The sequence below is a fragment of the Sorex fumeus genome, unplaced genomic scaffold, assembly GCF_029834395.1.
Source record: "Sorex fumeus unplaced genomic scaffold, SorFum_2.1 ptg000044l, whole genome shotgun sequence".
Lineage (NCBI taxonomy): Eukaryota > Metazoa > Chordata > Mammalia > Eulipotyphla > Soricidae > Sorex > Sorex fumeus.
Genome location: NW_026606101.1, coordinates 9,722,438 through 9,962,868, shown reverse-complemented (window position 1 = coordinate 9,962,868; position 240,431 = coordinate 9,722,438). Strand labels below are relative to the sequence as shown.

Below are 240,431 nucleotides of genomic sequence, written 5' to 3'. Positions count from 1 at the left end.
GTGTGGCCCAGCCCCCCACCCCACCCCCAAAAGAAAGTGACTTGCTCTGGCTATCTTTTTATCCCTGTTGAAGTTGAGGGGACCTGCTCAGGGTCGGGCTTCCTGGCCCTGTGGTGGAGCTCGCGGAGGGATGGGGCTCTGCTCTTCTGGAGGCCCGAGGGGCTGTCCATCAGCACAGGGGTCCAGCCACCCTGACCTCAAGCTCTTGTGCTCTGATTACGTCCCTCCTCCAACCTCTCCCAGGGCTTCACTCGGCCAAGCCTCTGAATGCGGATCCCTGCTGGTAAAGACCTTCAGATCCACTTGTTTCCTTGGAGATGTTTTTCCTAGAGGATAATGTACATTAAAGTCTTGGAGTGGAGACTAAATCCCTCTGTGTGAGTCTCTTGCCATTAACCTGTCCAGCCCCCGGGGTGGCCAGGCTGCTGCGCATGGGTGCCGCTGTCTCCCTACCAGAGAGAGCGCAGGCAGCCCTTGGTGCTGGCAGCCGGCACTGCTTCCTGTGCGCAGAACGTCTTTGGGGGCTCACGCCCACGTCTGGACCCCTGGTCTGGCTTTCACAGTTTGTCGCTCCCGCAGCTCCAGCCTGAACGTCGCGTGCATCTTTAAGAACTGTCATTGCATTTATGGTTAAACTTGATGTAGGTCCATGTGTGTAGAGGAGAGCCTCGGGCAGGGGGGTCGGTTTGGTCCTGCCCATGGTATCAGATGCTCAGGGTCCTGCAGAGTATCTTCCAAGGATAAGGGAGTGACTGTGGTCTTTTTTTTTTTCTTTTTGGGTCATACCTGGCAATGCACAGGGGTTACGCGCTCAGGAATTACCCCTGGTGGTGTTCAGGGGACCATATGGGATGCTGGGAATCGAATCCAGGTCGGCCGCTTGCAAGGCAAACGCCCTACCTGCTGTGCTATCGCTCCAGCCCCGACTGTGGTCTTTTTATAATAAGCACGAGTTTGACCTTGTGTGAAATGTGCTGTTGTTTTCCTCCCCGGAGCCTCCTCACCAAGACTGCCCCAGCAGCTGATCGCCACGAAGAGAGGTTCGAGACATGCTTGCCTCAGACAGGAGTAAGTGCAAGCAGCCTTACAGGCATCAGTGTCACGAGTCCATCCAGAGGAGGCAGTTCCACAGCGACAGGTGAAGGTATGGGGGGTGGGGGGGGGATGGGAATAGACAAACAGCGGCTGTTGGGGTTTCTCTGCAGCAAGGACAAGCTTCTGCGGTTAGATGGTGGCCGTGGTCACACAGTCCTAGGAGTCTGATAAAACCACTGAAGAGTGGGAGATTGGGGGCTGGAGGGAGCTCAAAGGACTCAGCACAGACTTTGCATGCAAGAGGCCTGGGCTAAACCCCCAGTGCTACATGGGCCCCTGAGCACAGAGCTGGGAGTAGCCCCCAGCACCACCAGGTGTGGCCCTAAATAGAACAAGAAGAAATTAAAAAGTGAATGTTGGACTGTGCAGATGATTTTTAGAAGAGCAGATTTCTGAGTTCCACTGAATCTGGCTGGGTTCTGGCCACCCTTGGTGGAGAATGTCACCAGAAGTGAGAGCATTGTGATCAGGGCCCAGGGTTCCACTGGGACAGAATTTGACTCCTGTTGGCGTTTTTAGGGCAGCACCTGGAGGTTGAATGTTGTGCCTCTTATTTTTCAAGCATGTTGGTGTGGTGCCTACACAGACCCAAACCGACCCAAGATACACAAACTGGTGCTGGCAGAATGGGCAGCTACTATAGGCAAAGTGCTCCAATTGTTCCACTTAATCCTCGCCACAGTTTGTCATGAGGTCCCTGTGGTGCTGCTGAGGAAACAGGCTGCCCACAGCTGTCATGGTCTGAGGTCCAGAGTCACATTCCCACGGGCGGAATCTGCAACCTGCTCTTAGCCACAGTGCTCAGGGCTCCGCTCCCCCGCTTCTAGCCTGGTCTTTGTTGCCGGCCCGCAGTGTGACCTTGGGCCAGCTGCTTGCACCTCTGGACAGCCATCTGCATATGTAAGAAATAAGTACTTTTCTTGGACCTGAGGTCCTGATAGATTCCTCCAGGCTCCCTGAGGTGTTCAAAAATGGCCTTCGCGTTTGTTTGGGGGCAGAGCTAGGGTTGGAACCTGGAGCCTCACACATGCAACGCAAGTTGTCTACCGCTGAGCCACATCCCCGATCCTGGCCTTCATGTCGTTTCAAACATTTTCAAAAGGCAAACTACATTTACACAGGATCATACAGCTGGGCTGACAAAAGAACGAATAGGTCTCTTCGTGTTTGGGACAAGGTGACATCGGCTCTGTCTCCCGCTTGTCCCAGCTGGCTGTCTGTTGTGTGTCTTTGATGAATAAAAAATGGAAAAACAAATTAATTATTCCTCAATGCTTGCCGTGTTTGGGGCAGGCAGCAGCAGCCTTCCAAACTGAGAGCCGGTGGCATGACGGATCTCAAAGCTCCCGGCCCTCACACCTCTGAAAGGGGACTTAGCGGGAGGACCTGGCCTGGTTTTAAAATCCCCTCTACCGCGGGCCTCCTGGGGCCCGGCGCTTATTTGCAAGGCTGCTTTATCCCATTAGCAGAATCAGCAGAGGCGAGGCCGGTCCAGCCCCTTCCGCTGCCCCCGCGATGAGGCCTCTGCGCTGAGCCCCAGGCCGGCTCATTTCTCACCACTCGAGCAGCCGAGGTGTTCCCCATGGCTGATTGCGCTCAGCATCGGTAATTATCGTCCCCACGTCATCCCCTGGTAAATATGATTTAATATTCCCGGGGTGCTGTCACGTGTCTCTGCAGCTAATCAGACTTTTTTGGCTTGACCGAGGCGCTGTTTCCGGCTAAGATGGTTTGCCGGAGGTGCCGGGTGAATGCCACAGACCGTGCCGTCACTGAGTCCTGGGATTTAAAGTGGGAAGAGCTCCCCCGAGCTACCTGAATTCTGGGGGGGCCTCATGGTCCTGTGGTTTTCTTGGTGTCCCCCATAAGCAGCGCTTACAAGGCACAAGGTCCACCGCCACCGATTCCTGATTAGCCAGGAGAGTGGTCCAACATCAGATCCCAGCAGTGGGCACGGCGGACCCTGTGGTGCCAGAGGCCTCTACACCCACACCCAGTGGTGTGGCCCAAACCAGGGTTGGGCCTGTGCAAGACAAGAGGCTTAACCGACCCCTCGTCCCCCTCCCCAGTCCCATGATTCCCTTCAATTCTCTGTAGACTCTGCCACTTCCTCTCCTGGGAGTTCACCCACCCTAGGCCCTGTCGGCTTTGTTTCCACTCCACCCTTGGAGAAGCTTCTGTCTCCAGAGTCCCGAAGACTCCAGTGCTGGCTCTTGCCACCCCCAACTCTGGCAGTACCAGGGAACCAACCCAGAACCCCTACATGCAAGGCATGGCCTTGACCAGTGACCCCACCCTCAACCCCTCCCCGCTGGATCTTTTTAATTTGCATTTCTACTCAAAGCTTTGCATTTCCTCCACTCCCCACCATTTCCTCCTTCCACTCCTCAGCCTCCCACCCCTCACATCTGTTCTCGATCATCCCTCTGCAGATTCCCCATCCTAACAGCCTCCTGCCTCCACCCTGCCCTTTCCTCACCCTCTGGACCCCTGACTCCATGGACAGCCAGAGCCACACCCTTAAGCTGGCCCTCAGCAGCACGGCCTGTGGGCGGGGAGCTCTGCGGCTGCTGCCAGGAGCAGGAATCGTTTATGCAGGCCTTCGAACCCCCTGCGGGCTCCAAGCATGGGGCTCCTGGTGTAAGTGCTTTCTTGATTGGAAGACACCCGCCCCCCTCTCCGAAAGCTCCGTTCTATGCTGAGAACCTGAGGGTAGTCAGCGTTCCCAACAACTTTTTTTTTTTAATTGCCCATGGTTCTGATGCCAGCCAGGTCTCCTGTGCTGTGAGGGAAACTTTCCCAGCTCTCTGCTATTCCTGGTGGAAATGTCGAGCCCAGAGGGAGAGGCAAATGACTCTAGCTTGGGGTCTTGGCATCACCCTGAAATTCCACTTCTAAAATGGACCAGATATTTCCTGCTGGTGGATACTCAGCTGGACCTAAGCAGGGAAAGCCTCAGACCAGCAAGGAGGAGGAGGCTGGCCCAGCTGGAAGAGGAGCACGAGAAAGAGGCCACTGTCTCACTAGAGCACCTAGATCCAGCCTTCCCTGCAGCCCACCAGCCCCAGGCTTCCTTCTCTTTGACCAGCGCAATGCAATACATTTTAAATGTTAATCTTAGATTGGGCTGGAGCGATAGCACAGCGGTAGGGCGTTTGCCTTGCACGCAGCCAACATGGCCGACCTGAGTTCGATTCCTCCTCCCCTCTCAGAGAGCCCGGCAAACTACTGAGAGTATCTCGTCCGCACGGCAGAGCCTGGCAAGCTCCCTGTGACGTATTCGATATGCCAAACACAGGAACAACAAAGTCTCCAATGGAGACGTTACTGGGCCCGCTCGAGCAAATCGATGAACAACTGGAGGTCAGTGACAGTGACAATCTTAGATTGTTGTGGTAAGAATATTTTGCCTTCTGGGTCACACCCGGCGATGCACAGGGGCTACTCTGGCTCTGCACTCAGGAATTACCCCTGGCAGTGCTCAGGGGACCCTACGGGATGCTGGGAATCGAACCCGGGTTGGCCGCGTGCAAGGCAAATGCCCTACCCGCTGTGCTATCGCTGCAGCCCCTATACGATATTATTGATCCGGTCCCTTCTGTGTAGATGGTCTTGAGCACCTCTTCATCTTGCTGAACTGAAGCTTTATGTCCCCCTTTCCCTCTCCCTCTGGCAACCGCGATGCCACTCTTTGGTTCTAGGAAGGGGACTGTTGTACCTACCTCACAAGATCCACGAAGCCAGGAGATGGGAAACACCCTTCTCCATCAGCAGGCAGACAGCCCTAAGAAGGCAACACCTACGTGATGGAATTATCCAGCCTTAATTTGTGATAGCCTGGATGCTCCCAGAGGACCTGATGGTGGCAGAGCAGCCCGTCACCCAAAGACAAAATAGGAGAAGAACTTTGACTTCCATTGTTCTGGGTTTCCTCGCCCGTGGCCACAGGAATCCATCAAGCTTCCTCCTGCATTGGCAGCAGTGGCTTCCGGCCCGACCACCCACTTGACTCCAGTGGTGGCCCTCAAAGCCTAGGGAGCATAGGAGTGGGGTGGGGTTCCTGCAGATCCTGGGAAAGAACTCCACCAAGGTCTCGCCTGCTGAGCTGCTTGCTGCCCAGGGAAGGGCGTGGACTTACTGGCCAGCAGCCTAGATGGTGCCCGAGCCTTCTGAGCTGCCGTTGGAACCTTGGCGGCTGCTGATCTGTTGTTCTTGGCAGCAGCCCCCAGACGGGATCACCTGAGTGTGTGCGCGCGGGTGTGTGCGTGTGTGTGTGTGTGTGTGTGTAGCCCAGGAGAGCTTCAGCTCAGCCAGAGCTGCCACAGGGAGGAGGGTACTGGGTACTGTCAAGTATCCCCGATTCAGGGGCGCTGAGCAGAGAGGGGGTTCATAACCACTTCCTGAGGCCTCATTCTAGGCCAGAGCTGTGAAAACCCGGAGCCTTGAGGCCCGTATCATATGCGGGATTCTTCCTGGAACGCCCAGCTGCCAGGGAGTGAAGATGCCTTGAGAAGCTCAAAGACAATCAGAGGGTCACACAGCAGTGGAGACACCCACTTCCCCTCACCAGGCCAGCCTGGCCCCAGAGCCTAAGGTCTTTCCCCTGGCACCAGGGCAAGCAGCCCTGGGTGCCACAGGGGTCATGTGGGTGAGATGGTGATCAGGAAGCGGGCCTGGTGAGCATTGAGAACCCCCCACTGCTACCCAGCCCTGGCCCCGGATGGCCGATCCAAACAGACTTGTCAGAGCTTACAGTCTCCAGAGAAACCGGAAATCTGGATTTTTGTGCGAAAGTTCTCTATTTTTAAATGTTGGCAACAAATTCAGGGTTTTGGTTTTTTTTTTTAAAAAAAGAAAGAAACCAGCGCAAGCCAACTGGAAGCATGTCACCAGCCGGAGGGCCGTGGCGTTTCCGCCTTAACTTCCACCCCTCCCGTGATTCTGGATACAGCATGGGGACAGTGGGGCCTCCCTCAGGAGATACAACGGCCAGGATCACAGGTGGGTGTGGCAGGACCCCCACCATACGCTGCCCCCGAGTCCCTTCCTTCTTGAGCGTTCCTCCCAGGTGAACTGCCAGATCAGGGGTGCAATGGGGTGGCGCGGAAGCATCGGTTGGTTTTGTGAAAGCGGCCATCCAGTTCTGTCCAACTCCGGGCCTGGACCGGGCACCGCCACGGGCAAGAAGGCTACAGACAGGCCCTGCCTGGAGCTTCCCTTCCGCCCTGGCTCCTACATCTCTCCCCTGGACCGTGAATGCACATCAGGCACGTGTGGGAACAGATTCGAGGGGCAGCTCCAGCTGGAGCACTCAGCCCCGGGTGAGAGTCGGAATTTGCCATCAGGGCTGCCCAGAACAGAGAGGATCTCCCCCACACCCCTTCTCTCTCGCCAGCACAGCCCGGGAGAGGTACACGGGCAGATTAGCTATGTGCACACAGCAGGCGTACACAGGGACACCCATGCAGAGCCCAAGAGTTGCTCTCGGGGCCACCCAGCGCCTGTGTCCCTGCAGGCACCAGCACTTGCCCAGGAAATACCAGCTCAGCCTCCCTGGCCGGGGCAGAGGTATATGACCACGGTGTCCCAGGTCTGTGATTATAGGACAGCCACTTCCTGCCTCTCCCCAGAGCCCCCCTGGCCTACCCACAGGCTGGGGTCTGCATGCCTCTCAGCTCTGTGACACAGCGAGTCACTGCACCCCGCTGAGCCTCACTTTCTCACCTGGAAAGCCGGCTCAGTCTCAGCCCTCTCCCCACCTGCCCTCTCAGCCGCAGGCTCGGCCCGTGGTGGGTGTGGGGTAGACAGAGACTGTTGCCATTGGCTTGGGACAGGCAGGGGCTCGAAGGTCACTGCACCCCGACAGGCTGCAGGAGCGCCCTGTTTGTGAGTTGTCCCTTACTTCCATGGACTGGGGGGGGCTCCCAAGCAGTGCTGAGGGGGTCCAGGCAACCTGCAGCCATCCTCAGCCAACTGGGCCGTGTCGTTTAGTACCTGGGCACAGCGGTGCAATAATACTCGGGCTCTGATACTGGGTCACTGTGGCCCTCCCTGGTGGTGCTCCGGGCATCATGCAGTTCCAGGGCTAGACCTCTGGGCCTGGTGCATGTAAAACACATGTGCTGTCTCCTGAACTATCTCCCGGGGCCCCCTGAGCTTTCCTGTCCGTCTCCTTCTGGTTCCTGGGGTCTGAGCTCACGTGTCTGTGCATTTGCGGCCAGGCTAGGGGCACAGCCAGTTACAGCCTCAGTGAACGGAGATAAGCACTTGGCCGGCAACTGCACTAGCCTCTTAGCAACCCAAGACCGTGGCGTTCAGAACCGAGGCCCATGAGCCCCAGAGGCGTTCATTGGTGCTTTTCGAACTCTCAAGGATGTCAGAGCACATGTCTCAGTGCCTCGGAGCGGCAAGGCGGCCCTGGGGAGCCTCAGTTCAATTGCCTCACTCCCGAGATAGAATCCCCAAAGCACAGAGCTTCAGAGAGAGAGAGAGAGAGAGAGAGAGAGAGAGAGAGAGAGAAAGCTGAGTTCACGCCAATCCAGTTTGAGAGAAGAGGAAACTGAGGCCCAGAGCAGGCGAGCCATTGGTGTTAGGTTGCAGAGCAGACGCGTGGGTGCCCTGAGGCCAGAGCCCCGTCCAGGGCATGGGCACTTAGCCCCAGTCCCTCTGTGGACTCCGGGGAAGGAGGTGGCTTCTAGACCAGAGGGCTGTAGCTGGCAAACCCAAGCCCCAGAAGGAACATGGCCCTGCTGGCGGCTCCCCCGATTCCCTGCCCGCCTCTCCCGGGCTCTCCCTCTGTAGCGAGCACACAGCCGTCCTCCCGCTCTGCTCACAAGCTGATTCTAGCCGCCCCCGGGCTTCTTAAAATGGTCTCGGGAAGCTAATTCCAGAGGGTGAATGGCAGAGAGCAGGCCTGCGCGGGGTGGGGGTGGGGGGGTGCCCCCTCAGCCGGCGCAGGCGCAGAGGGCCACCCCGAGCCCAGCCCTCTCCCCAGGTGCTGGGGGAGCCTGGGGCCCGCCCCCTTCCCCTGCCTGACCCCTCAGAATAGGTTCACTTGTCCTGACAAACAATTTATGAAATCATGCACTAATACATATTTCTCATAGTGCCATTCAGGAAGGTACAAAGGAGAAAATGAAGATCCGCTATAATCAACCCCTGAAGAGGAAACAAAGCATTCATCTCCACGTACGTGACCTTCCAGCCTGAGCCAGGCATGTATTATGGGGAGAGGGACATCATGTCCTGGAGCCTGTGTCTCCTTCACATCCTGTACTCGCAGGCAGACACGTGTCCAGAGCAATTGCGTTCCTCCAGCAGTGTTGTCCAGCCTGCGTGGCCCCCCGCAGCCCTTCCCTGTGGCCCAGGAGTCCAGCTTGTTTTTCCCCTGTGAGAAACGACAACATCATTTATTCTTGTAGTTAGATCTTCGAGTTCATCCTAATCATTTCCGTAGGACAACTTCCTGGAATTGGAATGATTGGTCAGAGCATTTGTTCTCTCTCTCTCTCTCTCCCTCTCTCTCTCTCTGTCTGTCTCTCTCTCTCTCTCTTTGTTAAAGATAAAGCAACATTAAGACTTCTCTCCACTGTAAGTATGAAATAAAGAAAAATCAGAAAATGCAGATAAGGAAAAAGACTTCACACGGGGCCCGAGCAAGAGTACAGCGGGTAGGGTGTTTGCCTTGCATGTGGCCAACCTGAGTTCTAATCCCATAGGGTCCCCCAAGCACTACTGGGAGTAATTCCTGAGTGCAGAGCCAGGAGTAAATCCTGAGCATCGCTGGGAGTGACTCCCTCCCACAAAAAAAAAAAAAAAAACTCCACATAAGTCCACCCAATCCTGGGGTAGTCAGGGGTGGGTGTCTGTACCCGGTGGCAGGGAGTGAACCAGGGCCCTAAGATTGCATCATTCTCACCACCAGGCCTGTGGATCGGGGCTGTGGCTCAGTGGTGGAGAACGTGCTTTGTGTGCACAGTGCTGGTTTTGCTGTTGTTTTTTATTTAGGGGCCACGCCCAGTGATGCTCAGGGGTTACTTCCGCTCTGCACTCAGGAATCACTCCTGACGGTGCTTGGGAGACCATATGGGATGCCTGGGATTGAACTCACGGCAACCGTGTGCAAGGCAAATGTCTGCCTACCGTACTATCGCTCCGCCCCTGCCCACCCCAGCTAGTTTGAAGCCTGCCAGAGTCAGTTAAAGAAAAGGAGGTGAAGGGGGGGGGGCTCTGCGTCTGCACAGTTCCAGGACTGCATAAAATCACACACAGGTGGGTCCCTCCTCTGGTGTCAATCAGTCCATCTCCTTCATTTGGCCGAGAGTCGCGGTCAGCTATATCCCCCTATCAGTCTCCCAGCGCTGCTGGTGTCGTGTCCAGAACGAGCACTGCCTCTCGAACTCTCCGGCCTGGCACTTAGAGAGTGGTCTTGACCTTGAACAGGACCCTTGCCAGGAGGCCTCGCCTGTGCTGCCAGCTCCGACTGAGCTCAGAGGGGCGGGGGAGGTGGCTCAAAAGGGTTGGCGCACATGCCTTGAATGCAAGTGCCTGGGGTTCAGTCCCCAGTACTGCGGGGCCTCTGAGCACCACTGGGGAGCCGCAGTCAGGACCGACCCATTGACAGCAACAGTGAACTGGGCGATGCTGGCAGGAGTCCTGAGCTCCAGCCGGCTGCCGCCTCCTCAGCCACATCCCACACCCTGGGCAGGTCCTGTCCCCACCCTGTGCCCCCCAATTCCCACTGGCATGGACAGTGGACAGCCAGGTCAAAGTGGGGCACGGCAGTAAAGTCCACGGTGCTCTGGGCTGCGGAGAGACACAGCAGGTGCTCAGCGCTGGTGCCAATTCCCCGCGCTCACCTGACCCACGTGCGGCTGACCCGCGTCTCCAGCGCTCTGAGGCCAATCACGTGGTCAAATAAATAGGAAGGGGGCCGGGGCGCCGCCCAGTGGGCACCTCCCCGGGGGCACGGACCTGGGAGACCCTTCTCAGCCCCCAGCAGTGCGGGGTCCTGGCACAGAGCCCTTGGTCTCTCTTGGTCTTTGCTCTGTGCAGGGGTGGGGGGGGAGGGCAGCTGGGAAAGGGGGGTGGGGTGCTTCTCTGAAAACGCCGCTCCCGTCAAGCTTGATGGTGGAGGACAGGCTGGCCATCGCCTCCTCCACCTGGGCCTGGAAGAGGGACTGAAGCAAAACCCGAGTCAGCGATGGGTAAGTGGCACTGGGCGGGGAATGGGTGTGTAAACTGGGCTCAGAGCTGGACAGCGAGCCAAGGTGCTGGGCCAGTTCCCCAGCCCCTGTGGTCACCTCAGATGGGTTCCGGGAGCTGGGGGCCACGGCCACCCCCATTAGACGGGGGAGAAGGCAAGGTGCAGAGAGGCTGTCACGGGCTCAGCCAGCAGGTGGCAGAGCCGGGTTTCCGGCCCAGCCTTGTCCCAGAGTCAAGTGGGGCAGGGCTCCCCCAAACCTGCCCCGGGAGGGGGTGGCGAGGGGGGCCCAGAGCACACCCAGACCTGCAGTCAGGGATAGAGATGTGTCGGCTCCTGCCCCAGGGCTTCCCAGTCCCCCTGCTCGGCAAACCTTGGCTCAGTTGCATGAAGGACATTCAGCCCCCACCCACGGGGCCAGGGCGATGGCCCAAAGGGCTGACTGCAGGCTTGGCCAGCAAGAGGCCCCGGGTTTGAAGCCCAGCCCTACAGGGGCCCCAGCGCCATGGGGAGCAGCCCCTCAAGAGTTGGCACAGGCCGAGGTCCAGCCTTGGCAAGAGCGAGAGCTGTTCTCCGTCTGCAGTGCTCAGCACCCCCCATCACTGACAAGTCATTTCACCTGAGCGTGGGGGGGGTGGCGGGGGGCTGTGAAAGTGGGAGCCATGTGCCCTCCTCCCCGTGGGAAGCCCAAGCTAGTCACCCTCCCCTCTGTAAGGACTGTGGTCATCTGATGGTGCTCTGTCCCCACCCCCCTCTCTGGATGCTGCTGGGGGGTGGGGAATGGGGTGGGGGGTGGAGGGGCCTCTGGGCTTCTGGGCTGGCCCAGGGTCAGGCAGGAGACCCCCCTCAGCACCGGGCCCAGCCCCGCTCTATTCTTAGTCCTTCCCGCTATTGCTCCTCACTGTTTTTCCCCCTCCTAAACCCGCTCTGCGTTTCCATAGGAACGGGGGAGGGGCGTCCTCCCCCACGGAAGGGAACTTCGCTGGGGCTGTTTGGGAGCCCAGCGCTGCTCCCTCTGCTCCTCTCCTCCTCTCCAGGCCCCTCCTTGAACAGACTGTTCCTCCGACCGCGGTTTTTAATGCATTTATCCTGCCGCTTAATTTATCCCGCATTGTGATCAGATTTAGCCGAGAGCACTCAGCACGCGGGGCCGGCCTGCATATTCATGAGCCGGTTCATTCATGCCACCAGAGAAGATGCCAAGCGCTCTGGGCAGCGGTCTGGGTCCAAGATGCCGCCCCCTCTGCCAGGGCACTTGGGGGGCAGGGGACCTTGGCTTCCGGGCAGCTGAGGGAGGAAAGGTGCACACGGGGCACCCCTGGGTGGGCGGACAGCCACACCGAGTTTAACTCTTTCTCTGCTCTCCTACATGAAATCGTGTCCTCCCCCGCCACATACAAACACACACAGGCACAGGCATACACACACTCACTCATGCACGCACACGCACACACACACACACACACACACACACACAGTTGGCTTGTCTAGGAGGGCACCTGGGGCTCAGCAGCCCTGGGTGGCCATCAGGGTGAATGAGTTAATGCCCATACTGGGTAAGCCACTCCTCTGGACCCTCCTGAGCAGGGGTCCCCTGGCTCGTGGGTGGGGGGGAGAGGCAGCAGCTGGCGTGGAAGACTAGAAGGACACGGGGGTGGAGTAATGTGTCTCCGAGTCCTGCAGACCTGATCTCCCTGGCGCCAGTCGCTGGTTCCTGGGAGAACAGAGGACCCGGGAGGTCACCCCACAGGTTCTGGGACTCCAAAGGAAGGCGGGCTCTTGACTTCAGCTGCCTCGGTCCCCTATCATTCACTGTCCACTCTGTCCCTTCCCTGATGCCAGTCACAGGCTGAGCACTGTGTTCTGTCTTGTCCTCGAGATCTCAGCCCTCGAGATCCCAGGAAGGAGACTGGAGAGTGGCCATGGCCTTCCACTGAGGCCCAGGTCCTGGAGTTTCAAAAGAGAGGGATGCTATCTCAGCTGGGCATCAGGGAGGACTTCCAGTAGGAGGCAGCACTTAAGTTGAACTTTGGAAACTGTGGCTTTCCAAAGCGTGAATGAAATAATCAGGACATTTGGGCCAGATGGACAGCAAAGACATAGGCTAGGTGATGGGAATGTTGCTGGGAGCCCCAGGCGTCCCAGGCCCAAGATCCTGACCAGATCCCACTGTCCCCAAGGCAGGAGCTGGGCAGCACCATGACTCTCTCTCACCTGTGTGTGTGTGTGTCAGGGTCACACACAGGCTGTGCGCGTGTGTGTGTGTCGGGGTCACACGCAGGCTGTGTGTGTGTGTGTGTGTGTCGGGGTCACACGCAGGCTGTGTGTGTGTGTGTGTCGGGGTCACACGCAGGCTGTGTGTGTGTGTAAGTGTGTGTGCGCGCAAGTGCGCCAGGGTCACATGCAGGCTGTGTGTGTGTGTGTGTGTGTGTGTGTGTGTATGCTGGGGTCCCAAGCAGGTTGTATGTGCGTGCGTGTATGTGTGTGTGTGCATGTGTGTATGTGTGTGTATGCGTGTGTGTGTGTGTGTGCCGGGTCACACGCAGGATTGCTGGAGAGCAGAGGGTGTTCCTACCCTGAGCCTCTGTTCTGTCTGTAGCGGAGACTGTGCAGGGACTTTGTCCTTGGAGAGCTGGTCAGGATGAAGGGGATCTATCTGAAAAGCCGGAGCCTGGCCAGGTAACTGCAGCCGGGGGAGCCCTGGGGCGAAGGGGCAGGTGCTGGAGCAGCTCTCGGCACCCAGCCAGTGTCCCTGCACCCTCTTGGTCTGTCCTAGGGTCAGTGAGTGAATGAAGGACTGTCTCTTCCCCATTTTACACATGAGGACTCTGAGGAGCAGAGAACGAAGGTGTGTGCTAACCTGTTTCAACACCTGGAGTTCAGAACCCGAAGTTCTGGCTTTCGAATCCCAGATGTGCCTCAGGCCAGCTGTGCAACTGCAGGCAGAGTGCTCACCCTCTCTGTTCCTTGATTTTATCATTTGTATATTGAGGAGGAGGGGGAATCACTATTATTTCCAAGGATCATTATAATCAAATAAGGCAAAAAAAAAAAATGAGGAATGTGCTTGGTGCTCAGTAAGGGCATGGCAAATGCTACCCCTTTCTGTCATACGTTGCCAGTTTTGTCTGTGTTTTGCTGTGGCCCCTGAGCCCTGGGGACAGGACTGTGCCTGTCTGTCCAGAGCTGGCCTCTGGGCGTAGCCTCTGGGAGTGTTCACAGTTGTTGGGGACCAAGGGAGCCCTCTCGCAAGTGGCAGAGCACAAAATCCAGAGCAGCCCCCTTTCCTCTGTGCTCCGCCTTGCTCTAAAGGGCTCCGTGGCCATCCTGTCCAGAGTCTGCGCTTTCAGAAACGGCGTCGGGAAAAGTCTCAAAGTACGCAGGTCACACTGGAGTGGCTCTCAGAGGTCAGGGAGCGAGCCAAGGGGACCCATCTTTGAAGGCGCCGTCTGCGGATGGCTCTCGGAGCTCCTGGGCTACCCGGGGAGGCACCGCCTGAAACACCTGCCCCCTCCTGTCATTGGGGACACTCAGGGCTCCGCAGTGCCATCTAAGGCCCAGGGGGTCATGGCTATCTCTGCCCTAGGGGGACATGAGAGCTGCTATAAGTCGTCCAGGGGGCTGGAGCGATAGCACAGCAGGTAGGTCGTTTGCCTCGCATGTGGCCAACCCGGGTTCGATTCCCAGCATCCCATATGGTCCCCCGAGCACCTCCAGGAGTGATTCCTGAGTACAGAGCCAGGAGTAGCCCCTGTGCATCGCCGGGTGTGACCCTACAAACAAAACAACAAGAAAGTCATCCAAAAGCCCCAGATTTCCCAGATACTCTCATTTATGTATTTTATTTATTTATATATTTTTTGTCCTGGAGGCCACACCCTGCAGTGCTCTGGCTTACTCCTGGCTCTAAGCTCAGGGGTCACTCCTGGTGGCACTCAGGGAACCGTATGGGGTGCTGGGGATTGAACCTGGTCAACCGTGTGCAACACCAGCACTTTACTGACTTGTGCTATTGCTCTCCTTGAAATACAATCCGCAGAAGAGGATCCAGATTTACCCTAAGATGTCTCATCGGTCACAGCTCCGGGCAGGAGCCCTGAAGCCTCTGTCTCTCTCACTGCTTCAGGCCATGAGCTGCTGACACACATGCCCAGTCACTCACCTGGGACCCAGGTGCTGACACGAGGGCCCGGGCGATAGCACAGTGGGGAGGGCACCAGCCTTGCACACGGACCACGTGGGTTTGATCCCGGCATCCCATTTGTTCTCCTGAGCCCACCAGGAGTAATTCCTGAGTCCAGAGCCAGAGTAGCCCCTGAGCCCCTCTGGTTGTGCTTCTCCCCCACTCCCCCCTCAAGAAACAAACAAAAAATCCAAGTGCTGGCGAGAACACTGGTTGTGCAGGACTGTGCTGGCCCACAGCGGCCCCAACAGTAGAGGTGTCTGCATTGGGGGAGCAGCTCAGCCTCCACTGCCAGGAGCCAACTCTGCTCGAGGGAGCCCTTGGGCAGGACAGAAAGACCCTCCGTGGCACAGCCGCCCCCCCCAACCTCCTTCCCTGGCGGTCCCCCTTCTCCCTGTGAGAGTTGCTCTTCACCCTTCCCCAGGACCTGCAGCCAGGAGAACCCAGTCTAAGACCTCCTCTAAGGTGGAGCGCACTTTCCCGATGGACAGAAGCTTCTGAGTGATGTTAAATCCACCCCATGGCCACAGTGACCCCACCTTGGGGTGGCTGAAGAGACTCAGGTGGTCAGTGAAGAGGCCGCAGCAGAGGTTCGTCCATGTGGCGGCTTCCCCTGAGGCCTTTGTGGGGCGTCCAGGGCGTGTCCTGAACAGTGGACTCTCCTGAGCCAGTCACATGGCTACTGGCAGCCAAGGCTGAGGAGGGCACCTAAGAGGCCAGGTGGTACAATGGTTAGGGAGCATGCCTGGCACACACCCTGCCTGGGTGTGATCCCTGGTACCGCCTGGTCCCCTGAGCACTGCTGGGGTGGCCTGGGGATTCCCTGGCACTGCAGGGTTTGGGCGGCATGGCACCCTTGGGCACCTGCATTGAATGGCCAGGCATCCATGGTGCAGCCCCCAGATCTCCTGAGCACCACTGGGAACCCAGACAGGAAGCAGCAGGTATGTAAGAGCAGAGGCTGTTCCTGGAGGCCACGCGCAGGTGGACAGAGTTTTGACATGAGCTTGAGAAATTTTCACTGCAGACACATCTATGTTACGCTTAGGCGGTCAAGGTCCCGTGGGGAGTAGGTGACAGTCACCATCAGTCCAGAGAGCAGGAGAGGTCCCCGTGTGCCCGGCGCCGAGGATGGGGCTCTCCTCATCTCTCCTTCATGCCCCTTATGCCCAGACCCGCAGGGTCACTCATGTCTCTTCTTGTCCCCACTAGCCAGAAGAGGCCCCGGAAGGTGATGTGACTTACAGGCCCCCGTGGCTGCCGCGTGGCGGAGCGGCATGTAGCCTAGATCTGACAGGAACCCAGCCCCCAATACTATTTTTTCCCCTCGAATCAGACCGAGTTCTATGGGTTTTTGTCTTAAATACCCACTGAGTGAACCAGTTTTTTAAAAGAACAAAACCTGGCAGCAAACCAGGCCAGCATCAGATGGAAGCGGGACAAGCTTTTGCTGGGGCGGGCGCCGGCTCCCAGGCCCTGCTCAGCTGCGGGGCGCCCAGCCTGCTCTTGACCCCCGGCTGCTGGGAAAGCAGGACACAAGGGAGCTGACCTCATTTCACCCCGGAGAGTTGGGGTAGGGGAGACCTGGGGGCATCCTGCTGCCTGTGAACGCCAGATTCGGTGCAGCTCTGAGCCCTGGCCTCCCCCGACCCTCATGTCCCCAAGGGGAGCCCACGAGGGGCCCACCAGCAAGGGGAGAGTGAGTGACCCCATTATTCTCCCTGAAACTTGGTGGCATGGGTCAGCCACCTGCAGGTCCAGCATGGGTTAGGGGCTTCGTGTGTGTGTGTGTGTGTGTGTGTGTGTATGTGTGTGAGTGTGTGTCTTGATGTGCAGACACCAAAGATGGGAGTGACCCTATTACCAGCAGCTGGAATGACCTGGAGAATTCGCACCCCTTCACCCAGAAGTGAATGCTGTCGGCCGGCTGGGGCTTGACCCGGGCCTGTGCTTGTCTCGGCTGTTCCTAGGGTGGTTGAGCTTCCTCATGACATGGCAACCATGAGCTCCAAGACAATCACGGTCCTCCTGTTGTTCGTCGATTTGCTCGAGCAGGCCCAGTAACGTCTCTATCGTGAGACTTGCTGTTACTGTGTTTTGGCATATTGAATACGTCACGGGTACCTTGCCAGGCTTTGCCGTGTGGGCCAGATACTCTCGGAAGCTTGCTGGGCTCTCAGAGAGGGGCAGAGGAATCGAACCCGGCTTGGCTGGGCCGGCTGCGCGCAAGGCAAACGCCCTACCGCTGTGCTATCGCTCCAGCCCGAGCTCCAAGACAACCACATGGGAATTGTCTCTCCTTGTGTGACCTAACTGGGCTTGTTGTTATGGACCACATCAGGCAGTGCTTAGGATCTGCTGCCAACATTGTCCTTACAGGGTCATTCCTGGTGGTGTGTGGAGGATGAGCCTTGCTGGGATCAAACCTGGACGTCCCGTGTGCCAGGCTGCACACCCACCCTTTATGCTGCCTCCCTGGTCTCCAGCTCCTCACTGTGGTTATCGTGTGACTTTCCCGCATTTCCGCAGGAGTCCCAGGCCCACCCTGATTTAATCAGGGAAACAAAGACCTCATCTCTTAGTGGGACAGGGTGTGGAAACTGGAGACGGCCTTTGTGGCCAACCCCACCACAGAATTTACTACGAACCTAAATTGTCACTCTGGGCAGTTGGGAGATGTTGGCTGTCGAAGCGTGAGAGCAACTGGGTGGGCAGCCTCTCCTCAGAGAAGTGGCCCCCCCCAGTGTGACAGCTGGGCCAGGGGCTGAGGTGGTCTGTGTGGGCTGGAGAATAAGCTGCTCGAATCGCGGTTGACTTCTGAGGTGCAGAGAGCAAGGTCAGAACCAACAAGGCGAGGTTTGAACTGGCACAGAGAAACAGCCGTTATTTTATCCATCATCCCTCTATAGATGCCTGCGGACAGTATCTCCAGACTCAGCCCCTTCAACTTCCCCCACTACTCCCCCTTCTCTTTCCTCAGGACCCTGCAACCCTCAGTATTTCTGAGTATATGTCATTCCCTCTGCCCGGCAGAGCTTCCCCTCTTTTGGGGGGCCTTATAATTGTAACTGCATCCTTTAAGATTGTGCTTGGAGCCAGAGAGATAGTACAGTGGGTGAGATGCCTACCTTGCATGTGGCCAAGTCTGCTTTGATCCTCAACAGTGCATAGAGTCTTATGTATATCTCTCTGTGTGTGTATATACATATGTGTGTATGTTATCTAGTGCATATAATCCATTTGTTCATCCATCCATCCATTCAGCCATTCATCCACCCACCCACCCACCCGCCCACCCACCTATCCATCCATTATCAGTCCATCCACCCACCCATTCATATGCCCCTTACCCACCCATCTACCCATCCATTCATCCCATCCACCTGCCCACTTGCCCACCCACCCATCCATTTATCTACCTACCTATATATCTTGTTCATGTCATTTTGACTTACGTTTCTCATCTGTTAGATATAGTGAATAATATAAATCTCAGAAGGTTGTTTGAATATTCCACAAACTAATAGCTTCAAAGTATCTCAAATGTAATGGCTAGTACATGCCATTTACCTGTTGTTATTAGCACTAATGATGTTATCCAGCCAAGCTCTCATAAAATCTAGCTATCCGCTCTTCCATCCATCTGGCCTTTCTTTCACTAAACGCAACCACTTCCGTGAATTCAACCATATTCTCAGCAAAACAGAGAGGGGAAAGAACAATTGACTCAGCGTGCCATTGCGCTCAGTGGGTGTATGTCCCTGAGGAGTTAGGAGCCAAGCTTTGTGATTTTCCGGATTATTATATAGAAACATGGTACGGGGACTGGAGAGATAGAACATGGAGTGACACCCTTGCCTTGCACTTGACAGGCCTTGGTTCAGCCCCTGGCACAGCATGTTGTCCCCTGAGCACTGCCAGGAGTCATCCCTGAGTACAGAGTCAGGAGTAAGCCCTGAGCACCACGACGTGTAGCCACCACCCCCTCAAAAAGAAAAAAAAAGTGGAAAGAAGGAAGGAAAGGAGGGAGGGTGGGAAGAAGAGAGGAGGGGCAGAGAGAGACAGACAGACAGACATTGGGTCTGGAATGATAGTACAGCTGTCAGGCCCTTTGCCTTACACATGGCCAAACTGAGATTGATCCCCAGCATCCCTCTGGTCCCCAGAGCCCCACCAGAGTGAGCCCTGAGCACAGCTGGGTGTGGCAAAAAAAGGAAAAAATGGAAAAGAAATAAGATGTTACTTAATAGATTGTTGAAAGCAAAATGGCATATGACACAATTCAGGGATGGTTTAGGGGGTTGTGAAGGGTAGTTGGGGCAGAGGTGGGTCCTGATAGTGCTCAGGGGGCCTCAGCAACTCCTACCAATATTCCGCTTCGTAGGCAGGACAGTTCAATGCCATGACCTGAGGACATGCTGCAGTTTAGGCCTTGCGGTGCCGGTGACCACCCAAGTGCTCAGGGGGCCAGGCTCTAGGGGGCCAAGCTGGGCTCCCAGCCCTGTGCTCTCCCCACACCCCCAAGGGGCATTTACATTGGGCGTTTTCCCTCCTGGGCTGACTTTCCTGCTTGCTGAGGGGACGCGCCAGCTTTTCCATGATGGGCCCAAGCTGAGCACTGGGGCCACAGACACAGAAAACCTGGTCCCTGACCTCATGAGTCCACAGCCTCCAGCCTGCAGTCACAGTAACGGAGCCTGATGGTGCCATATGATCAGTGGGGATGCAACTTCCTTAAAACATGAGTCTGGGGCTGGAGCGATAGTACAGCAGGGAGGGCGTTTGCCTTGCACACGGCCAACCCGAGTTCAATCCCCAGCATCCCATATGGTCCCTCAAGCCCCACCAAGAGTAATTCCTGAGTGCAGAGCCAGAAGCAACCCTTGAGCATCGCTGGGCATGACCCAAAAAAGAAAAAAAAAATCAATCTTTGGGGCTGGAGTGATAGGACAGTGGGTAGGGCATTTGCCTTGCACGTGGCCGACCCGGGTTCAATCCCCAGTATCCCATATGGTTGCCCAAGCACCGCCAGGAGTAATCCCTGAGCATTGCTGGGTGTGACCCAAAAATTAAGAAAAAAACAAAACAAAACAAAACAAAACATGAGTCTATGCAACTAGGCACACATCAAGGAAGAAACCAGAGAAAGAACATCAGGGGCTTCTGGGGAGTGTGTGATATTGAACTGACATTTTATTTATAGGGAGGGGTTCACCCAGTGGTATCGAAGCGCTGTTTCTTGCTCTGTGTTTGGGGTCATTCCTGGCAATGCTGGGAGACCATGGGCAGTGCTCAGGGGACCACCTGCGGGGCTCACAGGACTCTGTGCACTGCTTAGGATCAAACCAGGATTGGCTGCATTCAAGGCAGGCATCTCACCCACTGTCTATCCCTCTGGTCCCGAACACAATCTTAAAGAATACAGTTATTATAAGACCCTCAAAAGAGGGGAGGCTCTGACCGGCACAGGAAATGACACATGTTCAGAAATACTGAGGGTCGCAGGTCCTGAGGAAAGAGAAGAGGGAGTGGGGCAAGGGGAAGAGGCTGAGTCTGGAGACATCACCCTCGGGCGTGGTGGGCAGGGAGGAGCCTGGACTTTTCGTGCACCCTGGAGAGGTCACTCTGTCCTGCATGAAGACAGACTGGACTGGAAGAGTCTAAAGCAAGGTGATCCATGCCCACCCTGTTCCTCAGGAGTTCCAGGAGGAATGGCTGCCACAAGGAGCTTCGTACTAATAGCCCAGCAAAGAGTGGACAGGGCAAACCCCTTCTCCTGCCGTGACAGCCCTGTGGTCGGGCATATTTTCCCCATTTCGAGTTTGAGAGCCCCAACAGGTTGTGTTTTCATCAAACTGTCAATGACTTTGCAATTCATTCAGATCCTTGTACGTGGCAATCATTTGCATAGTGTCCCTTTGTCTGAGTCTACACATTGTCTTGTTTACGGATGTTTGGGTGGTTTCCCAAACACTTGGTGTGAGTGCTCTTATGAATGAAGCGGTTCTGAGCGTTTTTAGCTATTCCTTCCGATGAACGTAAGTACTTAGTCTTATTGGGTAAGTACCCAGGAGTGAAATGACTGGGTGATGGAGTGTCTGGGTGCTTGGCTTCAGAGAACACTGCCACACAGCCCCCTGTGAGGGTGGTGCCAGTTTACCCTCCCCCAAACCACATATGAGAGTTTGACTCACTCTCTCCCTTCACCAACACTTGGTGATGTGAGTTTCTAAGTTTTGCCATGCTGGTGGGCTAGAGGGGCAGTTTGTTGTGGCTTAAACTATTTTCCAGGTGATTAAGAATGTAGATCATCTTTTATGTTAGAAGTTTTTTTGTTTGTTTGTTTGTTTGTTTTTTCTATTTTGATACTCAACTTGATGCCTGGTCGAATCATCCAGGACCTGCTGTTTTGAAACTTAGAATACCGGAAAAGCAAAGCGGTTTGTGCTCTGCATTACATAACACACCCAGCAGAGCCCAGGCTAGTGGGGTGCATGCTGGCTGGCTCTCCAGACTTAGAAAGCCTGCTTTGGAGCATTTTCTCATTTTCGTGGTGCTGATACTCTAATCCTGGCCCAGTTCAAGCTCCCCACTCAGTGGCTCTCAAAATTCCTGCTTATTTAACAAATAGCTCCCATAGATGCGCAGGGATTAGGTCTGGGCACTGCTGGATCTGGGGTAGCACCTCTAACAGAACGAATTGATATTTATGCAGCAAAATACAGCAATAGTGATGCATTCATTGGTCGAAAGTCATTGGTATCAGCTGAGGTCAGACTTTTGAGAGCAGAAGAGTCAGTGACCAGTTAGCTGTTAAGAAATTTTCTGTTTACTGCAGACATTCTTTGGCTATTTCTAATCACATTAAGAGTTTATAATTGTGTTTTGGTTTTGTTTGGGGGGCACACCCAGTGATACACAGGCGTTACTCCTGCCTCTGCACTCAGGAATCTCTCCTGGCAGGCCTCGGGGGACCATATTGGCTGCTGGGGTTCACCCTCCCTGCTATGTTATCACTTTGGCCACAGTTTATGATTGTTATCTCCTGATTCACCACACACAGGTTTCTTGATGCTGTTGGTGCTGCAGGAACTCCCGGTGTACTTGTGTGCACAGTTCACAAACCATGCAGACGGATTTTGAGCTAATGGACCTCTAAGATCCCTTCTACCTCCAGAAAGTCTACAGGGGAAATGTAAGGAACACCCCACTGATTGATTATCCACAGTGTGTTATTTCAGTTTAAGTCTTGCTGAGGGAGGGAATCCCCCAAAAACCAGCTTTGGGGGCCATTCCAGAGAACTCCACGTGCATCCCACAGAAGCTCCTGTCCCAGGGCCAGGAGTGGGGGGGGGTGTCGGATCTTGACTTCACCCCTGCCTAAATCTTCCAAGGCGCACTCACAGGAAGTCTCACAGTGGGCTTTCTTCTCTCATACTGAAAATGGAGAGTTTGAAAACTAAAATTTCTCTATCCAACTTGGTGGTTGAAGTCACTGTCCATGAGGGGGATGGAATGGGCCTGGAAGAGAAGCAGGGATGGGGGAACAGGACAGAGAGGGTTGACTTGTGGACACAGAGCAGCATCCAGCTGAGAGACAAGCTACCAAGAGGAGGTCGAGGGAAGCATGGTCAGAAAATGCCCAGCCTAGGGCAGGAGCCACAGTACAGCCGGGAGGGAGGGAGCTGTGCCCGTGGCCTACCCAGGTTCAATCCCCAGCATCCCATGTGGTCCCCTGAGCCTGCCAGAAGTGACCCTGAGTACAGAGCCAGGAGTAATCCGTGGCATTGCTGGGTGTGGGCCCAAAACTAAAACAAAACAAAACAAAACAAAACAATAAAAAACAAAAAAGAAAATTACCAAGCAGAGGGCAAGGAGAAGCACGGGGAGGGTGGGTGGTACAATGACAGGGAGACAGGCCAGCAGGAGAGGACGCCTGGGAGAAGCTGGGGACAGTGTTTCATTCGGTCCAGGCACCTTTGGAGTGTCCTCTAAACAGGCCAGGAAACACAGTCAGCTTCAACAACTGCTGCTGAAATGGCTTCTCCTGTTGGTTTGTGTTCTTGTTGTGTATACTGGCAATGCACCTATGAAAGACAAACATTGAAGGACCAGGGTTTGTTTTGCAAATTCTCAGACCAAGGGCATGCCTCTGGAGAATGTGCTTTTATTGTTTTGTTTTTGGAGCCACCCCCAGTGGTGCTCAGGGCTTGCGCCTGGCTCTGCACTCAGGGATCACTCCTGGTGGTGCTTGGGGTACCAGCCAGGGGGGGTGATCAGGACCAAACCCAGGTCAGCCATGTGCAAAACAAGCATCTTACCTGCTGTACCATCTCAACTGCTCAGGATATGCTTTTAAACTGACGTTCTGGAAGAACCCCTTGGAACCTGCCAGCTGCCTACAGCCCTTCCCAATGACCCAAGGGCTTGGTGGACACCAAATGTTTATTTCTAGATGGTGAGAGTTTTGAGGGGTTTATTACTCTTACCTTCTCCCCACCCCGTATAGCTTGAATTTCTGAAAATAAATATGTTAATTTTATTTCAATTTATATATGCAGTGTTTGTTCCATTCGAAATATCTTTCCACTTTTTACGTTTCAGTATCTGATATAAGCATGTATATCGCAATCAAAAATATTCCTGGGGTCCTCTCGGAGTTTCCTGCCCGTGGCTTCCTCTCACTGGGAACCCCAGATGACATCTGGCATCCCTAGTCGTGAGGTATAGGAGGGTATGGGATAGGTGGTTTATAGTGGCAACCAGAGGTGCCCCCCACTGCCCACCCTTGAAGTTGGGGTGTTTCCTTGTCTTTCCACACTTATGTTCTGTGATTATCCTGCTGGAGTCGATGCACAGTCAGGAATGCTCAGGCCATGCCCTTTCTTGCTCCCCAAAGTCCTGGCCGTACCTGGAAAATCCTACCCCGACCCTGACATAGCAGGGAATCCACTGCCTAAAGGCTGGCTCTTCCTTTGTGTGTGTGTGTGTGTGTATGTGTGTGTGTGTGTGTGTGTGTGTGTGTGTATCTGTGGCAGGGGTTTTTTTTTGGGGGGGTCACATCTGATAGTACTCAGGGATTCCTCCTTTCTCTGTACTCAGGAATTATTCCTGGTGCGCTCAGGGACCATATGAGATGCTAGAAATCAAACCTGGACTGGCAGTGTGCAAGGCAAGCCCACTGTTTTATTGCTCCAGCCCCTTTTCCTTCTTCTTGAGCATGTCTTGGACCACAATTCCCACCTGTCCCTGCTTCACAGGAGCAGTGGAAGCAGATCCTGTGCCACCCAGTCCCAGAGGCGTGCTGAGCCTCTGAGGCTTGAGCATGGCAGCGGCCTTCTGCCAGGCCTCCTCATTCAGCTCTTCTAACAGGCAGTTTCCAAACTGGGTCGGCTGCCTTTTCTTTTGAGCTCGGTAGACATTCTCACATGTCCTGGGGAGGGGCCTGTGGTAGGATGTGAGTATGGAATTAGCCTTCTGCAGGTCTGAAGGCTGCCTGGGGAGTCTCCCTTGAAGACTTCAGTTTTAGGGGCCAGAGAGATAGTTCAATGGTCAAGGTGCTGTTCGAGTCCCAGCTCCACTTATGGCCCCTGTACTGCCAGGAGTCATCCCTGAGCAGAGATCCAGGAGAAATCCCTGAAGTGCCAGAGATTGAACCCAGATAGGCTGCATGCAAGGCAAGTGCCCTAAACACTGTGCTGTCTCTCTGGCCCTTGGAATTCATGTCTATATGTGGTGTGAGGTAAGGATCAAAATTCTTTGTGGGGCTAGTGAGTGCATATGTCTCACATGTGCTTCTAGGTTTAGTCCCAAGCACCTCACATTCCCACTCTAAGTTATGTGGATGTTTTCTTTGTTTGTTTGGTTGTTGTTTTTGCTATTTTCGGGGGGGGGGCACTTTGAACCACACCCAGCAGGGTTCAAGGCTTTTTCCGGCTCTGTGCTCAGGGATCAACCCTGGTGGAGGTTGGGGGCCATATGGGGAGGGGGGCCATGAATTAAACCCAAGTAATCTACACACAAGGTAAGTACCTTATCTGCTGTGCTATCTCTTCACATAAAAGTCATTATTTTTTATACGAACGCTAGTTCTCTGAAAGTACAATTTTTTGAAAGATCCATCCTTCCCCACACACTGAATTGTATGAGCACCCTAACAGGTGACTAACTAAGCATGAGTGTGTTTGGAACTCTCGATTAGTCCTGGTCAGTCTGTTTGGTTCACAATCATGCCACTCTCATCATTACTGTCGCTTATTTTTTCATTTTATTTTAATCACTTTCTTCCCTTCCTTTTGCTTGCGATACTCACCAGGGGTTCCACACTTTCAGTTGCGACTCTCTATACCCCTACCTGGCTGCATTGTTGGGGGTCCCAGATGGCAGCATTGTAGGGACTGTGCTCAATACGTGTCACATTTGTAACTTTATGCTTGTTAAGTAGACGCTATGCTGCTACATCATCTCCAGGTCCCTGTATTTTAAGATTAAAGCTTTCATTTTTATGTAATCATAGATTCACCTGCACTTGTAAGAAACATCATTGAGAGATACCATGTTCTCTGTTCCTAGCTTCTCCCAATGATAACATCTTGTCAAACTGTAGTTCAATATAACAACAGGATATTGATGTTGATATAATCTACCAATCTTAATCAGATTTCCCCAGTTTACTTGTACTCTTTTGAGAGCATGCATGTACGTGTGTGTTTGTGTTGGTGTTGGTGTGTGTGTAGTTCTATGCAACTTTATCGTACATCTAAGGCTTGTGTACCATGGGCCAGATAAAGAATATTTCCATCACTGCAATAACATGTGTTTTCCTTGGTCAGTCTCATCAACCACCACCCCACATTCTCTCTCTGCCACAACAATCATATCATATCCAAACCCCTGGAAATTATTATTGTTATCATTATAGAATGATATGTTGCATAGATGGAATCACATAGTTCATAACCTATTAAGAATGCCCTTTTTCGCTAATCATAAATTCCCTGGGTATTCCCCAAGTTGGTTTGTATATCAATAGCTTTTTATTGCAGAGTTTTTATTGCATTCTATGGTTTAGAATAGTTTGGGCAACTATTTTACCCAGCGATGGATAACTGAGCTGTTTCTAGTTATTTCTTTAAAAGTTTTAGGAACATTCTTTTTTTAAAATTAATTAATTTTTTTTTTTTGGTTTTTGGGTCACACCTGGCGATGCACAGGGGCTACTCCTGGCTCATGCACTCGGGAATTACTCCTGGCAGTACTCAGGGGACCATTTGGTATGCTGGGAATCAAATCCGGGTTGGCCGCATGCAAGGCAAACGCCCTACCCACTGTGCTATTGCTCCAACCCCCTAAAAGTTTTAGGAACATTCTTGAACAGATTTCTGTGTGAAGATGCTTCTGTTTTACTTGGAGAAATACTCAAGTGCAATTTCTTAAGTTGGATGGCAATTACACGTTTAACATATATGTGTATTACATTTGTATATTATATATATGCATATATTTCTTTTCAAGCATTTTTAGGTTCATCTCAAAACCGAGTGGAAGGAATGGAGAGTTCCCATCTGGGGCCTTGTCCCTACATTTGCAGTGTCTGGTGCCATTCTCTAGATCCCACACAAAGCTGTAGAGTTCTTCCAGTCTGTGAATCTGCTTTGGTACATTATTATCACCCAAGTCCATAGTTTACGCCAGTATTCACACTTGATGTCATTGTTCTTGGACAGGTGATTATGGACAAATGCTTAATACCATGTCCCTCCAGGCTAGTACCCTACAGGAGTTTCGCTGCTATGATTGCTCTGTGCTCTGCCAGTTTATCCACTCTCCTCCCAACTCCAGGAAGCCACTGATTCTTTTACTGTCTCCAGCTTTTGCCTTTTCCAGAATGTCACCTACTTAGAATCATATTATCTGAAGCCTTTTCAAATTGACTTTTTTTTACTTTGTAATATTCATTCAAATTCCTTTGTGTTTTTTTCATAGCTTGATAGCTCATTTATTTTTTGCACTGTAATAATTCCATTGTTTGTATCAAATATCATTTATACTTTTACCTACAAAAGAACATCTGGGGGCTGTAGCAGTAGTATAGCAGGTAGAGCATTTACCTTGCACGTGACTGACCCCAGTACGATCCCCAAGCACTACCAGGAAAGATTTCTAAGTGCAGAGTCAGGAGTAAGTCCTGAGAATTGCCGGGTGTGACCCAAAAAGCTGAAGGGGAAAAAAAGAACATCTGGGATCTGGGCTGCTTCCAAGTTTCAGCAATTATGCATAAACAGTCTATAAACTTTTGTGTACAGGCTTTGTGTGGAACTAAGTTTTCAATTCATCTGGGTAAATACCAAGGAGCACACTTACAGAATAATGTGTAAGAGTACGCTTAGTTCAGTGAGAAATTGCCTTCCAAAGATGCCTCTTTATTTTGCATTCCCACCAGCAATACAATGGGAAGTCTTATTGCTACACTTTCTAGCCAACATTTGGTAATTTCAGCGTATTGGACTTCTGCCATCCTAATGGGTGCATAGTATTATTTCAATTAGCAATTTCCTAATGATATAGGATGTTGAACATATTTTCTTGTATTATTTACAATCTGTATATATTCTTTGATGAAGTGTATTCAAGTCTTTTGTTTTTTTTAACTGGGCAATTCATTTTCTTATTGTTGAGTTTTAAAATTTCTTGCTCTATTTTGGGTAATATTTTTTCTGGTTTTTTTTGCAAATATTTTCTCCCTGTCTGTAATTTGACTTCTCAGTTTTCAACCTTCATCTTCCACAGTGGTAACTTTTTGTATATTAATAAGGCCTAATTTACTTCTTTCCAGTATTATTTTTTCATAGGTCATGCCTTTGCTATTGTATTAACAAAGCCATCACCACCAAGGTACAAAGGTAGTCCATAGAACATGGAAAATTACTAACCCAATACCCATTTGATAGGGGGTTAATATCAAAGATATATAAGGCACTAATAGAACTTTGCAAGAAGAAAGTCATTCAACCTTATCAAAAAATGGGGAGAAGAAATGAAAAGAAACTTACTGAAAGAAAAAATCAAATGGGCAAAAGACACATGAAAAAATGCTCTACATCACTAATCATCAGGGAGATGCAAATCAAATAATGAAATATCATCTCACTGAGTATTGACATAGGTAAAGGGGTATACATGATAGCCTCTCATGTCTTCATTGCAAATCATAATGCCCAAAAGGAAAGAGAGAGAGAGAGAGAGACAGACAGAGACAGACAGAGACAGAGAGAGAGGAAGAAAAGAATTGCCTACCACAGAGGCAGGCAGTTGGGGGGGGGTGGTGTGGGAGGGATACTGGGGACATTGATGGTGGAAAATGTGCACATTAAAATGTCTTATAAGAGGCTGGAGCAATAGTACAGAAGGTAGGTCATTTGTCCTGCACATGGCAAACCTGGGTTCGATCCCCAGCATTCCATGTGGCCCCCCCAAGCATTGCCAGGAGTGGTTCCTAAGTGCAGAGCCAGGACTAACCCCTGAGCATTGCTCAGTATGACCCCAAAACCCAAAAATAAAATAAAATTAAATAAAAATAAAATAATAAGATGTCTAATAATGTAGCAATGTAATTATAGTGATGTAATTTTTCTTGGTGTTGTTAATCTATTATTTAATTGGTATCCTCTCTTTGTCTCTGCCCACCCCAGCCCTCCATGATTCTTTTCAAAGAACCAGCCATTGATATTGTTAATTTTCAATTCTATTACAAATTTTAAATCTTATCTTGAATTTTATCCCACATCAGAAGTCAGCAGTGTGGGCTGTGTCTGCCACTAGGACCAAACTTCAAACCCTATTTCTTCATGACCCATGAGCACTGCTAGATCAACACTTAGAGGCACCCAGGAACCTTGGGGTATCTCTGTTGGTCCCTCACACTGTGGGCCCCAAGCATCTTGGCATTCCCTAACCCAGGCATTGAATTATCTGCTCAGATGGCAGAATATTACTGAAGTTGAACCTGGCCTCCTGAGCACTATTTGGGAGGTATCCCCTACCCTGAAAAAAAAATTCCAAATGAAAAAAAAATCCAGAGCTGGAGAGATAGTTTATGGATCAACATATTTGCCTTTACAACTCACTAATCCTAGCTCAAATTCCCAGTACCACATATGGTCCCCCAAGGACTGTCAGGAGTCACTCCTTGGGCACAGAGCTGGGTGTGGTTCAACAACCCACACTCTTCTCCCCTAAAAAAATCTGACCAAAAGACTGAGATATGATTCAGTGGTAGAGCACTTGATTTTCCTTGCTTAACATGGGATCCATCCTTCCTTCCTTCCTTTCTTCTTTCCTTCCTTCCTTCCTTCCTTTCTTCTTTCCTTCTTTCCTTCCTTCCTTCCTTCCTTCCTTCCTTCCTTCCTTCCTTCCTTCCTTCTTTCCTTCCTTCCTTCCCTTCTTCCCTTTCTCTTTCCCTTCCTCCCTTTCTCCCTCCCTCCCTCGCTTCCTCCCTTTCTCTTTCCCTTTCCTTTCCCTCCCTCTCTCCCTCCCTTCCTTCCTTCCTGTCCCCTGTCCCCACTGTTTCTGGCAGGAGAGGTCTCTGCTCCTTTAGGACTCATCCGTTCCTAAAGTTTCCTTTTCAACATCACCTTTTTAAGATGGTTTGTGATGGGAATTTTTCAGCGGCTTTCACCTTGGGGCCTTTGCTGCTTCCTCCTGAGATGCTTGTTCTTGGCTCCCCCGGAGACATCACCGTCAGGGTCCTGCCTATGTCACTCAACCAAACAGCTTCCTTTGCTTGCTGAGGTGTCCAACTTTGTATTCTGACACCAATAACTGCCACCTTATGATCACTACCTAAAGCCCACCACCTGGCAGTTCACTCTCCTTACCAACCCTCACCACTGCCCCTTCCCCCGGGGAGCCCATTCCCGTGCTGGGCCCTAAGGGCTCACCTGGTTTGCTTTGTTGTTGTTTGTTGTTTTTACTTTTCACATATGAGTGAAATCACTGAACATTTGCCTTTCTCCCTCTGAATTTTCTTCACTTAGCATAATCTCCTTGCGGTCTGTCCATTTTGTCACACACAGCAAGACTTTCCTATGGCTGGATCCTGTCCCACTGTCTGTGCAGACCATGGCTGCTTTGTCCACTCACCCACGGCTGGGCACTTAGACCATCCCTCTGTCTTGCCTGCTTTGACAGTGCTGCATTAAGTACGACAGCGTGTAGATCTTTCCAAGTTCATGTTTCTGCGTCCTTCTGATAAATTGCCGGGTGGTGAAACAGCAGCATTATATGCCATTTCTGTGCTAAATTTCTAAAAAGAAACCCCGCCTTGCTTCCCACGGTGGTTACACCAATTTACGCCGGGTTTCCTTCCCTTCATCCCTTTGCTAGCATATGTTCCTTCTTGATCGGAGCCGTTCTGACTGGGGCAAGGTGAGCTCTCATGGTTTGGGCTTGTATTTCCCTAGTAATAAATGATGGGCCTCTTTCCACATGGCTCTTGGCCATCTGTGTGTCTTCTCCGGCGAAATATGTACTCAAATCCTCTGCTCGGTTTTCCGCTGGGTTGTTTGGGGGGCTTTTGTTGTTGTTGAGTTAGAGTCATTGTTTATGTATCTGGAATATTGATCCCTCGGTGGATCTCTGATTTGCAGATATCTTCTCCCATCCAGTAGGCTGACTTTTCATTTTAATGATGGTTTCTTTCACTATGCTGAAGCATGTTGGTTCCATTTATCTTTGGTTTTTGTCTCTGACTACCCTATTTAAAATCCTCTTACCCGATCTGATTTTTCTTACTTTATTTGCAGAATTGATGATTGTTTAATCAACTTTATAATTTGCTTTTCCCTCTCAGTTCTATTGAGAAATAATTGAGATCAATCACTGTATACATTTAAGGCACACGGAGTGAGGGGAAGATGGATATATACTCCAAAATGATTACCACCCTAGGTTCAACTCACATCCAGCCTCTCAAGTTCATTTCTTTTTTATTACGCTTTCTGCTTATTGACCAGTTCTCTTAGGCAGATGTAAGACTTAGGAAGGTTAGATCTTTATTGTTTATGTTCTTTTGAAGACACTTGAGTTCCTACAACAGAATCTGGCACCAAGTAGGTTCCCAGTTAACATTTCTAGAAGTGGACTGAATAACAGAATGCTTCCAGAAGCCCTTTTGTCAGATAGAGAAATGAAGTTCATAAAGAGGGCAAGAGATGGGGCCGGAGCAATAGCACAGTAGTAGGTAGGGCGTTTGCCTTGCACGCGGCCGACTCAAGTTTGATTCCCAGCATCCCATATGGTCCCCCGAGCACCGTCAGGGATAATTCCTCAGTGCGTGAGCCAGGAGTAACCCCTATGCATTGCTGGGTGTGACCCAAAAAGCAAAAAAAAGGGGGGGCAAGAAATTTGCCTAAGGTCTTCGGAAGAGTTGGCAGCAGGGCAAGCAGGAGGAGTGGCCCTTGGTCACTCACTCTATGTTCACGGTCTCCTTGCATCCTTGTCCCAGGCCCTGAGTGTAGTACATCCCCACTGCATGAAGCAGGACAGGTATGATCTATGCACACATGACACACAGGCTTTTTACCCCTTTATTTGTTTATTTTAAAATATGTTTCCCCGGGGCTGGAGTGATAGCACAGCGGGTAGGGCGTTTGCCTTGCACGCAGCCAACATGGCTGACCCAGGTTCGATTCCCAGCATCCCATATGGTCCCCCGAGCACCGCCAGGAGTAATTCCTGAGTGCATGAGCCAGGAGGAACCCCTGAGCATCGCCAGGTATGACCCAAAAAGCAAATAATAATAATAATAATAAAATAAAATAAAATAAAATATGTTTCCCCTTTATGGTGGGAAATGTACGCTGCTGGTGGGATGGGTATTGGAACATTGTATGACTGAAACCCAATCATGAACCACTTTGTAATCTCAAGGTGATTCAATTAAAAAAATTTTTAAGACTTTGTTTCCCCTTTATTTAATCACCAGGGTGTTCCAAAGTTGTTCAATGCATCATTTGTTACAGGCATTCAGTATTACAACACCAATCCCACCACCACTGTCTCCTTCTCTCCATCATTGTTACCATTCCCCCCCCCCCCAAGCCTGTCCCCTTAGCAGGCATAAAATAATTTATTCATATTGCTTGTTATCACTAATGGCTAATGAAATTTTCAAAAAATACTTTGGTAAAAGACAATTCGTGAAAATTATTATATCTTACCATGGGATCATTAAGTCCTTGTCTGAGGGTTTACTAAGCTGATGTTGCTAGCTGAACCTCTGTGTTACTGTTTTTGTTTATTGAGCTTAGTTGCCTTCTATGTTACTTTCCCATCTAATTTTGTGTGCTCCTACTGGGATGTCAGTATCGGAGAATTTGGAGGTGTTGTATGGCCGCAGGTGTGACCATGTGCTCCAGAAAGTCCAGAATATTTAACTGGGACATGAGTTTACGTGGCAGCTGTGGGATGTGGGTGTGACTGCCAGGACTATAGGAAGTATGGACTGGGGTATGGGGGGGGAAGAGGCTGCTCACCCTCACTCTGAGAAGACCCAACCGGAATTTTGGGCAGTTTGGCATCTCTGCAAAGCTTAGCTGTGAGGCTGTGGAGTCGGGTCATTGGTGGAGCAGCAGATGTTGGGGGTGTGAGTGCGGCTCTTGGGGCTTTTGCAGGGCAGGGACTCAGCCTGCCCTGCCTCCCGGGGGTGCGTTCCGGAGTTTTCAGCAGGAACATAGGTGTACCTGTGAGTTTTTGTGAGTTTAGCTAGTTGATCTCTTCTAGATTTAACCATGAATCTGTAAATCTGGGTCAACGGATGAGCTTATACAATGGTGGTTGAGGGTTGTGGGATGTGACTGTCAGGGCTTCCGGAGGTACAGCTCAGGGCAGGGAAGTGGGGAGGCTGCCCACCCCCACTCTGAGAAGCCCCCAGAGTTCTCAGCCATGCAGGCATTTTTTTGTGTTTGTTTGTTTACTTTTTGGATCACACCCAGAGATGCACAGGGGATACTCCTGGCTCATGCACTCAGGAATTACTCCTGGTGGTGCTCGGGGGACTATATGGGATGCTTGGAATTGAACCCGGGTCAGTTGCGTGCAAGGCAAATGCCCTACCCACTGTACTATTGTTCCAGCCCCCGTGCAGGCATTTTTGATAGGATGGTGATCCCATTGTGGCCAGAAATCTTTGAAATTAGCCCTTCCTCTCTTAGGCACCAGATGTGAGAATTGCTTCTATATCCATGATTTGAGCTCTTTGGGTTGACCAGTTGGGCTGCTTGGGTCGGGCTAACACCAGGACATAAAAGTCTCAGTTTGATCAGACATTCATGAGGTGAGGCACTTCCCTGAGTGGCTCCAGCAGGTGGGGTTTGGTTGTCCCACTGTCTGAGACACCAGATCAGGTACTCTGGTGCTGTCACCATGGAAGCTCACTGGAAGGGACTCTGGCCAGAGTGTGGCTCGAACCATCTGTCTCTGTCTCCCTCTCTGCTGGGTCCCTGGGCTGCCAGCCACCTCCTTCCACACCCCCAGCAGTGCTTCACACCACTTGTCTGTGCCAGCCAGTTGTCTGCTGTGCTTGGAGTGTGACCTGGGATTTTATTCTGGTTCTATCACTTGCTTGAATAAATTAATTTGCTTTGTTGGGCCTCCATGTCTTCTCTAAAAGGGACTTTGAAGTCCTACTGGAGCAGGTATTGGGAAGCCAACTGAAATGCCCCCCCTGAAGCCTCAGGAGTTACCAGAAGCAGCTATTTATTTATTTATTTATTTGATGGGTTTGGGGGTCACACCAGGCAGACTTTGGGAGGCTACATGAACTCAGCTCATGCCCATCAGTGCTTGGCAGACCATGTGGTATCTGGGATGGAACCCTGGGCTCCAGCATGCAAAGCGTGAGCACTCGCTTATTGAGCATCTCTCTGGCCCCTGCACAGAAGCTTTTTATCCAGCCTTCAGGCCGTTTCCTCCCCCCCACGCTCCCCAGAATGTTTCAAGTGAGAGGCTCTGTTTAATTCCTACCTGAGATTTTCTTCTCATCCCATGTCAAGTCTGGGGCTAGACACACAACAGATGCTCCGAAGTGTGTTCTGACCAAACTCGAGTAAGGGAGGGTGATTTGGGGGCATGGGGCACATGCCCCCTCTCCCCACCTCCTGCCACACCGGCATTAGCTCTTGAGGCCAATAGCCCTGGGTTCAAATGCTGCTCTTATTTACCGTGAGACCTGGGACACCGGGTGCCAGGTCTCATCTGAGAAGGGGTAGAGAGCGACCCCCAGCTTACAGGACTGGGAGACACATCCAGCCCGGCACACAGTAGGTACTCGGGAAACGGGACCCAACCTGTCTGCTCCCCCACCCCTTCCCTTCCCTTCTTCCTTCTGAGAAATGTCTCCAAGGAAACAGGAGGAATTATTTTAAGAAAAGAACTGAGGGCTCGGGTGGGAGCAGATGGCGACTCAGGCCTCAGGGAGGCAGAGGCAGGAGGCTCTGGCCTTTCTGGGAGATGAAGACGACCGCATGCCTCCCTGTCCCAGAAAACATCAGGCAAAGCCTGGAGGCCAAGCCACATGAAGGGACCGAGGAAAAGGACTTCTGGCATCTCACAGTAGAGACAAAGTATCCGACATGGCTGTGCCTTTGTCTTGTTTGGGGACCCTGAAAAGGTGCCAGTCCTCTGGTCGGTCTGTTGGCCTGTGGTGAGTAGGAGGCCTTCAGCAAGGGACAGGGTGAGCAGATGAGAGTGGTGAATCCCTACGGCCCCATTGGAACTGTGTCAGAGCAGAGACCAGAGGGCTCTTGAGATCGCAGAAGCTCATTCACTCACCCTCTCTCTCTCACATTTACTCATTCAGTCATTCACTGATTCTCTCATTCATTCACTCCCTAACTCATTACTCATTCACTGATTCACTCACTCACACATTCACTCATTACCCCCCCATTCACCTACTCCTTCACTCATTTACTCATTAATTCATTTGTTCACTCATTCACTCATTCATATACTCGCATACTAACTCATTCACTCACTCACACACTCCCTTACTCCTTGCATTCCATTAATAATCATTGGGCCCCATCCTCAGCTGAGGGAGAAGCACACCTCACTTCAAGCTCTCCTAAGCACATGGTTGCTGTTACCCCCCCACGGGAACAGAAGGAGAATGCCAAGGTTCTCGAAGCAAAATAAATTTCCCTGGTTCGCAAAGAAAGTCAAAAATGCTTTTCTGCATGTGTCTCTTGATAGATTTCTATCCTTTAAAGGAAAATATGGGCCTGAGAGGTCTCAGGGTACTTAGACCAGTCCCAGCTGACCCTTGAGGTTCCTGTTGGAACACTCGAGGCTTAGAACACTGGAAGTTTCAGCCTAGCTGGTCACTTGCAATGGCCTTTACCAGTTTAGTCTAGTCTCTAGACCTCTGTGCACACCCCCCTCCTGCTCATCATCCTCCCTGCCCTCCCTCGCTCACTGGGCTCTGCACAGCTGGGACAGTTCCTCTTCCCAGAAACTATCCCATATTCCCTTTACACTAGATCAGGACTCCACTGGGAATGGGGGGGGGTGCCTTGGGTCTCCCCAGCAATCCCTCTGAAACCAGAGGTGTTCCTCCTGACACTTCAGATCCCTAGTGTTTAGCACAGGCTTGACTCAAGCAAGGGTCACTGTCACTGGATGGGTAGAGGGATGGAAGAAAGGATTGGTAGGTGGGTGGATAGGAGGGTGCAGGGTTAGATGAATGGATGGGGGGTGGATAGATGGATGGATGGATGGATGGATGAATGGATGGATGGATGGAGAAAGAATGGGTAGATGGGTAGATAGGCAGGTGGAGGGATTGGTGGGTGGATAGATGGATGGGTAGATGAATGGATGGATGGAAGGATGGATGGATGGGGTAAGTGGTTGAGTAGATGAACGAGTGGAGGAATGGGTAGATGAATGGGTGGATGGATAGACTGATGAATGGATGGATGGATTGATGAATGGATAGATAAGTAGGTAGATTGATTGAAGGATGGGTAGGTAGATGGATGGGAAGATGAGTAGGTATATGGATAGAAGGATGGGTGGATAGAAGAATGGATGGATGAATTGGTAAATGGAATGATGGATGGGTAGGTGGATGGAAGGATGGATGGGTAGATGGATGGATGGACGAATGGTTGGGTAGATGGATGGGTGGATACATGGGTAGGATGAATGAACAAACTTGGGAGCACTCTGGGGGCTCCACTCTTAACTTCAAAAATTTTTTCAAACATTTCCCCAGTCCCACCTCCCTGCCACACCTAAAGTAGCCTGGAGTGATGGGAACACTGACTTGGCTTTGCCTGAAGCCTATTGAGGCCGCTCCTATTCTATTCACAGCCACCCTACAAGGTAGGAATTTATGTTTGTTTCTGTTTTCCAGATGCAGAAGCTGGGCCCTGTGAGCTTGTGTCACTGGTCCAGGCACAGGCAGTAAGTGACAGAGCTGAGAGAAGAACCCAGGTCAGCTCACTCCAGGGCCCTGCTGTCCATTTACATGGGAAAACAAAGCAAGGAGCTCCATGGAAACTTGCAAAACAGAGAATGCAGGAAAGGACAGGACGGAGGTAAGGTCTATATAACCCCCTTCCCATCCTGGAATTTGATGACCAGCCTGGGAGTATCTTACCAATTATTTAAAAAAATGTATTAGTGAATCACTGTGATCTTACCAGTTTTTAAGGTCACCCAGATGAACACAGTTGAACTCAGGCTCCCAGACAGTACAAGTGGAGGGGAAGAGATGTTACTTCGTTTGGGTCCCCCCAAAAGCAGACTTGAGTACAGGTCATTTATTTGGGAGGTGATCTCAGGAACTGAGGGTGAGGGTGTGGTGAGCAGGCCAGTGAAACAACACTGTTCACAGTGTTGCCTGTGTACATACATACAGAGAGTAGAGATACATCTCAACACTGTCCCCCGGACGGCTGAGGGACTGGGGCATGACTCACTGCTTCCTGACCCCCAGACTGAAAGTCGTGCCAAAGGGCATCTGCTGCCTGACACCCCCAAGTTGTCCCACATTCTGAGCTCAGGCTGAGCCAGCTCGAGCCACTTGAGAAAGCACCAGCAGGCAGTGTGCCCATGCAGGAGCTGTCCAGCGCGGGGACCCAAATAACCCAAGGTGGGCACCAAAAGCACTTTCTAAGTGTTTTTTTTTTCTTTTTGGGCCATACCCCGTGATGCTCAGAAGTTATGCCTGGCTCTGCACTCAGGAACTACTCCTAGCAGTGCTTGGGGGACCACATAGGATGTTGGGGGTCAAACCCAGGTCAGCCGCATGGAAGGCAAACACCTTACACACTGTATTATCATTTCACCCCCAAAATCACTTTCTAGAAGTGTGTCTAGATGCGTGTCTTTGTCATCAGATAGCATTTTTGTAGTCTGAAGTTAGCAGTGCTGTGTTGTATCCTTAAAACTTGCCAAAAGGTAGATCCTCGGTGTTCTCCCCATAGGGGAAAAGGTAACCTTGTGAACTGACTGATGTGGCCAGTCAACCCCAGCACACTGGAGTACGATCCCCCTGGTCACTGGACTTACTCCCTATAGGAGAGGGATTGGGAAGGGGAGAAGCCTCTGCCCTGGCCCTCCGTACACCCGTGGACTCCCACCGTCACCGAGAAAGAACCACGCGGAGGCAGGAAAGCTGGTGGTCAGTCAGGAATCCCTTTATTAGCTCTCACACAGGGGTTTTTATACATACATTTCAAGGGGCAATCCACGTGTATCACGTTTACCTCGTCAGGCTCAGTACAGATGTTAGTTACTGATTTACATCTCCTGCTCTCAGGGCCGGGTGTATCAGCTCAGGCAAATGGTAACTGTTAGGTCCCTCATCCTCAACCAGAGTGCCTACGTGTGTGGAGTGCTGCAGTAAGCCCCTGGGCCCCTGTAAACAGGGCCGGCTCTTGCTTCCAGGGCCAGGGGATTTGGTCAAAGTCTCAGGCTGGTTGCTAAGACCCCATCAGTGCTTCTTCCACAACACCTGTGTGCATCGAAGCATCAAGCAATGCCCTTAAGTCTAGATCGGATTCCTATTTGTCAGTTATGCCTCAGTAAAGCTTAGGCAGACGGAAAGAAATGCTTGCTAACACCGAGGGGTTAAAAGTAAAGTCTCAGGGAACTGACAAACTAGAAATGTGGAAGAGGAGGCAACGAAGCCAGGGGAGATTTTTGCCAGTGTAGGTGGCATTTGCGTTGCATGTCAAGAGGTGAGTCTCTGATGGGGACCAAGCGAGGTCTTCCAGAGAGCAGGACCAATCGAGGGTGGGGTATCTCTGATGAGGATGCAGAGCCACCTGGGTCATGGTAACTGGCCAGAGTGAATTCATTCAGGCGATGGGTCTGCTAGGAAGCCAGCGACTCGGGGTTCTGAGCAGGGTGGGACTCAGGGCTGGGTTTGGCAGCTCCTCAGAGGCCGGTGCGGAGGGCGGATGGTGAAGGAACGGGAAGGGGTCTAGGCCGAGCCAGGTCGGGGGGATGGGGAGGGGGTTCATGCCTTCAGAGCGTTGAAGAAAGAGAAAGGTAGGTGGGTGGGTGAGTGGGGAGGGTGGGGGAGGGAGGAAGGCCCACCTCCTGGCTTTGGGGCCCTGGGGGCTCCCCCTCCCTCCAGTGGGGCTGGCCAGCCTGACCAGATGTCTGGTTGACTTGGAGCACAGTGCTGGACCAGGGACTCCCCCTCATCTGGTCTTAGCAGGCCTGGACATCGTCTGGTGTGGTTTCAAGCCAAGTCTCGTCATCAATAGCTCTATGCGTCACTACCCGGATGGAGTTGTTACCACAGCTGGTCATCACCCAAGGGGGCGGGTGGCCGGTGGCCAAGCAGACTCTTGTCATAGAAGATGTGCTGCTTTCAGCTATTCTTTGTTTTTCCTGCGGCCCACGATTCTGCCCATCATGGTCTAGGTGGATGGCAGGAAGTGGGAGAAAATCTGATGAATGGGGTGTCTCTCCCAGACCCCGCTGAGACCCTCTTGGCCTTTGGGCAAAGTCAGTCTGGCATCCCATAGCCCACCTCTGCCCCGCCCTGAGCTTTGACTCCTGTTTCCTGTGTGCTATTCTTGTGTTCCACTCTCTCAGCTCTCTCTCTCTCTCTCCCTCCCTCCAGCTCACTCTCTCTCCACCCCCATCTCTATTTCCCCTCTCTCCAACTCTCTCTCTCTCATTCTCTCTCTCTCTCTTTCTCTCTCTCTCTCTCCCAGATCCCCTCTCTCTCCCCCAACCCCCTTTCTGGTCCAGTTAGATGACTCAGGGTCATACCTAACATGTGTAAATTCCCATCTCTGGCTCCACAGGGTGCCCTGAGAACTGCCAGGTATAGCCCTGGTGACTCTGAGCACCCATGGGGTGCATCGCTGAGCTCTGGCTTTGAATCATCTGGCCTGGTTGGCTGAATGTCAGGAGGGTGGTCTCCAGATTCTCTGGGAACTGCTTGGGAGCCCCCCCGCCCTGCACTATAGACTTGAGGTAGACACGGTGAGTCAGAAGCATCGCTAGCTCGTTACCTCTGAGTATTGGTCCAGACACGGCCCTATGGACATGTTTCCGTACCACACAGTATAAAACATAATAGATGTCCCTGTGGGCCACTGCCCATGCTGCGGGAACTCAAACAGAGCTCACGCTGACACCCTCTCTGTGCCCTGCCCTTCCCATCCCCCTTCTCTGCTAGAGGTCACATATTTGGAATTTTAATTTTTGGTTTTGGTTTTGGTTTTTGTTTTGGGACAACACCTAGAAGTGCTCAGGGCTTACTCCTGGCTCTGCACTCAGGGATCACTCCTGGTGAGCTTGGGAGACAATATAGGATTGTCAATATAGGAATATAGGGAGACAACATAGGATTTCCGAACCTGGGTTGGCTACATGTAAGGCAAGAGCCCTCCCTGTTGTGCTATGACTCTGGCCCCTGGAATTTTAATTTTATCCTTCCCTAACCATACAGGAATGTTTAGGCATTCTTGCAGGTCATTCGCCTATTACATGGTGAGTGCCGGTTTTCTTGCTTTTACTAATTAGCTGTACTCTGAGTTTAAAAAAAAATTGGAGGGAGAGGAGTGACTTATAACTGGCAGTGCTCAGGGCTTACTCCTCCTGTCTCTCTACTCCAGTATCACTCCTGGTAGGGCTGAGGATCAAACCTGGGTCAGCTGTATGTAAGGCAAGCACCTTGCCTGCTGTAAAATCTCTCCAACCCATATTAAAGTAAAGGTAAAGTAAAGGCCCTCCCGTTGATCGTCGATTTGCTCGAGCGGGCCCAGTAACGTCTCCATTGGAGACTTTGTTGTTACTGTGTCTGGCATATCGAATACTCTCGGTAGCTTGCCGGGCTCTCCGAGCCATATTACAACCCATATTCGTTGTATATAATACAACCCGTATTAGTTGTATTTTAAAAGGTCTGCCATACATAGTATTTTTGGATTTTCTTTTTAGACCACACCTGGTAGGGGTCCTTCCCAGGGATGCGCAGAGAACCACATGGAGTCGAAGATCAACGTGGGCCATGGGTGTGCAAAGCATATGCTCTGCCCATTGAGCTTCCTCTCTGGCCCACAGTCTTCTCTTTGTCAGCTCAGTGCTCTATCACCTAGACCTCGTCTGTGCTGTGTGGAATTGTGATTCATTCACTCCGAGGGCTCTGTGACTATGCTATAATTTATTTATTTGCTCATTCTCCTGTCAGCTGATAATTGGGTTGTTTTCTGGTTTCCTGCTCTTACAAACAGCATGGCTATGGATAGTCCTATGCATTTCTCCCAACGTGCTGAAAACCATGGCCCGGGTCTCACTCGGAAACTTAGAGAAATAGCTCACAGGCCCTACCCCAGACCCAGTGATTCCCAAACTGCTTTTTCTCAGGCTCCCTGGGGTGTTCCTCTGCACATATCAGTTGGGAGCACAGGCTGAGCATCCACAAGTGTGGGATTCTCCCGGCACGCCTCCTAAGGTGGGCGACTAGTCACAGGGTGTGCCCGGACACCCCTTCACCCTCACTGCAGAGGACGGGCTGCCTTCAGCTGCAGATTTACCCACAATGACAAATGCCAGACTTTTATTTTTGCCATTGTACCGGGTGTAAATGGCATCTCCTTGGTCCTGGGGCTCCCAAGCAGTGCTCAAGGCTCAGAGAGGCTGGGGGCTCTCCTAGTGATACAGAGCCCGGCAAGTGGTTCCATGCTTTAACCCCAGGATGTGGTACTGTGCAGCTTCCTGCAGTATTGGTCACCAGAGCTCTACCCATTAGCGTTCAGGGGGACAGGTGGTGGTTGGCCTAGAACCTAGAGCCTCACACGTGCAGGCGTGTGCTTGAGCACTGAGCTCATCCCTGCATAGGGAACCCAGACCTAAGGCTTGTACAAGGCAGTTCCTCATCCCTGAGCCACATCCCGGCCCCTTCCTCCTGGTTCATTGTGGGAAGAGATTCATGCCTGGTTATGCTCAGAGGCAACTCCCAGCCTGGCCGTTGCTCCAGTATCACCACTGTGGTGCTCAGGAGACTGTGTGATGCTGGGGGCTGAGTCCAGACCTGTGGCCCTCCTCAGAGTCTTGACTTATATTTCCCTGATGACCAGTGAGGTCAGGCCCCACTCATAGGTTTACTGGCCATCTGGTCACCTTCCATTATTGGTAGTATTTGCTCTTGGGGGCTCACTCAACACCACCTCCACCTTTGGACTTCTTGTTCTCCCTGCCTGAAACATCTTTCTCCCTTCACTACACAGCGTCGGTTCTTCCAGGAAGCCCTCCAGGACTGTTACTGGATTGGTGAGTCTGTGGTCTCCTAGGCAGGAAAACTTGGCATCACTCACATCTAGGAGAAGCTCGGCATCTTCTGCTGCTCCTTCCTCACCGAGAATATTGGAAACCTGTGCAACCTGACCCCTGCAGAGGTTTGATTTTGTTTGTGTCTCCTAATTTAGTTGTCATCATTTAAAATTCAGGAGATTTTTGCATTTAAAAATATCTGAATTGCTAATTTCGCTGGGGAAAAAAAATGTGGGACCAGCTGCGCTGCCTTTCCTGCTTGGCAGCACTCAGCAGGCACCGAGGAGGGGCCGCCCTGCCAGACCAGACCCCCTCCCTGGGGGCCTGTGTCCAGGCCTGTGGGAGTGACCCTCCCCAGAGCTGGGGTGCAGGCTCAGTGGGATGGAGCACACACCTCACAGACTTCTTCCACTCCAAGGTCCCCCTGAGCACTGCTAGGTGACACTCAAAAACCAAATGACGACGATGACGACGATGATGATGATGGTAGAAAAATGAGCTTCTTGGGCCCTGAGGACATTCCAGTGGCTGCGTCCTGCTTAGACATGGCAGTTGTTTGTTCCTCTACTGCTTTCCCCTCCTACCTGTGACTTCAATCTCGATCTCTCTCTGGCCTCTTCACCCCTCCCTGGACTCACACGCGCTTCCTCTGAACCTCCTTTTCTAGTCTTGGCCTTTTCTGTCCACTGACCATGTCACACTCCTGCTCAAGAGTCGCACTTAGGGGGCCAGGGAGATAGTACGGTGGGTAGGGCTCTTGCCTTCTGCACACCTGACCTGGGTTCGATCCCCAGCACCCAAGATGGTCACCGGAGCACAGTGATCAGGAGTGATTCCTGAGTGCAGAGCCAGGAGTGAGCCCTGTGCCCTGCTGGGTGTGGTTTCAAAACAAACAAAAATAGGAGCTGGAGCGATAGTACAGCGGGTAGGGCGTTTGCTTTGCACGTGGCTGACCTGGGCTCAACTCCCAGCATCCCATGTGGTCCTCTGAGCACCGCTAGAAGTAATTCTTTTTTTTTTTTTTTGCTTTTTCGGGTGACACCCGGCGATGCACAGGAGTTACTCCTGGTTCATGTACTCAGGAATCACTCCTGGCGGTGCTTGGGGGACCATATGGGATGCCGGGAATCGAACCTGGGTCGGCCGCATGCAAGGCAAACGCTCTACCCGCTGTGCTATTGCTCCAGCCCCAACTAGGAGTAATTCTTGAGTGCCTGAACCAGGAGTAACCCCTGTGCATTGCCAGGTGTGACTCAAAAAGCAAAAATAAAATGAAATAAAATAAAAAATAAACAAAACAAGAACCACAACTGGCTCCCATTGCCACCTTGCCCCCCTCCCTCCCTCCCTGGCTCTCTCCCTTCTTCCTGGTGAGGGGTCATATTGGAGATTTTTGGCCAGTGGGGGCCTGTCGTTCAGTGCAAAGCCCAAGGGTGCGGTGCTGCTCAGGGTCTGTGGTGCTGGGAATTCCCTGGGTCACCCCAACAGTGCTGGGGCTCTCCAGAGCCACATCGATCAGGACTCAGGGATATGGTGCCTGGGATTGACGTGGGATCCACGCCTGCAAGGTATATGCCTTATCAGCTGTTGCCCATTTTATTAAAGTCACCATTTTATTTTAAAAAATTATTTTTATATTAGGAGTGTTTCACAAAAATGTCTAGGTGGCAGCAGTGCAAACATTCATATGCCCACGTCCGTGTCCCTTAGCAATACGGAGCATTGTGCCGCATGACTTCAAACATTATATATGTAGCATAAACTGCTTTCCGTCTACAACTTCCCCTGGTCATCCAATAATGCGTATGCTTTATTTTAAAAGGGTGTTGCAGTACAGAATTCACACACACCGAGTATACAACCCCCAGTGTCCCATCCTGAATCCATGGAACAACATGTTATCGAGATGCAGCTGCAAGAGTCCACGGTGCCTACTGTCACCAAGTTAGTGGCCCATGCCCCGAGCATTCTCTGTTGTCCGAATGACTCACTTTCACCCAGTCTCTAGCTGACGGACATTCAGCTGCGTCCAGCTCACCACCTCAGATGCTGCTGCTGTGAATACCCCCACCCTAGTACCCTGGGTCTCACCATCTACCTGACCACACATGGCCAGACTCAGACAGGAGGGCCCCCACATCTGCTCCAAGCCCCTTCTCTGCGGGTCACATATTCTCCTTCTAGCCCCACAGATGCCTAACGCTTCCTTCTGGGCTTGACTGCAGCACTGTCTTCTCCTGGGGGTGGCTCAGTGGGCATCGAGGGACCTCATGGGGTTACCTGCTCTGAGTGTCAGCCTCTCGGCAACAGTTGCCAGGGTCTACAAGGACACACAAACCTATACCAGTCCTGGGGAGTGGTGACGGGAAGGATGGGAGGGTCGGGAGGGGTGTGAGCAGTTGGAACCGGCATTAACTGCTCCGAGTGCTAAAGGATGAATAGGAGTTTGTGAGCACTGAAGGCTGGAGGGAGGCAGAGGCAAACTGGAACAGAGGGTTCTGGGATGGGGACTTGGACCAGCCAAGCAGATGGCCGGGGAGATGGCCAGGGGCTGTGTGGAGGCTGGAATGCCACTCTTTAAGACTGTCCGCATTCAGGTGGCCGTCTTAGGAGATGGCTGTCCATGGGAACCAGGGAAGCTGAGTACACTTATTCGACACCTACTGAATGCCAAGCACTGGCAAGGAGCTTAACCACATCCATGATGGCTCTGATTCCTCACCCAGCTTGGAGGCTAGGATTCCAGGGCTGTCCCCACTTTACAGGTGGGGAAGGAGGGACCGTCTCCTAGATACCATTCACCCCCTGGCTGGCCGGTGTCCGGGACTGCCTTTAACTCCTGCGCTGCCACAGGTTTCAGGCACAGGGAGAGAGAGGGCCCTGCAGTAGACGGGTCACCAGGAGGGGGCACACGCTCCCAGAGGCAGGAACCCCAAGTTCGGAACCCCGTGGCCCCAAAGGCTTGCGTCGGGAGACCCGGCTCCTGCTCGTCCTCCGTGGGTCCGGGGCCGGCGATCTCCCGGGCCCGGCCCCCCTCCCTGTTCCCAGCGGACTCGCCCCGCGGCCGGCCGGGCCCCGCGCGCCCGCGCCTCCGCAGCAGCCCGCGCTGTGTGACCTTGTGCCAGCAGGCTGCACTCTCTGGGCGGCCGCCGGCTTCGGGGCTCGCGCAGCCCCGGCCCCTCCCGGCGGGCGGGCGGGCGGGCGGCGGGGGCGCGGGGAAGGACGCGCAGCCCCGCGCCGGCCGCCGGATCCGCGCCTGGTTTTGGGCGCAGCCGCGCGGCCCCCTCCCCCGCGAGCGTCTCCCCGCCCCCCGCCCCCTCCCCGCTCCCGGGGAGCCGGGCCGCGGCTCCTCCTCCCGCAGCCGCATCTGGGGCGCCGCGCCGGCGAGCGGAGGCATGGGGCGCCCGCGGGCCGGGGCCTAAGGCGCGGGGCCGAGCGGGCCGGACGCAGGTGAGCGCGGGGGGCGGGGGGCGCGCGCGCGGCGGGGGCACCCGGTCCCCTCGGCCGGATCCCAGCCCCCGCCCCCAGATTCGGGGCTGCCTCGCGCCGGACCCCCGCCCCCCCAAACCGAGGGGCGGCGCTGGCGCAGCGGAGCCCCCTCCCCCTGCCAGTTCCGTCTGCCCAGCCCCGAATGCGAGGGGGCGGCTCTGCGGCTGGGAAGCCCCCTTTCCGGGGTGGGACCCCCCACCCCAGTCAATTGCGGTCTCAGCCCGAGGGTTCCGCGGCGGGCGACGACGCTGGGGCCCGGACCCCCCTGGCCAGGGCCGGACCCTCCTTCCAGCGCTCGTTCCCGCGGGCTCCCCGCGCTGGGAGGCGGCTGTCAGGGCCGGACGGCCCCCACCACCCCCGCCCCGAGGCCCGACCCTCCCTCCGCAGGGTGGCCGGGGGTCTGGCGGAGCCCTGCGCTGCCCACCCACCCGGAGCGGAGCGGAGCGGAGGGAGGGCTGTGCCCGCCGGCCGGCTGGCCCGGGCATTCCTCCATCCATCCCGCCGCCCGGCGCGCTAGCCGGGTCCCCGGACCGGGCATCAGAGGAGGGGGCGGCGGTGTGCGCGCCCGGGAGGGGCCCTGGCGACCCGGGCACCTGGGCCGGGGCGCGGGAGGGGGGCGCTCACGTGGCGCGGGAGGCCCCCACGTGCGGCGCCCCGCAGGGATCGGGGTTCGCGTGCCGCGCGCGGCGGCAGGTGGCCCAGGTGGCGGGGGAGGCCGGCCGGGCGCAGAGGTGCCGCGCGCCGCGCCGACGGCGCTCACCTGCCCCTCCGCCGGGCGCGCGCTGCCGCCCACCCACCGCGCCCACCGCCCCTCTCCCCGCACGCCTGCCCCGGCCTCGCCTTCCTCCCCGGCTTCCTCCACGCACTGCCGCTGTGTGTGGGGGGGCGCAAGAAAGCCGAGTGGGGCGGGGGTCTCGGGGGCGGGGACGGCCAGGTGTGGGGGTGGGTGGGGAGGGGGAGGAAGAAGAGGAGGCGCGCCCGCACGGGAAGGCTCGGGCTCGCTCGGAAGGCAGCGCGGACTGGCAGCGGGTGCCTGCACCCCCACCTGCCGGGCGGTGGGAACGGCCAGAGGGGGAGGGGGTTGCCGCCCCGCCGGCCTCGCTCCCAGCCCGGTGCCCCCCCAGGCCTGGCGCTCAGCCTGGAGCCTCCGCTTGCGGGAGGGGCTGGCGTTTCCTGCCGGGCTGGGGCTGTACCTGGACCGGTTCCGAGAGCTCCTGTCCCACCGAGGAGGACTAGGAGCCGCATGGTCCGGGGTGGCCGGGCGAGGCGGGAGCCAGATCCCCTCCGTGGGCGGACGGCGGGGCTGGGTGGGGCCGCAGAGCCAGTGGCCACTGCCAGGCCCCGGAGCCGGCTGCCACCACCACCGGCCGGTGGGTGACAGATGCCTGGCAGCCCAGTGCCTAGCCACGGCTGTGCACGTGGGGCAGGCGTGTGGTATGTGCCGGGGTGCTGGCCCAAGGAGGGGCGCACCGAGACCCCTGGGTCCTCTGGAGGAGCCGAGAGACAGCGCCTCTGGGAATGTGCCAATGGGGCGGCTGGGGTGGGGCCGTGCCACCCTCCCACGTTCATCCATCAGCCGCTGGCTAGACCTGTGCTAGGCACTGGGACTGGTGTGTGTGTGTGTGGGGGGGGGGGGTTGCACTGCTCTGCCCCCTCCAGGAGTCCCTGTTTTGTAGGGGGTCTGTTCTTTGGGGACTGTGGATGGAGCCCAGGACTGAAGAGGACTCAGGGGCTAGAGGGGCCGTTCTGCGGGGGCCTTGAGAGAGAGCTGCAGATTTGCGGGCAGCACCCCGAGAGTAGCTGCCAGGCGCCGAGCTGGTGTTTTGGAAGGGAGGCCCTGCCGCCCCTGGGAACTGACGATAGACTGTGTACTTTGGAGCCTTTGGAAGACGCGGTGACGTATTGGCTGTGCCGGGGGACCCGCTGGCATCTCCTTCGGATCTCGTGTTGTGTGTGTTAGGGGCCACCAGCTTCCTGGATGCTTCTGTGTGACAGAGAGGCTCTGACGAAGCGGGCTGGGCACTCTGTGTGACAGGAGGCAGGTGGACTCCACCCGCCCATACATCTGCGACTGAGTGATGGATTCATTCATTCGGAGAGTGACGTGCTGGGGCTCTGGTGCCTCTGAGTGCTTCTGCTTAGGCGTTTGAACGTGGACTGTGGACTCAGCGTCTTGGATGCCGTCTGTCTTAACAAACTCACAGTAGGTACTCAGTGCCCATGGCTCCCAGCCACATCTCGCACACCCTTGCACAACCTCGATTCCGGTCCCCATAGTCTCTTTCAGTTCCTTGGGCTGGCTGTGTTCCCCTGCCTCAGGACCTTTGCACCTGCCAGTTCTGCTGCTTGAACGCCCCCGCCCCCTTTTCTCCATCCTCTGCCTGCTTGCTACCTTCCTACTATGCCTTGGCTGTGCCTCAGGTGAGGCATCACTTGTCACTTTCAAAGCCAGCCTTCCCTGAAGCCTGGGTCAGTTTGGATCCCGGTTAATTAACCCTTTCCTCGCCCCAGGTCTCTGCCTTCACTGCCCAGAGTTTGCTTTCTGGACTGGCTGTCTCTTCTCTGACGTTTGGGGTGTAGGGGGAGCACACCTGCCCCCTCACACCACGCCCCTACTCCAGCTCAGGTCTTGGTTCCTCCTGGTTTCGTTTGTTTCTTTCTGACTGGGTGAGTGCATGAGCCATTAGCCTGGGCCACTCAGAGTCAAGGGATGGGTGGTCAGCATGGGGAGGGCTTGGCTACAGGACCCCGTTGCCCGTGTGACCATCAACCATCGTCGCTGTGGCTTCCCGGCCTCCAGCTGCGTCTGTGAGCCCGTGGCGTTGGCTGGGTTCTGTGTCCACTTGAATCCTCGTGTCTGTGGGACCCCTCGGAGCTCTGCAAGGAGGGCCAGGGCCGGGCTTGGCCTGTGACGCCCCGTGAGGTCACCCACATCAGCTCCGCTGCTCCTTGTGGTTCTGGTTTACTGCGTCTCTTCTTTTCCTGGGTGACCCTTGTGCACATGTCTCCACTTCCGGGCCCCCACTCCTCTTCTGGGCCACTCGTGGCTCCCGTGGCCTGCTCAGCACACAGCCCTGTGCCAGGCGGGGGGACAGAGTCCAGCCCTCGGTTCCTGTCCCGTGAACAGGTCATCCTGGCGCCCCTCCCTGGGCCGGACAGGAGGCCCGGATGCCCCAGCACATGGCAAGGGCCCACGGGTGTGGATTTACAGGAAGGCTCCATGGAGGGTTTGGGGGACAGGGCGAACGGGGAACAGTGGGGAAGTGCAGTACTGGCCAAGAGCACTGCAGGGGTCAGGGCAGGAAGGAACCAGGTGAGCTACGGGACAGCGGGGTGGAGGGGTAGGAGGGATGGAGGCCGTCTGGTGGGGGGGGGGGCGGTGTTTCCCTAGGCCACAGGGAGGCTGGTCATGGGGTCAGGCCTGTGGTGGTTGGTGTCCGGCATGGCTAGCTGCCCCTTTGCTGTCTGGCTTGTGCCCTGAGCTGGCGTGGGCCCCTCTAGGTCATCAGGCTTGGACAGTGATCTTCCCCATCTCAGTGTGATTCTCACCCTCTGTGGGGACCTCAGGCGCCTGTCTGTCCTGGGGGCTCATGGGGGGCTGTCCTGGTTCACGGAGTTTTCTTGGCTCTGGAGGGGAACACGTATTCATACCATGGGGTCCCAGGGCACCAGTGAGCAGTTTCTTCTCTCAGATGACCCTGTCGGTGAAAGGGCATGCCAGAAGGTGTCCCCCCCCTTCCCGCTATGCAGGCCCCTCGGGGCCCTTCCAGAGGAAAGGTGTGCTGTGTGTCAGGTCCAGGTCCTCCCCTGCCCCCACCTCGTCAGATGCTTGGGGGCCCTTCCAGACTCTCAGGAGAGGATGACTTTCTTATGGTCAGTGGGGGCTGCCTTTGTTGCTTCTGTGGTCCCTCCCCTTATCCCCTCATGGTTGTTCTGGGCCAGGCCCCGAGCCATTGAAGTATTCTCGGCACTCCACAGCCTGTAGAACACACAGTTCCCCATATCCTGCAACATCCAGTCCCTGGCCACCCCTTCTCTGGGGAGGAATGGGATGCTGTCCCCATCTGACAGGTGGGATCACTGAGGCTCAAGGTCACACAGAGGTGGGGGGTGAGCCCCCTGCCCCGGGCCCTGGGGGTGGCAGCACATACAGGGCCTCTAACCCCCCCCACACACACACACCTCATTTCCTGAGCCCAGGCATGGGGCTCCGATCCCTGATCCCTCCGTGCTGGGTTCTGCAACGCCGCCTCCTCCCCACCGAGCCGTCTGACGTGGCCTTTTCAAAAACCCAAAATGAATGGAAGCAAATTTTGTTTGGAGAATTTCGCTACTCCCTTCACCAGGGCTGGTTGCAAAACCAGGCTTGGGGATCATCACTGCTGCTGCTGCTGCAGCTGATGAGGATGATGATGATGAAGGGCCATTGGCCGACGCCCCACGCCCGGGAGCCAATCCCAGGCCGAAGCACCTTCAACCAGTGTCTCTGGGAGTCCCGCCCCATCCTATCATTGTTGGCCCCACCTGGCAGATGAGGAGACCCACAGAGTTCCCGTACATGGTCTCAGGCCCCAGAGCTGGTACCCTGGACACACGCACGCTTGCATGCTTCCTCCCTCCTTGGCTGCTGATGTTGGGGTGGCCAGGGCTGGTGCTGCCTGCCGGGGCGGGGGGGGGGGGGCTTGCATACTTTCAGTGGTGCCGCTCGCACATGCTTGGCTGCAGTGTGCAAGAGACGGCACGCTCGGTGGTGGCTGGGCGGCCACGGCTATGGGGCCACCAGGAGTCCCACTTGGCTTGTGGGCCAGTGTCAGATCAAACTGGAGGCCTCCCAGCTGAAGGCTGACGCTCTGCACTGCCCTGTGCCCAGTCCCCTGCTCTCTGGCCCTGTGTCCTAGAAGACTCTGTCGTCCCCAGGTGCTCAGAAGCAGAGGGAGTGGGGCCAAGGGTGTGGGACAAGGGGCCCACCTCGCGTCCGGGAGTCACGCAGCAGACCCAGTTCCTGCCTGGGGACACCCGAACCCACACACTGAAGGGTGAGCAGAGCTCGGCCTGATGCCAGGGCCCCTCAGGGACCGGCCCCCCGGAAGCTTGCCCAGTAGTCCCCAGGGATGAGGAGGTCACCTCCCGCCTCCGTGCGTTGCACAGACACCAAGTCCCAGGAGCTGCCCGGGAGTCCCACAAAGGGAGGAGAGTGACCGTGACTGGCGGGACAGGGAGAACAGAACCCTTGTTCTTGGGGAACGTCCTGTGCAGGGGCAGCTCCCCCTCTGCCCAGCAGCCCCCAGTCACCTGGGGTGGGTACTGCCACCGCTGAGAGGGCAGCCCAGCAGACGCCACGGTTGCGTGGTCGCAACCTGTCCTGCCTGATGAGAAGGCCGCGGAGGTGGCCGGTCCCCTGGAGTTTGCTGAAGCACCTTTGGTGCGCACGCAGGGGGGTCACCTGCAGATTGCCCAGGAGGTGGGCGGGCTGTGCCTTTGATTCCAGAAATAGGGCAGGTGCCCCCAGTGTATAAATAGCGTCCGGGGCTGCTTAGTGAGCGCCTGCTGTTTACTGCACAGCCCTGAGCTGGGAAGCAGGCCCCGGAGGAAGGTGAGGCGGGCCTGGTGCCGGGAGGGCCTCTGAGCTCTGCCTGCTGGGGCGGGGGCACAGAGAGCTCCTTCCCGGGGGCACCGTGGGGCCGTGGGGCGAGGGGGCCAGGCGGGTGTGAGAGCAGAAAGCAACACTATGTTCGTGAGTCCTCTCTGTTTGGTTGTCAGGGCGCGGGGCTTCGGCTCCTGGGCGCTCCCGGCCGCCTTCCCTCTCTCTGCAGGGTGGGCTGGGTCAGGGGCCCTCTGCCTGGCTCCGTGCCCCCAGTTCCCGCCCAAGGCGAGGCGGGGAGTCTTTCCATCCGCCCACTGCGGGCTGACTCCACGCAGTGACGCAGCTGCCAAGGACTCGCAGCTTGGAAACGGGGATCGGGGTTTGCTGAGATGGGGGGGGGGGGAGTGGTTCTTCCCACCACCCCCAGCTGCCCGCCTTCCTGCTTCCCTCCTTCCCCGGCTGCCGCCGCCAAGCCCGGTCCGGCCACGGCTCTGCCAGATCCACTTTGGGGGAGGGAGACTCGGACGGGGGCCAAGTTCAAGTGTCCGCCCACCTGGGGCCCCGCTGTGTGTCCTTGACCCAGTCACCTGCCATTTCAGGGCTCCAGAGGCGGGCCCAGCCCTGGAGGGGGTCATTGCACACGGGAAGGGGCTTCTGGCCAAACTTCGCCTGCACTTGGGTGGGGGGCCGGGACAACCGGTCAAGGTCAGTGGACCGGAGTTGTGCCCTCCGGTGCTGTGATTGGCCCAGCTGACAGGCAGGGAGGCCAAGGCCAAGGCCAAGCGGGTGCCAGGGCAAAAGGTGGCACCACGCTCAGTGCCGTGGGCTTCTGGGGCGGCAGACTGTAGTGGCGTGAGCCCCCACCGCCACACACCCTCTCTGGGTCCCGGTGGTGGGGAGGAGGAGGGGCTGCCCCCGACTGTGTCTCCTTGGCAGCCTCCACTTGCCCTGTCCTCAGCGCCTGGCATGGCAGGAGGTGTGGGGAGATCACACCTCCCCTGCCACCTCTGGGGTGGGTGAGAGAGATTTCCTGGAGGACCCAGTGTGCGCGGGCCTTCCAGGGACTACAAGGCAGGCAGGCAGGCGGGGACGCGGGCTGGCCTCGCAGTGTGGGCCAGGCCCCCGGCAGCCTCCCCTCTGCCCATCGGGCACCAGCCCATCATCCCCCTCACCAGGGAGAGGGAAAGAGAGAGAGAAAGAGAGAGAGAGAGAGAGAGAGAGAGAGAGAGAGAGAGAGGGAGCGAGCCACACATGGACCCTCCCTTTACGTAGTGGCCAGATCTGTCCGCACTGGCTGGTAGGTGGGTGCTTGCCCGCGTTCCCCACCCACCACCCCCATCCTGTTCTCCCTCTCCCTCCCTGCTTCTTGTGGCCATACACTCAGCCAACATGCCAGGTCAGGTGCTGAGCAGATGTCAGTCAAACTCCCGGTGTGGGGTGGGGCTGTTGACGATCCTGGCGGAGGGGCAGTGGGCAGTGACTTCACCTCCCAGAAAGTCCACTCGGTGCTATCCGAGTACAGGTCTAGCGTGGAAGGTCAGGGAGGGCTGCCTGAAGGTGGTGCCCGCGGAGCCGAGAAGGGCGCGCAAGGAGGTTAATAAGCGGCTGGGTGGCGGGACTGATGCCAAGGTTCTGGCCAGGCGCAGAGGTGGCTGTGAGAGGTAGACAGGGAGCAGGACTGTGGTGGGCGCCTTGCCGAGAGCGGGGGGACCGAGGCTCAGAGAGGTTTGACGGGTTCTGGAGAGCAAGGCCCCTGGCTGCCACTGAGCCATCTCCCATCACCTGAGCCTCTAGCCTGATGTCCTGCGGCGGGGCCTCCCCTCCTGCCTCTCGGCCTCCCCCCACTCCTGCGAGGTGTTTCCCATGGAAAGGAACAGGAACGTCCTAGAGGGTTCTGGAGCAGGACAGACCGCGCTCTCCTCCTACAGGCATGTCCCAGGCCCTCCCGGAGCCAGCTGGTCTCTGCTGACCCTCCTGGTGCTCCGGGGGCAGGTGCCTGCTGCTGGGGCCGCACCCCTAGGGCTCCCAGTAACCACTTGTCCAGCTGGGCTGGATAAACGACAAGGCCAGTCCTGGGGGGCTCAGGGAGGCCTCCGGGACCCTTGGGAATGATCCATCTGGGCTCAGCTCCTGCCTCGTCTCCTACCTTTAACGTCCTCCAGTTGTTCCAGAAACCTCACCCAGCCACTGACACCCCGAAGGGCCCAGAACTCGGTGCAGTGTCCCCCGCCCTGCCCCCCCACTCCCTCCGCAGCCCCTCCTCCCTCCATGGAAAACCGGGGTTCCTGGAGCAGAATGGGGCCTCACCAGGCCTCTGGGGTTCATTCCCGTGCCTGGAATGCTCCCCTCGCCCTCTTCTTCCCACACGAGTGCTTGGGCACCCCTGGCCACCCCTGCCCAGACTTGGGGCCCAGTCCCCCAGAGCTCTGCTTAGCTCTCTGCCTCCCTTCCCAGGCTGAGGTTCCTCCAGGCAGGGGCCAGCAGAACCTCTTGCTCTCCGGGTGGTGCCCGGCTGGTACCTGTGTGGTGTGAGCAGAGCTCATGGGTGTGAAGCCAGGCAGGGGAGGGCCATGCCCACTCGGTCCTCACACCCTGGCCTTAGCCCCCCGGCAGCTGCCTGCGGTGGGGACCGTGCCCCCTGCTTAGCTTCCCAACCCATCCGGGCGTCTCGCAGCAACCCCAGGAGAAAGTCTGTCCCCCGGGAAGCAATCGGTGCGTTCCTTAAGCCCTGAGTTTGGGGGTCTGTTTGTGACCACAGCCTGCTCCACACCAACTCGTTTTTGGTACCGACTTTGCAGAGGGCGATACCAGACCCCTTTCCCGTTCTGTGGGATGCAAGGGGCCCCATGAGGTTCGCGGCTCTTTCATAAGTGTCCCCTGGTGTCTGCGAGCGGCGCTGGAACAGCCTGGGTGGGGGGTCGGCCCTAGGAGGCTTGGGGGGGTTACTTCTTCAGAGAGTGGGTCTCAAGTGAGCGGGACCCCCGCATCGTCCCTGGAAGCAGCTCTCTGCCCTCCTTGCCCCCATCTCCATGCCCCCATCTCCAGCCTTGCTCACGCTCAGCCACCCCAACATGAAGTCGCTCGGGCAGTGGTGTAGACGCTCACAGGCAGTCTCACTCCAGCGCCTGTCGGGGAAAGCAGTGTAGACGCCGCTGCCACAAATAGGGACAGAAGGGAGGGGCACTCTGTGTCCTGTGGGGCCTAGGCCAGGACGTGGCCTCAGTTTGCCCCGGGGCTCTGTGTTGGGGGCACGGCCAGCCCCTCACAGCTTGGGAGATGCAGCGCAGAGGGGCCGGGACGCCCGACGGGCCGCCAGCAGCCCAGCGTGGGCGTCTGAATGCTGCCTGGGCCCTCGCTGCCCATCTTAGCTGAGGAGCGGCGGGCAGGGCGGGGAGGCCTTTGTAGAGTTACGGGTCAGGATGTAGCTTGTCAGTAAAGTAGGTGTCTTGTCTCTGTGAGGCCCTGGGTTCGATTCCTGATACTGAAGAAGGCGGGGGAGGGGGCGGGGACAAGAATGAGGAGTTAATGGACATTAATTTATTGATTAGGTATTTCCTGTGGTTTAGTTTTAAATTGAGAGATCAAAACAGGATGGGAAGTGGTTCACATCAGGCCTGGGATCACGTTTCTGTTTGTTTTGCATTCGAGAGGCCCTAGTGAGAGGCCCTAGTGGACCCTAGCGCGCAGTGCTGGGAGCTGCTCCCAGGTGGTCACTCAGGGGATTCTGTGGTGCTGGGGAGGGAGCCTAGCCCCCCCTTCCTCCCCCCGCACACACGTCTGCGCTGCCCATTGAGCAATCTCTCTGGCCCTGCCCAGCAGGCTCTTTGGAGTGGTGGCCAGCAGGCTGGTCTCCTGGGAGGAGCTAATGCTGAAGCCTGAGCAGGGCCCAAGTCCGGTGTGTGGCCAGCGCTGGAGGGAAGCAGGTGCCAGTGACAACCCTCCCCCCCCGCCCCTTCCCTGGGGCCTCCCCCAAACACCTCCCCACCCTCCAGCTCAGCTCCTGGAATGTCAGTGATAGTGGGCAGAGAGTGATGGGCTCATCCCATCCTACAGATGGGAAAACGGAGACCCAACAGTGCCTTGCTGAGGGTCTCTAGGAGGAGGACGGAACCCTCTCCTGTGTTGGGGAAACTGTGTCCCACTCTAAGGGGTCCTCAGAGACCCTCACAAAGCTGGGGAGAGTTATGTGATGCCCAGGGTGCCTGGGAGTCGGCATGCCTGCCCCCCCGTGCTCCCCCCCGCTGCCCCCCAGCACCCAGGGCAGGTGGGAGCTGCCTTCCCCTTCGCCACGGGCACCAAGTCGTACCCACTTGGGCGGGGGTCCCCTCCTCCAGGTCCTTCCCCCAGACCTTCCCCAGCTCTGCCCGCGCTCCCCTCCCCCGCCCCCTGCGTCTGTGTCCCCTCCCTCAGCCTCGCTGTGTCCCCTTCCTCCTCTGCTGGCCTGGTTTGCCCATGACCCACATTCAAGGCGCAGGTCTGATGCGTGTTGTGGGGGGTGGGGGACAGCAGGCAGTGGGAACCCCCAGCTTGGAGGGGCTGCCGGGGCCTGAAGGTGGACGTCCAATGCCAGGGATGCCCCGTGACGGTTCTCCCAGCTCTGCCGGCCCCCCCTGGCCCCTACTTGCCCCCCATCACCCCCATTTCCGGCCGGCACGTCTCTGTTCTGCTGTGCATTCCCAGGGCCACTGTGCTGGTTGGGGCAGACTCTCGGGACTGCGACGGCCGTACCCAGAGGCCACAGGACGGGGAGGGGGCACCTGAGCACCCTGCCCTCTGCTGCTGCTGGTGGCAGCCCCTCACAGAAGAATGTCCCTCAAGGTCCCCCCAACTGTGTGCCTGTGAAGGTGTGGACCCCCCTTGAGTCAGCCCCCCCCAGAGCCAGCCTTCCCCTGCTCCCCTTCCCCGCTCAGTCCTGTGAGAGGACCCAGCTGTCGTGGGGAGATGGGCGAGCAGGAGGTGGGGTCTCTAGGGCCAGGCAGGGGTGTGGGGTTCTCAGCTGCCCTGGGCTCTGGGGAGCTGCGTCGGGAGAGACCGTTCTCAGCAGGACAGTGCCGGGCCGGGGTGTGCGTGGAGGGCCCGTGGCGGCACCCCCTCTCCCCGGGGCTGGCTCAGGCTCCCGTAGCAGATGCGGGAGTCAGAAATAGCTCGCACGTGCTCGTGCTGGAAGCTTCCCCCTGCCTCAGTGCGTTTCATCGGCCCCGCGCAAGGACGGCCAGGGGGGCGCGGTGACCTTCTACCTCCGCTGATTAATAGACCGGGCACTGGGGCAGCTGGCCGAGCTGAGAGAGCGAGTTGGGGGCTGAGGGAGGCTGCCAGGGGTCCGCCCCGCGGACGAGGGAATTGTGGGGGGCTGGAAAGCTGTACCCACTCACCAGAACCATGTCCAGCCCCACACAGGCCCACAAGTGCCACCGGGAGCATGGACATTCCCAACGCCCCGGCCCCCACCTCCGTGCCCTGGCAGACGGAGTTGGTCACTCTTTTTCCTCTTTGGGTTTTGGGGCCACCCCTGGTGGTGCTTAGGGTATACTCCTGGTATCTGGACTCAGGGGTCACTCTTGGCAGGGGTTCAGGGCTATACGGGATGCTGGGGATCGAACCTAGGTCAGCCTCCTGCGAGGGGAGTGCCCTACCCGCTGTGTTCTCCCTCGGGTCGTTCCTTTGGTTGTCGGAGAGTGATGGAGCCTCTCTCCACTTGTGCTAGGCCTGTGATTGGCAGAGAGGACATATCACGCACGGGGGAATTCAAGGTGGCAGGTAAGACCAATGCCAGGAGAGATGGTCCTGGCGGAGGGCATGGCCCGCGAGCAGGTTCCGACGGGAGGGCACTGGCGTTTGCAGGGAAGGGAAAAGAAGAGGGGGAGACCAGAGTGCGGGTGCAAGGAGGAAGAAGGAAGTGAAGTAGGAGGGAATGGCAGGGATCCCACCCCGGAATTGGTGTAGTCGGGACTCTGTATGGGATTTACCCACGGAGCCTTCCTGTCGCCTCAGTCTTCTCATCTGTTAAGTGGGGCCAGCTGTGGTCCTGCCCCCATAAGACTGTTGTGAGGATGCAGTGTTGTATGCAGGACTGGAGACTGTGTGTGGTGCCCAGCAAGGTCCCGAACAGTTTGGAAGGTATCTCCAGTGCAGTATGTAGATGTACGTGGCTTTGCACCCATGAGGTCATATTACTCCTGTTCACCTAGGACTCCTTCCTCTTTAGCGCTGGCCCCTGGGTTACATACGGCTATTTAAAACCTTTGTTCTGAGGTCTGGTGTGTTTTGAAATCCATAGATTCAAAGTGTGTGGCGTAGCTTCACGTTGTGTAGGTTTGTATACCTGTCTCGTGAGTCTCAGGCATGAGTGCATGCATAGATTTAGGTGTGTGTGTGTGTGTGTGTGTGTGTGTGTGTGTGTGTCTGAAAGAGCCTTGAATATGGCACTTTTTTAAAAATCTCAGGGCTAGGACGAAGGAGACGTTACTGGGGCCTGCTCGAGGCAATCGACGAATAACAGGATGGTCGTGATCGTATGTGTGTGCATGTGTGTGTGTGTGTGTGTGTGTGTGTGTGTAGACACATGCGAAACCCTGGCAACACCATTCAGACCAGGCTATTTCCTGTTTCCCTGGAAGATTCTGCCATGCCTTTGCCCTTTTAATTGCTCTCCCCTCACCCCTCGAGGCCAAGCAGTATTCTGACACCTAAAGCCGTAGCTAACCTTTGCCTGTTCCGAACTTTTGTACAGATAGAATCGTTGAGGATGCCCTTTTGGTTCCGGCTGTGTTTGCTCACCATCATTCTGTGGAAGTTAACCAGGTCACTGTGGGTTGTAGTTCATTCTGTTCCAGCACTGCCTGGAATTCCATGGAGTGAATATTTCTTGGACGGGGGAAGGGGGCTTTTTTTTTTCTGGCTTTTTGGGTCACACCAGCGATGCGCAGGATTTACTCCTGGCTTTGCACTCAGGAATTACTCCTGGCGGTGCTCGGGGGACCATATGGGATGCTGGGAATCGAACTTGGGTCAGCCGTGTGTAAGGCAAATGCCTTCCCCATCGTGCTATCATTTTGGCCCCTGTGGAGTGAATATTTCGGGCTTCATTCTATTGCTCTTGTTTGTTTTGTTCGGGTCGTGTCTGCTGAGGCTCTTGGCTCAGTGCCCTCGAGGCCGCTCCCAGAGTGCTAGGGACGGGACCTTTCTCCTGCCTGCGAAACCTGTGCTCCAGCCCTTTGGGCTGCCTCCCCAGCCCGTCAGTTCTGCTGTGAATAGTCATTTCCGTCCTCTTCATTGCCCGCACAGATGGCGCTGCTCAGAACTCTCTTATGCATCCCGTTTGGAGAACATAGAAGTTATTTCTGTTGACTCTCTACCCAGGATTGGAGTTTCTGGGTCACGGACGATGCATATGTTTAAGTGGAGTGGATCCTGCCAACCCTTCTTTCCGAGCGGCTGTGCTCCTCCGTAGCCCCCTGCACCCTGCTCCCAGCGCCGTGGGCATCAGCTGCTCTGCGTCCTGCCGCCGTGCTGACACAGCTCTTCTCGGGAGCTGCTGGGAAACTCGTCAGCCCGTCTCATGCCAGCCTGGTGCCGTGGGCATGCAGGTTGCTGCCAGCACTTACAAAATCTTTTCTTGTTGTTTTGATTTGGGGGGGGAGGGGGCCACACCTGGTGGTACCTGGGGGGGCTACTCCCAGTTCCATGCTGGGGTCACTTCCAGTGGTCACTCAGGCCACGTGGTCCAAGGGATTGAACCAGACTCCTGCGTGCAAAGCATGTCTTCAGCCTGCTGAGCTCTTTCAGGCCCAATGTGGTTTATTATGTTTTTAATGAAAAGACAGAGACTGGAGATGTACTTAAGGGATCAGATATGAGCCTGGCATGTATGAGACCCTAGATTTGATCCCCGGCACCTCATGTCTCCCTGCTCTGCAGCACCACAGAGCATGACCCTGGCATCCTCCACACACACACACACACACACACACACACACACACACAAACCCACTAATTTTTAAAAATAGACTAATGAGGGGGCTGAAACAATAGTACAGTGGGTAGGGCTTGCCGACCTGGGTGTGATCCCCAACATCCCATATGGTCCCCCGAGCATTGCCAGGAGTAATTCCTGAGTGCAGAACCAGGAGTAACCCCTGAGCATTGCTGGGTGTGACCCAAAAACAAAAACAAAAAAAAAGAAAGAAAAAGAAAAGAAAAGGTAGAATGATGAAAGCAACCAGATACCCTTCAGCAGATGAATGGGCAAATCATGGTAATATGTTTAACGGAATATTATTCAGCCATAAAACGAAATGAGCTATCAGCCCGCCAAAAGCGACGTGGAGGATTTAAACACAATTACCAAGTGGAAGATGACAGTCAGAAAAGATCACATAGTGTGTGATTCCAACTATATGACATTTTGGAAAAGGCAAAACTATCAAGACAGTAGAGAGATGAGTGGTTGCCAGGGCTTGGGCGGGGGCGGGAGTGCGTGAGTAGGTAGAGAGCAGGGGATTTTTAAAGTGCTAACACTTCTGGGAGTTTTTTACATGCTGACCACGGGTCCCAATACCAGGTCACCCAGACCCCTCCCCTGTGGAACTTGGAGCCCACCTCCCCAGCCACCGGACAGCCCCCAGGACCAGCCCTGATACAAACCATGGGCTTTCTTCAAGCTGACGTCTCAATGTGGGTCCCTCCATGGTAACCAAGGAGCCCCACTAATGCACCATGTTAATCATAGAGGAACTGGTGTAGGGTGTAGGGAAGGGACCGAGAGAGCTCGGAGTTTCTGCTGAGTTTTCCTGAAAAACTAAAATTACTTGAAAAGCAAGGCCTACTGAAGGATAAAGAATTAAAATGTTTGGGACTGGAGCCATAGTACAGAGAGCAGGGTGGCTGACCCAGGTTCAAATCCTGGCACCCCATATGGTCCCCCCAAGACTGCCAGGAGTGATCCCTGAGCACAGAGCCAGGAGTAAGCCCTGAGAAGCACTGAGTCTGGCCCCAAAAGCAAACAGAGTGGAACTATGAAAGGAGAACAACCACAGCAGAAGTGATGGGAGTGTTGAGGTGTCGTTCGGCTCCCTGTGGGTCATCTCTCATTTTTCGAGGTTGGAGGGACCCTCTCGACACGTGTGCATTTTGCTCCTATTCCTCCCCTCCCCTCTCCTCTGGGGTGGAGGCACTTCATCCCTGTCTTACTTAGAACTCTTCCTAAACACGATGTTTAGTGTCTCCCTAAAGGGAAGGAGTTGATTTACATTCTGATGATGGAATCAGAGTCTTTGTGTTTAGGAGGGGAAAAATGGAGATTGATGAGGTGATGAATCGCAGTTTATGGGTGTTGTATTTTAGGAGAAATGATTTAGAATGATAGCATCTTCTTGGTACCAGTGAAACCCAGGATCTCAGTACAGTTATCTTCAAATGACAGAATGAGGTGTGTTTACATTCTGGAAATAAATGATTATGGATCTTAGAACAGATGAGTTGAATGTTTCAAGACTAAAAGAACTTTAGAACTTTTTTAGTTGAAAGAACCAGTCAAGGTATTCTTATTTAATCTTGTTTTCCCTAGAGTAGCTTTGATTTTTCATGCAAAACCAGCCTTTATTGAGGAACGATTGATGTACTATCAATCATGCATATTTAAAGTGCCTGATTTGATCATCATTTTGGTGGGGCAGGGGGCACGACCAGAGGTGCTTGGGGCTTTGTGTAAGGGCTCAGTCTTGACTCAGTGCTCAAGAATCACTCCTGGAGGGGCTCAAGGGATGCTGGGAATTGAACCTGTGTTGGCAACATGCAAGGCAAGTGCCCTACCCAGTGTACTATCACCCCAACCCCTGGATTTGATAGTCTCTTGATGAGTGTATACAGCCAGGAAGCTGTGACACCGTGAAGATAGTAAATAAGCCCTTCACCTCCCATAGTTTCTTTGTGACCTGGGTCCTTCCTTCAGCCAGCTGCTTCCACAGCCTTCTCCCTGCCCTGTCTGCTCTTGCCCCTTTTTGCTCCTCGGTAGTTATTTGAAACTTCTAGAATTAGGAATACCTCTTCCTCCTCTTACAATTATTTAAAGATTCCTCCTCCTTGTCCTCCTTGTCCTCCTCGTCCTCGTCTTCTTCTTCCTCTTCCTCTTCCTCCTTCTCTCCACCTCCACCTCCTCCTCTTATAATTATTTGGAGATTCATTCATGTAGTACCGCATATCAGTAGTCCATTGTTTTCATTGCTGCATAGTATTTCATATTAATTGCATTAATCATTTTACTTGGTGGATTTGGGACTCATGCATAGAGCATCTACAACTGTTTATCAGTCTTTCAGCAGATGTCCTCATTTCTTTTGGGTTAATATCTAGGAGAAGAATGGGCTTGACAATGCAGTAAATTTGTGTTGAATTGTGGACCACATCTGAAGGTGCTTGGGGGAGTGGCCCTTTGGTGGTGCTCTTTGGAGCAGGCAACATGCAGTACGTGCAGATCCAATCCAGGTGTCCTGCATGCACAGATTGTGCTCTTGCCATTTGAGCTATTGCTCTACCCTTGCATGTTTGATATTTCCCCCCACTAGCAATAGCACAGCGGTAGGGCGTTTGCCTTGCACACAGCCAATATGGCCGACCCGAGTTCGATTCCTCCGCCCCTCTCGGAGAGCCCGGCAAGCTACCGAGAGTATCTCGCCCGCACGGCAGAGCCTGGCAAGCTACCTGTGACGTATTCGATATGCCAAACACAGTAACAATGAGTCTCATGATGGAGACGTTACTGGGCCCGCTCGAGCAAATAGATGAACAACGGGAGGACCGTGATCGTGACAGTGACATTCATTTATTTATGTATTATCTAGCCGTGCTCTGGGGCTGTACCCAGCTCAGTGTTGGAAATTGCTCCTCATGGTGCTCAGGGGATGAATCCCAGCCTCCTGCTTGCAAAACATGCACTCGGCCCTTTGAGCTGTCTCTCTTGCCTCCATATGTTTAACTTTTTACTAAATTGCCTGTGATTTTTATTTTTACTTTATTTATTTATTTATATTTGCTTTTTGGGTCACACCCGTCGTTGCACAGGGGTTACTCAGGAATTACTCCTGGCGGTGCTTGGGGGACCATATGGGATGCTGAGAATTGAACCTGGGTCGGCCACGTGCAAGGCAAATGCCCTACCTGCTATACTATCGCTCCAGCCCCTGCCTGTGGTTTTTCAAAAAGAGATATTACTATTTACATTCTCACCAATACTTGGAACAGTGGATCTTTCTAATATTAAACATTCCAATAGATTTGACAACTTATTGTGGAGTTAATTTGCAGTCCTTTATGATCAGGGACGTTTGAATGTCTTTTCCTGTGCTTATTTACTATGTGTATGTGTTCCCTGGAGAAGCGTTCTCTGGAGAAGTCCCTGTTCAAATCTGTTGCCTGCTTTTGTTTATTTATTTGGCGGCTGCATCTGGCAGTGCTCAGGGACTACCCCCAGTGCTCAGGGGCCACTCTTGGTAGTGCCGAGGGGACTGTGCAGTGCTGGGGACTGACCCCAGCTTCTTGGATGCAAAGCATGCACTCAAACCATTGAATTATCTTTCAACCCTGTTGTCCATTTTTATTTTGAATTTTGGGGCTTGGGGGCCACACTGGTGGTACTTGTGGGCTACTTCAGGCTCTGTGCTTGGAAATCTCCATGAAGGGTGTGTGAGGAACCCTACGTAGTGCCAGGGATCAGCTGCAGTTGCCACATGCAAGGAAAGTTGCCTTAACCCATGTGCTGTCCCCCCCACCCCCGCCCTGCTCATTCTAAAATTGGGTAATTTCCTTGTTACTGAGTTTCAAGGATGCATTTTGCATTCCTATATGAGTACTACGAATGATACATATTTAGCAAACATTTCCCACAGTCTGTGGTTATCTTTTCATTTCCTAAAGAGAATGTTTTAAAGCACAGGTGTTTTAAATTTTGATTAAGTCCAATTTATCAATTTGTTCCCCTTTTGATTATCTTTGATGTTGTCCTATGTAAGAAATTTTTACCTAACTCACGGTTATAATGGCTCAGTGTATGTTTTCTTTGGATTTGAGGTCACACCTGGCTATACTCTGGGCTTACTCCTGGCTCTGTGCTCAGGGATCACTCCTAGTGGTGTTCATGGGCCCGTGTGCGGAGCCAGGAATCAAACTGGGGTGGGCTGCGCCCAAGGCAAGCACCTTAACTCCTGTGTTATCTCTCCAGTCCTCTTCTTGAAGTTTTATAGATTTGGGTTTCATATTTAGAACTATGATTTATTTTGAGCTAATTTTTTGTATGAGTCTAAGATATGAATTACATTTCACTCTGCTTCTGAAGATCTGTTCATTCTAGCACCATTTGTTGGGAGGGAAAAATCTCCTGTCTCTATTGCATTGTCTGTGCTCCTTTGTCAAAAATCAGTTAACCATGTACGTGTGAGGCTGTTTCTGGACAGTCTCTCTCTCCCCCCCCCCACTCTCTTTCTCTCTCTCTCTCTCTCTCTCTCTCCACCCACCATTAATCTTTTGTCCTTCCTTTTTCCACTATCACACTGTTTTGAGATCACACCCTCTAACACCCTCTAATTTTCCTTACATTTTATAAAGCTGGTTTGACTATTATTATTTGCATTTCCACATGAATTTTAGGATTAGCCTATCAGTTTCTTCAAAAATTTCTGTTGAGTTTGTTTTTATTTGGGGCGTAGGGTCCCATGTGGTGCTCAGGAGCCTGAGTCCCCTTTGATTCTCGGCCATCCGGCCCGTGGCTGTGGTGTTGATAAGGCCTGACTGTGCTGGAGATTACTAGAGCCACCCCCTCCCGTGATGCAGGAGGTTGGGCCTCCAGAGTTACACCCCACCATCCTTGGGGGGAACCATATGGTCCCAAGGATTGAGCCCAGGACGGGCCGCTTGCAAGGCCAACACCTTATGCTCAGTACCATATCTCCAGCCCCTTGTTGAGATTCTTGCTGAAATTTATTTGAATATATTGATCAGTTTGGGCAGAGTGAACCTTTTTTTTTTACAATATTGAATCTTCTCACCCGTGAACTAAGATATCTCTACATATTTTTTTTTATTTTGTTTCGTTTGGGGTAGGGGTCACACCTGGCAATGCCCAGGGATTTCTCCTGGCTCAGAACTCAAATTATTTCTGGCAGTGCTCAGGGGACCATACGAGATATTGGGTGTTTAACCCGGATCGGCCACTTGAAAGGCAACCAGTCTACCCACTGTACTATCTTCCTGGTCCTCAGGATATGTCTATATTTATTTAGATTTAAAGGACTTTTCTCAGGGATGGGGGAGATAGGTCAGGGGCCCGGGGCCCATGCGTTGCATGGATAAGCACCCAAGTTTGACCTCTGGCACTGCATGGCCCCTGAGTGCTGCTGAGAATAGCTCTTGTGGCCCCCAGCACCGCTGGGCCTGAGCTGCGCTGCCGCCACTGGACCTGAGTTCTGAACCATCTAGTGTGCTTGGTCAAAGGTTGCAGGGAGTGGTTCCTAGGTCCTCCTGAGCACTGCTTCAGAGCACCCCCAACTAATACATTTCCTGGCAGTAATTTAGCTTTCATATCCAGATTTATAGCATCTTGGATCATGTTCCTATGCATTTCATATTTTTGTTCTGTTAACTGGGGCTTACAGTCTTTAACTTGTGATTATTTATAGTTGGTGTATAGAAATATAGTTGTGGGTTTTTTTTGTTTTGTTTTTCGGTTGGGGCCCACACCCGGTGATGTTCTCAGCCTGGTACTTGGGAAACTGTGCAGTGCTGGGGATGCAGCCCAGGACTCGGGCCCGCGAAGAATGCGCTGAGTCCATTGGGCCTCTCCCGGGGCCAGAGCTTACGCCATCTCTGTATTGTTCTTGTACCTCGAACCCTGGTTGACACACTTGTTCTAATAGCTTTGTGGGGGAGGCAGTTCTGTTGGGTTTTCTATGCGTGTGAGCATTTCGATCTGGAAATAAAGAGAAATTTCCTTGCTTTCAGTCTGAATGTGTTTAGTTTCGTTTGGAGGTCTGAGTTCCCCGGTGAGAGTCCCCAGCATACTTGAGTCTGACCATCCTTACCTGATGACTGGTGTTCCATGTGAAATTTTTGATCTTTGCAGATGAATGTGATGTGAGCTTTTATTGTTGCCCTTCAGCGTGTTGAGAAAGTTTCATCCTATTAGCTTCCTGGGATTTTAAAATCAGGAATGGAAGCTGGATTTTGTTATGTACGTTTCCTTCTGTGTCTTTTGAGATGATGCCATTTTTTTGTTTGTTTGTTTTGTTTTTTTGTTCCTCCCTTTGGTCAGTTAACATTATGAACCTGATTTGATTCGTCTTCAAATATTCAACTAATCCTACCCTCCTAGAATGAGCTCACCTCACCACATTAGCTTTGCTACGATTTTGTTTAGGATTTGGGCCACTGTGATGATGAGGGATGTGGTTCTGTGTTTTTTTTTCCCTTTATCGTATTTGCTCCATATCAGGACCCGAAGGCAAAGTGGGAGTCATTTCCTTCTCTCTAGTCTCTTGTAAGAGTTTGTGCAGAATGCAGAATGAATATTATTCTTCCAAACATGTCTCACTAACAGACTCCCTAGTAAATCCGTGCAAGCTCCCGTTTTCCTTCACAGGGAAGTGTTACCTGCCGGTTCAGTACCTTGAATAAATAGAGAATTTCTCAGGTCATTTCTCTCATCTTGCTTGGGCTTTGATAATTTGTTATCTTCAAGGAATTTGCCCAACTCATCTGAGTGGTCAAATTTATTGGCATCAAGTTATTCACAAAAAAACAAACAAACACAGCTTTGGGGGCCAGAGCGATAGTACAGCGGGTAAGGCACTTGCCTTGCACAGGCTGGCTGGGTTTGATTCCCGGCATCCCTTATGGTCCCCAGAGCACCACCAGGAGTGATTCCTGATTGCAGAACCAGGAGTGACCCTGAGCACTGCCATATGTGACCCCAACAATCCCCCCTCAAAAAAAGGGGGAAAAACACAGCTTTCTTGAGTTATTGTTTATGTCATCATCCCACAATTATCCAGCAATTCACAAATTTGAAGTGTACAAATTATTGGGATCCTTTTTTTGGGGGGGATGCTGCAGGTGACTCTTGGGTAATGGGGCCACAGTTTAATGTGCGGCCTGAGAAGGTGGTGCTGCTTGGGCCCTGCAGTTCTGGAGTACCCAAGTCCTGCCAGCTGCACTCGAGACCCCCTCGGCCACTCCCGGCATCCTGGGCTTTATGCAGGTGCCTTAATTCATAGACTGACTTTTCAATCCGAAGTCAATGGTTTTTAAGATCATTCTCTCTAGAGTTGTACAAAATTCACCACATCAGTGTGAGAACATTTTCATCACTTCCAAAAGGCCCTCCATGCTCATTCGCATCCTCATCCCCATCCCCGTACCACAGCAGTCACTACTGTGCTTTCTACTTCTCTGGGCCTAAGTTTACTGTAAACATGTTTGAGTCATTCATTTGATTGACTGATTGATTTATTCATTCATACAACTTATCTTGCAGTAGAATTGTTGTCCATGTGGTTTGTGTTTCACCTTTTGAGAGCTATGCGGTGCTTATGGGTTTTTGCTTTTTGTTTTGTTTGGGGGTCACACCTGGTAATGCTCAGGGCTTACTCGTGGCTCTGTAGTCAGGAATTGCTCCTGGTGATGCTCAGGAGACCATGTGGAATGCCAGGAATTGAACTCAGGTCAACCACACACTAGGCAAGTGTCCTGTCACTTTCCTGTCACACTGGTCCCTTATCTAAGCTGCTTATCTAAGTGGCTGCACCATTTCCCAGTTCATGATTGTCTCCCAGGGTCCAGGTTTCCTGAGTCTTTCCCAGCCATGTTCATGTCTGTCCTTTAGATTCTGGTCATCCCAAGGGCTGGAGCAATAGCACAGCAGGTAGGGCGTTTGCCTTGCATGGGTTCAATTCCCAGCATCCCATATGGTCCCCCGAGTACCGCCAGGAGTGATTCCTGAGTGCAGAGCCAGGAGTGATCCCTGAGCATTGCCGGGTGTGACCCAAAAAGCAAAAATAAATAAATAAATAAATAAATAAATAAATAGGTAAAAGGTAAAGGCCCTCCCGTTGATCGTCAATTTGCTCGAGCGGGCCCAGTAACGTCTCCATTGGAGACTTTTGTTGTTACTGTGTCTGGCATATCGAATACTCTCGGTAGCTTGCCGGGCTCTCCGAGAGGGGCGGAGGAATCGAACTCGGGTCGGCCATGTTGGCCGCTTGTAAGGCGAACGCCCTACCCGCTGTGCTATCGCTCCAATTCTGATCATCCCAGGACGCAGAAAGGGGGATCTGCGTTTTTTAAAAAAATGAACCCTGATAGTTTATAATTCTGAGCATCTTTTCTTATGTATATTGAGAAATTGCATATCTTCTTTCTCATTTTGATAGTTGTTGTGGAGACCACACCCAAGGGTGTTCAGTGGCCTCCCTGCTGGTACTGAGGGACCCCAGAGTGCTGGGGATTGAAACGGAAGCCTTGTACACACATGCACGGGATTGCTCTACCCTTTGAAGAATCCCGTCCCTGTGTATATAATTTGGAATCAAACCCATATCATCCTCACATGCACAGGGCAAGTGTTCAACTGCTGAACTGTATCCCAGACCCCATATCTTCTTTTATTTTGTTTGTTTGGTTTTTTGAGCCACACCCGGCAGAGCTCAAGGCTTACTCCTAACTCTGCACTCAGGGATCATTTCTGTTGGTGCTCAGGAGATCATAAGGGGTGATGGAGATCAAATCCAGGTTGGCTGTGGGTAAGACAAATACCCTACCCACTCTGCCTACTTCCACCCCACCCCACCCCACCCCACCCGCCTTATCTTCCTAGGGGAAACGTCTATTCATCAATCCTATGCCCATCTTAAAATTGGGCTTCTTGTAACTTTTTATGATTGAGGTGTCAGAGTTCTTTATTAATCTTAGATATGGATCTATTACTAGATACGTGATCTACAAATATTTTATCCCATTCTATGGGCTTTATTTATTTATTTATTTATTTAGGTTTTGGGGCCAACACCCAGCTGTGCTCAGGGGTTACTCCTGGCTCTGCACTTAGGAATTACTCCCGAGGGTGCCTGGGGACCATCTGGGGTGCTGGGGATAAAACCTGGGTCAGCTATGTGCAAGGCAAATGCCCTACCCACTGTGTTTTCACTTCTGCCCCTCTCTTTATGTCTTGGGTCAGCCATGTGCAAGGCACACGCCCTACCCACTGTGTTTTCACTTCGGCCCTTCTCTTTGTGTTCTTTAGGAGAAAAATTGTAGGCTTTGTAAGTCTTTAATGTTGCCGACTTCCAGTTTATCTACTTTTCCTTCTGCTCATGCACTTTTGGTGCCTTCTCCAGGAAGCCTAATCAAGGTCATGAGGATGCACGCTGGGGACCAGGAATATGATTCAGGGGAACACTCTGGCCTTGCATGTGTGAGGCCCTGGGTTTGATCCCCAGTACAGGAAAAATCTAGCTCTTCCATTTATGTCTTGGATCCTTTTGAGTTAATTTGTACTTGGTGTGAAGTACTTGGTGTCATTCTTCTGCATGTGTATATTTAGTTGTGCCGTTCTCATTTGTTGAAAACATTGTTATTTCCCAGTTGAATGATCTTGGCACCCTTGTTGCAAACAGCAAGTGTTAAGTGTGAGGGTTGGTTTTTCCTGAGCTATCAGTTCTGTTCCCTTGGTTTGTCCTTCTGATAATGTCACAGCTCTTTTTTTTTTCTCTTTGTAGTAAGTTTTGAGTCTTATTATCTTTCTTATAGTGTCCTTTTAATATCCCTTTGGGGGTGGGTGGGTTACATCTGGCAGTTCTCAGGGCTTACTCCTGGCTCTGAGCTCAGAGATCACTACTCAGGGGATCATATGGGGTTCCGGGGACCGAACCCAGGTCGGCCACATGCAAAGCCAGCTCCCTACTCATTATACTATAACACTCCAATCCCATTAATATCCTTTTATAATCTGCAATGATGTTACTTATCTCTTTCGTTCCTGATATTGATCATTTGTAACTTCTCTTTTATAGAATTTTGCTCTTTTAAATCTGTTTAGGTCAAATTTTATCAATTTTATTGATCTGTGTAAACAATCTGATTTTTGTAGCACTTAATTTTTTTTCTCTCTCGTTCTTCTATGTTCCCTCTCATTGGTTTTGGTTCTGATCTTTTTATTTCCTTACCCCAACTTAGTTTGGACTTAATTGGTTCTGCTAGCTTTTTGGGTTTTTTTTCCTTTCAGGTGGAAGCTGAGGTCATTGGTTTGAAACCTTTCTTCTTCTTCATTATTAATATAAGCATGTAATGAGTACATGAAGTTCCCCCTACCTTCTGCCCTGAGTCGGGTGTGATCCCAAAGACCGGAAATAAAAATTAAAGGAGTATGCATTTTGCTGCTACAGGGAATAGCAAGCTACAAGTTTGGTCACGTTGATAATATTGTTCAAGTCTTCTGTATCCTTACTTATTTTCTCTGTCTTCATTCACTTCTATCAATTAAGAGAGAGAGCAAATATCTGGCTATAACTGGTAATTTGTTTTTCCTTCCATTCTTATATTTTTAAAATATATTTGGAAGAATAGTTACCAATTGCATATGTAGCACTGTAGCACTGTCCTCCCTTTGTTCCTCGATTTGCTCGAGCGGGCACAATAACGTCTCCATTGTGAGACTTGTTGTTACTGCTTTTGTCATATTGAATACGCCATGGGGAGCTTGCCAGGCTCTGCCGTGGGGGCGGGATACTCTCGGTAGCTTGCCGGGCTCTCCGAGAGGGGCGGAGGAATCAAACCCTGGTCGGCCATGTGCAAGGCAAATGCCCTACCCGCTAGGGCATGGTGTCCTGATTGCCTTTTTATCAATATGAAGTGCCTTTCTTTTCCTTTTTTTTTTCTCCTTATTATTTTCGGGCCATACTCACCATGCTCAAGGTTTACTCCTGGCTTTGTCTCAAGAATCTTTGGGCTTGGGGGACCATCTGAGGTGCCAGGGATAGAACCCAGATTGGCTGTGTGCAAGGCAAGCACCCTATCCGCTCTACTATCTTTCTAATATAAAGATAATCCTCCAGATTAATTTTACTCAGAGTTAAAATAGTTTATAGTTTTTAATCATTTTTTTTTTACTGGGCTGGAGCGATAGTACAGCGGGTAGGGCGTTCGCCTTACACGCGGCCAACATGGCCGACCCGAGTTCGATTCCTCCACCCCTCTCGTAGAGCCTGGCAAGCTACCGAGAGTATTCGATATGCCAGACACAGTAACAACAAAGTCTCCAATGGAGACGTTACTGGGCCCGCTCGTGCAAATCGACGATCAACGGGAGGGCCTTTACCTTTACCTTTACCTTAATCATTTTATGTTCAGTGCATTTGTCTTTATACATCAAGTGCATTCCCCCCCCCACTTTTTCTTGTTGGGGCACATCCTACCCTGCTTGTGGTACCAGGGAGAACACCTGGGCCTTGTTTGGGCTTGAGCAATAATCCAGCGTGTACTTGCTTGAGTGTACTTACCTTGCATGAAGCTGACCTGAGCTCAATCCCCAGAACCCCAGTGGTTGTCTGAGCTCTGTGAGGAGTGATAGATCACAAAGCACAGAGCTAGGAGGAATCCTAAGCACAGCCAAGTGTGGCCCCCCAAACCAAAACAAATTTAAAAATATAAAAAGTAATGGGACTCCAGGTATAAGTGCTCAGCCCTTTGAGCTACCTCAGTAGCCCTAAAGTGCATTTTTAAAAATGAGAGGCCGGGGCTGGAGCAGTAGCACAGCAGGTAGAGTGTTTGCCTTGCACGCAGCTGACCCAGGTTCCATCCCCAGCATCCCATATGGTCCCCCGAGCATTGCCAGGAGTAATTTCTGAGTGCAGAGCCAGGAATAACCTCTGTGTATCGCCAGGTGTGACCCCAAAAGCCAAAAAAAGGTGGGGAGGGCCATACCCATTGGTGCTCAGGGCTTCCTTCTGGCTCTGTGCTCATGGATCACTCCTGGTGGGACTTGAGAGATCGTATAGGGTGGGGGGATCGAACCTGAATTGGCCTCATGTAAGGCCAGTGCCCTACCCACTGTACTATCCCTCCAGCCCTCAAAGTGCTTTTATGGTGAGCAGCATATAATTGCATCTGGTTTTCATGTATCTAAAAATCTCAGCCTTTTGATTAAGATAGTTGCATGCAATGTGATTGGTAAGATGGTTATCTTTACATTGTTTTATTTGTGGCTGGAGCAATAGTAAGGTAGGTAGGGTGTTTGCCTTGTACGTGGCCGACCCGGGTTCGATCCCCAGCATCCCATATGGTCCCCTGAGCACTACCAGCAGTAATTCCTGAGTCAGAGCCAGGAGTAACCCCTGAACATAACCAGGTGCCCCCCCCAAATTGTTTTATTGCTGTTTGTTTTCTACTGATTCTGTCAATTTGGAGGGTTTCTGTTTGGTTGGTTTTTGCTTTGTTTTGGAATCACATCCCGTGTGCTCAGGACTTACTCCTGCCTCTGTACTCAGGGATCACTCCTGGCAGGGCTTGGGGACCATACGGGATATCAGTGATTGAACCCTGGTCAGCCATGTGCAAGGTGAGCACCTTGTCCACTGAACTATCTCTCTGGCCTCTGGTTCCATCCATCTCTTTTCTTTCTTCTGTCTTTAGGATTAATATTTTTTTCTGATTCTATTTAATTATTAGCTGTGCTTATTTCTTTTGTTATTCTAGTGATTGCTATAGGTTATGTTGTACATCTTTAGCTTATCACAGTCTGCTTTCCAGTGATCTTATAACTACTTTTTGATAGTTAGTACAGCAATGTCTAATCTTATACTATTATTACTAAGCCTTTTATTTTTACTTTTTAATTTTCTTTCGGGGGTTGAACCACCCCAGCAGTACTTAGGGTTTACTCGGGGCTCTGAGATTAGGGATCCCTTATGGTGGACTATGGGACCATATGTGGTGCCAGGTGGGCTTGCCCGCCTTACCCACTGTCCTATCTCTCTGGTCCCTATTGTTCCTATTTTATTTCAAGAGTTGTCCTTCAAGGGCTGGAGCAATAGCACAGCGGGTAGGGCGTTTGCCTTGCACACAGCTGACCAGGGTTCGATTCCCAGTATCCCATATGGTCTCCTGAGCATCGCCAGGGGTAATTCCTGAGCGCAGAGCCAGGAGTAACCCCTGTGCATCGCCGGGTGTGACCCAAAAAGAAAAAAAAAAGAGTATCCTTCAAAGAGATACAGATGATGAGAAACGTGATCCATTTTACCGATGTAGCTATCCTCTCCATGCTTTTCATCCTTTCTGGAGTCCGTAATTGTCTCTGGCACCATTTTTTCTTGGCCTGAAGGATTTGATCTTTTCCTCCAGTGCAATTTGCTCTAGATGAATTCTTCTAGTTTTTCTATGTCTGGAAAAAGGTCTTTATTTTGCCTCTCACTTTTGAAAGTTGTTGTTGCTGGACACAGAAGTCTAAACTGACAGATTATTTTTCCTTTCAGCGCTCTAAAGATGTTGTTCCCTGTCTTCTTGTTTGTGTTGGCTTTGACAAGAAATGTGCCGTCATTATCTTCGTTCATCTTTGTTCCTCGGGGTTGTTACGTGGCTTTTTTTTTTCCCCACCTGACTTTTATAGACTTTTTTTTTCTTTATTCTTGGTTTTGAGCAATTCATTTATGATCTACCTTGGCGTAATTTTAGTCATGTTTCTTTTTTATTTTATTTTAAAATTTAAAACAATGGAGCTGGAGAATAGCACAGCGGGTGGGGCTTTTGCCTTGCACGCAGCCAACCCGGGTTCAAATCCCAGCATCCCATATGGTCCCCCGAGCACCGCCAGGAGTGCAGAACCAGGAGTAACCCCTGTGCATCACTGGGTGTGACCCCAAAAAAGCAAAAGAATAAATAAAAAATAAGTAAAACGTTGCAGGGGTTGGGCAGTGATGAAGGGGCTGGGGGACCACTTCCGGTGCTGCTGGGCCTGACTGCCTGGGTCGGACTGTTCAGAGCTGGGGCCCAGCATTGTGTGAGGTGGAGCCTCTGGAGAAGCCCGAGGCAGCTGGAGGTGGGGGGGTGACCTCAGGGCCACCTTCTGCAGAGCATGCTCTCACATCCCTGGGGCTGTCTCCCCGTCCCTCTTCATATTTCTTAGCCTCAGATACCTTGAACTTCTTGACCCTGAAGGTGGTTGTCACAACTTCTCACACGACAGAGTGAAACTCAGGGTCAGGCCAGAAGCTTGGCGTTTCGCGCTCTGTCACTCCGTCGGGGAGCTATGGGCTGGTTCTTGCTGATGTTGTAGAGTGACCAAATGGTGGCAAGAGTTAGGCGGCAGGTTATGGCCATTCACTTTGTGCCTCGGCTCCTTCTAGCCACCTCCTATGCTGATGGCCAGCCAGGAAGACCTTGGGTCACTGGGGCCTGGCCACACAGAGGCAGAAAACCCCGAACTCAGAGACCACAGTGCTCTGTCTTGCTTTTATAGGAAACCAGCAGGTTTAAATAATCCTATTTTGGTTAAGGATATGGAGATCCCGGCCTTCCTAGACCCCGCTGGCAAGGGTGTCCGTGGTTACTCTCCTTGCAAAAGGCTTAGCATTTGTTATGGTGCCATTTCAGCTTTGGTAAACAATTCGGATTACTGGAGCTGAAAGATTTCGAGTCGAGTCTGGCTCTCCCCCGTGCTCTGTTGTGTGACCTTGGGTGAGTCTACCTCTCTGAACCTCCCTTGGCTTTTCTATATAACAGCGACCTGAATTCCGACGTCACCTAGGTGCAGCGCGGGTAGACTGAGACCCCGTGCGGGGTTCGAGTGATTGGCAGCAGGTTACTGCGCACCAGGGTCCCTTCGGAGCCGGTCCTGTGCTGCCGGCAGGAGAGGGCTTCGGAAGTTTGGACATGAAAAGATTAGTGATTGGGAGACAGGACCGAAAGAGCACAGGTGCACCCAACCTCTATCCTGGCTCCAGGCACTGCTGGGTGTGGTGGCCTTGGAGGGCCTCAGCGCTGCGGAGGGTGGAGGGGTGGTCCCAGGTTCTCTCAGCACCACAGGACCCAACAGTCCTCAGTTCCCTGCAATGAATCCCCAGCCCAGATGGCTGAGAATAGCCTTTGGGGGCCTCCCCAGGCCTCCTGAGCACTACTTGGGAGGTCTCACCCCCTAAAATAACAACCAAAGAAAATATTAATTAAAAGAAACCAGAGTAGAAGCTGGAGCGATAGTACCGCAAGGTGGGCGTTTGCCTTGCACACGACCAACCAGGGTTCGATTCCCAGCATCCCATATGGTCCCCCAAGCACCGCCAGGAGTGATTCCTGAGTGCAGAGCCAGGAGTAAACCCTTAGCATCGCTGGGTGTGGCCCAAATCCAAAAGAAGATTAAAGGTGACAGTTCAAAGCCAGTGTGTGTCTTCTTTGGAGGGAGAGAGGAAGGAGCCCAGGCTACCCCTGCAGAGGTGGGGACTGCGGGCCCCGACCGAGAAGGAGGCAGCCTGCCTGTCCCCCGCCCCGGGACCAGAGCCAGGTATGGAGTCCAGAGGGAGGCATTGGAGAATAGAGACAGACCCTGGGACCTTCCCTCTCTGCCCAGGCCAATGGCTCACCTCTCAGTCTATAAAATGGGCGTAGGGGCCAGAGAGGTAGTACAGTGGGTAGAGCACTTGCCTTGCACACAGTCGACCTGCATTCGGACCCTGGCATCCCATATGGCCCCCGAGCACCCTCAGGAGTAATTCCTGAGTGCAGAGCCAGGAATAACCCCCTGACACTTCCAAGTGTGCCACCCACCCCCCCCCAAAAAAAAGGAAGGAAGGAGGGGCGCTTCATTGTGACATTTCCTGGGGGCTGTTGCTACTTCTCCCGTTTGTCCTCAACTGTCATCTCTGTGGCCCTGATTCCCACACTGGTGGCCAGGAGCAGAGAGGACGCTGGCCTGGTGTGAGAGACAGCTCCCCTGCAGGGTTCCCCCTCTGTCAACCCCCACACCCCTGGCCTGTCTCTTCCCGCTCCTCTGTCCACTGCTCGCTTGCTCTGTCCCTGTGGTAGGGGGAAGAGAGGGAGAGGCCACGAGGCCACACTGGCTTGGGGTCAGACCCCCCCACACACACACCAGCTACCCAGCCACTCATCCCCTCTGGGCCCTTCCTGAGGAGAAAACAGCACAACAGGGGGACATTAATCCGCCTCATTAATTCCCTTTGCTCCGAGTTGTCCCAATTAGCCCTGCAGTGCAGGCAACATGAGGGGTCGCGGCTCCCGGCTGCTGGGCCCTTGCCCAGACAAGCCCTGTCGGTCGGTCCGAGACGGGCCCTTGCTCTGCTTCTGGGGGGTTGAGAGGGGGTCTCTGGCACTAGGCTCCTTCGGTCTACCTGGGCCACCCCCCTCTGTCTCTGAGTGTCAGGGAACGCAGGGGTCGGGGGCGGTGGCAGAAACTGGGCTGTAGCTGTAGGCAGGACCGGACTTTGCCAGTCGAGTCAGAGCTGTTGGAGAACTTGGCTTGAGGCGCTGACCTGGTCACTTGCATCCAGGGCTCCCTCTTTCTGGGGTGGTGGTGGGACTCCCAAGCAGTGCTCAGGGTGGCTGGCAGAGGCTCCCTGTAATACCCATCCGGGTGGACCCGCGGCTCAGTGCTCAAGCCTAGCATTGCAGTGCCACTCAGGGGGGAGTGGGCTGGGTGGTGCCTACCCTCCCTCCCTCCTTTCCCGCTCTTTGCTCCTCACCTTCCAGGGGATGGGTGAGCAGGGTCGGCTGTCACCCCTCTGCCGGCCACCAGGCTCGCCTGCAGCCCGAGCTGTAGGACTGTCTTTACTCGGTAGGCTGGTGTGGATGAAAAACTCGCATTTATCTTCACCCGGTTCATCCTGCCCAGCGCCCCAGGGAGCAGGCCGGCCTCTTCCCAATTTACTGACAGGGAAACAGAAGTGCCCGGATGGGCCCAGAGCTAGTGGCGGAGCAGGCATTGAACCCAGGGTGGAGTGGGGGGTGGGCTGCCAGTCCTGTCTTCCTCCACCAGGAAGACCTCCACTGAGCCCTGCCTCAAGCCCACCCAGGAGCCGGCTGGCACCTCTCTCTGCTCTGTCGGGAGGTCCTGCAGCCCCAGGCACCCAGGACTCCACTACTCGGGAGACTGGAGGGCCAGGAGGCACCGGATGGGGTAGGGGTGGGGGTCAGGGTCGAGCTGGCCCCTCTCCAGTCTGCCCAGCCCCAGCACCAGTGGAGACCCCCTCCCAGCCTGTGACCTCAATTTCGGAAGGTAAGGCAGCTTTTTAGCATCTCAAAGAGCGCTCTCTGCCCACAGCCATGTATATTCATGGAGCTTCAAAGAGGAAGCCCAGACAGGGGACTCTTTCTTTCCTTCCCGGAGCAAATTTTCACCCTCTCCCCTGCAGGAAACGTCGTCTGGCTGGGAAAAGACTTAATTTTCTTTTTCTGCTAGTTAGTGAACGAGAGCGGCTCCCTCCAGCCCTGGCGCCTGTGTTCAGTGGGTTCAGACTCTGCCCGGTTGGCTCTAGAAGGCAGGGGAGGATGGGGGGAGGTTGGGGGGCTGGGGGCTGGGCTCCCAGTGGGGCCACCGTACAGAGAGAGAGGACATAAGGACGGGGAAGTATGGTGGGTGACCCCGACTCGACTCATCCTGCTCGAATCCACTTCTCGCCGAATCCGTGCATGTTTGCGATCTTGTATTGGAAGTTAATGGATGCATCTGGGCAGCAGAGTGCGTGCTTTGCATGCACGTGACCCGGGTCCCATCCCCGGCAGGAAAACAAAAAGCCAAAAAAAAAGGAAAAAAGAGTTATTAAAGTGTGTTTCAGCAAAACTAGAATCTCTCTGCAGGCTAGTGTCCTGCTGAGTGCTGGCCACACCCAAAGTTTCCCAAGAGCTGTGAGCACCCACCCGTTGTCTGCTCTCTGCCCCCCACCCCAAATGCCTCACGCACCCATGTTCTCCTGCTGTGTTGCACAGTATCCTGTTCACTCCTCAAAGCTTAGTTCCCCTATCACCTCCTCTCGGAAGCCTTCCCTGATTGATTCTCTGCTCCATCCCACCCACCCATCTCTCTGAACTCCCCATCGACCTTCCCTCTCCAGTCACCCCCTGTTCCTGGCCGCCTGTAAGATAAGCTAATTCCCATGTTCTTGAAACCGGTGCTTCCCGAGATATTTGCGAAGGTCACACAGCTGGGAAGGGTGGGTAAGGGGTCAAATGTGGGGCTGTCATCCCCCGACTGACCTAGAAGTCCCCCCAAGGAGGGGCTGCAGTCCCAAATCCTGAGTTTCCGCTCAGGCTTCCTACTGAAGAGGCATCCAGGGCATTTGCCGAGTGGGCATGAGCAGAGCTGGGCAACTTCTGGGGCGTTTCCCGGTGCCTGCCGCCACCGAGTGAGGCATAAAGGCTGAGGCTCAGGGGTCCTGCTTGTTGGAGGCCTTGGGCGCAGGAAAGAAGCCCAGGAGAGCCTGGTCACCCCGGCCCCCCCTCCCACTGGGCTGAGCAGGTATTTCTGCGAGCAGCAGTTCCGTGGCTGGTGTACAAGTCAGGGGTGTTTGATAGATTGTTCAGTGGGCACGGGCCAGCTAGCATCTGCTGGGTGCCGGCAGCCTCAGCGCCAGGCTCCTGGCGGCTCAGCCGTGCACGCGCATGCAGACACACACACACACACACACACACACACACACACACACACACACACACGGCTCTTGCCCTCCTAGTGCCAGTGGCCGAGGGGCAGAAGGTAGGCACGAAAGGGACAAAGGAAAGAGAGACGTAGAGGTCTGAGGGCTGGAGGGGCCTGGCAGTGGTCTTGGGGCTATGCTGGAGAGGGAGCAAGTGGGGTTGGGGTAGGGGTGGGGGGTGGGGTTTTCTCTAGGGAAACTGTGCCAAGACCCAAGGGGGAGAAAGGGCTCATTCAGGAAGCAAGTGAGGGTGACCTAGGCCAGGGGGAGGGGAAGGAGGGGGGGGAGGAAGAGGAAGAAGGGAGGAGGGGCGGGGAGGAAAATAGGGGGAGGAGGAGAGGGCAGAAGGAGGAGGAAGGGGAAGGGGAGGAGGGAGGAGGAAGCTGGGAGCATGGCCTGGCCTGGTTCACACGGCCAGCACGGGGCCAGGACGAACACAGAGCCCCCTGTTGGAGTCCGGGGGTTCTCGGGGAGATGAAGGTGGATTCCTGTGCCTGTAAGCTGGCCTTCCTGTGCCACCAGCTGAGCCCGGGGTGGGGGTGATGGTGCACTGACTGTGACCACCCCCGGGGTCCCCCAGATGGTGCCCCCAAAATGACAGCTGGGCCCCTGAGGGACAGGGGGCTTCCCCTTGTCCCTGCCTGTCTCCTGGAGGTGAGAATCCTGCCTCCCGCCTGTGCCCCAAATTGCCCCCTGGGGGTGGCAGAGCACCAGGTGCCAGTTCCATTCTCCGCCAGTCTTACTGTTTTATTGTTCCTATTTGGGGCTTTATTATTATTGCTGCTAATCGGTTGAAAAGGCCTTTTAATTAAAGCTGCAGGTTAAGCCCCTGGGGCAGGTGGGAGGAGGCCTGAGAAGCATCCTCCGTGCCTGACAGAGCAGGGGGCTGCTGTGTGTGGTTGGGGGGGTGAGGGGCGTAGCCCTTTCCAGGGAGGTGGAGGGGGCAGAGATTCCTGCTGGCTTGTGCTGTCTCACCCTCCCTCTGAGACAGGAGAGAGCAGGAGACTGTGTAGGACAGGCCTGTCACTGCCCCCCCCCGCCCCGCCCCCTGCCTCAGGCTTTCCAGCAGGAGGCCGAGGGCCACACCTGGCTTTGGGTCTTGACACGTATTGCTCCTCTCAGCAATAGGACTGGTCCTGGCCTGACTCCTAAGGCTGTTCAGAAGAGTAAACAAGGCCACAAGGATTGGGGGATATCGCAGGGGGAGATGGGGTCCGGGGTCTCTGGGGTCCTGTGAGGCAGCGTGTGGCCCCCATCCCTACCGATGCACTGTCACTCATTCCTCTCTGTGTGTGATGCCGGGGGCCACAGCAGGGCCACCAGGAGCTCGCTCACCGCCCGGGGCACCGGGGCTTTGCGCTTCTGGCCCTGTGCTTGCAGGGTGCGAGGTAGGCGTGCACCGTGCGTGCTGCCCTCTGTGCCCTCCCACCAGCTGACTCCCTGTCTGTGGCACCCACCTGGAGCCCCGTCCACAAGCAGGTGTGCGAGTGTCTCTCCAGAGCTCACCTGTCTCCGTGGCCTCTTCTTCCCGCTCTCCGGCCTGGCATGTGGCTGGTTTGCGCACAGGCCCCTGCAGGCCCAGCAGAGGGCAGAGGTCAGGTGTGCAGGTGGCTGCCAGGGTGGGTCCTTTTCTCGGATGTCTGCTCTGTGATCAGGCTCCCCACCTCCTCCCTGGCTCCCTGTGTGGGCCTGGCCAGTAAGTCTGCGGCTCATGAACATCTGCTGTGAGATCTGAGCCCCAAGCAGCCTCCCTTTCTGTGGAGGAGACAGTGCCCAGGAGACAGGCACCCAGCGGGCCACTGATGCTACCTGGAGGTCAGCTCAGCTGATTCATCTCTACCCCTGGGCCTTTGCACTTGCTGATGCTTTGCCAGGAACTTCCTCGGCACTCATGTGGTCCTGGGTTCAGACATCACCTCCTCACAGAGCCCCAGTTCCTACTCTAACTCGGCGGTGCCTCGCGACAGTGCTCCCACCCCGCACATCACACTCTGGCCCCCCCTCCTGCCCTTCGCAGGAGTCTCAGCCCCAGGTCTGGAAGGAGGCTGGCATTCAGCACAGACGGTGGCACTGCGAGATTCTCGGTGTGGGTGGGACTGGCGTTGGAGGCCAGGGGAGAGCCCGCACCCGCTCACTCCTGTCTGTCTGCAGTGTCCTGGCCTGACAGTGGCCCCTATGCTGGTACAGGGACACTCTTCTTTGACCCCGGCCTCTCTGCCTGCAACCTGACCCTTCTGAGGGCTGATCCGAAAGAGGTCACTGGTTTCGGCTCCACCTGGGGATCTGGGAGGGGAGCACAGAGGGTGCCCACTTGAGCAGTGCCCCTCTTGCTAGACAGGGACCCTGCAACCCAATTTGCAGTTTAAAACTGAGGCTCAGAGCGGTTAAGTTTTCTTTTTTCTTTGCTTTTAGGTCATACCCAGTGATGCACAGGGGTTACTCCTGGCTCTGCACTCAGGAATTAACCCTGGCGGTGCTCGGGGGACCATATGGGATGCTGGGAATCGAACCCGGCTTGGTTGCGTGCAAGGCAAACGCCCTACCCGCTGTGCTATTGCTCCAGCCCCCAGAGAGGTTAAGTTTTCTATCTGAGGGTCCGAACCCGGAGAAATAGCCCCACTCGTTAGTCACATCAGGCCTGTCCCAGGAGTGGTGCGGCTGAGTGAAAGGGGGTGCCTTCCAGAATGCATCTCAAGAAGCGGGAGTTGCAGCAGGGATAACGGGAGCTGATGTGATCCCAGGTGCCTGGTTTCATGCGCCCACTGTGACCCCACAGTGAGGGAGACTAGAGGGGGTCACTGTGTCTGTTGCACAAACTCTGACCTGGGGACAGCCAGGGCCACAACTGCAGGAAGCCTCCTGAAGGCATTGGAGGGAGGGGGTGTTCCGAGGGCTGTTTTTGCCAGGAGCAGGTTACAACTCACAGGAAAGGTGAGGCAGGAAGGCAGAGGAAAGAACCTCCTGGAAGGGGCTATTGAGGCTGAGTGGGGGAGGAGGGAGCCAAAGGCAGGAGTAGCCAGGTGTCTGGTTAGCATATTCATGAGCACAGGCCACTCCTCATAAATATGCTAATGACCCCAGGGGCTTTGGCTGGGTGATGTCTTCACTTTGCAACAGACCGGAGTTCCCAACACCCCTTCTGTTTCCAAAGGGGGTCATAGGCAGGAGTGGGAAGGAGCAGCGCCCCCTTGCCTCAGGGTCAGCGCCCAGTGCTCAGGAATTATGCCTGCAGGTGTTGGGCTTGGATGGAGCAGAGGCTTCCGTGAGCAGGATTTCATGATTCATCCTCCAGGGAGCACACGGGGGTGTGGTGGGGGCTCCCTGCAGCCAGGCCCCCAGTCACGCGCCCCTGGTTTCACTTGGGTTAACGGCACCCCAGAGGGAGATGCGGGTGGCTCACCTATGCAGGATGCAGCGTCAGGTCTGGGAAAGGCAGAGGTGGGGAGTGCGGGGGGGGGGGGGGGGGGGGGGAGGGGAAGCTGCTTCCTCCTGCCGCCTCCCTCTGATCCCCCAGGCAGGCTGGGCCCAGGGGGGCTGTCAGGAGGCCAGGCGGGAGGGGAGCAGGTAAGGAGCCTGAGAAGTGGGTGCGGGGCTGCCCCCCAGTGAGTGGAGGAGGGGGTGTATAATGAGCTGTCACCGGGCCATGAGTCAGGCACCCCAGGAGCTTTGAGTCAGCACCGGGGGGGGGGGGGGGGGGGGGGTGAAGGGGGCACGCCAAGGTCGCAGGAGAGTAATCTGGGTCCAGTGTGCCCAGGTTCCTCCCAGCGCTCCCCTAGACTACTGCTTCCTCACAAGCGTGTCTGCCACCCCCTCCCACCACCACCCCCCACACACCTAGACAAGGAGATGGAGATGCTCCCCCCAATTCTCTACTCCCCTACACAGGCTGCTGCCGGGTGCTTGAACTCCCAGCTCTGGGTGCATGTGTTCATGCACAACTGTGCGCATGCATACCTGTGCATACGTGTGTGTGCATACCTGTGTGTGCGTGCACACTTGTGCAGACCTTGCACATGTGTGCAGAGTTGTGTACATGTGTGCAGACCTGTGTGCGTGCATGCATGCGTGTGTGCACGGTTCTGCACTCCGGCCTTGCCTTGCGCAGCTCTCGTGCGTCAGGCTTGCTGTCCTGGTACTCTGTGCTGGCCTTCCGGTGTGCTCTGTCCCAGGCCTGGCATGGATCACGGATCATGGAGGTGATTGCCTCCTTAGCTCGGTCTCTCCCCTCTTGCTGAGAGCTCAGCCTTGAGCTCGGAGTTCATATCCGTCTTGTCCGGTGCTCTCCTGTGGCCCCCGGCTCTGCTCAGCATAGTCAGGGACAGCAAAACTGTCTGGCACTTACTGAGCATATGCTAAGTGCCAGGCCCAGTGAAACCACCTTTGTCGGCCTTTGATCTGAAGCAGCCTTTCCAGAGAGGCACTTTCCATCTGTCCTGTTTAGAAATGAGGAACGGAGCTGGCTCCTGCAAAGAGGCGGGCAGGGCAGCCTCTCCTGTCAGCCTCATTTCTTTCATACCAAAGCATGCAGGAGGTACAGTCGGTACAAAGTCGGTGCCCAGTAGGAACATAGCAGGCACACAGTAGGTGTATGTAAAGGTAAAGGTAAAGGCCCTCCCGTTGATCGTCGATTTGCTCGAGCGGGCCCAGTAACGTCTCCATTGGAGACTTTGTTGTTACTGTGTCTGGCATATCGAATACTCTCAGTAGCTTGCCGGGCTCTCCGAGAGGGGCGGAGGAATCGAACTCGGGTCGGCCATGTTGGCCTCTTGTAAGGCGAACGCCCTACCTATCGCTCCAGCCCTAGGTGTATGTACACACAGCAAGCATAGGCAGTGGGAGCACACAGCAGACTCGTGCACTCAGAGCATACAGGTGTGCATAGGAGGTGTGCAGTGGCTTCAGGCAGTAAGTTGCATAGTAGGTGCTTTCAGTAGGAGCACATAGTAGGTGTATTCAGTGGGAGTACGCCCATTCAGTGGGAGCACGCAGTAGGCCTGTTCAGTGGGTGTGCAGGAGGCTCATTCATGGGAGTGCACAGTTGGTGTTCAGTGGGAGCGCACAGGAGGCCTGTTCAGTGGAAACGCACAGTAGGTCCATTCAGTAGGCACAGGCTGTTGGCACACTCCGAAGCTGTGTTCAGGCAGTACACCATATAGTAGATTGGTAGTTGGTTGAGCAGATAGAGGCCAGGCTTCTCCCAGGCTCACCCAGACAATGCAGGGTGGGCCTGCTGGTGCAATGGGTGCTTCCAGGACCTCAGCCTGAGCACCCAGCAGTCCCCACAGCAGCTTCCGCCTTCCCACTGGCTGGCCGTGCAGGCTCAGCATTCCATTTTCTCCTTGTTTCTGTGAGCAGGTTGGATAGTGGGGGCAAAGGGGCTTGTTGGACTGGGCGTGATCCCAGGACCCCCTGGCCGTGTGGAGCAAAAGGGCATAGCTGCCCACCCAGCGCCTCCTGGGGACTGGGTGCCGGGCCCAGGCTGGATCTCCCCATGGAGGATAGCTCTGGGGTCTGGGGTCTGGGGTCCCCACACTTCTGCTCTGTGACCTTGGCTGGACTCCCCTTTGATAATGGGGTGCAAGTGGGCTTCCTGCACCATGTGGACTTGGGAACTGAGGGCACGCCCGCAAAGGAAATAGTGTGATCTTTTGCTGGCTCAGTGCTGGAGTGGCATTGGGTATGACTTGGGTGACTGTTGATCAGATGAAAGGAGGTTGTGAGGGTCAGTCTCCCCCACCTTGTCAGCCTGGCCCAGCTTCCCTGAGAGCTGGTTTGCACAGTGAGCTCCAAGCAGCCACACTAGTCCATGGAATCAGCCATGATTTATGGGGTTTTGGGACCTTCAGAAAGCAACCCTCTGAGCTCAGAGGCCAGAAATAGATCCGTACAGGCTGGGACCCCCAGAAAGGTAACTTGAGTTGACTACAAGGAACTCAGAAACTGGCTGATAGGGGCTGGAGCAATAGCACAGCAGATAGGGCATTTTCCTTGCAAGCAGTTGACCTGGGTTCGATTCCCAGCATCCCATCTGGTCCCCCGAGCACCACCAGGAGTAATTCCTGAGTGTATAAGCCAGAGTAACCCCTGTGCGATGCCAGGTGTGACCCAAGAAGAAAAAAAAAACAGAAAAGAAACTGGCTGATAGGGAAGCCGAGGCCTGAGGAGACAGGTGACTTACCCAAGGCCTCTCAGCAGAGGGATTTCTCCTGCCCAGGCAGCCGGAAGGAGCCCCCGCAGACCGCCCAATGCCCAGACATTGTACTCGCTGTTTGCCAACAGAAGCTTCTTTCTACAGCGGGCAGTAAAAACCCCCAAGTCTGAGGCATGTGCAGTGCCGGGGGCTACTTTAGATTCCGGGGTGGCCAGAGAGGCTTCTCAGAAGGGGGTGTCACTCATCCTCATCCCCAGGGGATGGGGTGGAATCAGCAGCTGGAGGGTGGGGGAGAGGTGGGGAGACCAGCCGGGGCCTGGCTGGCTGGGGGAGTGAAGCCAAAGTGTCTCTTGGGCTCGCAGGAGGAGGGGGGGGTGCTGAGGGGAGCCAGTGCTGCTTGAACTCGCAGAGCCTGTGGGCCCAGCCTGGGGGTCGCATCCTGGGGAATCTCTTGAGGTCTGACGCGGGTCCCCCGTCACGTCCTCCTCGTGCCTCTGTAAAAATGAGCTGGAGGGACTGGAGCAATAACACAGTGGGTAGGGCGTTTGCCTTGCATGCGGCTGACCCAGGTTCAATTCCCAGCATCCCATATGGTCCCCCGAGCACCGCCAGGAGTAATTCCTGAGTGCAGAGCAGGAGTAAGCCCTGTGCATCGCTAGGTGTGACCCAAAAAATTTAAAAAAAAAGCGAGCTGGAGAGGTGCAGAGAAGTGGGGCATGGCAGGGGGCAGGGAGCCCGGGGCTGCATCTTGCCCCGGGGATGACACCTTTAAGCCTTTGTTCCCCTGTGACCTCCCCCCACTTCCCAGAAACTTGCTCTTGTGCTTGATACCCTCAGCGCCCCCACAACAGGGCCTTGGGACCCCTTTTGTAGGCATACTTCTTCTCCCCAGACTCTCTTTGTGACATGCTCAAGGTCAGGCAGCTGCAAAGGAGTGGAAAGGCAGGTCTCTGCACCCCTCATCTGCCCCGGGCCCCCCACCAGGGATGCCGGGCTCCCGTCACATGGAACTGCATGTGTAAACAGGCGTTCCCCTCTGCAGGATGTCTGGGCAGGAGCAGCTGGGGTGTATGTCCGGCCGGAGGGGCCCCAGCAGCCTGGTCCAGCCCCTCCCTCTTCCTGACACTCAGATGCCTGTTGGCAAGGGCACAGGGGTGGGGGTGGGGGGAATGAGTAGCCACTGGTGCGTGGCTGCAACTGACACACATGGTCTCTGCCTGTGACGGGGGACTCTCCACGGGCAGGGCGCCCCACGGAGGGAGCTGCCCGCTTGCAGTGTGGGCTTCTGCAGGCTTGGGCAGTCGGCTCCATCATGCCAAGGGGGTGACAGTCGCGCCGCCATGGTGTTGTGTGGCCCTGGGGCTCCGAGACCACATGATGCTGAGCTCCTCTCTGGCCCTTAGTTTCCCCAGTGGGCAGTGAGGGTGGGTGGGTTCTGTAATTTTGGAGGTTCCCCACTTTTTTTTAACTCTGTGACCTTGGGTTAGCTGACGTTTCCTCTCAAAGCATCGGGATCTTTGTCCCCATTTTAGAGGTCTTCTGTGAACAGAAGCAGGTAAAATTCTTGGAAGACCAGGCACACAGAAGGCAGAGAATCAAACCTCGCCTTCCTGAATCCTGGCGCCCGGGTGTGGCGGCACTCCCAGCTCACACGCGCCAGGCCTCCCCAGCCCCGCGTGCTACCTGCTCTCCCCCACGCACCGGCCTCGTCGGCATGGTGACGGTCCCCATTGTACACGTGAGGGCAGGAGAGAGATGGGGAGTCGGGGACAGCTCAGGATCGCATTGCCGTGAAGTGTAGCATCCAGCTGGCCTTGGCTGCTGGCTGGTCTCCTTTCCTGAATTCCCAGCTCCCTGCAGAGCTGCTCTGGGAGGTACTGGGTGGACAGTGCCTCAGCTTGGGGAGGCAGCTGAGGGTTCAGTACCATGGACAGCGCTCGCGGCCGGTCTAGGCTCCTGTGAAGGGGCTGAGACTATACCCCTTCACACTGCCCTTGCCAGGTAGAGACATCAGAGCATCACGTGCTAGCAAAACCGGGGGTCCACTTTCCCTCTCCCCCCTGGCTCAGTGATTTTTGCAGGGGGCAGAGAGCCTCCTGGAGGACCCAGGTACCACTCACCAGGTGTCACTATGGCAACAGGAGACACTCCAGCCTGACTAGACCTTGGGAAGTTCAGCAAGGTGCATTTGGAAAGGCCCTGGGGTCAGTCACTGTTGGCTCTGATCTCTCCGTTTCCCACTGTTTAAAGGGGACATTGAGGCCTAGAGAAAGGAAGGCTGGGTTCCTGGCATCATCCAGCTGCAACCCCCCACCCCCCGCTCCATTTGTGGATGAGAAAAAACAGAGGCGGGGGTGGGGGCAGGAAGCCATAAGGAAGCTCTCCAGGTATCTCCTGCCAGGGATGGACTTCTCTCTCCACATGCCGTTGTCCAAACAGGCGTCTGGTCCATGTACTGGCCAGTGGGAGAATCCAGGTGTGGGCTGTCTGGCCACAGCCACAGCTAGGACTGGGGCCCAGTGCAGCCATCAGAGTGTGGGCTCAGGGGCATCTCAGGCTTGAGTTCAAGCCCCAGCTCTGCCGCCCGCTGGCGGTGAGGCCTCAAGGGCATCCTGTCTCTTTCCTAAACCTCAGATTTCCCACCAGGGAGATGAGCAAGATGGCACCTGGTTCCCAGGGGGTGTTCTGGAGAATGATCAGATGGTTGGAGCACCGAGCTTCCGTGCCAGCCCAGAGGGCGCTGTGGGTGCTTGGTTAACAGCGTGCCCATGAGCAGAACTTCCTGGGTCCCCCGTTGTGCCCGCCCATAGAACACCAGGGCCCCTGCAGCGACTTCGGAGGGCCTCCGGATTCCACACTCGGCTCTCCCGAGAACCGGGAGAAGGAATCCCTTGCCTCTGCCACGTCTGCAAGATCCAGACTGCCGTGGGCTGAGTCCAGGGTTCCGGAGTCTCCCCAGGTGCCCCAGGCTTTGGGGTCCAGGGCTGCCTCGAGGATTCGGCCACAAACTGTCCTGTCCCCCAGGGGCTGAAGGCCACGGAGGCACCTCAGCAGAACAGCTCCTCGCAGGGAAGCCTGAGCCAGGGGCTGGGCCCCGGGAGCAGGGGGGTCGCGGGCCATCTTGAGGAGCAGGGAAGGCCTGCCCAGCTGCGAGGGGCAGATGGCACCGCGGATGGGGCTGCAGCGGGCACAGAGTGGCGGAGGCAGAGACAGGTTGTGCCTGGCGTGTGGTGTGGGAAGCGCTCGTGGCAGATCTATTCACAGAAGTAGGTGGGGTTTATCTGGGTCGCCAAGGGCCTCCCAGGCGGCGCCTTGTACCGGCACCTTCTCCTCCTTTCGCTGTCACTCAAAGGCCGGGCGCCCGTTTGTTCCGCCCCCTGAGCCCATTCCCTCCTCCACCCACCTCTCCCCTGGAAGCTCTTTCCCACCTGACCTTGGAATCTGCTCCCAGAAACTAACCCGTGCAGAAGACCCGGTGACCCAAGCAGGTTGGTTGTGATGGGGCGGTGTCCTGGCGGGTGAGGGAGGGGGACATGCCTTATAACAGACCTTCCAGTTCTTTGGTCGGGGTTGAGGCTGCAGGCAGGGGACACGTGGACCCCCATGATGGCACACAGCCACCCAGGGTTCGGAGTGACAACTCCAGGGGAAGAGCTCAGCATTGCTCAGCCCTGAGTGGGGCCTCTGGACAGAGCAGACCCCCAAGCTCTGTCCAGTGTGGCCCCGGCCAGGCCACACCCCCTGGAGCCCCACCTCGAAGGTCGTGGCCCCCCTGCACAGGCCCTGGAGGGACGAGTCGGCCCTTGGAGGCTCTGGACTTCCTGCTCTGTAGGGCAGAGTCCACGGTCTCCATGGCCATGAGGCACAGCTGGTTCCAGGGGACAGAATTTTCCAGCGTGATTCAGATCTGTGGCCTCCATGCCAGTGTCCTGCCCCTAGGTGAACAGAGTGACGGGTGGAGGGGGTCCACCTCAGCCACTCACCCCCTTGGGCTCCCTGTCCAGCAAGTATACTGGGCTCTGTGCTTGGGGACAGGAAACCTATGTGTCCCTGTGGGGGAACCAGATCTGCTTGGTCCCCCAGGCCCCACTGGCTGGTGGGGCTGGCTGGCCCCATCCGGCCCTGTGCCCGTTTCTATTGTCTGGGAGGCTGCGACCCACTGCAGTGTGGGCTGCGGCGGGAAGTCCCCTGTGAGCTCATCCGTCCTGAGCCCCGGGGACAGTCAGCGCCTGCCCCATCCTGCCGCTCTGCGGGGGTGCAGGGGGCGGCTCTGGGCTCAGCTGCCTGGGTCTGCAGGTCCTCTGTGGGATGGGAGCCGCTCAGAGGGCTGGAGCACAGCTCTGCAGACCAGAGCCCGGCTTTGTTTCCCAGCACCTCAGGGTCCCTTGTGTGCCCGTATCAAGCGACCCCCTGGGCACCACATTGGAAGTCACCCCCTTACATCACAGCACTTTATTTTGTGTCAGGTTTGGCCCTAAAACAAAAGAAATGGCGTGTCTCCCCACCACCCCGGCCTTAATCAGGGGTGGTCTGCATCTCCCAGCCTCATGAGGTGGGAGTATGGGGGTGAGCTCAAAGGGGTCAAGATCTGGGGCCAACAAGGTGACCTGTGGCATTTGGCCAAAGCCCCAGAGAAATGAAGAAGGGCCGGCCCACCGTGTGTCTGGGAGAAAGAGCACCTGGTCCCTGCCTGCAGAGGGCCGGGGTGGAGGCGGTTGGGGTGAAAGCAGCTGGAGGCCAGAGTGGAGGGAGGGGGCTGTGGGGATGAGGTGGGGTGTGGCCTGCACAGCTGAGCTGGGGCAGAGGGCTTGGCCTTGGCTCTCCCCAAGCATGGGGAGCACCTGTGGGCTTGGACCAGGGCGGCGCTGAGGCTGTTGAGCGCAGAGCACCTGGGGCTCTGATTCAGGAGAGGGGCCGGGGCGGGTGCCCTGGATATTTGAAGCCCACAGCAGCCTCTCCTGATGGGTGAATGTGGGTAGAGAGGAGGGGAGCAGGGAGAGAGGGCGCTTGGCCCTAGAAGCCGCAGGCCAGCTGAGGGCACCATGTCGCAGGCAGGGCATGGATCCCTGGTCCCTCCAGGTCACGTGGAGGAGCTCCCTGGGGTGAGCAGGACTGTATGTGGGGCTGAGCGTGGGCAGAGCATCACAGTGCTCACAGGTGGAGGACAGGCTTCTGTGGCTCATCTCATCTCATCCCAGCACCGCCGGGAGCAACTCCGAGCACCTGGAGCAGCCCCCAGACACTGCTGGGTGGGGTCCACAAACTTGATGAAAGCGAAAGGATATGACTTAACTCTCCTGGGAAAGGCGGGGGAGGGGGAGGGTGTGTGTCTGCGTGTGTGTGCGCGCGCGCGCGCGCGCGCGCGCGCACGCACCCACGCTGGGCACTCCATCCTAGCCACTCACCCCGGCATCTTGGACCTCTGGATCCTTTGGGAAGATCACAGACTGATGGCACTCCTAGGGAGGTGCTGGGGGTCCAGGGGTCCCAGTTTATGATGGCTTGCCAGGGGTGATGGCCGGGAGCCTGGTGAGATCTGGGGTGAGGACAAACAAAGCTGCCTTTCAGGCCTTGCAGACAGAGCGAGGGGTGAGCAGCTCTGGGCCTCTGTCCAGCGGGCAGCCTGGCTGAGCGGAGCTCTGGGTCTCAGGCACAGTGCTTCTGGGACTCCGGGGGACAGAGCCAGCACCCCCCTCTCCCACCTTCTTCCCAGCACCAGGGAGCTGCCGGGAAACTCATATTACAACATTTATTTCCCCACCCAGAAGATCACAGAACCTGGAGGGCGCTTCCATGCTTAGTGGAGGGCAAAGGCCACACACCTGCTGGCCCTGGCCAGGGGACCAGGGGGAACCAAACCCGTCTGTGCCTCTGCCATTCAGAACCCCGCCCTTTCCGGCCTCTCTCCTTGCCTCCCACATTCTTTGTCAGGAGTCAGGGGTCAGAGGGAAGTGGACGCTGGAGGTGGCCCGGTCGCAGACCCGTCTATCCGTCCTCCCTTAACTGTGGGACCCGAGGGGAGCCTCCTGGCCTCTCTGATTCGCTCTGCCTGGGAACCGGCCTGGGCCGGGGGAGGAGGAGGAAGAGCAAACCAGAGGCTCTTGGCAAAACTGGACCCGTGGGAGCCTTGACAGTGCCAGTCTCTTGCCCACTCAGCTGACAGGCCTCCGGGCTGCCCAGTGGCCGCTGCTTGGAGGTCAGGCACAAGCAGTGCTGTGTGTGTTCCCTCTTGAAGCCACGTGACGCTCATGTGGTTGCTTTGCTGTTTGGGGTTCGCACCTGGGCATGCTCGGGGGCTGCTCCTGGCTCTGTGCTGGGGGGTCATTCCTGGCGGTTCTCAGGGGTCCGTGCTGTGCCAGGATCGAACAGGGAGCGTCCTGCATGCAGGCACTCCCCGGCCCTAGACTTTTCCTTTGATTTGCTCTCATGGCCAGGATTCTCTGGAGGGGTCTGAAGGAAAGCCCAGAGCGTGCAGTGCCCGGGCGGCTGGGCTCCTCCCTCTGCTCTGCCCGGTGCCGCCATCTCCATGCCCAGCCTGACCCTGGCCCTGGTGGGTGGGCAGCCCCAGCCCGTGCAGGGACTATGACTCCAGCAGCGCAGCTCGGGCACAGGGGGCAGCTGCCCGCCAGGAGCGAGAGGAGTGGGGGTGACTCCCAGCCTCCTCCTCCCTGGCTACAGTCTTGGTCTGCTCTTTCCCATGCTCCTTTCCCCGGCCACGCTGCTCTCTCCTCTTCCCGGCGGCCGTGGCTCTGAGCTCCCTCCTTCCCTATGGGGCCCGGGTCACTCTCGGGGTCTGGGGACCCATGGTTCCCCTGGTGCCCACCTCCAGTCCCTCTCGCCCCAGCGGGCACCTGCACAGCTCCCCAGCTGGCTTCTCTGCCTCCTGCCTGGGTCTCTCCTCAAACCCTACCCTCTCTGGGGACACCTCACCTGGTACCTCTGAACCAGAACCCCGGATTCCAACCTCCCCACAGCTCTCCTAGTTGCCATTCCCGATTTGCAGAAATCCCTCCCCACCATTCCCTGTGTCCCCAGTGACCTTGGCACTTCCCCCTGCCACCAGCGATGCCATCATCTTCTGGGGGTCCCGCTGCACCCTCCTTGTACTTCATCAGCCTTTTTTTCTCCTTCAGTTTTTGGGGGTCACACCTGGTGGTGCTCAGGGCTTACTCCTGGCTCTGTGCTCAGGAATCACTCCCGTGAGGTTCCTAGGATCGAACCCGGGTCAGCCACATGCGAGGCAAGAGCACTACTATCTTGTCGACCCCCTCATCAGCCTTTTTAAACAAAGCAGCCCCACAGGCCACAGAGTTCTCATCTTGGAGCGTCTGCTTGTTTGGATTTTTTGTTTTGCTCCGACAGCCAGAACTCTCTGGAGGGATCTGAAGAAAAGCCCAGAGCAATGCCTGGGGCGGGGGGGGGGGGGGGCTAGACACTACCCTTTTAACACCCTTTTTGATGGACGTGGCCAGCATGCCGATATACCAATACCAAGCTTCCTCATGCACCCAGTCCTCACCCCCACCCCAGCCCCCATGACATACTGACTTGTTCGCTGTCTGTAGTTTTGTCCTTTCTAGAAGGTTCTGGAAGTGGAAACATTCAGGGCGTCTCTGTGTAGCTTCTGCCTCTCACTGTAATGCGTGTGCTCTTTGCCCTGTTCCTTTCATGACACTAAGTGATCTACCATCTTCGGACTCTGTGGCACTTGGTTTATTTGCACCCCAGCTGCTGGGCTTTGGATTTGGGGCAACTAAGAACAACACTGCCATGGGCATCCACAGGCAAGCCTTCAGAGGGCATATGTTCTCATTTTTTTTTTGTTTTTGTTTTTCTTTTTCTTGCATTTCTCCCTTTTCCTTACCACCTCACCAGGCCCTAGTTTTTGTTGAGATTTCTAGGGTTCCAGAGAAAATCACTCTTCCTCCCTCCCTTCCTTCCTCCCTCCCTTCCTTCCTCCCTCCCTTCCTTCCTCCCTCCCTTCCTTCCTCCCTCCCTTCCTTCCTCCCTCCCTCCCTCCCTCTCTCAGGAATAGGACAGGAGGCACAGGCTAAACTCATCAGATGTTCCATGTCTCAGACACAGCGACAGGGTCCCAAATGGGTACATGGCGTAAAGGACTTGAGTCTCAAGCTGGAGGAAGAGTCCCTCGTGACCCCATAAGTCTTTTCTCTGCAACAGCTGCTTACGTTCTGTGAGGAAAGGGGAAGGGGGTCTTGGGATGGAGCTAGCACGTAGAAAAGGACTGAGTTGAGAAAAAACACCCTGATTGAACCATGCCTGAAGTTCACAGGAATGCTGGGCTTTTTCAAGTGATATAGATTAATCCTTTCACTATGTTGTTATTGTTGCTGTTGTTTTGGGACCACAACTGGCAATGCTCACAACTGGCAACTGCCTAGTACAGACTCCTAGCTCTGTACTAGGAGTCACTCCTGCTGTGTTTGGAGAACCATTTGGGATGCCGGGGATCGAACCTGGGTCAGCTGTGTGCAACGAAGGTGCCCTAGCCCCTGTACTATCTCTTTAGCCTCAAAACTATTCACTTTTTTTTTTTTTAAATGAGCGATAGCACAGCGGTAGGGCGTTTGCCTTACAAGTGGCCAACATGGCCGACCCGAGTTCGATTCCTCCGCCCCTCTCGGAGAGCCCGGCAAGCTACCGAGAGTATCTCGCCCACTCGGCAGAGCCTGGCAAGCTCCCCGTGATGTACTCGATATGCCAAACACAGTAACAACAAGTCTCATGATGGAGACGTTACTGGGCCCGCTCGAGCAAATCGATGAACAACGGGAGGATCGTGACCGTGAGGACCGTGAAATGAAAGACAGCTTGAGATGCCTTTTGTTGTTGTCAGCATTTGTTGTTAAGATTTCTTACTCAAAAGTAAGCGAACCAATGGCCAGGACCGGTCTGTGCTTGTGAAGAATATTTATATGAAGCCCAACCGCACCCATTTACGTATATTTTATCTGTGGCTGCTTTGGAGCGGTCAGAGTCCCTCCAGCCTAAGTTTGCCATTGGCCCTTTTAGGCAGCAGATCGCCAACCTCCTTAAGGTCGCTGTATGCCCGTCCATCATTCACTCCTGACCTGTCCTCTCCATCCCTCATCCTCCATACCACCAGCAACAAGTCTGAAGGATTTGTGGGGTGTACGTATCTCCCATTGCTCTGCCCCAGTGCCCAGGTAGGTCACTGCTGGCCATTCCTGGACCACGCCTTCCCTGCAGGCTGCCCCACCGAACTGCTGGGGGTGGGAACCTTTCTCCCACCCACACCTGACCCAGCCCATGGGCTCCCCACTGCTCCCAAAGGAAAGACCCCCCTCCCTGCATACAGGCCTCTCCTCCAGCCCACTGATCGATTAGCTCCTTGTCGGCGCAAGAGAACCTCCAAAACTGTTCTCCTCCCCCTCCTCCTTCACAGACAGCCCTGTATGCACCAGCGACCCCATCCCCAGCCTGGAAGCCTCCTCTGCACCCTGACTCCCCCCGACCCACCCCCTGCTGATCCTGTTGGCCCCTCGCCACCCCGTCAGATTGGCTGCTGCAGGGACACTGGCTGGTCCTGACCCCTCCTCAGAGAAAAGACTTGAAATGCTTCATGCCAGAGAGATAGTACAGTGGGCAAGGCACTGTGGCCAACTCAGGTTTGATCCTCAGAACCCCACTAGGTCCCCCAAGCCCACCTGGAGTGATCCCCCTGAGTGCAGAGAGACAGAAGTCGGCCCTGATAATAACCTGGTATGGCCAAAAACCAAATGAAAAAAAAAATTTTTAGGGGCCAGGGAGGTATCTCAGTGGTTAGGGCCCAGTGATTTGCGTGCCTGGAAGCAAGTTGGGGCCCTGGAGCCACATGACCCCCGAGCAGCCCTGTGTGGCCCTGGAGGTCCCCAACTCCACAGGACTGCATCCTCGGACCTGAGCACTAAGCCTTCCGGCGCCCTCGGCCGGCTGCCTGAGAGTGAGCTCCGGGTCCCCCAGTCACCGCTTGGGAGACACATCAACACGCCAGAGCACACGCTCTGCGTGGACCCCCAGCACCATATGGTCCCTCAGGCACCACTGGGGGTGCCTCCCTCTCATAGAAGAAATATCTGTGTGGGGGGCCCAGCCCCCTCGCCATAGCCTTGTGTCGAATTGGGGGTCCGTGCCTGAGAAGGCTGTTGAATCAGGGACACCCCCCAGGCTCGGCGTTCACAGGAGCGACTGGAGCAGCCCGGGGCCCTGCCCCCCGCCAGGCATGCCCACGGGAAACGCAGAGGAACACGAACCCCCTGGAGGACAGAAGGAACCATGTGCTCAGGGGAGGGCTGGGAGGCGGGAAAGTAGGGCAGGCGCGAGCGGCTCCTCTAGCGAGCGCAGAATAGAAACCAAGGGATTACGGGAAATGTCATTAAAATGACGCTCTGCACAACGCTGCTGGGGCCGTGAGCGGGTGGCCGCTGGGTCTCAGCGGAGCTGGGGGGCAGTTTCGGGAACAACTCTGGGAGGCTCACGAGCTGATTCCCAGGTCCCGTGGATGCGAGCGTGGGCACCAACTGTTGGGGGTCTTGAGAGCGTCTGGGAAGTGTGCAGGCAGGCCCTGGTGGGCAGCTGGGACCACCCTTCCCCACGGCTCCATGCCAGGCTCTGAGGCTGTGGCGTGCACATGCTTCTTTGAAGTCCCCATGGGTGCAGCCATGGGGAGAGTAAGTGGTTGATGTAGCTGTGGGTGTGTGAGTGCCGGGTAAACCGTGAAGGGGGGACTGGAGCAATAGCACAGCGGGTAGGGCATTTGCCTTGTACGTGGCCAACCCAGGTTCGATTCTCAGCATCCCATATGGTCTCCCGAGCACTGCCAGGAGTAATTCCTGAGTGCATGAACCAGGAATAACCTCTGAGCATCACTAGGTGTGACCCCCCCCCCCAAAAAAAGTAAAGGGCTGTGACCCGTCATTTTCATCCATCTCTGCGGCCTTGGGGCTGCCCCACTGACCCTAAGCTAGTCTCTGGGGACACCTCCAGCCTGGCTGTGAATCTTCCTTGCGCCCTCAGCCCTGTCACAGACACTCCTGTTGGGCCTGTACCCCCACCGGCGTCTTCTGCATGGGGACAGGGACAATCGTATGTGTCTCCATCCAGCTCTGTGCCTGGCCCAGAGCAGGAGCTGGTCGTTGGTTCCAGAGGGGCCCAGAGCAGCCAAGAAGCAGTTCCCATGAGGCTACTGGGAACCCACCCTTTAAAACGGAGGTGTCAGGGCTCCCTGGCCAAGGGTTTGGGGAGCTGTGTTTCAGGAAGTGTGGGTGCAGCCAGGAGGTGGCCCTGGGGTCGGTGCTCTGTGTGCAGGAGGCCAGGCTGTGCCATCGACTCCCAGACATGCTGCTGTGACCCTAAGTACCGTCACATCTGCCTCCCAATGGAAAAAGAAACATGTGAGTGACCAGAAGCCACTCACGGCCCCATGGCTGCGTCCGACCGCAGTTCCCCGGTCAATGCAGCTGCGTCCCAGACTCAGTACCTTGGAAGTTTGTGTCTGTGTGTGACTTTAGGCCCAGATCATTTGTGGGGGCTTCTGGGACCTGAGCGGCCAAGAGTTGGGCCTCTGGAATCTGATGCACCAGAATTGAGCTCAGTGTTTCTCAGCCAGAGGCCATAGGGACCCCTACAGCCCCCGCCCCCCAGGATATTCCAAGGGGGTCCAGATGAAAATAGTGTAAATAGGGGTAGCACAGAAGAGAGTAAGGGGCTGACCTGGCCACAGGAAAGAAAGTCAGAAGGACCCCCAGGGCCAGAGGAGGGTTGAAACACTGCTTTGGATTTGGAGGGTCTCATCCTTTTTCTGCAGCCTGAAACAAGGGGCCTTCTGCCTCCGCAGAATGGTGAGGCTCAGAATCCCCTTCGTGGTCGGTGCTTGGGCCACCCAGGGCTCCCAGATCAGGACAGGGCCCCTCAGAGATGGGGCAAGGGCAGTGGAAGCTCATCGGGCTGTGGGCAGGCCTGGTTGGGGACAGCTGGAGACCCAGGCTGGAGGTCCGCGAAGCTTCCTGGAGCGCCCCCAGCTGCTGAAGAGGAGTCTCTGCAGCCTGGATGAGCATGTCCTCTGTGCCGGCCAGCTGAACGGAAAACCCTCCCGGTTAGCCGCAGGAACATAAGGGGACTCTGTATCGAGCAGTTCCTCTGTGGCTGGCAGTGCCGAGGGGTGCAGTGTGTGCCGGCGTTTGCTCGCTGGCCCACACAGCAGTCCCGGGTCACAGCTGTGTTATCAGTCCCTTTTTTTTTTTGGTTTGTTTTTTTATTTTTTTGGTTCTTCACAGCACATTCAGTGTTTCCTTCTCGTTCTGCCTTTGGGGATCACACCTGGCAGGGCTGGCGGGGGGGTGGGGTGGGAGGTGTTATATGGGGTGACAGGGATCAAACCCAGATCAGATACATGCAAGGCAAACGCCTTACCTGCTGTGCTGTGTGGGGACTCTGGTCCCCAATCTCATTTTACAGATGGGGGACATGGAGGGCGTTTGTTCCAGATCACACAGCAGTGAGCTGGTGGCGTTTGGTGTGTGATTCTTAGGCCCCGGAGTCCATACTGTGGATGAAATTCCAGCTGTTGGGTGCTACTTTCCCCCCGTAGTCAGCTTGGGCTGGCCCTCCCACCTTCACTTCTGTGGACCCCCCTGGTCAGCTCCCTACACACCTTGTGTACTCTCTCGGTCTGTGTCCTCAGTGATCCCTGGCCTCAGGGACCCCCACACCCTCACCTGCCACGATTCCTGGTTCCCCCCCCCCCAACACCCAGCTCCCTGGTAAGTTTCTTGAGAGCAAGGAGGTGGCCATGGCATGTCTTGGTGCCTAGCACCAGCCTCGAAGGCCTTGGCGGGCGGGTGAGTGAGTGAAGGGAGAAGTGGGCAGAGTTGATGGGGGTGACTCCAGGGATGGCAGGTGGTGGGGGTGGGGTGCTGAGAGGCCCTGAGGGAGCAGGTTTGGCAGAAAGGTTGATGAGTGAAGGGAAGGGAAGGGATGAGGGGTGCGTGGAGGGGCATGTCTCTGTCTGATTGGGGGCACAGCGAGGCTGCCTGAGGGGCTCCCATGGTTCTGGGTACAGAGTCCCCCAGGACACGGTATCGTTAGGCAGAAGTGGGGCACCCGGAAGGTCATGCCAGGTGCCTCCACATACCCTTTCGTGTATTGGGTGCAGCAGGAGAGCCAGAGGGAGAAGAAGGAGGGGTCACTGGGACTCAACTAGATGGGGGAGAATTCCCCCCCCACACACACACACAGGACCAGGAAGAGATCGAGTTCTGTTCCTATGGCCAGAGAGTCTGCCTCTGGGCTGGTCAGCAAAACCAGGGGCCCGCCCCGGCACCCAATGTCTCAACCCGGCTATTGACCGTCCCAGTCCCCAGCCTGGAGACATCAGGGAGCTGGGCTGCTTGGACAGGTCCCCTCAGAGCCTGGGTCACCTCCTCGGGTCTTCCGGCAGAGCAGCATGGCCAGAAGGGGCTGGAGAGAGCAGAGTCCCCTCGGGAGGAGAGCCCCCCACGAGGGAGCCCCACCAGGCCTGTATTCACAGCTCTTTCCATCATAGTCCCCCAAGTACAGACTGAGCAAAAGGGCTCACGTAAATCCAATTTGTAGATGAGGTTTTTGAACCACAAATGCCATTTCGCCTTAGTCTGTGCTGGGAAGGCAGGAATGGGGAAGGTGTTCATTGTTTGGTGAGCCCCGAGCTGAACCCCGCTGAAAAGCTCTGGTTCTTTGGGCTTGTGGGTCAGGGAGGGTTTGGACTCGGTGAGTTACAGAGCAAGACTTGCCCGGTGCCACCGGTCCAGGCTGCAGCTGTGCAGACACTGGGCCCAACAAGGAGCTTGGCATCGGAGAAGGGGCTGGAGCAGCGGTCAGGGGTCTCCAGGCTAGAGAAACAGCTCAGTGGGTAGAGCATGTGCTTGGTATGCAGAAGTCTCGGCGTCCATCCCCAGCACTTCATGGTCCCCAGGTGGGGGTTGGGAGAGACGCAGATATTTTATTTATTTTTGGCTTGGGGATCACACCCATGATGCTTAGGGCTTATTCCTGGCTCTGGGTTCAGGCATCACTCCTGGCAGTGCTCAGGGGACCGTATGGGATGCCTGGGATCAAACCCAGGTGAGCCAAATGCAAGCCTTCAGCTTGGGGTGCGGGGGTGGCGGTCCAGGGGCACAGTGCTAGGAGAGCTTGGCAGCGGGGCCTGGGAGCTGAGGGGGCATGACTGGGAGCGAGGTGTCTGCACAGATATTTCCCACGCTCGATTCACGTAAGCCCCAGCTGCCATCCAGGGAACGGACTGCGGTTGTTCCCATTGTGTTATTTCGGAGGAGTGGGGCACAGCAGCGGTGCCCAGGGGCTATTCCTGGCTCTGTGCTCAGGAGACCATCTGCAGTGCCAGGGATTCTAACCAGCCTTGGCCGAAACAGTCTTATGTTTAACAGCCCACGCCTTCCCTCCTGCTCGCTTGCTCTCTCTGTCACTCTTCTCTCTCTCTCTCTCTCTCTCTCTCTCTCTCTCTCTCTCTCTCTCTCTCTCTCTCCTCTCTCCTGTCAGCCTCTCAGCGATGTGCTTAGGCCCACTCCAAGGACAGAGCCTGGTTTTGACCACCGGTCTGTGCTCCTCAGTTAAGAGTCTGGGGGCTGGAGTGATAGCACAGCTGGTAGGCTGCACTGCCTCTCGTGGGCAAGGCCAGGTCTCAAAACAGTCGTGAAGGAAGTGAGGGAGGACGGACAGGTCCTGAGCATGGCCGAGCAAGTGCGAAGCCTGGGGATAGGGCTTGCCTATGTTTGGGGACCAGCTGGGGCCAAGGAGGGGAGCAGAGAAGAAAGGGGAGGCTTGGGAAGGATAGACAGGCACCCCACCCCCCAACTCTAGCATCTTAGGGCCAGAAGCTTTGATTCAAAGTGCGGTGAGGTCATGGAGGGGTGTGTGTGTGTGTGTGTGTGTGTCTGTCTGTCTGTCTGTCTGTCTGTGTCTGTGTGTGTGTCTGTGTGTGTCTGTGTCTGTGCCTGTGTGTCTGTGTGTGTGTGTGTTGGGGTTCTGGCTGGTGCCCCTTCATGGTTCCGCTGGAAGCAGGGCCCGAGAGTGCAGAATGTTCCAGGTGAGGGCCAGTGGCAGTGGCTCCCTCCCTGGATGTGAATCAGCTGCTTGATTCCTTGTGAAGGTTCAGTAGGAGAGGCTGATGGCTGGGATATGGGGATGCTTGGGAGAGCACCGAAGGGATGGGCTGACTCCAGGCGGCCAGAGACTGGGGTGCCAGTAACCTGGGTGAGGGCAGCTATAAGAGGAGTCTTGTCCAGTGCTCCCTTTCACCCTTCTGCCCTGACTCTCAGGCTGTGCTAAGGGTTGCAGTCAGGGGATTTGCTCAGGATTGTTTGTCCTGGTCGGGTGGAGTTTGGGAGTTGGGAGTGGGGCAGGGCTCATTGGGCCGGGAATTTCTATTCATCCATTCCATCAGCAGACCTTTCCAGGGCACCCGCTGTGTGCCAGGCACTGCTGTGAACATATGAACAACGGTGACCCCCCCACCAGGTGGTCCCAGCCATCATGCATCTTCCAGTCTGATGGAGGAGGTAGTTTGCCCAATGGGCGTGTAGATGACTCGCTTTGATCATTGTAGGTGGCAGGGTAGAGATGTTAGAGGGGACCTGATAGCTAGGAGTGAGAGGCTTCCTGGAGATGAATGTGAGTGCAAATGCCTCTGGGTACAGGGCCTGAGGGGTAGCAGGGGGCTTCTTGGGCAAACTTTCCCCCATTTTCCAGGCCACAGTAGAACCTGGAGACCAGAGACCCCCATAGAACAAAGCCTGTTGGGAGTTGCCAAATCTTTGGATTTGATTGTTAGATTGTTCCATTTACATGGTTGACACAAAATCAGCATTTCGTGCACAATCCACCCACTTACAGTGCATGGAGAGAGAGGTGGGCAGTCTGGAGCCTGACCCCCCAGCATCGATGTTACCCTCTCCCCCACCGCACTTCCAGGAGCACCCCCCATCCAGCAACAAGGCAGGAATAGTCCCCCGAGCATCACCAGGTATGTCCCCAAAACCAGAATTTTATTTATTTATTTATTTATTTATTTATTTTTGCTTTATGGGTCACACCCAGCGATGCTCAGGAGTTACTCCTGGTTCATGCACTCAGGAATTACCCCTGGTGGTGCTCAGGGGACCATATGGGATGCTGGGAATCGAACCTAGGTCAGCTGCGTGCAAGGCAAATGCCCTACCTGTTGTGCTATTGCTCCAGCCCCCAAAAACCAGAATTTTAAATGTACAATTTAGCGGCCTCGGAGCATCCGCACATCCATGCAGCCATCACCACCTCCCACTCCATTCGCTTAGCCCCGGCCCCAGCCCCTTCCTTTTGTGGTGGTGGTGGTGACCGGGAGTCACACACATACACACGCACACACGCGGTGTGGTGCTTGCTGGGGTTTGTACACCAGGCTGCAGAGCCTGCACTTGCCAGGGCTGGCACTCGGTTGACGTACCTGTGTGGTGGGTGGTGGTGCCCCCCGGGGCACTGAGGATCCCGGCAGAGCCGTAGAATCACATTTGCCACATGCAGAATACCAGGATTTGAACTTAGGACCAGGTGTTAGAAAGGTAGGTGCTCCAAGCCCCTGCGCTGTTCCCTGTCTGCTGCCATCCATCTTAGACATTTTCCAGCACCCCCAAAGAAACTCTGCAGCCTCCCACTCTCCCCTCCGGCAACACTCATCTACATTCTGTCCCTCGGGAGAGGCAGGCTCTGGACATGTTCATGGAAGCGGAATTAGACACTGTATCTGGTTTCGTGTTCATGGAAGTGGAATCAGACATTGTATCTGGTTTCTATCCTGAAACTCCCTCCCAGCCTGCAGGGACGGGGCACCGGGACCAGGCGCTTCCTCTGTCTGTTGGGAAGAGTCAGAATAGTGTGGTTCCTCTGCCAGGAAGCGGCAGGGCAGCAGGCTGGGTCTCCAGATGCCCACCCCTCGGCCCCTCTGTCAGCCACCGGCCCTTCTCCTGCCTCGTTTCTCTGGCTTCTGGGTTCTGGCACCATCAGCCTGATCAGGATAACGTGAGCGGGATGAGGTTCCCAAGCGTCGCATTTTCATGCCTGGCAGTCTTCACCGCCCGTGGTGCAGTTGGGAATCTTTGACACGTCTTTAGGAATTTGTCTGCACTCTTTGAACCTTCTTTGGGGGACAGTATTTTCTGCTCCTGCTGCTGCTGTAACACTTTCCAGCCCCGCATGCCTCCTTTTCTCAGCGATTTCTGCACGGGGAGGTGGGAAACTGCAGTTTGCTCTTTCTCCATGTGCCCCTGGAGGTGTGTCCCTCTGGAGAATTACCAGAGTTTCGCTCTTTGAAGACTTGGAGGATGGTGCTGGGGAGGACAGGAGAGAGAGGTAAACGCTAGTTAGAGGCCTGGCACAGAGTGGAGGCTAATCTGGGAGACAAGGAGAGTTCAGAAGGGCCGGGCAGGGTCAGAAAGAAGACCCTTCCCCACCAGAGTGTCCCTCCCTCCTGTTCCCACAATAGTTTAAGGGGGGATGGGGTGAAGGCTGAATTCAAATCCCAGCCTTGGTGGGGGTAGATGGGCAAGGCCTTTGGGACACTGGTGGCGGCTAGCGGACCCTCAGATGATGTATGCATGAAACACTCGGTACCGTGAGGGCTGGAAAGATCATTCAGCAGGTAGGGCGTTTGCCTTGCGTGCTCCCACCAAGGTTCAATCCCTGGCATCCCACATGGTCCCTGAGCACTGCCAGGAGTAATTGCTGAGTGCAGAGCTGGGCTAAGCCCTGAACATTGCCAAGGGTGTAGCCCATGGTACCATGGTACCACAATAAAAATGGCGGAAGGGGACCCGGAACAAACCCCAGCTAAGCCCCTTTCCAGCTGGGTTTCCTCCTCCTTTCTTCAGTTTCTTCTTCCCTTTTAGCATGAGATTGTGGTGCAGAAGCAATAGCCCCAGGGCCTGAGTGAGTGCTTCACATGCAGGAGACCTGGGTTCCACCTGGGTTCCACATGGTCCCCCGGTACCAGATAACTCCCCAGCAGAGGCAGGAGTCCCCTAGGCACAGAGCTGGAAGCATCCCCTCAACACTGGTGGGGGCCCTGAAACACACACACACACACATACACACACATAGATCTCTGCACACACATACACATACACACATACACACACATACCCACACATACACACATACACAAACACACATGCATACATACATAAACACACACACATACATACACATACATTCATACACATGCACACACATACCTACACATACACACATACATACACACATACACACATGCACATACACATATATACACACATACACATACACACATACACACATACACACCCATACACACATGCACATACACACATATACACAAATACATACACATACAAACAAGCACATGCACACGTATACACACATACATTACACACAAACACACACATACACATGCACACACATACCCACACATACATACACACACGCACATACACACATGCACATACACATATACACATACACATGCACACCCACCCACACATACACATACACACATACATGCACACATACACACCCATACACACATGCACATACACACATATACACACATACATATATACACAACCATGTACACACATACACACATGCACATACACACGTATACACACATACATTACACACAAACACATACACGCATACACATACACGTGCATACACACATGCACATACACACATACACATACACATGCACCCACATGCCCACACATACACACACATACACACCCATACACACATGCACATACACACATACACACATGCACATACACACACATACATAACATACACACACACACACAGGAGGAGGGTGAGGGCGGGGTCTGCCCACCAGCGCCCGCAGGCAGCCCTGAGGCCCGTCTCTGCCCCTCCTGTTCCTGCGGCTGCGAGCAGGCAGCAGCAGCGGCACCTGCTCCCGCGCGGTGGGGGGGGGAGGGCCACCTGGTCTCCCTCTGCCTCTCGCACAAGACGTGCCACGTGGGAGGCGATGGAGGTGGTGGTGCCGGGGACACGGGGGGCAGAGCGTGAAGGTGCTCGGCAGGCGCGTGCGGGGTGCCTGGGACCCCACCTGCGTCGCCCTTGCCTCCACACTGATCCTCCTAGGAGACACTCGAGAGGTGGAGAAACTGAGGCCCGGAAAGGGGCAGCCGTGTGCCCCGAGTGCCCCCCCCAGGGGCTGAGCTGGGACTCGGTCTGCCCGCTGCAGGGAGGAGGAGGAGCAGGCTGGTGGGGGGGTGGCCGCCCTGGAAGCCGGGCTTCCCGCGGCTGGGGGATCCTGTGGGCGGTGCGGGAGAGCGTCGTAAATATGCATGACATGCAAATGCAACTCTGGAAAACAATGCGGGGGCCCACACGCAAGCCCTGCGCGCTCTGGAAAGCGTAGTGGTGTAGACACACCGGGTTTCCATGACAATCACTCCGCAGGTCCCTCTTCCCCTGGGGTCCTGGGTTCGAGGGGGGAGGGATGCTGCCGGGGCACCGCCCACTTGACACTCTCCCCTGTTCCCGCAGGCACCGGGGCCGCGCCCCCTGCCGGTGGCACTTCGTGGTCCCCGCGTGAGCAGTGCCGGAGGACCCTGCCGCTCGCTGCTTCCTGCCCGAGCCTCCAACCCAGTGCCTGGAGGGATGTGCGTGGCCGCCCATGGTCCTATGCCTGCTTCCCCGGTGACGCCTCCTGGTCCCCCACGGGCCCCCACTTTTGGTCGACACTCAGCTCGCTGGTTGGTAAGTCGTGGCGTTCACAGGCCTGGGTTCTGGGGTGAGGGTTGCAGCAGGCCCACCCACCCACGGCGCTTGGCAGTGCTGGGAATGCCCTGTGTTCCACCTGGTGGTGCCACGTGAACCAAAACGACCCTGGGACAGCTCTGGGGTGTCTGGGCTCCTTGTGTGTTTCACTGCTTGTCACAGCCAAGTGTCCAGGACCCTGGAGGAGGGCCAGGGGGAGCGAACCCCTGGCCTGCAGAGAGAACAGTCTCAGAGGGGGAACCCGCTTGCTGAGGTCTGGGGTCAGCCCGGCTCTGCCCTCCCAGGCCTGCTTTCGTCGCATCCCTGGGGCTAGAGCTGTTGGGTACTGACTCAGGAGGGGCCAGGGAGCAGAGAGCCACGAGGAAGCCAGCCATGCTGGGGGTACGCTCCAGAGTTTCTGCAACTCGGGAAGCCCCTTGGCTCCTGCCCCTCCATCCTATTCCACCCATCCCCCTTCCAGTCCACACCGTGCAGAACCCCAACATTGATGAGGTGCAGGGCCTCATCTGCCACCTGTGCTGGAGGGCACAGGTCTCTCTCTCTCTCTCTCACACACACACACACACACACGCACACATACACATACACACACACACACATGCACTCACGCACGCATCTCCCCAGCCCGGCGGAATCCTACCACCAGCTCCCCACGTGCTGCCAGCCACAGCCCCCACTGGCCGCCAGGTTCCTGCCCCTCATCCACTCACCACCTCTGGACTAGTCTGCAAAGGGAACTAGCCCAGCTCATAGATAAGGAAACTGAGGCTCAGATGACCCTGAGGGGCTTGCTGAGGGTCGCTCGGCCACCACTCAGGCCTGCACGGGACTGCGAGTTCCGGTCTGCCTGCCCGTCTGCTCTTGGCATCCCGAGAGTGAGGAACAGCTGCTCTGTTCCCCAGATGCCCGCGGCTGGCATTGTGCCGAGCACAAATCGGGCTGCCGTGGATAGTTGTGGAAGGAAGGAGCGGAGTGGGGCGGCCCCTCACACGCCTTCCCCCTGCCCCACAAGAACACACGGGCCAGCGGCCGCTCCCCACAGAGCCGGGGCTGCCTGGTCTTCGGTTCATTTTTCGCCAGCGGCTGCCCAGCTGCCCTGGCAGGGTGGTTGTGCGCAGGGAGAAGACTGGTAAATATGTATCATATGCTAATGCCGGAGGATGATAGAAACCCATGAAGTTCACTGCAGATCATGTATGGAGAAGGGCTTTTCTGAGAACAAGGCGCTGCACAGCCGTGTCATGCCAGCCTTATTATTAATAACCGTGAAAAGGGCCCAGTCATTTGCTCTCACCCTCCATCTAGCTCCCGCCATCTGGGCCCGGCCTCTCCATTGACAGTTGTTGCCCGTGGCTGAGGACTCTGGAGAGCTGTGTCTGAGAGTCCCTTGTGTGCACAGGGACTTTGCCTTGCACACGGCCGACCCAGGTTTGATTCCCAGCATCCCATATGGTCCCCTGAGCACCGCCAGGAGTAATTCCTGAGTGCAGAGCCAGGAGTGACCCCTGAGCATCACTGGGTGTGACCCAGAAAGCAAAAAAAAAAAAAATTTTTAAAGTGTGGCTTAAGCACTTACTACATGCCTGGCACTGCACCAAGAACCTTCTTTATTTGGTGGGGAGCTCTTTTTGTTGGGGAAGGTGACCCTGTGGGATGTCCATGGAGAGACTGAGGCAAGGACTCGGAGGTGGGGGCGAGGACTCATCTGTCAACTTTCCTGTCTTTTTTGAAAAATGCTTGCCCTGCAGTGCCCACCCCTGTGGCCCCCTGGCCAGGCCTGGCGGGAGGGACAGTAGCAGCACCATAGACCGTGTGGCTCCGTGATGGGGAACGGGATTCCTCGGGAGCTGGGGCAGCAGCCGTCAGCACTGCGCAGCAGAGGGGGCCCCGGGCGTCAGCGCGGGAGGTGTGACTGCTGCTATTTTGCTGACAAGCTGGTTATTTAAAGAAATCGGCGAGTGTCGAAGTGGGGGAGTCAGAAGGGGAGTCTCCAGGCTGGGGCGGTGGGAGAGGGGGGCCTGGCCAGGTGAGGACAGAGGAGACATATGGGCTTTGAGCTTTGTTTGCTTGTTTCGGGGTCATGCCTGGTCATGCTCAGGGGCTACATCTGGTCTGGTGCTTGGGGGTCGCCAGCAATGCTCAGGGGACCATGATGGTGGGCCTGGGGGACCAAACCCCAAACCTGGGGCTTTGCCTACAAAGCTGGTGCTCAGCCCTTTGGGCCACTTCCTGGCCCACACAGTCATTGCCCCCAGCCCCAGTTTATTAGTGGCAATCAAAGGAACAGCTCTGTAAACCTCTGGGAAGGGGTCACCCATGTGGACGTAAGAGGCTGTGGCATTGGGGAAGGGGCAAAAAGGTTTCTGAGCAGTGGCCCACATCCTCTTCCTGCTCTACAGTCAGTGCTAACAGACACTTTGTTCCATAAAATGGTACAACAGGAAATAGCTGTGCCATCACCGGCACTTTTCATGGTGTGTTGTATTTCAACATGGGCTGGAGCGATAGCACAGTGGGTGGGGCGTTTGCCTTGCATGCAGCCAACATGGCCGACCCAAGTTCGATTCCTCCGCCCCTCTCGGAGAGCCCAGCAAGCTACCGAGAGTACCGCGCCCGCACGGCAAAGCCTGGCAAGTTCCCCGTGACGTATTCGATGTGCCAAACACAGTAACAAGTCTCACGATGGAGACGTTACTGGGGCTGCTTGAGCAAATCGATAAACAATGGGAGGACAGTGACAGTTGTATTTTACAGTTGAAAAAAAAAAAGCCAGAGAAATGGTACAGAGGTACAAAGCTCTGTACCCGACCCAGGTTCAATCCCCAGCATCCCATGTGGTCCCCCAAGCACTGCCAGGAGAAACTCCTAAGCAGTGGCCAAAAAAACAAAAATCGAATAAGCTAGAAAACAATTAGAACAGTAACTGCTTGTTTTGTTGATCTTTGGAAAACTTTCTTGCCTTATCGAAACCTTGCGGATGTGCTCATTGTACCCATTCTGCAGAGGAGGAAAGTGAGGTAAAACTATTAGTCTGGTGGTCAGAGTGCTCTGGTGGGAGAGGTGGGAGGAGAAACCTGACAGGCTGGTCCTGACTGGCATCAACACTTCAGATTCAAGGATAAAAGGACAGGAGGGTCTCCCCAAAAGACAGGGTTCTGCCGTTTGTCTTAAGATGTGTCCGTGCCTTGGGCACCGTGAAGGCTCAGAAGACGGTGGAGGAGCCTGTGACCCTGCACCACAGCTGAAGGTGTCCCGGAGCTGCACGTGGCCGGGTCTGAGCCGGGCATGGAGCCACTAATCAAGGAAGAAAGCGTAGAAAGGGACATCCTGGGCCGCCCGCAGGAAGTACCACACAGGCTGGTGTGCAGACCTTGCATATGGAGGCTCCCAGCCAGACCCTGACATCACACCCAAGCATCACCCCAGGGGTCCTGGCCACCCCTAGCCACACTGACCCCCAAGTAGCACCCCTTAGCTGGCTCCAAGCACTGAACTATCTTGGCCAGGTATCATCCGAAGTGACCTCTAGATCTTCTGGTCACTGCTTAGGAGATCCCGGGGGTGGGGGTCGGGCGGGGGGGGTATTCCGAGGCACAGACCAGGGGAGGAGTTCAGGCATGCTGAGGAATCATTCCAGGTCAAAGGTCACCCAGCTGTGGGGCTGGAGCAATAGCACAGCGGGCACAGCGGGTAGGGCATTTGCCTTGCACATGGCCAACCCGGGTTCAATTCCCAGCATCCCTGAGCACCACCAGGGGTAATTCCTGAGTGCAGAGCCAGGAGTAACCCCTGTGCATTGCCAGGTGTGGTCCAAAAAAAGCCAAAAATAAAAAAAGTCACCCAGCTGAGGCAGGGACGGCCCCACTCTCTGAGCTACCTGGCCCTGGGGTGGAACTGCCCTGTCTGGGGACCTGCTTGGCGCCCAGCATATACCTTCTCTCCCTCCACCCCAGCACCGCCTCGTGAGCTTGGCACTCTCACTCCTATTTTGCAGATGAGGGAAGATGAGTGGTGTGGAGGGGGCCGCGCCAGCCCCGTGGGCAGTGGGCGTGCTCTGCGGGTCCTGCGTGGGCAGCATCACTGCTGGGTGTGGAGCCCAGGCACGTAGGCGCCGGCCAGGAGAGCTCCAGGCAGCCCTCTGCCCCGGGGCAGGGGTCTTGGGCCGGAAGGGGGCCCGGCAGAGGGTGTCTGAGACCAGGCTCCAGCCCAGCAGCACGCTCACGTTCCCTGCCCGCTGACCGTGTGCCCGGCGCTCCTGGGCCGCGGCCCTCGCCGAGCACACAGCCCTGGGAGGGACGATGTTACATAATCCCCCGAACCAGTCAGCACTGCAGACACGGGCACCTCGGCGCAGGGAGGAAGCCAGCCGAGAAGCAGCAGCTGGGCGGAGGACTGCGCCTCACGGGGGCGGTGATCAGGCGGGCCTGGAGGATGACCCGTTCCCACGCCACTGTCCTGATGAGTGGTAGACCAGGGCTTCTGGAACTTTCCCCTCCCAGGCTTCCTTCAGCCAAGACACGCAGCCAGGGAGTGTGCTGCTGGGAATGGCTCAGATCCACAGTGCGTTTGTGAATCCGTTTCTGGTCTGTTCAGAAACCTTTGACTGTTGCCACCTTTCCCTTACCTACTCCGTGTTCAGTGACGTGACGTACACAGCCTGTGAAGCTTGGGTGGAGGGACATGATCCCTTTGTCCATCACCAGGGACCACCTATTACGTCATCCCTTAGAAATAGGTCCAGGGACCTGGAGGTCCTGCCCCAGGAAGTACTTCGTAGTGCAACTAGGGCTGAGGGGACAGAGTTTATAGAGAAGTTTCCGGAGGGCCAGGGAGATAATGGAGCAGGTAGGGCGTTTGCCTCACATGTGGCCAGCCCGGGTTTATTCCCCAGCATCCCTTATCATCCCCCAAGCACCGCCAGGAGTGATTCCTACGTGTTGAGCCAGGAGTAACCCCTGGGTATCGCCAGGTGTCACCCCAAAACAAAACAAAGGGGACAAAAATGTTTGGGGAGCAGGATACCAGGTGGGTCTGGCTGTGTTTGTGAACTATTCTAGTACGGTTTGTGGGCCCAGGAGGCCTAAAGTTTACCCTCTTTAAACTTTTCCAGATTTGGAGACCTTCCTGAGTGTTAGAACTCGAGGAGCAGGGACCAGAGAAAGTACAGCCGGTAGGGTACTTGCCTTGTGTGAGGTTGACCCAGGTTTGATCCTGGCACCCCATATGCTCCCCCAAGCCCATCAGGAGTGATCCCTGAGCACAGAGCCAGGAGTAAATCCTGAGCACGGCCGGGTATGACCACAAAATCAAAAAAAAAATTTTTTTATCAAAAAATAAGCACATTTGCTAAAAAAAAAAAAAAAAAGGCTGGAGAGATAGCACAGTAGTGAGGGCAGTTGCTTTGCATGTGGCCAATCTGGGTTCTATCCCAGGCATCCCATATGGTCCCCCAAACATAGCCACAAGTAATTCCTGAGTGCAGAGCCTGAAGTAAGCCCTGAGCATCGCTGGGTGTGGCAAAAAAAAAATCAACACCTTGGGGAGCAGGGGAAGGAACAGGGATTTTAGAGTTTCTGTGGTTCACCTGGGGCAGTTCCCCTCTCTTGCCACCAGACCCCGTAAAATGGGAGAAGGTATAACCTGGGAATCAGCAGGTCTGGGCCACTCCTTCTGGTCGATGTAACTGTGGGAAAATCATTTGGCCTCTGAAATGGAATTTTCTCCTGTGAAACAAACGTGAGTGTATCGTTCGCCATGGAGGTGGTCAGCGGGCTAGAGGACCTTCCTGGCAAGTGGGCATCCCAGGTTTGCTCCCCGCACTGAGTGTGGTCCCCACATGAGCTACCACATGTCGCTCCTGAAAAATTACAGCATCTGAGGGTGGCTGTGGGGCCTGCATGAATGAAAATACAGAATACTAGGACCAGCCCAGAGCTGCAGCCATTGAGGGAGGAGGCCCAGGGGGTGGATAGCTAAACTGAGCACACACAGCTGACTGGACCCCAGGCCAGCACCTGGTTCCTGGCGGCCTGCACACTTCCTCTGCCAGTGAGAACTCTCCACGGGGATGGTAATAGGGTGCCTGGTCCCCAGATTTGCTTTTTACTTTGATGGTCACTAAACCCACCCAGGAGGATGGATCTCACTTTATAGACACTGACGGAATCTTCAGCCTCAAGCAGAGAAACTTGGACTCAAAGTCAAGCTCTCGCAATCGCGGAATCTTGATCATAAATCATCCGACAAGAGCAAACATCCGCACTTTACAAGTCAGTTCAATGCCCCTTTCTTGATGACGGTGATGAATTAGGAATGGCCCAATTATCTATCAGCGAGCGATGGTTAGTTAAATTACAGTCCAGCCAGACAGTGGCGGGAGCAATGGTACCGTAGCTCTAGACTTGTTGACATGGAAACATGTCTGCAGAGCAAGAGCATTGTTGGGAGAAAAATAAGGTCATAAAATGATGAAGATCAGAGGTTTCGTAGGAAGTAGTGTGTGAGAGAGTGTGTGGGAGTGTTTAAGAGTGTGTGAGTGAGTGTATGTCAGAGTGGGAGTGCATGAGTTTAGGTGTGCGAGTGTGAATGTGTGTTTATGAGTGTGTGTGAGTGTGTGTGTGCATGTGCAGGCTTTTGCCCAGAGAGACACCCAAAGAATAAGCAGGAAACTGTTCATGGGGCAGGGATGTGGTTCTCACATGATCACTCATTTGGCATGAGTTCTGGGTTCGATTCCCAACACTTCAAGAAAAAAAAATTAATTCTTCACAGCACATTCTTTTGTTAGTGAGCTCATAAAAATCGACCTTTTTGAATAGAAAACCTGCTTATATCATCCAGGTACATTTTCAGATGCAAGCGACAGAAAAATAAGCCCAAACTGGTGTAAACGGAAGTGGAATGATTCGACTTCTGATAACTGGCAAGTCAGGAATCACTTCCCAGCTCTGCTTCCTCCAGGCTGTGCTATTTCCTCTTAGTGTGTGTGTGTGTGTGTGTGTGTGTGTGTGTGTGTGTGTGTGCGTGTAGATGGTGGTGCACTCCTAGCCCTGTGCTGGGTAGGGATTGGGGAATCATGTGATGTAAGGGGGTCAGCCAATACAAGACAAGCACCTTAACCCCCATACTATCCCTACAACCCCATTCCTATGTTCTTTATGAGAGAGAGCAAAAATACTCTCTTCCTTTATGGTGCCAGAAATCGAACCCAGGGCCTCATGTATGCAAGGCAAGCGCTCAGCCACTGAGCTATATCCCCGGCCTTGTATTCCTATCCTCTGGGGCTCTCGAACAGGAGCTAGGACATCGGCGTGGAGGAAAAGCCCAGGTTTCCTCCAGAATGGCGAGAAACAAGTCCCAGAAATGCGTTGAGGCATTGGTGGGTCAGCTGGCGGGGGGGGGGGGGGGGGGGGACCACGCTGTCCCTCAGCTCTGTTGGCAGCGACCCCTGCACACTGAGCCCGACGTGAGCCAGAAGCTAAAACAGAAGAATACTGAATGCAGAGACTGTGTCAGTCTGTGCAGGAGTGGGCTTAGCAGCACCAGAACTTAAGGGGTGAAGAATGGGGCTCCCCAGCCCCAAAATTATCGGCTCTGACCTAAAGTCAGCCAGTCCCCCTCCTCTACTTACCGGATTTCCCAAGAGAAATGACCTTCACATCCAGAAAAGGCAACACAGGCAGCCCCCAGAGGTAGGGACGCAGTGGGTCTTAGGCGGAAACTCGACTCTGAGGTTTGGATTTTGATCTTCTTCCAGGCAGTGCTCAGAGGCTCTCGTGACCTGGGTAGCAGTCACGAGCCCCAGGCCGGTCGGCCTGTGTGATCTCAAGGTGAGCCACCTGCCCTCTGCCTCCCATGAGCTGTTTATTAGGAAACAGGCTTCTTGGGGCTGGGGAGAGAGTGCAGGGGTTAAGACGTGGCCTGGCGTGCGGCTGACCCTTGTTTGGATCCTTGGCGCTGTGTGGAACCCTATGCACCTCTGGGAGTTGGCTCAGTCCCAGGCATAGAGCCAGGAGCAGCCGCCAACCCCGGGTCCGTCCCCAGGACCACGTGTATATGGTTTTCTGCTCAGTGCCCTCGGAGCTCAGAGCCAGGAGTAAGCCCTGAGCACTGTTGGTGTGGCGAGGAGTCTGAGGCTCAGGGGGGCCGAGTCATCCACACAGCACCACGGAGCAGGATGGAGCTGGTCTGGGGCATGGACCCGGGCTTCTCCCCTGCCCTGGCCCCCCGCCCCGCTTTCAAGCAAGCCCTCGTCTCCCCGTCTCCTTGAACCCAGACAGCTTTTCTCCTACAAGCTCCCGCCACCCCACGTCACCCCTGATGCCCTTCAGCGTTTGAAAGCAGCCAACAAAATCCTCATTCATCAACTGTTTGTGACTGTTTATTTTGACAGCAGCGGTTTTGTTTCTGAGACATCGAAGCTGTGACATGTGTGAGCCATGTTTGAGAGGCCGTCTCTGCCACTTCCTGTGCCCCACAGTCCCCACTTAATCACCCGTCGTCACACCCCACAGACACTCAGCAGCGCCAGCCCCTCCTCCGTGTGCCCGGTGCTGTTGGGTCAGCCCAGGGCACAGCGTCCCCCGCTGGGGGCAGGTCAGAGGTGAAGCTGCTCACCTCGGGGGTCTCTGAGCCTGGACAGTGGCCCCTGTGGCTCTGAGCAGTGTCCTGAAGGATGGAGAATGCGCAGCAGGATCGGGACCAGCCTCTGCCCATCCTCTGGTCAGCGCTGAAGCTGGACGGGGCGGCCCAGACCAGAGCTTGGAAGGCCTCGTTGTGGGGGTGGGGAGCTGGCCTCTGACCCCGAGATGGAACGGAGCACCAGTGGGACGGGGCTGGGACTCAGGAAGGGCTTGTTGGGTGAATGAGTTGAGGGTGAGCTTGGCACTACATAGGGGTAGCAGCGGCTGGTATGAAGGGGCACTTAGTCGACTTAGTCAGGCGTCTTTGGGTGCTGGGGAGGGCAGAAGAGGATGTTCTGAGCCTTGGTGAGTGGGGGTGAGCTCAAGAGCCCTAAGGGCTCGGATTCTGGTACCCCCTGCCCAAGGATGTGTTAGCGTCAGTGAGAGGGTCTCAGCAGGGCCAGCAAGGGTCTCTGAAGCCTGCAGGACACGGCCCAGTGGGCTCTCTGGGGTTCCACCGACTGGCTTCCCTGAAGCCTCACTGTGCACTTCTGTAGAATGGGCGCCCCCCCCCAACCCACTGTTTACTGAAGGTTCCAAGGAGTGTGCAGGGGGAGCAGGCTCTGTGCCCAGAGGAAGTGCTAGTGAAGGGGACTGTGTGGTCACTGTGTTCGGGATACAGAGGTGGGCAGTGTCATCAAGAGAGGGGCCTTTCTGTGTCTGGGACACAGCTCCCAGGGAAACTTGCAGGGACAAGCTCCTGACTGGAAAAACCTCGCCGGTACAGGCAGTTCTTTGCAGAACAGAACTGGTGCTAATGAGCTCCCCATCACTGGGAGTAATCAAGAAGCAGCTGAGCCACACTCAGCACAAGAGTCTGCCTTGGGTATGATTCTGCTCAGGAGCAGTGGTGGCCTTCCTTCTCTCTTTAAATTATTGGATGGATTGATTTCTGGGTCTTTGGGCAGACCTCAGGGTGCCAGGGCACCACTCCTGTCCTTGCTGAGTGAATCAGGCTGTACAGTTTCATGTTTGAGATCTGGCAGTGTGGTGCTGCTTAGACCCTGCTGTGCTGGGGACCTCCCCAGCTGTAGCCAGCAGTGCTCCAGAGACCTTCAGGCCTAGGCCCAGGAAGCAAGTGTGAGGATAAGGGCATATGGCATGAGGGTTGAACTTGGCCTTATGCATGCAAGACATGCATCCTGACCTTTGGCACTCTCCCGGTTATTATTATTGTGGTGTTGTTGTTGTTTTGGTTTGGGGCTCACACCCAACAGTGCTCAGGGCTTACTCCCTTGCTCTGCACTCAGGAATCATTCCTGGGAGAAGTTGGGGAACTATACGGAAGGCCCGGAATCAAACCCCTGTCACCCACGTGCAAGGCAGTTGCCCTACCCACTGTACTATTGCTCCGCCACCCCACCCCCACCCAGTTATTACTTTTAACCCTTCCCTTCCCTTCGGTGGTGTTGCTGCGCTGACTGGGAATCCCGCACTTGGCTCCTGGACCCAGGCGGCCCGCCCCCTTCCATCCTGGTGTACGCACACGCGTGGTGGCGGTGTAGCGAGTCATATGCTCTGTCACGGCTCCAGGAATCCCAAGCAGCAGAGCTGCAGGGCTTGTGTCCAGCATGGGAACGATGCCGGGATCCAACTCAGGGCCTCGGAGCCTGCAAGGCAGGTGCTCCAGCTCAGAGCCACCCCCAGGCCTCTGGAAGGCTCCTTTGTCACGCAGAGTCTTTTGATTTCGTGCTCGTAGGGGGGAAACAGCAGCTCAGATCTCAGTTGTTTGCAGAGTGGGATCACCCAGATATGGTGCCCACCAGGTTCTGGTGCTCAGCGCGCTCAGAGACAGCCACGTTGCCATCTGTCGTGCCAAGTTCTTGTTCACATCTGTCTCTGGGCCCAGGCTGTGTCTCTGTCCACCCAGGTGCCCCCACCTGGGAGCCCACAGGGCCCCCTGTGCCCTCCCCTCTGCCACTGTCTCTGTCTCTAGTGCCCCGCCCCCACCTCGAGTAGGAATTCCAGACCCTCCTGGGCCCCTTTGAGCTCCCTCGTGAGCACGAGTTGGCAGGTTGGGGCGGCGGGCGCCATCCGCCTCCCATATGCTTCCTGCTATTTAGAGGAAAACTCTCCCTGCGTTCCTCCGAGCACACGGGCTGACATTTCCAGACAGACGCTGGAATCAGCTCTTTGGGGGATTGGCAGATAAATTTGGCCCCGGCTGTTGGGAAAATCTTTAGCCTTCGCGGGGACGTGGAGCCCAGGCTCCCTGACTTCCGTCCACCCCAGGCCTGGTGCTTTGGAGCGGTGTGGGGAGGGGGAGGGTTGGTGCCAGGACTGACCCCCGCCTGGCTGTGGCTCTGGCCTTTCTCTGAAAGGCAGCCCAGATCTGTGACAGGAAGCCGTGGTCTCCCCACCAGCCAGGCATCTGAGGCTGTGCCTGGCCGGGGAGCAGGCTTGGAATTGGAGACTGAGGCTCAGCTGGTCTCCGTGACCTTGGGCAGGGTGCCCCGCCTCGCTGAGTCTCTTCCTGCCTCCGTGAAGTGGTGCTAGAAACGCTGGCTTAGGTGCCTGGTTCACGCTCTGCTCAGCGGGCGTTAATCTCTGTCGTCACTGTCACTGTCATCACCATCTTTGCTGGGTCTCACTCATTGCCTGGCACCTCCCAGAACTCTGTCAAGGTGGCTGCTTTTCCCTTCTCTTTTGTTTTGCTTTTGGTGGAGGGAGGGAGGGCTCACCTGACTGTCTTGAGGGTTACTCCTGACTCTGTGCTCAGGAGTGACCCCTAGCGGTACTTAAGGAATAGACCCTAACGTGGTACTGGGGATTTAAACCAGAAGTTGCGGCCCAGGGAGGCACTCGCAAGACGGGTGCGTTTCAGTTCAATCAGCCTAATCAGTGGCTGAATAAATAGCAGTACTCCTGCATAGAAAGAAAGAAAAAAAGAAAGAAAGAAAGAAAGAAAGAAAGAAAGAAAGAAAGAAAGGGTTGAAAAAAAATAAATTTGCTCGAGCGGGCCCAGTAACGTCTCCATTGGAGACTTTGTTATTACTGTGTCTGGCATATCGAATACTCTCGGTAGCTTGCTGGGCTCTCCGAGAGGGGCGGAGGAATTGAACTCGGGTCGGCCATGTTGGCTGCGTGCAAGGCAAACGCCCTACCGCTGTGCTATCGCTCCATTTTCTAAATGAATTAGAAAAACTGTAAAAAAAAAAAAAAAAAAAGACAGGTGCCTTTATGGCCTGGACTCTCCCCGACTCGTTTTTCCTCTTCTTATGGCTCCGTAGGAAATATCGGGGCTTTTAAAATTTGCCCCAGTAGAGATCGTCTGAAGCAGACATGCAGGAGAAAGAACAGAGGCTGTGGGGCCTGAGCTGGTACACAGGTGGACACGCTTGCCTTGCCTGCGGTCAGCACCACCTGTGATCCCCGGAGCCCTGACAGGATTGACCCTGAGCCGGAGTAAGTTGGAACATCGCTAGGAATGACCCAAACCCACCTACCCCAAACAGAGAAAGACAGCTTCCCCCGCCAGTGTAGACTGGGAGTGGCCCATCCCCACAGGATAGATGTGCACACACTATACATACAGACATGCACATGCATGCACACGTATGTGGCGCATCCACACACACGTGCTCTCCCCCCCTCCCTCATTTGCCCCACCGACTGCAACCTGAACATCTGCTCGGGTTCTGCGGGTGTTGAGAGCTGTGCCCCGCCTCACCCTGAGGGCATGCGGTACCCCGAAACTTGGCCGCAAGGGGCAGAAGGAGAGGAAGGCCTGGCTGGGGCCAGGGTTGGGGGCAGCTCAGCCACCGGCCCCTTGGGGAACCTCGTGGAACCACAAGTCCTTCCCTCTGGCTGGAGTAGAAGGGGGCGGCCGGAAGGTGTGGGAAGCAAGTGTGAGCTCCATTCAGCGCCGCCCGGCTGAGCTGAGTATCCGGGCCTCGTGCCAGGCCCTGGGGAAGCTGGTGGCGAGCAGGGCTGCTCCCTGCCCTCAAGAAGCACGAACGTCTGAGCAGGATTTATCTCGGCTGTACCCGCGTAGAACAGGGGCTGCGAGTGGGTATGGGGTGCGGGTCGTGGATACCCAGCGCGGGCAGGTTGGTCGGCCTCCATGGCAGCAGCTACGGCACATAATGCCTGGCACTGCGACAGGGTCAGAGGGCAGAGCCAGGGCCGGGGGTCAGGAGGGCTGAGTTCTCGCCGGCTCGGGTGCTGAGCAGAATCCTCGGCCTGAGCCAGGTCGATTCTGAAGGACCTGTGTGTGGCAGAGGACGTGGCAGGAACAGAGGAGACCTGGGGAGTGGGGGGGGTCTGTGCAGATTGCGGAGGGGGGGGGCTGGAAGTCTAAGAGAGGTGAGGGGGACCACACAGGCAGCGGTATTCGGTCCGGAGGCCAGTTGCCAGTCACTGCACCTGCTGTGTGATGTTGGCAAATTTGCTGAACCTTTCTGAGGCTCGCCCGTTAGAATAAGAGTCATCCCTTTGGAATCACATCTACCTGGCCGCCCGGAGCTAAGGAAAACCAGAAACAATAGTGGGGTAAGCCACAGCGGTCATGCTCCTCGCTTAGCAAGGTTCCTGGAGTCAGGCCAGGCCAGCGCAGCCGCTCGAGGGCATGATCCCAGGCCAGGTTTAACATGTATCTTTCATTCTCATGGCTCCAGAGTAGCTGTTTCACCTCCAGACATTGCGTCTGAAGTCCAGGCAGGACTAAGGCAGTAAAACTCCACATGCCTTCTGAATGTGCTTTGTTTAAGCAATCCATTCCTAAGAGATCTGCCTTAGTGGGCTTTCCCCACCTCTCGGTTGCCAGGTATGACTGTCGTAGGCAGTGAAGTTCTAACTGGGCCCTTCCGTTGATAAAAGCCAAAGGAAAGAATGGCTCCTAGGATCCACTTTAAGCGCCCATGCGTGGCTGGGAAGTGGCTCGAATGGCAGAGCACATACCTGGCCTGGGTGAGAGCCAAGGTTTGGTCGCCCAACATTGCATGGTCCCCAGAGACGGGTATAGCCCTCGTAACCCCCTGCACACTGCTAGGTGTGATGCACACCCCCAGCCTCCCCTCACCCCCAACCAGCAGGAGCATATATAAAGCAAAGAGCCCACTCCCAGGGCTGCTGGGAAGATTCTGTGTGATAACACGCAGAACACACATCACACTGGGACAAGGCTTTATTTTACTGTGCTATCTGCATTCACCCACCTGTACATCCGTTTACAAGAGCATACTGTGGCCTGGGTCCTGGATTCAGTCCTTACGGAGACATAAGGGGTGTTGAGGGCAGGGGTGGGGCGGCAAGCCCAGCCCTCAGGGCCTGACCGTGAGCAGGAAAAGAGTGTAGGGAGGGGAGCAGGCGGCATCCCACCCACGCCATCGTCCGGGAGGAAAGGAGTGCCCGCTCACTGGTGTGTGTCCTGCTGCTGTGTCCCCTCCCCCCTACACATGCACAGGCAGTTCTGGCCACCACCAGCAGCTGTTCGGAATTCCTTCCAGGGACTCCTGGGAGTAAGGCTCTTCAGGTGCTATCTTTGGGGTTTCCCGGAAGTGGGGGAGCAAAGCCACTACAAGCCGGGCTAGCGCAATGGCCAAGCAGAAGCAACACCTGTCACCGGGTCCCACGGGGCCTCCAGGACAGCAGCTCTGGGCGAGGAGTCCAGAGTCCTGAGACCACATCTGTCACCTGCTCTGTGTATGTTGATAGGGTGGACCATTTTCCCGCCCTGAGCTCAGGCCCCACCCACGTGCCCGCTGTGACTGGCTCAGCCTGTGGTACCAGTGGTTCCCGGGGGATGGTTAGAGAAGAATCCTCTATCCGCGGTGGGGCGGGGGGAGGGGGGCAGGGAAGCCAGCCTGGCACACTTGGAGTAGAGGGGGCTGTTATGGCGGTGGGGGTGTGGGGTCAGAAACCCCTGGAAATCTGTGGGGAGGAGAAGGCAAAGAATTTGGATTCGAGAGCTGGAGCAATAGCACAGCGGGTAGGGCGTTTGCCTTGCACGTGGCTGACCTGGGTTCGATTCCCAGCATCCCATATGGTCCCCTGAGCACCACAAGGAGTAATTCCTGAGTGCAGAGCCAGGAGTAACCCCTGAGCATCTCTGGGTGTGACCCAAGAAGGAAAGAAAAAAAAAGAATTTGGATTCTGCTTCATTCTCACCCACCTTTGTCCTGCCGCTTGTCAGCCACCAGCCTGCCAGGCCTGGAGCACCCGGAGTGGCGGTGGGCAGCCAATGAGCTGTGCGGGGCCCCAGGTAAGAGGTGAGGCTGGTTGTTATGTCTCCCGGAGGTGGCATTGTCACCAGGGGCCAGAGGACAAAGAGCTCACTTGTTTGTCACTGTCCTTGGGCAGGCTTCTTCCCCCTCCCCGCACCTCATGTAAGCACCGTGGTTTCCAGAGTTGTTCCCAGTGGTTTGTCACAGGCACTCAGTATTCCAACACCGAACTTCCCGCCACTGTCACCTTCCCTCCACCTCTGTCTGCTTCTTCCCAGCCACCCTCAAGTCTGCCTCCAAGCTGGCACACAGTGATTTATTTTATCTTGTTTGTTGTCACTAAATGACTAACGGAATGATCAAAAAATACTTCCTGAAAGAAGATTCGTGGAAATTGTTGTATTTCACCATGGGAACATGAAGTGCTTGTCTGGGGGTTTACCAAATGGCTGTTGCTAGTTGAGCCTTCCGTGTTAATCGTTTTATGGTTTGAGCTTAGTTGGCTTCTACAGCACATTCGCAGCTAATCCCGTGTGCTCCTACTGGGATGTTCGTATTGTTGAGTTTGGAAATGTTTGAGTGGCTGCAAGTTTGTGCTCCAGAAAATCCAGAATATTTAATCAAGCCTTCTGGCCGAGGGCATAGTGGCAGCTGTTGGGGTGTGGGTACGGCTGAGGCTGCCGGGGCTTGGGTCGGGCGGGAACTTGGCCCGACCCCTTCCCGAGATCACCCCAGAGGTCTCAGTGGGGATCGGGTATTCAAGAAATTTTTGCTGCTAGTTGATCTCTTTCAGGATTTATTTTTGAGTCTCTGGATCAGGGCCGGTAGTAGAGTTTGCCTGGTGACCAGAGTGGGGCGTGGTATGGCTGCTGGGGCTTCCGGGAGTACGGGGAGCTGTGGGGAAGGTCTGAGCCGGTCTCCCGAACCCACGGGGGCCCTGGTCTCCTTCAGAAAGGGGAGGGTTCTCCATGCCTTGCTCCCGATCCCCGCACTCCCTCACCTAGCCCTGGTACCCCCTTGGCTTTCCACAAGGAGGTGGGAGGGGTGGGCATGGCCTGAGCCCTGTCAGGTGCCAGGCTGGGTCCGGGCACAAGCTCTGGAATTGTATCAGACTTCTTGGAAATCATGAGGTTTGAGCCAGGTGCAAAAAAGAGGGTGAGATTGTGTGGGAAGAACAAGAATCCCCGTTAGCTGAGCACCTGCTTGGTGCCAGGCCTGAGCTGGTCGCCTAGTGAGTCGGACCCCTCTGAGAATTCGTTGGTTGTTCTAAGGCCCCTTGAGGTTGCTTAGCAAGAGAGGCCCGGGTGGAAGGCTTGGGGGCCCCACCACAGGCCAGTGAGTGGCCATGGGGGGAAGGGGAGGGGAGGGGCTATCACCTGTAGGCATGTGCTTAGTCAGTGCAGACACAGAATGCAGACAGTAGCTGGGCTCCTTCCGAACCTTTCCTCTCCCAGGACCCTGGTCTCACCCTCTGCTCTCTCATCACCACCGGTCTAGGTGCCAGGGAGATGAGGCGTTGGTGGGGTCACCAGTCGATGCGGTGTCAGAGAGGCCTGGGATTAAAATCCCAGGGTTTCCTGCCTGTGTGCTCTGTGGCTTTAAATAAGCCACTTACCCTCTCTGGGCCTGTGACCCCATGGCGTGCAGCGTGAAAGGGTTTGTCCCACTGCCCTGCAGGGTGGGTCTGAGTATTAGAAGAGGCGGAACATGAGAAAGGGATGGAGGAGTCCATTATTTTTAGTAGAAATGAGACCCCGGGAAGGGAGCACCCCCACCCCCGTCCCTACCAGGGACTGAGCGGGTCTGGCATCCGGGCTGGGGCAGCCCCTGGCGGCCTGGGCAGCAGATGTTCCCTCAGGCAGGAGTCCCGAGACCCAGCGCCAAGTGTCCCTGTGGGGTCCGGTGGCCGGGCCAGCTCCGGCTGTGCCTGCACCAGCTGCCCTCACATCTCCGGTCTCATGTGACCCTCCTGAGCCGCCGTCTCACCAGACAGTAGCCACAAGAGGCCCCAGACACAGTCACGGTCATGGCTGCCGTGGGCAGCGCTGGACCTGGCGGCCACCTGCTCTTTAAGTCGCTGGAGCCTAAAATCCCCAATCCCAGCCCGGAGACTGGGCTGTGCCCTCCCCCAGCCCCCATCAAGCAAAGGTGGGGCAGGAAAGGTGGCAGGGGAAAGGGAGAGGGGTGCCATGAAGCTGGCACCCCAGCCCGCTGCCATGTCCGTGACAAGGCCAGCCCACCCACACACCCAGCAGCACCCAGGGCTCGGTCCCGGGCACAAAGGGACCAGCGGACACAGGGAGCTAAGTGAAGGCAGCATCTGGGCTGGGCTCAGGGGTCCGCGTGGGGCTGGATCCAGGGTGTTGGGGCTCCAACCTCCCTGGCAGCTGTGTGCAGAGAAGCAGCTGGCGGAAGGGAAGGGACGCAGGGAGGGAGCTTCCCTCAGCCAGGGCACTTCCCCTGACCCCCGAGGATGGGAAGAGAACGCTTACTTTATCCTGGATGCTGCGGATGGCACCCAGGGTCTCACAGACATGAGGCATGCGTTCAGCTGCACCCCCTCTCCCTCGCCCGGAATGTTTTCCTTATCTAAGTCAGGCCATGGAAGTAACTCCTTTTATCTTTTGCCTTTTTTTTTTTTTGCTTTTAGGGTCACACCTGGAGATATGCTCAGGGGTTACTCCTGGCTCTGTGCTCAGGAATCACCCCTGGCAGTGCTCTGGGGACCATATGGGATGCCAGGGATTGAACCCAAGTTGTCTGTGTGTGCAAGGCAGAATGCCCTCCCTGCAGTACTCGCTCCAGCCCGTTTTGCAACCTTCTGCCTTTTTGCAACCATCATAGGTTTTTGTTTGTTTGTTTTTTGCTTTTTGGGTCACACCTGGTGATGCACAGGGGTTACTCCTGGCTTTGCACTCAGGAAGTCCTCCTGGAGGTGCTCAGGGGACCATATGGGATGCTGGGAATCGAACCTGGGTCCGCTGCATGCAAGGCAAACGCCCTACCTGCTGTGCTATTGCTCCAGCCCCCTGTTTTGTTTTGTTTTTCTACATTGACCCCCTTCCTTGCTTCTGCAGAGCGGCGTTTCACACCTCACAGGGTGACACCATGTTTTGCCCCGCTCTTGCCGGGAGCAGGGGTAATTCCATGTTTCCCGCCCCGGGTGGTCAGGATCTTCTTGCAGACGTGTGATGGTGTCTGTTCGGGACCGATGTGTTCCGTTTTGAACAGTGCTTGCCAAACAGCCCTCCAAGGGAGCATTGACACTGTGCCCTCCTGCCAGTGACATAACCGAGTTCCCATTTTCCCAGCACCTCACCGTCCATTGATTTATCACTCTTTAATTTTGCCAGTCTGCTGAGAGAAAAACATCTCATTTTCATTAGCCTCGCCCTGCCATTAGAAAGGCGGGGCTTCCTTATGCTTAATGGGCATGTGAATTTCCTCTTCTGCAAAATGCCTCTTCATATACTTTGTCCCATTTTTTATGGGTCACTTACTGCCTTATTAATTTGTTAAAGAGGTTGGTGTGTGTGCCGGAGTTCTTGTTACATGGATCACAAGTGTTTTCTCCAGAGGTGTTGCCGTGTCTTTTTATTTTGAGTCTTTTCATCCTGAGTTTAAACTCTGGGTCTAATAATGCGTCTCATTTCTCTTGCTGGCTTTACCTCCTCGGCACTTGTTTCCGGAGGCAGCTCAGAAACAAGGTTACAAAGAGATGCTTCCTTTTCCTTCTAATACTTTTAAACGTTTGTTTTCCTCCTACGTTTCCTATTTAGATCTTTAATCCATGCGGAACTTCAGTGTTGTGTGTGATCTGAAGCAGGGATATGAGTTTATGGGGGGGGGGGGGGGGCTAGCCTGTGGCTCCAGCATCATTAATGGAATTCTTCATCCTTTTCTTGCCAACTGGAAATCCCATCTCTGTTTTATGTTTAAGTGCCCGTATATTTATGAATCTATTTCTGGGAACTCTGTTCTGTCTCATTGATCTCTTTTGTCTGTCCCTTTGTCTGTTCCAATTTGACATTAATTACTGCATCTCCTTGTTTGTTTGTCTTTCCAACAGAGACATGTTGACTTTTGTGTGTTGAGAGTGGGTTTTTCCTGGGCTGGCCGGCCCTGCTTGTCTGAGGCCCAGTAATGTCCCAGATTCCACCTTGGCACTTGGTAGAACTGCGACCCACTCTCCAGAAACTCAGTCATTGTTGCAATAAAAAACGTCCAGAGATGCCCTAGGGGGCCATCCCTCCTGCCGAGAGCCCTCACAAAATAGCCATTAGAGGGGCCGCACCGCCAATAGGACAAGCCCCTCGCTGCCTCTTCAGTATGATTGTCCTGCCCTCTTCCCACTCGGCTTGGCTGCCCGCAGTAGAATCTAAACCATGGTTTTCGGGCAACACCTGGAGCTGGAATTTTCTTCAGCCATTGCTGCCCCGTTGTTGGGAGGGTAGGAGGCTCTGATGGAGAAATCACTTCTGGACACGAGTGTGCAGAACCCAGGCTGCCCGAGATCCGTTGGTCTCTTTGGCAGGATCGGGGCATCATGCCGTGCCCCGTGGGATTGGGGAAGCAACCTGGCCTGGCTCTACTCTGATGTTGCCTGTGGGTCACCCTCACCTCTGCACTGTCCCTGGCCTCCAGTTGCTGAGCCTGCCGGACTCAGGTGCCCCCCACCTTTCAGGGACAAGGTATGGCTCCCCTCTGTCACTGCTTCCTTCCCAGCCCCCATCTCGGTGACCTCCCTTCCTGCTAAGGTCGGGTGTTTGTCCCTGGGTTGAGGCATGCCTGGACTTGAGAGGGACACGCTGGGCTAGAATCTCTGTCTCCCACCAAATAGCTGTGGGTATTCGGCACATAAAAATACTTAGGTCCCCCACCGGGGATGGGCGAGAGCTGCCCTGACTGGGGACAGAGCATGTCGAGGTGTCCCCAGAGCGAAAGCTGCTAGTGTCATCCCCGCAGTCACTTTCCGCCGCGCTCACGCTGCTCACTGTCCCACCCTGTCCACAAGGGGTTGGAGCCCAGGACTGGAAACAGCAGCCAGGGCCACTCTGGGCAGGGAAGGGGCCCCATCACCTCCCACTGGAGAAGCAGCATGGCAGGATTTGCCGGGAGCCTAGTGGTGGGGGTGACAGAATCGCCCAGAAGGAAGCCCAGGTCTGGTCTGCTCGGGGAGAAGACTGGGTGAGCTGGTGTGTGGGCGTGGGCGCAGCTCAGGTCAGGTGAGTGGCCTGAGTGATGGTGGCAGGGATGGCGAGTGGAAGTCGGGGGTCTGGATTCAGGGCGGGATGCAGGTGGGAGAGGGATGGGAAGAGGGACACATGGGGAGAGGTTGCTGTGGGGGTCCTAGGTCCTTCTCTCACCAGTAGCATCATCCCCCACTTCCTCTGCTGCCTTTCAGGCACTGTGACTTGCCACAGAGGAGCGCTGCTTTGTTTCTGCATGTTTGAATGTTTAGGTGGTTTGGCGGATGTTGCTAAGGTGCTTATTTAAAACCTGGTCCATACCTAGAACTAGACCTTGTTCTTCGTGGCTGTGTGGTATCCCACGGTCCATGGCAGCTCTGCGCACTGGTTGGCCCTATTGGACCCAGGCCATGGGCCACCGTCCCCTCTCCTCCAGCACACAGGGGTCAGCCTTGCAGAGGATGTGGGCAGCCCGCAGAGCCCCACCCCACACACACACACACCTGGGCTGCTCTGTGGGCTACCCACTGCTTCCTGACTCCCCCCTTTGAGTACTTGAACTCTGCCTGATGGTTTACTAACAATGTTGTTTGGGGGCTGGAGCAATAGTACAGCCGCAGGGCACTTTTCCTGCATGCGCCCAACCCAGGTTCGATTCCCAACACTGTATATATGGTCTCCTGAGCGCTGTCAGGAATGATCCCTGAGTGCACAGCCAGGAGTCAGTCCTGAGTACTGAAGAGTGCAGTGCAAACACAAACACCAAATCCTTTGAGAACAAAGTTTCATTGACACAGGCCTTGAACAGGGCCTGAGTTCACAGCAGTGGGCCTCTCTGCCCTGTGGGCCCCGGTTCTGTGGCTCTGGTGTCTTAAGGCCCTTCTCACCTGTGTCCCCATGTCCTGTGGCCCCGGTGGCCCATGTGGCCAGTGGCCCTGGGTCTGTGTCCCCATGACCTGTGTGACGTGTGGCAGGGCAGGGAGCGAGGAGGCAGTTTGGGGTCGGATCCCATCGTAGCTTTGGCTCAGCAGGTCTACTGGCCGGTTTCCTCCGTGTCTCTGCTGTCCCTCCAACCACACAGGGGCCAACACTGACCACCTGCCGCTCCAGGTGTGGAGGGTCACAGAGCAGGCCCCCAGCTAGGCAGAGGTCGTCACAGACTAGCGCTGTCGTCTTCCATCCTTCCAGCCGTGAGGCTGCCTCCCTGCGCCGTTTCTTTCTTGCACTTACTTCTTTTTCCTACCATCTTGCATAAGTAAGAAAGGACAGGGGGAGGGGGCCGAAGCGATAGCACAGCGGGGAGGGCATTTGCCTTGCACCCAGCCGACCTGGGTTCAATTCCCATAGGGTCCCCTGAGCACCGCCAGGAGTAATGCCTGAGTGCAGAGCCAGGAGTAACCCCTGTGCATCGCCAGGTGTGACCCATAAAAAGAGCAGGGGAAGAGGCCCTGGAGTTTCCTGGTAGACACGATGTAAGGGGGACCCTCAAGGCCAGGACTCGGAGCCTCTGAAAGAAAGCTGAGGCCAGCCAGGGCTCACTGCTCTCAGGGCAGTGAGTGCCACAATGGGGTGGGTGAGGGGCTGCAGATCCCCAGGCCTGGAGCTGGGGGTGGGGCCCAGGATGTCAGAGCTCTTGGCCTTATGTTGGGTGGAGGGAGGTATCCAGCAAACCCATCCCTGTGTGCTGAGTGGACACGGGACTTCGGGCTGAAATGAGGCTCAGCTGCATGCAGCGGGGCCACGGACAGTGACTTCAGCCCAGGGTGAGGGAAGGGCAGGGGTCCCCGGAGAAGGCACTGTCCTTTCTGTCTCCCACGTGGGGGCTCCAGAGACCCACAGTAGCAGCTCTGAGTGTGGGGACAGGGTTTGTGGGAGACTCGGACTATGGCCGCAGCCACTTCTCTTCCACAGTGGAGAGCCCTACCTCAGGGGCCATGAGGGCAGAGACCCCCCGCAGTATAGGGCCAAGTGCCCCTTGGAGAGTCATGGCTACACACAGAGCCCTCATCTGACCCCAGCTGAATCCTGGTGCCAGGCCCAGGCTGCAGCTGACCTTGACCCAGTGACTGGCAGCGGAGAGCGTGACTAGATCCCCAGATAAAGGCCAGGGACCCCACTACAGGGAGCCCAGTTCTGAGGGGTCTGTCTCCAAGGCCTGCCCACTGGCCCCAGCTGGCCCGGCCTCCTGCCCTCAAGCTCTGCCCACAGGGACAGCCACAGCGGGGGGGATCCCCGCCCCCTCCTGGTTCTCCTCCTGTCTGATTCCCTGTGCCGGTTGACTGTGGTGAGGGCTGAGATATTTATAAAATCCTCGTCCTTCATCATCAAGCCAATCCCGGGCACCAAGGCCAGAGCAGCTCTCTTCATTCTCCAAAGCCCCCAAAACTTCAAACCACACGCACTGCCAAGGGCCCTTGTTGGCGGGCGGACCAGCACGTGTAGCCAGAGCTGCCCACTTGGTCTGTCCCCGGGCCAGCGACCCGGCCTTTCACAGGCAGGCCCAGACGCCAGGCGGGCTTTAGGGTGGGGCAGACCTCCCGCTCCTGACGCTGCTCCCGGGGCCTGCAGGGGCCCTGTCTGCAGGAATCTATCAGAACATTCCGGAAGGCTGCCTGCAAAGGCTCCTGGACCCGTCCTGACCTCATGTGGAGGGTGGGGTCCGGCTTTGGGATTTAGTTTCCTGTACAGATGCCACTTTAGCACTTCAAAGGGTCCCCCACCTCCTGCTGGCGTCCCTCAGACCCCTGCAGTGCTGCTCACAGCCAGGTCCACCCCCCAGGCAGCCCCTTGCACCTTGGTCTCCTAAACTAAAACATCCTCCTCCTGGGGCTGGAGCGATAGCACAGCGGAGAGGGCGTTTGCCTTGCACACTGCCGACCCGGGTTCGATTCCCAGCATCCCATATGGTCCCCTGAGCACCGCCAGGAGTAACTCCTGAGTGCCAGGAGTAACTCCTGAGTGCAGAGCCAGGAGTAACCCCTGTGCATCGCTGGGTGTGACCCAAAAAGCAAAAAAAAAAAAATCCTCCTTCTCGTCGCTTCTGCCCTCTGACCCAGCTCCTTCTCCTTATCGTCTCCTGAGCACCAGGCTCCCAAGGGTGTATGCCAGGGCCCCGAGCCCCGAGCTTGCAGCTCACATGTGCTTTAGCCACCACAGGCCCCAGCTGGTCGTCACATTCAGGGGGTCTGGACCTGGGGCTGGACCCTCCCTTGGCCTTGCTGTGTGGCCCCAGGCAAGCCGCTGTTCCACCTCAGTGTTATAAGGTCTGTTATAAGGTCTTAAAGAGCCTGGTCTGAAAGAGCCCTCCCCCCGAGTTCTCCCCCCTGTACCATCCCCCTTGCACCCTGCCCCCTGTGCCCTCCCCACTGCGCCCTCTACCCTGGACCCTTCCCCCTTTGCCCTTCCCCCTATGTCCTCCCCCCCCCCGCCCTCCCTCTGCACCCTCCCCACTATACCCTCCCCCTTGTGACCTCCTCACTGTCCCCTCCCCTGGCTTTTGTCTAGTACTGAGGCAGCTGGGGAGGGAGGACCCAGGACTCAGCCCCTCACAATCACTGACCCCTGCTGTGCATGCCCGGGAAAGTGTAGTCCTTGGTGGCGCCCACCCCCATTCCCCATTTTGCTGTCCTGTCTTACTGTTTTTCTGACTCCAGCCATCTGGGGAGCTCAGGGCCTTTGCACACTCGTCTGCTTTGAAAATACACACAGGGGCCGGAGCGATAGCACAGCGGGTGGGGCGTTTGCCTTGCATGCGGCCAACCCGGGTTCGATCCCCGGCATCCCATATGGTCTCCCCAGCACCGCCAGGAGTAATTCCTGAGTGCAGAGCCAGGAGTGACCCCTAAGAATTGCCGGGTGTGAGCCAAAAGGCAAAAAAAAAAGGGAAAGAAAATACACATACACACAAGTACATGTACACACACATACATGCACACACACAAATACAGGCACTCATATACATGCACACAGATACAGACACACACATGTACACACATGTACACACATACACATACGTGTATACACACGCACACACATATACACACATGCCCCCGCATATACATATACACAGTACATGTATACAAACATATATGAGTATCCACAGATACAGACACACGGATATATATGCACATACACTTCCCTCGTCATCCTCATTCCTGCCCATCCTTCAGGATGTCACTCTCCAGAAAGTCATGTCTGATTTTCTCCTCTTTTTTTGGTGGGAAGGAGGGTCTGGACCACACCCAGCGGTGCTCAGGACTTACTCCTGGCTCTGTGCCCAGAGGTCACTCCTGGCAGGGCGCAGGGGCCATATGGGTGGAACCGGGGCTGGCCTCCTGTCCTGTCCCTCCGGCCCTGCCTTTCTGCCCCGACGTGTCAGACTCGCCTCCATCTCCTGCTCCGGTCACTGCTGCCCTGAGACAGTGACCCGCCGCCCTGGGGCAGGGGCCTGTTGCTCTGGGTCCCAGGGGACACAACAGGATCCAGGACAAAGCAGCTGGCCTGTGGGACTGAGGTTGCCCTAAGCCTCTGCCTGGGACTGTTCAGGGTGTCCAGCAGCGCGCGGCCCTCCCCCAAGTCCAACTCTGTGAGCTGCTCTCCTCTGGCCGTGCAGTGGCCCGCGCGGCTCCGTGGTGCGGGCGTGTGCCCGTGGCCCGTGAGTAACTCCAGTGGGGCTTCCTCCTCGCGCTGTCTCCATGGAGAGGCCGCCCCCGGCCTCACCACTCCTGCGCCCCTCCCCACTTCCCCATGACCCAGTTCCACCCGCCTCGCCTCCCACGGCCCACAGCTCGGGCTCCCGGGAGGGGACTGGTCCCCGGACACGGACACAACGGCCACCAGGAGGAGCCGCAGGAGGCAGAGCCGGCGGGCAGCAACTGCTTGGCTGGAACCCCGGGGTGGATGGTGGGGGGGTCACGCCCTGACCCCTCCCCCACCACACTCGCACACTCTCATGGGACCAGCACATGCGTGCCCATGCTTCTCCCCACACTCGGCCTCAGCCACCCCCTCACACACACACCTCACACAGCTCCTGTGTGCTTGCTTCCTGCATTCTCACAGCACACACAACACACCCCTGTTCACACACCCCCTTAGACGCCCCCACACACATACACACACAAACAGCGCTCTCCCGGCCCCCTCCATGTCACCAATACTCTCCCAGATCTCCTCCCATCCCCAACACTGCCCTGGACCCCCACACACACCCATTACTCCCCCAAGCCCCTCACACACCCCTACCACTCCCCCAAGACAGCCCCCACCCAGTACTCACCCGGACCCCCACAAATACCCACTACTCCCCCAGACCCCTCACACACTCACACCAATCCCCCCAGAACCCTCATACACACGCGTGTCCCCCCAGTACCCCCACATACCTCCACTACTGCCCCCAGACCCATCGTGCACCCCCACCACTCCCCCCAGGGCCCCCCACACCCATGTCTGCCCAGACACTCCCACTCCCAGCACTCCCCCCATACGCCCCACACACACACCCCGGCACCCCCACACCTGCACTGTCCCTTCACCCTGGATGCTCTCTGCCCAGTTGCCACTGGGCACCCCTCACCTCTGCCCAGAAACTGCTTTTCCGGAGGCCCCGCCCTCCTGCCGCCGGCTATGCTCTCTCAGCCACTGTCGTCTGCCATCACGCCACGCACGTTTCTCTGCCGTCTCGCCCCCTCCCCACCAATACCAGCTCTGAGCAGCCTGGGATCAGGCAGCCATGCCCATGAGTCCCGTTTCCACTTTCCAGGAGTCCAGAGGGGCCTTGCCGAGGTGCCGGGGTCACTGAGGCTGGCCTGGCTCCCTGCACCGGTGGCCCGGCCCAGGGCCTACTGCCCGCCACGGCCTCCACTGCCAAGGCAGCAGCCTCGGGGGCCCCATTTAAATACCTCCCTGGGATTGGGGATCCCTGCAGCCATGTGGAGCCCAGACAGAAGCCCAGGAGGCCCCCGGGTGTGCATCCCCGTGGTCCCCAGCACCGCGGGCTCGGAGCACTGAACTGCCAGACTGGGTGGTAGCTGAGGATCCCCCTCCTCCCCCTCTCTCCCTCTCCCTCTCCCTCTTCCTCCTCCCCTCCAGGGCCCAGGGCCCCTGCACGCTGCGGGTGTGCGTCTCTGCCGGGTGCCCAGCCCTCTCGCGGCTCCTTGGGTGGAGGCTCACCCTGTGACCTTCTCAGACTTCTCTCCCCGTCTGATACGAGCACCCAAGGCGATACGTGTCTTTCTCGGGTGCTCTAGCTGCAGCCCACACAATTTGATATATTTTCATTATCATTCGGCTCTAAATATTTTTTATTTCCCTTTTGTTTTTTTTCCTCCCCTCAACCCATGAATTATTTAGAAGTATGTATTTTAAATTTTTCAAACATACGGGCAATTTTAAGTTATCTTTTGCGACTGCTTTGTGGCTTTAAGGAAAAAATGAACGTCTGCGCGGGCCGCTTTGGTGTTTGTGGAGACGAATGGCCTTTCTAACGCGGCCCCAAACAGAGCTGGCTGTCGCATACTTGGATAAAAGAGTGTAGATTTTCTAATTTGGGGCTGGGGGTGGGGGTGGGAGTCAGGATTTGATGGATGTCAGTTCCGTTGTGTTCAAGAGAAAAACCAAGGGTGGTGGGAGCCAAGAGCAGACTTCTGACTTAACCAGTGTGCCTTAGGGAAGGCTTCCTGGAGGAGGTGCTGATTAAAAATGTTTCAGCTTGGGAGGTAAGCCAGGAAGAGTATTTCACTCAGAAGGAACAGCGTGGCTAAGGTATGGAGGTAGAGGTAACTCATAGAAAAAAAAAAGGGGGGGGGAACAGAGAAGTTGCTGGAATTCCAGTGGGGCCTCTCAGTGAAGCTGGTGGAAGTGTCTGCATCTGGAAGTGATACTTATTTATATATTTGCTTATTGATCCGAGGATGATGGCAAAGCCCAGGGTCAACCAATACGGCCATGCAAACCCATGTCAGGGGCTAGAGCGACAGTACATACAACGGACAGGGTACTTGCCTTACAGGCAGCCCACCCAGGTTTGATCCCCAGGACCCCATCTGTTCCTCCAAGCACTGCCAGGAGTGGCTCCTGAGCACAGAGCTAGGAGTAACACATGAGTGCCACCATCTGTGGCCCCAAAAACAAACAAACAAGGGGCTGGAGCGATAGCACAGCAGGTGGGGCATTTGCCTTGCACGTGGCTGACCCGGGTTCGATTCCCAGCATCTCATATGGTCACTTGAGCACTGCCGGGAGTAATTCCTGAGTGCAGAGCCAGGAGTAACGAGTAACCCCTGTGCATCGCCAGGTGTGACCCAAAAAGCAAAAACAAAATGAAAACTATGTCAGGTGGCAGGAAGGAGTGGCTGACGGTAAGAATCCCAGCCACGCTACTGTCTCCTATTGATGCATTACTACTGAGCCCTGCCATGAGCTGAGGGATGGGGATGCTGCCCGCAGGGACGGATTCACTTAATCCCCACAGCAGTTCTCAGAGGTGACTGCCATTGCTCACCTGTCTCACGGACAGCGTCAGAAACCAGAGAGGCGAAGTAACTAGCCCCCTGTAGCCCAGCTCCAAGGGTTGGAGCCAGGATTTGAAACCAGCCAGGTCCAGCTGACTGTCACCGTTCACCCTCATGGCCCTGCCGCTGCCCAGGGTTGGTGCAGGTATGTCAGTGAGACAGAAGCGAATGAAAACCAGCAGAGCAGGGGCGCCGCTGCTCACCACTTCCCAGCAAACTTGTGGAGCCTCGGTTTCTCTCCCTGTACAATGGGCTGATAACCCTCAGCCCTGCCCTCCTCACCTCGCTGTGGATCAGATCAGACCATGTGTGCTTTGCAAGCTCTGGTGCGTCTGCACATGGCATGTCGTAGCCAGGCCAATGACAGGCGAACTCAGAACTTCCCGGGGTGTGGCCCCCTTGCGTCAGGGGAGGGGAGCCTGGCTGGGCTGCCCCAGGAGGGAGGGCGGGGACTCTGGGGCCTGGAACGGAAGCGCACATCCTTCATTCCACTCTGTCAAATTCAATGAATATTTGTGAGAGCTGGATCCGTTTCAGCTCTGAGCCAGGGCTCAGCCTGGGAGCCAGTTCAGTGGGCTGAGTAGAGTGCAGATTTGCGGATTCCAGGGCTTGTCTGTGCAGAGAGCAAGGAGTTTTGATTGGCGATGTCTGTGGCGGCTGCGGCCCAAGACACGGATGGTGACTGGGTGACAAGTAGAGGCTCTTTGAGGAGAACAGTACAGCCTCCAGGGACCATGTTTCTTCCCACAGAATGGAGTGAGCACTGGCAGAGGGTAGAGGGCAGAGAGCCAAGATTGTCCCACCCGTGGCCTCCTTGACCTTCAGATGCCCCATTGGCCAACCCAACGGGCACAAAAATCCCCGAGCCTGAGCCCTCACTCGGCTCCTGTCCAGACACCGAGTATTTCCTCTGCGTGTTTAACAGCCCCAAAAGGGAGTTGTGGCCTGTTTGCTCAGGACTTTTCCCAGCAGCTGATGCGTGTTTTAGAAAAGTTTCACAAACACACCCACACTCTTACACACTCACACACATACAGCCACACACACAGCCACACACTCTCACACAAACTCATACACTCAGTCACACATACATTCTCACACACAGTCACACACACAAAGCCACACACTCTCACACAAATTCATACACTCAGTCACACATACATTCTCACACACACAGTCACACACACAAAGCCACACACTCTCACACAAACTCATGTACTCTTAGTCACACACACACTCACAGTCATACACACAGCCACATCTCACACAAACTCATACACTCATAGTCACACACTCACGCACACTCACAGTCACTCACACACACATAGCCACACACTCACACAAACTCATAGTCACACATTCTCACAAACAGACACACACATACAAAATCACACACATTCTCATACAAGCACAGTCACAGACTCACTATGTAACACTGCCATCCCGTTGTTCATCCATTTGCTCGAGCGGGCACCAGTAACGTCTTCATTGTGAGACTTGTTGTTAACTGTTTTTGGCATATCGAATACGCCACAGGGAGCTTGCCAGGCTTTGCTGTGTCAGCGGGATACTCTCGGTAGCTTGCCAGGCTCTCCGAGAGGGGTGGAGGAATTGAACCCGGGTCGGCCGCGAGCAAGGCAAATGCCCTACCTGCTGTGCTATCGCTCTCACAGACTCACTATGTACACGTAGTTATACATCCTCACTTCTTCACACACAATCACACTCACATTCTCACACACACTCATTGCCCTACACACAGTTGCTCACACTACACTTTCACACACAGTCACATATACTCTCAGTCACACTCTCACACACACGCGCGCACGCACACACACACACCTGTGGGCCTGTGGGGTTGGAGCACTGATTCCCACTGCCTGTGCCCACACTCTTCCCGGCTCATGGAGGTGTGGCAACATCTGACTGCATTCCCGCGGTGTGGTGGCGGCATTTATGCTTCAGAATACATGTGAAAATCACTTTCCTTTGGCTTTTCCCTTATGTTTCTCTTAGGGCATTGAATTTTTTAAATATGCCACATTTTAAAAATATGGTAATAATATCTGTAAATTTCATTTCAGGATGGTAAAAGGGAACATTATCAAATATTGTTATAAGAACCACACTTGGGATCAGTGAGGTAGCATAGGGAATAGGATGCCTGCCTGGCATGAGACTGACCCCAGTTCCATCCCTGACACCACACGACCCTCTCAGCCTCGCTGAGTTTAGCCCTGGAGGCCCTGGGGTGGCCTGGGAGGTCCCCAACTCACAGGCTAGAGAAATATTGCCTGGCCAGCCCCCAGACCTCCTGATTACCACTGGAAAGACACCCTCCCAAATGAAATTAAATTTTGAAAATTAAAAAGAGGGGCTGGAGTACAGCAGGTAGGGTCTTGTCTTGCATGCTGCTGACCAGAATTTCATCCCTGGCACCTCGTAAAATCCCCCGAGCCCATCAGGAAAGACCCCTGAGTGTAGAGCTAGGAGTAAGCCCTGAGCATCACCAGGTATGTCCCCCCAAAAAAAGACCCCAATACTAATAATAAGTATTAGAGTGATCTTGGGAGATGCTGGAGAGAGGATGCAGGGATGAGGCATCACGTGCCCCCCAAGCATTGCTGCATAAGGTCTGGAGACCCCGAGCACCGCTGGGGTGGGCCTGGGCATTCCCCGCACCTCAGGGCCCAAACAGCCGGACGTTCCGGGTCCCTCACATTGAACTCTCCAGCCAGGTCGGCCCAGAATTGCTGGCAGTGGTCCTGGGGGCTCTCGAGCACCCTGTGGGTGACCCAAAGGAAAGGAGAGGGAGCATATTCTGCTGGGGCTCCGGGGTCCCTCCTCCATCCCCTCCTTTAGCGGGGAGCTTAGGGTCCAGAGCCTTTGTTCCCGGCCCGGCCCGGCCCAGCAGGAGCAGAACCTGGTGTGTAGACTCCAAAATGATTCGGGGGGGGGGGGGGAGGGGAACAGAGGGAGACCAGGGCCATGCCTGAGGCAGGAGAGTGGGTCCAAGGTGCGAGGGGAGGGGCGTTGGCCCCTCTTGGAGCTGCAGCTAGAGAGGCTTTAGGTATCCAGTGAGGAGGGCCGTGTCTGCTGTCTGTTCCTAAGAAGTATCTCTCTTTGCAGGAAGAGCTGGGAGCCCCACCCCCCTATCCCCGGAAACCAGGCGTCCCCTCACAGCCCCCTCTCCTGCCTTGGGCCGCCAGAGCCACGCGAGACCAGGCCTGGCGCAGCCAATCAGACCACCTGCAGCCAAGCCGGGGTGCCAGGGGTCCCGGCTTCTTGGGAAAATGATGTGTCTGTTCCGAGAAACCAAATATCCTTCAATGAATCCAATTAGATTTCATGGGCACATGAAAACACGATCCATCCTGAATGTCCTCCGCAAAGCTCCAGCCACAGATAAATATTTTATTCCATTCCAAGCAGTCCCGAGCAGAATAGCAAACAGCATCCGGCTGCCTCCTCGGTGGGTCGACAATCCTGGCGGAGGAAGGACGGGCTGGGGTTGGGGAGGGGGGAGTCTGAGCTGAGAAATAAAACCTTGGTGTGTGCCTCAGACCCCCTCGATGGGAAGCTTTTCCTTCCCGGATATTCCCCGCAGAGGGGAGGAAGGGCACAAACCTCCTCCCTGCGTCTCTCCTGCCCACATGTTTCTGGGCACCCCAGAAACCCACAGACATCCCTCTGAGCAATAGTCACAGTGTCTCTGCTGCGGCCCGTGTGGTGGCTGATGTCGGGGACACAGCAGAGAACAAGACAGGCCAGCTCCTGCTTCCCAGCAAAGCTCATGGCCCAGAGGCCCCTGGACGAAGGGGCAGAAACCAGCATGCAAACAAAGGCCCTTCTGGACAGTGCAGGCAGACTGCTGTGTTGGAGAACCATTGATGGGGCGCACTCCTGGGTAGGTTCTGGAAGGCCTCTGGGGGAGATGACATCTAGGCCCAGGTCTGAGGAGGGAACGGCCTTCCAGACAGAGCGTCCCTTGGGCACCAATGAGAGTAGGGAGCAGGAGAATGGTGTGCGGCCTAGCTGGGACGCTAGGCAGAAAGTGAGAGGAAGCTGGGGACAGCCGTGGGCCCAGTTGGGAGGTTGGGGGGCTGCTCATTCTGCTTCGGTTTGTGGGAAGCTGTTTCTGGGTGCCAGCAAGCAGAGCCCCCAGGCCACCTTCCCTGGGGTGGAGTCCTTTGGGGCTTGACTTTCAGGCCGCCACTTACCTGTTGCACGGGTCCCTTCCTGTGTATGGGCCGGGCCAGGACCCTCTGGTGTCTGGGGGCTCCTCCAGGAAATCGTGGCTGCGGTTCCACCGTTGTCATCATGGGTTCCGCCCAGTGACCCTCTGTGACTCCCAGTCTAGACCTGGAGCTCAGAGACAGGGCGTGACCTCCTCGAGGTGATACAGGCAGGGGCCCAGGTGCACACCTGGTGCTGCTGTTGCACCACATGGCTGCTCTGCTGCGGAATCACCCGGACCATGGCTTAAAGAGAGAGCCCAGAGGGGACAGGAAGTGGAGTCTTCTCCTCTGAGAAAGGGGTGGGGGGGGCAAAAGAGGGGTGTCTGTGATGTCCTGTAATCCCGGAGGGGAAGTGAGGGGGTGGGCGCACGGTCTGGACTCCTGGTGGTGATGGAGATGGCGTTGTTGTTGTTGTTGTTTTTGTTTTATTTGGTTTCGAGGTCAACTCTGGTGGTGCTCAGAGTTGACTCCTGGCTCTGCACTCAGGAGTCACTCCTGACAGGTCTCCTATGGGATGTTAGGGATCGAACCCAGGTCAGCTATAGGCAAGGCAAGCACGCTCCCCACTGTACCGTTGCTCTGGCCCCAGAGACAGCTTTATGAGGTGGTATGAGGTGGTGAGCCTCCTTTTCCAGGAAGCATGCAAGGAACAGCGAGCTCCTGGGCAGCCGTGCGCTGGTGCCCTGCAGGAGCAGCAGCTCCGGAAGGCAGCAGCCGTGTGGTTCCCCTGGGTCAGGAGCTCAGAAGTGGCCGAGCTGTGCGGGGGCAGCAGTACAGGATTCTGTCCAGAGGGCTGTCATCATCAGGCTCCACCCCCTGCCATTGTGTGTCTGGGCAATGTGGTGGCCGGCATCACCCGGAGCAAGATAGAGAAGGCCACATCCGATCAGCCATCTGCCCACCTAGACTGCCATCTCCGCAGAGCCCGTTGAGGGTGCAGGGCAGCCTCTCATCACTCGGGGAGGGGACAGGGTCCACCATGGCTTGTGTGGCAAGGAGCACTTCAGGGCCCCCCCCCCCCATAGAAAGCTCCCGCCCTGGGACTTTCCCTGACGGTACTCCTGGGGAGCCAGTGGGAGGAAGTGAAGAGGTCTGAGGGAAGCAGAGGGCACAAGAATGCCTCGTCCATGCCAGTGCCTCCCCACCCCCACCCCAGACAGCTCTGCTGGGGAGCAGAGGCCCCCTCGGAGGAGGTGTGGACAAAAACCTGTTGAGTGGTAGAAGCAAAAACAAAATCGAGGAAGCTTCCATCTCAGCTCTGGGCGCCCCTCTGATGGTGCAGGAGAGAGCACCCGAGGGGGTCTCAAGTGAGCTGGGTGAGGAGTGGAGAAAGGGGCGCACAAGCCCAGGAGAGGGACTGCGGGGGGCGCACAAGCCCAGGAGAGGGACTGCGGGGGGCAGACTCTGCCCTGGGCTCTCAGAGGGTCTTGATGGTGGAGGTGGCTGGAGGGGAGAGTAGCTAAGGGCCGGGACTTTGGACCTGGGTTCAAATCCCAGCTCTGCTGTGGCCAGGCAGTGGGACGCGGGGCGGGGGGGGGGGGGCTGGTCCTTGCCCGGGGTGCCGTGGTCTCCTCTGTACCCCGAGAATCGTCAGTAGCTGCCTCCTGGGGCCGTGGGAGGGAACGAGCTGGAATCTGCTTAAGCACAAGGAACGCTTCTGACACAGCGTGGCTGTCTCAGCGTCACCATGGTACACGCCGCACCCGCCTGCAGGGAGGGACGGACCGTTTCTGGAAAACCCACGAGAAGTTCCGAGGGGCTGTGGGGGCGGGGAGGCCTCGCTGCTTCTCCAACCCATCCTGGTCCGTGAGCCCCGGCTTTCCTGTCCATCTTACTCATCCTCGCGTCTCCCATCTGCTCCACCTGACCTCTTGCTCTTGTGTTTTGCCTCCCCGGCAGTGTTCGGGGGCTGCGGGAGGCGGGGGTCACTTCATGGTACATGATCCAGCAGTGCAGGCTGGATGGTTCAGCCCTCTGGCCCGGGATGCAGTAAGTGGTGCTGAAGCCCTCCTGGCCCACCTCAGCAGTGCAGGGGAGTTTGTTCAGGGGGTGGAACTCAGAGCCTCCGGAATGCCGGCCGTGGAGCCCTGTCCCCTGGGCTACCTGAATGGGGAAATTGCAGGAACTGGGTCTGACTGGCCGGGGCTAGGGAAGTCAGCAAGGGGGGCAGGGGGTAAGTGCTGGGGCCAGACCGGGGCACTGGTACTACAAACCCCAAGCAGCCTGGCACCTGTGGAGTTGAGAGGGAGGGTGGAATGAGTGCGCCCCAAAGTTGATACATTCAGATTGGCGTCCAGGTGAGGAGCCACCAAAGAGGGGAGATCAAGAATCTATAAACGAGGTGCCAGAGAGATAGTACAGCAGGGAGGGCGTTTGCCTTGCACACAGTCGACCTGGGTTCAATCCCAACATCCCATATGATCCCCCAAGCACCGCCAGGAGTAATTCCTGAATCTAGAGCCAGAAGTAGACTCTGAGCATCGCCAGGAGTGACCCAAAAAGCCAAAAAAAAAAAAAAAAAGGAAGAAAGAAAAAAGAAAATCTGAACAAGGCTGTGCCCTGAGATTCGGGCCCCAGGCCAGAGCATGGTGGGGGTGCTGAAGGGCCCATCCTGCTGAGAAGACCCCAGGAAATGATAATGCCCCTGGTCCTGGTAGGGACAGTGGGGTCGCGCTGTAAGTGGGCCCCAGGCAGGGCGCTCCACTCTTTGAAATCACACCTGGGGGCACTGTCCTTTCTCACCAACAGCGGGTCAGTTGGCCAGGAACAGCAGGGACAAAAGGCAGTTCTTAGACCCCGCGTCTACTCTTGCAATCCCCAATGCCTGCGCCCTTTCCCACCGCTGAGAGAATGGGGACCCGGCCGAGTCGCCCCCACACCCAGGGAAGCCTGCCAGCAGACCCAGACACCCCATGCTATGAGTGACAGCTCTCTCTTCCCGCCAGCCTCTGCATCCTGCTCACGGGGAAACTGAGACTCGGGCCCTGGGGGCTCAGCCAGGGTCCATTGGCAGGCTCTGAGTGCCCATTCACCAAAGTGGCCATGGAGGGGGCCAGCGAGGGCTTAGCAGACGCCTTGCCCTCATTTCTAAGCCTCCGTTTCCTCATCTTCCAGTTGGAGAGAATGACTGCTCAGTCTTTGAGGAGCGGGCAGAGCCAGGGGCTGTCCTGAGGGTGGACACGTGGTGGGCCCTGACCCACTGCTGCTCCCCTTTAAAATGCCCCCTGGGCCAGAGAGATGGTTCCACGACTAGGGCATTTACCTTGCACACAGCCAACCCCATTCAATCCTCGGCACCGCCCATTGTCCCCCAAACCCTGCCATAAGTGATCCTTGAGCACAGAGTCAGGAGTAAACCCTGAGCACTGCTGAGTGTGGCCCAAACGCCAAATAAATAAAATGTGGTCCCTGGGCAGGGAGTAAGGCCCCGCAGGTGGCCAACCCACTTTGATCCCTGGCACTTCATATGGTCCCCCACGCACCACCAGGAATAGCACCCAAAACCCCCACCAAAAAATGTGGTTCCAAGTAGCTCACTTCTCACACTGTTCCACCCATTCATTCACTGTTTGTTTGGTGGGGGGAGCAACTGGCAGTACTCAGGTACTCAGGCAGCACTCAGCTACTCCCAGCTTGGTGCTCAGCTGCTGCTTGGGGAGCCACAATGTCAGGGATGGAGCCCCACATCCTGCCTGAAAAGCATGAGCATCAACCTGAGTCCTCTCCCCGGCCTACCCAGGCCTGTATGAGCCCCTGCTGTATGCCCCCCCAATCTGTGTGAGCACCTGCTGTATGCCTGGCTCCAACTGAGAACCTGAGCCAAGAGCATCTTTGCCATCAAGGAGCTCCCAGAGTGTGGGAGAGAAGATTCCAGACTTGCTGGAGGTTGTGCTCCTGCGGGTCTCAGAGATTAGGGTCCCATTCCCGGACTGTGCTGGGAAGAGGAGTTAGGGGGCCAGCCTGTGCAAACTTTGGGCTGTGTGAACGAACCCCCAAACCCTCACTCAGTGTGACTTCCAGGAGTGAGGATGAGATGTGGGGGACAGGGCCCGGGGCACAGAGTGAACCCCAGGGGCTTTCCTGGGGGCTATCCTGGAAGTATTTGAGGGTGTGAGGCCAGGATGCCTGGTGGCAGAGGGAACCAGGGAAGAAAAGGAAACAGTCTAGGACCGCTGCTACCAGTGGACATCTGGGCTCCCTGGGAGACCGAGAACATAGCTCCGAGAATACTGAGGCCATGGGGTAAATGGGGAGGGTCTGCCCACCGGGTCCCACCCATCACGGGGTGAGGGGAACTTCCAGGGTCATTAATGCCCAGTATTTCCTGAACTCACACCTTTGGGAGGTCAGGGTGCATGACCAGGGCATAGGGGCGACAGTGTAATGCCCTCGTCCATCCTTCTCTTGTTTTCAAGACAGGAGGGACCCCAGGGGCTGGAGCGATAGCACAGAGGGTAGGGTGCTTGCCTTGCATGCGGCCAACCTGGGTTCGATCCCCGGCATCCCATATGGTCCCCCAAATACCGCCACAAGTAATTCCTGAGTGCAGCGCCAGAAGTAAACCCCTGAGCATCGCCGGGTGTGACCCAAAAAGAAAAAAAAAAACACGAGAGACCCAAGCTGCCTATGGCGGGGAGCCCAACCCCGTATGACCCTGAGGCCTCGCTCCCCCCACCCCAGCTCACCTTCTTGCCCTTTACGGGAAAAAGGCTCCATCCAGAAGCCCGCCCTGCTGTGCGCCTTCCACGGCTCCCAGGAGCCTGCCATTTATTGCTTTTTAATAATTTTTTGGAGTAGGTAATATATTTGCCTGGGTCAAAATTCTAAATTCGAAAGGCGCCGTGGTGCTGTGGTTGGCTCCCGAAACAGAAAGGGACATTAATGAAATCAGTGAGCTCCGAAGAAAGTCTGGCACTGGGTTCGTGGTAATGCGCCATTAATGTACCGCTCATGTCTGGGTTTTGACAAATGTGCCATTGTTATGTAAAATGTTAACTTTGGGAGAAACTGGGTGAAGGTTATAGAACTCCCTGTACTTTCTTTGCAACCTGGAGTAATCTTAAGATTATTTCCCAATAAAAAGCTTCCCTTCTGTAATTCTAAAGGGGGCCATCGTCAGAGGCCCCCTCCGACGTCCCCCATCCACCCTGCTACTACCCTTTTGGGTGCCCATCTGCAGATGAGCAGATGTGAATGGTACTTGGTGCCTTGGGGACAGTTGGTTCTGTTCTGTAGCAGAATCCTTCAGACCCTCTGGTTCATGCCGAATGCTTCCTTCTAGAAGCCCCTGCAGCTCCCCCTCCCCCTCAGAGCTTGTTTTCTGCCTGACAGAAAAGGAAGAAGTTCTGGGGAGTCGATGTCTCCCTTCCCCACCCCCCGTGACCATCTTCAGTTCACATGGAGGAAAGTAGAGAAAAACCTACCACGTCCCTTTGGCCGTTGGTGGGGAAACAGGCATGTGGTCAACCCTATTGCATGGAGCTTTGACTCAGGGATACGCCCTTTCCTTGTTTCCCCCTATCTCACTGTGCTTCCCCAGGTCGCCTACCAGCTGCCCTTAAGTCCTGTCTAAGAGAAGGGGGAAAGTCTCTTCTGAGAGAATTCAGAGCGAGACAGACCCCATGACTCTGTTCTGGGATTTTTACTAAGTGTATTTTGCAGCGCTTTCCCCTTCAAGCACTTAGAGCTAGTTTATACCCTTTTCACAACTGCATAATATTCCATAGCACATCAGCTCCTAATGGATTTATACATCTCCTGGGGGATGTTTGGGCTGTTTTCAGGCTTCTGGAAGTATAGGATTACAAAAGAACCCTGAGCACCACTGGGGCTTGTTAACATGGGAGATGATAGGACTGGAAACTAGAACAGGGAGGGGTTAAGGCACTGGTCTTGCATCTCATCAACTCCAGTTCAAATGTATGGTCCCCACAGCCCCTCTGGGCATCACTCCTGAGCACAGATCCAGCAGTTGTCCCTAATCATCTCCAAGTATAACCCAGAGACAAAACGTGGGAGAAGAGGGAGCGCAGTAGGAGAGCACCGCAGAGTCGACATGTGCTGGGGCCTTTGGGCTGGAGCAGATTCTAGCCAAGACTCTCCAATGGGAGGACACCCAGAAGCCGGGGCAGGGAATACTGAGGGGTGCGCCCAGGTCAGGGACAACCCCAGAGCCCAGGAAAACTGTGTCAGAGCTGCTGAAAGGCAAATAGTGCTTATAGGAGGCTGGGGTGCTCCTGGAAGTCGTCACTGGGGGCAGAGGCCTTCTGGGTCGCACCCTGTTTTCATGGAGGGTGGCCTACACTTTCAACATAGAGACCACAAGGCACTGAGGTCCTCCATAGTCCAACTTCCAGAGGCTGGAGCGATTGTACAGCAGGTTGGGCACTTGCCTTGCAGGCAGCTGACCTAGGTTCAATCACTGGCATCCTATATGGTCCCCAAGTACCACCAGGAGTAATTAGAGTCAGGAGTAATCTCTGAGCACTGCCGGGTTGGTGTTCCATAATTCATCTTCCTCTCAAAGCTCACCCCTCATCCTGTGGACAACTTACTGTGTCCTGCAAGCCCTGCATTTGTCTCCTGACTGGTGGGTCTGTGGTTTTCCCCTTAATGAAGTGTACTTCCTTCCCTACACCTTTATTGGTTCAAAATCCTGCTTATCCTCAGAGCTTGACCTGAAATGCCACCTCCAGGAAGCTCTCCAGGTGCCCCCAGGGAGTATTAATCCCATCTTTCACTAGACTGCACACGCCGGCTTTGACAGTTCCAGGAATTTATTTGATGTGCTGTCTATTTGCCATGTGTATTTCTGCCTCCTGCACTTGGCCACATGCTCTTTAAGGGCTGGGAACCATCTGAGTCACAGCACAGGCTCCATAAAATGCCGTCGGAATTGAATTAAATGTCCTGACGATGGCTGCATTCTGACCGTTCTGTTCTGCCTTTTGGCAGCATGACCTTTCAGGACAGTCCCTCAGCGGGCCCGGAAGCAGGTCACGGCAGGTGGCTCCCTCTGACTGGAGCAGGGAGGCCGGAGAGCCTGGTGATGTGTCCCTCTGGGGCCTCGCCTGACGGCCCCTCCCGGGAAGGGGAGCAGCAGCGGGAGCTGAGGTGGCTCAGGATGGTGAGGGGATGTCCAGGCTCTGGAACCAGCCGCAGGGGTGCAAATCCGCGCCCCCCCATGCCACCCGTGACCCTGGGGAAGTGCTCCCTCTGCACCTCGATTCTTCACCTGTCTGATAGAATCTGCAGTAGAGAGCACTTCTCAGGGGGGCGGGAGGGGGGTTAGGGTTCTGAGACAGCTCCCATAAAGTAAGGGTGTGAGTGTGTGAGTGTGTGTGTGTGTGTATGTGTGTATTCGCCCTCTTCCTCCTTCCCTTTCTCCTCCTGCTCCCCCTCCCCCTCCTCTTCCTCCCTCTCCTCCACCTCCCTCCTCCTCCTCACCTTCCTCCACCTCCCCCTCCTCCCTCTTCCTCTCCCTCCTCCTCCCCCACCTCCTTCTCCTCCTCCTCACCCTCCTCCTCCCTCTCCTCCCCATTTCAGCCATGACCCGTGTACAGTTCTGCAGCACTAAGTACATTGTTTTGCATTCAGTGTTTTGCAGCCTTCACCTCGTATTTCTAAAACTCCTTCACCGCCCCAGACAGAAGGCTCCCCGTTAAACAATCACAACTCACGCCCCTCCCTTCCCATGCCCTGGCAACCACCAGGCTACTCTGTGTATCCGTTTGCCAACTCTAGACATCACACCTCTGCCACCCACCACGTGGGCTAAACTGCCCCCCCATCCTTCCCTCAGCCCCAGGCTTGGGGGGGCGCCCGATGCTGGGGATGTTGCCCCTTCCTCCTTCTGTTTTCCACTGAAGAGCCGAGGAAGGAGCTTGACCTGTGGGCCCCTGAGAAGAATCCCAGGGAGATCCAGGGCGGGCGGCCGGCCTGCAGTGCCAGGCCCCATGCCTGAGGGACTGCGTTTGCAAACTCATCCGGCCAGTCCTGAACCCGGCTGTGGTTACCACTCATCATGCTTGCACGGACCCAGGGTTTGCATTTGCAAACTCATCCATTGGTCCCACGATTCCCACAGGGAGAAAGCCACTGTGTGGGCGGTGACTGCCTGAGCCAGGACAGGGGTCTCCGGACCCCTGACACCCAACAAACATTGCCTTGACCTAAGAGCAGATGTGGGGGGAGCTCCTAGAACCTCCGTCAGGTCCTGCCCAACCCTGCCCGCAGAGCTGCCCTGGGATGGCCAGGCCCCAGCTCTGCAGCGAGGCCCATTGTCCCCACTGTCCACCCCAGAGCAGCTTTGGGGCGTTTCTGCGTCAGCAAAAAGCCCCGTCCTGTGCGGCAGCACCTCTGCCCAGCGCGGCCCGGGGCGGCGGGCTGCTGACTCTGCAGGCTGACAGCGGGGAGCAGAGTGCAGAGTCAGGAGGCCGGAGCCCCCCCGCACCCCCTCCCCCGCCGCGGGACCTCGGGCAGGTCCTGGCCCGCTTGGAGGGCACGGCAGAACCACCATCCCGGTGAGAAGGCAGACAGCCCCGTTCCTGCACCCCTGGGTCCATGCGAGCGTGACGAGCAGCGACCACAGTGGGGCTCGGGACCGACAGCATCTGCACTGCCCACATGCGACTCTCACATCACAGCCACTGGGAGGGAGATGGCAGCCACCACGGGGGAGTGGAGCCACGCTGGGCCTTGGAGAGTCTTCACTCCCTACTGTCTCTCTCCAGCCCCAGAACTCATAGTCTCGTTTTACTCTTATTTTGGGGGCTTGGGGCCACACTGGCGAGGTTCAGAGCTTCCCTCTGGCAGGGCTTGGGGGGGCTATATGCTATGTTGGGAAGGGAACCAGGGAAGATCACTTGCATAGCAACACCTTAACCTCCGTGACTCTCTCTCCGACCCCCAGAAACGACATTTGAAGGTGCGCTTCATTCTCTTTGTGTTTCAGGAAATGTCCAGTGCTGATCTGAGGTTCATAGAGGGGTAAGCATCCCTCAGAAAGTGTCCCCAGACATAGAAAGATTGCATTCATCTGGGGAACATAAAGTAACAAAATAGGAGACTAACACCCAAGAATAGCCGAGATAGGTACCAGGAGGTTTACTCCATGGCTTGGAGGCCAGCTGCACACTCCAGGGGAAAAGGCAGCTCCGCTAGAGAAAGGAGCACCAAATAAAGGGTGTTGGGAGGATCCTCCCAGGATGGGAGAAACATGCTGAAAGTAGACTATAGACCGAACATGATTGCCACTCAGTGCCTCTTTTGCAAACCACAGGACCCAAAAGGAGAGAGAGAACAAAAGGGAGTGCCCTGCCACAGAGGCAGGGTGGGATGGGAGGGATGGGGGGGTGGGAGGGATACAGGGATCAGTGGTGGTGAGCACTGGTGGAGGGATGGGTACTCGATCATTGTATAATTGAAACCCAAGCACAAAAATTTGTAAGTTCACAACTGTACCTCATGGTGTTTCACTCATAAAAATTAAAAAAGAAAAAAAAAGTTTCCCCAGCCCAGTGCTCCACCAAGCTCTTGTAGGTTCGGAACCCTACTCCAACCCCCTCCCAGAGAGCACTAGCCAGGAGTCCTGACACCTGACTTAAGTTCCCAGCATTCACCAGTTTGCAGTGTGGTCCCGGGCAAGGCCAGTCCTGTTTGCTGCCTGCACCCATTTTCCCCAGCACCCTGAGGTCCTCCACTGGCAACTGCAGATATTCTCAGACCCACCGCTGGACACCTTATAGGGCAGCCCCCAAAAGCCTGACACCAGAGAGGGAAACGGCCATCAGGGCCTCCAGGTCGACAAACAGAACCCAGGCACACCGGGACATATGTCACCCTTTTCAGATACCCACTTCACAAGTATGGCTTCCTGTGGGGGGCCTTCCTGGGGGTCACTGGGCCATCTGGCCCCCATCCCAGGGGAAACCAGAGGAGGACTTACTGCCCCCTGCTGGCAAGCCCAGGAAGGCTCCTGTTAAGCAGGACAGAGACCAGAGTGTGTGGAGGCTCGGGGAGCCGATACAGCTGGCCAACTGGGGTAGGACCCCGACATGGAGACGAGGCAAGGAAGGGGTGGGAGGCAGCCCCGGCTCCTGTCAGCTGCTCCCCGCTCTAAAACGCTGTTGACTCACCCACCAGGCCCTGCTGACTGTGCTTCCCATGTAGGGGTGTGATCTACCCCTCGGGGCCCCCCAGGAACAGAGAATTGCATGTTCATCACTCCACAGATCCCGAAGAGGGCCTGGTGGGACTTTTAAAAGAAGGGACCAAGGGGGCAGAGATAGTGCAGCGGGTAGGGAGCTTGCCTTTCACGCATCTGACCTGGGTTTGATTCCCAGCACCCCCTAGAGTCCCCCGAACACTGCCAGGAATGATTCCTGAGCACAGAGATAAAAGTTACCCCCGGACATTGCTGACTGTGGCCCCAAATAACGAAAGTAAATCTAAAAAGAAGGTCAAGAGGCTGGAGCGGTAGTACACTGGGGAGGACGTTTGCCTTGTACGTGGCTGACCTTGGTTTGATCTCTGGCATCCCATATGGTCCCCTGAGCACTGCCAGGAGTAATTCCTGAGTGCAGAGCCAGGAGTAACCCCTGAGCATCGCTGGGTGTGACCCATATAAAAAAAAGCAAAAATTAAAAAATAAAAAAGGGGGTCAAGTGAGTGATCAGGGTGGACTACAGGAATTGAGATGCAGCAGCATGAGGAGCTGACACACCAGACAAGGCCCCACGCAGGGCCGAGCTGGGTAACACCCAGTGCTGGTCAGGTGGTCAGGGTCATCCCACTCCCACACCGCAAGGCCTCTCGCTCATCCCCTGCTGGTCAGTTGATGGACTATCATCAGGACTGACCCCCCAGGCCCCCCGACCACCTTCCCCACAAGCATTAGGGTTGAGACGATGACTTGGAGCAGAGTCTGTCCCCGTGGGGCCCCAGGATAGCCCAAGAGGCCCCTCTGAGTGAGGAAGGGGCAGCTGGTAGGACCAGGACCACAAGCATGTCACCAGCAGTGCTGGAGGCAGAGAGGGGACATGTGGTGGTGCTGGGGATCGAACTCGGGGCCTCCAACATGCTAGGCCTGTGCTCCTGCCCTGCGTGACCCCCCCATACCCCCATTCTGGTCTCTCCAGGCAACTGGTTCTTCATGGCCCCTTTCTCCAGTGGGCCTGAGTCAGTCTCCTGTGCTCTTTTGCTGGTAGACAAAATTGCACTGAGCTGGGCCCCTGGAACTGCCAAACCTCACCCAGCAAGGCCCCTAGTCCCAGCAAGGCCCCTACTCCCAGCATGGCCCCTAGTCCCAGCAAGGCCCCTAGTCCCAGAGACCTTCCGCCTCCCTGGGACCCTCCCTCAGAGGAGCTGCATCCCGAGCCCTGCATTCGGAACGCGTAGACACTACGCTGCCAGGCGCGGAGGTAGGGGCGCGAGGGCCCAGCCCCCCACACCCCTCCCACAGCTAGAGAGGTGCGTGAGCCTACGCTTGTGTCTTGTTGACCAAACAACCACTCGATTGAATGTGAGGCTTTTCAAACAGTTGCTATGGACACAGACTCCGTTGGCTGGGAACAGTTCGGACCTTGAATCCACTGGGACAAGGTTGCTGTAGTCACGGCAGACGGTCCTGGGACCTCAGTTGCTGGGCAAGGCCACGGGCGGCAGCGGCTGTGCTGGGCAGCTCTGCCCCTGCTGGCCCTGGGACCCTGGATCCATGAATCAAGCCCCCCTCCCCACCCCCAAGAGGCTTTATCTTCTCCCATAGGGAAATATTTGTTACTTATTTCTGCACTTGCAAAACAAAAAGCAACCTGCGCCAGTCCTTGGCCGTGGCCGGCAGCTGCCCACGCCTCATCTCACGTTTACTCCTGAGAGTCAGGAAGCTGGAAGCAGCCCCCATGGGTAGCGGGTGGTTGGGGCCCAGTGTCTCAGGTAAGACTATCCAGGGGATGCCAAGGGATGTCCTTGGCCCGGGCTGCAGGGCCTAATGCCAAGGCGGCTCATGGCAGAGGGGCTCTGTGGCTCCCCTTGGGGGCCTCCCCTGAGGCCTGCTTGAGTGCGCCTCCCCCACCCCTGCATGGTGCCTGATGGAGACCCCTCCCCCCAGGTGACCCAGGAAAGGGAGGTCAGAGCTATAGTGCCTTCCTCACCCCCTCTGAAGTCAGCCTCACATCCGCAGCCCCCTCAACAGCTCACCACACACGGAGGACGGGGGACCAGAGTGCAGATGCGGATTGGGGTGCCCCGCTGTGTGAGGGGCTGCAGAGGGGAGTAAGTGAACCTGGTGCACAGGACTGGGGGCCGAGACTAGCCCAGCCCACAGCAGCCTCGCTCTCTGCATCCCCAAGTTTCTCTATAGCTGGCCTGCCCTGGCCTGGGCAAGACAAGGTCTGCCTGAGGTCACGGAAGGCCCAGGAAGGACAAACCTCATGATGGAAGCTCAGGAAACTTTTATAGGAGGAACAGGATGGAGGCGCGGAGAGTTAGGGCAGGAGCTGAGGCTGGGGGACAGGAAGATGGAAGCGGGCTCGCTTTCATCAAAGGGTTGGAGGGGTGTGCTGCAGTGGGAACACTGAGGTGTGGCCCTGGGTAGGTGGTCGCATGGGGGCGGGAGGACTTGGGTGAGGACGAAAGCAGAGTCATTTTGGCAGGACTTACTCTTTCTCCCAGCCTCCTTTTCACTCTGGCTGGAATTTACTCTTAAGACTTCTTTTGCTTGGGGCTGGAGCGATAGCACAGTGGGTAGGGCGTTTGCCTTTTGCACACGGCCGACCCGGATTCGATTTCCAGCATCCCATATGGTCCCTTGAGCACCGCCAGAAGTAATTCCTGAGTGCAGGGCCAGGAGCAACCCCTGTGCATCACTGGGTGTGACGCCAAAAAAAAAAAAAGACTTCTTTTGCTTGTTTTTGGGCCCCACCGAGAAGTGCTCAGGACTTACTCTTGGCTCTGTGCTCAGGAGTGACCTCTGGCAATGCTCAGGCCCAGAATTAGCATTTTTTCAAAAAAAAAAATTTTGGAGGGGGAGGGATGGGCAGTGATGCTAAGGACTTGTTGTGTGCTCAGGGATCACTCCTAGTGGTGCTTAGGGTACCATCTGAAGTCCTGGGGATTGGATCAAGAATCAACTCCATGCAAGGCAAGTGCCTTAACTTCTGTGCGTGTCTCTCGGCCTCTGGAAGGATTTGCTCTTGAACGGGATGGGCAGAGAAAGAGGCGCAGGGAGGAGAGGACTCGAGGATGGTTCTCCAGGATGTTTTTGGTTGTATTTTTCTTTCTGCAGTGCTGGGGGTCAGAGCCACATAAAAGCCAGCGCTCCCCTACTGAGTTCCTTCACCTGCCCTGCCCCGTCTCAGACCTGAGCGGCAGGAGCCTGGCACTGTTCTGACCCGAACCGGGGCCAAATCCGGGCCGAGCACAGGAGGAACGGGGTGGGCGGGGCCGGACAGGCGCCCGGGCGTTTGATGTGGGATTTGTCAGCCGTCCAGGGCGAGATGTCAGCGAGGCAGTTGGAGATCTGAGTCTGGTGTCTGAGAGGAGATTGGGCGGAAGATGTAAATTTAGGAGTTGTCAGATCTAGGTGGTGTTTAAAGCCACGAGTCTGGATGAGATCAGCAGGAGAGAGAGCGGAGAGAAGCCAAGAGCACCGGGTGGGTCTCCAGCTTAGAGGTCAGGGGAAGAGAAGACCACCAGAGAGGGAGCAGGTGTGAACATGAGCTGGGGTGGGGGAGGGGCAGAGGGGCGCCCAGAGAAAGAGTCACAGCAGAGCTCGCCTGCCTCTCCCTGCTTTCCCCCACCCCAGAGAGCACCGAGGCCCCGAGCCCATCCTTCCCCACCCCTGCCACTGAAGCAGCAGTTGTGCCCTCCAGGGACTGCTAGGAACATGCCCAGAATGTTCCAACATTTTACCCACTTCGTGCCCAGCCGCATCCACTTTGCTTGCTCTCTCCTGCCCCACGCTTGCTGTCACTCAGCCCCGAGCAGGGCTAGCCCCTTCCTCCCTCCACGCTCTCTTCCTTAATGCCTAAGACAGAACCGGCCTCTCTGGTCACCCCGCGTTGGAATATGTGACTAGGAAGGAGGAGAAGGGGACTAGCGGGAGAGTGGGAGGCGCTAAGGGGAGGGGCTGGCCAGGAAGAAGGGAAAGGCGGTTGGCAGTGTCCAGAAGAGGCTATGAGGGGCCGGGAGCGATAGCACAGTGGGTAGGGCATTTGTCTCGCACACGGCCAACCCGGGTTCAATTCCCAACATCCCATATGGTCCCCCGAGCACCACCAGGAGTAATTCCTGAGTGCATGAGCCAGGAGTCGCCCCTGAGCATCGCCAGGTGTGACCTAAAAAGAAGGAAAAAAAAGAAGAGGCTGTGAGGTGACACCAGTGAGGGTCTTGACTGTCACACAAAGGGATTAGAACTGAGGAGGGAAGAGGGATCCTTGGAAGGTTCTAGGTTGAGGAAATGGAGCGACCCCGTTGGGTTTTGCGTCTTACTTCCTGGGTTCTGTTCCCGGCCGTGTCTGATTAGCTCCCCCGTGCTCCACATCAGCTCGGGCTCCAGGACGAGCAGGGCAGGGAAAGCAGGACCCCCCACTCTGAGCAGGTTGGGGGGCTTGCAGACACAGAGGCCCCAGAGAGTAGCGGCTCTGCTGGTTCCCCCACGTCTCCTCCGCGAGGGCAATGAGGCTTGAATTAATGAGAGGTAATTATGGACACCCGGATGGGCCTAAGTATAGCTCCGAGACAAAGGCAGCTGCTTCCCCGCCAGGCTGAGCCCTTCCTATATTAAGACCTCCCCAAGGTGAGGCTCCTGTCACCCTGGGGTGTTAGGTGACTGAGGGGCTGGAGCCAGGTGGCCAAACAACCCCCCTACCAACAGAGCTCGGTCTGAGTTCAATGCCTAGATCTTGCTCCCTTGAACCCCAGCTGGATGAGAGGAGAGAGGGGACCGAGCGACCGAGCCCTGTGAGGGTGAGAGGCAGGACAGGGCAGCGGGAGATATCACCTTCCAGAGTCCTCGGCCAACCCTGTGGCTCAGGGTGCTGTACATGGGGACCAAGGCACCCCGTGGCAGCCTGGAAGCCAGCTACTGGATGCTGACTGCCCCACGAGGGAGTAGGGCCTGGAGGAAGCCAGCTGTGACTTGGCTGCTCTTGTCTAGTGGAGGCTTGAGGTCCTATCCTATTGGGGAGATCTGGGAAGCCCCCCCACAACACCCGCACCCTCTCCCTCTCTAGATCCTTTCTCCTTCCTCTGCCCCCAGATAAGAACTGAGCCCCGCCCCACCCCACCCCCCGCCTTGTAAGTAGGTCTTGAGAACCTGAACATATGTTCTCTTTTGGCGGGGAGAGAGGCGGGTCACACTAGCAATGCTCAGGGCTCTGAGCTCAGGAATTGCTCTTGGCAATGCTCAGAGGACCATGCGGGATGTAAGGGATCAAACCCAGGTCAGCCACCTGCAAGGCAAAATGCCCTTCCCACTATATGCTTGCTCCAGCCCCCTGAACTCATGTTCTTGTAGCTCTAATAGTCCTGGGGGTGTGAGAAGAAAGGAGCCCAGCCATGCTAATAAGGAAGGCGAATCAGCAGTGGTCCAAGGAATGCTGGAAGGCACACCTACCCCAAATCCACCGAGGCAGAGTGAAGGCACACATCCATTAGTTCTCTGATAAGGGACTGACATCCAGGATAGATATGGAACTTCTGCAACCTGACCCAAAATTAAAAAAAAAAAAAGAAATGGCCACTACCCAGTTCAGTGTCAGAGAAAGGGTTGAAATAGATGGGCTCCCCCCAAGACAGGTGTGCGCCAAAGCACGGCCAATTAGATGCTCAGCATTGTCAGTTCTCAGACAAATGGGACTCAGGACCAGAAGGTGCTCAGTCACACCTGCAAGGCTGGGCAGAAGGGTTTTGTATTTGGGGTGGGAGGGGAGTTTGGGTCACACCCCTGGCAGTGCTCAGGGGACCCAGTGATGGAGCTGGAGCGGGGTGAGTGCAAGGCGACTGCCTTACTCCTCTCATCGCCACCTGGGCTTGAGTGTCTTACAGAGGTAGAAGAACTCGTGTTGATGACGATGTGGAGGAATTTAACTCTGTACCACGCAGGAAACTTGTCAATTGGTAACTCTGCTCTCGAAAAGAGCCTGGCCTTTCCTCTCAAAATGAAGGTGTCCTCAGACCAGACCAAGAAGGCCTTCAAGCAGTGACCAGGGCTCATCTGCTGTTGGCCCCCAGATCCCTTATTCCACCCATTGGAAGAAAAAAAAATGTCGAATTGGAACATTCTTACTCTTCTTTGAGTACACATGTGTTTTTGAAGGATTTCAGTCTGATACTCCCAATGAATGATACATTTGATGTATTTTCTTTCTTTTCTTTTCTTTTTGGTTGAGGGAAGCCACCCACAGTGGCTCAGGAGCCACCAAGGTTGCACCATGTGATGCCAGGATCAAATCCAGCCAGGCGCATGCTTGGCACACACCCTAACCATTGTACTATCTGCAGGCCCCCATTGCAAATGCTTTTAATGCTACTGAGATTTTTTTTTTTTGCTTTTGCTTTTGCTTTTGCTTTTGCTTTTGCTTTTGGGGTCATACCCGGTGATGCACAGGTTACTCCTGGCTTTGCACTCAGGAATTACTCCTGGCGGTGCTCAGGGGACCATATGGGATGCTGGGAATCAAACGCAGGTCAGCCTCATGCAAGGCAAATGCCCTACCTGCTGTACTATCACTCTAGTCCCTAATGCCACTGAGCTTTACACCGAGAAGTCGTCAGTGGGCATACTTTATGTCATCTATAATTTCCCACAATAAAAAGCCCATGGAAACATATGGGTAGGTACAGAGAGACAGAAAATGGACTGATTACGGCTATATGCGTGGAGGAAGTAGGCGCAGGGAGTAACTGTTTACTTGGGAGAGGGTTTCCTTTGGAGTTTACAAAAATGTTTTGCAAGGATATTGGAAATAGAAAGGATGTAGCATTGGGAGCACTAAATGTCACTGGACTGTTAAGGGTAATTAGTATTATGTTAAGGATAATTAGTATTCTGTTACATGACTTTTATCTCAGTTTCTAAGGCAAGGATCGGAGCTGGAAAAATAGTACAGGGTTTCTGGTGCTTGCTTTGCATGCATCTAACACGAGTTTGTTTCCCAACACCACATGGTCCTCCAAACATTGCCTGGAGTACCTTCTGAGCACTGCTGGGTTGGCCCTAAATCCCCCAGATTAATTATAAATGCGGGAATGAGGCCAGGGAGATGGCTCAACGGGCTGGAGCACTTGCTTTGTAAGCAGCAGTGCTGGTCAACCCTCAGACACTTCCAGGTGTGCCTAACCCCCAAGAAAAGGGGCCTGATCACCTGTGGGGAAATAAAATCCACTAATAAATACTCAGTAGGAAACAAATAGCCTATGCAATGACACGTTTATCAGAATATAAGAAACTCAGTTATAAAAGAGTTAAACTTCCCCACTCTCCAAGGTGGACATGGTGGTAGTGGAAAAGAACAGAGATGTCAGGCAAGGGTTTGGTCCTGGACTCCCAAGATGACCCTCTGCCAAGCACAACAAGCCCCATGGGAAGGAGAGCGCCCCCCTTCTGAAGAACCCAGGCACAATCCCAGGAACGCATCTCATTGGCTGGCAAGGAGCCTGTCTCCATCTCTGAGCCAATCAGTGCTCAAGGACTCAGGGCTCTGATTGGCCAGGCTTGGAACGCAGGGCTCTGACTGGTCAGGCTTGGAACGCAGGGCTCTGATTGGCCAGGTTCCACCTAGCCCTAAGTAGCTGAGTTCAGAGTGGAATCATTTCATAGGAACACTGGGGGCTCCTGTAAGGGAAATTAAATGGACACCGAAGGAGGGGAGAGGGAAGAATTCAAGGGGAGACCCAGGTTTCTGGCAGGAGAGGAGCCTCCACTGGGTGACGCTGAAGCATTTCTCTGACCCAGGGACTTTATGGGCCCCCACAGATCCCTGGGGTGCACCCAGCATCTGGAGCATGCAGGAGAACAGGCATGAAGGGTCCCGGGAAGAAAAGGGAAAAGACTGTTTTAACAAGGAGGGCCCAGTAGCAGAAAGGAAAACAGCTGGGTCACTTCTGGTCACAAAGTATCCAGTATCTCCCTGGGGGCTACGGCCGCTGCTGGATCTCCTTTATTCCCAGGACCCCGGTCCGGAGCAGGGCTTTTCCTCTGGGAAAGGAGGCTGTGCCAGCACCCCAGAGTCCACTGAACACTTGTCCCACCTTCCCAGGCCCATTTGTCACTACCCTGTCAGAGACACAGTGGAACCGAAGCCCGCTTCTCAGTGGGAGGGCTGGAGAAGGTGCCCTGAGCAGCGAGAGCTCAGCGTGGTGCTCTTCTGGGGCAGGGCCAGCCCTCCGCTCCAACGCCCCGGGGAGTCAGCCCTGCCCGTGTTCCTTGGCCTCACCCGAGTGGACATCAAGGACATCGCACTGCAGCTCTAAGCATCCCAGCCTAGGAGTGACTCTGGTCCTGAGGGGAAGTGAAGAAACCCAGAAAGTAGAGGCACCAGAGAATATGGGGGTGCTTTTTGAATTTGCCAAAAATTGTCTTCAATGGGTGGAAGTGATAGTACAGCAGGTAGGGTACTTACTTTGCACATAGCATCTCTGGTTCAATCCCTGGCTCCCCATACGGTGCCCCCCAAGCCCTGCCAGGAGTGATCCCAGAGTGCAGAGTCAGGAGTATGTCTAAGTATCACCTGGTGTGCCCCATACACACACCAAAGAGAGAGACAGAGAGATAGCGATAGAGAGAAATTTTCCCCCAGAGGGAGCTGCTCCTGACTAGGCAGAAGGATGCTTCTTGAATATCCAGGATACCCACAGTGCTAGGTGTTCTATTCCACCTTGGCTAATATTGCTGCTCCAGGCCTCAGTTTCTCCACTCGTGAAATGGGCATGATGCCACCACATCCTGCTATCATGAAGATGGGGCATAATGGAGATGAAGATAACATCCAGGCCAAGGGGAGGACTCAGAAAGCTGCCAGCGGACACAGACATGCTTCCTGGGGAACTGATAACCCCAGAACCCCACCCCATCCCTCGGGTGCTCTGACTCTGAGAGTACCGGGCGCCCAAAAGCAAAGTGTAGTTCATAGAGATGGGGAGGGTCCACGCTGGAGTATCTGGGAGAGGCGGGCTCTGGGTGCTGTTGTTGGGCAGTTGTCAGGGTCCCTGGAAATGAGTCTCAGGCCCTGGAGTGGGTGGGGCCTGCCAGCCCAGGACAGTCAGGCTTAGTGGAGAAGGGCGCAGCCCCTGCACACGTGTGATCCTGAGGAGCTATTCCAGCCGAGGGCCTGTCTCCCGCTCTGTTGGATGGAGGTTCCGCGTTGGCCAGTGTTTCTAGGCTGGGGCTTTTTCCTTGAGAGCATTCTGAGAGGTGGGATGGAGTCTCACGCCCCTGCGCCCATGGCTGCTGTATCAGTCTCTGTTTGCTGCTGTGACAAATAACCCCAAACTTACAGGCTCAAAATCACCCCAATTTGGGGCCAAGGAGAAGGCTCAGTGGGCTGGAGGCAGACTGTGTTCAGAGCCCCCCAGCCCAGCCCCCTTTGGACCCCTGGCTCATGTGGCTGACTGAGCACTTCTGGTAAGCAACGCCCCTGCACAACACACTCACACACACAACAACACGCACATACACAGACACAGCGCCACACTCACACTACCACATTACACACACATACACACACACACACACACACACATACACACACACACGCATCACTACAGATCCAAGATCTGCAACAGGCCTTGGGCCACATTCCCTCAGGAGGCCCCAGGGGAGATGGTAGTGCCTGAGCTCCTCCCCTGCCTCAGCCTCCTGCCTTCCTCCTTGCCCAGCTCAGACATATAAGGTCCTGGGGCCTTAGACGCGACCCGTCTTGGGGGATCATTGTTCTGGGCTTCTGGCCCAGCCCCTGTCCCCAGCTCTGCAGGCCCCACTTCTCTTTCACATGGACCCTGCACGCCTTACACAAACACCAGCCTGAGTGTTGGCCTCATGGGGCCGGGGCTTCCAATCTCACCGACCTTCCGTGATGCAGAGGGGAAGACCCAGGAAAGACTGCCTGGAGGATGGAGATTGATGTTTCCAGAATGTTCCTAGCTAGAAGTCCCAACAAGTCCAGCCTCCCCATTTTACCAGTGGGGAAACTGAGGCATGGAGGTGGCACCTAGAGTCCATGCTTTCCTGAGTTTGTGCTTCAGCCAGCCCCATCATCTACCCTCCCAGAGCTGAGAGCTCTGCTCAGAGTTATGGGGGTGGAGGGCCGCAAGGGTGGTGATGGGTGGAGGGTCCTGCTGTCCTCTGACCTCTGAAGCCCCCCCCCACACACAGCCACAGGCACCCTCAGAAGACAGCTGTGGGGGGCCGAGTCGGGTTTTGCAGGGGTCCACGGAAGGCTCCCTCTGCTGAGAGCAAGAGTTGAATAGCCCTGGGTCAGGCAGGCCCCGCTCTATAGCACAGAAGCACCAGCCTTTTCCGGCCCTCCATTCCCTACAGGAGCCTGCTCCGTGCTCCCCAGCTGCACCTAAGGCTCCCCTGCCCTGGTTCCAGCGCCCCTGCAGGGGAGCACAGCCCACTGCTTAGGCAGGAAGGCAGGAACGGCTACCCTCGGCCTCACATCCGTTCCTGGAACAAGGCTGGGGTCGAGCTCCCGCTCACTTTGAAGAGCCTCCGTCGCTCTTCACTACACCCTGACTGGGGGGCTTGGGGGCCATGGAGTTCCTTGCTCAAGGAAGGGGGCCAGACCTACTTCCAGGACCACTCCCAGATCCCTCCGGGGAGGGGGGACTACACTGCAGCCGGGGCTGCTGCCCAGACTAAGGGGTGGATGTTCGGGGGAACATGGCATGAGCAGGTGTGCACGTCTCCTGGCGAGGAAGTCAGGATAGAGGGACATGGGAGGGAGACAGCTACCCACCCCCCATTCCACCGAAGGATTCAGACTCGATGAGAGGTCTGGTAAGGGGACAGAAACGGGCCCAGGGAGGGCGAGCTGAGCCCAGCCCCTCTTGTGCTGTGCCTGTGCGCCCGTGAGCCAGAGCTCTTGGTGTGGTCGATGCTGACATTGTGAGCTGCATTGTCAGAAACCCTCCCAGCTCTGACACCTGTGGCCCTCGGGCTGTCCTTCCAGGACCCCGTCCCCTCTGTCCCCTTTGTCCCACTGACGCCCCTGTGTCTTCTCTCCCCAGGAGAGCCGCCGCCCGGGACAGGCCACCCGGGCGCCCCGGTAGGGGACGGCCCCTGCCCTGAGGGCCGGGATCATGAAAGGCCTCGGTGACAGCCGCCCCCGCCACCTCTCCGACAGCCTGGACCCCCCTCACGAGCCCTTGTTCGCGGGGCCTGACCGCAACCCCTACCTGCTGTCGCCCACCGAGGCCTTCGCCAGGGAGGCCCGATTCCCCGGCCCCAACACCCTGCCGGGGGATGGGCTCTTCCCGCTCAGCAACCAGCTGCCCGCACCCAGCAGCACCTTCCCCCGCATCCACTACAACTCCCACTTCGAGGTGCCAGAGGAGAGCCCCTTCCCCAGCCACGCCCAGGCCACCAAGATCAACCGGCTGCCGGCCAACCTCCTGGACCAGTTCGAGAAGCAGCTGCCCATCCATCGCGATGGCTTCAGCACGCTCCAGTTCCCCCGCGGGGAGGCCAAGGCCCGGGGCGAGAGCCCGGGCCGCATCCGCCACCTGGTCCACTCGGTCCAGCGGCTCTTCTTCACCAAGGCGCCCTCGCTGGAGGGCACGGCGGGCAAGGTCGGGGGCAACGGCAGCAAGAAAGGCGGCCTGGAGGACAGCAAGGGCCGCCGGGCCAAGAGCAAGGAGCGGGCCAAGGCCGGCGAGCCCAAGAGGCGCAGCCGCTCCAACATCTCGGGCTGGTGGAGCTCAGATGACAACCTGGACGGTGAGGGGGGCGCCTTCCGCGGTCCCGGGCCCACCTCCGGGCTGATGACGCTCGGCCGCCAGCCCGAGCGCAGCCAGCCTCGCTACTTCATGCACGCCTACAACACCATCAGCGGGCACATGCTCAAGGCCGCCAAGACCACCGCCTCGGAGCTGACGGCCCCGCCGCCCCCGCCCGCACCCCCCGCCACCTGCCCCAGCCTGGGCGTGGGCACCGACACCAACTATGTCAAACGGGGCTCCTGGTCCACGCTGACCCTCAGCCACGCCCACGAGGTCTGTCAGAAGACCTCAGCCACCCTGGATAAGAGCCTGCTCAAGTCCAAATCCTGCCACCAGGGGCTTGCCTACCATTACCTGCAGGTGGGTCCCGGCCAGCGCTGGGCGTGGGCTGAGGGGTGAGGGGAGGATTCTGGTTGGGAGGCACAAGTGGGAATTCCTTCCATGAGTCATGCTCACAGCAGACTCTGGCTGGGTCCTTCTGAGTCCAGCTCTGACCATGGCCCTTCATTGCTGAGGGTATTTTATTATTTTTTTTTATTTTTGTAATGAATCACCATGAGATACAGTTACAGACTTACAAACGTTTATGGTTACGTTTCAGTCATACAATGATTGAATACCCATCCCTCCACCAGTGCCCATTCTGTACCACCAATGTTCCCAGTATCCCTCCCACCCCACCCCCCCTCCACCTCTGTATCAGGCGGATTCCCTTTTTACTCGCTCTCTCCTTTAGGTGTTATGGTCTGCAATGCAGGTGTTAAGTGGTCATCATGTTTGGTCTATAGTCTACTTTCAGTACACATCTCCCATCCCGAGCAGGTCCTTTACTTGGATGCCCCTTCTCCATCTGAACTGCCTTTTCCTCCAGCATGTGAGGCCAGCTTCCAAGCCATGGAGCAGTCCTCCTGTTCCTTGTCTCTACTACCTTTTTCTTTTTAAGTACTGCTATTTATTCAACCACTGATTAGCTAATTGAATTGGGCATGAACTCCACCTTACTTTTTCTTTCATTTTTTATAATTTTATTTATTGAATCACCATGAGAGCAGTTACAAAGCTTTCGGGTTTAAATCTCGGTCATACAATGAAACAACCGTACCTTCACCAGTGCCCATTCTCCACCCCCAAAAAACCCAGTATACCCCCATCCCACGCCCTCCCCCTACCTGTGGGGCAGATGATTTCCACATTACTTTCTCTACTTTGATTACATTCAGTATCTTGACACCAGACCCACCATTATTATTTGAGATTTTACCCCAACACTCAGATCTGCTGAAAAGGCAACAGTTTTCTCTACTATCTTTGGGTGTTAGTCTCACTCAGGGTATTTTAAAAGCTTGATTTGGGGAGTGCCTGGGATTGAGCACTCTGTACAGACAGAGAGAGCAAATCCTCCAGCACGGAGCCACATCCCTGGCTCCAGTCCCCACTCTTTACAACACTGATCCGGAAGCTGTGTCGTCCAACCCCCATACAGGACCACCTGCAGGGCATCCTGCTACCCACCTCTGCAGGTCTTGAGCACACAGACCACATAAGATGCAGCTGTGTGTTCCCAAAGCCAGACAAAGGTGTGGCAAAGAGGAAGTGCCCAGAAAATGGGAAAAGGGGGGGGGGGGTTGGTGAGCAGATGGATACCACAGTGAACAGAGCTGCCAGGAACAGGACTTGGTCCCAGTGATTAGGGTGCCAGGTGGGAAAAAACCATGACCTATTGTGTCCATACGACAGTGACCAGTGACGGAGCTCAGTGCCAGGGCAGGAGGGGGCCCGCCCCCTTCCAGTTTCTCTTTCAAATGCAAATGCTTATCAAGGTGCTTATTTCTCGCCCAGGACTCCCTCCTAGAAAGTATCAGGAGGCTCAGATGTAGCTTTGCTACTCCAGTCGCGGGGTCCTTAAGGACAGGGGCTGTGGCTGTGAAGTGGGCGGGGCCAGGAGCAAGTTCCCAAGCAGTGGGGAGAAGCCTCAGGGAGATTTCTGTCCCCATCTGGATGGAAGGACTTGGGGCTTGGGCAGGCTGGCATGGTGACTCACAGGGCTGCAGCACACACTTCACAGACACCAGAGCATGCGGGTGTGGCCAGAAACCAAAACCTAACCAGCAGAGGCCCTTGTGTCGGGCTCTCGCGTCATCAGAGAGAGGAAGGACAGGGCAGGTCTCACCTGCCAAAAGGTACATGTTGAACCAGCATCAAAGCCTGGATTCTACTCCTTCTCTATAAAATTCAGGATTCTTGTCCTTCTCTGTAAAATTCCAAAGACATTGAAACCCTGGGAAAGGCTATATGTCTTTTCATTAGAAGGAAAAAGAAATCCTGGAAGTATATTTCTTATCAGTGAAGCTCTCATGGTTCTCAAGCCATGTCTTTAGTAGAATCAGCAGAGAGAATGTGTGTTACCTGGCTGCATCTCCAAGGGCTCTAGCCTGAGCATGTGAAAATCATCCCAAAGACCAGGAAAAAAGGGCAGGGGGGTCGGGTGGGGGCTGTAGCCTTGGGGCGGTGCTCCCTGCTTGAGTGAAAAGAGGAGGTGACAGGTGGAGAGGGGGGTCGGGGGGAGCAGCAGGCTCTGAGCAGGAACATTCCCTTCTCAAGGGCCAGGAAGGTGGAATGTACAGGTGACTGGGACTGATTAAGCAGCCAGCTAGAGGGGATTGCCCAGCAGGGGTGGGAAGGCCAGCAGGGACCCTCTGCCACTGGATCTGGGACTGGGAATCAGCCACTGGACAGTGCATGCGCCACACAGGAGGAGGTCTCTCTGCGGGCATGGCAGAGCCACAAGTGGTGGCATGGATCTGCTACGTGCACCGAGCATGTGGACCGGGAGGCCCATGGGTGAGTGAGGGCCTAGTGGACATGTGTCTTCGATGTATGGTGACCACCCCACAGTGAGCTGGGCACGGGTGGAGGTGTGGCCACACACAGAGCATGGGGGGAGGAAGGTGAGTAGAAGTGTTTTCTTACCCTGGAGTGTCCAGAGGGTGGATGGCCAGCTAGTATGCACCTCCTCCAGAAGACCCACGGCTCTGTATTGATCCCTCGGCATTAGGTAAACAAGAGGGATGTGGTCCCTGGAAGTCGCCACCAAACAGGGAAGAAGCCTTGAGTGATTTCTGCCACTGCAGGCATGATGACCCTGGGCTCCCCTCACAGCTGTCATCTGTCATTTCACTTGCCCTTATCAGTGCACTCAAGTGTGTGTTTGGGGGTGGGGGGAAGAATCTGAGGCTCAGATGGGAAAATGGAACCCCTTTTCTTTTTAATATTTTTTATTGAGGTACTGTAATTTACAAAGTTATTCATAACGCCCAACTTTACAACCAGCCATGATCAAATTCCATGTGTATGGCTTACCGGACCTCAGATCTCAACCCCATCACACCAGTATCAGACATCACTCCCGCCTGGACTCTGGGGCCATATGGGGTGCCAGGGACTGAACTGGGATCAGCCGCAATGCTCAGCCGCATTGCAAGGCAAAGGCCAAAACCACTGTCCTATCACTCTGGCTCCGGAGCCCCTTTTCAAGCTCACTCCTTGGCTGCCTGCCCAGTGGAAAGGCCCTCAGTGCCTGTCCCCCTCTTCACCTCCCTGTGGAAAAAGGAAGGTGGATGGCCCTGAGGACCCCCACTCCATGCCGATATTCGAGTCCTCCCCGCCCCACACGGGGCCCCTGATTCCGTTGCTCGCTCGGGGCCTGCTGCTGCCTGCTGTGAGGTCCTGCAGCCTCGGAGAGCAGGAAAGCCACGGGAAGGAGGTGCGGAGAACTGGGTGGCTTAGCGCGGGGGCCACCCTGCCGGGGATCCCGCCACCCCGTGAGGCCCCGCTGGCTCCGAACCCACGAATCGTATCGTGCCCAGCCCAGGGCGTGGTCCAGCTGCTCGGTGTTTATTTAGTGGCTGAGCCCAGCACCGAAGGCCGAATCCCGCCCACGTGCATCACGAGGCCGGGGGCTCACGGGAAGTGTGCTCTGCCCGCTGTCCCACCCTCGCCGAGACCTGCCGGCCCTTCCCCAGGTGCCGGGCGGTGGCGGTGAGTGGAGCACCGCGCTGCTGTCCCCGCGCGACGCCGACTCCGCGGCCGAGGGACCCATCCCGTGCCGGCGCATGCGCAGCGGCAGCTACATTAAGGCCATGGGCGACGAGGACAGCGATGAGTCCGGCGGCAGCCCCAAGCCCTCGCCCAAGACAGCGGCGCGGCGCCAGAGCTACCTGAGGGCCACGCAGCAGTCGCTGGGAGAGCAGAGCAACCCCCGCAGGTGAGCGTGCAGCCCCGCCCCCGGGGCCCAAGCCCCGCCCCCGAGCCTGGAGCTCGAGCCCCGCCCCTGAAGTCTGAGCCCGAGCCACGCCTCGAGTCCAAGCCACGCCCTCGGAGCCCAGAGCCCTCCCCTGGAGTCCGAGCCACGTCCCCGTAGCCCAGAGCCACACTCCCGGAGCCTGAGTCATATGCCCGAGCCACGCCCCCCGGAGCTCGAGCCCCGCCCCTGAGCCCAAGCCCCGACCCCGGAACCCAGAGCCCACCCCTTGAGTTCAAGCCTTGACCCCCGGAACCCAGAGTCGCACCCCCCCCCCCCCCCCCCCCCGAGCCCGAGCCACGCCCATGAAGCCCGAGCCACGCCCCGGAGCCCGAGCCACGCCCCTAGAGTCTGAGCCCCGCCCCAGAGCTCAGAGCCCGCCCCTGGAGTCCAAGCCACGCCCCTGGGAACGAGTCACGCCCCCGGAACCTATAGTTACGCCCCTAAGCCTATGGCCACGCCCACCGGAATCAAGTCACACTCCTGGAATCTGAGCCCCTTCCCCGGAGTCCAGAGCCCACCCCTGAAGCCTTAAGCCACGCCTACAGAGTCTAGCTCCCGTAGCTACGCCCCCAGTCTGGAGCTCCGCCCCCGGATCATAAGCTCCGCCTTCTATGTAAAGTCCCGCCCTCACGAAGCCAGGCCCTGTGCATTCTGCTCCCTGATTAGGTTCTTAAATAGCCCCACCTTGATCAAGTTGATCCTGCCCATTGAACCCTCACCCCTTGGAGTGAGCCTCCACTTTACCCTCTCTTGAAGCAAGCTTGCTGTTTTTCCTGCCTCCCGGATAGACCCCTACCCACAATGAACTTAGTCCTTGCTTAAGGAATCTGCTTTTGGGTTAGTCGTGGCCCTTGAGACCCGGGGTCTTAGTTTGGCTCCTGCACTCTGTTCAGTTGACTCTGCAAAGTACTGCCCTTGGGTGAACCATCCCCATCTTCACACCACTCCCATCACAGTTAAAGTCCTGACCTCAGGGGAGACTCTTGCACTATTGAATCAGGAGAGATCTGGAGAGATAGTCAGTTGGGAGTTTCCCTTGCATACACCCAATGTGGGTTCGAACTGAGTTTGATACCGGTCTCCCAAGCCCTGCCAGGAGTACCACTGGGTGTAACACAAAACCCAAACATAAATAGGCCAAGAGAACCTTTCTGAAATGACTGGAAAGCTTGCCAGGTGAGTCCAGTCACAAAGGGGAAATGCCACGAGGCGACCCACTTCTTCCTTTTAGAGAGCCATCACTTGCCAGCACTGCCCAATGGCCAGAGCCCACTCTGTGCCCCTGTGATCCCTGCAGTGTTCCCCATGATTGGGGACAGGGTGAAGCTAAAAGGAGAGAGACAGCCTTCGTCTGGCCCTTTGCCCGGCCTGGCATGCCACCATTCATGCACCTGATCTTCTAAGACATGGAAGAATTCATAAGAGGTTGAAGAAATGAAATGCCTGTACACAGGAAGCAACAATTAAGATGTTAGAACTGAGGCTTTCATCTGAAGAAGTCACCATGGATTTAGCACAGAATGATAGTTATGGAAAAATCTCGAATTAGTGACAAAATGAGTGGCATTTGGTGTAGGGGATTCAGAGTTCACTGAGGAGAAGCAAAGCACTTGGAAGAGTTCAAGGGAATAAGCTGCACCCTAGTTCTTCAGTCACTGGGAGCAAAAGTCCAGGCTTCATGGAGGAGGTGGGTGCGTGGTGAGTAATGCACTCAGGGAAGTCAGGAGTCTCAGAATAGAGAGATAGTACGGGGATTACAGTGCTTGCCTTGCATGCAGCTGACCCCAGTTCGATCCCTGACTCTGCCTATGGTCTACAGATGAGCAGGGGACATTGTGGGAGAGGTGGGCACAGGTCTTGTAGTGAGAGGGAAATCAGTAAGGGTAGTAACAGTAGTGCAGCCAGCTGTTAGTGCCTGCTGCATGCTGAGCTCTGTATCCGTCCCTGCACACAGCAGTCTGCACCCCTATATCCTGGCCCATCCCCAAAGAAACATACTGTAACGAGGTGAGTGAATGCCCAGGGTCACCAGGTGAGAATGCTGGATTCAGTTCTAGGTTAAGGGCCTGAGCTGTTGACTGCTTGCTTGGACCTTATCCAGAGCAGTGGAGGGAGAAGCCCAGGGTTGGTGGGCACAAGAATGATTCATCACCACCACCCCACCGCCAGTAAAATAAAACACAAAATATTTTGGGGCGGATAGTACAGCAAGTAGGGCTTTTGCCTTGCCCGAGCCAGACCCAGGTTTAATCCCTGACATCGTATGTCCCCCCGAGCTGGTCAGGAGTAACCCGAGTGCAGAGCCAGGAATAACCCTAGAGCATCACGTATGTGGCCCAAAAGAAAAAGATTGAACAACCAGCAGCCTAGGGAAAAGAAGTGTTTTGGAGAGCCTGGTGGCAGCCACCCAATGTCATATAGAAAGCGATGCCCTTTGGGCAGCTCCAGCCTGAAGCCAAAGACTTGTTCTATCTCCTGGGGGTTCAGCCCCGCCAGTGGCCCCAGATCTGCAAGGGAGGGGCTCTGTTAAATTCACTGGCTGCTTTTGGTCAGTTTCCGGTTTGAAAGTCTACCGCAAGCTTGTGCTGCCACCTAGCGGCTACTGTGGGCACGACCAGTAAGGGCACCTGCTTCCTGGAGACTAACGGAAGTTTTAAAGCCCAGTGGACCGTCTCCTCTCACTTACAGCCCCTGCCCTGACCAGGCTCGCAGTGACTTCCAGCCTTCCCTCAGCCACTCGATGCAGGGACCACTCATTTTCCCTTTGGGCCTCAGAGTCCCAGGCGGAACACGGGCTAAGCAAGCCCGTCTCCTCCTCACACCCTCACCAGGAGCCTGGACCGCTTGGATTCTGTGGACATGCTGCTACCCTCCAAGTGTCCCAGCTGGGAGGAGGACTACAACCCCATCAACGACAGCCTCAATGACTCCAGCTGCATCAGCCAGGTGAGTGCCGCAGGCAGCCCCAGGGCCCCAAGCCCCAACTCCCACCCTGGGGGGTAGGGGGAGATGCCCAGGCCAGCCCCCTCGTAGTGACCCCCAGGTGTCTGCCCTGTGCATCCGGTGGTCTTTGTTCTCAACATTACCTGCAATGTCTCTGCCTGCTGACTGCCCTGCAGCCCCTGACATCGTGGCCTAAGTAGGGGTGAGGGGGTGGGGAGGGGCCCCTGACCAAGGGGTCACATCAGGGATGTAAGACCCAGGCTGGGGCCAAGAGACCCTGTTTTTGTGCACTGGGCAGTCACCTCCTGCCTAGTCTCATGTCGGACTTCCAGGCTAGCCGGCTCTGCCTCTCACCAAGAAGTACTGAAAGGGACTGGAGCCATAGCACAGCGGGTAGGGCATTTGCCTTGCACGCGGCTGGCCCAGGTTCGATTCCCACATCCTATATGGTCCCCTGAGCACCACCAGGAGTAATTCCTGAGTGCAGAGCCAGGAGTAACCCCTGTGCATTGCCAGGTGTGACCCAAAAAGAAAAAAAAAGAAGTGCTGAAAGCCTTGCATTTTATTGTCTCAGCCCTCCCAGAGGGGGGCTTTGTCACCCCTAATTTGTTTTATAAGTGGGTGAGGGCGGAGCAGCCAGGAGCAGGGCCAGTGCACCATGTCCTGGTCTCACCACAGGGCCAGCCAGGGCTGGGCAGGGCCTGGGGCCTCCAGCTGTGCCCACAGCACTTGGGCACTTGCAAAGGGAGGACAGGCAGGCATTCATGGGTACCCCCCTGCTGTGGAAGGAGAAATGAGCCCCTGTGAGGACAGCTGCCTGTGGGACACGGGAGGCGGTGGGGGCAGTGGGGTGCAGACCACCCCCCTTGCCGGGCCTACAGAGACTCTGGGACCCCCACTCCTCCCCTGGCCAGGCACCTCTGGGATCTGCACTGTCACTCTGAGGCTACGTGCAGAATCTTGGTGCGGGACCCTCTGCCCGGGCTGCCCTCATCCTCACCCAGGTGCCCCCGCATCTCACCCACAGCCTGCCTCCCACCCCACCCCCCACCCCCCCACCCCCGCCCCGTGCGTCCTCGGCAGCCAGAGGGAGCCGGAGCCGGTTAGGGCCCAGTCCCGCAAGCCAAGCCTCCCAGCAGCGCCTCCCCACCTTTTCCACCTCTGTGCTTCTCCCTCGATTTTGTTTGCTCCATTTCTCGCTTCCCGCGTGGCCCCTTGGCTCCTACCGTGGCCCCCTGCCCCTCACTTCCTGCTGGTTCTGCAGTTTTCACCTGTGGCCCCTTTGGAGTATCCTGGGGGCCCAAATGAGAAACGCTGTTCCCGCCCCAGAAACGCTGCCTTAGGGGACCACAGGACTCTGCCACTGTGCAGCCCCACCCGGCTGACTGCCTTTGCTGATGCCTGCCCAGGAGCATGCAGACCTGGGCACAGCTGGCATGCAGACCTGGGCACAGCTGGCATGCAGACCTGGGCACAGATGGCATGCAGACCTGGGCACAGCTGACTCTGGGCGCCAGAGCCACCTCAGGGTGCTACCCCTCACCCAGGCTCACTTTTTCCGAGCTCTCTGCTCTGTGCTGCTGTATTTGCTCTCCAAATTAGGTGCACCCCGCCGGCAGGCAGGGAACCTGCTGTTTGTCCCCCTCTGCCCTCGATGTGGGCATTTGCCCAGAGGTCCCCCCCTTCTCCAACTTTCCACCCAAATCCATCCTTCGCCCTGACTTCCTGTCGGGGGCTGTCTTCTCTCTCTGTTCCCCTCCCCTCCCTCTCAGCCTCTCATTCTCCACGTCTGTCTCTCCACCAGCCCGGCCTGGTCCGGACACCTGCCACCCTTTCGTCTTCTGGCTCCTCAAGAAAGGCTTCTGGGGCCAGCAGGGTGGGGGGCTCAGCCATCTGGCTAGACGGAGCCTGGACCACCCGCGGTAGCCCTCGCTACCCCAGCCTCAGTCTCCCTAACTAACACACGCCCTCTTTCCTGCAGATCTTTGGGCAGGCGTCCCTGCTCCCCCAGTTGTTCAGCCACGAGCAGCAGGTATGTCGTCATCCTCACAAACCCCAAACCCCGAGCCCAGGGCTGGGGCTGAGGTCTGGCCCCAAGCCCAGGCAGGTGCAGGGGAAGGCGGGATGGCTGGGTGGGGTGGACGGAGGAGGGTGCCCTCGCCCCGGCATGTCGCTGTGCGGGGTCTCCATTTCCCCTTCCCTTCCCAGGAGTGAAGACCAGCCGGCTCAGTTCTGTAGCAGGGGTCGAAACAACCTGGGTGAGGACGGGCATTCACTCAGGGTCTGGCTCCAGCCTACCTCCACTACCCCCAAATCCAGGAGGAATCTGGGAACACTCATTTGCATGGGTTGGGGTCAGAGACAGGGTATATTGACCTCTGCTTCCCTGGCCAGGCGCCTCTGGGATCTGCACTGTCACCCTAAGGAGGCTATGTGCAGAATCTGGGTGCAGGATCCTCTGCGCGGGACGCCCTCATCGTCACCTAGGTGCCCCCAGGGTCCCTTCCCTCCTTCCCCGGGCTCTGACCCAAGCTTCGTAGATGTTGAACCATAGGAATGAATGCAGAGACTTTTCCGTTATCCTGGTACTGGACAGAGGGTGTCCCTGCACCCATCCCTCCTCCCCGCCACTCCTCAGCTCTGAGACCAGTGTGGCTCAGGACACGCTCTGAGCTCAACCCGTTATGGCCAGGAGCGGGCAAGGGAGATATTCTCGCCGCGTGCCCTCCAGGACCACCCCACACTTGCTGCACCCCCAGCCCCATCACATTTCCTCATTGTTCCAGGAGGTCTGGGGCAGCAGCTCCCCTCTACCTCCTCCCCTGGTGTCAGCTGGCTCTGCTGAAGCTCTGATATGTTGCCAGATAAATGGCTCCGGGAAGTCCCCTGCCCCCCGAGACCGTGATTAACACACCAGCTCTGTCTCCCAGAGCTCAGGAGCACCCTGGCCGGCATGCACACAGACCTCGCCCTCCGCAGGTCTGGTTCCAGGGACATGCTCTCCGGCTGGAATTTTAAGCAGACCATGCAATGCTCTCATTTCATCTTGACTACAATGCTGGGAAGTCTCAACTCTCATTTTGTAGGCGGGGAAACCGAGGCACAGAGCTGTTAGGAGACTTGCATACTTCCATCGGTTGAGGAAATGATGGGCCTGGATGAAAACCTGAGGGTCTGGTGCCACCATCCATCCCCAAGCAAGACCTGGTTGCCCCCCCTTTTTTTTCTGCTTTTTGGGTCACACCTGGCGATAGTCAGGGCTTACTCCTGGCTCTGCACTCAGGAATTACTCTGGTGGTGCTCAGGGGACTGTATAGGATGTAGGGGCTGAACCTGGGTCGGCTGCATGCAAGGCAACTGCCCTACCCACTGTACTGTCACCCCCACCCCAAGACCTGGTTGCCCTTGAGGGTGGCAGGCTGGCAGAACAGACACCTGACTCTTGAATCTCTGCTCCAAGCAGAGCTTGGGTGTACCGCCCGGCCTACACTGCAGCACTGCCATCCCCAGAATCCTCTGCATTGCTGGCAGTGTCCTGTGATTCACTGTCCACTTCACTAGCTCCACTTGCTGTGAGTGTGGCCAGGATGACCAGAGGACTGGACTTCTCGTTTACATATAACTAACCAAGACCGCAGTAACACACGTAGCTCGTGCCACCATGTTGGATAGCTCCCACTGGGCCATTGGGTCATCACACACCTACTATTCGGGCACCCCATTTCTTTCTGGAAACCTGGATCCAGCAGGTGGTGATAGCCAAGGTCACAGCCTGGTCCAGGGCAATGCTGGCCCCAGACCTGGCTCCATCTTTTCCTCCACCTGGAGCCCACTGACAGTGAATCACAGGACACTGCCTCATGCCATCCCCCGGCCCAGGCCTCCCCCATGACCTCCATCAATGTCCATCACCGTACTCTGATACCTCACTTATGGTGTGTCCCCCACCCCCACCCGTTACTCACATAGCCTGAGACAATGGGCCAGGCCGACCCAGAACCTCCAGGATCTGGAACCTTAATAGCACATTTCTTAAGGGTATTATGGATATTTGGGTGAGGTCCTTTGTCACACACACACACACACACACACACACACACACACACTCCATGCACTCACACACACACAGAATTGCAGTGTTGGATGGTGATTCTGGAGGATACCCAGAGATCTTCTCAGGGTGAGCTAGAGATGAGATGGGTACATGAGCTACAGGTGGCCATTGTCCTTGCTGCCCAGGGCAGACCTCACCAACATGTGCCTCATTCCAGAACCTTCTCACCAGACTATTGCCTGCGTTTCATCTCTGCCTCTGCCTCTGCTCCAGACGCCCGTCCCCAACACCCCCTTGTACCCAGGGGCAACAGCCTTGAAGTACACATGTGGGGGGTCCATTCTGCCCCTTCCTCGCTGAGTGCCCTCAGCAAGCTTTTCCCCCTCACTGCCCTTCAGCTTCACTGTATAAAAGGAGGAATTAGATTCCAAGGCAGTACCTAGCCAGCCCCCCAAACCCCTCCTGCCCCCACTCTGCCCCATTTCTGCCATTGTTCAATGCAGATATTCCTGGCCGATTGCATTTGTCATGTTGAATTCAGATGGTGGACACACAGATACAACCTAGTGAATGCATTGGGCTGGAGCGATGATAGCACAGCGGGGAGGGCGTTTGTCTTGCACACGGCTGACCCGGGTTCAATCCCAGCATCTCATATGGTCCCCAGCACACCACCAGGAGTAATGCCTGAGTGCAGAGTCAGGAGTAACCCCTGTGCATTGCCGGGTATGACCAAAAAAAAAAAAATTAATGCATTGACCAGGGGGAAACAGCAAGAGTTCCTCCAGCATGGTGACCCTGGGGAAACTGAGTCCCAGGGGTGCGAGGGCCTGTTGGTGCCTTAGGGCCGAGCACCCCGCGCTGACCCTGACGCCTGCCTGCCTGCCTTTGCCGGGACAGGTTCGGGATGCGGATCTGAGCGACCAGTACGAGGCGGCCTGCGAGTCCGCCTGCAGCGAGGCGGAGTCGGCCACGGCCGAGGCGCTGGACTTGCCGCTGCCCAGCTACTTCCGCTCCCGCAGCCACAGCTACCTGCGCGCCATCCAGGCGGGCTGCTCGCAGGAGGAGGACAGCGTGTCCCTGCAGTCCCTCTCCCCGCCGCCCAGCACCGGCAGCCTCAGCAACAGCCGCACGCTTCCGAGTGAGTAGCGGCCGCCGCGGGTGGGGCGGGGGCAGGGGGAGAAGCGCCGGAGCTGAGCCACGGGGTGGGCTTGCCCACCGGTCGGCCCCCTGGGACTCGCACGAGGGTCCTGGAGGGGAAACCCACGCCGGGGCGTGAGCTTGGCGGGTCGGGAGCTCGCGGGGTGCTCGGTTGCCCCCTGCTGGCGGCAGGGCTCCCTGACAAGCTCTGTCCCTGCTGCGCGCCTGGCTGCAACCCGCCCTGGGAAACAGGGTCCCTCAAGTCTAGGGAAGGGGGGTTGCAGTTTCTCCTAGGGCGGCAGAGCCCCTTCCTGACATTTCTTCTTAAATCAATGGCTTTTAAGTTTTGTGTGTGTGAGGACCAGCACTCTTCCGAGCACCAGTCCCCAAACCAGCAGATAACCAGTGTGTGTGTGTGTGTGTGTGTGTGTGTGTTTAGGGCAGAAAGATGGCACAATGGGCTGAGCACTAGCATTGCATGCTGAAGGATTAGGTTCAATCCCTGACATCACCCCAATTATGGAGCCAGGAGTGTATGCTCCCCCAAAATGAATTTTTTTTTAAATGCATTGCACTGGGGCTAGAGTGATAGCACAGCAGGTAGGGTGTTTGCCTTGCATGCAGCCAACCTGGGTTCGATTTCCAGCATCCCATATGGTCCCCTGAGCACTGCCAGGGATAATTCCTGAGTGCAGAGCCAGGAATGACCCTGTGCATCACCGGATGTGACCCAAAAAGAAAAAAAAATTAAAACACATTGCACAGCTTAATCAATGACTGAATAAATAGCAGTACTCCTACATTACAAAAAAATATATATATTTTGCAGAGCTGGAAAGATAGCTCCCAGGGCTGGAGCGCATGCTTTACATTGGCGTGTGATTCCTGGTACCGCATGATGCCCCGAGCTCCGAGAGGAGTGGGCCTCAGTAAATAGCCACTCTGGTAGACCAATGGTCTTTCAACCTTTGCAGTCCAGTGGTGGTGCTATGTCTTCTGAAGATGGCTCCGGCATGCCCGGAGGACACGAGGCATCTTCACCCAGAGCAAACCGAGTTGAGTGAGGCTAAAGCAAGTCCAGACCCAGGCCCGTCACAGCCGTTTCCGTGAGCCTGCTCTGGCCCTCATCCCCCAGCTACCAACCGAGGCACATGCAAGGCCTCAACTGCTACGAGGAAGGGAACAGAGCTGCAGAGAGGAGCTGGTCGGAGCTGACAGTCCCTGTGACTGATCCCGACTTGGCTCATTGCCGACAAGAGCAGGCGGGTTAGGTTGGTGTAGGAAAAGCAGCCGTGCTGGTTGCCCTGTTGGTGTTTGCTGGGAATGAATAACCCAGAGCTCCCTGGGTATTCTCCACACAGGAAACCGGCTTGATTCCAGGTGGAAGGAGCTGGTTGTCACAGACCCCAAAGCGTGAAACCACTCTCCCAGTGTTGCCTTCCAAATGGGTGAGGTCCAGTTCATACCCTGAGCCCTCCATGGTGCCGTTTTGTGTCCAGCACCGAAGTGCCCAGCCCAGTCTCATTTCAGAGCTTCCATCCTGGCCTCACGCACCTGCAGCCAGATGCTGACGTGCTGGGCGTGGTGGCCAGTATCACCCCCTGCAGCCAGATGCTAACGTGTGTGGTGTGGTGGCCAGTGTCACCTGTCCCCGTTCACCAGTGGCTGCTTCTGTGCCTTTTGGATGAAAGAGGACAGTGGTCTGACATGAGGACCTGCGTAGATAGACGCCGTGTCACTGGTGCTTTGGAGTTTTTCTGACGCTGCAGACCCCATTTGAGGCTTCCTTTCTGGCAGGGACCAGTCCTTCTAGCTGGTAGCTTTGAGTCCCTCGGCCTGATGGTTCAGGAGTCCCATCCCTTCCCCGCTTGGCTCTGCCAGCTGGGCATCTTGAGTCGAAACCTCTGAGGACATGTCCAGCCCTACTGCCCTGATGCCCTGTGACCCCCAGTGAAAGCGAGGTGGTGGCCTTGGAATGGGTCCACAATAGGCGGCCCTCACAGGGAACACTGCCGGCTACAGTTTAGATGGTTCCACAAGGCTGAGACCTGGGCTTCTTGGGTGCCCTGGAGGACAGTCCACTCCAGTCCCGGGGAAGCCTCATGTAAAGATTAGTACTGCCAAAAGTTCCCTAAACCTGGGGTGGGCCTGGGGGACATATGGCACCCCGGCAGCTTTCCTCATCCCTTACCTCCTCATCCCCCGCCCCAATCCCACGCACTCATGAATAGTCAGAACAGGCTGCTGGGCCCTGTACCTCTGTGGGTCTCTGTACTGGTCAGTGGTGGCTACAGTAAGGCTTTGTCACTACCAAGCACAGCATTGCTTGGGGTGCTCTACCAATTCACCTTCTTTCTGGATTTGTTTTGGAGTCACACCCGGAGGTTCTCAGGGGCTGTTCCTGGCTCTGTGCTCAGGAGTAGCCTCTGGTGGTGCTCATGGGGCTCCCTGTAGTGCCGGGGATTTGAACCTGGGTCATGGCCGCTGCCACTGAATGTTGGGAGGTGTCTTTCCTTCCTACACTCTCTCTCCAGCCCCCACGTTCATTTCTTATTCCCAAGTTTGTGGTTCAGCTGTTCCACCTCCACTCCACATACATGCCTGTCATGTCCCTCTTGGGCCCAAAGGATCTTCTGGTCATCTTGGCCTGGTGGCCTCCCCACGACCCATGTTTCTGGTGATGGCAGCAGGCCTGAGCCAGCCTAATTGGCAGAAGCACATTTCAATCCCCTGCTGTGTAACAGCTGCTCAGATCCTGTTGGCCGGGGACAGACAAACAGCTGAGTGGGCAGGAGCACGCTTTACATGTGGAGAGCCCAGGTTCCCTTCTCTGAGCACTTCTGTGTGTGACAAAAACACAAAACCAAAGCACGGAAAAATTCGGTTGGCTAGAACAGTCCCGTGACTCGGCCCAGAGACCCTTTGGGACCTTGTTTGAGAAGCATTTGGTTTGTTCTGTTTCTTCTGTTGCTTCGGTTTGGTTTGTGTTTGGAGCCACGTCGGGCTGTGTTTTGTTTGCTCCAGGCTCTGTGCTCTGGGATCCTCCCTGGTCTGGATCTGGGGAGGGCCGAGGTCTCAATAATTCAATCGACTATTATCTACTTCCTTGCCACATTTACTCACGTCCCTAACATAATAACAGGCTTGCCCCAAGACTCCCAAAGTCTCACCCGCTAGCAGCTGCTCTTGATGGAGTGACCGACTTACAGTCTAGAAAGAAAGTCATCTGCTGCCAGTCCCCGTCCCCAGCAGGCCGTGGAACACAGGAACAGAGTGGAAGTGCAGCTCACTCATGTTCAGAAATGGGGAGTAGCCGGAGAGTGGGGGTGGAGGGGCGCTGGCCCCGGGGGACAGTGCATATCCTTGGCATGTGGGAGACTCAGCTTCCATTCCCAGCCCTGCACAGTCCCCAGAGCACCCACTGGGAACGATGCCCAAGCAATGTGCTGGGTGTGGCCCCCAGACACAACAGAATTCCTAACCCCAGAAAGGTGGAGAATGTGGCTGCAGGGACTCAACACTCTGTGCCAGGAATTCTGTCCTCAGTAGAAACTGGGCAAATCCTCGGGGATAGGCAAGGGTGGAATTTGCCTTGGCGAGCCCAGATTCTGCTTCCTGGGGGTGGATTCCCTGGTCCATTCTCCACAGCTCTTGGTTCTGCTCTCCGAGAACTCTTCCTGTTCCCAGGAAAAGGCCTCAGAGGACCATGTGTGAAGAAAACCCTGGGGAACGTTCTTCGGGGCTGGGGTAACGACTTTCTCCGCTGGTTCCCTGAGGACAGGTTGAGCCCCAGCCACTTGGATGGTATGACTGGCCGTGGCCCTTTGCACTGAAACTGGTCATAGTTTTAGCCACATACCTACCTCGGACACTCTAAGATTTTCAATGTATGTGATGCCACTTAACTCCATGTGCCAAAAGCCAGCCCCACAGTGAACTGTGAACCATGCTAGTCTCGATTATGACTGCTGTGGGGCTGAGGTTCTCAGCCTCCCGGAAGCCCTTTTGAGAAGTTGAGAACAGTCTTACGTGCTCCCTTATTAGAGTATTAAGAACAGATGTTATAAGGGCTGTAGAGATAGTTCAAAGGGGCAGTGTGCTCAAAGCTCCAAGTTTGATCCTTGGCACTGTATGATCTCCTATATGATCCCCTGTATGATCACTGTATAATCAGTGTATCATCACTGTTTGATACCAGGTAGCCACCAGACCTCCAGTACCACTGGGCACAAGCAGTACTTCATGGCTGGGCCCAAACACAGAACTGTGAGGCCCTTGCATCTGGACCAGATGTCATCAAGACTGGCCTGTGGGCCCCAGAGCACCTTAAACAAAAGAGTTTGACTCGCCTTTGATTTTTATCCGCTCCACAAGCTCTAGTTCAGCTGACCATGACCTTGGTTTGACCCTTGTCCCCAGGCTGGGTCTTAACTTGGGAATGATTTACTGGCTGGAGGACTGGAGTTAATGGATTTTCCAGTGCAGCACATTCCGGGTCTTCTATTTCCTCCAAACCAGAAGGTTTCAAACTCATTTGACCTACCTTCCCCTTTTCAGAAAATAATAATAATAATAATAATAATAGCTCAGTGACTCCTACCTGTAAATCTACCTTCTTTAAGTGAACATATAGATGGTGCCCCCTCCCCGGTGCCCCTGAACAGTCCACCATGGGGGAGGGCGTTGAGGGGGGAACGTGTTACCCACTTTGGAAAACGCCTTCCCCGCACCTCTTCCTATTTCTTTCCTGAGTCCCCCTCCCCCCCCCCCCCCCCCCGCAAATGCTTGGTAAATGCAGGACCAGCTGAATTGGCATATTTGACCTGAAGACTGTCTTGCCTCTTCCCTCTGTTTGGCAGGGACCCTCTCTGACAAGTGCCTCCTTAGGTGACTGTGATCCTGTGGCCATCACAGCGTGCATTGGCACTCACCTCAGGGGCACCTTGCTTCTAGCCTCACAGCTGAGCTCTGCCATTGGCTGGAACTTTGTAGTGGTGCACAAGAGCACTGACGGTCGGTGTTTTAGCAAACATTTGATCATTTTGGGCCCCTCAAACAGTTGCTTCCTCCTCTCATGACGTGGTGCAAAAGTCAGTCCTACATACTTTTATTTTCTGTTGTTTTATTTTTTGTTTTGGGATCATAGCCAGTGATGCTCAGGAGTCACTGCTGGCTCTGCATTCAGGAATCACTCCTGGTGGGTTCAGGGGATTGATTTTTATGGGATTTTGAGGACTGAACCCAGGGCAGCCATCTGCAAGGCAAGTGCCCTACCTGCTGTACTATCTCCACCCCCATGTTTTTTGTTGTTTTATTTGAGGTCTAGACCCAGCAGTTCTCCTGGATTGCTCCTGGCTCTGTGCTCAGGAATCTCTCCTGGTGGTGCTCTGGTCCCCATAGGTGGTGCCGGGAATTAAACCTGGGTCTGCATGCAAGTTAAGTGCCCTAATCACCGTGATAGTCCCTATTGCTACATAGTTTTGTTTATGTTGATTACGTGCTTTCCCTGTTGATACTAAATTCTGTATTAGACACTGTGTGTGTGTGTTTGCGCACACGCGTGTGTTTGGGTAACAACCAGTGATGCCCGAGAACTACTCTGACTTGGCATTGAGAGTCACTCCCAGTGTTGCTCAGGGGACCATGCAGTGCTGAGAGTGTAAACCAGGGTGCCCTCATGCAAAGTGTGTGCTCTAACCCTTTGAGCTTCTCCCATACCCATAACAGTGGTCCCAAGGGCATATATAGTAGAATGTATTCTCTGCATCTCCACACCCTCCTCCTGGAGCCAAAGGTGCCCCTGGACTCAGTGCCTGAGACAGGGCTGGAGACTCTCCTCGTGGTGCCATCGAATAAGTGGGCAAGGCCCACTGTTCAAGTGCATTTCAGTTCTCTGTGGCACATCTGCTCACATCTGTTGGGCCAAAGCAGGACGCATGAGACCAGAGCCAAGGGCCAGGGAATGTCCTGCTCTGAGGGCGCTGGAGAGAGGGGAAGGGAGCTGCCTTAAAGATACTCTGGACACCTGACTGTCCCTTCTGGCAGTTCTCAGTCAGCCAGGCCAGTGGCTCATTGTGAGGCCCCAGGGGTACAAGGCTGCTCAGTGCTAGGGGTTCCTGCCCCCTGAGCAGTACTCAGGGGCCTCCAAGGGCACCCCAGCCAGGGGGTCCAGAATTGCATCAGGCATTGCACAGTGCACTGTGCCCTGGGGATCTCGTGGTACTGGGGATTGAACAGGGTCGGCTGCCTGTACCACAGACTCTACCCCTGGACTGTCTCTCTGATCCTTCCACCTACTTTTTCAGTCAGGGCCACAGAGGTGGAGCGCCTCGGCCTCTAGCAGAGCCCAGCCTGACTCAGGCTGGCAGTGCTTGGGCCTTCAGTGCTCTGGGAAGATATCAGGGCAGGCCCAGCAGGGTTCAGGGGTAGCACTCAGGGCTTGTGCATGCCAGGCTTGGGTTCTACCACTTGTGCCATCTCCTGCCCCTACTCCACCTTTCCTGCACTTTTGTGGCAAAGGACAGGAAGAAAGGGAAAAAAGACAGGGGGTTGAGGGCAATTATTTAATTGCAGGTCCTTCCCCCACTAGCTCCGGTGTGGATGGCCCAGCATCTGACTTTAAAAACACATGCATATGGTGCTTGGCTTATTTTCAGTTTGGGAATGTTAGCCTAGATCAAGACATTTAGGGAAGTATCTTCTAGCAAGATCTCACGTGTGCTCAGGCATGACACATGCCCATCCTTATAGGCACAGATAAAGATCTGTACCCTTAGACTAGGGGTTCCCAAACTTAGATGGCCTTGGACTGCAGAGTAGCACAATGGGTAGGGAGCTTTCCCTGCACACAGCTGACCTGGGTTTGATTCCCAGCACCACGTATGGTTCCCCAAGACCGCCGCCCCAGGAGTGATCCCCAAGTAGACAGCCAGAAGTAAGTCTTAAGCACAGCTGGACATGGCCCCCAAATCAACACAAAACAAAACACAAACTTGGCCTTTTCAGAAAAAAAAAAGGTGGGGGGCTGGAGCAATAGTTCAGAGAAAGGGTAGGGCATCTGCCTTGCACGAGGCCAACCTGGGTTCTATCACTGGCACCCCATTTGGTCCTCTGAGCTCCCAGGAGTGAACCCTGAGCACAGAGCCATGAGTGAGCCCTGAGCTCTGCCTGGTGTGGTCCAAAATACAAACAAACAAAAGAGTCACTAGGTACCCACCTAGAAATGTTCTTTCTTTAAATGAGCAAACAGAAAATGCCCCCACCATTGGCAGTGGTTGGGTGTCCCCCACTTTGGAAATATTGCCTTTGACCTACTTCGGTTGGTTTGTTTGGGGATCACATCCCCCCCCAGGGCTTAGGATTACTCCTTAGGTTTTGCACTCAGAGGTTTAGGGGGAACCTGGGAGTTTAGGGGGAACCATGTGGGAATTGAACCCGGAGTTCCCACATCCTACACGTGCTCCAGTCCTTCCGCTCTCTGGTCCCCTTCACCTACTTAGGATGAGAAAACACCACAAACACCTTGATCTTCTTTCTTGGTGGGCACACCCCCCATGCTTCCGTGTGCGACCAAGCTGTGTTTTTCCACACCTGAGCTCCCCGTGGAGCTCAGCCTCCCCTGCCCCCATGGGAGCAAATTCAGAAGCGTTATTCCTTGCCTCTGAGCTCCCCAAGTGCAGGTGAAGCCACCTACACACCTCAGGGAGAGCCGAAGTCACCAAGTTCTCAAACCCCTGCCCCCAGCTGCCGCGGTTCATGTGGCACCTCTGCGTTGGCGAGCGGAGGGCACCCCCACATCCCGACACTTCCCTGCCAGCTGTTGGAAAGTGTGTACTCGAATCAAGCTCTTGCCCGCCGTCTGCCGCAGATTCTTCGGAGTGAGTACATCATTTAGCCTGGTCTGCCGGGACCAGCCGCTCCGTGTTAGGGTGTCCATCCCTCCCTCCCGGCGCACACAGACAGACACAGCGGGCTGAGGAGGCCTCAGAGGGCGAGAACTCACGCTTGCACATGTCCCCACCACTGCCCAGTGACAGAGTGGCTGGTGGCCCCTGGACCTCGCTGCCCCGTCATCCCGTCCCTGCAGAGACACGCACAGACACACACACAGACAGGGGGCCCTGCTCCGAGGTCACCCTGTTCCTAAGGGTGTCCCTGCCTCCATGTCACCCCGCCTGGCCTAGGGCTGTTCAGAGACACCCTCCCCCCCCCACCCCACACACAAGGTGCTGCTGACCCTTCTCCCTGCACTCACTCCTGCAGGGCTCACTGCAGGGGATGCTGGGGGTGGGGGCAGTTCCTGGTGCTTGAGAGCCTTCGAGGGGGTGAGGCCCTCTGCAGTGGCCCCGAGGGCCCAGGGCTGCCCACTCAGTGCCACCAACATCCCGATGCCCCGGCTGCAGTGCTGACCCCCCTTTCTGACCCAGATTCCACATTCCAGAAATGGCGCTGGCAGGTGACTGGCGGGGCGGGGGCAGGAGGGCATTGCAGCTGGGCTGCAGATATAAGGGTGTCCTGGAGTCCCTCTGAAGCCACAGGACCCACCTGGGGATGGGACAGGGGGAGGGGGTGGGAGTCCCCTCTGAGCCAGCCTCATCCTCTCCTCTCCCTTCTCCCCCCCTTCATCGCTGTGTCCCCTCTGCCCCCCCTCCCCCAGCTCCCCCTCTTCCATCTCCCCGCACTTCTCACCTTTTCCGGGGCTCACTCAGTCCTCCTCTCTCCAGCTCTCCCCCCACTCCCTTCCTCTGTCTCTGGCCTGGTCCCCCCCTTCGCTCTCTCCTACTCCTTCTGAATCACAAGAGAGCTGTGACTTCACCCAAGGGCCATGGGGGTGTAGCAGGCCACGCCTCCCACCCACGTGCCCTGCTGTGAGCATGTAAACAGGGCCCCCCACCTCAGAGACCCCCTGCTCTTGCCCGTAAGCTCTGGGTGCTGCTCTAAGTGCCACCGCGTCCCTTTGAGACCCTCCAGTGTGGCTGGGTGCTGGCCTCTTCCTGGGTTCTGGACCCCACACCCCCATCCATGTCAGAATCCTCACTCTCCCCCTTCCCGACTCCCTCCCGCGAGAACACTCTCAACACCCTTTCTCTGGTTCATTCCTCCTCAGTAGCTACAGGAAGGGAGGCGCAGAATATTCTAATCCCTAGCCTTCTTAAATTGGGGTTCATGACCCCTAATATTTTCATTCCTGATGTTCTTTAACTGTGGGCCAGGATCCCTACGAATATTCTAGTCCCTAGCATTCTTTAGCTGTGGGTCATGACCCCAAGAATATTCTCCTCCCTAGGCATTCTTGTTTTGGGTTTTTTGTTTATTTGTTTGGTTTGGTGCTCAGGGCTTACTCCTGGCTCTGCACTCAAGACTCCCAAGAGGGCTGGAGAGATAGCACAGCGGGTAGGGCGTTTGCCTTGCACGCGGCCGACCCGAGTTCGATTCTCAGCATCCGATATGGTTGCCTGAGCACCGCCAGGAGTAACTCCTGAGTGCAGAGCCAGGAGTAACCCCTGTGCATCGCCAGGTGTGGGCTGGAGCGATAGCACAGCGGGTAGGGCATTCGCCTTACAAGCGGCCAACATGGCCGACCCGAGTTCGATTCCTCCGACCCTCTCGGAGAGCCCGGCAAGCTACCAAGAGTATTCGATATCGATATGCCAGACACAGTGACCCAATAAGCAAAAAAAAAGAAAAAGAAAAAGAAAAGACTCCCAAGAATATTCTAGTCCCTAACTTTCTTAAACTGTGGGTTGTGATCCCACATTGGACCACAAAAAAAATTGACATCAGTGAAAGGTTTCTGAAGACAGAAGCAGCAAAAAGTAATCTAAGCTCAGCCACATCGTATATCTGAGGTGTTTCTGCCAGCACTCACATGGATAAGAAGGGGTCGTGAGTGGAAAGATTTTAAGAAGCCCTGCTCTGGGCAGCCCGCCAGACCACTTTGTCTTCCACATCTTCCCAGGCTGAGCTCTGGACCTTCTCTGGCTATTTCTTCCTGTCCGGTTGAACACCCCATGCCCATGCACTGGCCGACAGGAACCTTACAGGCCATCATGTCCAGAGAGCTCAGAAAATTTGTTTGGATTTGGGTTGTTTGTTTGTTTTGGGGGACCACACTTGTCAATGCTCAGGAGTTACTCCTGGCTCTGCACTCAGGAATTACTCCTGGTGGTGCTCGGGGGGACCATGTGGGATGCCGGGGATCAAACCTGGCTCGGCTGTGTGCAAGGCAAGCACCTTATCTGCTGTGCTGTCTCTCCAGTCCCCTAGAAGAGGTTTTGAAACTCATGTGGCACCTCTGATTCCTGGATCTCAGAGCTGAGGTTTAGTTAAGTAGAGAAGTGTGCCACCATGGATTAGCAATGGGGCCAGAGCAGTTACACCTGGATGAGTTTCCAGGTTTACCTGGAAACATGGTCACAGTTACAAAGAAATTGCAACCTACAGAAGTGACTGTCAAGCAAGGTCACCCATGTCCTGAGTGGGTCCAGGAGCTGTTGGATCCACTTGACTTCCCCCGTTTCCTCAGCGAGGCAGGACCCTCCTGGGGTACTGATAAAGAAATGTGGGATGGCCACAGGGGTTTCAGGGACACTCATTGGCAGCATGGGCAGCGTGGACTGGATGCTGGTGGAGTGGTCCAGGCAGTGCTCTAGGATACCTTGGGTAGGGGCCACAGGGCGAGAGGGTCGGGGGTGGGGGAGATCCAGAAAGTCAGGATTCCTGCTGACTGAACTCCACACTCTCCCCAGGGGCTATGACAGAGAAGGGGGCTCCGACTCCTGTGGGAAACTGAGTGCTCCGTGCATGGATGGCCTCTCTTCCCAGTTTGCAGGAAGGATCATTAAACCTGGGCCAAAGAGTGCCTTGGGCTAGCCTCAACCCCAGGCACTAAGCTCCTCCAACTAAAAAAGGGCATTCCCTGCAGCGGAAGGCTTACACGCTCACAAAGGCGGCCAACAGACAGCTCTGGTGGGGCTGGCGGAGGTCATTGTAAGCCTTGAATTACACAGGCCTTGCCACAGCTAGATGACCCCTCCCATGAGTCCAGCCATGTGCTGAGTGCCCAGGACACACCAGGAAGCACATGGAGACTCCCGCCTTCAGGGAGAGCACATTCCGTGGGGGTGAGGCCAGCAGAAATCAGTACAGATGAGTAAGTGTACAGGGTGCGGGCAGGAGCGGGCACAAGTGGGGAGGTTGTTGCAGTGTGTACAGGGTATCCTGGGCGAAGACTTGGAAGAATGTGGAAGCACTTCTGCTGGAGAAGTCGTACAAAGGCCCTGAGGTAGGAGGGTGCCAGCTCTGATGGAGAAGGCGCCTGCCTGCATAGCGAGGGTGGAGGCAGGGAATTCCTGGATGGTTAGAAGTAAATCCACTTAAAAACACTAGGCAACCAGCATCCGGTGCAAACCTAGGACAGTGGTTCCTTCCCTTCTTTGGAACTACTGCAGTGGGTAGGACACTTGCCTTGCCCTTGTTAGATCTCGACCATGCCATATTGTTCCCGGAGTACTTCTGGGTGTAACTCCTGAGCACTGCTGGGTGTGCCCCCCAAAACCGAAAAGTTAAAAAAATAGTAAAAAACAGTAAATGAACACAGGGGCTCACAGGTTTGGTATAATACATTGATGGGGTGAGTTCTTTTTAAATGCTTGGTAGGATCTGGAGACTTCAGTGGCTTTTATTATTGTACTTTATGCATAAATCTCAACTGTGATATCAAAAAAAAACAACATTGTAACAACTTTGCAGTTAGATTCTTCCCTCCAGAGAACGGAAGGAACCTGCAGCCTCGGGTTCCTGGCAAGGCAGGGGAAAGGGACGCTGCCCGTGTAGACGACAGACCCCAGAGTGGGCGCTGCCTGGAGGCAGGAGTCCACCCCCTGCCCTCTCCTCCCCCCCCCCCCCCCACATCACCCTGAAGGCCAGCGGGACCCGCAAGGGAGAGGCCTTGAACTGGCAGGGCCTTGAGGCGTGAAGGGAGTAGATTCTGGACTGAGGCGGCCAGAATGCGGGCACTTTGCCCTCCCCCAGGGCACCGGCCGCGTGCTGCTCTCCTCTGCCCAGGAGGAAACGAAGGGAGGTGCAATGCACTGCTCGTCCAAGGTCACACGGCCCTCCAGAGGCTCAGTGGGGAGTAATTAAAAAAAAAAAAAAGTCTGGAGGAATCTGGAGGCTGCCTGGCGAAGACAGCTAAGCGGGAGCACGGGGCCGGGCCGCGCAGACCCCCTTAGTCGCGGCGGGGCGTGGGAGCGCTCGCTGCACGGTGCACAGGGGCCGGGAGGAGGCTGCCCGCGACGACCCTCGTTTCCCCCCCCCACCCCCGCCCCGGAACCGCGAGGGGGTCGCCGCGGCGCGCGGCTGGGAGCGCGCGGGCGGTCCCGCAAGGAGCATGCGTCCCGTTCCAGCTGGAACCGGTTTGGCGGGGCGGCCGGCGGCCGGGCCCGCGCGTGCCGACGTGGGCGCGCGCTCCCGCCGGGGCTGGGCGTGGGCCGGCCGGCCGCGCGCGCCTGCGCACTGAGGCGGCCGCGGGCGCGCGCGCCGGCGGCGGCCGCGGGAGTCCCGGGGGCGCGCGCGCTGACGCGGCGGGCGGGCGGGGCGGAGCCGGCGCGGGGCTTTAACCCGGAGGCCCCGCCCCTCGGGCGTACAAAACCGGAGCCTCGGGCCGGGCCGCGTGAGGGAGGAGGGTGAGTGCCCGCCGCTGGCCGCAGCTGCCGCCCGCGCCGTCCGTCACTCCGTCCGTCTGTCCGGTCCACGCCGCCGCCGCCGCCAACGCCGCCCGGAGCAGCCGCGGCCCCGCCAGGAGACGGGCGCCGCCCCCGCCCGGCCCGCCCCCGCCCTCCTCCCCGCCTGTCCGTCCGTCCGTCCGTCCGTCCGTCCACCCGCCCGCCCGCCCGCTCGCGCTTCCGTCCCTCTGTCCGGCCGCGGGTGGCCGGGCCGCTGTCCCCGCCGCGTCCGCTTTGTCTCTCCCCGGCTCCGTGTCTCTTTGTCTCTGCCCTCGCGCTGCCTCCAGCCCCGCCCTCGCCCCCCGGGCGCGCCCCGCTCCCCCCCGCGCCCCCTTTCGGGGACCCCCCACGCCGGCCTCCGGGGGGGCTTTTCCTTCCGTCCGTCCGTGCCCCCGGAGCCCCGCGCTCTTGCCTCCTCCCGCGCCCCCAGACCCGCAGGGGTGGCCCGCTGCTGCTCCCCACTAGAGCCGCCGGGACCCCCGCCCCCCCGCCCGGCCCCGTCGGGGTCCCTCTCCGGGGGACCCCGGCTCTCCGCCCCGCGCCCCTCCCTGCCCCGTCTGGTCCCTCGTCGCTGCTGTGCCGCTCCTTGTTCTCTCACGGCCCTCTGTGGGCCCCACCCCGACCCCCATTCCTCCGGGCCGGGGGTCCCCCGCTTGGCTCCCCGCTGCTGCCCCCACATCTGTCTTGGTGGCGTCCCCCCTCGTGCCTCTCGCGCTGAAGGCCCCCTTCAGAGCCTGCTCCCCTGCGTGGGCTCTAACCCCCTCGCCCCTGCCTTCTCCGCCCGCCTCCCCGGCTCCCCCTTCTCTGCTCCCGTGTCTGTCCCTCTCCCCCTTTCTGTCTTTGCCGGTCTCTGGGTCTCTGACCCCCCTCCGGCCCTCATGGCTTTGTGTTTGGAGCTCTTGAAGCAATGTGAGTGGTGGGGTGTCCGGGACGGGCCGAGTCCGCCCGCAGGCTGGCCGCGGCCGAGGCTCCCTGGGCTGGCGCTGGGGCAAGGGCTGGCACGGAACGGGGGAAGCAGGAGGCTCTGGGGCCTCCCAACAAAGGGGTCCGGGCGGGAGGGGCCAGGCCTTCTGGCAGAGGGGGCCCGGGGGTCGGGGGGCCTTCCTGCTCTGAGGCTTCTGCTTTAGTTGCTTGAGTGTGTGGAGGGTGCCAGGGGCTGGGCACCCCTGCCCACTGCGCCCTGCATGGCCTGGCACTTGGTGATGGCTTGTGGGCAGGTCTGGGCTATTTCGGAGCGGGCAGGATGTGATATCACTTGGGCGTTTATTTAGCCCCAGCTGGGGGTGGGGGCTGTGTTCTTGCCAACTTGAGTAATGAAATTTTGCGGGGGGAGGGAGGATGGATGGAGGGGCGGCTGCCTGGGCAGACAGCTGTGGGGTTGATAATAGCTGGAACTCTGAGCGGGCGCCCCGCACAGCCCCAACTTTGCAGGCCGGGTGGTGGGAGGGTCTGTGCTGCCTTGGCCTGGCTGTACATGGGATCACCAAAAGGGGAGCGGTGAGCAGGGAGGGGTTCCCATCCCACCCCCCCCTGGAGTATGCTTCTGCTGAACTCCCCGGGGCTTGCCTCTGCCTCCTGCAAGCTCTATGACCTTGCGTGAGCCCCCTGCTCCCCCAGACATCAGTGTCCCCATCTTCAAAGAGGGATAAGTGTGGTGGCCTCACCGGACGGATGATAGGTGGTGATGTGCTTTGGGACTTGGGCGACTGGCTGGACACAGAGTCCCGCGGCAGGAGAGGGGACACAGGCGCAGGACCTCGACCCTTGCAGGGTCCCTGTTGGGTCTAGCTGGAGAGCTGCTAGGGAGGGCGGGGGCGTTTGGTTTGCCATGTTCGGTCCCTTGCTGTTGAAAGGGGGCCCTGCCTGGCCAGTGGTCCATGGGAATAGTTTGGAGTTGGGGGGTCCACAACTTCTCCCCTGTAGATGGGGGGGGGCGCGAAGGCCCCAGCTGACCCAGGCTCCACGGGTAGCTGCTGTCAGCTAGCCAGGATCCTAGGGGGTCCCAGAGTTTGGGGCAGGAGATGAGATCAGCTCCCATAATCCCCATCTCTCAACTCATAGATGAGGCCCAGAGCGAGCCAGGATCCACCCCGGCCTCCTATTTTGTCGTGACCCTCTGTGAGGTCACTGGGAGGCCGGGTCACCTGCCTACTGGCACATCACGGCAGTTGTAACACCTGTTGGCCTCCTGAGTACTGCTGGGCCCAGCGCACCCACTCCGTGCTCTGGAGAGTAGTGAGGGAATTTGGGTCCCCACTCTCCAGGGGACCACTTCACCCCTGGGGCTTCAGCTTTATCCGGCAAACTGGAATGAGCCGAAGCTGGGTGACTGCAGAGAAATGCCCTCAGCTCTCTGTTTTTCCTTCTGAAGAACGAGGCAATTGAGTGGCACGGCCCTCCCGGCGCGGCCAGCCCTGACATTCTGACATTCGAGGACTCAAAGGTGACTCAAAGGTCACCTGTTTGTACTTGGGCTCGTCTTACCTGTTAATAATGGTGAGCTCATTCACAGAACAGAGGGCGAGTGTGCCCGCTGCCCGGGCTCCTGTGGCCGAGTCCTGTCTGGACAGGGTCTTGGAAGAGCTTCCGGGAGGCTACTTTTGAGCCAAGCGTCTGAGCCCTGCCCTGCCCCCGTCGAGGAGGAACCATGTGGATTTGAAGCCACAGACACTTGCTTGTCATTGAGTCTCCGTCACTCCCTGTCGCACGGTCCTCACCAAGCGACTTTTCTCTGGGTCCAGTTTCCCCATCTGGACTCATAACATAATGAGACTTCCCCTGCGGGACAGTGAGTGGTGAGGACTGAGTGATATTAGATCTAAAATCACTTCTCAGGACACAGTAAAGCGCTCAGTTGCCTGAGCTGTCACCTCCTGATTCTATCCGTGCCACTGTGTACAGAGACGGGACAGAGGCTGAGTCTTTTCCCCTTGCCCCTTGTCGTGGGGTTCAGGTAACAAGGAAGGCCCCTTCTGGTTGTTCTGATAAGTGCTGGGCATAATCCTCTAATCTCTCACTTGCTGCGTGGGCCGCTGTGTAATCCTGCCATTGTTCACCGTAGGAAGTCAGAATTCAGTGTTCTCCTTGTTCATTCACAGGTGAATGAATAGGGGGCCCAGAGGGGGCCGGGCCCTCACTCGGGCTCCCCCCGCCCCCGGCCTCACAGTGTTGAGGTCCGGGGGAGACCAGCCACTGGACCCTTCTTGCCCCGCGGCCCTGGGCTGCACTCCGCCTGGCCGCCTGCCCCCTCCGGCTGCCTTCTCTCTTCTGTAAGGAGGGTTTGCATTTCCCCAGCCTCTGAGCTCATCTCAAATTTAAATGGAACGAGCTTGAGACTGGGTGGGGACTGAGTCATCACCTCCCTGGGCTTTCTCATCCAGAGCTGCAACCAGGCACGCCCAGCGTGGCGGCTCTGTGGGCATCACATGCCAGCCGCCTCCCCGAAGCGCCGATGGCTCGGGAATGTCTCAGCCCCGGCCCTTCGGGGAAAGCCATACGGATTGCTATTTCTTCACAGGGATCGGCAGGCACTGGCCACATTGAACAGTTGTTCCTCACTCCGAGCATCCTTTGTCTGGGTGTGTGTGTGTATGTGTGTGTGCGTGTGCGCACATGCGCGCGTGCTTGTGTGTGGGTGGGTGGGTGGGTGGCACCCTCCTCATAAGCCACCCTCACTTCCTTTCAAGGCTCGCATTGTCTGAGGCTGTCACCTCCAGGAAGTCTCCGGCTATCGGTAGAGTTAGACGGTGAATTTGGTCCTGTGTGCATGCTCAGGGAGAGTGTGTTCTTGGCAGGTTTCACCTCTCCATGCTTTTGTTTCCGTGGAAAAGAATTTAGGCTGTCGTAATTGTTGGGTGTGGGTGAGTGTGTGTGTGTGTGTGTGTGTGTGTGTGTGTGTGTGTGGTCTGTGGACCACACCTGGCGATGCTCAGGGCTTACTCCTTGCTCTGTGTTCAGGGATCACTCCTGGCTGGGCTCGGGGGTACAGTACAGCGAAAGTGATTGAACTTAGCTTGGTTGTGTGCAAGGCGAACACCCTACTCATTGTATTCTCCCTCTGGCTCTGGGCTGGCTCATTTTTTATAAACTTCAGGTTCTGGAGCGCCAGTCCCACCAGTTCTTTTTGGGCAGGTATGGAGGCAGGATTCATCTTTTGTTATTATTATTGGGGTGGGGGCGGGCTTTGAGTTTGGGTCACACCTGGCATGCTCAGGGCTTACTCCTGACAGTGCTCCTCTAGGAACTAGACCTGGTGCCGGGGATGACTTGAACCTGGGCTGTGTGCATGCAAGGCAAGCACCTTGCCCACTGTACCATCTCTCTGGCCCCAGGATTGTACTTTTCAGCCAGCCTTCTGATGAGATCTGATCAGTCCAAATTGAGTTATCGTCTTTTTGTGTCACGGTTCTGCGTGATCCTAGACTAATTCACTCTTCGTGCCTCTTTACTATCACGCTGGGTTGGAAAGAAACCTCCAGCCCAGGTTGCTCTGAGGGTTAGAATTCATGTAATCAAGGTCTCAGGTAACAGGAACCTCCCTGCTGCTTGGGCGTTCCAGGTGTGACAGGGATTGTACTGGGTGGTTTGTGGCCTTGTTCTCCCTGCACTGCGGCAGTGATCCCCGTGTATCCCCATTTTAAGAGGAGGAAGGCGCCCCCTGGATGGCAGGCTGGAGTGCTCTGTGTCTGAGGCACGTCTCTTTGCCCCTGCTTGGTCCTGGCGGCAGACACCATTAGCCCTGGCCAGGGTGATGGCCTTGGAACTGCGCATCTGGGCAGGAGCGCAGTCCAGTCGTCACCAAGAACTTGAGGCTGCTGAGGTGTCCCCGTGAGGTCCCCTCCACTTCCCAGCCCCCCTTCCCGGCCCCCCTTCAGCCTGTTGGAGAATTGGCTGGTGCCTTAGCCACCGGCGCCCAGTAACCCAGACGAGAGTTTGTAGCAAAAGATTATTGTGTGTTTCGTGGTGAGGCAGCGGGCCAAGACTCCCCGAGGCAGGCCATGGCGGGGTCAGGCAGGGGTCATTTTCCCGCCTCCAGGCCACCTCTTCCCCAGACCCGAGGTGTTCCCTGTGCCCCAGCAGTGCTCCCAGGCTTCTGTGGCTCTCTGGGCACCGGCCCTTGGTCCGGGTGTTGTTCCTAGTGGTGCTTAGAGGCCCGTGAAGTGCTGGGGTCAAAGCTGAGCCTCTGGCATGCACTCTGTGTGCCCCACCCACAGAACCCTCTATAGCCCCCGTGTGTCTGCACACGGTGGGCTGCAGCTCCTGTGTGGAGAGCTGGAGCCCGGGGGTCCAGTGTGGCCCGTGTGCAGTTTCCTCAAAGGACTAGGTCAGGAGAGGGGGCCCCAGGCGGTCACGGGCCGACTTGCCTCGGCCTGAAGGTGAGTGGGGCTTGGAAAACACTCTCTGATCGGGGCTGGGTCCGGGCCGAGAGGATGGGGAGAGAACAGACAGGCCCGGCCTCCGCCTCGGGCTCCTTCGGGCCTGACAAGAGAGACAAGGCCTACAATTATGAGAGACTGCGTGACAGTCTGTAATTAAGTGTCTGCTGAGGAAAGGCTTTGTCTGAGGAAGGAGTGAGTGTGAGCCGGCGGAAACAAGAGTCCTCTCATAGGCGGCCTGGATCCCCAGAGACGCCGGGCAGGGCTGGCGTGCTGCTGGTTTGTGCTGAGGCTGGTGGGTTGGGGGGGCCTGGGGGTGGGGTGTGTTTTTAGGGCAGCTGTGGGCAGGACGCGCTCGATGCCTCGAACTCTGGCGAAAAATCTGGGAGGGACCCGGTGGATGTTGGCGGGGCTGAACTTCTGTTGAAATCAGAGGTTCGTTCCCCCAACTGGAGGATTCCCCCCCCCCCCCCCCCCCAGTGAATTAGGCAGCGTCCATCAGAATGAATGAAAATGATGACTTGGAAGCTCTACAGGCTTTCAGAGGGGAAGAAGGGCTGAGGCGGGGCGGAGCCTGCTGTAGCAGCAGGATGCTGTGCTTCCGTAGGGGCCCGGAGAGATGTTGAGTTAGGGTATCGCTGCTTTGGGGAAGGAAATAACAGCCCCAGCCCCTGGCTGTGCACCTGTTCCGCGCCAGGCTCAGTGCCAGGGCCTCCACAGAGCCAGCCCCGGGCTGCTGGACTTTTCATCCTCACTTTACTGATAGGGCAAATGTGGCTGGTGGCCAAGGCCGGCTGCCTTCGAACCCTGGCTCTGTCCACCATTCGGCTATTCCTTCCGAAGGGAGCGCCTGGGGTGGGGGGGTCCTTCTCACCTCAGGCCCACAGCCCTTTGCTCTCAGCGCTCTGGGAGGTCAGGCCTATCTCCCAGACTGGCATTGTTTCTTAGAGAATCTGAAGACTGCAGGAGGGAGGGGCCTTTGGGCGCAGCCGCCTTCTGGCGAGTGCAGGGCACAGTGGGCGTGACGGGCTCTTGGGGCCTTCCCCACACCATACCCCCCCTCGCCTGGGGTTGTTCCCAGCCCTGCCAATCAGTCACCCCCAAGGCAGGAAGAGGCGTGTCCCCGGGTGCTCAGCCCAGTTCTGGAGTGGGGGAAGCAGTGGTGCGCATCCGAGAGACAACATTGGGACTGAGCTTGGGGGCGGGGGGGTGCGGCCAGTCTCTGCTCTAGGGCCCCCCGTGAGGAGTGAGGCACAAGTGACCACAGGGCGGGCACAGTTTCCTCACTCCCCTCCCTCCCCTTCTCCCTTGGCCACTAGCTGGCCCTGGCAGCCATCCACCAGTTTTCCATCCCAGATTCACAGGACAGGGGGATTTTGTCGGGGGGGAGGGTGATTTTATTTATTTTTTTCTATTTTGGAGGGGACACACCCCTCAGTGCTCAGGGCTTACTCCTCACCTCCACAGTGCTTGGGGCAGGGGAGGAGGGCTTAGGTGGTGCCAGGATCCAACTGTGATCACGCAAGGCCCGGGCCTTCGCCGCGTACTTTTCGTTCTGTCCTGGGAGGATGCAGGTCTGGTGATAGATCCCTGAGTGCCTCTGGAATAGGCGCAGCTTCTTTGACAGATGAGTAGAGTGGCCTGTGCTGTCCCATTCAGCTGTGATGATTCATAGGATTAATGCTTCACCTTTTGCCAGGTGACTTCTCGGAAACTGGGTCATTCTCATGTATATTCATTCTTTGGATTTTGTTCTCAGCGCATGGGTTTCAGATCTCTCATATTTATGTAGCCTGTTTTGTATTCATAAAGTGCCTCCCGTCCACCAAATCTCAGCAGATCCTTAGACAACCCTAAGAAGTCATTCCTGTGGTCACCATTGTCCACAAAAGAACTTTCCCAAGGTCACTCTGGGACTCACTGGCTGTTTTTGTTTCTTTTTTGCAGTGCCTGGGATCAAACCCAGGGCCAGGCACACACCAGGCAAGTGCTCTTGCGCTGAGCTCCTCCCCGGGATTCTGCTGTGGGGAGGGTGGTGAGCTGGCCTCGGCGGTGCAGGCCCCGGCGGAGCTGTGGAAGAGCCCTTGGCTCTGAGCTCCCCGAATCTGCCTTTGAAGTGTCACAGTCACCCCCAGGGCTCCTGGCCTTCCACACTACATACCACTGTCACCTCTCAGCTCTGGTCATTTGGGAACATCCAGATGAGCAGAGACCCTGTTCAGTAAAATGTCACACAGCACCCTTAAAAATTTGCCCACAGGGCTGGAGCAATAGCACAGCAGGTAGGGCATTTGCCTTGCACGCAGATAACCGGGGTTCGATTCCTAGAATCCCATATGGTACCCCGAGGATCACCAGGAGTAATTCCTGAGTGCATGAGCCAGGAGTCACCCCTGTGCATCGCCGGGTGTGACCCAAAAAGCAATAAATAAATAAATAAATAAATAAATAAACAAACAAACTGCCTTTGGGGTTGGAGCAATAGTATAGTAGGTAGGGTGTTTGCCTTCCATGTGTCTGACCCAGATTCAACCCCTGGGATCCTATGTGATCCCCAGAGCTCAGCCAGGAGTGATCCCTGAATACCGCCTGGTGTGACCCCAAAACAAACAATAATAGAAATCTGCCTTCTCTGCATGAAGAAGCAAATCGCGCCAGGGCTCCTCTGGTCCCCTCCCCCCTCCCCCCCACTTGTCCCAGGACCACCCCTTTGAGAAGCACTGGCCTGGAGCTTCTTGACCCAGCCAGTCAGGCAACACATCCCCCACGCACAATTTCAGAGGTGGCGGAGAGGTCTTCGGTTATGACTTAATTACGGAGAAAGGCTGTCCCAGCAGAGGCCATCTGTCCCCTCTCCCCAGGGGGTTGTCGCCCACAGGCTGCTCCCCCTGAGCTCCTGGCCTGGGGTTTCCGAAGCCTCCTAATATTTGATTACAGCCTGCACAGGTGTGGAGCCCTCTGGCATGTGCTGAGCTGCGGACCCTCCCGCCTCCTTTAATATTAAATGAGACCCACTAAACACCAGGTCCTAGGATGCCAGTTCCCTGACCCGCCCCCTCACTTCCTGTGGGTGGTACCCGGGCTGTGGGGAGGAAGGGAAGAGACTAGCCAGGATCCCTCGGGGAATCCCACCTGCCCCAGTACCCCTGTCCTTCTGGTCCAAACCCTGCCACCCAGCTGTGTGGTCCACATCCAGAGCCGCTTTCAAATCCTTGTCATCTTCACGCCAACTCCCTCCCCACCCCGCCGGCCTCTACTCCAGTCTTCCCTGATACTTTGTCCCATCCCGGGAGCCCTGGGGTGCCCAAACCCGGAACCGGCTCAGCCAGCAGCCTTGGAGGAGGCCATGGAGTCCCGGCTCCGGGCCCTGCCCCCAAGGAAGTCTGTTCCCACCATCAAGAGGGAGGCAGGCTTCTCTGGGTACATTTTTGCCAGCATGATTTTTTTTTCATGTAAAATTTTTATTTTTGTTGAAAAAGCAATATATGTATCGGGTTGAACATTCCAGTTTGTCTACATTTCAGAGAAAGAAGTGCTCAGTGAGAGTCAAGTCAGAGCCAGGGGCATTAAGGCCCTGGCAGGCCACTGACCCCAGGGCAATCCCTGGGACCCAGAGCATTTATGGGTGTGGTCCTGGGAGGTCTCCAGGCACACTCAGGGGGGCCTGGGTAACCCCCAGCCCCACGGGTCCTGACCAGGACCACATCCTCAGACCCCTCAGAAGAGAGGGTTTCCCAAAGCCTGAGCACCACTTGGGTGTCCCCCCAAAATAGGAAAAGTCAGCTCAGCCCCTCCATCCTGACTGAGCAGCCTTGACATGCCCTCCTGAGATGGGCGCCACTGCGGGAAGCATGTCGGTGACCCCCGCTGTTACTCCCCTGACCTGGCGCCCCCCTCCCCTCCCACCCCTTCCTATTACGTCTGCCTCTGGTGTCGCCTCCTTGCCTGGGCTCCTCTCCCCTGGCTTTGTGGCAGCCCATCCATGAATGAAACACCCAGTGTTTGTTTCGTTCTCCACTCGGGAACATTTGGGTTTGGCCCCAGGAGATGATTCAAAGGGCCTGGCAGAGAAGTATGGCACGTGGCGGGGGGGGGGGGCCTGATTTCCAGTCCAGCATCACGTGATCTACTGAGCACTGGCAGCTGAGTCCCTGGTGACCCTGGTCCCACTGGGTGCAGATGGTACTGTACCACTAGCCCAAGCCCTGAATACCCACCAGCCTGCAGGGCTGGGTGAGTATCACCAGAAGAGCCCCCCAACCAGTCCCTTGGGCACAGGGTACACTGCTCAGGAGCACCCTCCCCCCCAAAAAAAAAGATAGCCCCCCAGACTGTGTTGGTCAATCCATGGCTGGCTGCAGCGAGCACTGACCTCATGTGTGTGCATGCACAGAGCCCCGTGGGGGGTGCCACTCCCATAGGAATCGTTTTCTGCATGGATAGTCTGGGACCAAGTCTTTGTTCAAGCATTCTGGGGGAGAGGGGATTATTTTTTGGGGGGGTCACACCCGGCAGTTGCTCAGGGGTTACTCCTGGCTTTGCAGTCAGGAATTACTCCTGGCGGTGCTCAAGGGACCATATGGGATGTTGGGAATCGAACCCGGGTCAGCCGCATGCAAGGCAAACACCCTACCCGCTGTGATATCACTCCGGCAGAGAGGGGATATTTTTTAAGCACCCTGTTCCCTTCTGCCCCTGGATTCAGATTACTTTTTTTCTGAGAACCAGTTGTTCTGCTCCAGCCCCAGCCAGGGTCACCCAGCCATCCTCATCCTCAGCCTATGAGGGTTTTCCAGCCTTGGGTAAAGATGCAAGAGTGCAGGGGTGAAGGGACAGTAGTCTGGAGGGGCAGCGGGAGCTGAGCCAGGCCTGCGGGGAGGTGCTTCGTAAGGAACGCGGGAACTGTTTGTGACTTGGTCTCCAGGGAGAACCCCCCTGCCTCCCCCCACACACATACACACACACACACACGCGCGCCCAGAGTCCTCCTTCCTGCACCTCTCTGGGGCACTGTACCCACTTGGCAGCTGGCAGCGCTGGGCCCGCGAGTACTGAGTCCAGCAGGTACTGAGCGTGTCCTTGAGTCCCACTGGTCCTGACTGGACCAACCGCCTCCACCTCGTCCCTGTCCCTCCTCTGAGCTGCGCTTTTCCTTGTCAGAAAGGTAGGGGATGGGGTGGAGGTGGGCCGACCTCCTGTCACTAAACCAGCTGCAGGGAAGGGAGAGCAGATGGAGCGTCTTACCTGGCACCTGGCACCGAGCATCGCAGGGTCGCTCGAAGCCCGAGGGCAGCACGGGCACTTTGCCTTTGCGGGCAGCAGGCCGAGGGTGTCTCTTGCTCGGCCAAGACCAAAAGTCAGGCGCGTGTGGAGGGGAGTCCTGGGTTTCTCTTCCCCAGGTTGCTGGCACTGCAGGGACCCCGGGATTCAGAGGTGAGGTGGGAGAGGGGCCCCCGCAAGGCAGCAAGCGAGGCTGCCGCAGCGAGCGAGCTGGCAGGGATGAATGAGGAAGGGGAAGTTCTCGCCTTTATTTTTAGTTGATGATCTCTAGCCTGGTTCCGCCCTCCCCTGCTGTCAGTGGGGGGAAGGGGCCTGGCGTTGGGGGTGTCTCCCAGGTTTTTTTTCTGTGTGATCCTGGGTGGGTGGCGAAGGCGGGTTCCGGTCCTCTCTTTTCTCTCTCCCCGCCCTTCCACATTGCCTCAGCCTCAAGAAGTTTGTGCAACTGAAGTTTCACTTTGGAGTTAAAACCCAAAGTGAAAGGAAAAGGCCAAACAGGAAGCAAAGGCTTCAGCGCCAGGCCGGGCTGGGGGGTGCGCCCTGGCTGACCCACGCTGAGCTGGCCTCGCCAGGCCTTGCCCACTCTGGTGCTAGAGGCCCAGCCGGGCCCCCAGGGGAGAGGCGCCGGGCTGCAGACCTGGTGCTGGTGCTGCTCTGGCCCGGCCCGTGCCATCTGGGAGACAGCCAGTCTGACAGGTTTCCCGGTGAAGTCAGCCTCACCGGGTGTGGCCCCAGGTGGGGAGAGTTGGTGCCTTTTAAACTCCCGTCCTTCCTTCCGGAGCGGGGCTGAGCTGGAGCCGGGCCTGTGTTGGCCTGGGAGAGAGATCCCGGCTCTCGAATCCACAGTTCACTCTCCTTGAAGGTAAGAGCTGAGTCTCCACCTTGAAGGCTGGCGGGCATGTATGAAGACCCGGGGGGCTCTTGTCTTAACCCCGGAGCTTTTTTTTTCCCCCTTAAGGTCTCAGAAGGCCTAGATGCCTGTTTGTGCCGATTACAGCCCCTGGCACCGGGAGCGGCCGGGGTGAGGGGACTGCTCTCTGCCCTCTGAGCCCCGGCCCAGTGGAGAGGCGGCCTCGAGCAACCCCCCCTCCTGGCTCTGCGCTTCTGATTCCCCGCTGGTTTCTTGGCAGGAGGGCGGCGCTTCTAGCTCTGCCCTGCAGCTGAATCTGTTTCCGTCCTTTGGAAGACAGGGAGTGTGTGAGAACCCCTGGCACGGCCGGCCGCTGTCTTTCTACCCGCCTCTGTTATCTGACTGGGTTGTGGGTCTCAAGTTCCCATTCCTTTGCCTTTTTTGTTTTAGGAAATTCTCAGACTTGCCAAGCAGAGATGGTATCAGTTTTATTGTTTCAACACACAAGATCAGTGTGTCTCTCTCCCGTCTCGGTGCGGGGACAAGGTCCCCAAGCCCAGAGCGGTGCCCGTTCGGGCTCACTCCTCGACGGCACACACCGAGCACGCAGTGGGTGGGAAGAAGCCCATACCTTGGCCAGAGGTTTGGCAGACCCGCAATTAAGAGGGTTAGCTTTGGGGTGCAGCTCCTGGCCATCTTGCACAAGCTCCTTTCTTATCTCTCTGGACCTTGGTTTGCAAAGTCAAGCTGACACTGTTACCCGACGTTAGTCACTTCAGGGGGACAGGCGCAGAATGTTTGTGGGAGTTCTGTGAGCACAGAGCCAGGGACAGATATGGGTACATAGGAGACATTCGCTGCTGCTGTGACTGAAACCCCGGGAAGAGAAAAGACTGGAAAGACAGATTCTGGATGGGGTGGGAGTCGGAGCTTTGGTGACAGTCGGCCAAGGGCAAGGCCCTGGGAGGCAGTATGGTTCTCGGGTGAACCTGGGCTGAGATAGGGTGATCTCCAAAACCTCAGATGCTTGTGGGGTTCCCAGTGGAAGAAGAGTTCCCAGGCAGGTTGGTCAGGGCAGAGGAGGCCAGGCGTGATGGCCTGTCCAGGGCCCAGGGGTCTCGCCCCCATGGTGCTGTGAGTCCACTGGGCACCGCAGAACCAGGGCTGTCTGTAGGCTAGCCCCTCCATCCCGGCGGTTTGCTGTGGGGGGGCTGTGACCAGCAACTCTGAGAACAGACTTGTTTAGTTCCGGCCTCTTCTGGAAGTTTCTTGCCTTCCCCAGCTTCCCACGCTTCGTGGCAAGGCTCTTGCCTTGCTTGGGGGTGTGGCCTGCGTGCCTGCTGGTGACCAGTGCAGACTGGGAGGGTGGGGGGCACAGGCAGCTGTGCGCGGACCAGGAGGAGGATGACTTGGGTGCATTCCTGCCAGCCCTTTTCTCCCCCTCTCCCCTCTGCTCTTCCTAAACCGGCAGCCCCGCAGACACTCATAGGACCAGGTGCTGAGCCAGAGGGAGGGAGTGGGGGGGGAAGGAAGGAGGGAAGCAGATGGACTTGGTCTCTCTTACAGAGCGTCCAGCTCGGCATCTCTGTCCAAGCAGGCAACAGATTCACAAGATACTGTCTGGTCGTGTAAGTGCCCTGAAGGAAGCTGGTAGATACTCAAAGGGAGCTTGTCCCGGGGAGATAGGGCCCGGCCCAAAGGACCAGAGCACCTGCTTGGTCTGCGAGGGGTCTGGGTTCAATCCCTGGCATCGCCTGGTCCCAGAGCACCAGTGTGAGTGACGAGCTGGGAATAGCCCTTGAGTACCGCTAGGTATGGCCCCAGAGCAAGAAAAAGAAAATGGGGAAGCATCGCAGGGATGGTGAGGTCGATGTTGGGGAGGAGGCTATCGGGAGCAGACTGGGCACTGTAGGGTCAGCGCACCCTGCAGGGTCGCTCGGGGCACTTTCTGGTGAGCAGGTTTGCACCAGGCAGCTCTGCTTGCCTATAGAGCCAGAGGTGTCACCAGAGCAATGTGCTCTTTAAAGTTCTACAGTGAGTGAGTTTTAAATTCCACGCTGGGCTGGGGTAATGGCACAAGGTGCTTGCCTGTTTCATCCCTGGCACCACATGTGCCACTCCTGAGCACAGTCAGGAATATCCCCTGTGCACCGAAAGAGACGGTGTTCCCCTCCCCGCAAATACAATCGAATAAGCAAAGAACTTTGGATACTTTGATTTTCATGCTGATCATTGGTCTTCGTGAAAGGCTTCTTCAGTCTGCCACTTACTGCTAACTTCCTTTCACGTACAAGTGTTGGTTCCTTCCCTGTTGCTTAGAGGGAGGTGGGTTGCAGTTATCACTGTCCTCAGAGGTGATGGAACAGAGGGGAGATGTCTTATCCAGAGCCACGTAGCTGTAGGGGTCAGGGCAATGGCGCAGTGGGTAAGATGCTTCCTGCCTTGCAAGCCACCGACCTGGGTTCAATTTCTGGTATCCACCGTGATCCCCAGAGCCCCTCCGTGAGTGATCCCTGAGCACAGAGCTGGGAGTAAGCCCTGCATACTCCCAGATGTGGCCCCAAGCCCAAAAACATCACATCGTTCAGTCGAAATGTCGTCTTGATTCCCTGTTCTTTATATTCCATCACAATGCTGCCTTTGTTCAGGCTCCAGCAGGGCTGGAGAGTATAGACATTTAGGCAATTTCCCAGCTTGCAGGCCAACCCCAGTGTGATGCTCGGCGCTACCTGGTTGTCCTGAGCACCACTAGGTGTGGTCTCAAAAGGAAAAAAATTAAAAATGATTAACAGAAGTTTCTGTCTTTTTACCTAGTTCACCATTCCCAAATAATTACTGTTAATAATTTTCAGTGAAGAATGATACAGTAATCGTAAGAAATTATCTTAGGATAAATGAGATTTAAATGACTTTATTTTCCATAGTGTTATACAATGTATTTATTGTTATTATTTCTGTTGGGGGGAGGGGACGATGCGTCATCAGGGACCAAATGTGGGGGCTCCCTCAGCAAAACCTATAGTCTAGCCATTTTAGTGGTCTCCCTGGCTTATTAACTTTTTTTAACTTAATTTTTTTTTCTTAGATTGTTTTTGTTTGGGCCTCCCAAGCAGTGCTCCCAGGCCCAGGGGACCCTCCTGGCAATACTCAGTGAACTGGGCTCGTGGTTAATACTCAACCCAGTGCTACTCGGGCCCTGCAGTGCCAGGAACCATCAGGCCATCCTGGCAGTGCCCAGTGCCTCCAGGTCACCCCAGGCCGTGCTGGGGACAGGAGTAGGGAATGGGCCGTGGTTCTGGGCGTAAGACTACACCCTAATCCTGTAGTTTCTCCCTTGTCCCTTCTAGCTTTCTTTTAAATCTTCCTTTCCCATCCAGCTCCTTTGCCAGAGTCTGTGGAGCGACTGCACCCATGAGTGCCCCAATAGGACCACCCAAAGGCATTCCGCCCTGTGTCAGAGCAGGGCCAGCCCAGCGGTGCTTAGGAGACCGTATAATTCCTGAAGAAATTCAGTGCCTCACCGTGTGCATGGGATGTGCATTTCCTTCTTTCTTCTTCTCTTCTTAATTTTTAATTGGAAAAATCATAATTTACAATAATATTGAAGTTAAAGTAAGTAAAGGCCCTGCCGTTGTTCATCGATTTGCTCGAGCGGGCCCAGTAACGTCTCCATTGGAGACTTTGTTGTTCCTGTGTTTGGCATATCGAATACGTCACGGGGAGCTTGCCAGGCTCTGCCGTGCGGGCGAGATACTCTCGGTAGCTTGCCGGGCTCTCTGAGAGGGGCGGAGGAATCGAACTCGGGTCGGCCATGTTGGCTGCGTGCAAGGCAAACGCCCTACCGCTGTGCTATCGCTCTTATTTTTTTTTTAATTCATTTTGGGGGTCACACCCCAGCTGTACTCAGGGATCATTTCTGGCGATGTTCAGGTACGGGGTGATGAGGACTCGAACCAGAATCGGCCCTGTGCAAGGCAAGCACCTTTCCCATTGTATTATCCTCTGGCCCCTGAATAATGTCACTAGCTCAGGCCTTCCACCATTGTTCCATAGTCCCTTTCTCCTCTGCACTGTTCCCCACTCCTCCACTCCCAGCTCTTACCATCAGACTGTCTCCCTGGCTTATGATATTTCGGTTTTCGATGTGAGTTCTTTCTTTTATGTTCTTTAAATTTCTTGGATCTTAATAAGAAAAAAGAAAAGAAAAGAAATCTTGTTGGTCGGTTATAAGTCACCTTTGCTCACAAATATATTTAACTGAAGTCAGAAATAAGAATATTCAGGGTTGGGGCCAGAGTGATAGTACAGTGGTTAGGGCTTGTCTTGCACATGTCCAACGCAGATTCAATCCCCTGTGCCCCATATGGTCCCCCCGTGCGCCACCAGGAGTGATTCCCGAGTGCTGATCTGGGAGTAACCACTGAGCGTCACTGGGTGTGCCCACCCCCCCAAAAAAAAATTTAAAAAACCTGTTCAGGGTTAAAGTGACTTTAAATATTTTATTTTGTGACTATGGCATTTGGAGTGAAAAAAAAAAAAAGGTTTGATCACTGGGGTCATTTGTGGGGCTTTTTCACTAGCCCTTTTTGTGTGTTGTTGCCTGGAATGGAAGGTAGAGCTGGGTGGGCTCCCCCGTCCCCCCCCCCCCCCGCCCCGTGCTCCACCCCCCTCCCGCCACATCATAGCTTCCACTCACTTTCTTGTTTGTTTTTGATTTATAAAATACACATCTAAAGGTTGGATTTGGCGGGGGGTTTTTTGGAGCCCCACACAGCATTGCTTAGGGCTGACTCCTGGCTCTGCACTCAGAAATTACTCCTGGCAGTGCTCAGGGGACCATATGGGATGTGGGGAATGAACCCAGCTTGGCCAAATGCAAGGCAGTTGCCTTACCCGCTGTACTGTCTCTCCACCCCTCATGTTTGGGTTTCTTCTGGTTTGTTTGTTTTTCAAATCATTTTTGTTGTGCAGTTGAGCTATGGGACCAAATGAGCTCATGTCTGCTTGTGGGGTTCGAATGGTGCACAGTAGGACTGTGGGCCTCGTCGAAGACCCGGATATAATTCCTCAGCTCACAACTGTTTATTTGCTGGGTGGCCTGGGCCAGCTCCCTTCACCTCACTCGACCTCAGCTTCCTCCACTAGAAAATAGGATGTTATTTCCTGTCGTATGTGTCCCCAGATCCGTGTGGCAGACGTGCAGCCTGGAGATTCTGGGTTCCTAGTGCAAGGTGAACCTCTCGATCCCCACTTTGCAGAAGGAAAAGATTTAGAAGCAAAGCGACTCTCCCAAAGGCATAGAGCAAGCACTTAGGGGATGAAGCTGGCCTGAAGTCCAGCCCTCCTCACCCACAAGGCCTGCCTTGCTGCTTGGTTTTCCCAAGGAAAGATTGTGAAGCAGACAATCAATGCTTTCCTGCCTCACAGAGCCCAAGAAATCCTTCAATTTGGGCCTGTTCCAGAGACTGAGGGATCTAGAGAGGGATGGAGCTAGAGCCCAGCAGCATTCCCAAGCGGGTCTCACTCTTGAGGCCACAGCTGCAGGGTACTTGATAATCTCTTCCCTAATAGGACCACCGTGGACACTGGCTGGAGAGGCAGGGCAGTGGGGAAGGCTCTCTCCCTGCAGACAAGTTGACCCGGATTCGATCCCCGGTTTTCAGTAAGGTCCCCTGAGCCCTGGGCACAAGCCAGGAGTAAACCCTGAGCAATGCCAGGTGTGGCCTCCCCCCGGCCCCCCCCCCCAGGAAAAAAAAAAAAAGACTGGCTCATCTTTAGGGGCCAGAGAGGTAATACAGTGGGTAGGGCACTTGCCTTGCACACAGCAGCCTCAGCTTCAATCCCTGGCATCCCATATGGTCCCCTGAGCACTGCCAAGTGTAGCACCCCCCAAAAGAAAAAAGAGCCACACTGGTGGGCCACAGACCTCCAGAACCTCAACAGCCTTGTGGTCCTTACCATGAGCGGGCATCACCCACCACAGAATGTGCGCCACTGCTGTGCTCCCCAACCAAGGGTGGTGTCTGTCCTGGGGCTGGAGGAACACATGATGTCACAGGTGTCTTTGTGAGCCTGGGAGGGGGCAGCGCCACAGGGAGGAGGGGGCTGCTCAGCACGGACGCCCTGCCTGAGCTGCCACGGAAGCCTGGGACCCGTCACTCAGGTAGACTTCCGCCGCGCCGCTCTCTCCATGGCTCCTTCTAAGCTCTGTGGTCACGTGCCTGGGGCCTGGCTTGTTCCTCCTACTTAGGCGACTGGACACTATAGAGGGCTGGACGGCCCTGGCAGTGCTCGAGGGACCATATGGGATGTCGGGGATTGAACCCGGGTCAGCTGTGTGCAAGGCAAACGCCCTCCTCACTGTCCTATCACTCTGGCCTCCAGCCTTTAGATCTTAAAGACCGCGCCCTGAGGGTCCTTCCTGAGTCAGCCCCCCAGCCTCCATCAGGCTGTGTCTAGACTCACTGCTTCCCTGGCCATGCTGCCCTCTTGGGTGCCCGCGGAGTGTGTGTCTCCTCCAGACCCTGCCTGCTTGGGGCCACGTGGTTCCCACGCTCCCTTTGTGGCACGTCTGTGACTCACAGCCAGACTCTCCTGCAGTGCTCTGTGTGATGACCGCTAACTCCACTTTCGCCTGCTCTCCCTCCTCACCCAGCAGTGCTGGGGCCAGCAGGAAGGGCAGTATGGGGCCAGGATTCAGACTCGGGTTCTGCTGGGGCTATGCGCTACCCCCTGAGCTCTCTTCCCGACCCCTAGGGCAAGTTTCCCATGGCCGTGGCCCCACTGCTCCCGGGTCAGCTGCCCACCCAGAGCCTTTGCAGTGCTCCCCTCTGCTGTCTTGGGATGGGTGTGCGGCCCCCTCCCGTGGCTTTTCTCAGGCCCTGGTTTGGCAGTATCCCTTGTCCAGAAACACCAGCAGGCACCCTCCTGGGTTATCTAGCCCTAATGGGGCCAGCCCTGGTCACCATGGCAATCTGACACGTGATTCTCTGGCGAGAGACGCCCCTAAGTCCAGGGTCTCTGTAGTCTCTCTCGGACAGCGCCCATCACCCATCCCTTTCCACGTCTCCATCCCTGGGCAGGGCACTGCGGCAGGCAGGCAGCTGACCTGCCCTGGCCCGAGCTGCCCCCCGGCGTTCCCCGTTCAGCCCCGTGCTATTCCCGTCTCTCCACTGACCGGGGCACTTGGCTCCCAAGATCATCACCCGACATGCCACCTGTCACTCTGGCCCCGTCAATGAGCCAGTGAGCGACATCCTTCTATTCTCGGACCCACACGGTCATTCAGAATGATGAAAGGGGCCAGCAATCGAGGTGTGCCACGCCTGGCAGTGGACGCAACAGGCCTGTGGCGATGAGTCAGGAATCGGCCGTTCTCTGTGTGTGTGTGTGTGTGTGTGTGTGTGTGTGTGTGTTCGTTCGTGTGTGTGTTCATGTGTGTGTGTGTGTGTGAGAGAGAGAGAGAGATGTGAAAGGAGGGCATAGATTCCAGCTCAGAGTCAGAAGTCCATGATTTCCACACTTTTTCCACCTGTTGCATCAGGATGTGTCCGTGTGACCCATATCGAACCCAGCCACAAAGCATCCTGGTGCCGGGTCCATGTCCAGGCCTCGCTCGTCCTTGGGAGATGAGTATTAGAGAGTATTAGAGGCTCAGGCCTCTGGTTTGCTGAGAGAGCAACATTGTCAGGCGGGGGCCCCAGAGGGCCTCACGGAGCTCATGTCCCTAAGCCAGCAGGCACAGATGAGGGTGGAATGGTTTGGCCAGGGGACATCTTTGCCGGCTTCAGGGTTCTGGAGAGTTGGAGGAATAGCAGAGGCTGGTGGGGGCATTTTCTTGCAAGCAACTGACTCCAGTTCAATCTCAGTGCATATGATCGATCCCCTGAGCACCATCAGGAGTGATCCCTGAGCACAGAGCCAGGAGTAAGCCCTGAGCACAGCTGGGTGTGGCCCAAAATCAAAAAAAGGAAAGAAAGAAAAAAATATTTCTATCTAGAGGCCCCTTAGTCGGTACAGTGTTGAACTTGGCAGCCATCGACACAATCTTCCTTCTGAACGAAGCCGATCTAAATCCATCTTTTCCATAGACACATCACAGCCTCCAAGCACTTGGGAATGCTAGACTGCTTCAGCACTGCGCTTGGAGCCCATTCTACTCTTCGTTTGTTTGGGCTTGGCATGGTTTGTGTGGTGTGTCTGGTGCCAGCAGTCGGGCCCAGAACCTCATGTGTGTAAGGCAAGTGCCCTGCGACCAAGCTCCATCTCCAGCCCGCAGACCACCACAGGGAAACCACCAACACGGTCAGTGAAAAGTGACACTCCGTAGGCAGGAAAGAAGCTTGTTGATGGCTGGCCTGGGAAGCAGAGCCTGATCACCTTCTTCAGTCTCCGCTGGGAATGTTTTCTCTCGGCCAGGGATCAGCTCAAGTTTCTAGGCTCTGCACATTTTTGCAAATGACTGCAAAAAAAAAAAAAAAAAAACCAGCCCAGAGTTACTGATTTGGAGGTTACACATGAATTTTAGCGAGTAGGCAGATGGCAGAATGAGAGGCGTGAGTCGGGGAAGACACGGGGAGCGCTGACCCGACCCAGCAGGAGTGAACCTGCCCCTTGACCAGCTCTCTGCGCCTTGTCTTCTGCCACGGCCCCTCCCTGACCTGTTCCGATGAACTTGGAGGTGCGCGTAGCTGTAGGTGTTGGAGGCCCTGCCGGCTGCCCCCTGCCATGGCGGGTTTGACCCACGTCCACTGAGCGTGTCTGTGGCTTCACTGTAGTTCGGGCAGAATCTAGGTGGGGCCCACGCATGGCTGCGGTGGGCAGGAGAGCAGTGCGGGTGGAGGAGATGGGGTGGGGGGAGGGCGAGGGGAAGGGCCAAGGCAGACTGGACGGGCCAGACTGTGGGGAAGGGCAGCCAGGGGGCCCCAGGGGCAGGTGTGGGCATGAGAGGGGCTGCCAGGCCCTTCTGTGGGATGGTTAGATGGAGCTTGGGGCAGAGCGCCCAGGCTCAGAATGGCAGAGAGGTCTGAGTGGTCATTGCTTGCCCAGTCCAGGCTGAGAGGTTGGGGGTTGTCTCTGAGTGGTCACTGCCCCCCTTCAGTACTGGGTCTGTGCTGGGCCCAGTGCTTCATATGGAGTCTTCACTGTACCCCCCAGCCGACCAGAGTTCAGTCCTCAGCACCCCGTGTGGTCCCCTGAGCATCGCTGGATGTGCCCCCCACCCCAAACAAAAAGAAGTGTAGAAATAAGCTCATTTTGACCATAAATAGAGCTTCTGGACACGGCCTTGGGGCAGAAAGGGAAAGTGAGGTGGGGGTGGAGGAAACGGCTCCTGCTTTGAGGCAGCGCATGCCCACGCTGTGTGTAGCTGGAGGCGGGCTGGGTGCTGCTTGGGGAGGTGCCTGGCCTGAGGCGTGGGGGGCTCGTATGCATGCCCCATGCTCCACTTAGGACCTGAGCACATGCCCAGAGGCTGGCTGGAGGAGACCCTGGGGGGTTGCTCGCCCCCTTAGGCACACCCAGACATTTCCCAGAGCCAGTGGGCAGAGTGGGGGCCACATGCTGGGCAGTCACTGGCTGTACCAGGAGCATCCCCCTCTGCCCAGTGTATCGGGTGTCTGGGTACTCACCGCCTCCTGAAGACTGACCAGCTGTGACAGCGGCTCCTCTGGGCATGGATCAGAATGTGCTGGGGGCGCCCTGAGGGGTCCTGCAGATCTGAGCCCCAAAAAGGAGAGGCACAGGAAAGAAGGGGGGGTGTCAGTCCAGAGAGCTTATGCCGTGGGTCAGGCGCTCGCCTTACACACTGTTGATCCCCAGCACCCTCTCGGGCCCCCCAGATCTCGCCAGCAGTGATCCCTAGAGCACAGAGCCAGAAATTACTGGATGTGGCCTGAGCACTGCTGGAGGTGGCCCCCAAATCAAAAGGGCAGCGGCGGGGGAGGGGCGCATGACTGGCTGGAACAAGCGCATGCAGGGCTTGGGTGCATGCAGAGGGTCGTGTGTGGGGCGTGGCTGCCATGTGGTTCTCGGGCAGGGTGTATGGGTGGGCAGGGGTGGAGCAGAAAGGGCTGGGGGGAGGGGGACAAGTGGGTGGACCTTGGGAGCCTCCCAGGGGCTCAGTAGGCTTCGGGCAGGCAGTGGAGTAGTTTCTGGGGTGCTGTGAGGTCCGTGTTCCCCGTCATCCCTCCTGCCCAGGAGCTCAACGTGCTGTTACTCACGCCCACGGCGTGGCCTGTGCTGCCAAGACAGACAGAGCCCTCCCCCTAGCTCCCGCCCAGCTGGCCCCTGGCCCACGTGAGCAGAAGCGAGTGACCCCTGCCTGGCTGATGCCCACGAGACGGAGGCTCTGGAGGGCAGGCAGGGCTGGACGCTGCAGAAGGGACCCCCGGGCCTCGGAGCAAACGCCTTGCATGGCTTCCTGGCGGAAGACCCACCGCGGGCCAACTCGGGGCCTGTCTAGTCCCTGGCTCATCCCATGGAGATGGGAGCTGCCCTGTGCTCAGGTCCTGGTCATTTGCTCAGGGCTGCCAGCCAGCTGCCCAGCACGGCCTCCCAGGATCCATAGTCCTGCCCACTTGCCATCCACCTTCCTCTCCCACATCTGCCTCTCCGGTCTCTCACCCTCACTGTCTGTCTGAGTCCCCGGCCGCCTGGGACCACTGCCCACTGGGTTCTAGTCACATTGACTTCCCCTGGCCAGGCTCAGCTCTGCCCCCAATGGGGTCACATGACCTCAGCCAGCCTGGGATCCCCTTCAACCCTCCTCGCCTGCATTGCTTCTGCCTCCCTCCCAAATGGGATCTAGGATCCCGCCCCCCCACCACCACTATTACACCTTTTGCCCCATTGAGCACTGGGTTCTTTCGATCTAGGGCAGAAAAGGCTGCAGAGGTTTCTGGTTCCTTGGGGACTACCTAGACCAGACAGATCACTTTCTAAATGCCTACCCATGTCTTACTGAGGTCTTCAGAAAGCTCCGGAACCTTCCAGAAAGGGAGACTGCCAGGAGAGGACAGTGTGTATAGAGAGCGGGAGAGATGGGGCAGAGGGTGGGAATAAAGACTTGCACCCTGCCCTGGAGGCATGCGCCAGGGCTCGGGGTGTTTTCTGAGTGGGTGCTGGGCGGCAGCATGGCTGAGTGCTCCTCAGCGGCATTCTCTCTCTTACCAAGTGCCAGGCCTGAGTCTCACCATCTGATGTACCCCCTCACAGGGGCACAGGAAGATCAAAAAGGCTAGGTAGCGGGGGCTGGAGTGATAGCACAGTGGGTAGGGCGTTTGCCTCGCACGCGGCCAACCCGGGTTCGATTCCCAGCATCCCATATGGTCCCCTGAGCACCGCCAGGAGTGATTCCTGAGTGAAGTGCCAGGAATAACCCTTGTGCATCGCCAGGTATGACCCAAAAAGCCAAAAAAAAAAAAAAAAGGCTCGGTATCTGGGCCGGGAGCAACAGGACAGCGGGTAGGGTGCTTGCCTTGCACGCAGTCAACCCAGGTCTGATCCCTGGCCCCCTGAGCCTGCCGGGTGTGATCCCTGAGCACCACTGGAAGTGATCTCTGAGTCCACCGGGAGAGATCCCTGAGCACTGCTGAGGAATGATCCCGGAGCCCGCTGGGTGTACCATGGGGATCTTATTCACAGTGCTGGCTGTGGGTCTCAGGACCTCCTGCTGGGCTGGGGTACAGTCATCTGGGCCTTCCACTAGTCAACAAACACTTTTTTTGTTGTTAATTTAGTGAAAGCCACAGAAATCTAATCTCAGAGTTTCAGAAATCAGAAGTAAATTTCACTGGCCCTTATGCATTCCTCTGATGGAACCACTCTGGGCCCTCGGGAGTGGAAGGGTGGGGCTGCATCCCTGGAACCTTTGTTCCCCCCGGCTGCCAGCTGGAAACTGCGTCACCCCCCATCCTAGGCCAGCACCGAGCCTCCCTGGATTTGTTTTGTTTTTGTTTTTCACTTGAACCAATGTGAATTACAAAGTTACGGAACTATTTATGATTGAGTTTCGGGCCTATATTGTTCCAGAACTCCTCCTTCACCAGTGTCCACTACCCTCCACCCGTGGCCCCGGTTGCCCTCCCATCCCCTCAAGCCTAACTCTATGGTGGGCACTTTCCCCTCCCTGGTTGTCCTAGAGTGCCCTTCCTTAATTTATCCCCCTCACCCCTGTCCCAGTGCCAAGTTTCCTACTGAAGACCAGTTCTCCTGCTCTTCGTTTTTATTGATATTCCCCTACAAAGCGTCTTTCTTTCATCCTTTCATGAGAGGGATCATTCTGCGTCTGTCCCTCCCCCTCTGACTGATTTCACTCAACACGATAATCTCCAGATCCGTCCACATTTCAGCAAAGTGCATGACTTTATCTTTCCTTAAGGCTGAGTATGTGTGCATGTGCTGTGGTTTTAATCCAGTCAGCTGTTTGAGGACTTTAGGGGCCCAAGAACACAAATTCCTGCCCTATCTTAGCTTGGCCCTCTCCTCACTGCCTGCACCCCCTCTGCCTCCCTCCTGACCTCACCTACAGATAGCCCAGGGTGCTCTGGCCAGTTCAGAATGAATTCCTTACGATATCCGCAAAGATGCTCTTTTTTTCTTTAAAAAATTCTTGTTGTTTTGAAACCATACCCACAGTGCTCAAGGCTTACTCCTGGCTCTGCAGTAAGGGAATCACTCCTGGTGGGCTGAGGGGTTACCATGTGGGGTGCTGGGGGTCGAACCCAGGTCCTGCCCGCTGTGCTTTCTTTCCAGCCCTGAAGATCCCCGTCTCATAGAGGTGCCATTTCTAGTTTGAGGTGTTGGCGTGCTGTCTTGTCAGCACCGTTTCTCCAGGTCGTGTTTCTGGTTCAGTTTTGTTTGTTTGTTTGTTTTTCTGGGAAGCTAGGCAACTGCCGAGCGTCCTCTCCTGGACAGTAGCCAACGAAGCTGTGGCCACGAGCACTGAACAGTGTTTACAGAGCAGGGATTGCGTGCCCCAAGCTCTGCACGCCTGGTGCCTGCCTGCCTGCTGTGGCCGTGGCTGCGGCTGTCTCTGTGGACACTGTTGCCTTGTGGCTACTTCCTCTGTCCGGGAGGACACATTGTTTTCCTTGAATTGGAACACGGCCTGCCTTGGTCATTACCTGTTGGCTGCAGGGTATATGGATGGACTTGGTGAATGTTGAGTTTTTCCGTGATACAGAGCGATCCTGGGAAGCCTGTGACCCACTTTCCCTCCGTGGTAGCGTCTTGCATAACTGCAGTTTCAGAGCAGAACCAGAGTCTTGACCTGGATTCTGTCCACTGGGCATACAAGGGCTTCCCTGCTGTCTCCATGCTCGTTCACATGTCTGAGCTCCGTTCCTCCACCATTAAGGCAAGGTCCCTGCTTGTCGTCCCTCTGAACCAGGCCCACTCCCTGTCCCCCTGGGCCTCCCCCTCAGCTCTCTCTTGCTCCCCAGCCCTCCCCTTAGTCATTTCAAGAAAGTTCTAGATGGGGCAGGAGAAATCAGCAGTTGGGTGCTTTCCTTGCATGCAGCCAGCCCAGGTACAGTGCCCGGCACCCCATACGGTCCCCTGAGCACTGTCAGGTGTATTCCCAAGACGCAATCAAACAAAAATGGCACGTGTGACTTCTGGTTACCTTTTCCCACTCAGCACGATGCATTTGAGCGTCGTCCGAGTTGTTCTATCAGTGGCCCGTTTGCTGTTGCCGAATAATAGTTCAGAGTTTGATTAACCACTGGAGGGCATCTAGGTTGTTTCTCATTTTCGAAGTGTGGGGTTTTTTTTTTTTGTTTTTGTTTTTGTTTTTTGTGAGTGCATATGTGTACTAGTTACTATTTTTAAGGGTCAAATGCCCAGGAGATCCGTTGGCTGGGTTATGTGGTAATTACACGCTTGCCTTCTAAAGACCCTGCCGAGCTTTTAGTTTAGGCTGTCATTATTTATTCCTGCCAGTCATGAACAAGCTGATTGAGTTTCTCCACATCCTTGGCAACGTTTCTTGTATTTGTATGTTCCTGTTCCGGTAGCTTCCTGGAGGGAGGATCTGTCTGGGAGACAGCTGGGCTTGGCCTGTCACCGTCGTCACCATGCTCAGGGGGCCCCTGAAGGGGGAGAGCACCCAGTGCCCAGCGGGGGCCTTTGGAGTTAGCACGCTGAGAAGGAAACCGTGTCATGGCCAGCACCTGATGTCTGGCTCAGAGACCCGCTGTTCGCCAAGCAAGCCGCGCGGCCCTTTGGTGTTCTGCATCCTCGCCGCGGGCCTGACCCCGGCCAGGCTGAGACGGGCACCCGTAGTCTTGTGGGAGCAGGTGTGGAGAGGCTGACGGAGGAGGCGCTGGGCTGCAGGCTGGGGTGCCCGTGTCGCTGGGCAGCTGAGAGGGAGAGAGAAGGGAGTTGGAGGTCTCTCGCCGAGCTTCTTCAGAAAGCAAACAGACCCCTTCTTAGTTGTCCTGACACCTGCTCCCTGGCCCCTGCCTGGCCTGGCACGGGTCAGGAGAGGTGGAAGGGGTCAGTGTGAACCCCCGGCACCCCGCACCCCTGTAGGTGGGGCCTCTGTCTGTCTTGGTCATCCCAGTGTCTGACCTCATTTCCATTCCAGAACTCCTCGCTGAGGGCTGGGGGCACCTAGGGCCGGGCTGGGTGGGGCCTCCGGCTGGGGGCAGGGGTCTCACCGCCTCCCCGCCCTCTCCTCCCGCCCCTGCAGGCTCGTCATGCCTAGTGGCGTATAAGAAGACCCCGCCACCGGTCCCGCCGCGCACCACGTCCAAGCCATTCATCTCCGTCACCGTGCAGAGCAGTACCGAGTCCGCCCAGGACACCTACCTAGACAGCCAGGACCACAAGAGCGAGGTGACGAGCCAGTCAGGCCTGAGCAACTCGTCGGACAGCCTGGACAGCAGTACCCGGCCCCCCAGCGTGACCCGGGGCGTGATCACCCCGGCCCCCGAGGCCCCCGAGCCACCCCCGAAACATGCAGCTCTGAAGAGTGAACAGGGGACGCTGACCAGCTCCGAGGCCCACCCCGAGGCCATCCCCAAAAGGAAACTGTCATCGATAGGAATACAAGTAGGGACCTTTTTTTGCACTCTGCCCTCACCCCCGCCCCCCGCCCCTGCCTGTGTGTCCTGACATCTGGAGGAGGCCCCCCTTCATCTCCCCAGCGGCCACAGGGCTGTCCATCCTGTCTGAGTGACCCAGCCAAATTCTACCCCTGGCCACGCCTTGTGCCCTGCAGGGGTCCGTGGCCCTGGGCGCCCCCCTCCCGCTGCTCTGATGGACGGTCCCGGTGAATGTGGTCACACTCAGCCGGCCATCTCCTGTCCACTGTTTGCCTGTGCGGTGTCTGTCTGTCCACTTCGCCCATCCACCCTGCCCGCTGCCGCGGGGCAGGCAGGACTGGCCTAACAGTTCTCTGATCCGAGGTCACGTGGGCGCGGAGACCACAGCCCACTCGGCGGCCACAGGAGCCGCGTGGCGCGTACATGCCGCCGGGCCGGCATGCCTTGAGCTGCTTGGGTGGCTCCAGGGGGACTTTGCCCAGAGCCCTCGCGGGCCTTGGGGACAGGTAGGTGGCTCGAGGTGCCAGGTCAGAGAGAGAAGAGTGAGGAAGAATCGGCTCAGACGGTTCCCCAGGCCCCGGTGGCTAAGGCCAGCGCCAGCTCCCGGGAGCCACACGCCGAGTCTGCCCACCATCCCCCGTCCCCTGGGCAGGGGCCACCAGCTTCCTCACCACGGCTCATCACTGTCCTGCTTGCACCAAGCGGTGACCCATCCCCCCAGGACTCCCCTGCCTGGCTGCCCCTGAAGAAGGCCAGGGCAGGCAGGAATTGGGGGGGAGGTGCTGCGTTTCCCAGGGTGGGGGGGCAGGGAAGGCCAGGTGGGGGTCTCAGGTTGCCAGGGAGCTCCATTTGCAGCCACCCACCAGCAACTGGAAGTGGCCACAAAGCACTGGAATCCACGGGCGGCAGGGAGGGCGGGGTGGAAGTGGAGTCCCACGTGCGCACCCCCCCGCCCCGAGTTTCCTCCTCCCCATCCCCCCACCCCCGGCCCCTGTACTGCCCAAGCTTCCTTTCTCCCCACAGAGGGGCCGGCCTGGAATATGCCCGCTCTGGGCTCCGGCCAGCCCCCATGGCTGCTCCAGGAAGGCTTCTTAAGAGCAGAGGAAGGGGCCCCGGCCCAGCCCGTGTCCCCAGCTTCCCTGGGTCTCTGATCGAGTAACCCCGTGGACACCCCCATTTTCCCCTTCACCCGACCTTGCTTCACCCGACCGAGCTTGGTTCCTTTCACCCCGAAGGTCACGTGGGGATAAGTGCTCTCGGGCCCACCCTCCCACCCCTGGCCAGGAGGCGTGCTAGGGCAGCAGCTTCCCAGAGACCCCCACCCCTCTGTTTCTGAGGGTGCCCTGCAGCCTCCTATCCCCCCCTTGGTGCCGTGAGCCCGAGGTCAAGTGGGTGGATTCCTTCCTTTATTCATGGGCCGTGATGGACCCATGTGGCCTCACCAGCCTCACCCCTCCCGTTCCCTGGACCTGCTGCCCATGTCGGCCACAGTACCGGCTCTGGACTCAGCTCTGTCCTGACCCCCTCAACCCCCAGTGCCAGCAGGAACCTCAGCACCCCATGAACAAGGCCCAGGATGGTAACCCCGATGTCCAGCAACCTCCAAGCTTTGGGGTTGTTTGTCCTCTTTGCCCCCAGAAAGTGCCCCCCCACCCCCAGGCTCCAGCAGCACCAGATAACGGCTGTGGCTTTGTGTGTGTGTGTGTGTGTTTTCTTTCTCTTCCGTCGTCCTCTTTTTTTTTTTCTTCTCCTTCTCTCGGATGCGTGTAAAGGAGAGGACTAGAAGGAACGGTTCCCACCTCTCGGAGGACAACGGACCCCAAGCGATCGATGTGATGGCCCCCTCCTCAGAGTAGGGAAAGCCAGTCATCTCCGCCCCCCCAATCCCCCCACCTGCCCGCCCGCCCGCCTCCGCGCGAATGAGCAGTGCCCGGCTTGGCCCGGCCCGGCCTCGGGCCCACGTGCCGTGTCCGCATGCCTCGTGTCTGTGCGTCCACACGTCCGTTCTGCATCGTCCCACCGGTGTGGATGCCAGCAGCAAGTGTGGTGTTTGTTTTTTTGTCTTTGTCCCCGTCTCCGTGCCGTGGCTGTCGTTGTCCTTCAATAAGGTTGACTGCATTCAGCCAGTGTCCAAAGAGGAGCCCAGTCCCGCTACCAAATTCCAGTCCATCGGGGTTCAGGTAGAGGACGACTGGCGGTAAGTGGCACGGAGGCGGCGGCCGCTTCCCCCCGCCTCCCCCTCCCTGCTCTCTCCTCCCCTGCCGCCTCCTCCTCCTCCTGCTCTCCCCCACCCACCCCTCCCTGCTGGATTTCTAACGGCCAGGCCGGGCTGGGGGTGCAGGGCGGGGGGTGGGGTTGGGGGCGCCCCTGGCACCCGGCGGGCGGGCAGACGCACCCTGGCTCCCGTGAGCTTAATCGGGCCGCGGAGGGGCAGGGGGGCCCCGGGCCGGGCTCCCCCACACCTGTGTCGGGGGTCTTCCCGGCCCCACTGCAGTAAACAGACAACCTTATGACCTTGTCCGTGTGTGCGTGTGCGTGTGGGGGTGTGGGTGGGCGAGGGCTGAGCTGAGAATGAGACGGGCGCTGTGGGGCCTGCTTTAGGCGCATGGTGAGCAGATGTGTCTCTCTGTCTGCCGTGTGTCCAGGCCGGGCGGCCTCCGGTCCCTGGCCCGTCCGTGGTGACCCTCTCTCCTTCCTGTCCCTGCCTCCCCCCTTCCGCCCCGCCCCCCGCAGAAGCACCGTCCCCTCGCTCAGCATGTCCTCCCGCCGGGACACCGACTCGGACACCCAAGATGCCAATGACTCGAGCTGCAAGTCGTCCGAGAGGAGCCTCCCCGACTGCACCCCACACCCCAACTCCATCAGCATCGACGCCGGTCCGCGGCAGGCCCCCAAGATTGCCCAGATCAAACGCAACCTCTCCTATGGAGACAACAGCGACCCCGCCCTGGAGGCGTCCTCGCTGCCCCCGCCGGACCCCTGGCTCGAGTCCTCCTCCAGCTCCCCGGCAGAGCCCGCGCAGCCCGGGGCCTGCCGCCGCGACGGCTACTGGTTCCTGAAGCTGCTGCAGGCCGAGACGGAGAGGCTGGAAGGCTGGTGCTGCCAGATGGACAAGGAGACCAAAGAGAACAATCTCTCGGAAGAAGGTGAGGCCTGGGGCCGCCTTCTGCCTCGGCGCTCTGGTTTTCCTTCCTCCCATCACCCCCCAACCTCCCCACCCCCCGGCACCTTCCGTTTTCCAACTCAAGCCTTGTTCCAAGAATGACTCCAGACTGGGAGGGCTCAGGCCTCAGTTTCTTTGTCCGGAGTGCAGCTCTCATGAGGCCTGGCCATGGCCCAGAGCCGGTGCCTAATGGAACCTTCAGGGGCACCTTGGTGGGTCCAGCGGGTGGGAAACTGCCCCCCACACTCCAGCCTGCCCTGTGAGACGGAGTAACCTGTGGTTCCAAAGCTTTGTTTCTCTCAGCTCTGTTTTCCAGGAAAGCACTGTAGCACTGTCTGTCCTCCCATTGTTCATCGATTTGCTCGAGCGGGCTTAGTAACGTCTCCATTTTGAGACTTGTTGTTACTGTGTTTGGCATATCGAATACGTCACGGGGAGCTTGCCAGGCTTCGCCGTTTGGGCAAGATACTCTCAGTAGCTTGCCGGGCTCTCCCACAGGGGCAGAGGAATTGAACTCGGGTCGGCAGGGTCAGCTGCGTGCAAGGCAAAAGCCCTACCCTTTGTGCTCCAGCCCAGGAAAGCAGTAGGGAAAAAATAAGAGTTTACCTAAATTCACAGGTGGTTGGTTGGTCGATAAAGGGGAGAGGTGAGGGGCAGAGAGGTACACAACAGGTAGAGTACTTGTCTGGCATGCAAACATCCTATTTGATCCCTGGCACCACCCATAGCCCCCTGAGCCCCAGCAGGAGAGAGAGTCAGCCCCGAGCATGGCTGGGTGTGGCCCAACCCCCTCAGCCCCTCCCTGACAATAAAACAGATGTGAGGGGTGGTTTGGTGACCGCTTGGAAGCTCAGACCTTGCCCCCAGAGCAACACCTTGTATCAGCTGGGTTCGGTCAAAGCTCTGGTTCCCAGGTCACGCCCCTCCGTGGCAGGTCAGGGCTCCAGAGTGTCCAGGGGGCCAGAGCCAGCAGCGTCCCCCTGACGGGTGGGTGTGGCCAGGGCCTGCACCTTTGATGGTTCAGAGAGCACATCAGTGAGCGTCTCCATCCTCCGGGCCGTTCCCAGCTTTGATGTCACACCCGCCGCCCCGTAGCCAACTCTTCAAACAGCAGTGCCTGCAGGAGTAGGTCGGGGCTGGATCAGTGTGGGAGCCCTGGGGTTCTGTCCCGGCACCACCTGCGTGGCCCAGCCCAGAGATGCCAGAGACCCCCAGGAGAACTGGTCGGGGCTGGCCAAGCCTTTGCTGCAGCCCTCGCCGCTCAGTTGTCTGTTTTGTTTTCCCTCTTGCTACTTTTTGTTGTGTAACAGGATGGCCCTCTCTAGAATTAAGGATCATTATATATTGATTTCCTGCTGCAATGGATGAGCGCTTAGGGCCTCCTCCCCCGCCCAGGCCCTCCTCCCTCCAACAGTACATCACAACTTGGAGCTAAACAGCCAGGAGCCGGAGAGACAGCACAGGTGGTCAGGGGGAAAGGGGCCTGCCTTGTGTGTGGCCATCCCTTCTTCAGTCCCTGCCATCACATGGCCCCCTAGGCACAGAGCCAGGAGTGGCCATCAGGTACTGCCAGGTATGCCCCTCCCCTCCCCCCAAAAAAAAGTGCAATAACAAAGGAAACCCATTACTATAAATGTAATAGCATAGTGATATTTGTTAGGGCGATGAATAACATGATCTAGCAAATTATTGGAATTTGGAAGATACGAAGGCAGTGGAGGCGGAGCCATAGCACAGCGGGTCAGGCGTTTGCCTTGCATGCGGCTGACCTGAGTTCAATCCCTGGCATTCCATGTGGTCCCCCGAGCTCCCCCAGGAATGATTTCTGAGTGCAGAGCCAAGAGTAAATCCTGAACATTGCCAAATATGACCCAAAAAGCAAAAAAAAAAAAATGAAGGCAGTGACATTTTAGGAAAACTTCTGATCTGTGTGATTATTTTAGGAAAACAATGTGATCTGTGGTTGCTTTCAGTGGCAAAGAAACAGCGACTGCTAATGTTAAACAAAGCAGCTGTGGGTCTCAGGCTGGAGTGGTAGGACAGGGGATAGGGCGCTCGCCTTCCTCAAGGTAGACCCGGATTTCATCCCTGGCGTCCCATATGGTCCCCCCCCCCCGCCCCCTCCCTGGCACCACCAGCTAAAACTGAAAACTGAAAATAGCAGCACTTGAGGCGAAGGGTCCTGACCAGACTCTTCCCGTTGCCTCATGTTTATCAGTCACAGGTGTCCAGCAGGACCCCCACCCCCTCCGCCCCCCCCCCCCCGCATCTCCCTCTCAGCACAGGGCGGGCTCTCATAGAAGGACAAGTTAATAATAATAGTCATAATAGAGAACCGGGGCCTGGAGCGATAGTGCTACAGGCAAGGCATGAGCTTTGCGAGTTGCCAACCCGAGTTTGATCCCCAGCGTCCCCTAAGGTCCCCCAACGTCCACCAGGAGTGAATCCTGAGCACAGAGCCAGGAGAAAGTCCTGAGCACCACTGGGTGTGGCCAAAAAAAATGTTTTTCAAACTGCGCTTCGTACCATTTGTTTCTCCAGTGAGAAGATGCTCGCCCCTAAGGAAACAGTGTCCCTTCCCATGTTGTTTGAAAGGAGGGTTCCTTTCAACAGGATTGTTTCTGGTCACCCCCCTCTGCTGTTCCAGCTGACCTCTAGAGGGAGCCGTTGCCATGGCCCTTGGAGGCAGATGCAGGCTGAATACAAAAAAAAAAAAAAAATCAGCAGGCACAGGAATCATTTATTTTGCTTGTTACAATGGGTAATGGAATTTTGAAAAAAACAAACGTACATATATATATATATATATATATATATATGTGGGCCGGAGCGATCGTACAATGGGTAGGGCGTTTTGCCTTGCACACAGCTGACCCGAGTTCAATCCCCAGCATCCCATATGGTCCCCCAAGCACTTCCAGGAGTAATTCCTGAGTGCAGAGCCAGGAGCAACCCCTGAGCATCACTGGGTGTGACCCAAAAAGAAAAAAAAAAAGAAAATACTTCAGTTAAAGAAAATTTGTGAAAATTGTTCTGTCTCACAAGGGAGTCATCCGCGTCATTGTCTTGAGGGTTTACTGAGCTGCTTGTCACTCGCTGCGCCGTCTGTGCCAGTTGAGCTTCATGGGCTCCCATCTGCTTTCCCTTGTAATGTGCTGTGCTGCTACGCAGCTGTCAGGATTGTGCAGTTTGGAGGGGTCACGGCTGCGCTCCGGGGGCTGCAGGGTCTGGGACTGCCCGGTGCGTCTCAGCGGCATGGCCTGCATCTTTTCTGAGAGAGATGAGCTGCGCAGCCGGGCCGTCTGGAGGATGCGGGGGGCTATAGGGGCTGCTGGGAGTATGGAGGGGAGGCTGCCCGCCCCCCACTTGGAGAAGTCCCAGAGTTCCCAGCCCAAGAGTCGGTGTATCTGGAAATTGTTGGCCGGGTGTTTCTGCAGAGATGAGTCTTGCAGCAGTGAGGGTGGGCCCTTTGCAAAGTGGCTGTGGGGTGTGGTTGCAGCTGCCCGGGTCTCAGCAGGGCGGGGACTGGCCTGCTCCCCTCCCACGGGTGCCTGTGAATTTCAGCAGCGTGGCTTGCCTCTGTTCCGAGTAGTGTTGAGTGTACGTGGCAGCTGCCGTGGGGTGAGGAGAAATATCCTGAATCCAGTATGCCCGGTGCCGTTTGTTCTAAAACCATCTTTTCCTCATTGGCCTTGGTGCCCTGGTTAAAAGGTATCGACGAGGGTTTGTTACAGAGCCCTTTATTCTGTTCCACCCATCTGTTGTTCTCATCTAAAACATTTCATAAGTTCTTAGCGTGTTTACAGGTATAACTGTCCCCCTCACGCCACTTTTTTTTTGCTGCATTCCCCAAATTGCAGTGCGTTGCATTTTGTTTTTGTCCTCCGGTGTTTCCTGAATTTCTTTGTGATTTATTTGAAACATTAATAATCGCAGGGTTGTGGCTGGAGCAATAGTACAGCGGGTAGGGTGTTTGCCTTGCACGTGGCTGACCCAAGTTCAATCCCCAGCATCCCACATGGTCCCCCAAGCACTGCCAGGAGTAATTCTTGAGTGCAGATCCCTGAGCATCACTGGGTGTGACCCAAAAAGGAAAAAAAAAATTAATAGCAGGGTTTTATGCACGAAGCGTTCCAGCACCACACCCTCCACTGGATTGTCAGTTTCTCTCCACCATGTCCCAGTGCCGCCCCAGCCTCTGCCCTGCTCCCCCTGCAGTGATAAGCTTCCTATGATCATCCACGTCTCAGTGGCTGAGTCCTTTGGGTATTTGTTGTTTCCTTACGATGTTCAAATCTCCCACAAGAGGGAGATCGTCCTGTGTCCGCCCCTCTCCTCCTGGCTAACTTCTCTCAGCATAATACTCTCCAGACCCATCCACACAGCAGCAAATGGCTTGGTTTCATTTTTTTTCTTAACAGCTGAGTCGTATTCCACTGTGGGTATATGTAGATACCATAGTTTCTTCACCCATGCATTTGTTCTCCAACACTTGGGTTGTTTCCAGATCTTGGCTATAGTCAGTAGAGCTGCAGTGAACACAGGAGTGCAGATGTATTTTCTGAATAGAGTTTTGAGGACCTGCTGGAACCTATAGACAATCAGCTCCTAGTGTTTTGAGGCGCGTCCGTGTTGTTTTCCAAAGAGGCTGAACCAGGTGACAGTCCCAGCAGCTGTGGCCACGATTCCCATTCACCACACCCCCGTGGGTGTGTTGGTGTCTCTGGTGGGAGATGGTATGTCACAGAGAGCTGCTGCTTCTGTGTCTGTGGTCAACTTAGCAGGCCTTGAAATCTGAGACAGGGACGCCTTTATTTTTGTTCAGAGACGGGGGAAAAATGTATTTACATCTTTATTCATCCAGTAGTAATCTTAGAATTAGTATGTTAAACACCTCAGGAAAAAAAAAGATTGCTGGAACAGTGACTGGAAATCGAGCTGATTGATTGATTTTGGGAAGCCTGATGTCTGTGTTACCTGCTCAGCTAGGAAGGCTGTTTACTGCCCCGCCCGTTGATTTAGCTCTCCTTTGGTGACCTTCTCTTGGAGGTTGATTCATTTTTTTTTCTCTGGTGGTCTGACATATTTTTCCTGGGTTTACTTCTGGTGTTTCCTAGTTTTTACATTTATATAAAATGATTTTTATATTTGCATGTTCAAATTCACTCTTGCTAGTAGGCAGGCATTGCTACATTCAGATATATTTCTGGAACCCTGCGGCTGATCTTCTACCCAGATGCTTTCTCTGGGATTCATGTCATCGGTCGTAAGACTGTTTGCTCAGTGTCTCTTGAATATTTCTGTGTCTTGGGTAATGACTAGAGTCTTGGTCTGGGGTGGGAGAGTTGGAGGACGGGAGCGGCCCTTTGGCCTTCATTCACCCAGTGACGGAGCTTCTGATCTGCCAGCCACGGTACACACTAGTCTCGCTTCTAGAGATGTAGCAGTTCCTGCCCTCATGGAGACAGAAAGTAAACAAATAGATCAGCAGACATACGCTCTGGAAGATGATAGTTTATGGTTCAGAGGGGAAAATCAGACTGAGCACTTTGGGAGGGGCTGTGCCCCAAGCCCAGGGGAGGTGGCCTGGGAAGGTCTCGCCGGATAAGGGAAATCCACTGTGATTCAACTGTTAAAAAAAGAAAAGAAAAGAAAGAAAGAGGGGGCTGGGGCAATAGCACAGTGGGTAGGGTGTTTGCCTTGCATGCGGCCGACCCGGGTTCGATTCCCAACATCCCATATGGTCCCCTGAGCACCGCCAGGGCTAATTCCTGAGTGCAGAGCCAGGAGTAACCCCTGAGCATCACCGGGTGTGACCCAAAAAAAGAAAAGGAAAAAAGAAAAGAACTTTGGTGCAGAAAGAGCCAGAGAAAGAACTGCTGAGGAAGAGCTGCCTGCCACAGCGTAGGGGTGTGGGGGTGCTGTGGGAGGCAGGAGTGGGGGGGGGGACGCAGCCACTGTCACCCCGGGCTCAGCTAGGACGTGACTTTTACTCCAGAAGAGAACTTGGAGAAACACTTTCTGTCTTCTCTGCCTCTTCTTTTTTCAAATCCAGTAAAGCAAAGAAAACATTTCATTTATTTTTTGGGCAAGGTGGGCGGGAGGCTACATTTGGTGACTCGCAGGGCTTACTCCTAGCTCTGAGTTCAGGGGTCACTCAAGGTGGGTTCGGGGGACCATATGGGGTGCTGGGGATCAAACCCAGAGCTGCCACATGCAAGGAAAGGCCTCACCTACTGTACCATCACTCCAGCCCTGCAAAGAAATTTTATTTAGGAAATAAATATTTCAGAAATCTTATTTAGGGAGAGAGAGAGGAGAGAGAAAGAGAAGAGAGAACCTCATAAAAGAAATTAAGCACAGGTACCAGATCAAACACAAGGGAACTTTAGAATTGGAGTGTCCAGAGAATTTTTGCTACAACCTGATGCTTTTTTTTTGCAGCAAATTTTATTGATTTGCTATTTGTTTGCAAAACTATAAAACGTAGGGAATACAGTTTCATACTGTTCGTTGTGCGTAGACCTGATCATCCCCACCTCCAGTTCTTTTTTTTTTCTTTTGCTTTTTGGGTCACACCCAGTGATGGACAGGGGTTACTCCTGGCCCTGCACTCAGGAATTACTCCTGGTGGTGCTCGGGGGACCATATGGGATGCTGGGAATCGAACCTGGATCGGCCGCATGTAAGGCAAACGCCCTACCCGCTGTGCTATTGCTCCAGCCCCGCCCCACCTCCAGCTCTAGTGCCTTCAGACTCTTACAATAGTGACCCCCTCCACCTGGCCAGGCCCCCTTCCCCTGTGGTTGCCAGCATATTGGCACAGAGTTTATTTTTTATTGTATTCTGCTAGATTGTTTCCCATGGTTCTGGTGTGAGTGTGACCCTGTGATGATTGTCTTTTACCCACCGTCTCGCTTAGCATCACCCACTCAGGCCCCACCCACCCGATCACGGAAGCCCGGGTCAAGCATGGTGAGGGTTGCCAAAGGACGTGGAGGTTGGTCCCCGTGTTCTGAACAGTGTAGGGATGCAAGTGCCTTTTCCAAGGAGTGTTTCAGTATCCTTTGGGTAAATGCCTACTAGTAGCTGCTTTCTACGTTATTTTCATTTTTAGTTTGTTGTTGTTGTTCGTAGTTGTGGAGGCCACAAGTGGTGCTTCCAATTCAGGCTCCACGTATGGTCCCCAAGCACCTCAAGGAATGACCCTGAGCACAGAGTCAGGAGTAAGCCCTGAGCCTGGCCTTGTGTGGCCACACATTCCTGAGCACCACCACCCAAAAAAAAAAATGTCTTGAGGTAGTGCCAGAACCCAAACTCTTTTTTATTGCCGTTTGATGTCCTCATTGGTTTCCATTCATAAGGTCTTCCTGTCATTCAGTGCGGTGCTGGATTCCAAAATCCCAAGAAAGTTCCAACCACAGACAGAAGCAGCCCTGGAAAAGGGCAGCACGCCGCCCCACAGCCTGCTGCTTGCACCAGATGCAAGAGTTTTATTTTATTTTTGCATTTTAACCACACCCAGTGATGCTCAGGGGTTATTGGCTCTGCACTCAGGAATCACTCCTGGCGGTGCTCGGGGGCCACAGGGGATGCCGGGGATCAAACCCAGGTCAGCCTCATGCAAGGCAAACTCCTACCTGCTGTCACCAGAGACCCAGAGTTTAGAAATCAAGCGACACATAGCTTGTAAAGGAGCCTGCGTGGCACTTGACTCTCGGCTGCTCTGGGCCCTGTTACACATTTGAGGTTCGGGGGCAAGAGCAGAAGTACAGCAGCACTTACCTTGCATGCAGCCGACACAGGTTTGATCCCCGGTATACCAGCTGTGTCCCCCCTACCCAAAATAAAAATTTGAGTTTCCCCAGCTCCCTTGTATGTGGAAGTCGATGCCAGGTACACCTAGGGCACATTCTAAAGGCCTGCAAGCAACAGACAGCAGCCGTGACTCTGCAGAAGAGTGCTCCAGAGCGAATCGGGCCTTTCTATCCACAGAACCCCCAGCAGGTGACTCATTTGTCTGCATTTCCCCTTCGTCGAATCATTTTCCTGCTCTAGTATTCTAGGGCTAGAGTGATAGCACAGTGGTAGGACGTTTGCTTTGTGCATGGCCGACCTGGCTGAGCTGGGTTCAATTCCTCCGCCCCTCTCAGAGAACCCAGCAAGCTACCGAGAGTCTCTCGCCCGCACGGCAAAGCCTGGCAAGCTGCCCGTGACGTATTCAATATGCCAAACACAGTAACAACAAGTCTCAAAATGGAGACGTTACTGGGCCCGCTCAAGCAAATTGATGAGCAACGGGAGGACAGTGCTACAGTGCATTGTGAGACCTGTGTAGAATGTTCTTTCTTTCTTTCTGTACTTCAATAACTTTAATAACAGTTTCAGAGAAGTCTTAACTGCTGTCTCCCTCAAGTTTCTGCTCCATTTTCGCTCTTTCCTTTTGGACTCAACCTCCACACGTTAAACAGCCCTGCCATGTCGGTGTCTCCATTCTCTGTTCTGCATTTTCTTCCCTTTTTTTTTTTTGCCTTCCTCTGAGCCCTCATCTGGTTATTAGTTTACTGAATCCATCTATTACGGTCTTAATCCTATGACTGTAATTTTCAGTTCTAGAATTTTCCTCCTCTCCCACTTCTCTTTGCTCTTCTACTGAGCAGGACTCACCATGGCTGCTCACACGGGTGCCTGCACACGGGCTCACGAGAGTCCCTCCCAGACCCTCCACTTGATTCTTCTGAAGATTTAGGCTTGCTTGGACCCGTTCGCTGTTTTGTTTTGGCTTGGGGGCGGTGCTACAGCTGAGGGTGCTCAGGGGACCGTGCAGCAGTGGGGAATTGAACCCAGGGCTCCTCCATGCAGAGTCTGTGCACCAGCCCTTGAGCCACCGCCCTAGCCCAGGCTCCTTCCTTCCTTCCTTTCGGTGCGCAGCCTCCCAGCACTGCTTTTGGGGTCTCTCTCTCCCCCCAGGTGTGCTTGGGAATTTTTCTCTAATGCCATAATACCAGAAACTTCCTTTGAAAAGCAGGATGATTCTTGCACTCCTCGAGAAAGGAATTACAGGGCTGGAGCAATAGTACAGCAGGTAGGGCATTTGCCTTGCACGCGGCTGACCCAGGTTTGATTCCCAGCGTCCCATATGGTCCCCTGAGCACCGCCAGGAGTGATTCCTGAGTGCAAAGCCAGGAGTAACCCTGAGCATCACAGGGTGTGACCAAAAAAAAAAAAAAGAAAGAAAGGAATTGCTCTGATGCCAGCCCAGGAGGGTCTGAACATGGGCTCAAGCTGGTTCACAGCTGCATTTTGTGGCGGCTGTTGCCCCAGGAGCCGCTGTCATGGTGAGCCCTGAGGCTGCCTGCTGCCCCGCCCCGGCACTGCACGGCACGGGAGCCCCAGCTTTTCCCCGTGCAGTACCTGAAGCTGTGTTCAGCTGAGGGGACTTTTTGTTTTGCTTTGTCTTCTGGCCACACTTGGCAGTGCTCAGGAGACCATCAGGGTGCTGGGGATCAAACCTGGGTCAGCCTCTTGCACGGCAGACGCCTTTGCCGCTGTGTTCTGGCTCTGCCGGGCTTCCTGCCTTGTCCCAGTCTCCCTAGTCTGGGGAAGTAACCAGAAACTCTGTCTCAGGAATTTGCCTATTCTAGGTTAGGTGGGTGGAATCATACAGTCTTTTGTGTTTGGCTTATTTCACTCAGCATGATGTTTTCAGGGTTCATCCATATTATAGCATGTATGAGAACTTTGTTTTATGCTGAATAATATCCCACTGTATGTATATATGTTTTGTTTATTGACGGGTTGTTGAAACCTTTAACTATTGCAACGGGGTGGGCTGGAGGTTTGAGCCACTCCTGGCTGTGCTCCTGGATCACTCCTGGCAGATCTCAGAACATATGTGGTGCTGGGGATCGAACCCTGGTTGGCTGCTTGAAAGACGAGTGCCCACCCTCTGTAGCCTCTCTGGTCCTGTGCCTATTTGCAGTTGCTTGGAGTATACACCAAGGAGTGGAATTTGTCATCTGTGTGGCATTTCTATATTAAAACTTTTGGAGGAATTCTCAAAATTATTTTCTACCAGAGCTGTTACCATTTTGCATTGCATAAATTTTCTCATTTCTGCACAAGTTTTTCCACCATCTTTGCCACTTTGCCAGTACTTTAGTTTTCTTTTTTTGGGGGGGAGGGGAGAGGCAAGGGGATGAGCAGCAGGGAGTGGGCACCCACTCCAGCAGTGCTCACGGGCTCTGGATCTCTGGACTCGGGGTTGTTTCTGGCAGTGCTTAGACCATCCAGTGCTGGGGGAGCACTTTACCACTGAGCTACATCCCAGCTGCCCCTTTTCTATATTTGGGGGTTGGTGGTTTTGCTTTCATAATAGCCACCCTAATGGGTGTGAAGCAGCGTCTCACTGGGCTTTAGAGTTGCATGACCCTGATGTGAGCTGCTGCCCTGGCCCTCCAGGTATCTCTGGAGAGATGTCTGCTCCAGCCTTTGCCCTTTATTTTGGTGAGCCAGACCTGGTGGTAATCAGGAGCCCTGCGGTCCCGAGGAGCACATCCAGGGCTCCCGCATGCAGAGCAGCTCACTGAGCCATCCTTCCAGCCCTTCTTTTCTTTCTTAGACACCAGTGCAGCCTCATGGTTTAGAATTCTAAAGAGAGACTTTCCTTCAGCGAGACGCGTATACTCCTGCCGGCCACCCTCAAGGCTCTGTCCCGCCCCCCCCCCCCCCACCACCAAGTCAGTCAAGATCCAAGTTTTTTACCAGGAGCTTCCTCAGTCCCGTTCTCGGCAGGGTTTCATCATCTCTGCGTCATTTCCAGGGAGAAACTTGGTTCTGATTTTCTCTGTCCTAGTTCAAGGCTTATGTGTTTTGTTGTTGTTTTGTTTTTGTTTTCTGGTGAGGGGGCAGACCTGGCAGTGCTGAGGGCTTATTCCTGGCTGTGTTCAGGGATCACTTACTAGTGGGGCTCAAACCCAGGTCCACCTCATGGGAGTCTAGCACCGACGCGCTGGCCCCTGGGGGGCGCATGTGTTCTCTTTCTGGTGTCTTACCATTGCTCTCTCGCACACTTGCCTCTGCTTATGCCTTTTCATGGTTAAATGTCACATGTTAAATGGTAAGCGTTCTTCTGCCATTCACTGTTACTGTAATATCTGTTTAGTGCCTGTCCTTCTTCCTTTGTTAACTTACTAATTTCTCGATAGAGCAAACCTTTTTAGTTTGGGTGGGCAGGGGGCCTGGAGTCAGATTATATTCCGGGCTGGCTTTTTGGGTTACGCCTGGCGACGCACAGGGGTTACTCCTGGCAGTTCTCGGGAGACCATATGGGATGCTGGGAATCGAACCTGGGTTGGCCACATGCAGTACCCACAGTACTATCGCTCCAGCCCCACACTTGAGCCTTCTTTCACCCCCAGGCACCTAGAAGGCTGCTAAGGACCTAAGCTCTGGCCCCTTGGTGCTTAGCCAGGCTCTGGAAAACTACAACCCCCAATCCCTGCTAATTGCAAATGAGTGATTCCTGGCCTATTTCCTCAGTGTTTACCACTCCACCTTTACCTGAACCCTTTCACCCCAAGAATCTCCCTCGGGAGCAGGACACACCTCATTCACTCTGCTGCAGAGTTCTGCCCACGCAAGGCGCATTTAAATTTCTTGTTGATGTTGTTTAGCTTTTCAGTGATTTCGAAGGCGAGTAGAAGGTAAGGGTTGAAGTTGGTAGTCTTTAGTGCCTGCACTGTGAAAACTGGAAATTTCACATAAAAAAAAATCAATCTTGTATTCCGGAGCTAAACATTTAATGGTTAACTATTCTATTAAATAAAATATGAGCAGAGAATCTAAGGCTTCTAGATTTATGGTCATAATTAAAGTGCACTATTATGTCATCTGTTCCTTGAAGGTTTTGTAAAATCTCACCCATAAAACTTCACAGGACCTCTGGGAAGATTTTAAAGCTTCAGAATTTCTTTTCATAGTTATTAGGCTAACCGGATATTCTTTTTCTTCTTGAAGTTTATGTTAGTGATTTGTCTTTCTTGGAATTTTTTTTAATTTAAACTCAATTTTCATATATTTTGCCATAATGTTTAGGAACGAGTTGGTGGGACTAAGTACCATTTACATATTTCACAGTTGAGAGTGGGTTAGCAGAAGGGTAAAATGAAGACCAGGTGCCAAGTACAATTAGAGATTTTTGTCTGAAGATGGTCTGGAAAGATGGAAGCCGTGATTCTGTCCCCCTGCCCCCTGCGTTCTGCTCAGCCCTCTCCTATCTTGTCTCTCTCAGTCTTAGGAAAAGTCCTCAGTGCTGTGGGCAGTGCCCAGCTCCTGATGTCCCAGAAATTCCAGCAGTTCCGGGGCCTCTGTGAGCAAAACTTGGTGAGTTCAATTCTTCTTCCTGCCCTACTTCTCGCCATGAGTCCTAGCTCGGCTGTTTGCCGGGACCCATCACTGCTCCCTCAAGGGCATGAGAAGGATGACAAGACACATGTCCTGCCAACCCTCTCAACTCTGGACCTCTGAAAAGTGGTCCAGAATAAGTCAGCAGTGCTGTCTGCGTAGAACATGCTCCCCGAGGCCAGGCGGGAGCTCAGTGCTCAGTGGGCCAGAGAGATGCTGGGCTCCGTCTCCGGCAGCACTGGGTGTGGCCCCCAAAGCAAAAATCATAAAAGTAGCAATCCGTATACTAAGAGAAAGTGTCAAGGTAAGGATAATGGAATAGCACCACTTGGGGGCCAGGGTTCAATCTCTAGCACTGCATACGACCCCCCTGCCCCCCAGGCTTGGTGGGCCCTGCGTGAAAAAAAATACCCTCAGGGGCCGGAGCCTTAGTATAGCAGGAGGGGCACCAGCCTCATACACAGCTGGGTTCAGTCCCCGGTATGGTCCCCTGTACCCCGCCAGGAGTAAGCCCTCAACATTGCCAGGTGTGGCCTTATTGCTTAGAGAGCGGAGAGTTTCCCTGTGGAGGGGGATGTGTCTGGGACCTGCCGTGAAGGATGTTTGGCCACAGATGGGTGGATGAGGGGTCAGAGCAATAGCACAGCTGGGAGGGCGTTTGCCTTGCACGTGGCTGACGCAGGTTCGATTCCCATTATCCCATATGGTCCCCCCGAGCACCGCCAGGAGTAATTCCCGAGTGCAGAGCCAGGAATAACCCCTGAGCATCGCCGGTGTGACCCAAACAGACGGGTGGATGAGAGAGAAGCCACATAAGGGGCACCACCTACCAGCCATGCTGGCTTCTCCCCGGGCCCGGGAACAGTCGTGTGTCCGGCCTTCCTGCAGGCCTTCTGGCCACTGCAGGGACACAGGTCAGGCCCCTCCCGAGGCTCTTTGACTTTCAGAGCTCCTGCTGACTGGCAGCTGGCCCCTCAGCGACCCCCCCACCTCACTCAGAGGGGGAGCAACCCCCCTGGGGGGATGGGGTGCCACACCCGCGCCTGTCCCGCCTGCCCCACTGATGCCCCGTCTCCCTGCCCCCAACAGAACCCTGACGCCAACCCGCGTCCCACGGCCCAGGACCTGGCCGGGTTCTGGGACCTGCTGCAGCTGTCCATCGAGGACATCAGCATGAAGTTTGACGAGCTCTACCACCTCAAGGCCAACAGCTGGCAGCTGGTGGAGACCCCCGAGAAGAGGAAGGTGAGCATGGAGCAGTGCGGAGGGCAAGTCCAGGGACAAATTCCTGGTCGGCAATAACGCTGCCACATCGGTCAGTGCTGCTTGGCCCCCTTCTCCGTGTGTCGTCTTTGAGCTGGGGGCTCGCGTCCATCGCCCGCGTGCGGGGGTCCATGCTTGGCGCCCACCCCAGCATGCCGCCCGCCCCGCCCCCACGCATGCCCCGTCCTGCCCCGCATGTCACATAGGTGCTGGAGGGTGGGGGGGTCCCGGGAGGTGGCTGCCCACTTGGTCACTGACAGGCTGGTATAACTTTGGTGGCCCGACAGAGGGTCTTCCCCCGGAGCCAGCTTTCTCCCCCCTCCCGGAAAGCAGTGGCCCCCGGCGACCCTAGGGTCACTGCTGTGGGACTGTGGCCCGTGCATGAAGTGTGATATCAGAGCCCCGAGGCCCCGTCCCCCTCTGCCCGAGCCTTGGGGTCCCGGTGGTCCCAAGCAGGGCTGGGCACGGGTTGATGGGTCCATCCCTTTCTGCCCGAAACTCCTCCTTCAAGTCTAAGCTTGCTTCCTGTGCTCGTGCCGTCCCCATCGTCATCGCTTCTCGTGGCTTCCTGGATCCACATGCGCGTTGTGTGTGGGGCGCAGTGGGGGGCGGGAGCTGCCAGCATGTGGTCGGGGCTAGGTAGCGCCACACGCATGCGCAATGTGGCACCTTTATTTTATTTTTTCCTTCCCTCACTGTCTCACTAAAGGAAGAGAAGAAACCACCCCCTCCGGTCCCAAAGAAGCCAGCCAAATCCAAGCCGGCGGTGAGCCGGGACAAGGCCTCAGACGCCGGGGACAAGCAGCGGCAGGAGGCCCGCAAGAGACTGCTGGCAGCCAAACGGGCCGCGTCTGTGCGGCAGAACTCGGCCACAGAGAGTGCGGACAGCATCGAGATCTATGTCCCCGAGGCCCAGACCCGGCTCTGAGAACCAGCAAGGATCAACGCTTTTAAGTCATTAAAAACAAAAACGAAACAAAACAAAAAAAAAAACACATAAACTAAATGCAAATGGAACAAAATTTTCTCAACCTTTAGTACGGTCGTTCTGTCTCGAGACCCTGAGCCAACTTTCCAATTGACGCATCCAAGGGCTCACGATTTGGCTTGTTTGGGTCCCTCCCAGGTTTAGATTATGAAGTCTTCACCCACAAAGATGTCAGCAAAACACAAAACTTTCCAACGTTTTTCCTCCTCCTGCTGGCCGTGGTGGACCAGATGGATGGACCAAGGCAGCCCCCGGCCCGGCCCGCGGTCTTTTTACCTGTTCTAACGAGAACCACTCTAGCTTGTTTACAAGACGACCGTCCAAAGGGGCAGCCTTGGGCGTCTGCCCTGTCCCTCCTCCTCCCCCGCTGACCCTCTCCGACCTTGGAATTTTCATTCTTCCGTTGTTTCTCTTTCCCCTCGGAGCTCACACAGGGGTCACCATCCCGACTTGCAGCTGGCTGGTCCCCAGCCCTTTCTGGGGTTGGGGGCCCAGAGAACAGAGACGGACACGCATCCCCCAGCCCCTCCCACCAAGTGCTCACACACAGTCACACACGCGTGCACACGCAGATGTAGCTTTCCTCCCTGCCCCCGGCACAGCGCCCACTGCCCCCCATGGCTTGCCCCCCCCTCCGCGCCCCCCAGGCAGGCCCAGAACGCCCCTGGGCCGGACTGAGAGTTGGGCTCCTCCCCGGAGGGAGGCAGAGAGAAAGCTGTGGGTCGCCACACGCCCACTTCTCCAGCCCCTTCTTCCTTCCGCGGATCGTCTGGCTCAGAGGGGCACGCGGGGGACGCGAGCGCGCCCTCGGCTTCCTCCCGGGGCCCTCGAACCTTGGCAGCGCCCGTGCCCAGCGCCGGGGGGCGGGCAGCGGTGTCTGTTCGTCGTGTACATATGCACATAGAACTTAGAGTATATTTAACAATCGCCCATCTGCTCACCCATGCCCAGCTCGCGGGGCACCTGGCAGGAGGCGGGTGTGTGAATAGCATATATTTTTACATGTACTATATCTAGGTGTGTGTACAAGTGTGTGTAAAAATATAGACCTTGTGTGTAAGCAGCCCCCTTCCCTTTTTTTTTTTCTTCCCGTCCTGTCCGTCCCCTCCCCCACCCCCGGGCCCATCTGCCCAGCCTGAGTTTTCTGTTCTCTTCTGTTTCTCGCCCCCCACCCTCCTCCTTTCTCCTGCGCCCCTCAGCCCCACTCCCAGGGTGTCCGGACCCTGAGCTGCAAAGGCCCGCGGGGCGGGGCGGGCAGGCGCGGGTCTCGGCAGCGGGCTCAGGCCTCGGGGTTCTGATCTGCTGTGGGGGGGACCTGGCGCCGGACGCGTCTTCGTGTCTAGGCTTGCTGCAGGGGCCCGGGGAAACCAGGGCCCGCTCTGGGGCCCCATTCCAGCTTGGCCGCCGTCTGTGACCTTGGGCAAGTCACTTGACCTCTGTGTGCCTCAACTTCCTCCTCTGTAACATGGGGACAGTCCCGCCCCTCCCTACCTCACAGGCATGTTGTGAGAATAAATGAGGTAACGTGTACCAAGGGCTCCTGGTGTTATTGTGGTGAAATGGGGGGGGGGGGGGGTGTGCGGGGCATGGGTAACTCCAGGAGACCAATCGGAACCCTCCTAGGCAGCCACTCTGGACACAGGGTAAGTAGAGTGTGAGGCTCTGACCCTGCACAGGAAACCATATTTCAGGGACTGGAGCCATAGCACAGCAGGTAGGGTGTTCGCCTTGCACGTGGCCAACCCGGGTTCGATTCCCAGCATCCCATGTGGTCCCCTGAGCACTGCCAGGAGTGATTCCTGAGTACAGAGCCAGGAGTAACTCCTGTGTATCGTCAGGATACACACACACACACACACACAAAAGCCAAAAATAAAAAAAAGGAAACTAAATTCTGAATCTCCTCACCTGGAGAGGCAGGCCCGCCCACCAGCTTATTGTGAGCGAGAGGGCTTCAAACCTCCCTAGCTGGAGAGAGCTCGGTGGCCTGGAGCACATTTGCATGCAGGAGCCCCACGTTCTGTCCCCAACACCGCATGTATGGTCCTCCAAGCACCACCAAGTGTGGACTCCTAAAATTTTTTTTAAATTTCTCTTTTAAATTTAAACTTTTTTTTTTTAATGGTTGGCCTAAAAGGCCAGAGAGATAGATAGTACAGCAGGCAGGGCATTTGCTTTGCATGCATCCAATCCAGGTTTGGTCTCTGATACCCCATATGGTCCCCTGAGCATCTCCAGGAGTGATTCCTGAGTACAGAGCCAGGAGTCAGCTCTGAGCACTGCCAGGTGTGGCCCCCAAAACATACATATGTATGTATGTACATATGTATATGTATATGTATATTTGTATACACATACACTTCCCTAAAGAGACAGCATAGGGGCTGGAGAGATAGCACAGTGGGTAGGGCGTTTGCCTTGCTCGTGGCCGACCTGAGTTCGATTCCCAGCATCCCGTATGGTCCCCTGAGCACTGCCAGGGAGTAACTCCTGAGTGCAGAGCCAGGAGTAACCCCCGTGCATCGCCAGGTGTGACCCAAAAAGCAAAAAAAAAAAAGAGACAGCATAGAGGCCGAGGCACTTTCTAACATGCTGCTGTGGCCATGACTCTGGTGCCCATTCCAGGACCACTTACGGTCCCCTGAGCACCACCAGGTGAGACCCCAAAAAAAACAACAAAAAGCAATGTGGGAACCCAGGAGAGCAGCCCTCCCATACAGCCCACCCATCTGAGGCCGGGGCATTCGGTACGCCCCACACTCCACCCAGGGGCTGCCTTCCCCTGGACACTGCCAGCATTGAGCCCAGCAGCTCGCCCACAGGACTCACAGCCAGACGCACCTGTCCATGTCTGACGGGCAAGACCACGTGCCACAGGAGGCCATGGGAACCGGGAGGGCTGCACCCACGGGTGCATGCAGCAGCCTGCTGGGCACGTAGAGGGGCTGTCACACCCGGGCCCAGGACCTGGCGGTGACCATGCCTTATGGGAACACGGGTCTCTTGGGACAATTCTGGGGCCAAACCTCTGGCGGCCCCTGGACCCAGCCCTTCCCTCCTGAGCTGTGGCCACCGGGCACTTGGACTGCAGCTGGGGATCTCACTCCCGGGCCAGTGGTGGGTGCCTTCCAGGACCTGCTGCTGTCCTGAGCCTAGAAGGGGGCGCATTTGGAGAGTAAATGACAACGAGGTCTGAGACAGCCTTGGCTGCCAAACCAACACGAGTTACGAGTAAACGGAGGAGCGGTGGGCATCTGCTGTGGCAGGGGTAGGACCTCAAGGGTCTGTCTGGACCTCAGGGAGGGACCCAGGTCAGCACCACAGGGAGACATAAGCACGAGGTCTGGGACCCCACACCTCCCACTAATCACAGTGAACAGTGGGAGAAAGGTTTGGAAATTGGCACTTGGCAGCCATCAAAGCCACTGTTCAAAGGCGGAGGACTACGAATTCCATCTTCAAGAAACAGTCCATCAACATACTGAATTTTTAAAAGGTGGACATGAGGGCAGAGAACGAGCACAGAGGTAGGGCATGTGCCTTATCTGCCTTGCATGCAGGTTCATGCAGCAGCCCCAGCAGCCCAGATGGTCTTGCAAGCATCTCCAGGAGTCATTCCTGAGAGCAGAGCCTGGAGTAAACCCTGAGCATCGCCAACTATGGCCCCAAAACAAAAGTTTTTTAAAAAAAGGGACAACAGGGGCCGGAGTGATAGCACAGCAGGTAGGGCATTTGCCTTGCACGCGGCCCACCCTGGTTCAATCCCTGGCATCCCCTATGGTCCCCCATGCACCACCAGGAGTAATTCCTGAGTGCAGAGCCAGAAGTAACCCCTGAACATCATTGGGTGTGACCCCAAAAGCAAAAAGAAAAAAAATTAATTAAAAATAAGGGACAACAGTAACTTTATGATGGATAAATATGACAGAAGTGACCTGAACTAGATGGTCAAAGCTTTTATGTGATGATGAGAAAAAGTTAACATTTCTGACTCGATGCACTCAGAGGCCAGGATGTGACATTTTGGAGATTTTCCTGTCAATAATGTGGACTCCAAGAGGGTGGCTCTGGGCTGAGCACAGCTGTGCTTGCAGGAGCCCCAAATTCCATCCAGCACCACGAGATGCCCAGACAAGATTAAAAAGAAAACAGACCGAAGTTTATTGAGAGGTCACACAAAGTAACAGGCCTGGACTCACAAATGTCAGCACTGAGGGGACAAAGAAAAGCTAGGGGACAGTTTCAGAGAAATTCAGGGTTTCTCGGTTCAGAAAAGGCGTCTGGCCAAGCCCCTTGGCACCCTTTATCGATACATGCAATACACTAGGAATAGACAAGAACTCCCAGGACTGGAGAGCACAGAGGGTAGGGCCCTTGCCTTGCGTATGACCTATCTGGGTTAGATCTCCAGCATCCCATATGGTCCTATCCTAGAGGCACCAGGAGTGATCCCTGAGTGCAGAATCAGGAGTGCGTGCTGAGTACCAGGTATATGCTACACACACACACACACACACACACACACACACACACACACACACAAAGATACACATACAAAGAGCTTCCTCACAGATAGGAGGTATCCAGAAAAACCTCCCTCATGTCACATTTAAGAGTGAAACACGGGGGCAGAGGTGGGGGCGGGCAAAGTGATAGTATAGCAGGTCGGGCACTTGCCTTCATGTGGCTGACCTGGATGTAATTCCCACCACCCCCATGATCCCCTAAGCTCTGCCAGGTGTGATCGCTGAGCACAGGGCCAGGAGTAAGCCCTGAGTAGCGTCAGGTGTGGCCCCAAAACAGCACAACAAACAAGTGAAAGGTGGAAGGGATAGTGGGAGAGAAAGCGCTTGTCTTGCTTAGAGCCAACCCTGATTCCATACCCAGCAACATATGGTCCAGCAAAACCCACCAGGGTCCCTCCTGAGCACAGAGCTAGGAGCAGCCCCTGAGAACGGCCACATGTGTCCCCAAAACATAATACCACCACCCCCAAAGGCAGAAAGCATGAAAGACAGAAAATTTGCTTCTACAATCAGAAACAATACAGGGATGGATGTCTGCTCTTGCCACTTCCATTCAAACTGTTCCTGAGGTTCCAATTAGGACAGTTTGGCAAGAAAACGAATGGCCGGAGGGAGCCTATCCAAAATGGAAAGGTAAAGGTAAAGGCCCTCCCGTTGTTCATCGATTTGCTTGAGCGGGCCCAGTAACGTCTCCATTGGAGACTTTGTTGTTACTGTGTCTGGCATATCGAATACGTCACGGGGAGCTTGCCAGGCTCTGCCGTGTGGTCGAGATACTCTCGGTAGCTTGCCGGGCTCTCCGAGAGGGGCGGAGGAATCGAACTCGGGTCGGCCATGTTGGTTGCGTGCAAGGCAAACGCCCTACCGCTGTGCTATCGCTCCAGCCCATCCAAAATGGAAAACAGAAGTTAAACTATTTGCAGAAAACAATCGTTCATAAAAAAAAAAATACCCAGTCACAAAGGAACTATTAAGAAACAAGTTCCCAGGGCTGGAGCGATAGCACAGCAGGTAGGGTGTTTGCCTTGCATGTGGCTCACCCGGGTTCAATTCTCAGCATCCCATATGGTCCTCTGAGCACTACCAGGAGTAATTCCTGAGTGCAGAACCAGGAGTAAACCCTGTGCATCGCCGGTGTTACCCAAAAAGAAAGAAAGAAAGAAAGAAAGAAAGAAAGAAAGAAAGAAAGAAAGAAAGAAAAGTTCCCTAGGGCTACTAAGGAACCAGTGTGTGTGTGTGTGTGTGTGAGTGTGTGTGTGTATGTGTATGAGTGTGGTGTGTGTGTGCACATGTGTGCACGTGTGTGCATGTGAGTGTGTGACTGTCTTTTCATCTTTCGAGTCACAGGGGTTTGGACCTGACAGGGCTCAGGGGTCCCAGTGCAGCAGGGTTTGACCTGAGTGATCAAACCTAGGTCAGTCACATGCAAGGCAAGATCCTGAACCCTAGTACTCTCTGGCCCCGGCAATCCTCAAGCTGTAGCCAGATCAGACAGCAGTATAAACCTGGGGGCCAGAACACCCCATTGTGTCACACCCCGTGGTGTGACAATGTCCCAGAGAGCAAGGGTCAGAGACAATCTCTAGGATACCCACCCGAGAGCACCTCCTGGTCCAATCCCAGATAGGAATCTGTATGCTTGCATGGTTGCCAGAGTGAGGGGAGGAAGGAAAGGGAGGTGGGATGTCACTGCCGATGGCACAATGTCTTCTGGGACTGATTAAAATGCTCTGGAAGGGGCCAGAGAGGGAGTGCACTGTCACGGAGTGTACTCAGAGTGTACTGTCAGTACGAAAGTTGATCACTTTTCTGGCATTCAGCCAACCCAGATTTGGTCCCCCCCCCCCCCCCGCCCGATCCCCGCCAGGAGTGATTCCTGAGCACAAAGCCAGGAGTAAGCCCTGAGCGCCACCGAGTGTGACCCAAACCTCTCATCACTGCCCACAACCCCCCGGGAAAAAAAAAAAGACAAAAATCAATGCCCAAGTGCAGGACTCATCTCTCCCCTAACCCGGCAGGAAACGGCCTTTCTCTTTCCAGCCGCTCTGCCAAAGTGACCCCAGTCCCAGGAAGCCCTGCCTCATCCTCCTGGCCTGTCCCCAACCCCAGCGCCTCCCTCCTCCCTCCTGGAAGGCTGCCACCAGGGCTGAGCGCAGCCCTGTCCCTTGCTGTCTGTGGCATCACCGCCCAGTGGGGTGCAGGGTCCACAGACCCAAGGCTGCTCCCTCTGCTTGGAATTCTCACAGCTCAGAGCCTCACAGTGGCCCAAAGGAGCCTGCGGGTGCCCGCTCTCTCCCCTCGCATCCCTCCCCACCAGCACTCAGGCCACCAGCTCCTGGCCAAGCCCCCCTTGCTCCAAGGTTCCCTCAGCACTGCCCAAATGTCACAGCATATCAACCTGCGTCCCGGTCCCTTCCCTATCCTAATTATCCCGGTACAGGAAGGGGCAGGGGCAGGTCCCTGGGGGGGGGGGGGACTGTGTCCCTGCAGGAGGAGGGTGGCACGTCCCCTTGGACACTTGTGTGCTACGTCAGAGCCCCCCACCCTCAGTTAGATATAAAGCCCGCAGGAGTCTGGAGAGGCTGCGGGTTCTGCAGTCCCAGGGATGGGGGTGCCTCTGGGCTGGGGCAGGGGGTGTTTGTCCTTCCAGACCACAGTCCTCTCTGGCCAGCTGCACCCTCTCGGCCTCCACCACTTCCCTTCTTCCCGTTCAGGGGGAAACTGAGAGCACTCCACAGAGCAGGGGTGGTACCTCCACCCAGGAGGCCCTCTATGGTCTGATGGACAGGCCTGTCCTCCTGGGGGGCACCGGGCAGGGACTCTGGGGGGCAGGGGCTGGTTCTGAGAACTGGTAAGCCCAGTCTGGGGGTGCGGGGTGGGGAGTGGGGGGCGCTCACCCTGCTGGCTCTCTCCTCCTGCCCACCCCACAGCCTGGGGGTGCAACCGGCCCCACCCCCATCTCTCCATACGGCCGGAGGCCAAATAAGGCGGGCGCGGCCCCGCCCCCAGTGCACATTCTTCTGCCTTGTAAGGCTGGGCCTGAGCCACAGCTGCGGATGCACCGAAGGGAGGACAGACAGACCAACAGACAGACAGCCAGAGCAACAGCCCGAGCGACAGAGCGCACTCGCGCAGCGCCTTCTCTCTCCAGGTGAGTGCAGGGCCAGGTGCGGGGGGGGGGGGGTTGGGGGGGTCCCATACGCCTAGCCAGGAGAGAGGCTGGAGAGGGCCCCCCCACACACACACACTCCCGGGGTCGTGGCCCTGGCGCTAACCTGTGCCCCCACCCACACTGCAGCTGCTCGCAGGAATGTGGCTGGACACTGAGGCGTGGGCGCCCACCCGGCCCAGCCCCACAGCCAGGAGGTGTCCTGGGAGATCTGTGGGGGGTCGCCATTGTCACAGTCCGCCAAGCACCACAGGGATGTCCCAGATATCCAGGACAGAGTCCGGGTGGGGCCTCTATTCGCACCTGGGTCTGAGTGGGGGTTACTTTGGCTTGGTCCAGGAAGGTCAGGCCGGGAAGCCGTCTGTCACCCACCTCAACCCGGGGACATGCCAGGATGGGGGTGCAGAAATTGGGGGTCGCAGGAAGGACCAGGGTCCTGGGCTGAAGGCCCAGAGGTTGCTCCGAGGATGCTCAGAACCACACAGTCTGGGGCAAAGAAACAAGACGCTGGACCAGGGAAAGAGGGGCAGCAGGCCTGGGCCCCTCCGACAGGCCACAGTGACTCTCAGCTTTCAGGGTACAGTTCCGGCAAAGTGCCCCTTGTGGGTCTCAGTTTCTTAGCCTGTGTAGTGGGGGCAGCCGCCTGGACAAAGCTGCTTCAGAGCCACTCACCCAAGGAGCCGCTTTGAGCCCTGCGGGGGTGGGGGTGGTGAGGGGACACACAGCATGCCCAGTGTTCCTGTCACAGCAAGGGCAGAGTCAGGCCAGCACCCTGGGGCGCCCGTAGGACAAGCCTTCAGGGGGAGAGACCAAGGAAAACCCTGGGGGAGGGGGGTATTCTGAGGCAGAGGGATAGCTGGACCCCAGCTCAGCAGACCCACAGATTGGGGGGGATGGCAGACACGGGGAGGGAGATGGGTGAGTGAACATGGCTCGGGAGTTGCCCAGAACCCTCCAGGGGGCAAGAGGTGCAGGTTTGGGCCACTGGGGGTGAGAGCCGGCTGAGAAGTGGGATCAGGTGTGACTGTGGGTGACAAGGACCTGGGGTTGTCTGGCTCGGGGAGTGAGGAGGAGAGACTGTCCAGGCCAGGCCAGTCACCCACAGGGGCAGGGGCACAGCAGACAGGAGGGGTGGGGTGGGGGGCTGCACACCCAGGCTTTTCCAGAACCAGGGGAAGGCACACCCTGAGGGTGTCAGGCTGCTGGTCCAGCTCTTCCTTGTGGGGGCGTTGCCCTCACGGCCCCCCATGGGAGTGCTGCGGGACTGTGGGGCCAAGCCTGTCCTGAGGGTTTGGCCAAACCTGCGGGGGGACTCAGGTCTTTGTGTCTGCCCTCTTCCAGGGGGGAAGGGTTCCAACGCTGGCCACAACGGGGGTCCCCGCTCCCAGATGAGGAAACTCCCCGGAGAAGTAGAAGAAGAGGCAGGGACCCTCCAGTGCCCCAGTCATCAGCTCTCTCTCCTCCCCCCACCCCATGCCCATCCTCCACCTTCAGGGAAACCCCCCCACCCCACAAGCCAAGATGTCCAGCAAGAGGGCCAAGGCCAAGACCACCAAGAAGCGGCCCCAGAGGGCCACGTCCAATGTCTTCGCCATGTTCGACCAATCGCAGATCCAGGAGTTCAAGGAGGCCTTCAATATGATTGACCAGAACCGCGACGGCTTCATTGACAAGGAGGACCTGCACGACATGCTGGCCTCGCTGGGTGAGGGCCCCGAGGGGCAGGGAGGGGCGCCCCAGCCTTGGAGGGCTCCCCTGAGTGGGTACTCCGCCTCTAAGAGCCGCTCTGCCTCTTTTTTTTTCACTTTTTGGGTCACACCCGGCGATGCACAGGGGTTACTCCTGGCTCAGGAATGCATGCATTCACTCCTGACGGTGCTCAGGGGGCCATATGGGATGTTGGGAATCGAACCCGGGTAAGCTGCATGCAAGGCAAATGCCTTACCCGCTGTGCTATCATTGCAGCCCCTGTTCTGCCTCTTTTTGCTGTTTTTAGAGCAGGTCAGCGAGGTAAAGCTGTTCTCTTTGGTTGGCTGGTTGGGCGCCCCAGCCAGCGATGCTCAGGGCTGACTCCTGGCTCTGCACTCAGGGATCACTGCTGGCGGTGCTCACGGCACCATATGGGATGCCGGAGATGGAATCTGGATTGGCCACTTGCAAAGCAAGCGCCCTCCCTGCTGTCCTAGTGCTCTGGCCCTCTAGGAGCCACTTTATTGTTTTTGTTTTTTTTTTAATTTTTTAATTTTTATTAGTGAAACACCATGAGGTACAGTTGTAAACTTACAAATTTTTGTGCTTGTGTTTCAATTATACAATGATCAAATACCCATCCCTCCACCAGTGCCCATTTCCCACCACCACGGATCCTAGTATCCCTCCCAACCCCCATCCTCCCATCCCACCCTGCCTCTGTGGCAGGGAATTCCCTTTTGTTCTCTCTCTCTTATTGGGTGTTGTGGTTTGCAAAAGAGGCAATGGGTAACAATCATGTTTGGTCTATAGTCTACTTTCAGCATGCGTCTCCCATCCTGGGAGGATCCTCCCAACACCCTTTATTTGGTGCTTCCTTCTCTATCTGACCCTCTAGGAGCCACTTTGAGTGACACACTTGCCACCCTGTAGACAAAGCCGGGGCCTCGAGGTGTGGCCAGGGGACCTCCTGACTTCAGAGGCCCCCAGGCCCCTCCAGCCCCATCACTTGCCCAGAATCTGCATCTCTGTGCTCAGAGAGCTCAGGAACTGGATCTGATTCACAGAGGCTTGGATGGGGGAAGCTGAGCCCCAGGGACGCCCTCCAGCCTGTGCCCAGCCCCCACGTCCCTCCCTCCTGAAAGAGGGGATCACAGTGAACACAGCCCGGGTGGTCAGCCCTGAGCGCTCCCTGGTGCCTCTGCTCTGGTGCATCTGTCCCCTGCCTGTACTCAGGGGGAGTGGTCCTGTGTGACCACCCACATGCCCAGAAGCGGGAGACCTTGAGTGGGGAACACTGCCACCTCTCAGTGCCCCGCCCCAGCAGACCACCCGCAAAGGAGGCCTGGGGAGCAGCGGGGCTGTGGGTGCGGAGACCCCAGAGGCTGGGGGGCCCAGCCAGCCTGCAGGGACACAGAATGGACATACCCTCCCACATCGGAGGCAGGCCCCCCTCTCCCAGGGTGCTAAGCCTGAGATCCATGGCAGCCCTGGGCACCTCCCAGAAAACCCACACCCCCGGGGCTGGAGCGATAATACAGCAGGTAGGGCGTTTGCCTTGCACGCAGCCAACCTGGGTTCGATTCCCAGCATCCCATATGGTCCTCTGAACACCAACAGGAGTGATTCCTGAGTGCATGAGCCAGGAGTAATCCCTGTGCATCACCGGGTGTGACCCAAAAAGGAAAAAAAAAAAAGATAGAAAACCCACACCCTTAGTCTGGTGCTCCTGTTCGCGGGTCCAACTCAGAGCATCTCCCTCAGGATCACCAGCATGCACGTGGCAGCAATGACCGACCACGAGGCCCCATCCTACAAGGGGGCAGGAGAGACAGCTCCAGGGGCAGAACCCATGCTCAGCCCGAGGGAGCCCCAGGGTCGGCCCCGTGCACTTCATGGTCCCCTGAAGACAGCTGGGAGCCACCCTCGAGCACAGAGCTGGGAATAGTTCCTGAGCACTGTCTTAGGTGCAGGACCCCCCCCCCCCGAAAAAAGGATGTCGACAGTACAGCAGGGAAGGCATTTGCCTTGCACGCAGTTGACCCGGGTTCAATTCCCAGCATCTCATATGGTCCCCCAAGCACCGTCAGGAATAATTCCTGAGTGCAATCAGGAGGAACCCCTGAGCATCACTTGGTAGGACCCAAAAAGGGAAAAAAAAAAAAAAGAAGAAGAAGATGGGGTTGGAGTGATAGCAGATCGGGTAGGGCGTTTGCCTTGCACGCGGCCAACCCGGGTTCCCTAAGCACCGCCAGGAGTAATTTCTGAGTGCAGAGCCAGGAGTAACCCCTGTGCACCACCAGGCGTGACCCAAAAAGCAAAAAAAAAAAAAAAAAAAAAAGATGAAAGCTGAGTTGTGGTGCAGAGCTATGTATGTGCCGGGGGTGGTGGGGGGCAAGGGGGCTTGATCTGAGCCGTGTGGGTACTGCCAGCACCTGGCAGAAACAGGCAGCGGACAAGCTCTCGGAATAGGGCTGCCCGCACTCACCCCACACACATGATATATGTGGACCTTCCTCAAACCTGTGGGGCTCTGGGGTCAGCGGGGAGGGGACCACCGGGCTGGAGCAGGCCGGGCTGTGGCCACAGACTCACGTGTCCCCGCCCGCAGGGAAGAACCCCACGGACGAGTACCTGGAGGGCATGATGAGCGAGGCCCCGGGGCCCATCAACTTCACCATGTTCCTCACCATGTTCGGGGAGAAGCTGAACGGCACCGACCCCGAGGACGTGATCCGCAACGCCTTCGCCTGCTTCGACGAGGAGGCCTCAGGTCAGCGCAGGGCGTGTGCCAGGACCCCCTAGCCCCCCCACGGCCAGGACAGGCCTTCCGCAGAGACCCAGAGCAGCTGGTTCTGACCCAGAGCTCAGGCACGGCTGCTTCCTGGTTCTCTCCCATGCTGAGACTCTGAGCACGGTTTGCTCTCTTGTTCACTGACGTGTGCGGTGCCAGAATCAAACCCACGGTCTCACACTCGCAGGCCAAGTGCTCTGAGCCACGCCGCCGCCCCCTTCTCTAACCGCTTTGACCCCTTCAGGAAGTCAAGCCATGGTTTGCTCGGGAGGGCAGAGCGATACTGCAGGCGTAAGGCCTTACACACTGCTGACCCGTTTGGTCCCTGGCACCGTGTATGGTCATCTGAGCATGGCCATGGGTCACTCCTGAGCAAAGAACCAGGAATAGCCCCCCGGCAAAGCTCAAACACTCCCCTATAGTAACCAGAAAGCAATGTTCTCTGGCCAGCGGAAGGGACAGAAACTAATGCCCAGTCCGATGCCCCAGCTAAACTGAGCCAGGCCAGAGCAGAGCAGGACCAGCTGTGTTCCAGCTGGAATGTGACACTGTGTGTGTGTGGGGCGGGGGAAGGGGGCGGGGAGGGAGACCACAGACACCCCCCAATTGCCCAGGCACATCAGAACACTGTCCTGACGTCAGCCCTCCACATTCCCAAACCAAATAGGCACCGAGGGAGGTGGAGTGACTCGTGGGTGGACTCCAGCGCTAGCATCAGGGGGCTTGAACTCTAAAGGCAGGAGAGGCCCAGCATGCCCTGCACAGCCCCCCAACCCCCAACCCCCCCCCCCGACAGTTCCCACAGCACTCTCCCCGCTGGGGGACCGCAGAGAGCACAGGAGGGGGGTGGGAGGTGGCAGGCCCAGGTAGGGGTGCAGGCAGGGCTTGGCCTGGCTCCCCTCCCCGACTCACCCCTGGGCCCTGCTCCAGGGGTCATCCATGAGGACCACCTGCGGGAGCTGCTGACCACCATGGGCGACCGCTTCACAGATGAGGAGGTGGACGAGATGTACCGTGAGGCGCCCATTGACAAGAAGGGCAACTTCAACTATGTGGAGTTCACGCGCATCCTCAAGCATGGCGCCAAGGACAAGGACGACTAGGCCAAGCCCCCCCCTCGACCTCCCCGTGCCCCCATGCCCCCGGCTGCAGCCCCACCCCCATGAGCTGGGCCCTCCTGAGGGAGCCTCCCTGGAGAGAAGGGGAGGAGACAGCCCCAAGTATCCGCGAGAGGCTCATGCCCACCCTCCCAGGGAGAGAACCCCCAACTCGGGCACCCCAAGAAGGCTCTCAGAGACCCCTACACCTGGGGATCCCCCCAGGAAGAGCCCTGCATCCCGGTCCTGATCCGGAACCCCACTTCACGTGCACGCACCCAGGCCCTCCAGGCCCCTTCCCAGCACCACTACAAACCCACGAGCACCCCAGGCTGGGCCACAGACCTTCCCCTCTCCCCCTCCCCAGAGGCAGCAGTGACGGGTCTGCCCAGTGCAGGCAGGAGTGAACAGAATAGAAGGCTGAGTACTAAGCACTGAGCACGGCCTCGGGTCTGTGTGTCCATGGTGAAATGAGGGGCCCTACGCAGCTTTCCTGCCTCTCCTCCCCTGGGGGCCTGCAATGGGTGGGGCTGGGGGGCTTCCCAGCCAGCAGCTGGCTGGGACGTCCCAATGGGGGTGCAAGGCCGTGGGGCAGCTCGGTGCTCCTGGATAGCCAGGGGGTCCCAGGAGGACAGGGAGGCTGTGGGACCAGGAAGAAGGGTGTCCCCAGTGGCCTTGGGGGTGGAGGTGGACTGGACGCGTCTCCCTGAAGTCAGAGGTGGGGGGAGGGGTCCCAGAGCTGTGAGGATGCTGAGGAGCAGGGGCAGAGCCTGAGGGCCAGGGGTAGTGTGAGCTCGCCCAGAGGGTGTGGGGCACCGCGGGGTGGGGTCCAGCCATGCCTGGACACATGACGTCAGACCCCAGTGAAGTTTGGGAGCAGTGGCCAG

The 240,431-nt window shown here is 56.0% G+C and overlaps 2 protein-coding genes across 7 annotated transcripts; both read left to right on the top strand.

Moving 5' to 3' along the window:
• Positions 1-44,638: 44,638 nt before the first annotated feature.
• DLGAP4 (DLG associated protein 4) lies at positions 44,639-226,276 on the top strand. 6 transcript variants are annotated; one of them, XM_056121480.1, is made up of 12 exons: positions 44,639-44,735; positions 156,026-157,096; positions 160,759-161,000; positions 163,871-163,985; positions 165,964-166,014; positions 168,937-169,177; positions 208,096-208,457; positions 210,559-210,647; positions 211,184-211,596; positions 223,906-223,997; positions 225,108-225,263; positions 225,991-226,276. In XM_056121480.1, exons 2-12 carry the CDS (start codon positions 156,098-156,100, stop codon positions 226,207-226,209), a joined length of 2,979 nt encoding a protein of 992 aa, XP_055977455.1. In that variant the 5' UTR covers positions 44,639-44,735; positions 156,026-156,097; the 3' UTR covers positions 226,210-226,276. The 6 variants fall into 6 exon arrangements, with proteins under 6 accessions (XP_055977455.1, XP_055977457.1, XP_055977454.1 ...); XM_056121482.1 differs by lacking the exon at positions 44,639-44,735 and adding an exon at positions 102,807-102,987 and having other exon boundaries at positions 225,108-225,333; positions 225,991-226,129; XM_056121479.1 differs by lacking the exon at positions 44,639-44,735 and adding an exon at positions 102,814-102,987.
• Positions 226,277-233,863: 7,587 nt separating this feature from the next.
• Positions 233,864-239,967, top strand: MYL9 (myosin light chain 9). The gene is made up of 4 exons (XM_056121493.1): positions 233,864-233,946; positions 235,459-235,669; positions 238,265-238,426; positions 239,378-239,967. Exons 2-4 carry the CDS (start codon positions 235,486-235,488, stop codon positions 239,548-239,550), a joined length of 519 nt encoding a protein of 172 aa, XP_055977468.1. The 5' UTR covers positions 233,864-233,946; positions 235,459-235,485; the 3' UTR covers positions 239,551-239,967.
• Positions 239,968-240,431: the final 464 nt, after the last annotated feature.

Coding starts and splice junctions, on each gene's coding strand:
- DLGAP4 (XM_056121480.1), top strand. CDS start 156,098: ATGAAAGGCCTCGGTGACAGCCGCCCCCGCCACCTCTCCGACAGCCTG. Junction 157,097..160,758: donor TTGCCTACCATTACCTGCAG/GTGGGTCCCGGC, acceptor GCCCTTCCCCAG/GTGCCGGGCGGTGGCGGTGA. Junction 211,597..223,905: donor GAACAATCTCTCGGAAGAAG/GTGAGGCCTGGG, acceptor TGTCTCTCTCAG/TCTTAGGAAAAGTCCTCAGT.
- MYL9 (XM_056121493.1), top strand. CDS start 235,486: ATGTCCAGCAAGAGGGCCAAGGCCAAGACCACCAAGAAGCGGCCCCAG. Junction 235,670..238,264: donor CGACATGCTGGCCTCGCTGG/GTGAGGGCCCCG, acceptor CCCCGCCCGCAG/GGAAGAACCCCACGGACGAG. Junction 238,427..239,377: donor CTTCGACGAGGAGGCCTCAG/GTCAGCGCAGGG, acceptor GCCCTGCTCCAG/GGGTCATCCATGAGGACCAC.